The sequence below is a fragment of the Vulpes vulpes genome, chromosome 7 (genome assembly GCF_048418805.1).
Source record: "Vulpes vulpes isolate BD-2025 chromosome 7, VulVul3, whole genome shotgun sequence".
In the NCBI taxonomy this organism is placed as follows: Eukaryota; Metazoa; Chordata; class Mammalia; order Carnivora; family Canidae; genus Vulpes; species Vulpes vulpes.
This window is the reverse complement of record NC_132786.1, coordinates 105,610,264-105,881,573: the sequence shown is the minus strand read 5'-3', so window position 1 is coordinate 105,881,573 and position 271,310 is coordinate 105,610,264. Positions and strand designations below refer to the sequence as shown.

General features: G+C 39.3%; 1 protein-coding gene, 1 non-coding gene and 1 pseudogene across 2 annotated transcripts; 2 read left to right on the top strand and 1 right to left on the bottom strand.

Moving 5' to 3' along the window:
• The first annotated feature begins 44,248 nt into the window (after positions 1 to 44,248).
• Positions 44,249 to 152,900, top strand: HIBADH (3-hydroxyisobutyrate dehydrogenase). Its single transcript, XM_025993098.2, has 8 exons — positions 44,249 to 44,550; positions 56,297 to 56,457; positions 65,047 to 65,156; positions 67,681 to 67,802; positions 137,062 to 137,195; positions 139,231 to 139,307; positions 146,980 to 147,136; positions 151,952 to 152,900. The coding sequence occupies exons 1-8, from the start codon at positions 44,460 to 44,462 to the stop codon at positions 152,108 to 152,110; spliced, it is 1,011 nt and encodes a 336-aa protein (XP_025848883.1). The 5' UTR covers positions 44,249 to 44,459; the 3' UTR covers positions 152,111 to 152,900.
• Positions 98,263 to 98,369, top strand: LOC112915893 (U6 spliceosomal RNA). The gene has a single exon (XR_003234182.1). It is a non-coding gene; the product is annotated as a U6 spliceosomal RNA (small nuclear RNA).
• A 27,310-nt stretch (positions 152,901 to 180,210) lies between the features above and the next one.
• Positions 180,211 to 183,494, bottom strand: LOC112915801 (large ribosomal subunit protein eL8 pseudogene; annotated as a pseudogene).
• Between the last annotated feature and the right edge of the window lie 87,816 nt (positions 183,495 to 271,310).

The following is a 271,310-nucleotide window of genomic DNA, read 5'->3' as shown; positions in this document are numbered from 1 at the left end:
TTAAAAAAAAAACCAAAATTGAATTATTTTCCATGGATGCTTCCCTTTGTCTACCAACTAATTCCTATAAAGAATTCATAGCATGGAGGGCATTCAATGATCAAGAAACATTGAAGGACATGGGAAGGAAATCCACAGAAGGATGGCTGAATAGTGAATAGTTCATCACTACCAAGATATTTGACACAGGAGTCTATTTTATGCTTTTCTTGTCCTAGCCTGGATGAATCAATGCAAATCATACATATATATTTAATTTATCATGAAATATTTCAGACATCCAAAAAAGTATAAAGAATTATAAATACCCATATACCCTTAATCCAATTTAAAGAATAAAATAATAAAATTTTATCCATGCAGTTGTAGGCCTCTATGTACTTCTCAGAGATTGCATTCCCTTCCCTACAGAGATAATTAGTATTCTGAATTGAGTGTTTGTCATCCCATACATTTCTTGAAAATTATATTTCATGCCAATCCTGTGGAAGTTATGAATACACTCTTTCAATCCTAAAGCGCTAGGGCACTTTTTAAATTGTGCTAAAAATATCTCTCTTATTGCTCTAATAAGTTAATACTAAAAATATTTTTAGCATAACATGAAGCTTTCTACAGCATATTATTTTTAAACGAGTCAATTAATTGGTAGTAAATATCTCAAGTTAACAATAAATTTAAGTAATCTGGGGACTCTGTGGATTAATAGCTTTTATTCTACCTTTTTTAGAACTTAAAAAAAAAGCAGGCATTCAAAAGTAGAAGGAATCCTTGGTTGCCAGGAGCTTGGCCATGGTCCATGACACTTATTATCAACGGACAGTAGCCAGAATGTAAATCTTTAAAGGAACTAGTAACTAGGAGGTATGCTCTGTACTCTTTAAGGTGGGTAAAATTCCCAACAAACCCAGCCTTTTCCTAACACTTCCTAATAATAATAATCAGGTATGTCTCAGAGTTGTATGAACGCTAGTTAACGAGCAGTCCCCATGGCTCAGCGGTTTAGTACTGTCTTCAGCCCAGGGCGTGATCCTGGAGACCCAGGATCGAGTCCCATGTTGGGCTCCCTGCATCGAGCCTGCTTCTCCCTCTGCCTGTGTCTCTCATGAATAAATAAGTAAAATCTTAAAAAAAAAAAAAAAAAAAAAAAAAAAGAATGCTGGTTAACCAGCAGCGTTTACCATTTAGTAAATCTCTGCACCACTATAGTCAAGAGGCCTGTTAGACACCAAGTACTTTTGCCAGAGTGGTGGAACAGCTGATGCACTTGAAAGGGCATTGTTTCAGGCTAGCTCAGTAAACATGAATGGGTCAAATGAAGCACAGTTTATTTAGTAAAGGGCCAGATTAATGGAGCATTGTTGGGAATCAGCAGTGATGATAAGCTATAGTCCAATGGTTTGGTTTGTTGGTTTTTGGTTCCTAGGACAATGACCTAGTATTAATTCAAGCTCACAGTCATATCTAAAACTGAAATTTAAAAAAAAAAAAAAAACCTGAAATCTAAGGAACTATGGAAGCTGACAATTTGTTCAAAACTCAGCTGATGCCAAAACCATATGCTGGTCTGAAACCATTTAGCGACAAATCACCACTTGAACTGACACTAGACTACTTAAAGTCTTCATTTAAACCAGTTACTGGGGCAACCCCGGTGGCAGAGCGGTTTAGCGTCGCCTGCAGCCCAGGGTGTGATCCAGGAGACCTGGAACCGAGTCCCACGTCGGGCTCCCTGCATGGAGCCTACTTCTTCCTCTGCCTGTGTCTCTGCCTCTCTCTCTGTGTGTGTCTCTCATGAACAAATAAATAAAATCTTTTTAAAAAATAAAATAATTAATTAATAGACCAGCTACTGTGACCATTTATATGTTTTACTGCAGAAATATTAAGGAGCACCTGAGTGGCTCGCTGGTTGAGCACCTGACTCTTGGTTTTGGCTCAGGTCATGATCTTAGGGTCTTGGGAGAAGCTCTGCATCAGGCTCTGCACTGGGTGTGGAATCTGCTTGAGGATTCTCTCCTCCTCTCTCCTTTCCCTGCTCTTGTATGCTCTCTCTCAAATAAATAAATATATCTTTTTTTAAGATTTTAAAAATTTGTTTATTTGAGAGAGAGAGAGAGCAGAACAAGTGAGATTTGCTACTCCACCTATCACCCCAACACCAGCAGCTTATATACAAAAACCAAAATTATAGAAGAAATACCAGAACTATGAGTTCCCTCCCTCCTACTATTGCTTTTTTTTTTTTTTTTACCCCTGCTTTTTCCTTTCCCATCTCCCACTGAGACCAAGTGAGAAGGACACTAAGAGAACCACGGGTAGATTCATAAATTTGGGACGTACCTGCAAGAAGAGAGCATTTTACAGCTGAAGTTATAATCATGCCCTGGAATTGCTTCTCTACTTTCTGTGCCTATCTGAACAGAGGGAAAAGGAACTGGGGAATGATGACAAGGAGATAGGGGACATTTAAAGAGCAGCCTGTCCTTTGCTAAAGAATGGTTGATGCACTCAGAGACGGCACTGTTTTAACATTGGCTGGTAAAACATGAATGTGCCCATTGAAGTGCAGTTGTTTTTTAACTAGTCAGATTCTAAGTAGACATGGCAAAAATGTGGGAATTTCTCTGGTCAAGTCTACAATGGCAAAGTGAGCCAGGCTGGAGCTGTCTTGTGGGCACCCCACCCAAGGATAGCGTCAAGGGGGTTTAGTAGGGTTATATGGGGGAGAGAAGGAGTTGATGCACTTGAAAATGCACCAGGCTGGTTTATCCCAAATCAGAGGAAATAAACAATGGAGACCCCTACTATAGGGCCCCCAAATAACCTCTACATATACTCTACTGGATACCTGTTTCACAGAGAGCATCTATAGTCAAGAGACAACACAGCACAAGTTAAGTAACAAGTCATTTGCTCCTTTTCACTGCCTTTGCCATTGCCACAATCCACAGAGAAGAAAAAGACCAAAGAGTGTGTGTGCATGTGGTCTCCCTTTTAGGCTTCTTTCACTTTGATATCCACAGTTAATCCCCTACCACCCTCCATCCCATTCCATCCTTTCCTCCAACCCTGACAGAGAAATTGTTGTTTTTGGGTCTCTGGCTCAAGCATGAACAAAAGAGCATTGTTTCTCTCAGTACAGCAAAGCAGACTGGAATTTTCCAAAAGAAACTGAAGACAAAGAAATGAAAGCAAAGAAAACACAAAGTTCATAAGTATAGTCAAGCTATCAATAGCTACAATAACTAAACAGTGCCAAGTTCTCAACTGTTCTGTCCCACACCCTCTCTGACAGTCCTGTCCAGAGAAACCCTATATCACATCTTCTACAAACCTTCTCTCCACACCTTTCTTTGTTTCCAAAGCCTCCTTAGAGGAGAGTTTGAAAGACTCTTGGCTGAACAGTAGGTGATACATATACAGATTAAGAAATACCACACTTTCTAAGCTTTTGAATCAGACAGACCTGACTGCCTTTATGAGAGTACTTCACTTCTCTGAATCTTATTTTTTCTCATCTAGGTAGCATCTACCTGGTACTCACATAAATGCTGCATATGGTAAGTACTCAAAAAATGTTTGCCAGCATAGGAAATACAATGAACAAAATTGTACTAGTGTTGTAGGGTGATGGATGGTAGCCATACTTATGGTGAGCATAGCATAATGTGTAGACTTGTTGACATCATTATGCTGTACACCTGAAACTGTTACATTGTATGTCAACTGTACTTCAATTTAAAAAAATGTTTGCTATTATTATCATTATTCAGTGTAAGAAGACAAAGCTGGATGGTTTCAAAACCACCCTGCATTGTCTTCCTTCTTCTTCCTATATATTATGTCTCCATCTCCCCACTCTTTCTCATATTCCTCCTACACTCATGGGTAGGTAAAGTTTATTTCTTCATGCCTGGATATATCAACAGGTTGCCCTATTGATTTGAACAAACCATATTATAGGTTTATGAGAATAAACCATCTAAAACTCATCAATCCACACATAGGAGAAGCTTGGCATCTGGACCAAAGAAATTTTATACCATGACAGATTACTACATCCAAAGACTAGCTGGACATGTCTGTCTGTTTCACCTCCGTAGGTCATCTTCATTTATAAAATCTAGAGGGTGAACGTCAAGGTCAACCACTCATCATCACATTTTTCCCAACTCATATGGTTCATGTTTAAGCAAGTGAACCACACCCTTCTCATTCCCATACAAGGATCAAACAGACCCAGGCTGAAACCTTGGCTCAGTGTTAAATTACTGACATTAAGTGCCTAATCTTTCTAAGCTTCAGTTCACTCTTTGTGGAATTGTGATTAGGGTATTTCCCTGAGAGAGCCTTTGAAGATTAAATGAAAAAATGAATGGCAGGCACTGAAGCCATAGTAAATGGTGGCTGACGTCATCGCTACATGTTTATCAAGTTACAATGACATTATCTGAACAATCAAGTGGATGATTTATATCCAAAGATTAAAAAAGGACTTTCTTTTACATAATCTCTCATTCACATAGAACCTAGTCAGTAGGGATCCCTGGGTGGCTCAGTGGTTTAGTGCCTGCCTTCCGCTCAGGGCATGATCCTGGGGACCCGGGAGTGAGTCCCACGTCGGGCTCCCTGCATGGAGCCTGCTTCTCCCTCTGCCTGTGTCTCTGCCTCTCTCTCTGTCTCTCTCTCTCTCATGAATAAATAAATAAAATCTTAAAAAAAAAAAAAGTTAAAAAAAAAAAAGAACCTAGTCAGTAAACCAGTGATTGTCAACACTGAGGTTCGTAAGAGTCACTTGTTTACCTCTGAATCCTGATAGATGTCCTACTCACCTTTGACAGAAGTACAAATGACACATTTATGAACCTGGGTACTATTGATTTTCTAATTAGGTACCAGCTTTATTGCCAAGTCCAATCACATGATTAAACAAAATTTCCCTACATTTATTGTTTTTGGAAGCCTGTCAATAAGATAAGGAATTTGACTGAGTACTAGTATGTCAACATTTCACACTGACATTTACCATCTGGGGCCCCCGTGCTCCCAGTCTTTGTTTCTATTCAAAGTCCCTTCTGCAAAATGCAGCCTTTTCTGTTCCATAGTAAGAAATAAAAATGTTTTGTTTTTTGTATTTTGTTTTTTGTTTTGTTTTGTTTTTTGTATTTTGGGTTTTTAAAAAATGTTTGTTAAATAAGTGAGTCCACAAACAGAGGATGGCTGCATAGCCTTCGTATTGCCATCTTGTCTGAAAAATGAAAGGGTCATGGAGAGCAGATGTGGCATACTGTCCTTGAAATATGCCAGTGGGAGGCAGAGCTGTGATTCTGAGTTAGGTACACCTGAACTGGAGGTTTGGCTCTGTGTGACCCTAGGAAGGAAGATAAGTTAATCTCTCTGAGCCTCTTAAAGCACCTGCTTCCTAGATTGTTGAGAGGATTAAATGAATTAATGAGAAGTGGATAGTTTTTAAGAGAGAGTCTCCTGGGTGTGGACCTCACATCTGTCCTTGAGGTTGCTCAGCCTCTTTTAGTTTTATTCACCATCCAATTTCTGACCAGAGATCTGCCCCAGCCAATCATATATGGAGAATCATGTTTATTTCTGAGCATTTGAAGAGGACTTTCACCAGGATTAGAAAATTGACATTTGAAAAATAGACTTCTAGGGACACCTGGGTGGCTCAGTGGTTGAGCATCTGCCTTTGGCTCAGAGCATGATCTTGGAGTCCGGATGGAGTCCCACATCGGGTTCCCTGTGGGGAGCCTGCTTCTCCCTCTGCCTATGTCTCTGCCTCTGTCTGTGTGTCTCTCATGAATAAATAAATAAATCTTAAAAAAAAAGAAAAGAAAAATGGACTTCTAGACATTCGATAAAAACTTTAAAAATGAGTAAACTGTGGACTTTAGTTAATAATATTGGCTCACTAGCTCTGACAAATGTACATTAGTCATGTTAACAACAGGAGAAACGAGGTAAGAGGTAATATTGTAACTTTCTTACCAATCTAAAACTATTCTAAAGTAAAAAGTTTATTAGCTATTAAAATTAACTATTAATATCAAAGCTATAAGAAGTCAAAATTATATGTATGTTTATAATTTGTTCCTATATGTATGTAATACATCCATATGTACAAAATACCAGAATAAAAATGGAAAGGAATTTTTTAAATAGACTTTAGCCAGCACTGAGGAACATGTTGGTGATATGACAATATTATTACTTTCTTCAAAAACATGGGGTTCCCGTGTGGTTCAGTCGGTTGAGTGACTTTTAATTTTGGCTCAGGTTATGTTCTTGGGGTCATGAGATAGATGCCTTAAGTTGGGCTCTATGCTGAGCAGGAAGTCTGCTGGAGATTCTCTCTCTCCCTCCACCTTTGCTCCTCCCCCTGCTTGCATTCTATCTCTCTCTCTCTCTAAATAAATAAATTTAAAAAAATCTTTAAAAAACAAAACAACATGTAGTCCTTTTGTGTGAAACATAGATATATGCTGTATAGTCCCCAAAGCAGAAAAAATGAGCAGAAATTACAGATGATACAGTTTCACCTCAGATAATGATTAGAATTGTCCATACAGGGCAGCCTGGGTGGCTCAGTGGTTTAGCCCTGCCTTCAGCCCAGGACCTGATCCTGGAGACCTGGGATCAAGTCCCACTTCAGGTTCCCTGCATGGAGCCTGCTTCTCCCTCTGCCTGTGTCTCTGCCTCTGTGTGTGTGTGTGTGTGTGTGTGTGTGTGTGTGTGTGTGTCTCATGAATAAATAAATAAAATCTTAAAAAAAAAAAAAGATGGACATTCAAAAAAAAAAAAAAAAGAATTGTCCACACACACATATAAGTGGACACATCCTGAAGGCGTATGTAACCTCTTTCAAAGTTGTTGATAGAGGGGCATCTGTTTAAGCATCTGACTCTTGATCTCAGCTCAGGTCTTTTTTTTTTTTTTAATTCTTTTTTTTTTTTAATTTTTATTTATGATAGTCACAGAGAGAGAGAGAGAGAGGCAGAGACACAGGCAGAGGGAGAAGCAGGCTCCATGCACCAGGAGCCCGACATGGGATTCGATCCCGGGTCTCCAGGATCGCGCCCTGGGCCAAAGGCAGGCACCAAATCGCTGCGCCACCCAGGGATCCCTCAGCTCAGGTCTTGATCTCAGGGTTGTCAGTTTAAGCCCTGCATTGGGCTCCACATTGGACAAGGAGCCTACTTAAAAATAAAAAAAAGTTGTTCATAAAGGGAGTAGGTGACCACCCATTAGGGGATGTTGCAATGAGTGTGTATCAAGAGGCGTTTGATAAAATTATATATATATATATATATAATATATATGTATATATATGTAATACATATGTATGTATATGTAAAATATATGTGTGTATATATGTAATATACATATATATACACATATATATTTTAAAGATTTTATTTTTTTATTTGAGAGAGAGAGAGAGAGAGAAAGAGCCAGAGAGCACAAGTAGGGGGAATGGGAGAGGAAGAAGGAGAAACAGGCTCCCCAGTGAGCAGGGAGCCTGATGTGGGGCTTAATCCCAGGATCCCGAGATCATGACCTGAGCTGAAGGCAGATACTTAACCAACTGAGCCACCTAGGCCCTCCAAAATTTTATATATTTTATGACCATCTCTTTATCCTTATGTCCATCTGTTCTATCTTGCCCTTTTCTAACTTTATGCTTTTTTTCCCTACCTTTATGCTTTTGGTACATTAAGTTCCCCATGCATTGGGTTCAGACTTTCATTAGCTTTTCTCTCACTATATGTATTTATATTCTTTTATGTATGTCTATCCAATCTTTCCACTTGTCCTTGGGGGCAAGATCACTTTTTTTTTTAAGAGACAGAGAGAAGAGAGAGTGTGCAAGCAGGATGGAAAAGGGGCAGAGTTTGAAAGAATATCTTAAGCAGGCTCCACACTAGGGCAAGCCTGATGTGGGAATGGATCTCATGACCCTGAGATCATGACCTAAACCAAAATCAAGAGTTGGACACTCAACAGACTGAGCCACCCAGGTGCCCTGGGGCAAGATCATTTTTATGTATCTTTGTATATACAGTATCTGCTATGGTCCTGGCACAGAATATACATTGACCAAATAATTGTTACTTAAATACAGATTATTCTCAACAAAACTGCAAACAGAGCCTTAAGAGATATGTGTGTTACTTATTCTTTCTCAGCCAACATCTATGTATGGGGGACCCTTATTTAGAACAAATCTCTATAATGCCCATTCCTTTGTAATGAAAGGAGTCTACATAATCATGCACTAGATGACCAGATCATAAATACAGATGTAGGATTACAAGGAGGGGCCCAGATGATGGGCATGACAAGCTGTTAGCAATTCTGTTTTGCAAAGAGGAAAATCAATCACATTGAAATTTTTCATTTTGGGGGCACCTGGGTGGCTCAGTGGCTGAGCATCTGCCTTGGGCTCAGGTTGTGATCCCAGGGTCCTGGGATCAAGTCCCACATTGGGCTCCCAGTGGGGAGCCTGCTTCTCCCCTTGCCTATGTCTCTGCCTCTCTCTGTGTCTCTCATGAATAAATAAAATATTTAAAAACAAAAAATTTAAATTGTATGTGGTATCCCATAATTCATGCATCATAACTTACGCAAGTGTTTGTACCTTATTCTTACCAGGACAGTAACAACATTGCACAAAATGAAATCAACTGTTTTTATTTCATTTCTTGATATACACACCTTCTACAACACTCTCTACCTTCAGCTTACTGATGATAAGAAGTACTAAAGGGAAAAGGAACCGTGGGTTGCCCATGTTTCATTTTCCTTCTATGTCATCATTTCCAGGGTACATTGTTGACCACTACAGGGAAATAATATGTGCCAGAAATGATACAGCAGGGTTCCTTGATTGTCATGTTTCTAGAAATGCAATTGCCTTCTTTCTGCATAGCAAGTTCTAGTTGAAATAGAAAGTGTAGCCTCTCAGGGCTGTTAGAGACCCAACTCAATCATTTGTAAATGTAACATGCTTTCCTTGAACTCACCGAGTATTGCTGAACTCCAGCTTATGGTGGGACCACAGGAATTTTGAGCTTTGAGGCTGTGTGCAAATGCAACAACAAGGAACAGCAAATAAGCATATTGCACACACTTTCTTCTCACTCACATGCTCTGTTGCTCTATCAGACTTCGCTTACAAAACACAGCTTCAAAGACAAAATGATCAAGAATTTCAAGATAGTGATAATAGAGCATTAGACCAGGCTGAAGGCCTTCTAAGCAGGGGTCCTGCTATGAACTGCACAGCTTGCATGCCCATGAAGCTGGCATGTTCCACCAAGTCTTCAAGGACACGGATTCCTTTTATCTTTTCGCTCCTTTACACTCCGTGTGGGGCTTCCACCCTCAAGGTTAGTTCATGATCTAAGTAGGCTGCTGGAGTTCAAGATCAGCAGAAAGAAGAAGGGGAGAAGTGCAAAAAGCCAACTCTCCAAGCTGAATCACTGCCCGTAAGGGGCCTTCTCAGAAGCGCAGCTCTGCTTGCATCTTATTAGCCTAGAGCTTAGTCTAGGACTTTGCTAACTCTAAGGGCTGCTGGAAAATGGAGTCTTTTTGTTGGATACACTGCCACCCTGAACGAAATCAGGGTGTTACTAAGAAGTAAAGGTTAATTGATATGGATAGGCAACTAATTGTCCCACCACGCCAACATGAAGATGTAATTTATTTCATCAAGCCTTCATTTTTATTTATGGGGGTTGTTTTTGATTTTTCACCATTACCAACATCATCTATAAACATTTAAATTGTATATTACTCTAAATTTTTAAAAACTTATTCCTAGACAACTAGCACGTCTTTGGAAGAATCTTTCCATTTATTAAATCAAACTAAACAACATGTACTTAGTTAAATTTACAACAGTAATAGTTAAAAATAAATTTGTTTTTTTAAACAAAAAAAACAAAAAACAATTAAATGCTTGTATTGATGTTTAGTCCTGACATAAACACTGCATGAGGCAAGGTATAGCTAGCTAAAGATAAAGACATGTTAAATTGGGATGCCCGGGTGGCTCAGTCGGTCAAGTGTGTCTGCCTTTGGCTCAGGTCATGATCCCAAGGTCCTGGGATTGAGCCCCAGTGGGGCTCCCTGCTGAGTGGAGAGCCTGCTTTTTCCTCTGCCCATCCCCTTGCTCCTGCTTTCTCTCTCTCTCTCTCAAATAAAATATTTTTTAAAAGACATGTTAAAATATGTGGCTTTTATGACCCTCTAATCCTGTACGGTACTGGTAATTTATCCATGACTAGATGACAAAAAGCAAAGATGATACAAGCAAGTCCTGAAAGTTGCTGATTTTTTTTGAAGACAACTTACTTCTACCTGAATCAATCTCCTGTCAATATCAGGATCCTTTGGATTATCTTATGCTGATTCTATCTATTTCTAATATTGAGTATCAGGATGCTTTCTTTTTTTTTTTTTAATAATTTTTATTGGTGTTCAATTTACCAACATACAGAAAAACACCCAGTGCTCATCCCGTCAAGTGTCCACCTCAGTGCCCGTCACCCATTCCCCTCCAACACCCGCCCTCCTCCCCTTCCACCACCCCTAGTTCGTTTCCCCGAGTTAGGAGTCTTTATGTTCTGTCTCCCTTCCTGATATTTCCCAACATTTCTTTTCCCTTCCTTTATATTCCCTTTCACTATTATTCATATTCCCCAAATGAATGAGAACATACACTGTTTGTCCTTCTCCGATTGACTTATTTCACTCAGCATAATACCCTCCAGTTCCATCCACGTTGAAGCAAATGGTGGGTATTTGTCGTTTCTAATTGCTGAGTAATATTCCTTTGTATACATAAACCACATCTTCTTTATCCATTCATCTTTCGATGGACACCGAGGCTCCTTCCACAGTTTGGCTATTGTGGCCATTGCTGCTAGAAACATCGGGGTGCAGGTGCCCCGACGTTTCATTGCATCTGAATCTTTGGGGTAGATCCCCAACAGTGCAATTGCTGGGTCGTAGGGCAGGTCTATTTTTAACTCTTTGAGGAACCTCCACACAGTTTTCCAGAGTGGCTGCACCAGTTCACATTCCCACCAACAGTGTAAGAGGGTTCCCTTTTCTCCGCATCCTCTCCAACATTTGTTGTTTCCTGCCTTGTTAATTTTCCCCATTCTCACTGGTGTGAGGTGGTATCTCATTGTGGTTTTGATTTGTATTTCCCTGATGGCAAGTGATGCAGAGCATTTTCTCATGTGCATGTTGGCCATGTCCATGTCTTCCTCTGCGAGATTTCTCTTCATGTCTTTTGCCCATTTCATGATTGGATTGTTTGTTTCTTTGCTGTTGAGTTTAATAAGTTCTTTATAGATTTTGGAAACTAGCCCTTTATCTGATATGTCATTTGCAAATATCTTCTCCCATTCTGTAGGTTGTCTTTTAGTTTTGTTGACTGTACAGGATGCTTTCTATAATCTTATGCTAATGTTATCTAATTTCCAATATTGAGTACCTGGATGCGTCATCTTAAATTAATGTTATCTAGTTGAAGCACAGCAGAATACCAAACCTAAGTGAGAAGAAGTCATTGCTCATTTCTACATTAGCATTTGCATAGCATTTAATCAGGCTGTTCTTTCATTGGTGAACTCATTCTCTGTTCCGTACTAGTAACTCAAGACTAAAATAGCTGAAATGTTCTTAGCTCATTTATTTTGTCACATCTTTGCCAAGCTTATCAAATTATTTCCATATGAAATGAAAAAAGATTTTATTAGCCTCCAAAACACTTTTATTTGAAGTAAATAACTGAAAGAATGTACTTATCCTATTTTTAACCAATTCTTAAATGACAAGAATTTGTAATTTATTAAACAGAATGGTATCTACATATTCAGATTCTAATGTGTGAAGTTTTTCTGAATGAATTTGGATGCAATTCGATTTCAGAAAGGGAGCCATTAAAATCTGAGGATTATGAGCAAACTATTATTTATAGAGTATAGTTCTACATACTCTAACATTTTGTCCTTCACATATAAATATCTGGGTACATGCACCATCTGAGTGTATAAAATTAAACTACCCGAACACCTTTAAAAAATTAAAGTAAAACGTAAAAATGTCTATAAAAAGAAATTCATTAGAGATTTCAAAATATCCGTAAGTGCTAAATAAGGTTTCCAGAAATCAGTGATTACGCTGAAACGTGTCACAAGGGGAACTGTTAACAAGTGTTACTTTGCCAATGGTAGGAAGATTGCCAACCTTTAATTGGCTTTAAAGTTGGTGTTCTATCAATGGTGTATTGTAAAAGGCAATAATGCCCACATTTATGATCTAAGTCTGAAATTTGAACTCTAGATTTGACCATAACTGTGGCACTATGCACTAGTCCTTCTAATTAAAAATATTCAAATGCCTGCCTTTTAAATTTGATCAGGATGTTTATTATCATGTTTTTATTAACAACAGCAACAAACAAAAGATGTTTGTCCACACTTTACAATATACAATGACCAGTCAACACCCCCGCCCCTTGTTTTGCTATGCATTAACTATTTTGCTCTAATGAAAATAGCTCTAATGAGAATAGCTCTTTCTTGGTGGCTGGGACGATGGGGATTCTACTGAATGAAACAAAAATCTGACATGGCATCATTCTTTGCATTTTGTAAGGGAGGGTGTCCTCATTAATAAATGCAAATGAGAGATCATATTATCTTTAATAAGTAGAGTCAACAATGCTCTGCCCATTGGCTTCTGGATTTCTTTTCTTTCTTTCTTTCTTTTTTTCTTTTTTTTTTTTTTTTTGGCTTTTGGATTTCTAACTGTGAATTCCTAACTGCCTACTGATGCTGATGCTAGGGCAATGTGACAGGACTCCTGAATAACAACACAAACAAACAAATACAAAGTCAACTTCCAGTCAAATCATGAAGAGGGGAAACCCCACCAGAAAGATCACTTTCCATATGTGTGAGGCTTCATAGTGGGAAAAAGATCCAGAGAGGATTTCTGAGGAGCTCTGAGTGTTTGGTATTCAGTATTCAGCTGACTAACCTGGCAGCTTTGTCCAGCCAACTTGAATAGCTTTGCAGATTAGGCATAGTTTACAGCTTTTCTGACTCTTGCAGGTTCCTGATTCATCAGACTGCTTTTCTATACCAGCTACTTGTTTTCCACTCTCTAATCTTATTCCTACTCCATGTGACAGCACACACTTCATATTTTAGCCCATTGGCCATAAGAAATCAGAAAATCACATGCAACAACCGTAGCTACAAGCCCCTGTGGCAGACACTGTTGGCTGCCTTCCCAAGGCAAAACCTCCTCTTCTATCTTCCTCTTTGGCAGGGCTGCCTCACACAGTAGAGGCAGACAATGCCAAGTACACGCATCCTCAGCCTCTCTTCTGGCCTTAGTCCTGGCCTGTGATATAAGGCCAATTCTGCTGGGAATTTCTGGGAAAGAAAAGAAAGAAAAGTTTCCCTATACATCCCACCCTAGCCTTTTGGTTTTGATATGACTGGACAGAGGGATGATGCTTAGAGTCCAGGAGGCCATCTTGTGACAATGATCAAGAAATTGCAGAAAAGCCAGCTTAGAGCTCTCTGGACTTCCATTGTGTGATAAAAATAAGCTATTCTTTTTTTTTTTTTTTTTTAAATAAGCTATTCTTATGGTCACTTTGATTTTTATTTTTTGTTTTACTTCCACCCAAAAGCATTACTAATATTTGCTCTTTTTAAAAAAATTTATTTTATTTTAAAGGAAACTTTACACCCAACATGGGGCTTAAAATCACAACCTCTAGATCAAGAGGCGCAGGCTCCACTGACTGAGCTAGCCAGGTACTCCCAATATTTATTCTTTTTTTTTTTTTTAAGATTTATTTATTTATTCATGAGAGACACACACACAGAGAGGGATAGACACAGGCAGAGGGAGAAGCAGGCTACCCACCTCTCGTTCTTTCTCTCTAAAATGGATAAATAGAGGCGCCTGGGTGGCTCAGTTGTTTAAGCACCTGCTTTTGGCTCAGGACATGATCTCAGGATCCTGAGCCCCACATCAGGCTCTCTGCTCAGCAGGGAGTCTGCTGCTCCTTCTCCCTCTGCCCTTACCCGTGCTCATGCATGCACTCTAATTAATAATAATAATAATAAATCTTTAAAAAAATAAAATAAAATGGATAAATAAATCTTTTTTTTAAGTTGAGACTCCCCAAAAGTGACCCCCTCGAGGTGTGTATTTTTTAAAAAGGTTTCTGAGAGGAACCCGATGTGGGACTCAATCCAGGATACTGGGATTAGGTCCTGAGCCAAAGGCAGGTGCTCAACCACTGAGCCACCCAGGGGTCCCCTAATATTTATTCTTAATATCAATATAGTTTGCCAACATGAACAGACATTCTATGGTGGTTTGAGCTGCCTTTCAGACAGTTCATAGTATTAATCAGGTTACTTTGATGTTATAGAAAAGGCATACATGCCATTTATTGAGTTTTTTTTTTTTTAAGATTTTATTTATTTGACAAAGAGAGAGGGAGGGAGCACAAGCAGGAGGAGTAGCAGAGGGAGAAGGAGAAGCAGGCACCTTACTGAGCAATGTGCCTGCTTTGGGGCTGGATCCCAGGACCCTGGAATCATGACCTGAGCCAAAGGCAGGTGTTTAACCAACTGAGCCACTCTGGTGCCCTGCCATTTATTGAGAGTTAAGTAAAATCTGAGCAGAACAACAGTTTGTGGAACAATTGCTTATCCTTCATGCCAAAATTCACCCATCCCAACACTATTTCAATTTTTGTCTTTAATACTTCTGTAAACATAAGGCAGAATGCCTGTGGACATAAAAATATTTCTCAGAAAAGATATACATATATATATAATTTATCATGGATAAAATGGTTTGTGGAATGTAAAATGTAAAAGATGAGGATCATAGCTATTAAGAGCTAAAAGCAGTGATAAAAATTCAAAAAGAAAAACAATTGATTCCATATTTTGTTCATGCAACTCATTCTCGACCACAAACTATAGGCAAAAAATGCAAGTATTTAAACCTGGAGTTTGTGTTCATCTTAGGAACATTAGCAAAATAAATCTTTCACAACTATTCTCAGCTAGAAAACTTGGCAAAAACTTACTGTCCCCTATAAGCATCACAATTATTTGTTTAGTCAGAAGAATAAAATATGGAAAAGATTTTAAATGTGTTTGCAAATTTGCTTCAGAGTCAGAGCTATCTATCCTGAGGTTATCACTGAAGTAATTTGGAGTTCAAATATAAAATCTTTTTTTTTTGTTTTGTTTTAAAATTTTTTATTTATTTATTCATGAGAGACACACACACAGAGAGAGGCAGAGACACAGGCAGAGAGAGACACAAACTCCATGCAGGAGCCCAATGTGGGACTCAATCCCAGGTCTCCAGGATCAGGCCCTGGGCTGAAGGCAGACGCTCAACCACTGAGCCACCCAGGGACCCTCAAATATAAAATCTTGATTAAATCCCTTGTGTGTGTTTTTTAAAGACTTTATTTATTTATTCATGAGAGACACAGAGAAAGTCAGAGACATAGGCAGAAGGAGAAGTAGGTTTCCTGCAGGGAACCTGATACAGGACTCCATGTCAGGACTCTGGAATCATGACCTGAGCTGAAGGCAAACGTTTAATCACTATGCCACCCAGGCAACCCTAAATCACTCATTTTGTAGTCTCTCCTATCAAAGCCTGTTCTTTAATACAGAGTCAATATTATTATTATTTTTTAAGTAAACGCTACCCCCAACATGTGGCTGGAACTCACAATCCCAAGATCAAGAGTCACATGCTCTCCTGAATGAGCTACCCAGACACTCTGGAGTAAATATTTTTCACAGCACTTGAATCTCCTGTGAGCTTGGAAAATTTGAGTTAACCTCAAGCAGTCTATGAGCTTATATCACTAAGAATTAGGCTCAGCTGTTGGCAGCAGAGACTCTAGCGGCTTGTCTATTATCTCTTATATTAATGGTCTATTATCTCTTATAAAATACATCCCAAGAGTAAAAAATCCCCATGACAATAAAAATAGAGTTGAAGCAAGGAAACTTTCTCCTCTAGGAAGCAAGAGCATCACATTTGTAGTTTATCTGAAACCTGTATTTGGTATTACCTCTGCTACTTATTAGCTACATGGCCTCAGGCAAACTGTTGTCTGAGTCCTAATTTTCTCTTGAATAAATGAGAAGACTAAAATGTGCTTGGCAAGATTACTGTAAAGATTAAATGAGATAATAAGTGGGGCTTTTTTAATATAGCTGCTGGAAAATTATTTTAAAAGACAAGTCCAGGGCTGGAACTCTACTTAGATGAGCTTCTCAGGACCGGTAGACTTCATGTCGAGAGCAAAAGCTAATTGGCTCCATGGATCTCAAAATTATGTCCAATGCGCTGTTGACTAGTAAGCACCAGGTGCTCTTGCTTCTTTCTGGGAGGCTCCAGAGCCTTTTCTGCCATAGTGGTCACATTCTCTATGATAGTTCATTTTATGTCAACTTGTCTAGGCCATAGTGCTCAGACATGTAATCAAACATTGTTCTGGATGTTTCTGTGAGGGTGTTTCTGGATGAGATTAACATTTAAATTGGTGGATTTTGCATAAAGAGACTGCTTTCCATTATGTGGGTGGGCCTCATTCAATGGTTGAATGCCTTCATAGAACAAAAGACCGACCTCTACGCAAGAGGGAATTCTGGCAAGAGATGGCCTTTGGATTTGAACTGCAACATTGGCTCTTTTCTGGACAATCAGCCTGGTGATCTTTGGACTTGAACTGCAGATTTTGAATTTTTCAGTCTCCATAAGTGCTTGAGCTAATTCCTTAAAATAAATTTCTTTCTCTCTCTGTCATATATATGTCATACATAAATATTGTGTATATATATATATAGTACATATATATGCCATATATGTGTGTGTGTGTGTATATATATGTGTGTGTGTATACACACCCTATTGTTTCTGTTTTTCTGGAGAAGCCTAATTAACACATTCTTTTTTTTTTTTTAATATTTTATTTATTTATTCATGAGAGACTGAGAGAGAGAGAGGCAGAGACACAGGCAGAGAGAAGCAGGCTCCATGCAGGGAGCCTGACGTGGGACTCGATCCTGGGACTACAGGATCACGCCCTGTGGGCTGAAGGCAGGTGTTTAACCACTGAGCCACCCAGGTGTCTCAACACATTCTTTTACAAAAAAACTATGAACTTCTCTGTAGTGTCTTCCAGTCTAATTTCACTATTAGTAAAAATCACCCCTCTTGAGATATATCATTAAAACATTACTGTATTTGATATCACAGGATAATGACTCAATAGCAAGAATATTGATTACAATAAACCTCTGATAGGATGGTTAAGTGGGGAAAGAATGAACTTTTAGATTTATTTATTTATTTATTTGTTCATTCATTCATTCATTCATTTATAAATGAAGAGATGTAAGTTTCTTTTTCTTTTTTAAAATTTTCTTTATTTGAGAGAGAACAAGTGAGGGGAGGGGCAGAAGGAGTGGGAGAGAGAAGCAGACTCCCTACTGAGCAGGGAGCCTGATGTGGGGCTCTATCCCAGGACCCTGGGATCATGACCTGAGCTGAAGACAGATGCTTACCTAACTAAGCCACCCAGACACCCAAGAATGAAATTTTATCTGGGTATAAATGCAACTTGCCTATTCCAGCCTTGTGTAGGACAGACAATGCCTTCACACATAAGGTAGGGGCTATATAAGTAAAGTATTATATTGACTATATGTTTTATTCATATACTTTTCAGTATTGAGCTGGTGATTTCCTGGAATGCTCATTAATGTGCATATTAATTGCATTTCTAAAAGTTTTTTTTGCAGATTTTAAAACAATTTATTAGCAAATACAGTCTACAACCACAAATGCTCACTACTTTCCAACTGTGAATGCGTCAATTCATCATTCCTTGATACTTTTTCATCACACATTTTAGAACTGTATTCTCAGTGTTTGGTTGGAAAAACTTTAAGTTGGCTCTAAATTAAAATTATTGAGCATGAATGTGATTTTCCTATTAAAAATATAAAATTATACATGTAATGATGACCCATTTACACAGGCACACTAGAGTTTTCTATGGAAAACAGAGAAAGAAGTGATATTTTCATTTATTATTTCTCTACTGTTGAATAAGTATTTTATGACCACATGCAGGCCTTTAGATTATAAAATAATTAATTCTCCATTACAAATAGCAGGTGGCTTTTATGCATTTAGGTGTTTTTGATCACTAAAAGCTTACTGCTTAATTTTTAGCTTTAGTATTCTAAACAGCTGAAATAGTTTTATGAATTATCTCATTAATCTTCACAACACTGTCCTGAGCAATACTGGGAATCAGTTACAATCTTTGGGGAACATAAGGTTAATGTAACGTATGTTTATATTTATTAATACAAGTATTTATATAGTATTTGTAAAATACATATCCCTCTACTTTTGCATTTAAATCACTGTTATTTTGTTATAGTCAAATCTAATGCTAAGTGACACTTGTAGAATACTATGTGGCCACTAAATCACTGCTAAAGAAGGATATTTGATTATTGGAAAACTTGCTTTTGTTAAGTTTTTAAAAAGTGGGTTGTGCAGGGTGTGTGTGTGGGTGGCTCAGTAGGTTAAGCATCTGTATTTGGCTCAGGTCATGATTCTGGGGTCCTGAGATCAAGAGCCCCAGGCTAGGGCTTCTTGCTCAGTGGAGAGTCTGTTTCTCCCTCTCCTGTTCCCCTGCTTGTGCTCTCTTTCTTTCTCTCTGTCAAATAAATAAATAAAATCTTTAAAAAGATAAAAGGTGAGTTATGCACAGTATGTAACTTAAAACACACAAATACATAGACACACAAATAGAAAGAAAAAAAAAAAAGACCAGAAATAACTATACGAAAAGTGTTTGTAGAGTTTATGTTTAGGATTTGGGATTATTAATTATATTTATTCTGTGTGTGTGTGTGTGCATATGCATGATTTTCTATATTTTCCAGTCTTCCTAAAATGAATATTGATTACTTTTTTAATTAGATAAAATTTAGAAAATTTACAAATGACTCCTGAACTAGAAACTATATAAAACTGAGCCTCATGTAATTTTCTATAGTTTCCTTAATTTGAGGTTTTTCGAATTATAAAAATGGTACAGTCTGGTTGTAACAATTGAGATAATACAAAGTTATATAAAGAAAAAATCAATTTCATCTCTCTATTCTATACCTGCTATCTAAGGTAAACAGATTAGAAAATTAATACATATCTTTTCACAAATTATGTAGTATAATCAAACCTATATAATTCCTTCATCACAACACACACACACACACACACACACACGGAAAAAGGGAGAAATTGAATGATTTTTAGGCTTACCTGTCTTCTGTGAAATATAATCCTATTATACACACTGCTCCGCAACTTACTATTTTTACTTAATATATTATGAACTTCTCTACAAGCCAAAAGATATAAATTTAACTTTATCATTTTTTCTTATTTCTCTACATGTGCATAGAGACACATCATTTTATATTTTGTATTCCACTATACCCATCTCATTTTGGAGCTTGGAGGTATCCTTTAAATAGAATTTACTAAATGTTCTGTTATGTTGTGGAGGGCAGGACATGGTATGTACCAGTGGGATGTTCTACTGGTGAACTCACTCTGCCAATCTTGATTTTGAAGTTCATCAAAGGGGCTGCTTGAAATTTGTATTTCCAAACAGATCTATTCCCCCAGCCATCTGTTTTCTCTTGCCCTCTACTTTCTTATTCCATATTTCATCTTGTATCATACTAAAACGTTCAGTCAGTGCTCTGGGTTGCAATTTGCTTTTTGATGCATTATCCTCTCCTTTTTTAAAGGGAAACTAGATTTTGTTCCTTGAAGAAGTAAGCAAGAATATAACTTAATATTTATTAGTTTAACCTCAAAAGGCTGGGGAAAACACAGCTTTCAATAATATACCTGCAGTACCAATAGTCGTACCTGAGGAGGGATTGAGGGAATCTTCTTAGGGCTGCAGAAGCATTACAAAATAGACCATGTTGATATTAAAAAATTAAGGTTATGCCTACATGATACCACAAACAGATTTCTAAGTCATTGTCTCAAAACTGACCAATTTGAGGCTTTGTGTAGGCAGTCTCAGTCAGTTCTCAGTGACCTCAATGTTCTTATTAGTATGAGATGGTTAAAAAAGTGTCTATTCTCAAGTGCATGTGCATGCACTTAACTGCACTTAAATCTTCATTTAATCTGAGCCGGCAAAGAGTTGCTCTACAAACCGATGGTTCTCTTATCATTTTAAAATATATTACATGAATAATTAAGTTGTTTCTTCTCCGTAACAAGTTCACCATTTCATCATCGACTGATAATGAATCCACACCTTCTTAATGTTGCTTATTTATGGCTTTGTCATCATTACCAATTATTCACTGTGCACGACTGTGCTCAGCAGTCTCTGCTGATGAAACTAGAAACTGTTCCTATCACCCCAGGAAACATATAAGTACCCTTTGGGGATTATTTTCTTGAAAAACAATTTTTTTGAAGATTTCATTTCTTTATTCATGAGAGACACAGGGAGAGAGAGAGAGAGGCGGAGACATAGGCAGAGAGGATAGCAGCCTCCCTGATGCCAGACTCTGTCCAGGGACCCCAAGATCACTACCTAAGCCAAAGGCAGACCCTCAACCACTGAGCCATCCAGGTACCCCTTGAAAAAAAATTGATAGAGTTTTTCTTCCCCAAATAAGTGGACGGGATAATATTTACAGGTTACAAATGCAAAATGTAGGTGGAACAGCCATAACATTGAATGTATTGTGAAAACAAGAGGAAGTAAGAGAAAGTCCTCAAATCCTATAGCCAGAGTATCTTCCTGAAAGCTAGATTTTAGTACCCAAAGATCAGGTTGGGCCTATTTGTTACTTTAAGGGCTTTCCCCATAATGCAGATAGAAGATAAAAATTAAGCAAATAAAATTAGAGTGAACCCTCTGTTCCAAATGCATATCAAGAAATGACTACTTCTCCCCAAACCAAGGTTATGCCAGGCTAAATGTGGTAACTAAAGAAGGCCTTGCCCTCTAGGACCAGCCTGGCCAGAGGCAAGCTTGTGCAATAGGAAGTGTGTCCCTGGAACACTCACCCTCTCTCCAAACAGTTCCCTTGGCCCTGTAGCCACCTCCTCTCCTCCCTCTCTCTAGCTTTCAGGGTCTTTCTGTCCCTGGCTAAATTTTGCTCTCAGTTGGCAGCTAATTAATGGATAAGCGGGTACATACATTTGTGGAGAAAACTGGCCTGCCAAGGATTTACAATGTCTTTATAAGTTTCAGAGTTTTTCAGTTATTAGAAACAGAAAGGAAAATTCGAGTTAGTAGAAAAACCAGTTTGGCTCTAGGTCAGTAAACCCATCTGGCAATTTAATAGAATCAAACCTCGGTAATTAATTTGCATCGTATTGTGTTAAATGACCCTAAGGATATCTAAGCAGCAGAGATAGAAGAGGGAAGGTGAAAGTTAGTAATGCTTTGCCATTTTCTTTTCCACAGGGTCAAAAAAGTCGTGGGATCTACCAGAGTCTGGAAAAATTGCTATTTTCTTCTTTGATAGTTAGCGTGTGGGGAGGACCACCATCAGGAGAACTGTAATCGGAAAGTTTTGGTCTTGTGGGGGTTCAAATATAGGCTTCGTAGGCTTAAATATCAGGAAAATAGAGTTTAAGCACCAGTCACTTCCCACCTAGCATAAACAAACAGGCTGAAAGATGGTGGGACGGAAAGCTTTAGTATGTCCTCTGGCCAAATTCTATATTTAACAGGGTGAAACCCACATTTGATTAGACTCAAGGGTAAAAAAAATTAAGTCAACATAAGAAAAATGTTAGCTTCGTTAAGTATGAATTTTTACTAAGATGTTATATTCTTTTACATCCTTCTTTTAAACGGGACATTTTTCATAGTTAATTATAGCTGTAAGTTATATGGTTCTATTTTCCTAATGAAGAGTTTAAATTGCTGAGGTAGTTTCCGTTCTTTAGACCAGGGATCTTCAAAATTCTTTGCATATGTAATCCTGAAAGAATTTTGAAAAATACAGAGTCCTTTTAATATTTTACGTTGATATCTAAAAATGTTTCACCTTAAGTTTAAATTATTGTAAAGAATGTATTTTAATTTGAATATATATTTTCACTTTTTATCAAGTCCTTGGAGCTGTAGGTTTAGTTCATTTGGTTTACAGAATAAGTCATATATATATAAACATATACATATGTATCGATCTCACTTTTGAACCCAGTCTTCATTGGCAAAGCAATCAGCTAAATCAGACTTAACTATCTATCATTTTAAAACTTAATTGATTAGGACCACATCATTTCGAATCTTAATTCCACATAACAGAGACAGAGGAGACCTAGAGAAGGCATGGAAACTTGCCAAGAGCTTGTTGCCTAGATAAAAGAAGACCTCAGTGCTTTTTCCTGAGGCTTTCTTTGCTTATTTTGGGGTGGGGAAGGGGAGGATGGCCCCTCAGAGGCAGTACATGTTTCATTATCCACTTAGGAGGTTCCTCCTAGATTTTTACAGCCTGGAGCAATGCACCAAAAGAAGACTCAGGTTGAGAAAGAAATATGTCTTCTATGAGGCGGGAAAAGGGTGAACATGGAAAAGTCTGGCAGTCCTCTGGAGGACAGCGGTTGAAGAAAGAGATGTGAACAGATAGAGATAGAGATATAGATAGATAGAGAGAGAGAGAGAGAGAGAGAGAGAGAGAGAGAGATTGAGAGAGGCAGAGACATAGGCAGCAGAAGCAGGCTCCACGCAGGAAGCCCAATGCAGGACCTGATCCAGGACCCCAGGATCACGCCCTGAGCCAAAGGCAGACGTTCAATTGCTGAGTCACCCAGGCGTCCCACTGTGTGTTTTTAAAGGAGAATCTTCGTGTAGGCCAGGAGTATGAGTACCCAGTTTGCAGTCTGTTGCCTTAAACCCTTCCTGGAAGAGAAGTGTGTATGCTACAAAGATAAAAGCTACAAGATAGCCTTCCAGCAATGAGACACTCAAACAGCAGCCGGCATTCCAGAAACTCAGTAGGACAAAGGGAACTACTTTAATGCTTCCCATTATCAGAATAGTTCACATTCCATGGCCCATGTCTCATATTTTGATACAGAATTTCTAGAGATGAAGAAGCCTATAAGACACTACATTATAAAACCGGAATAGTGGGAGTGAGGGAACAGCAATGAGATTATTTAATTATTTAAATTTTTTGCCTTCTCAGCTTAAGTAGCATAAGGCATCTTCTGATTTGATGTTTCCACTGAAGGTACTAAATTATTCTATCATATTAAGTGAAAACAACCCCCCCTCCCATGCTTTACATGCTTTCTTACATTTAATCTTCATAATTACAACAAATATATGAAGTATATGTTATCATATTAATTCTACACATAAGCTTGTTAGGGAGGTCAGAGACCTTAAGTGATTGGCCCCTGGTTCCACAATTAGCAAGCAATAGAGGCAGGTTTTAGATCATAAATGATTCACAGGCCTTAATTCTTTAACATAACTCTACATCACAGTTGTTGATTTCTTTTTTTTTAAATTTCATTTTCTTTGAATTCAATTAATTAACGTATGGACATTAAGTAAAAACTTAAGGTAACAAAAAAAAAAAAACTTAAGGTAACACTACATGTCAGAGAGGTTGAATGCGCACAAAAATTGTGCCCCACTTTGAGAATACCAGTTACATAAAAATCTAAGCTTCATAATAAACAAGCAATTATGTTAAAGGAATACTCCAAAGGACATCCTTCGTCATTACTTTATGTTAAATATGTGTTCACTTACAATTCTTTTTCACAAAGCATTACTTTCCCTATTATTCTCCAGGTACGATAAAAAGCTCCAAAAAGAAAGAGCTTGTCCTGAGGAAGGGCAGGAAGGGCCAGATCTCGACTGGTAGCAGATGATTGTTGCTTTTTTTTTTTTTTTTTAACACTCTTTCATCATCAGGTACTATTTGCCCATTTCCTCTGGCGTATTCCACTTGATGTAGGGAAGATGTTAGGATTCCAAGCCACTGGTGAAGAGAGAATTCTTGAGACATTTCTGGTGCAAAATGGTGGTTTTATTAAAACACGAGGACAGGACCTATGGGCATAAAGAGCTGCACCAGGGTCATGAGGAGTGGCCTAATATAGACTTTCAAGTTGGGAGGGGGTCAGGGATAGTGTAAGACTCTAAGGAATTTGGAAGCAAGGTTTCTAGGACCTTGAGGGGCTAGCTATTATTGGGAGAGATCATTTACTACTGTCTAATAAACCCTGAGTCACGAGACCCTTCAGGTGTATATTAATGGGTCATACGCTTGGGGAGTAGAGATAAAGAAAGTTTCCAACGGAATTTTTATATGTTAAAGTAGACTTACAGGATCCTGGAGGGTTGGTCCTAAGATTGCCTTTTGCCCTTAGCAAAGTATTAACATTGTGGCAGCTGAGTCTCTAGAGGAATGTCACTCTGCCTGTTTCAAGGATTTGTCAATAGGCTGTAGGTAGTAAGGAAATTTAATAATTTCTCTTCTGCCTTTGTTTCCCACATCATACTTCCCTCACTCCACAGAGTTCTGGGCTGCCACTTATGCTCCTCCCCCGTCATAGAAGTTTGCATGTCTAGTCAGTTATCCTATCCCATCCACCTGACCATACATGACTCATGGTTGGCACGTGCCCAAGCTGGGCCAATCAGAGTCCTTCCCTGGGACATTTATATGAAATTGGGACCACTTTGGTGATGTTGCCCAAACACAAAAGTGCTGAGTTTGTTGAATTTCTTATGGAAGGTGATAAAAAATGGCATTTTTTTTCACTGAAATCTAATATAGACCAAAATCTAGCAGGCCACATGGATACAGTAGACAGGAAAGATAGAAAGGCACATAAATTATTTAAAGGGCTTGAGCTTCCCCAGGCCTTGGACTGGTATTCAAGTATTTACTTTTATCACAGGTAAATCTGAGACAGAGAGGCTCCCAGTGACATATAAATGATGAAGTCTAAAAACCAGTGGTCAAGAAGTCAATTAGCTGGGACAAATGAAACAGGAAAGTCCTGTTATATCACTTTTAGGCAAGTAGCATGCCCATGGGCTTGTTTGCATTGATGGAATTTCCTGTGCTGAAAGAAACTGTGTATGCAAGGGGAGAAGGTTACCAGGTTTTTAGAAGAGATGTAGATTGGTTCACTGTTAGGGTTTGTAAGGCTCCGAGCAAGCTGGGGGATGGGATCAGTATGAGGAGGGGTACTGAGGCAGCCATGATACCTGTGTTTCAATAGTGCCACCATGTGGCTGTGATACCAGCAACAGCCTAGCCCTAGCCCAATCTACCTTGATCCACCAGCTGAATTTCTAGTTTTCTTTTCTGAAAAGTAGCCCTAAGTAGGGCTAACCACCCAGTCCCTGAGGTATGGATTGCTCATGATAAGAGATGGGGAATGGTTACAGAGCAGAAAGATATTTTCAGTAATCTTGAAAGTTAGTTATTAAGCAAAGCTGTCATGAAAAATTGACTGCATAGGTCAGATATAATGACAATGGATTTATTAGGAAAAGAGACTGAGGGCAGCCCAGGTGGGGCAGCGGTTTGGCCTTCAGTCCAGGGCGTGATCCTGGAGACTCGGGATCGAGTTCCACGTCGGGCTCCCTGCATGGATCCTGCTTCTCCCTCTGCCTGTGTCTCTGCCTCTCACTATCTCTCTTTTTGTTTCTCACGAATAAACAAATAAAATGTTTTCTTAAAAAAGGAAAGGAGACTGAGATGCAACTCCATTGTCAAATCATAGTCCAATTGCAACCATATGTTGGCTACAGACACAAAAATTCAGCAAAAGTCAACATAAGCATTCTTTAAGAATCCATTGGCGATATGCAAGTTACAATTTTTTGTTTATTATTTTATCATTATTTGTAAATTGTATGCTACACATCCTTCATATTATACAAATTTATAATAAACATATATTTATACACATTTTTTCCCTGAAGAGTTAGCTGTTAAATATTTACTAGCACACCACTGCTTATAGTTATATGTTTATAATGGATTGTTTATAATAACAAAATAGAAATAATTTAAATAACTTCACGCTACTCATCCACTTAGTTCCAGACTAATATGACTTCATCCCAAGTCATACTCTATCAATGCTACAAAAAGTTCAGGCTGTTATCAACGCTTAGTAGCAATACCCATTCAGGAGTACCTGGGTGGCTCAGTGGTTGAGGGTCTGCCTCTGGCTTAGGGCATAGTCAATCCCAGGACTGAGTCCCACACTGGGCTCCCCTTGAGGAGCCTGCTTCTCCCTCTGCCTATGTCTCTGCCTTTCTCTGTATCTCTCATGAATAAATAAAGTCTTTTAAAAAAAAAGGGAATAACCATTCAGTTATTTCCTTAAATGTTTTGATAGTAAACATGTAAGTGAATTCATATGACATCTATGGTAATTCTTTAAAACCATTCTGAAATGCTAAGGGCCTAATATTTCTGGAAGAAGACATTTTATTCTCATCCATATAGTTCTACTTTATATAACTACATAAGTGGTTAGATCTCACCATGAGATACTTTTCCATGGAAAAATTAGACAGGTGAGGGGCACCTGGGTGGCACAGTCAGTTAACCATCTAACTCTTGGTTTTGGCTCAGGTGGTGATCTCAGGATCATGAGACTGAGCCCCACATCTGGCTCCATGCTCAGCACAGAGTCTGCCTGAGATTCTCTTTTCCTCTCCTTCAGCCCCTCCCATTTGTGTTCTCTCTCTTTCTAAAATAAATAAATAAATCTTAAAAAAAAAAAGGAAAAAAAAGCAAGTAGGTGAATCCTTATCCATGATGACAACCAACGCAATTATTTTGAGACTAGAAAATCAGAAGAATTAGAGAAAGGCTTTCCATTTGAATGTCAAATTGCGCTGTTTGATCTGAACACAATATGGTAGTAAAGAGGGTCACTGGGTGCCTCAGTTGGTTAACCTGCTGTCTTCGGCTCAGGACTTGACCTCAGGGCCCTAGGATAGAGAGCTCCATATCATCTCTGCTCAGCGGGGAGCCTGCTTTTCCTCCCCTTCTGCCTACCACTCTGCCTACTTATGCTCTCTCTCTCTGTCAAATAAATTAATTTAATTAAATAAATATGATAGTAAGGGAACAAAATCAAAAAAGGAAGTAAAATCATAAGACTGGATAGGATAAGAATTACCAACAGATGAAAGGTTTTTTGGTTTTGGTTTTTGTTTTTTAATTTATGGAAGTCAGAAAAGAGAAGAAATTGTGATGGATTAAACAGAGGGAAAGAAGCCACAACCCAGATACAATCAGTGGCAGTAGGAGTCTGTCCAAGTAGAAACCTCAGAGATGTTCTGGAATTGGAAACTTGAAGTCAAACTGTCAGGTAAGCAAAGGAACAAGATAAAGATATTCAAGGACTCAGAGCTCCCTTTTGTGGGAAGTTATTTGTTGTACTTGAGAAAAAACAAGGAGAGAAAGCAGAGAGAAAATGACCTGGAATACAGAAAACATGAAACTAACACATGTCTTCAATCAACAGAAATCCCAAATGATTGCTAATGCCACACGACTAGAAATAGCCATTTCAAATTAGAGCAAATATTTAGTGGAAACTAAAAATAAGCAAATAAGTAAATAAATTCTGTGCTACACATAGAATAAATAAGTTGTTGGAAGGTATTTGGATGTGGTAAAGAAGGCATGTTCCATTTCTCAAAGGAAAAAAACAGAAACAGAAAGAAAAGAAAGACAATTAGAAACTCCAGGAAAACAAATAAAACTCAAAGCTGCAGTCCAAATATTAATCAGTCTAAAATACAGTATAATTTTGAGCAATTGGAATAGTATAAGGAAAAACAATCTATTTGACTACGATGTAAAAAGGTGTCTGCATCTGGCTCAGTGGGCGGATTTGTGCTGTTTGTCATGTGGTGTCCTTTCTCACATGGGGAGCTGAGTCCTAGAAGCAGTTATCCACCACTAAGCAACTAGCTGACATTGGCTCAAGCTCTTCTCTGCCTCCATGATGCTCCTCACTGTGTATGGGGGTTATCTCTGCAGTGCCCGAGCCTGCTACTATTTTCATCTGTGCAGCTCCCAGCACCAGGATGCAGAAGAACAGGGTCCTGAGACCCTGTACCTCAGGGTCCTGTAGAACAGGAGGCTATTTCCCTAGAGCAGAGAGGCCTGAGGCATGCTGTGGGATGATCTCACCTGCAATCATTTCCAAGCCGAGAGAACTAGGGCCTTAATCGTTTTCAAATCCTGTTAAGAGGGCAACCTGGGTGGCTTAGCAGTTTAGCGCTGCCTTCACCCCAGGGGTGTGATCCTGGGGACCTGGGATTGAGTCCCATTGGGCTCCTCTGCCTTTCTCTGTGTGTCTCTCATGAATAAATAAACAAAATCTTTTAAAAAAGAAAAAAACCCAAATCCTGCTGAGAAAAAGTGCCCATGTTTTCTCTGATGCTGCCAGTTTGGGGAGACTGTTAAATCAAAACAGGAATGGGAAGATGAGGTACATCTGACATTAAATATTTTGCCATGTCCAAAAAAAGTGTATGCATCTTTTATTTTATTTTTTTAAAGATTTATTTGTTTATTTTAGAGAGGGGGGGCACACAGGTGAGGGGAGGAGAAAAGGGAGAGGGAGAGAGGGAATCTCCAGCAGGAAGCTGAGGGCAGAGCCGGACATGGGGCTCAATCTCAATCCCTTTACCCCGAGATCAGGACCTGAGCTGAAATCAAGAGCCAGACACTCAGCCAGCTGAGCCACCCAGCACCCCATGCGTCCTTTATTTTTTATTTTTATTTTTTAAAAATTGTATTTATTTATTTGAGAAAGCATGAAGGAGAGGGAGAAGCAGACTCCCTCCTTTCTAAATAAATAAATAAAATCTTAAAGCAATAAATAAATCTATATGTATGATTCAAAATGATTTCCAAAATTCACAAAGTACAAAAGAAAGATGTTAGAACAATGAGTATATTGTGCTTCTATTTGAATAGAAACAAGGACATATATACCAAGTTATTCTGTGGTTGACTCTAGAGAGGTAGATAATATCCGAAACGAGATGGACACTTACTTTGTTTTTCCTTTTACACTGAATTTCACCATATGCTTGTAAAAAATTTTATGAGGTTTTAAAATATTTTAAAAGTGAGGGGTGCCTGGATGGCTCAGTTGGAAGAAAAACATGACTCTCCATCTTGGAGTCATGAGTTTGAGTTCCACATTGAGTGTAGAGACTATTTTAAAAAAGAAAAAGAGGGCAGCCCCGGTGGTGCAGCGGTTTAGTGCCGCCTGCAGCCTGGGGCGTGATCCTCGAGACCCTGAATCGAGTCCCACGTCGGGCTCTCTGTATGGTGCCTGCTTCTCCCTCTGCCTGTGTCTCTCTCTCTCTCTCTCTGTCTCTATGAATAAATGAATAAAACCTAAAAAGAAAAAGAAAAAATGTTTTAAAAGTGAAATAAAATTAAAACAAACTCACCTTTTAAATTAGGATACTTTTGCCTGAGAATAACAAAACCAGACTTCACCTAGTTTCTATTGGCTCATGTAACTGGGAATTCATTGGTCCACATAATGGAAATCTAAACGAGGGCAGGTTTCAGGAGCCTGCCAGGACTGTTATTCACTTGTTGTCTGGATTCACCTTCCCACTGACTTTTCTCATGGTAAAATGCTGCCTTCCAATCTGCTCTCCCTATTGTCCAGAGGAAGAGAGAGTATTTCTTTCTGTGATTCTCTTGTAGGAACAGGGACAACTCTTTCTCATGCATGTCTCTTCCCATTTCTTATTGGCCCAAACTGGTTTATATGCTGTTTCTAAACCAGTCCATGGGACCAGAGGAATGCCATAGGCAGATCAGCTTAGGTCTGGTTTCTAGCACCAGTCAATGTACTGAGGGAGATGGCATTACCCTTAGTTCAAAATAGTCTTGCTCTGGAGCTGGGTGTGATAATTTCCCCTGACACACACCTGAAGAGTCATACTAAGCTGCCAAAAGTGGAGATGGATGTGGGTATCAAGCAACAATGACCATTTTTCCCACCCTAGTCTTCTTCAAGAAGACTGCTGTTATGAAAGTCTTTTCACTGTTGCCTGCACAAAGTCATCTTAGTTCATCAAACTATTGTTAAAGAAAATCAATTAATTTCTCTTCTGCAGCAACAGAGTAAATAAAGCCTGACAATGATAATCAGGGTATGTCTCAAAGAGATATGACTTATAGGAAGCCCTCTCATTTGATATAGAATAGGTCATTTGTTAGATCATCCTATCACCTAGAATACAACAATTGGAGGAATAGAACTATATCCTTCAAGAGTATCAGGCTTGGAGAGACTGTAGAATAATGATCATTATGATTAATGACAATACTTTACAAACTTCAAGGTGGAATTAGTTTATTACACCTAACTTCTTCTCATTAGTGACTGGCTACAAAGACACAATGTGAAAATTATAGAAAGAAGCCCACAAAAAGCCTGGCAAATAAACAACAGAATATTTTCTTGCTAATAACAGGATCAAGTTAAAATTACTATGGACATTCTGTCTCTTCTAAATCTAGTCCAATTTAGAGTAAGTATTGGTACTCTCAAGGGAAGGAAGAGCAATTCTGAACTCTTTGACTTATATGTTTTTCACAGTATGCCCAGCAAGAGATGATATTCCTATTTTTTAAAAAAGATTTTATCCATTTATTCATGAGAGACACAGAGAGACACAGAGACATAGGTAGAGGGAGAAGCTGGCTCCCTGCGGGTGCCTGATGTGGGACTGGATCCCAGGACCTGAGGATCACAATCTGAGCCAAAGGCAGACACTCAACCACTGAGTCACCCAGGTGCCCCAAGAGATGATATTCCTGAAGGACCACATAATACAAGCAAAGCTGAAAGTTCCATGTGTGATGCCTACAAGACAATTATTGTTTGACTATATTTCAGACTTCAGAGTCTAATCATTTAGGTCTCAAAAAGCCTCAAGTTTCTCCTGGACTACATGGAATTCTTCTATGTAGGTTGCTGGGGTGGTGACTGAAGTGAGTAATGGAGAATTATGTGGAGTGAAACCGGTAATTGTAATGGATATTTTAAATGCTGGCTGAATGGACTCAGAAAAATTCCATAGTGTGAAGGTTGCTCTACTAAGGGCAACTGTCCTATTAAGAAGATGGCCTGAATCTGAAATATTCTAGCACTAAATTCATAGATTCTTGGCCATGAATTTACAGGTGAGGGGAAGTAGACTTGGACTTGGATTTAAAATGCCTTACCGGTATGGGCTACAAGTATGGGGCCTTGTAAAGGTTCTGTAGGAAAAGAAACCATTTGGTGGTTTGTAGTCTTCCAACACATTTGCAGGTACATGGTTGCAGGTGATTTTGCAGGTGCCTGGTTGAGTGTTCGGCGCCAAGTGTGAGCAGGAACAGATGACACATAACCTATCTTTATCAGTAGCCCCATCACGCCTTAGATAGACCCAGAGGAAAAAAAAAGATGGTTTATGATTAAACTGTATGACACTATCCGCTAGCAGGCTTAGGGGACAGGAAAAGGAATAAGAGCTCCTTGGGAATCACTGACTTATCTTTTGGCCAAGAGTATCCTTTATTTGTCTGACTAATGAAAAAAGTTATGTTGCATATGGGACTATTAGATTCCCTAATGAGTCAAATTAGTTCTCTTGAAAGGGTCCCAGTGGCCCTCTCAGTTTGCATCCTGGCACAGCAGAAAGGCCTGGATCCAACTTTGTCTGCTGGGACATATAACTGGCTATAGTTGCATGGGAGGGCTTCCTTTCTCCCAGATCACACTACTGTCAGAGTTTTCCAGAGCTCTGCCAAGCATGGACAGATGTAGGAACAGTTGGCTATATGTTGTGGGAATACTTTCCACAGAAGTCAGCCTCTGTGACACTCTGAAAGGTTGCTTAGATATATGTCAGACACCATAGAGACATTAGATTCTTGCTGGTACCAAAGGCAAGGCCCAGAAAGCTGGCATGGCCCTGGCTTTCTAAGACCAAAACTCCCCTCAATGAGCAGTCTCAGGCTTGCTTCCCTCAGGTGTCTTTGCCATGTGTGGGGGTATCCAGAGAGCATTTGCCAGGCCTAACTCTATAGTTTCAAGCAGTTGATTCAGCTGCGCACCAGGAGCAGTACCCTAGGCACCCAGCAGTATTTGGAATCAGTCATCTCTGGATAAAACCCTCAGTGGGCTTTAATTCAGGTTCCTGCTTTGCTTTCCCATTTTCGCTTTTCTTTCTCATTCACTGTCTGGCTGCAAATTTTGGGGCTTGACAATATGTCTGAGAGCTCCAGATTCAGACTCTTGGCTCTCCCTCAAGAACTTTGCCTTAGACTTGTTCTGCTAGAACTCCTTTACTTGTAGTTCCTCAGGTATTCAAAAACGAGTTACCTGGGTAGACCAAATGCTATCCTTTGAAAGGTCTCCTGACAAGGTTAGCCCTTGGCTAGGGTCTGGGAACTTGGATTTGGGAAGGGTTCTCACCACCCTAAACTAGTAAGAATGGCTCACTGTTCCTAAACTGCTTGTACCAATGATGCAATTAATGCCAAACACCTGCTTTCCTTCTGGAGTCTGGAATTCCGTGCTAGGCAGAGGGTGCCTGTGTGATCAGCTCCCAGTAAAAACTTTGGGCACTGAGGGGTGCCTGAGTGGATCAGTCTGTTAAGCATCTGCCTTTGGCTCAGGTTCTGGGATCAAGCCCCACACCGCCTCCCTCACTCTCTCGCCCTGGCTCCCCTTCCCCTCCCTCGTCCACTCTCTCGCAAATAAATAAAATCTTTAAAAACAACAACAACAACAACAACAACAACAACAACAACAACAGCTTTGGGCACTGAGTCTCTAATGAGTTTCCCTGATAGACATTCTAAATATCAGAACTGGGGAATTAAGTATGTTCTGGGTGATTCCATTGAGAGAGGATTCTTAGCTTACATGTGGCTTCCTCTGGATTTTGCCCCCTGTACCTTTTACCTTTGCTACTTTTGCTTTGTATCTTCTTGCTGTAATGAGTCATAGTCATGAGTATGACTATATGCTGAGTCTTGAGTCCTTCTAATGAACCCTTAAACCTAGGGGTGGTCTTGGGGACTCTTGACACATTAGGTAACATACAGAATCCTTTAAAGGAAGACTTGAATGTGAATGATTTTTAGTTTGATTTTCTTTCTTAAAGAGTTAGGAGTTGGAAACCCTGGCTAGACCTGACATTACACAATATGGTTAGGAGACCTAAAGCACTAAAGCTGAAACTAACATATATGGAAAATTGGTAGATGATGTGGCTTTCTCAAAAGACACCTGTTAGGAAAGGTTACAGAGTACGCTCAAGAGAGGTCAGTGTGGGGAAGGCCAAGGAAGGTTTGGAGGATTCAGTGTGGGAGAAAAACACACAGATAAGAAGCAAGATCCTCCTTAAACAGAATTCAAGACCATGTTCCCAGAAAAGGAAATAGAGAGACAAAGTCTTATCTCCGTTGTAAGGACAGAGTAGGTTAAAACTTGAAAAGTCTGGGATGCCTGGGTGGCTCAGCCGTTGGGTGCCTGCCTTCGGCTCAGGTCGTGATTGTGGGATTCAGGATCTAGTCCCGCATCAGGCTCCCTGTGAGGAGCCTGCTTCTCCCACTGCCTGTGTCTCTGCCTTTCTCTCTCAGTCTGTGTCTCTCATGAATAAATAAATAAATCTTAAAAAGAAAACTAGTATTAATGCAAGGGAAAATTCTTAAAAAATACCATTCTTTTTTTTTTTCTTTAAGATTGTATTTATTTTACAGTGAGAGAGAGTACAAGCAGGGAGAGCAGGAGAGGGAGAAGCAGGCTCCCTGCTACTCAGCAAGGAACCCAATGTGGGGCTCCATCCCAGGACCCTGGGATCATGACCTGAGCCAAACACAGATACTTAACCAACTAAGCCACCCAGACATCCCAAGAAATACCATTCTTGATAAAGCTGCAGTCATGAATTATTTTAGGAACAAAATGTTCACAAAGAGAAAGTAAAAAAAGATGGAGGGAGTTATTGAGGAGTATTTTCATTTTTCTATCCTAGAAAATCCAAGTTGTTCATGTATTTCTATGGATAGGATGATCAGATTTAGCGTCGAATATTTTTTAAGTATCAAGTATTCAAAAAAAAAATATTTTGAATACTACACAAAGCCCTACTAGGCCTCGTCAAATTGCTGTCTCATGGAAAAGTAGGGTTTTATTTGTCAACGAGAAGGCGATCTGATTTTTTTTTTTTGAGACATAAAATAAGCATGGACTTTGGAATCAGATTGCCTAGTTTTGAGTTTCAGGTCCAGTTATCAGCTATGTGATCTTAGACAAATTAATAATCTCTTTACGCTCCAATCATCTCATCTTAAAATGCAAATAATAATAACAATTACTTCCTAGGGTTGTTGAAAGGACAGCCTGAATTAATCCATGTAAAGAATTTATAGTGCCTGGCATATGGCACACGCTCAAGAGATTGTAGATGTTATTATTACTTTTATAAGACATGATTACTGTGCTCTTAGATAGTGGATTCATTGGATGTTCTAAATACTTTGGGGCTATCATGATATGCCCTGATAACTTGTAAAGGAGATAAAATAAAACATCTAGGAGTTTAGCTATAAAACAAACCAAAATGGATCACTTGAAGGATAGCCTGAAATCTCAGAAAACTTCAGAGTAACCAGTTTGAAATATCGTATCTTAGGAATGTCAATCGAAAAAGTGGTTGTTCCTCTACAGGAGGGTAAAACAGTAGGCTTTTAGGATTATGACTCTTTAAAAAAAATTGGGGGACCTGATGAAGTGCTGCCAACTTTTCAATTTACCAGAGTGACACGAAAAAAATCTATCAACTACTGTCATCATCATGTCATAAGAGAAAAGATGTTTTACCACCACAAAAAATAAGAAAGAGCATATTCTCAGAACAAAGGCAGTCATTCCCAGAAAGTCTACTATCTAGGGAGATATTTTTTTCTTTTCTCCCAAAACAGGCGAAAATCTCATTAAAGCAACACTCTCTTGGATCAGCCCTCGGGATAAAAAAGAAGAGTCACAGGCAAACACTGGAAATGTCTGTTGTTCATGGAAAAGGAAAGGTTAGGGTTGGGGTTGGGGTCAGGAAAAGTAAGGCTTACCTTCTGCCATTGACCTATTTTTGCTCTCAGCTGTAATGACATTTCAGATGTGAAGATAAAGATAGGAAAGTTTAGCTTTTGATTTTGATTCTATCACTATGGTTACAAAAGTAAGAGGATAATCACTATACATTTAACTCACGTTTTCCCTTATTTTATGATCATGAAGCAACCTTCTAAGTTCCATGCAGGTCTCCCTATTGGGGGAGAGTGAGTTTACCACATGAACTTTAAAATTTTCTGGCAAGTCACTGAAACAGCCTCTGATGAATTAGCTTCCTATGTAGCTTTATTATCAAGGGAATAGAATATGTTAATTATGTCTGCAAGGGTGTTGCTGTTTTTTCATTTTTAAAAAGATTTTTTTACTTATTCATAAGAGACACAGAGAGAGGCAGAGGCATAGGCAGAGGAGGAAGCAGGCTCCTTATGGAAAGCCCGATGCGGGACTCGATTTCAGGATCCTGAGATCACAACCTGAATCAAAGGCAGACACTCAACCACTGAGCCACCCAGGAGCCCCACTGTTTTAAATCTCCTGGTAAATGAATCAGTTCGAATTCTGGTGTCAACTTTGGTCTCTCGTAATTTTTAGCCATCTTGTCCCAGTGTGTCAAGGCTTGAAAGTCCTAGGAAGTAGAAAATGAAATTTCTAAGGTGTGGAAGCAGCTGATCTTTTCCCAGACAATATCATAGAAACACTGTACTGTTGTCAGAATCATGCCTTATCTACTCTGCTGATGTTTACAAGGAACACATAAAGAGGGACAATGGCTTGATTAGTCAAGGGACACATTGCTGCTGGAAAAAAAGATTCCAGGATACAGGGACTTAAAATGGTCTCAGTAAGAGTCAGAGGTGTCTTTTATCCTGGTCCATACTAGCAGACACCCAGGTTCCATTAGAGACCTAGGTTCTTTCCATCACTCCCTGAGTATTGCCTGAACCTGTAAATGATCCCCACGAAGTGTGTTCTAACCTTAACAAATTTACATTCTCAGGCACCCTACTGGTATGTGCTTAGTTTTAAAAATTAGTTCCAAATTGGTCCTTTTTAAAAACTCTTTTAAATTGGGGCACCTGGGTAGCTCAGTGGTTGAGCATCTGCCTTTGGCTCAGGTCATGATCCCAGGGTCCTGGGATCAAGTCCCACATCAGGCTCCCTATAGGGAGCCTGCTTCTCTCTCTGCCTATGTCTCTGCCTCTCTCTGTGTGTCTCTCATGAATAAATAAGTAAAATCTATCTATCTATATACATGTAGTGGATACTGATCCTTTGATGCTTTTGTGTGTGCAAACATCTTTTCCCAGTGGCTTGTTTCTTTACTTTCTATTTGTTATATTTTGATGAACACATGTTCTTAATTACAATGCTGTTGAATGTATTATTAATACTTTATTGTTTGTATTCTGTGACTTGTTAAAAAAATTCTTTCTTATTTCAAAGATACTCTTCCACATTTTCTTCTAAGAGCTTTAAAATTTTGTCTTCCATACATAAGTCTTTTGTTCATCCGGAATTAATTTTTGTAGATGGTGAAGTAGGAAAGATGAAGAAAAGCAGGGATAAGAAAAAACATCTTTAGGGGTGCCTGGATGACTCAGTTGGTTGAGCATCTGACTCTTGATTTCAGCTCAGGTGATGTTCTCGGGTGGCGGGATTCAGTCCTGCATCGGGGCTCATGTTCAGCAGGGAGTCTGCTTGTCTCTCTCTCTCTTTGCCCTTCCTTCCCTCTCTCTCTCTCAAATAAATAAATAAATAAATATTTTTTTTTAAAAAAAAGAAAAAATCTTTAATCCTACTTTTTGTTTTCCTATGTATGTATATGCTTAATAAAATACAAATTGCAAAATATTGCAAGAATAGTTTTGTATCTTGATTTTTTTTTCACTTAACATTATGGGAATTTTCCTATACTACTAAAAATTATTAGGAAACAATATTTTGAATGTTTCCATAAATGTCCATGTATATATAAATTAGAATTAGGCTTGTCTGTGAGTGACCCAAACTGCAAAATAACAGTGAGTTAAACAAGACCAACGTTAAATTCTCTCTCCCACGTAAGTATGGACAACCAAGGCTGGTGTGACAGCTCTGCTCCATGCTATACTAAGGTAGATTTGGACACTACTTTAATCTCTGTCCTGTCACTTCTCAGACATAGCCCTTGTGCTCATGGTCTAAAATAGCTTGCCAACTGTCACATCTACATCCCAATCAATAGGATGAAGGATGAAGGGACAATTTTATATATCAACTGCTTCCTCAGATGGTTTCTACTATGCTTATGTCCCAATGGCCAGAGCTTAGTTATATTGCCATACCTACTTGCAACAGAAGTTGGGAAATTTAGTTTTGATGCTACTAGCCATGTCTTCAGCTAGAAATTCTATTATCAGGAAGAAGGGAAGAACAGATCTTGGGGGACAGTGTTCTACAGTATATATGGAACAGAATATGTTTAGTCTAGACTTCTCTTTTTGTATGGTTTTATTGTCCCCTCCTTTTAGAAAAGCACTCCTATTAACATATCCCTCTATGATTTTTCTTTTGGATAGATTTCTAGGCTTACAACCTATGGATCAATGATGATGTTTTTTAAGTGCTTCTCAAAAAAAAATTGGAGCAGTGGATAAATGTATTCTCAATATATGCTTGATCAAAAGTTATACAGAGGACTGGATGAACAACATGCATGAGAGCAACCAGAATGTTACTGTATTTCAAGATCCATTTCCCTAAGGGATGAGTACTTAGAGGAGAAAGTCATTGATTAGACTGGGGCTTTAGCTCAAACTGCTGGTCATTTTCATGTTGTCTGGCAATAGAAAATGGGAACCATAAGCTAAGAAGAATTGGCAACTAATTTGTCCCTTTCATTAGAATTGTAAGTGAACCTTATACCCATATATGGAGAGAGTCTGACTTAACAAGAGAAGTGGCAGGAACTTTTCTTTCTCTAAAATTCTTACTGCCAAGAAATCACCTTAAATGCATGCATGTTCTTGACTTGATTTGTATTTTTTTAGATTTATTTTCTTTATTTATTTTAGAGAGAGAGAGTACACAGCAGAGAGAGGGGCAAAGGGAGAGGATCTTAAGCATACCCCTTGTGCTGAGCTCGGAGCCTGGCATGTGGCTCGATTTCACAACCTTGGGATCATGACCTGAACTGATGTCATGAGTCAGACGCTTAACTGACTGAGCTGCCTGGGCATCCCAATCTACATTTAAAAAAATTATTATGCCTCACTATGCTTGTGTTTGTAGGATTGTTCTAAGTTTGTGTTGTTGCTGGAAAGAAAATCCATAGCTTTACTAACTGAGGCTCTCTATATGCTTTCTTATCTTTTCTTTTTTAAGATTTTGTTTATTCATGAGAGACACAGAAAGAAAGGCAGAGACACAGGCAGAGGGAGAAGCAGGCTTCCTGCAGGGAGCCTGATGTGGGACTCGATCCCAGAACTCCAAGATCATGCCCTGAGCCAAAGGCAGATGCTCAACCACTGAGCCACCCAGGTGCGCCTCTCTCTCTCTATATATATATATGCTTTCTTTCTTACTGTAGGTCTTATGTAGAAACTAAATAGGGAATTTATTTTAATCAAGGAGGAGGAATCCCAGGGATTGTTTGGTAATAACCCCTAAACTATCACCTCCTTCAACTCTTTACCTTTGCCCCTTAGCCTACTCAAACGTCTTTCCTCTTTAAAATGAAAACAAATAAAGGCTTCCCTTGGCAATTACTTCTCTCTAAATTCTCATTTCATTCACAGGCCAGGTTTCTTGAGAAAGCAGACAGTATTCACTGACTCAATGTCTCCATTTTGCCATTGGTCATTCTCTCCTCCATCTAACATGATCTGGCCCCAGTGTTTCACTACATCTGCTCTCTCTGACTAAAGCCAACACTAACTCTTACTTGCAAAAGCCCACAAAGACTTACCTTTTTGCGCTAATCTTACCACTTAGTTGATAATAACTGGTACTGTGAAATATTCTCTCCTTGAACTTTTATCCTGCTTTTACTTCTCAGATATTTCTCCTTGTTTCTCTCCTCCTCTGGACCCTCCCTTTCAGTCTTCATAAACTCTAAATCTTCCAGCCACTCCTAGGATGTTCTCTGGAGTTTTATTATCAACCAGGTTCCTTTATTTTTATTTTTTTTTTAAATATTAAAAAATCCCAATGTGGGGCTTGAACTCATGACCCTAAAATCAAGAGTTGCATGCTCTACTGACTGAACCAGCCAGGTGCCCCAACCATGTTGTTTTATAATGTTCATAATGATCCCATCTACACCCATGACTTACATTACCATCTATTGGCCCACGACTTCCAAATATGTATCTCTAACTTGGATTCTCCATCTCGTCAACTGCCCCTGGACGCATCCACTTCAAACACAACATAATCCAATTCCTCATATTGGGAAATAGCACTTTGATCTGTTCAGTCACTCATGCCAAAAAACCTGGGGCTCTACCTAGATTACTTCTCTTTCTTTCTTTCTTTTTTTTTTTAAAGATTTTATTTATTTATTCATAGACAGAGAGAGAGAGAGAGAGAGGCAAAGACACAGGCAGAGGGAGAAGCAGGCTCCATGCAGGGAGCCCGATGCGGGACTCGATCCCGGGTCTCCGGGATCACACCCCAGGCCGCCGGCGGCGCCAAACCGCTGCGCCACCAGGGCTGCTCCATTACTTCTCTTTCAAGTCTCCTCCAACTTCAGAAATAACTGGTAATGTCAATTTTGCCTCCCAGATATCTTTTATACTTGTCTCTTTTTCTGTATGCCCGTGGTCACTGCCAGCCATGATTAGTTCCTGAGCATCTCTTATGCCTTAGATAGTTTTACCTTCTAAGGCTGTGGCTCTCAATTCACTGCGCAGCAGAATCATTTGAAGAAATTAAAAACAAATTCAAGTGCTCTAGGACTTACCCCAGAAACTACTTGTGGATGAGGACTGAGCTTTGGTATTTTGAAAATGGCTTAACATGCATTTGGAATTGCAAACCACTGCTTTATACTCTTTACAGATGAATTGGGCCAGATGTAGAAATAATAGTAATCTGACCAGGAAATATCAGACTGGTTGAAGGCTACCAAGATCATATCATGGGCCTCTGGTAATTATATCTTTAAGCAAAAACAAAGCCAAAAATCTCTATTATTTTTATCATAATTGATATATGCGATATTGACACTTTTTTTTCCCCCATTCAGTTTAAGATATTCCTGGTTCTTGGTATGGTTAAGTTGAAAATGTTTGGGTATTGTTATACTCTGGATCTTATTATTTTTCCCCCCGTATCTTATTTATTTATTTATTTTTGTAAGTTTTTTTTTTTTTTAAGATTTTATTTATTTATTCATGAGAGACACAGAGAGAAAGAGAGAGGCAGAGAGACACAGACAGGGAGAAGCAGGCTCCATGCAGGGAGCCCAATGTGGGAGTCGATCCTGGGTCTTCAGGATCACGTGCTGGGCTGAAGGCGGCGCTAAACCGCTGAGCCACCCGGGCTGCCCCCTCTGTATCTTATGTAAAGCACTTTTTCTTGACAGTGCCCTGGCAAAAGAACAGAGGAGGGGCATTGTCTATGTTAATGGCAGGTAAGGGTAGAAGTTGAGTTTCTCCATTCTGCCCATATTGACAGTGATATGGTAGGGGTGGGGCTCCTCATTACTGGTGGGCTTGGGTAGGAGTTCAACTTCCCACTAGGCTTCCACTGATACTTCCCTAGCTGGGAGGCATAGGAGAACCTCATTACTGCTCCCCATGCAGCCTCTACTGGCACCATTCTGGGGTTGCTTGGCCTCCTTACACCAGACAGTGGTGAAGGCCCTTCCTCTGATCCTAGGGGTGGAGTTCAGGCTTCTCATGTAGTCTCCAATGGCACTGTGAGGAGAGGGATGGGGCATATGCATAAAGGGGTATTTGTTACATCTCAGCAATGGGATATAAGTCCTCTCTACTTGGATTTCTTTGACACATCAGCAGGATTGAAGTGTAGAGGGATTGGGGTATTAGGATGTTTGGGTGTTTCATGACAACCTATAGACTGTGCAAGTCTAGGCTCCTCACTTGGCTTTTGCTGGCAGGGGCAGGGCCATAGGTTTTTATGGTGTGGTGTTTGTCTATAGCAGACTAGTTATTTCCTAAAAGTTATGTCTTGGTAGGCTGCCCCTTTCTCATCCTTGGGCTAAAGACAGTAGCCTTTTATTGGGGCAGTTGTGTCTCTGCCTTTTGGCATTTTCAGGTGTCTAGTTTGGGGATTCTCTAGTACCCAGTAGGAGAACATAAGGCTAAACAAAAACCCAAGAGTTTGCCTCTGTGTTTGTCTTTGGCCCTGAGGTCCCTAGCTAGTATGACATTTTTTCCTCCACCTTTCAGAGTTTCTTAAATTTGTTTTATATACAACATCCAGAGTTTTTAGTTGTAGTTATTGGAAGAGACAGAGAAAAATATACTCACTCCATCTTCCCAGAAGCAGAAGTGAAGAGGCTTTAATATGTTGAAACACAATTTCAAACAGAACTACATGGCAGAGATCTGGGGGAAAGTTACAATGTCCTTCAAAGATATGGGGAAGGCAATCAAGCAAAGCCAGCCATAGGCAGTAACATAGGCAGCCTTTGTAAACACAGTGATATCTACAAGCACCTCCAAATAGTAATTATTTAAAAATTATAATGCTTATTATAAACTTCTATAAAAATCTCAGGGTCTTAATTTATGAAGCAGCAAAGGACTTCTGGGAGGAGGTATTAAACTATATGATGTAGGGACATAGAGAAATTGTGATTTATCCCTCGGCCCTGGTTGGGGAAAAAAAGAGTCAAATTTTCAGTATACTCGATCCCTTTTCAAAGCCATTACATTAGTTTTTTTTTTTTTTTTTAAGAAAAGAGGCACATATTAAAAAAGATCTCAAGGCCAGCTTTAGTTCTGCTTGCCCTTCTTTCTGAGCCCCTTCTCCCCTCTCCAGTCCTAGGAAAACACCGCTCATAGAGGCAATCGTTTGTAAAGAAATACTCATTTTCAAGAAAAGATCTCTATAAACAACCTGGAGAAACAAAAAACAGTAGCTCACAATAAAAATGACAAAAACAATCTGATTGGATATAAAACCTCAAGAGGACTGGGATATAAAGTTTAGGAGCTGGGAGATCAATTGATATGTTGTCCTGTGTTGTAAATAGCTCTGCTATGTAGGTTGACATAGTTGAAAGGCAGAGCACATTTCAGCAGTTAATTATAGAAATCCGTAGGGCTACATTTATTGGTTGCAGGAGGTCTATTCCAGCTGAAACCTAAATAAACTGGGGAGAGAAGATTGGGTGGGACATTCTCAAGAAACCAATAAATATATTTGGGTGGGAACCCAAATCTAGGAGACTGTCTCAATAGCTGAAATAATTTCCCCCCTTTCTTTCTTCACTTCCCTCTCTCCTCTTTTCTTCCCTCCCTTCTTCCCGCCCTTTCTTCCTTCTTTTTGGTTGGTGTGGAATAGAGGGTTGCAGTGTACAGACAGCCAGAGAAGGGAATTGCTTTTGTACACAATGTGAACCTTGCACTCTGTACTAGTTCCTGGAAACACTGCCAGCGTAATCAGAAACATGAAAGAACCCGCTTGCAAGCTATCCAATTCCTCTCCTTTTCCTTTAGGCACTTCCAACTCATGAGTGACTGACTGGGCAGAAGTAGAAAATAAGGTCAAAGTCAAATCTGTTGATTCGGCTACTCAGATTAAAAGGTTGGGTGAGCACAATCTAGGCAAATGAAAAAGTAGAATTAATTTAGTGGGGGTGGTGGACATCTTGAGCTTTCTATTGCCCTAGCCACTCCTCACTGTTTTTTCCTCCTATGCTACCTTTCTCCAAAGGTTGCAAGTCTTGCTTTGGAGTGGGCAGGGCTCACAACCCTTTGATGGGGTCAGTGGAGACGGGAAGCCCTGCCATATGGCCAAAAGGTTCAGAGATTCAAATATGTACCCTAAGCACAGACAAGAATGAATCAATCTCTCTGTGACACACACATAGTTTCTGGATTTTCATTTATCCTTAGCTTTTGCTTACAAAATGCAGTTTTCAAAGATCAGAAAAATGTACATGGGAACAGAGTTCCTAATAATTCTACCCTTCAAAGAGAACAAGGTCAGCAACGTTATTTTCCTACTATCTTTCGAATTTCCGGAGAAACTGTTGGGTTAGCTAAAATGAAGTCATTACATTTATGGTAGGTTTCTGTTGTTTCTCAATGAAAGGACGCTAAAAATATAAATGCTAACATTAGGAGATCCACGTGCTATTTATTTATTTATTTATTTATTTATTTATTTATTTATAAGATTTTATTTATTTATTCATGATAGACATAGAGAGAGAGAGAGGCAGAGACACAGGCAGAGGGAGAAGCAGGCTCCATGCAGGGAGCCCGACGTGGGGCTTGATCCCGAGACTCCAGGACCGCGCTCTGGGCCAAAGGCAGGTGCTAAACCGCTGAGCCACCCAGGGATCCCCTATTTTTTATTTTTTAGAATTACGTATTGAAGTTAAAAATGGGTTCCTATACTTAGACGAAGAATTTCTGCTTTTGCCTGAAAATCGCAGCAGCTGCAGGCAAATCCAAGTTTTGTCCTTGTCCGCGTAGAGGCAACACGAGCAGTTGCAGCCACCCAGGGGGCGGTCCTTAGGGGCGGGGTGACGGTCAAGGGCTCTCTGGAGTCGGACGCGAGCGGCGGCCACCGCCTCCCGCACACCCACTGCGTTTCGATAAACAAGCGGACTCCCGCCAGCAGTCGGTAGACGGGGGCGGAGCTCGGGGGCGGGGCCGGAGCGCTGCATGGGGGTGGGGCTCGGAAAGGCTTCCCATTGGCGGTTAGCGGACAGGAGCATCCTGATTGGTCGCGTCGCCCATCCGTCAGGGCACTGACGACCGGGGTCTCGCCGGGCCGCGCCTCGTCGGTGGGAGCTCGCCCTGAGCTGCAGAGCGCGTGCGCGCGCGGCCCCACGCCGCGGCGCATCCCGCCCGCTCCGCGGCGCACACTCGCAGTCAGTGGGTGAGCCGGGAGCCGCGGAGGTCACCGCGGGGAGGCGGGGCGGGGGCAGCATGGCAGCCTCCTTACGGCTCCGTGCAGCCGCCTCCGGCCTCCGGTATTGGAGCCGCGGGCAGCGCCCGGCCGCGGCCAGCCTTGCAGCGGGTAAGGACCTCGCGCCTTCTCCCCCCGTCCCTCCTCCGGCTGCCCGCTCCTGGCGCCCTGACGGCCGGAGAAGGGCTTTCACGGGAGGCGCTGCGGTTGGGTCGGGGCTTAAAATTCCTCAATTTTGGCTGGTCCCACGGCCTGGCCCTCCTGCCCTGCCTCTCGCACAGCTAGCTGGTTCTTTCCCCGCCCCCTCCCGCCCGGGATCCCGATGAATGGCTTTCCGCGGCTTCTTCGGCTCTTAGGAAGGGGTGGGAAGAGCGTGGGGGTCAGGGAGGAGTATTTGCCTCCGGGGCGTGCTTCTTTGGAGTTCGGGCTCCGAGGACAGCCGGAGGGCCCCACCGCGGGGGCGACCCGGCACCCATCCCCCTGCGGACTCCGGGCTTGCGGCGCTGGCCGACCTTCCAGCGCCCCCAGGGATGCGCCCCGGTGGGAGTGCCATCGGGCAGCGGGGCTTGAATTTTGTTAACCACCTTAATCGCGAAGGATGATCTCACACAAACCGTTATCTGTACAAAGCAGGTGACAAGTCATTCCAGCCAAGTTTTAAGTCACCCTTGAGCACCAAGGGGTGCCTCCTCCGAAACCCCCCCCCCTTTCTTTGTAACCGCTACCCGAAGATGCTGGCACTTCTGGCAAATTATGAACCAAGACACTTTGAGTGTCCTCAAAATTGTGGTCTGAACCTATCCTCCTCCTCCCTGCATATCATTATAAGTTATGGAAGCCAACCATCGACTTAGGAAGAGGCAGTTTTTAGATCCACAAGGATCTAATCTAATCATTTTTCCAATGAAGAACTTGAAGCCCCTTGCATAAGTGAATTGGGGCATCCCAGCAGGATCTAGAAAGTAGTTCTTGATGCTTCCTCATTCCTGCAGTTTCTACTTTAATTGGAAAAGTTGGTTGATTTGTGGGGACATTGCCATGGTCTTTCTGTAAAACTTTGAGAGCTGTGACAATGCACTGTTGAACAGTTTCATGCTTAGGATTTTTAAAATAGCTTTGGCATTAATATTTTCTGATCACGTAACAAAATACCAGGCTGGGAATTTAGTGCTTAATAGCTTCCCTTCCTCCCGTTCAGTAATACTAAAGCAGAACAGTGAATTTCCTCTCTGGCTTGAAACAGGCAGGCTTCATGTGATGCAAGAGAACAGATGTCTGATACAGAATCACAGTAACAAGATACGAACTCAAGGAATCTGCTAAACTTGAGTGTAACCACTTTTTGAGCTACATGTATGTATTGAGCTATATATATAAAAAAACAACAACATCTCCCACTTTGGAGATACTTAAATCTATTAGTCACTTTTCCATTACTAAATGTTGTACTAGTTTTCACATGAATGTGCTGTTGTTTCAGTTTTGATTAGCCAGGGGAAGACGAATGTGTTATTTGGTGGCTTTACAAACTTTTCTAATGATATTTTAACGATGCACATTTTAGAGTTATGAAAGTTCTTTAAATTCATGATGGAAGGACCTGAGGCCTAAGACTATCCTCGTTGCCTCTCAACTGGATGAACTTACCTCCCAATGCTAGTTAGACTACTTTGGCAATACAACTTGTTCTTTGGGCTATTTGACCCAAAGATGTATGGATATAGATTTATGATAAATTTTAAATATTTAGTTTTGTGTGATTGCTTTAAACTACAATTGTCTTTAGTTGGTGGAATTGTTTTAAATGTTTCTGTTAATTTTGGGTGCCTGGGTGGCTCAGTTGGTTAAGCATCTGCCTTCAGCTCAGGTCATGATCTCAGAGTCCTGGAGTCCCTCTCTGCTCTCCATGGGGAGCCTGCTTTCCCCTTTCCCTACCCTCCTTCTGTGCTTGTACTCGCACGCTCTCTCTCTCTCTCTCTCTCAAATAAATAAATAAATAAACTTTAGAATTAAAAAAATGTTTTTGTTAATTTTAGTTTACTAAATATACTTTTTCGTTAACTTTTTTGGCATTGAAGTCTTAAAAACTTAAAAAATACATGCAAATCTAGAGTTTAGGGACAGAAAGAACAATGTTCAAATAGTAACATTATTTAATGTTCTGAATTCTGTGGGATATTTGTTGCTGTTGTATGTTTGGGGTGTTCTTATCATATGGATGATACTACTATACAGATCCATACAACGTATTTACTAAAAAAGAGAGACCTAAAGTTTGCTGGCTAAAAGCATATCTTAATTTTAAAATATTAAAAGCCTCAAAAAGGAAAAATAAATAGTAAAGTACTCATATATTACTATTTCATCATTTATTAAAAAGTTCTGTATTTTAAAAGGTAACTAGATTTAGTTTAGACTTCTTTAATTGGACAAGAAAAAAATCTACAATTATAAGAGCTCTGTATTTTTTGTGACTCATCAACATGTACATGGAAAAATAATTTGTATCAGATTACCTTAAAATGACCACTGATCAAAGGTGGAATTGGAAAATTAACCAACATCATGTACAGAAATGGGAATTTTTTTTACTATGGCCCTTTTTGTGTATATGAAATCTACTTTCAAAGCAGTGCATAGTATAAATAAAATGTATAGCATATTTTTCCTTAGCATTAGCCTCTAAGGTTGCACATGAAACTTTGAAAAGCTGATTAAGATCCTCCGACCAAAAGTTGACCTTAGACTTGTGAGATTACATAAGGAAAATAATTATTTCTAAAGTAATGACTCAAATAAAGGCCTTTGTAGAGTAAGTCACTACCCTTAGTTTGGTAACTCTTAGTATTAAAGTAGATAGAATACTTTTGACATAATATTATGTGATAAAGTAGGATGAAAGTTGTGTGTACTATATAATCTCAATATAATGAAAAAATGCACTTAAAAAACTGGACGGGCCCTGCAAAATGCTAATAGTGATTATTTTTGTGTAATGAGATTATCTTTTTCCCTTATGATACTTTTTCATATTTTCCAGTTTTCTACAATTTTTGTATTTTCATATTTAGAATAGCCTGGTTTTTTGGTACCACTGCATGTTACCAAGATACGGATACCTTTGCCCCTGTCTCATTGGAGAAGAAGGACATAACCTATAAATTTACATTTGTGGATTTAGAAACTAGTTTTGCCAAAATTTCTAGCTAGTTTCTTTACCAGTCAACCAATGTCACCTTTGTATTGTGTTGACTGATTTTCTGCCAGCTTGATTTTAGCTATCCAGCTGTATTTCTATGTATTAATGTGTGTAACTTACTTAAGGGAAAATGTATTATTTAACTTTGAAAGCTTTTAGGGTGAGAATTCTCTTTTACTTATTTGAATTTCTGCATCTTTGGGAGGGTGTTCTGTATTGTCCAAGCACTCCTGATGCTTCACCTTAAATAAGAGCTCTATTTCCTTGGACAGGGAGCATCCTCTAAAATATTCTCTATCCCTTTTTCTAACACTCTGGCTCTTCTTACCTACTAGGCAAAATGGGCATTCGGCATAGTACTTGTACCCCAGTGCTGTCTCTTGACTACTGGAAGTAGCAAATATTTAATGACCTATGGTACCAGGTGCTGTGTGACACTTTACATGTATTATCTCAAGGCGTCCTTAAGTATTTTTAACCTGAAGTAGTGACTCTTGTTGATAAAACTTAATGTCTAGGGAAACCAAGTAACTTGTTCAAGGGCATACATCTAAAAAGTGACCTTGCCTGGACAGGAATGTAGGTCTTCTAAATTCAGAGTTCTTAAATATAATCACCATCAGTAAGAACTCTCTTCTCTTTTGACGTTGTCATCTAATTATACTACCCTTTCTCTATCTTTGCCATAAGCAAAAATGAGATGAACTACTGAGCCCATCATTAAAGACTTTATCTTCATCGATTTTCATATTGGCCCATCCAAAGCTGGGTCTCAGCTTTAACAACTAACATCAGCATTCTACTTCAGCTCTTCCAAATTTTCGTTGCTAGGTATTGCTATACTGCTAATATTCAAAAACTGAACTGGCCTTCTGGTTAGTATTACACCACCTCCCAACCCCTTTCTGTTAATCAGTGCGCTATATATATATCATTGTCATTACACTTAGTCCTTTGACCCCCAATTTCCATCCCACATATATACACATAGATGTACTTTTCTGCTCCCTCATTTCATAGATGTACTTTTCTGCTCCCTCATACATAGATGTCCTTTTCCGCTCCCTCATTTCATTAAGTCCCTTTCTAAGTTTGTCTGTATCCAGCTTACACTTCAGATTTACTTCTAATTAGGAATTTCAGTGATGCCTTTGATAGCATTTTAGTATTATTTTTTCTCTACCTCCTGCTCTTTTTCTGGGTAACTTCTCTTGTCTGTGATCTGTGTTCCTCCTGGATGTCACTTAAGTAATGTTACTACTGATAGTCACAGAAATTTGCTGATTAGATACAATCCTTTCGTTAATCTCTAGTTCTTTCCTTGTTACAAATTCAGATTACCCACAGCATTTCCAAATGGTTTACCTAGGGCTGCCAATCTCTGGAACCTAACCAGTTGTAGAGAGATGGCATTACCGTAATTGGTTTAGTTATTTAGAACTTGCCTCTGGATCTGGGAGGAAGGGATAATGGAGAGTCAACCTGCAATGTTTATTTATTTATTTTATTTTTTTATTTTTTAATTTTTTTAATTTATTTATGATAGTCACAGAGAGAGAGAGAGAGAGGCAGAGACACAGGCAGAGGGAGAAGCAGGCTCCATGCGCCGGGAGCCGGATGTGGGATTCGATCCCGGGTCTCCAGGATCGCGCCCTGGGCCAAAGGCAGGCGCTAAACCGCTGCGCCACCCAGGGATCCCAACCTGCAATGTTTAATGGTTGTGGATCCACTTTGCTGAATCCGTTTTATCACCATCTTTATTCTGTCATTGCTTCAGAACTGACTTTGTCCCCGTATGTCCACTTGATGAAAGCTCTGTCTAGTTGTCATTCACTCATATAACATTAGTAAACTCTCACTGTGTGCCAGTTCATTAATTTTATTTTATTATGAAAGTAGTTTAAAAAGTTGTATGCACATGGTAAAAACTCAAAAGATTATAAAAAATAGTCTTTTCTCTAACTCTGACCCATCAGTCCAACAACTCTCTAGATGTAACTACTGTTTCTTTCATATTCTTACAGAAATTCAGTAAAAGTTAATGCATATGTCCTTACCCATGGTACTTTATTATATATAATGCTCTTTATCTTGCTTTTTTTTTCACTTAATAACCTCCTAGTAGGAGTCAACAAACTGTGGCCTATAGCTGGGCCCCTGTTTTTTTGTAAATAAAATTGTATTGAAACACGAGCATGGTCATTTGTCTATAGATTGTTTATGGCTGCTTTAAAATTAGAGGAGTTGAATAGCTGTGACAGAGGCCTCATGGCCTGGAAAGCTGAAAATGTTTCCTACCTGACCTTTTAAGAAAAACTGTGCTGACACCCCAGTATAGCATAAATTCCTAGGTATGGAATTACTGTGTCAAAGAGTATATACATTTTAAATTTGAATTTCATAATAAAATTCAAATGTAGATAATTTTTTTTCAAATAGCCATCCAAGGGGATCCCTGGGTGGCGCAGCGGTTTGGCGCCTGCCTTTGGCCCAGGGCGCGATCCTGGAGACCCGGGATCGAATCCCACGTCGGGCTCCCGGTGCATGGAGCCTGCTTCTGCCTCTGCCTGTGTCTCTGCCTCTCTCTCTCTCTCTCTCTGTGACTATCATAAAAAAAAAAAAAAAAAAAAAAAATTAAAAAAAAAAAAAGGGACTTTAGCAATAATTTAATTTGACTTTGTTATTTTATAGATGAGAAATTGAGGTCCAAAGAAGTTAAATGACTTGCCTGGGGTTCTCCAGCTTGAGAGCCAATCTAGAACTAGAATCTTACTCTCCCACCTTTTATTTTATTGTGAAAAATTTCAAGCAAAAATATTGAAAGAATAATGCATTGAATATCTGTGAAATCTTTGTTTAGAGTCAACAGCTGTTAACATTTTGACATATTTGCTTTATTTCTTTCCAAATATATTCATATCCTACCTGTATAATTTGAAAGTAAATGCAGCTATCATGACCTTTCAACCTTAAGTAATGCAGAGTGAATCTCCTAAGAATAAGAATGGTCTCCTATATAACCAAACTATCATTACCTAAGACAATTAGCAATTCTATAACATCACTTAATAACCTGTTCATATCTTCAGTTCCACAATTTTCTTAAAATATCTTTTTATAGGGCACTTGGGTGGTTCAGTTGGTTAAGCGTCTGCCTTTGGCTCAGGTCATGATCCCAGGATTCTGGGATCAAGTCCTGCATTAGACTCCCTACCCCACAGGGATTCTGCTTCTCCCTCTGCCCTTCCCTTCTACTTGTTCTCTCTCTCAGTCTCTCTCTCTTTCAAATAAATAAATAAATAAATCTAAAAAAAAAATCTTTTATAGTTTTTAAATTTTTTCCAAGTCAGTTTCCATTCAAACTTCATACATTGCATTTGATTAATATATCATTTTAGTATCTTTTATTTGAGAACTGTCTTCTCTTGTTTGTTTTGTAAACGTTTTTAAAAAAATAGCTTTATTGCATTATAGCTGACTTATAATAAATGTACATATTTAAGGCATACAATCTGATGAGTTTTGACATATGTATATACCTGTGCAACTATCACCATAATCAAGATTGTGACCATACCCGACATGCCTCCAAATTTCTTCCTGTCCCTTCGCATACACAAATATTTGTAATAATATATTTTTACTGGATATAGATTCCTACCTAGACAGTTGTTGTTTCAGTACTTTTAAGATGATGGTCGGCTGCATTCTCACTTGCTTTGTGTCTGACAAGAAATTTGCCTTATCTTTGCTACTCTGTATACAGTGTCTTTTCCTCTGGCTGCTTTTGAGCATTTTGATTATGATGTATTGTGGTATATTGTGTTTATGTTTCTTGTGTTGAGGTTTACTGAGCTTCTTGGATGTGTATGGTGGGGGTTTATAGTTTTCATCAGATTTGGACATTTTTGGGTGTTATTTCTTTATATATTTTTTCTGCCTCTACTTTTCTCTCATTTGATAACTAGTTGGGTGGTTGAAGTTGTCTCACAGTTCACGAAAGTTCTCTTTTTAGGTTGTTTCTTCTCTCTCTGCATGTTGTTTTGGACAGTTTCTATTGCTGTGTCTTTAAGAGCACTAATCCTTTATTCTGCAGTATCTATTCTGCTTTTAATCTAGTGTGATTTTCATCTTATACGTGGTCGTTTTCATCTTATGAAATTCAGTTTTGGGTCTCTTTTGTATCTTCCATATCTATTTTTGGAAAATACAGACTACAGTTATTATAACTTTTAATATCCTTGTCCCGTAATTTTAACATTTTGTGGGTTCAGAATTGGTTTCTTATTCTTTTTGACTTCTAAATGTTGACATTCCCTTGGGCTTTGTTTTTCAGTCTTTTTTACTCTCATTTGGCAATTGTATCAACTGCCACAATTTCAGTTTGCACCTTAAAGCAGATTGTTACCTTATATATACCTTTTTTTTCATCCTATCTCTGACGTGATGGTAATTGGTTATAATATTTCTAAGCCTGTGGGATATCTTTCAGCTCATTGACATGACAGTTCACAGTTACTTTATTTAAAAGGGAGATATCCCTCTTGATTTCTCCACTTAGGTTATTGAAAGCACTATTTTCTTGCTGTCATCTTTGATCTTTCCCTTATTTTAGCCCATAATCCAGTGTTTTGCTATGTCTTTTACTTCTGCCTTTGAAATTTTTTTCATATTTGTCTTTTCTAAGGCCACCACCTTTTATTAACTCTGACCTAATTTATAAACTGAGTGTTTGCCCACCCATCCCCCTTTTATATGTCAAAATCCTAATCCCCACTGTGATGGTATTAGAAGGTGGGGCCTCTGGGAAGTAATTAGGTTATGAGAGTGGAGCCCTTATTAATGGGATTAGTATCCTTATAAAAAGAGACAGGAGAGCTTGTTCTCTTGTTCTCTGCTCTCTGCCGTGTAAAGGATATAAGAAGATGGCCATATACAAAGTCAGGAAGTGGGCTCTTACCAGACACTGGATCTGTTGCCACCTTAATCTTGGATTTCCCAGCTTCCAGAATTGTGAGAAATAAATGTTTGTTGTTCAAGCCACTGAGACTATGGTATATTTGTTATAGCAGCTTAAATGGATGAATATAGACCTACAGTAGTGTTACTGTTACATTAGTCTTTATATTAGTCTCAATGATTTATTTTTATTGTTAGTCTTGCCTGAGAAGACATATCTAGAAAATATTGCTCAGGCTGATGATGTCACAGAGATTGCTGCCTGTCCCAATACCTCTTCCTTATAAAATATAGTCAAATTGTTTAACATGCTTCCCAATCTTCCACATTATGGTTACATTGCTTCTTCTTTCCTTTTTCTTTTCTTTTCTTTTCTTTTCTTTTCTTTTCTTTTCTTTCTTTCTTTCTTTCTTTCTTTCTTTCCATCCATCCATGTTAAAGAGAGTGCATGTAGCAGAGAGGGGCAGAGGGAGATGGAGAGAGAGAATTTCAAATAGACTTCCTGCTGAGTGAAGAGCCAGTGGCAGGCTCAATCCCAAACCCATGGCCCTGACATGACCTGAGTTGAAATAAAGAGTTGGATGCTTAATCAACTGAGCCACCTAGGCGCCCTGCACTGTTTCTTTCAATCTTAATTCTTATTTATTTTTTTGTGCATCCTCTAGGAAAAATAAAGGGCAATATCATACAGTGGTTAAAAGTGAAGCATCTAGAGTCAGATGGGCTGGATTTGAATCTTGGCCTTGCAGTTTAGTATAGTTGGGCATTTTATTTAAATTCATTAAGTGTCAGAGCTCTCAGCTGAAAGGAAGCTTAATGATAGAATATGATGACAGTGCTATTTATAAAATGCTTAGTAAGTATCTGGCATGTAGTAAAATTGTCAAGAATATTAACTTTTACTCTTATTTTTCTTTCTTGGTTTCCTATTTCCTTGCATATATTCATATTCCTTTTTTTTTTTTTTTTAAGATTTTTATTTGTTGGGATGCCTGAGTGGCTCAGCAGTTGATCCTCTGCCTTTGGCTCAGGGTGTGATCCTGGAGTCCCAGGACTGAGTCCCACATTGGGCTCCTTGCATGGAGCCTGCTTCTCCCTCTGCCTGTGTCTCGTCTCTCTGTGTGTTTCTCACGAATAAATAAGCAAAATCTTAAAAAAAAAAAAAGATTTTATTTGTTTATTTGTGAGAGACACAGAGAGAGAGAGAGGCAGAGACGTTGGCAGAGGGAGAAGCAGGCTTCCTCTTGGGAGCCTGATGCGGGACTGATCCTAGGACCTCAAGACCACAACTTGAGCCAAAGGCAGACGCTTAACCACTGAGCTACCCAGGTGTCCCATCATGTTCCTTTTTTATATAGAGTTTCCTTCCTTCTTACTCTCCTTTCCATTTGAAATCATAGAATACTCAGGTCACATGCTACCTTCTTTAAGTGCTTAAACCAGATGAATTCTTTATGTCAGCATTGTTTTTTATATTTCATCTTCAGCTTTCTTGTATTTGTGTACATGGTGTATTTCCTTTTAGATTTTAGGCTTTTGACAGCAAGGACTATATATGTCATTGTGTCTTCTGTGGTGCGGTACATAATAGTTGCTTCATATTTGTTGAATATGTGAATGAATTGTGGTTCTACCTTGCCATACTTACTGTTTAGACTTCAGTAATTGCCTGTTAAATTAACTATTTTTAAATCACAGTCTTTCTAATTTTTAATGTCTTTTGTTAAATTATACTTTTCCAAGCTTAATATACTCTGGTAGTAATAGCTATTAGCACTATTAGTTATTAATGCTGAGTTCTTTTACAAAGTATGCTTCTCATTCTGTTTAATATCATAACATTTCTATTAGGTGTCATTTCTCTGTCATTGAACCCCTTGTGGGCCAGGAAGTCAGACACAGGACTTCTATTATACCCACTGTGTTAAACTTAAACTGGTAAGATGATGTTGCACAAGAATGACACCCAAAGTTAATGGAAATGTTAGAGTCAATCAAGTTGAAAGGAAATAAATATGCCCCTAACCCAGGATGACCTCTTTTTTTTCTTTTCTTTTCTTTTCTTTTTCTTTTCTTTTCTTTTCTTTTCTTTTCTTTTCTTTTCTTTTCTTTTCTTTTCTTTTTTTCTTTTTTTTCTTTTCTTTCTTTTCTTTCTTTTTTTTCTTTTCTTTTCTTTTCTTTTCTTTTCTTTCTTTTTTCTTTTCTTTTCTTTCTTTTCTCTTTCTTTCTTTCTTTCTTTCTTTCAAGATTTTAAGTAATTTCTGCACCCAACATGGGGCTCAAACTCATAACCTCCAGATCAAGAACTGCATGCTCCACCAGCCAGGTGCTCCAGAAGACCTCTATTTCTTAAGCTTTAGGGCTTCAAATAATTTGCTTTTAGGAAAGCTCATTACATTTAAATTAAATTCAAGGAAGAGCAGGGAACCATCAGTTGATGGACCTGAAACTTAAAAGGGTATCTGTGATTAGTTGGTATACTACACAGTTTTATAACTGGAGTCCTTGAAAGACAAAGGAAAAAAAAAAAGCTTTGAATTGGCAGGGAAAAGGGCAAGTGGAGTTATTCTTTCAGAAGAGTGGGAGCTCTTCAAGGGTAAGGACTGTATATCTTGCTTATGTCTATCTCTGGCTCTGTCATAGTACTTCGTGTAGTAAATACGTGTTGATGGAGTTCTAAATCTAGAAATGGAAAAATGGTATTTAAGGTTATTTTCATGGCAATGCAAAGTCCTTTTTCTCTCTTGCAAAAAGCATTACTTTTTATTCTGTGCCCCAGTATGATTTCAAAAGGCCTCTTGTGAAAAAGAAGAAAATCAAATAGAACCAGCATACAGCTTTTTAAGAACAATTCTTTTCCTGCAAATGGAAATGCTGCTTCTTTGAAAGTGCATGGAGTTGTTAGCCCAAGGCACCTTAACGATTACCCTTGCCTTTTAAAGCCCATCCCTGTCTTCTTCCCTAGAGCCCACCTTATAAACTGGTGACTTAGTTGGTTTAACATTTTATTAAGATGTTGTTTATACCATTGGAGGGGATGATTTCTAAAACGTGGGGGTGAGAAGGTAAAAAACTTTTCCATTCTTGGACCTTGTCCAAGATACATGCTTTATTGAATATTTTTAGTTTGTCATACATATTATTAAAGGATATAATATAGATATGAGGAATCTAGAGTACTTCACATTATAAAGTACATATTTTAGAAGTGATAACATTTTAAATTTTATTGTTAAAAATGGTAAAGGGATGTTATATAGAGGTAGAAACCAGATTGCTTAAAATTATATAGCTGTTTCGTATAGAACTAAATAATTAGATGTTAATCTACTTGTACATAGTTGATGTCTTTAAATATGATTAGATGATTTAAATCTAGCATTATAAAGTTTTTTTTTTTTTTAAAGATTTTATTTATTTATTCATGAGAGACACAGAGAGAGAGGCAGAGACATAGGCAGAGGGAGAAGCAGGCTCCATGCAGGGAGCCCAACGTGGGACTCGATCCCTGGTCTCCAGGATCACACCCCAGACTGCAGGCGGCGCCAAAGGCAGTCACCAAACCACTGAGCCACCCAGACATCCCTTAAAGCTTTTTTAAAAATAGAGAACATCTCAGTAACAACTGACCTAATACTGAATGAATGTTTACAATAAGAAATGTCACTGCTCCTACTAAAAGTAATTTATTGAAATCAGTATGTTCTAGGTCAATGGCTTCTAAGACTCCAGTTGGATTCATTGGACTGGGCAACATGGGGAATCCAATGGCAAAAAACCTCATGAAACATGGCTATCCACTCATTATTTATGATGTGTTCCCTGATGCATGTAAAGAGTTTCAAGATGCAGGTGAACAGGTAAGGCCTTTTCTTTAGATGTGTTCTAGATTTTGATGTTTAAAAATCAATATGACAATTTAGGAGTATACCCATTGGAATTATAAACCTATTTCATTGTTAATTTTATACATGTTATGTATTTGTTGTTTTTCATATATATAAATACAAGTGTGTGTGTATATATATATGTATATATATATATATAGTTGTTATTGTTAACTTTTATTTATTTTTTTAAAAGATTTTATTTATTTATTCATGAGCGACAGAGAGAGAGAGGCAAACACACAGACAGAGGGAGAAGCAGGCTCCATGAAGGAGCCCGATGCGGGATGTGACCCTGGTCTCCAGGATCAGGCCCTGGGCTGATGGTGGTGTTAAACCGGTGAGCCACCTGGGCTGCCCTGTTAACTTTCATCAAACATAATCTGTGAAACAGAGAATTGAGGCAATTTATTCTTTGGCAGGTGATTGGGAACATTTCCTAGGTTGAGTCAAAGGGGATTGCTTTGGCTATATATCAGTTTTCTGAGGCCATAACTTTACTGATTGTCCTGTAAAAGCAGGTAGTTTGGTGGAAGTAGCTTTCCATGTTATTGAGAGGCACAATTGTCCTAGGACAAGAATAGGCTTAGAGATAGCTTAGTTTGAATCCCAGCTTAAATACTTACCTGCTTTCTTACTGGGGGCAAATTATTTCACCTCCGCTGATTTCTGCAACTGTGAAATGGGAATCATGACAGCCTACGTCTTTAGATTATGAGGCTTAAACAAGAGAATGTATGTGAATGTACTTCATAAATATTGTATGGCAGCACTTTGTGAATAAATATGTTATTGGCCATAATCCAGAAGACAACTTAGAAACACTGTGTATCATAATGAAGTACAGAGCTAAGTTATGACAGATCTCTAGTGTTTGGTTTTTAGTCTATCATTCTTGTTTCAGGAATTTTTGGACTAGAGTATATCCTGTTAGATGATAGTAACTACTGGTCAGTTCCTCTTTGGATTTGTTAAACTTTATCAATAACTCACATGACAGGAGATCATGTAAAATCATGTAACCGATTTTAGAGTTTTGTTTTTTTGAGGTATGAAGGAAATTCTTGTGCAAATTGTAGATTGGTAAGTAAGAGCTGAATGTAATCCTAGAATTGGGAGAATACTAAAAATTTCCTGAGGAATATAGAAAAAAGTGAAAGAAAAAATTAAACAGCCCACTTCTGGATGATAGACCTGAAGTAAATACTAAGAAATGTAATGCCTATGTAAAGATCAGGTTTAAGTTTCTAGAGATTTCTACTCTAGGGTAGAATTCTACTTTGGGTAGAATCAATCTATCTTTCTTTTCTTTCTTTTCTCTTTCTTTCTTTCTTTCTTTCTTTCTTTCTTTCTTTCTTTCTTTCTTTCTTTTTTTTTCTTTCTTCTTTCATCTTATTTATTTATTCATGAGAGACACAGAGAGGCAGAGACACAGACAGAGGGAGAAGCAGGCTCCATGCAGGGAGCCCGATGCCGGACTCAATCCCTGGACCAGGATCACGCTCTGAGCTGAAGGCAGACGCTCAACCACTGAGCCACCCAGGCATCTCTAGGGTAGAATTTCTAAATACCTGCTGTATGTCTAGCAGTCCACGTAGTGCTGTGGAGAATAAAACAAGTTGAATTGGATATGACAGGGCGTTAGGTGTGTCTTGGGTGACAAGACTAAATAATATTATGAGAAAGTTTCTTTTCTTTTTTTTTTTTTTTGAAAGTTTCTATTAAAATTGCATTTGGGACTCCTGGATGGCTCAGTTGGTTGAGCATCTGCCTTCGGCTCAGGACGTGATCCTGGGGTCCTAAAATTGAGTCCTGCATCAGGCTCCCCAAGGGGAGCCTGCTTCTCCTGCCTCTCTGTCTCTAATGAATGAATAAATAAAATCTTTTAAAAATTTTTGCATTTTGTCTATAATAAAGTACTGAAGTGGTTTTTAAGGAGGAAGAAAAATAAATGTTAAGAGTCATTTCTCAGAGGAACTATAAAAATATTGTGTAAAATCTTTGCTCATCTCCAACAGAAATGGTGTAGTCTGAAATGAAAGTCATAGAGACGGTATCTCTCAGATTCCTAAATAGAAATAGAAGATTCTATAGAATATAGAATATAGAAATAGAAGATTCCTAAATAGAAATAGAAGATTCTAGAACAGAGAGTCAGTTATTGGATTTTCCCTTTTTTCCCTTTTCCTTGAGATATATAAGTAGATATGAGGAAGGAAAGAAGATGGATTCTGGGTAGCTACTCCTCCCAGATTGGTGAAGAGTGAAGATATGTCTGAGCTTCTTGTCTATAGTTCCCACCTGTGTCCCCAGCACATAGTGGGAAAAGTTTTGTGGATGGTTCACACTGAGGCAACAGCCTAGAAGAGAGAATCCTCTTTTCCCACATCTTTTCTCTCTCACATCCTTGGTTCCCTTATGACCTTGACTGTGAGGTCTTCTGAGTATTGATTATAACAGCAGTATAGGGTAGGAGAAAGTGAAACTTGGATGAATGAAAGAAGGATAAAGGTAGGAAAGCTTTGGGCCTAAGGGTAAGTATCATACCATATAAAATGAAAACATTTGTTAAATGATTTATGATGGCAGCCTAAAAAATGTTTTGAATAGTGGCAATGTCATTTGAACAAGTGCAATTTCCTGAGTGCTACTTTAAAAGGTAACAATTCGGATGAATAAGTTCTGATATATTAAAGTGTCACCATTATTATTTCATAGCTATATTTAGTTTTCAAAAATGTTGGATAAGAGAAAAAATGAGTTTCATTCTACTACTAAAAGACAAAGACCAGACTTGGAATGGGATGGAAAAATATAGGTGAAAACCTTAAAACCTCTTGCCGTTGTGCACAATAGTGCAGTGAAAAGTTTAGGGGTTCGACAGTTAAAAGTCTATTTGTGTTGACACTTCCATTTTAAGGACAGGAGTTGTCCGTGTGTCCCCCCACCTCACCCCCCATCTCCCAATATTACTATGTCAGGTGAAGCTGATAAAATGGCAGCTGAAGAAAATGGATTTTTTCCCCCAACGATTGCATAGACTGGCTAGTTTTTTTTTTTTTTTAATTTTGTTTATTTATTTGATAGATAGAGAGAGAGAGATTGAGAGAGAGAAAGCATGATCAGGGGGAGAGGGAGAGGAAGGCTCACCACTGAGCCAGGAGTTCGATGCTGGGCTCGATCCCAGGACTCTGGAATCACAACCTGAGCCGATGGCAGATGGTTAACCGAGACACCCAGGATCCCTTGGCTACTTGGTTTCTAATGTTGACTGTGCTTTCAGTGAGAAATTTACAGGGAGAGAAAGTACCAAAATAGAGATACCTGGTTCTAAAGATCTTTGGGCATTTTCTTGAAGTGCCCCCCCCCCCCTTTTTTTTAAAGCAGAAGTGGGGATTTATTGTTGGGGAATGGTCTGACCCAAGGCACAGCTGAATTTTGGGCACAGATGTAATCAGATTCCTTTCTGTCTGCCTGTTGTCTATGCTTTGCTCAGAGGCTTCTCTGCCATCAAGGTGCATGATAGCCACCTGCAGTTTCAGGTGAAGAAATGCTTTAGAATGTTCTAACCCTGCACGTTTTCTTCAAGCCTAATCTAGTAGTAGAACATATTACATGTGTTATGAAGGAAATAAAAACTTTGACAAGCTTGATGGTATTTAATCAATTAATTTATGTCTTCAGATGTTAACCTTAGATTGTAGGTGTACCTGGCTGGCTCAGTTGGTAGAGCATTTGACTCTTGATCTCAGGGTCATGAGTTCAAGCTCCATGTTGGACATAGAGTTTACTTTAAAAAAAATGTTACCTTGGGGCACCAGGTGGTTGAACATCCAACTCTTGATCTGAGCTCAGGTCTTGATCTCAGGGTTAGGAGTTCAAGCCCTGCATTGGGCTCCATGAAACGGCATGGAGCCAATTAAAAAAAAAAAAAGTTAAACTATGCTAATAGGGTATTTATACTTGGTTAAATATGTTAATTTTGGTCATTTCCACAAAAAATGTGGGCATTCTTCTTTCAGTTCCCTTTCTTATAGCCTTATTTCTGTTGGAAACTCAGGTTTAACCTACAATGATGTATCATTTCAACTTTTAGAATCTTTTCTAAGAATGTAACCTACATTACAAAGGTAATTATCAAGATTTTGTATATTAGAAATCATGAATTGATAAATTGTGAATGCAGTACAAAAACATAAACCCTGAAAAAAAAAAAAGAAAAAAAAAACCATAAACCCTGGAACCAGACTGCCTGGGTTTAAATCTCAGCTCTACCATTTGCTGGCTGTGTGACTTTGGACAGATTATTTAACCTCTCCCTACTTGAATTTTCTCATTTTATAAAATTGGGATTTTTAATAGTACCTTTTTAGTCCTGGAGAACCTGGCATATAGAGAGTGCTATTACTGCTATTACTATTCTTACTACTGTTGTTACAGGGTTGTTATTGTGTCTCTGTCATCTCTCCCAAATCTTCATTCCCCAACACCACCCATGGGAACATACCATTCCACTATCTTGGCTGAGTCATGGAGTCCAGAGTGCTTTGAAGACAACTGTCGACATATTTTTAAATGAAAGAATGATGATAAAAATTAAAACCCAACTAGAAGATAAAGTGATTTGATAGCATCCCCATTTAAGAATATATTCTGCACTGTCCCTTCCATCCCACTTTTGTTTTGCGGAAGATACCAATTTCTCTTTTTAAGCATTAGCGTCAAGGGCATATGACTTTTGCTTCATTTTTATTTTCATTGTCTCGGAATTTCCTTGGAGATGCTGCTGATCTGTGCCAAAAGTCTTGGGACTTTTACACCATTTCTGTGTGAGTTTTCTGGTTGAACGAGGCCTAATTAGATTGTCTTTTCTTTTGTTTTTTTTCTTTGAAAACTTGGAAATTATCTGGTTCTTGGGTTGTAAGGCTGAGCATGTTTGGTTAAGTAATTCCCTCGGGATCTAAGCTGGCATCCACACAGGTCTCATTAAATGAGAACTTTAAAAGCCTCTTGCTCAGTGGGCTCTGTCATTGTTGACCAAATGTTTCAAGATGTAGGCACAAATTGTTTTTGTCCGTTTTTCAAGTGTAGTCTAATTTTGAAGTAACAGTATGCTTTTCTACTTGGAAAGATTAAAAAACAGAGTGGCAGGTTTAACCAAGGTCATGTTCATTTTGCTTCTTAGCAAGTTTCTCTTACCCATTTGGCTTTCTTAGAAGCAATGCTGATCTTAACTTTTGTGACTGTTTTGTTTGGAAGTCAGTGAGGTTTTTCTTTGTGTAAAGTTACTAGTTAATAGTTGTCTCCTTCCGATGGATATGTAAAAAGGCAGTGGAATTCCTTCAGATTACTCTGGCCTTGATGCCCCCATCCTTGCCCCCCAACCCAGCAAAGCAGATTTTGTCTTTGATTAGTCCAGTCTTTTATGCCTTGTATTGCATACCTGCCATTGATAGGTATTAGCATACAGATGACTCTAAATCCAGAGAAATTGGCTACAAAAATTCTTAAAGACTGAAGATATTGTGATACACAACGGAACCAATCTCCTGTAGTTAAAATTGAGATAATGGAAAAGTAGAGTCATCTTAATTCATAATAATTTAAGAATGAAGCAGATGGCATTAGCAAGATCTTTCTGGATGATCATGATAGAGCAGAGCCGTGGCCCAGAGTCAGCCAGGTCAGTGACTGTCCACAGATAGGGAGGTACAGAAGAGTCTTGTTAATGCTGTACCTTTGTATTGATCATATCCCATGAATCCTTTTTCACAAAGGCTAAACTTTCCTAGAACTTAAGTTTACTAAATGTGAAAAATTTCTTTACCTAGGTATCCTTTCCACTTTGGAGATAGAAACCCTTAAAGATAACCCAAGTGACTATTCTTATTTTGTAGATTCAGAAACTGAAGCCAGAGAGGTTAAGTGATTTTCACAAAATCACACATGACCTTAGTGGCTGGGCTGCAACTAAACCTGGGTCTCTGGCTTCCCAAATTAGTGTTCCTTTCACTGATTCATGCTGTCTTTGCTTATCCATTCAATTAGTAAATGTAATTGAAGGGACTCTAATTAGTTTGGCTCCTAAAGGCTTTTGTGGTTAATGTCAGACTGGCAACAAGGTTTGTTTTTTTCCCCCAGCTTTTGAGTCGTGGCCAAATTTTGTCAGTCAATTATTTCAGAGTCTTGAAGTCATCCCATGGAAGTCAAGATGATTTGAATAGCTGGACACACATGTCTGTGTATCTGTCTAATAAACATGCCTTCTGTAGTGCAAATTAGAGAATGTTATTATAATGTACCAAATGTATATAGTCATTAGATATGGAGCAGTTGTGGCCAGTACAGTGGTGACATTCCAGCTATCACTATCATTGTGTGTTTTTTCCGGACCTGTGAGCTTTGACACTACTTTCCTATATAATTGAGGGGTTAGCAGTACTCTGGCAACCCAGGCATCCCAAGAAGCAGATGCTAGGGATGCAGGGGGTTGATTGGGCACTCCATGCACTTGGCAGTTGCGTGAATTGGCACTGCCAGTTTATGGGTATGAGGAGCTTAGGTGTGAAGTCTACTTAGATCTGTGAACTAATTGTTAGTGCCTCTGAGGGCACCTCTTCAAGGAGTTATCTAGGTGTAATTGAATTTCCTTCAAGGAAGAGACTCATTGAATTCCTAAGAGAAAGTCTGAAATTGACTCTTAGACCTCAGGGCTTACCGCAGTCCCTGAAAGAGCAAGAGAGATGGAGCTGAGATGAAAGGAAAAGCCATTGAAAGGTATGCCATTGTTTTGCATTGTATGTATTACTTCATCCAAAGAGGGATGAATAGATGAGGCTCTCTGTGTAACCCACATTTTTTATATAGTCCAGAAGTAGAGAAATACAACTTCTATAACTTTTCCTTTACTTGTACTCATCATACTCAGCTCTGTTTTCTTGAGTAATTGTAAACTGTTTGCCAGCAAATAGTTGTCTCTTTTTGAATCCCAGCATTTATTTGGGCATAGGAGAGTTTTTACTAAACTGAAGTATTTCTTTGTAATTTCACAGAAAAGTTTTTTTTTTTTTTTTCAGAATTTTTGGGGCAAATCTTGATGATGTATCAAAATGTACTGTTGATTGTGTTTTCTTTAGACTCTAAAATGTCATATTGCCTTTAGAATGAAACATTGAAAGAGAATCTCTTGTTTTAGGGCCTGAGATATTTCACTTTAGCATTTAATGTTAATACACAAAGTGTTAGGATACTTGATTGTCTAAAATTTTAAAGTATGACTTAAGAAATTACTTTATGTTAAAACTGTTTTTGTGTCAAATTTGATTTAGAAGCTAATAGTCTGCTAAGGAAAATTGAATATGATTACCTCTAGCTCATTATATTTAGAATATACGCTGTTTGCCTTTCCATTCTTCCACTTTCATCAACTGCGTATCAAAGACAAAAAGAAAATGTTAGGTGTAATTCCACCACACAGAAAGCAGAGTCTTTCCCATTTCTAGGTTGCTTACATGTCAGTTCACATTTCCTAGCAGAAAATATGTCCATTTCTGATAAATATGTACATCATTCTACAGAGAAGTCTTCATTTATCCTCCTGAAAGTCCTTTGTCTTTTTTTTAAGGGGAGATAACGCTTTCGAGGAGCTTTTGTGACAATGGGGTGATAGATTCTTTTTGTTAAAGAAAGAACAGTTTGAACCAAAAGTGAGCTCCCAGTCTCTTCTGGCCTCTTTGGTTTCCAGCTTTCTGAATAGGTGTATCAAGGTGCATGTGTAAGAGAGAGAAGGGGTTTTGGGAATGCGAGTGAGGGTGTGTACATTTATGTATGCATGCACACATATAGAGGATGGACAGTAACTTTCCTTTACCGTATGTTGTGGTCATCATAAGGCAGAAATGAGGGTGGACATGAGAGCATACCTTGATGCCTATTTGTATGTCTTTCTTGTATCTATAGTTTCCACTTGAATCCTGGGAGTTCACATGTTCAGCCTTGATGGTAGTGCTATAGCTAATGCAGGAAATGCTCATATCCTTGTCCTGACCTTTTCCTTTCCATACAGGCTTAATTTTTTTTCCCCCTTGAAAATGGAGACTGGAGGATGGTAGTAATTGGGGCTTGAGAATTTACTAGGAGATTTTGCTGCCTATACAATCACTGGAGAATCCTGTAGTTCAGCTACCATCCCTGTTGCACTAGTGTTTTTCTTAGTCAAAGCATCTACCAAGAAGTATGCTGTTTAAGAATCCAAGTTGGAGGAATCCATGAGAAGTACGTCTGTTCCCAGGACTGTTGGGTTTTGCCCTTTCCCCCCTTAACTCACTTCACACTTTTTAAAATAAACAGTAGATTTGATTCCATAGAAACTTCATCTCTATGTGCATAAGGAATGGACTCTCTATTTTAGGCAGTAATTTTTTTTTTTTTTTTTTGTCATTTGGAAACAAGAATTAGTTGTATTCATTGTCACCATGCATAAAAAGTGGATCCTGCTTGTGCTCTAGAAACTGCTTTCATTTTAATTTAAATAATATGCCTTTGTAATTTTTTTTTTTAAAGGTAGTGTCTTCCCCAGCAGATGTAGCTGAAAAAGCTGACAGAATTATTACAATGTTGCCCACCAGTATCAATGCAATAGAAGCTTATTCTGGAGCAAATGGAATTCTAAAGTATGTATTTCTCAGCTGTGGAAATTTTCCTTGTTATGATAATTCATGAATTTCACATTTATTAACACTTTAGGAAGTACAATTATGTTTGTTAAACCTTTCTATACAATTTTCTTATTTTTAAAAAAAAATGAATACTGTGGTTTCTCCCTCATTGTAAAGGGTTTATTTTTTCACTGAAAGCAAGTATGTGACTTTTGGGAATAATTTTTTTTTTTTTTTTGCTTCTGTTTCTTTCCTTAGCTCTTACATTAAACTTATGCTTTCATGGCTAACATGTTTAAGAGACTTTTAAAGCTTGCATTTTAAACTGTACAAATGTTACAAGCATAATTTTCTTATGGTTTATAGAAATTCAGGAAAGGGTTCTATGAAAAATAAAACCAAACATTGGAAAGAACACCATTATTTAACATTTTATTATATTATAAAAAGTTATTGTATGTCCTCTGGGTTAGTACATCTGTACTAAGAACTTTGAGAAGTTGGAATTAAAGGTTAGCAGTAGCTCTTTAAATAAAATATAATTTAGGTCAGAGTTTTCTAGCCAGTGCTTAACTTTCCTGGTTTTGAGAACTTTTTGGTTAGTTTCTACCTCTTGCCAAATCTTTGTGGTTGTGTTAGAATGACAGTGGTTGAATTTCCAATTTGATTTTCTTGTCTTACCAGTTACTGTTTCTAACTTGTTTTCTTGTTGAATTTCAGCAGAGCTAGAACAACTGGAGACCCTATAGACGTATATATATATAGGGCTAAAAGAAAGGGTTTAATTTCATGAAGCTGTAATACATGAAATATGAGGTTTTAGGGAATTGAATTGCTTTAGAAAACTAACAAACTTGGAAGCAAAAGACATTTGGATATTAGGCAGAAAACTGATAAGATAAATGTTTAGATTTCAGGGAAGGTTGAAAGACACTAATTTTGGATGGAGCCCTCAAGCCCACGGTGTGTGTGGTCTTGAGGTAACTTCTGTGTCATTATCTAGTCTGTTGCAGTTATGGCCCTGGGTTGCCTCTCAAGGAAAAGTAACTAAAAATTTGTTGGCGACAAAATCCTGTGTTATTAATATTCTTTACTAAGGAATATAGTGGCCAACTAGCAGAAAAGTTTTGCCTAGGGAGTGCTTTCAGAGAATGTGGATGAACACTGGTAAATGTAATTCTTGTTTTTCAGGTTACATAAAGTGAAACTTCCACATATTGAGGTGATCTATAATAGAGCATGATATTTCCTTTCTGTGGAATATACTCCATCATTGCCTTTGGACCAGATCAATTAATATGTTCAAAATTGTTGTTTCAAGCATTTTGTATGCTATTTTTCTATAGAAAGATTTTTCTTTTTTTTAAAATAGTTTTTAGCAGTGATTTTCCATTTCCTTCTTCAATATTTATCTTTATTCATTTCTAATTTTCCAATCACAATTATGATTAAATGTCATGTGGGTTAATTAATCTATAGTAAGGATTTTGGGAAGTTTGAATTAAAGGTAAGCCATAGTCCTTAAATAAATTATAACATAGGTTCATTTCCTAGCCAGTGAAGATAGGCATAGATTAGGAGCCCTGTAGACAGATATAATCTGCACTTACAGTATAAACAAAAGTGTCTTATTATAAGAATGCCAGTGCCTGGGTGGCTCAGTTGGTTAAGCATCTGCCTTTGGCTCAGGTTGAGATCCCACGGTCCAGGTATCAAGTCCCACATCTGGCTCCCTCCTCTGTGGGGAGCCTGCTTCTGCCTCCCTCTCTCAAGCCTCTCTGTCTCTCATGAATAAGTAAATAAAATCTTAAAAAAGAAAAAAAAAAGAATGCCATTTACTATTGATATAAAATATGGTAGAAGAAAAAGCTGTTTTCCCACTTTGCCAATGTATGTATGTACATTTACTATAAAGAACAAAAAAATTTTGCCTGTGAGATTTCCAGGTTCTTTCCTTTATTTTCCTTTCTGTCTCTTTGATGTTTTACTTTATCTTTAAAAAGTGTAGTTATTAAGAATATGCCACCCTGAAGCATATGGCTAAATTTCGATGGTTTATGTTTATTCTACCTTGTGGAAATGACATGGATATGTGAAATTTGCAATATGGCTTGTTAAAGGCAAATAAAATACTTTTTAAAGAGCCCCAGCTACTTTACAAACAAAAATTTAAATCCTACCAAATAGACCTTTTAAAGTTAATGGGTGTTTTAAATTGCCTACCTATATTATTATGGTATTGTGTATTTCACCTGAAACCAGAATTTATATCATGTAGTTTATTAGATTATTTAGGTTTGTTTGAAAGAGTGTGGGTTTACTTTGAACTTTAATTGATCTGAAAATGGATTTGAGATTTTGAACCAGTTCTAATAATGTTTTTAATACTAAAGCGAAGACCTCTTTGATATCTAGCAGCTTTTAGCAAATTCTAATTCTGTAGGTAGTTGCATGAAATATTTATTCAGAGTTGTAAACTATATTTTTAAAACTATAAGCCTATAGTTTAAAAAAACATTATTTTTATTTATTTACTTAGAAAAGTGAAGAAAGGCTCACTATTAATAGACTCCAGTACTATTGATCCTGCAGTTTCAAAAGAATTGGCCAAAGAAGTCGAGAAAATGGGAGCAGTTTTCATGGATGCCCCTGTTTCTGGTGGTAAGTGGCAGCTAAAATCTATGCACACCTATTTCTGTTTGTCAGAAATAGCAATTACAGTTTTGTGGCACCCAAGATATATCCAGTTATTTTTAGACTCCTTATAGGAGTCTCAATTTTTTCATTGGAAACAAAAAAAACAAAACTCGCTTTTATTATTTAGTACTCTCGAAATACATTCCTTGTTCTAAGTTCAGACAAAAGGATGTCACAACTTTGAAGAATTGTGAATTTTTGGTCCAAATTGCTGTGGGTAAGGCAAGAGCAATTTGTTGAAAATTTAACTTTTCAGAACAGATTCAAGAAGTAATTAATTAGGTTGAATCATCTTTTAACTGTTAAAAAGTTGAGGAAGTATTTAAAAAGAAAAAAATAATTTCACAAGGGGAACTTAAGGCTCAGATAATTTTTTACAGGTGGGATATTACCAGAATTTCAAGGAGCAGATCATTTCAATTTTGTATGAACTTTTCCAGACAATAGAAAAAGAGGAAACACTTCCCAACTCATTCTATAAGACCTATGTAACTGATACTTTAACCAGAAAGGGAGAGTGAGAGAGGAAAAATTTAAGTCTCAGTCATGAAAACAGAAGTAAAAAGTTTTAAAAAGTACATTAGCAAACTAAATCCAACCATGTATAACAGAGATCAAACACTACAATCAGGTTTATCTCCTATGTACTCAAATGGCTTAATATTAGAAAATCTATAAATCTATTTCACCACATTAACATACTTAAAAATCATATGATCATCTCAATTAGAGGACAAGGATTCTCACTTATAACTTTTTTTTTTTTTTTTTTTAAGATTTTGTTTATTCATGAGAGACTCAGAGAGAGAGGCAGAGACACAGGCAGAGGGAGAAGCAGGCTCCATGCAGGGAGCCTGATGTGGGACTTGATCCTGGTACTCCAGAATCTGGCCCTGAGCTGAGGCAGATGTGCTTAACTGCTGAGCCACCCAGGCATCCCTCACTAAGAAAATTCTTAAAGCGTATTATTATATCAGATATTAATAGTAGGTGGTCTGGGTATTTTGGAATGGTAGTATTATAGGTATTATGATTTTCCATAATTTTGCAAGTTTCCAAAATTATTGTGTAATCAAATATAGTACACACACATGTGCGCATACACACGTATACACATACATATGTAATTTGTAGTTGAAGACTAGTTTCTAGTTGGAGACTTTTTATAAAGGCTGGACTGAAGAAAACTAATCATTTGCTCAAGACCAAAACTAGATTTGTTTCATATTCTACCGTATTAGGAAATACTATTTTCTGTAAAGTTCTGATTTATTCTAAGAGGAAAATAAAGACTGCTAAAGGGAGGTTGTCCTTTAATTTATAAAATCATCATTTCAGTACAGTGCTAAAAATAGCCCATTGCTAGTGTGATACATTGTTACAGTAATGACCTTTAATGACTCACATCTCTGAATCTGCTCTGTGTGTTCATGTGCTACCTTGACTCTGAGTTGAGCCATCTGACTTGCTTTCGCTAGTGGTATATTAGTAAATGTTACACAAGGATAAACTTGAAAAGCACTTTGTACATGGAGTCTTGTCCTATCTTGCTTATGGGGACTCTGCTGCTGTCGCATATAGAAACCTGGATTAGCCACCTGGGGACACAGACTAACTACCAAGCATGTGAGTGAGGCCATTGACCATCCAGCTAGAGTCAGGTTTCCAGATAAGTGTAGCTGCATTAGTGACCTCAGGCCTAACCAGCAAATGAACTGCCCAGCTAGGATAGTCTAAATTACTCACCCTGAGAATTGTCAATAAATAAACCCACTAACTTTGAGGGAGTAATATAGCAGTAGGTAACTGATGGAGCCAAATACAGTTGATATTTCCATAATTATGTAGCAGTGTTTGTTACTTGATGTATCAATTAGTGTGCTACCTGTGTCTATTTAATCTAAGTGTTATAAACTTTTTCTGAAGGAGAATGATGGTATTGTGGTTCGTATAAAAGCTAACTTTATTGCCAAAGCTAATTTGCTAAAATGAAGTTTATTAAGCCAGTCCTGAAAAGAGTTTCATTTCATTTGCTGTAATCAGGTCCCAGACCTGTATGTCTGTATTCCTGATCCAGAGAATGTATCAAAGGAGAATGTTTGCCTAAATTGTTACCTAAGTAGTACCCTGGTGAACTGATACAAGATACCCATATTTAGTAGGGTATGGAAAAATAAGTTGGTAAAAATTCTGGTAAATCTCATTTTGGTGTTCTTATGTACTGCTGGGGGTTAAATAGTACATCTAGCTTTTGAGTGTCTTTTGCGCTCTTAGAATTAAGTTTTATTATTAGAAGGGACTTTAGCAGGGATCCCTGGGTGGCGCAGCGGTTTGGCGCCTGCCTTTGGCCCAGGGCGCGATCCTGGAGACCCTGGATCGAATCCCACGTCGGGCTCCCGGTGCATGGAGCCTGCTTCTGCCTCTGCCTGTGTCTCTGCCTCTCTCTCTCTCTCTGTGACTATCATAAAAAAAAAAAAAAAAAAAAAAAAAAAGAAGGGACTTTAGCAATAATTTAATTTGACTTTGTTATTTTATAGATGAGAAATTGAGGTCCAAAGAAGTTAAATGACTTGCCTGGGGTTCTCCAGCTTGAGAGCCAATCTAGAACTAGAATCTTACTCTCCCACCTTAGTCTAAGGCTCTTCCCACACTCCACCAGACCTTCTCCCTTTTAGTCTCACCCTGAGGTAGCTTTTCTGTTTTTGAAAACAGTGGCCTACTGTTAACTTCATTTCTTAACAATTTTATCTAGTTGCAGGTCCTCTGTCTTCTTCCTTGGTAGCTAAATGGCACTACCATGTAGTGAAACCTTTGGTTGGGGAGTGAGTGGAGAATTGCATCCTTTTCTAACTCTTGAGAGGTTGGCTTCTAATCTGGAAGGGGCCTAACATTTCTGTTCAGAGTCACTTGAGAAGAAATGAGTGAGAGGACATTATTCTCAAATAGAATTCTGGAGAGATCAGATCAATCTTATTATGTTGACCCCATCCTGAAATGTTTATGAACTGGCTATCAGGACTCTTGTTCTGCTGATGAGTTGGGATAGAACCAGAGGCTTTTTGGGTCTTTTCTGTTTTGGATCCACTGGCTGGTGCTGTTTAATCAAATAAATGTCAGAAAAAAAGATAGAGTAGAGTAATATTTTGACATAGCCCTCACATGTTTCAATTTGATTAGGATACGATCTGTTCTGAGGTATAAGGACTTGAAATGTTATAATATTAGATACCATTGGGAAATGTGATTATGATCACAGGGGTGGGGTTAGGATAAAAGAAGAAGAAAAACCTCATAGATGATTCCCAGTTATATCCAAGGAGAACCAGTGCAATTTGGAATTAGATTTGACAGTTCTTTAGTAAATATTCTTTAAGCAAGGAAGAAAGGAAATTGGTTAGCTCATATGATTCTCTTAACACCTTTAGTTTCATTTTTTGTTGTACTTCTGTTAAAAACTTCAAAGAAGTTCACTTGATATTAGGGAGAGCCTAGAACTTTTAGGGAAAGAAAGTACTCTACAAATGAAGGTCTTCATTTTTTCTTCAATGAAATGTACTTAAAATGACTATATTTATGTAATTCTTACAAGATTATATACTTTTTTTAAAGATTTTATTTATTTATTCACGAGATACACACACAGAGAGAGGCAGAGACACAGGCAGAGGGAGAAGCAGGCTCCACGCAGGGAGCCTGATGCAGAACTCAATCCCGGGACTCCAGGATTACGCCCTGGGCCAAAGGCAGGCGCTAAACCGCTGAGCCACCCAGGGATCCCCCTATATATTGTTTTTGGTCATACACTCTTTTCTAATTTTTCTATTATGCTACAGTACCTTCATTCTTCATTTCATGCAACAAACATTTATTGAGTCCTTTTATGGGGTAGGTATGGTCTAGGCACCAAAGATAGCACTTTGAAGATATTCAAAGTCTTTTACCTCATGGATTATGATTTAGTAGGAATAAAGAGAATAACAAAAATAATTGAAATGATAAGTGCTATGAAGACAAAAAGGGAGAGTAAGCAGTTAATGAAACCATCTTTAGGGGAAGGTCGTTTTACCTAGAGTGGACAGGATGCCTTCTCTGGGGAGGTGACTGTTAAGCAGAGGTCTGAGTGCACAACTCCAGACGAAGAGTGTTTCAGTGAAACAGACAGCCCTGTGTGGGCTCTGAGGTATGAATAAGCTTGGTATGTGTGTGGAACATTTATCTTTGTATCACCAGGACTTAGCAGGTAATTGTGCTCAATTATTAAATTGACTCCCCATATGTCTGACACCATGCCATTGTTGATCAGTTTGTGGTTATCAAAGTAAAGCTAACTGGGCTTTCTATAAATTAGCCCCTGGCCCTGGCCTCAAATATGATGTCCTAATCTGTTTACCTGTCTTGTGTAAATCACATCTTTATGAAAGTTGTAATCCTTCTTTAAAGTCACATGTTGCTTAGTCACACCATTTTGGATATGTGGCTTTTTTTTTTTTTTTAGTGTGGAGAGGGTCTGCTATCACAGGGTTAGTTCCAATTTGATCAGTTCTCTTATATAATGAATGCTGGACATAAAGTAAATTAAAAACTATTGTTTGTGACTAATGACCAAATACTGTTGAGTCTGCTCCAAGGGCATAATTAGAGTACTTAACTGTGCTTGGATAATTAAAGAATAAACTCACCAGTTGCCTAATATGTCTGTAGAGTGGCACAGTAGACCTTGAGTTGAAGTGACTCTGAAGTGGCACTTGGAGTTAGCCCAAGGCTCCCCGGGCTGGCAAGCCTCATTGATTTGCTAAACTGTATTGCTCCAGTTAGAGATTAATGTCAAAATTAAATAATTGAACTGGTGTATATGTGTTTGTATAATAGTTCCCTACCAGAAACCAAATTTTATACTCTATTTGGCGGAGGTAAGTTTTAGTAATTTGTTTGAGGTATTCTTAGAATACGGAGTAGTAAGCACAAAATCTAGTAAGGAGTTTCTCTTAGAGCGTTAGACTTGCTTGCTAAATTCCTCAGTGAAAGTCTCACATAGACTCCATTATTGTTTTTAAAATCAAGTGTGTAGCCTTGGCCTTAACTATTCACTGAACTGGGTATCTACTGTTTTTTCACTAGATCTGTATCTAATTTATGGTAAAGGGACCACAAAAACAAAAATTATTTCTATTTTGGCACCTAACACCATTATAGTTAAGGGTCTGTTGGCATTTCCACTAAAATGTTTTCTTAGAGAAGTTTATAACTTGGCAATTTTACTTGGCTTTGGGCTGAAACATTGCTATTTCTGTCCAAAAGTAAATTCTTTTACCATATTTCATATAACTGAATTTGCTTTGGTTGATAATGTGTGGAGAGGGAAGGGCTATCACACACAATACATCTTTTTTCATGTTCTCACAAGCTGTTTGATTACAAAGTAGTATTATGTGTGGCATTTGTTCTTATATTTTAGTCTTACTGTAGTAAGATTTTATTTTTTTTAATGTTTTGAAATAAGTTGGTTTAACAGGGTTAAGATAATTCATTTTCATGGATTCTTCCCTTTAAAGAATTATACTATGATGATAATTTTTAGTTCTTTTTACATTATTAACTTTTATAAAATTTAAAAGCCTTTTGTGGCAGGGGTGCCTGGCTAGTTTAGTCCACAGAGCATGGAACCTTTGATCTTGGGGTAGTGAGTTCGAGCCCCACGTTGGGTCTAGAGATTACTTTTTTTTAAAAAAAAGAGTAAAATCAAAGAAAGACATTTTGTGGCATTGACTTTTGTATGAGAGACTTGAATTATTCTGTCTTGAAAAATATTAGCTAAAGTAAGTCTTTCTTTGGTCTGTTCTGGTGTTATTTAAAGCTTTAGTACCTCAAATAATTAAAATTTTCTTTAATTTTGTTTGATGGACAAATCCCTTTCCTTAAAAATGACATAAGATTCATCAATACTAAGACACCAGAAATGGGGTAATTATGTTAGCAATTTAGATATACCCATAATTTTACTTATCACCTTGTATCTAGTAAGTATCCTTTTTGTTTAGGATTTTCTCCAGTTTGCCAGTTCAGAAATGTTTGGTAAATAAATTCCAAGGATTTCTTTGAAATTTGTCCCTAAGAAGAGGTGCCCCAAAACCCTCTTTACATTCTTTGGCATGCCAAAATCTCCCCTACGACTTGTCATAGACAACTTATAGGAGTCCCTATATAAGGCGTTAATGAGTTCTTAGCATGTTTAGAGAAGACTGCTGACTCACCACCCAATGTAACATAATTGAGGCAGCTTTAATAATTTGTCTCCTAAGAAAATAGTAGAAGAATGGGTTAGAGATCCCCTTAGATCACCTCACTCAGTGTTTGTTGTTACTGTTTATTGTTAGTAATAATTATTATCACTAATGACAACATAGTTTATTTCTAAGAATTCAGTTCCTTGGAGTTTGCAATCCCCCCCACCTCCAAATCTGCAGGCCAGGTTTTAATTGCATTGCAATTTCCAGTCAAGTAACCATTACCAGGGTTGTTCTTGCCAGGCTCTGTCCTGTGGTGGAGGGATACTGTGTTCTCTTTACCTGGTTATGTTGGAAAGTGCACGGATAAGGCAGGGGTCCTGTCTGAAGTAATCCTAGGGTATTTTTAATGTCCTTTAATTGCCATTCAGGATGTAAGTCAGACCAGACACAATTGGGTCTGGTCACAGTTCAGAACTGCCTAGTGGTGTTTATATAAAAGTAAAGTATATTTAGCAAATAAATCCCCTGAAGCTATTACTTATATGTAATTTATTTTTTATTAACATCTGTTGATTCCTAAGCAGTGTGAAATTAGTTCCAGTATACCGGCATATTATGTCTTTATTTTGTTTTACTTGTGATCCCTGGATAGCACTGGGGGTAAAGTGGGAGGAGGAAATGGAATTAAGAATTTCACAAGTGCCTTGTCCTCATCATCAAACCATTATCAAATTTATTTGTGGTTTTCTAGATGTCTGATTTTCTTAAAGTTTGGTAATGTTAGCAGATGAAAGTATATTGAGTATAAATTCTCTCTATATATTTGCTGTATAATTCTATTTTGTTTTGCGTTGCTTTGGGTGTTTTAGTTGTGAAAATTTTAAATTTACAGGCACATTTCATAGTTAGGACCCTTCCATCAGAGCCAGTTAAGGTATGGCAGCAGACTTAGCTTCCCTCTTCTTCCTTGAAGTGATTTTAACTTGTGTGGAAGTAGAGGGTTTTTGTTGGTGGTGTTTTGTATTTAGCCAGATTACCTCTATCAATATGAGAGATGTGGACTTTTTTAGAAGGGTATTAAGGATTTTAAGATTTGTCCCTGACATCTTTTTTGAGTTTTTGACTGTTAGTTATGGTCATCCAAATGTTTATCCATTGCAGTCTCTGAGATAGCATTGTTCTTAGGGAGGTTTTTTTTTAAATGAAACATAATATGAGGCAGGGCATACAAATAGTTTTATCATTAATTACATTTCATTTCCCCTAATTCTTATGTGTTAGGGTAATACTTGTTCTCAAGTGGCCAACATTTTTAATGTACTATGTACATATATTGAAAGAGTAGAAAAATAGTCTTGGCAGACACTGAAATGGTTAATTGGCTTTTTCAGCCAAGGTAGGTTTATAAAACTTTCTGAAAATTAAGAAGTGGGAGGGAAAGAATTTTTCTTTTTCATTAATGCCATATTTTATTAACCCTTTACCCATAAAGCCTATTTTTAGGCTGTAAACATTTTCTTGCAGCATTTTTTCATTAAACAAGCAGCTAGAGGAAGAATAGTTGATTTATTGTAATTATCAAGTATCTGCAAACATTCCAGTAGTTAAAAGAATTATTTCAACATAAAATCCTAAGTAGAGATGAGATTTTTTTTTTCTAAAGGTAAATGATAATCTTGAGAAAGGAATAAGAGCAGCAGCATAAATGATAACTTTGAGATCGTAATCTTTAAGAGCAAACTTTTAAAAATAGCCTTAAGAAATATTTGATGGTTTCTCATGATCTTTAATTGAGGTCTATTTTTAAATTCTTATTAGTACTTGTATAAAATCAGTAGCTTTTCATGATAAAGCATTTACATCTTAAATCTTGCACACTTCTCTTAGGAAATAGATGGAACAACATTGGTATTTTAAAATTTATAGGAATAGTCTATATTTGATTTAGAAAAGTTACTTTATATAATATTCAAGGGCTAGTTGACAAGGGCAAGAGAGAGGAGGGAGAGGGAGGCAGGTCTGGAGCATGTGGGAGAATAAGAGAGAGATTACATTGTCCTTTTCCATTTTAGCTGGTAGTTTGGAGTAAAACTGTAAAGTTAAACTTTTTGGAATTGTTACTACCCCGAGTGGGAATATAAAGTATATTGAACAAAATTTATTTAGCCTGTTAAAAAGTCAACCTAAAACTGTAGTTAATTAGTTTACATTATTACATCACTTCTGGTAGAGCCTCAAACTGGTACAGAGTAAGAGGAGCTCTATCAGGTGAGCTGACTGCTACCCATATGGGACTTTAAGATAATGATGAGTTTAAATTTCCTCTTAGAGCTAAGTGAGAATAAAACTGGAGGCAATAAATACTCTTGGCCAAAGCCATTAAATGAAAAAGCTGGGAATTCTCCAGCTCTTGACTTAAATTGTTTGTTTATCAGCTGGCGCCTAGTCTGGAGTCAAGAGCTGGAGATTTCTATCTGTGACAGAACTTTGAAACTCTTGCAGGACACTTTCATTTCAACTTAAGGTAACTTGAGTTTATAGCTTTGGCTTTAAAGATTACTAATGATTTACTCATTTCCTTACCATTTAACCAGAGTGGACTTTTTCCCAGGAAGGGATCTGTGTTTATTTAGGGCCTTTGTCTGCGGAGGGATTAAAAGGCAGCCCACCAGCATTGTGAACTTGATGGTAATAAAAGGTCACCAAAACACACCATAAAAACATTCTTACCATGGAATTAATTATACAGTGTAATTTTACAAAGCAGCTCGGTTACTCCATCGCTCCCCCCCATTCTTAAGCATTTCATCTTTTAAAAATTAATGCTGTGGTTTTAATTTACGTTTTTGAAAAAATATTTTGTTTCTTTTATGATATTTAAACATTGAAGAAATTGTCACATGCAGTTAATTACTTAAAAATTTTAAAGTTTTTAAATAAAAATTATCATTTATTGTTAAACTATGGGATGAATAACTTGTTCGGGAGAGGGTAGTCAAAGGGATGATGGTTGTAGTTTCAACAGCTCAGTTTCTAAGAACTGAAGCCTAGTTAAGAGTTTTTTTGTGCCACCAGGTGGCATTGCATCCAAACCTGCCTGTGATAAAGGACGGTTTTTAAATTAAATTCTTTTTTGTTCAAGAGAGGTCATAGTACTTTTTTCTAGATTTTGCTTTTGAAGCTGGCTTAAAAATATATCTAATACCAACATTGATTAAATGTCTTCAAAGACCTGGAAAAATTTCTGAACACTGCAAATGTTTGCTTAATGGGTGGTTGATATTGAAATGAAAGTAAAATGTTGAAACATTTGCAGAAGATTGCTATTTTTTTTTAAGTAGAATGAACACTTAATAGTTGGTTATTTTTGTTTTGCTTTCTAAATACTCGAGAGAGGATCTTGCCTATAAAAACCCTCACAAATGTTGCAGAAACTCCCCAATACGGCAAATAACCCCTTCCCCCAACACACACACACTCACACCCGCCTCAGCCCTTATAAAAAAGAGTGTCAGCAGGTTTCACTGTATGAGAATTTTTAAGAAGAGAGAAAGACCTCTGAAAGGTGCAAGTCGGTCCTTTTCACAAGCCTAACTATGAGATTCATTAGGCAGTTCATGCTCATGTCTTAAAAGCTGCTTTTGGGAAAGTAAATTCTTGGAGTTTCCTGTACTGGTTTTGAGGGAGTCTTTATTTATAGTCTTTTGATTCAGCTCATTTTAAGAAAGTGATGATAATGTAAAAGCAAGAAAAAAAATCCTCATTATAAATTTTATAGAAGTATGATTTTTAAACTAAAATAATTATTCTATTTTTATGAACCCACATATGTTAATAAACTGTACAGAAACAAATTATTTAATACAACATATCCAGGTGCTATGATATGTTGTCAGAATAAATAAGGTTCAGTATATGCTCTATTGATTTTTATCCTTTTAAAAATGTATTCACCATGCAGAGATGTTTAATGCTTAGCCTTTGATCATTTATCAAAAAGCTTTATGAAATTTTACTCACTTTATATTCTTGCCTCTTCTTGTGAGGCTTCTTAGAAATGTGCACAACCTGTTTAAGAAATGTATATGTTTTCAAAGTAAATGTTTGACCTCCCACCTTGATGCTTTTGCTTTTAAACACAAACACACACACACACACTCATAACCCCCCCACCCCTTTCCTCTATATTTATGAATAACTTGATTGGAATGTGTGTTGTACTAAAACTATATACAAACTAAAGTATTTCAGAGAAAGAATTTTATTTTAAAAATTATAAAAATCTGAAAATAGTAGTTTTGAAAATAGTCTAGACAAAGGTACTCAAGATATTTGACCCTCAATATTTTACTTTTAAACTTGATACAACAGTCTGTTTCTTAGCTTTGTTGTATGCTGATATTTCTACTTATTTAACATCAAAAAGCTGTAGTGGTTTCTCTTTATAGATTGTGCCTGTGTTCTGGAATTGCCTCCTGCTGTCCATGAATTGCTTCTTGGCTTGTTTTGTTAGAATTTCTCACCAGGGTTTTTGTGAGCCATGTAGCTAACATTAAAAAAAAAAAAAAAAAAAAGCAAGCATTTGATACAGTAGACTGGATTAGTAAAAATTATACTTACTATTCATAATGATAATTAAGTAAATGTCTTGGTTCAGCATATCAGTTTTATGTAATAAAAGCTCATGCAAATCTCGTGTAATAACATGCATATATAAAATTGTCTACAATGACTGCTTTTTTAGTTACTTATGTAATATTAAATAACTGTTTTTTGCAGAAATTCCAGAAACTTACTTTTTCATTAAAAAATAATAGAAAAAAATCCTTACTCGTTTCAGAGTATGTGTAATTTGGTAATGGAGCATTTAGATTTTGGCTTCTTTCATTTCAGTTGGAAATAGTATTGGTGTAAGTGAGTGTTGCCATGGGAACCTCCACATTAGATGTAAAAGGCAAGACTGTCTAAGTGGAGGAGGAGGGGCGATGTACTAAAATACCACTGGCCTAAATGATCTATTTTATGTGTGTGTTGAGGGTGTAGAGGCAGCTAGTTTGAGAGGAGAAGAGAAAGTAGTGCAGAGAGTAAATGTTAAAACCATATACTCATACTTTTGGAATCTCATAGGTGGAAGTGTTTTAAATTTGAAATGTGATTCTTAATTATTTGTGTCATTTGCATATGCTGGAAGTCTTTGCATACCTTATTTTTAAACTGTTGATGAAACATGTTTAACTTATTTGACTTTAGATAAAATAGTTAATTCAGTGAAATGTGATTGGAAGGTTAGCATTTTGGTCTCTGGGATGGCTTTAATTGTAAATTTTATTAAAGATAGTTATACTTAATTCTTTTTCAGATATCAGGAAAAAATTTAAAAACTATTTTTTGGAGCCATTTGGCTTTCAGAGCAAAGCTGGCTTTACAGTATTTTTAATATTAGGTTTCAAAAGTTAAATAATTTTAATACTTAATAAATGTTACTCCAGGAAATAATGACTTACTGTATTTGCATGTATAGTGTATGGTTTTCTAAAAAAAAAATAAAAACAGCAAAAGCAAGCATCAAATCCTCTTGTATCCTTCAGGAGCACATGCGTTACTATTAATAAAGATGGTTAGAGAACAGCCAGCTAACTGCATGTAAAATAACATTTTTGTTTTTGGTATATTTAGATTACAAAGGACAGTGAAATTGTGACCAAAGTGAGTTAGCGTGGTAGAAAAGCAACATCACCATTGTACTTTTAACACTATGGATTCTGGTTGTCAGATACACGTGTAAAAAAAGGAAAGACATTAACCTGGCAAAAACTGTTTAAACTTACCTTTTTAGGCCGTCCAGAGAAAGAGTAAAGCTGCCAAGGTAATAAAACATCCGGAAGTTTTTAAAATAAAAAGAGTAATTTAAATTAAAAAAAAAACGGCAGGCAGGAGCGCGAGAAGAAAGAGTGAAAAAGACAGTACTCCGCTCCCCAGGCCAGGCAGCATCTGATGTAAATTAACCGCAGTGGAAGTGTATTGTTTCCAACTCAGCACAAACAATGCGGGGCATCTCTTTGCGAGGGGTGGGTGTTGGCGTGGAACAGGGGGTGTTGAGAAGTGAGCTGGGTTGCGATGAGTTTAGCATTCTGCGGCATAGAAAACAGCAGGATTGAAAGTAAAGAATGAGAAAGTGTCTTTGCATATAAAATTGACCAAGTGAAACCTTCAAGAGATGTGAAATAATTCATAACTGTGAGAGAATGCTTCGTTGTCAGTAATCTTCAGAGGGTTTTTTTTTTTTAAAGAGACCTTGGCCTTATGCTGTAAAACGTTCAGCAACCAAAATAACCCGCTTTGAGGTGTACTTCAGCATAGGATGTCTGTTTAGTTTTAGACTTCCTAAAACAAAACAAAACAAAACAAAATTAAGCAAAAATGTATTTCTTGGAAAAATAGATAATAAGGTGGTAAAAAGTCAAGCTTATTAAAAAAATACTTTAAGAAAACGAAAGTAAGGGCAACACCATCTGTGTTGTTTTTCTCTTTCAGTTTTTGCCTGCTGTGTCCCCTCTCCCCGCCCCACCCCGCCCCATCCCCAGGCTTCCTTGGGGAAAAAAAGTCTGACAATCTTAATAGAGTGAAAAGCATAAAATTCACATGGGCTTATCAATAAATGGATTCAAAATAGCTTTGCTTTAATCAACTTTAAAAAGTTTCATAATGTAGAATTTTCTAGAAGGCAACTAATATTTATTATTAAGTACCTTTGGTGTATCAGGCTATCATGCTGGGTACTTATGTATTTTAAACCATTTAATCCTTACAGCAACCTCATGAAATGCATATTATCATCATTTTTTGTGAGGAAGTTGAGGCTTATTTAGGAAGGGACCACATGACAACATGTAATTATTAAAGAATTAGCCTAATGTAGCAAAAAAAGAAGGCATTTTAGATAGAAGACTTAAAAATTATATAGGACTAATACCTTCAAGTCTGGCATTTGTTTAGATTGTTACAATAATGAAAAAGCTTTGATTTGTTTATTTAAAAACAAAACCAGTGGAAATCCTTTTTCATGCTCCGTTGATATCACCATTTAGTGACACACTCCACCCCAAATCAAAATATAGAAAGAATTAATAGTCGACTAAAAAAGTCCACCATAGGTCATTTAAAGCAATTTTGTTTTTGGTCTTATATGTTTGAATCTAACCAACTACAGGAATAAAGGAGACAAAAAAATGTGGAACTGGAAGTGAAAACCATAAGTTTTAAACCTAAAATAACTTCCATGGAAGGTCTTATAGAAGTTGGGTATTAAAAAGAGGCAAAGTGTATCTTACTTAGAGTATGTGTGTACAGGACATTTTCACGTACGTTTTCTCTTTTAACTTGTGATTTAAATTTTTTATTTTCCAAAATAAGTTATTTAGTCACAACTTTTTAAATACCAAAAATTGGCCTTTACAAAAGATCAATGAGTTTCAGTGTGCATGTATACTTTTTGGTATGTGTATAGTATTCAACATTACGACTGAAGACTAACAGTGTGTAAAGCTTATTGCTCAATAATAATGAAGCGTACTCTTTAGTCCTATTTGACATTACAACTATTGTTTGGTGTTTTATTGAGTGATAATGTGTTGGGAATTGATGATTTTTATCTTGTCAATATTTTTAACCCCTCTCAATTCTTCAGTCATATTACTAAAGAAATCTGTCTCAACAGCTTTTAACAAAAGGCCTTTAAAGTAGTATGGGTGTGTGTGTATGTGTATATATGTGTATGGGATGGTGTGTGTGTTTTAATAGTTTTATCCTAAAGATAATTCATTGAAAGATACTTTCTGTACCTAATTCGGGTTATGTTTTTTAAAAAAAATGAACAAACCCACACTCACCATCATCTAACTATATAAAACATAGATTTCATTGAAGGCTATAAGAAAATCTCATGTTTAAGACATTTTTCTTTGCCAGTTTTTCTCTGAATTTTATAAAATTCAAGTATGCTGAAGTTTGAAATGCTAATGCATGTTTGGAAAACAACCCTGAGACTTTCATCTGTTTAAGTAGTCTGATAATCTGGTTTCATCCTTCTAGATTTCTAGTTCCAAACATGATTGGCAGTAGTTTGGAAAGAAGAATGAAGAGGAAACCTTTTTCCTTATGTTGTTGTGTTCAACAGGGAAAAGTCAACATTCTTGTTGCTATAGCTTAGAACACTAAAAAAGGGCCTCATACCAGTTCCCAGGGTTTTTGGTAGTCATATGTGAAATTTATTTCAATTTGTTGTCTTCATTCTTAATATTCCCAGCCTGTTATATCCATGTTGTTTCTAGAAATGCTTACTATATAGATTGCTGTGAAGGGAAATGATAGAGCAGAGAATATTGGCAAGAAATTTCTGGCAATAAAAAAAAAAGATATTCTGACACTGGCCCTTACTAGGGTAAAGTTCCAAGGGAATAAAGATTATTACTGGTCAAAAAACCGTCTAACTAGATAGTGATGAAAACTGGAGTTCAGCCAAATTTATTTTTTTGTGTTTTTGCTCTTTTCCTGTTTTTGGTTGTATTGGAAGGGACCTTTGTTGGGTCATCTGATTATGACAGGATGAAGGTCAAGTTTAGTTGTACTTGACTTCAGTGATGGTATCTTTCTAACCAAAGTGGCCTATGATAATGAAATTGTTCATCAAAAAAAAAAAAAAAAGAGCAATCTGTGATCTTTATCTCTATATCAGATTTAAATCGTGATGTGTTTTTTGAAGATTGAGGTTGTGATTTTAAAAGGATGAGCTGTGATATTTCAGGAAGTGTGCTAATGTGAACATACAGCAGTGTTTTCATGAAGGGAAGGTGATATGGGAAAACTGTAGTAGTGAGGGTGAAGGAAAATAAGGACTCCAAAAGAAAAATACCCATTTTGTTTTTGTTGTTTAAGGGAGAATTTATAACTGGGGAATTTATAAGTATTATCAACTATATGTGGACGTAGAGTTAAAAATAATAGGGAAAGTAGCACTTCCAAATAATAATTTTGATGTCCATGCTGAACACCTTTTATTAAATATGTTTGCAATATAGTTAAATACCAAAATAAACTGTAAATAAATTCTAAAATAAGGAGTTGCTGATTTTTATTTTAATTTGTAGTACATGTCATGTAGATAGGATCATAACTGCAGCATGAGTTTTGGGAAAAGGTACTGTGGAAATGGGCTGTTTGTGGTTTCACGCTCTAACCATTTACTATTTCGCACTTATTTTCTATCGAGAATCATAGATGTGCATCTGTGCGGATGTGACTCTTCACCTGGCACTTCTCCCCTGCTCTGCCAAGACAAAATTTTACCATCTAAGAAATGTTATTTTCTCCACATCCCATGGTAACTTTTTTTTTTTTTAAGATTTTATTTATTTATTCATGAGAGACAGAGAGAGAGAGAGAGAGAGAGAGAGAGAGAAAGGCAGAGACACAGGCAGAGGGAGAAGCAGGCTCCATGCAGGGAGCCTGACACAGGACTTGATCCTGGGTCCCCAGGATCACACCCTGGGCTGAAGGCAGTGCTAAACTGCTGAGCCACCTGGGCTACCCCCTCATGGTAACTTAAACTGAAATTTTTTTCCCATTGGCAACAAAAATGAAGGTTTTTGTTTATTTATTCATGAGAGGCACTGAGAAAGAGATGCAGAGACTTAGGCAGAGGGAGAAGCAGGCTCCCAGTGAGGAGCCTAATGGTGGGACTCCATCCCAGGACCCTGGGACCACATCCTGAGGCAAAGGCAGATGTTCAACCACTGAGCCACCCAAATGCCCCTGAATTTTAAACGTGCTTGAATTTTTTTTATATGATATCGCAATGTACATAATTACAAAGAGGACCAAGAAACATCTATTTATAATTTTTCATGCAAACCTTTTTGAAGGGAGAAAAAAATACCTTTCCTAACTCCCTCATCTTTTGAGTCATCAATATTTAATTTTCTTTGCATTATTTTACTTTTTCCTGCTGACTTTTAATTGTAATCTTAAAAACTAAAAAAATCAATGTAAAAGGATTCGAAATTTTTATCCAACTGCTTCTGTTTGTTTTTTCCCCTGCATTTCCCACTGAAATTCCTTAAGTAAGTTCCTTCCTTTCCATTCTTTTTTAAATTGGACCCAAGGAAGGCATTTAGTAAATATTTTCCCCGGACCCCAAGCCACAGCTTTGGTAGACTCTTTAAGTCCATATGTTCCTATGTGAACCCATGTCTTTGATATGGTGTTTGCTTTTTGATGGGCCCTTTAATTATTCTTTCCTAGTAATGATTTAAAACAAATGGGTGGGATCATTCTCATATTCTCTTAAGGTGTTCCACATCTAACCTTGATTTGATAGGGGTGATTGTGTTATCATATGTCTAGTTTGAGTTGTACTTTGTCTTGGTTGTGCTTCTGAGTGGGCATACTTTTTGCTTTTCTTTTCAGTGTTCACTCAGTACATAATTAATTGAAATGAAATGGCGATAAAGCTTGTGTGGGAAAGAAGTCCTTGTTTCCTGTCTTTGTTGGCACTTGTGGGTTCCTAATCTCCTAAGACTCTTGGGATGTAGATCTGTACATCACAACTAGGGGTGGGTAGTTTTTATGGTGAGGAAGAGGGAAAAAAGATAGTATTGAAGCAATTCCTGTCTAGGTCTGCAAAGTGCAGATTGCATTTCTCTTTCAGTGGTGTTAGGTTTATGGCCCTTTTTTTGGAAAGTGCTATTAAGTGTTTGGAGACCTTTATCTTTCTCTGTTTTGTTGTAGCAGATGGAGTTGTCCTCTGGTGGTTTTGCTAGGTATGATAAATGTTGTACTAAAACTGCTTGGTGGAAGTTTGATCTGGAAAGATTACTGTTTGTTTCAGTTTCCTAAAGAAAATGGAATCATAGTATTCAAACTGTTGGGGAAACAAGCCCATCAGGAGATCAGTAATAATAATGTGTACTTTTCACTGACACTTGTGATTTTTTTTTTTTTTGTCTCTTCTACAAAGGTTTAGGAACAAAACCCAGAAATGATGATCACTTTTGTCTGAAATAATATAAATAGTAGAAGTAATCAAAACCTTTTCTCTCTGAGCATACAGGGAGAGATGTCTACATAATGAAGAATTGCTCCTATTTTGCAAAATAATAATGGAAGCAAAGAAGTTATGTAGTTCTCTTGTGTTCACAGAGAGATTACTCAAGGGACACAGTGTTAAAGTCTCTTTCACATAGCATAGTTATTCTTGGTTGTATTGCTAAAAAGATTTCTTTGTACATATATTTCTAATATTCTAAGAGGCGTGTCCCTCTTTGTCCACTCTTTTTTTTTAAGTTTAACTCTAATTTGACTAGTATAACTTTTACTTCTAGTAGCTTTTATGCAAATCTGTGGTTTACCTACGCTGGGGTTGAAAGGTACTAGCAAGCACTTAGCTATTGCATTGAAACAAATGTTTGATCAAATCCTTTTGACAAATAAACATTACTAAAAATGGGTAGGAGAGTCTAACCTAACTACATGTCATCATCTGAAGACACTGTTTTTTTTTTTTTCTTTCTTGAGGGATTCCCATTCTAGCTCAACTGGATGCAATCTGGGAATAAAGTAGTAGCCTATACTGAATTTGTAGGGTGATTTGTAAATAATTATTCTCCTCAATTTCAGTTATTTGCATTAATACTTCCTTAATGTAGGGAATTAAAAGTTGACTGGTTTTTGAATCTGAAATTCCCTTTTCCAGCTCATTTATCTTTGATGTTCTAGCTTTTATATATTCCTAGCTTTAATAGTTAGAAGCAACTTAGTGAAGAATAGTAGGAGGCTCACAGTCTTGCGCCCCTTCTTTTCACCAATGTTGGAGAAAAGTGGTAAACCATCATCGGAGTACTAGGTGGTCTCAGTGGTGTTTGAAGTGCACCCAGGTCTTTGACCAGGGTTACAGCACCTGTGGTAGAGTATGTAAATACTTCTGGCACCACCTCCCACAGTGGGGGGGTAGCCTGTGTACTTGTTGGAAGATTATTGGCTTGTGATACCAAGTTTTTCTTTTTACTGAGGCTGCTAGGAAATCAGAGCTAGATTTTGGCACCTAGCAATAATCATCATCCTTTTCAAGCCTTCCCTGTTTCTGTATGGTTTCCATTCTCACTTGTAGTTTTAGTTTGTCACATACTTACTTAGTCATTACTGTCTAGTAGGCACTGGGAATACATGGTGAACATGAAGGACCCACTCTCTTTCTTCTTAGCACTTACAGTCCATGTGTTTGTATCATAAACTATCACAGAATCCTTTTTGGAAATAAGGATACGAATCATAACTCTGGATTCCTAGGGCCATCAGGTTTTCTTACCACTTCTCTGTTTAAAAAAATCTTCTATGTAACTTTTATTCCTCGTTCCTTTATTTTCATTGTCTTTGCTTTTTTTCCCTTCAAAATTTTTTAATGAAATGAGTACACTTGTCCGCCTTTTCTTCTTAACTTTTGTATTTCCTAGTAAGACCATGTCTAAATGTTTTAAGATTTTAATGTGTATTTGCATATGCACACTTTTAAAAACAAAAATGGGATTGGTTTTTGCAACTTATTTTTTCACTTAATGTAATTTAATGTGTCTTGATATAGAAAAGATTTATTTTATACTTTTTAATTATTATAAAGCATTCCATTAACTGGACAGACTTCTGCTATTATAGAAAGGCTACCCTGAATATTCTGGGACATAGATCTTTTCATGTATGTACAGTATACATGAATTTATCAGTAAGAGAATTCTTTTTTTTTTTTTTTTAAGATTTATTTTTATTCATGAGAGACACAGAGAGAAAGGCAGAGACACAGGCAGAGGGAGAAGCAGGCTCCCTGGAGAGAGCCTGATGTGGGACTAGATCCTGGAACTCCAGGATTCCCGCCGCACCCCACCCCCCGCCAAAGGCAGATGCTCACTGCTGAGTCACCCCCAGGCATCCCAGTAAGAGAAATTCTAAGAAATGGAATTACTGGGTCAAAGAGTTTGTGTATTTTAAATTTTGATTGATATTGCTAGGTTTTTCACCAAAGTTAAATCTTCCATTAACAGTATAGGAACCTATTTATTAATACTCTTGTCAACACTGTCTTTATATTTTTTTTTCCTAGTCTGATAGTTAAAAAATGGCATAAGGGTTTTAATTTTCTTTCTTTCATTTTTTAAAAATTCCAAGTTATGAGTTTGAGCATTTTATTATTATTATTATTAAAGATTTTATTTATTTATTCATGAGACAGAGAGAGAGAGGCAGAGACATAGGCAGAGGGAGAAGCAGGCTGCATGAGAAGAGTGTGATGCGGAACTTGATCCCAGAATCCTGGGGTTGCCATTTGAGCCAAAGGTGAATCCTCAACCATTGAGCCATCCAGGTTCTCCTTAGTTTGAGCATTTTAATAATGTTTCCTGGCCATTTATTTTTGTTTTTGTTTTTTTGTTCCAGTAATTGTTTCTTCCTATCCTTTGGACATGTTTTTATTGGATTCATTCCTTCGGTGGATATTTGTTGAGTACTTAGGATTTGCTGGGCACTGTGCTAGGCATTGATCTTTTCTAATTGATATGTATTAGTGTCAAATGCTTATTCATTTATTCAACAAATATTTATTGACTATCTACTATGTACTAAGTACTAGTCTAGGCCTGGGAATAAATCAGAGAGAAAACATACTCCCTCATATACCCATACCCACATTTATACTCCTGCTCTTATATTTTACAGAGTGTGAGTATATATGGGGAAATAGATATCTTGCAAATATTTGTGGCCAGTTTGTCATTTCTTCTTTATTAATTTTGTTTATAGTACTTTTTGAAATATAGAAATTTTGAATTCTGGGATCCCTGGGTGGCGCAGCGGTTTGGCGCCTGCCTTTGGCTCAGGGCGCGATCCTGGAGACCCGGGATCGAATCCCACGTCAGGCTCCCGGTGCATGGAGCCTGCTTCTCCCTCTGCCTATGTCTCTGCCTCTCTCTCTCTCTCTCTCTCTCTGTATGACTACATAAATTAAAAAAAAAAAAAAAAAAGAAATTTTGAATTCTTCTATCACTGAATTTGTCAGTCTTACTTTTTATGATTTCCGACTTTTATGTCCTGTTTGTCTCTCCAAGATTATAAAATTTTAAAAAAGATTTACACATTTTTCTTTTGCTTAATGATTTCATTTTTTAAAATTAAATTTTTGATTCATTTAGGATTTATTATGGTGGAGGGAAGCAGGGTAAAGATATAGATTACTTTTTCTTTAAATCAATCTAGTGGGCAGCCCTGGTGGCTCAGCAGTTTAGAGCCTTCTTTGGCCCAGGGGATGATCCTGGGGACCCGGGACTCTTTTAATTTCATACACTCAATTCCCATGTGTATTTGGGTCTATTCTGAGCTCTCCATACTCTTCTATTGATATCTCCTTGTTGATTTTTCCTTAAGTAGGACATTTTTACTTTCTGTTGCTTTATTTTCCTGTCTATCCTACCTGGGAAAGGTAGGTAGTCTTTCATTGGTCTTTTTTCCCCTCTCAGAATTTTCCAGTTTACTTTTGCTTGTTTATTGTTCTAAATAGACATGAGAGTCATTTTATCATGTTTCTCGCAAAACATTCTATTAATATCTTGATTGAGATTACACTGGGTTCATGGATTAATTTATAGAAAATTGGTATATTTACGAGACCAAGTCTAAGAGTAAGATTTACTCATTTTTGATATCTTTTATATCTCTTACTAGGATTTTCAAGTTTTCTTCTTGTATATCCTAAGCATTCCTTGTACAGTTTATTCCAAAGTCCTTTTATCTTTACTGTTGTTGGTATACATGGAGGCCTTTCTTTTTCTTTTTTAGCATTCCAACTATTCTTGTTCATAAATATGAAAAGTATTGATTTCTACATATTAATTTGAACTCAACTTCCTTTTTGAATTTTCTTATGTTTTTGGTAGTTTTTCAGTTGGCTGTCTTGGGTTTTCCAGTTCTAAAAATGATCATTTTGCCTCAGGTTTTCTAAATTTAGATCTCTTATTTCTTGCTTTACTACTTACATTGGGTGATACTACCAGAATAATTTTGAATAATAGTAGTAATAAGTGTGCCTGTCATGTTCCTGTTATTAATGAGAATGCTTTAATGAATTTGATCATAAACACAATGGTAGCTTTTGGTTTAAGGGAGATTAAGGATATATCCCATGATTCTTAATTTTAATGTGTGTTTTCATTCGTTTCCTCAACAAATATTTAAGATTTTTTGGTATGGATCTGATACTCCATTGACACTAGAAAGTGAGTAATCAGAATAGAAACCATCCCTGCCCTAATGAAATTCATAATCTAGTTGAGGGGAGACAGATACTAATTTTACCACAAAAAGCTATACAGTATTTTTGTTACTGTGATGCAGTGGGATAAGATGGGCTAAAGGATTCTGTAGATGGGGAGATTTTTCCTAGAGGTCAGGAAGGTCTTATTGGACAAAGTAACCATTGATTTGTGACCTTCAAGAGGGAATGAACTAACTAGGCACAGGAGAAGAATGTTCCAAACAGAGGGTGGTACATTTGAAGGGAAGTGTGGTGTTGGATGAGGCTAAAGAGTTGGGCTGGCCTATCAAGCTCCTTTTAGTCATGCTACTCATTTTGTTCTTTATACTAAGAACAGTGGGAAGCCTTGATTGAATATTTTAAGCAGGGAGGCAGGATAATCACATCTGGATTTTCTGTAAGAGGGTAAAAGGGTAAAAGCTGGGAGACTAACTGGGAGTCTGTTGGAATAGGCCAACCATGTGAGGATGGTACCTTGAGCTAGAGTCATGGCTTTAGGAAATGTGGTAACATGATAGTGTGTTCAGTTGTTTTCCTCAAAGTACTTTAGATTTAGGAACTAAAAATCAACCTGTGAAATTCACTAAGAATAATTCCTGCCTTGGATGGAACCAAGTAGAGGCACAGCTTTTGGGATAAGAAATATCCAAGTTGGTCCCAATAGGTTTTTAAATTGTTTTTATCCTTGTCCTCCATTTCTTCTCTTTTCTCTTTTTGTTTCCTGACTAAACATCCAGTCCCTTTTCATCATATTCTGTTCTTTATTCTTCAACATCCTTTCATCCAGCAAACATTCATTGAGCAACTCCTGTGTTTCCTGTACTCTGCTGAGTGCTGGGAAAGAGATGAATGGGCCCTCAAGGTCATCATCATGTATTAGATGAGGCAGATGCATATTCATAAAGCAACACATGGTACTAAATGTAACATACACAATGTTCAAAATGAAGTTATTGATCTATTTAGGGCATCTCATGATTGACTTTTTTGGTATGGATCTGATACTATTCAGATCTATCTGATACTATTCAGATACTATCAGACCTATTCAGGTGAGGTCTAAATTACATTTTTTTTTTTAATTTTTATTTATTTATGATAGGCACACAGTGAGAGAGAGAGAGAGGCAGAGACACAGGCAGAGGGAGAAGCAGGCTCCATGCACCGGGAGCCCGATGTGGGATTCGATCCCGGGTCTCCAGGATCGCGCCCTGGGCCAAAGGCAGGCGCCAAACCCCTGCGCCACCCAGGGATCCCTAAATTACATTTTAAAAGGTAAATAGAGATTTGCCAAGGGGAGAAGAGGAGGCCTATTTTCAGGCCACAGGAATACAGCATATGCAGGGATGCAGAAACCTGAAGCAGCACAATGTTTTTACTGAACTCTGGCAGTTGGATATTTCTGGATTTTGAAGTTTCTGGTTGTAAAGGAAGGGAGAAGTGGCAAGAAATGAGATGAGCCAGATTGGCAAGACACAGGAAGTCTCTTTCAGAATTACTGTATTCAGAAAAGCATTTATGTAGATTGGAGCAGGGGTAGGTAGGAAAGGATAGCATGAGAAATTATGGTAGCAGTATATTTCATTTTGGGAAGCCCATGACTCCATTTAGAAAATGTCCCTTTTTCAGGACTCCTGGGTGGCTCAGTGGTTGAGCATCTGCCTTCGGCCTGGGGCGTGATCCCAAGGTCCTGGGTTCGAGTCCTGCATCGGGCTCATTGTGGGTCTCCTGCTTCTCCCTCTGCCTATGCCTCTGTGTCTCTCTGTGTGTCTCTCATGAATAAATAAAATATTAAAAAAAAAAAGAAAGAAAATGCCCCTTTTTCTAGGCTAACAAGCCAGTTGTTAGCCTAAATTTCAGAAGGCAAATTTAGTTGTACTTTTTAGAAAAATACTATCTTTGTAAATGCTTTACATTGTGTCCTAGGCAAATGCTTGCAGATAATAAAAACTAAATGATGAAATCACCTGTGTTGTTCACTGGAGACAGAACTTGCAGTGGACTCAGCTATGAGGGCTCACGTCCTCACTAACTTAAAATTTACTTCCAAGGAGAGACTTGAGATTTGTTGAAAAGTTTTTAAATGAAAATTGCGACTTGTACTCAGTTAATAGAATTTATATTGTGTGTCTGTTTAAAAAAGCTGAAAGCTAAGCTTAACATTAAATATTAAAGTCTTAAAAAAATAAATATTGAAGTCTTAGATGAGACCATCTGATACCAAAATATGATGGTGTTATCATTTAAGCCCCTTAAAAAAAAAAAAAACTAATGTGGTTCTCTTGCAGTATTAGAATCTTTCCTGAGATGTTTTCTGCCCCACTAACCATTTCTCTGTTCCTTGAGGGAGGTATTTAGGGATTGAAACCACCAGGCTACCTCACTGAAAGCTGGAAATATAATTTTACTTAGCCATTCCTGGTAGTATGCTCTCAATGTGATAAGAAAGTGCTTTTCTAATTCCAGGTGCTAATATTATGACCAGACTTTGAAGAAAGTGATATTTCTAGTTTATAGAATTAAGTGAGATCCTTATCTAGGACTCTGAAGGAATTAACAGATACCTTCAGAACACTATACAGCTGAGGTGTAGATAGAGGTAGGGCTCTAAAGGATCAGATGGGTAGTGGCTAAGTAATAGCAGATGTTCCTTTTAAAATCTATCAGTCAGATGTCTGTGAAGTACTGTGTGTGTTTTTGGCTGACTTCGTTCTGTGGGAAACCTTTATATTTGCACTTTATGCTTCTGAAAGAATCAAGAAGAAACTATTCAGATGATTTAGAAATTTGGAGACCAGTATTTTTTGCTTTGAAGGGTGGACAGGATTACATAGGAAGGAAATTCTGATTAACTATTGGGGCAGCAAAGTATGTAATTACAGTATGAAAGCAAATTGGGTATAGTAAAAAGAGCACTTATATTAGGAGTCTGAAGACAGATTTGAGTTCATTGTTCCCACTATCTGTTATGTGGCTTTGGGTAACTTATTTGATTTCTCTGACTTTTTTAGGCATAACTACAAGTGGTTAGAATCTTAGTACTGATACTATGTGTCGATTATTTTGAGGCTTAAATAATATGTAAGACAAAAACTGCCATTGATCTGTAAAAAGATGGCCATTGAATCTCCTGTGTGAGCATAGTCCTTACTGTAATGCCATTTTTAAGGCTTTTGCTTTTTGTGAAAATCACATAGTAGAATTTCTATCTTTCCTTTTTTTTTTCTCACCAAAAAACCTTCAGGGTTGACTTTGCCAGAATGTTCTAACATAATCAGAGGGGAAAAATATACATTACTATTTGGGAATGTTGAAACCATATCAGAACTCTGATTCGCAAAACAGGACTTTTAGAGCTTTGAGAAGAGTCTGTGTGATGTGATGAAGGATCATGGGATTTGGATTCAAAACTCAAGTTTAAGTTGCTTACTAGTTGTATAGACTTGGGCAAGTTCATTCATTTCCAGAAATGAACCATAGAGAAAACTGCTGTCATAACTGTCTTCAGTTTAATTTATATTCAGGAGCATATTTCCCAAGACTATTACAATACGGTGATTGTCTTACACATTACATGGTTGAGTTCCAGTTTTCTCTTAGTTTCTGTAATAAATTGGAGGCAGTGGAGTTCAGAGCTAGTTTCCCTGATGCAAACTGGCCATATGATCTTGAGAAGTTATTTAACATCTCTGTTCCTCAGTTTCTTCATTTGTAAAATGGACATTATTAGTAATATCTACTTCATAGGTTTGCCTTTAGAGAAAGGTATTTGATCCATTGTATGTACTCAGTGGTGTTAATTAGTCCTATTATTAAGATCACTGTTGGAATTATTAAGGTAAAAAAATGAAGTTCTCAGTTGATAAAAATTTGAGACTCTAGCAGAGTAGTTCAAGGATGAGTCTTGGTTACTGATTTTCTACTTTGTATATAAAGATTTGGAAAAAATGTTTATTCACCGAAGGGGAGGAAAAAATATTTTTTTCCTTCTATTCCCCTGATTCTTTTGTCAGTAAATGAGACTGACAAAGGACAGATTAACAAGAGAAAAGCATACAAGTTTACTTAATATAAGTTTTATGTAATAGGGAGTCTTCATATGGAGGAAGACATCCACCTTTGCCAGTGGTTAAAGCTGTTTTTGGACCAAGGTTGATGAAGAGTAGTAGAAAGTGGGAAAATAGATAGGACAAAGGGTATCAGGTGAGGATAGTAAACTGGGGGAAGCTTTGCAGGGCCTGTTCATTGGGATCCCCCTGAGTCCCTCTGTCTTTGGAGATAAGGTTGTTCCTTTCCTCTAGGTATAGGGAGGGTACCTCTCACTTGAGGGTCTTATGATCTACTTCAAGGGAGAAAGGGAAGGTCAGAGAGTTGTTTCTGCATCTGCAGTTTCTCAAATTTCATAATATGGCAAGGCGCCATATTTTAGGAGAGTGTGTTTTGAATCCTGTCACCACCATAAAAATTAAACAATTAAAATAAATCTTAGGTTTCTCCTAATTAAAGTATAAGCTTTTTAGTGATGTCTAAATGTAATAGACATATGCTTGACTTACACTTTTTTGTTAATTTGCATTTATAAGTAGAAATATAATTGCAGATAAAAACATTTCATTAGATAAAAACACATTTTCAGTATTGCCTTATTTCCTAATATTGCCATTCCTACATTAAAAAAAGTCTTACTGTGAGATAGGTATTATTTCTTAAAAATATGAATGGTTCCTAATTTGTTTTTGTTTTTTTTAAGATTTTACTTATTTATTTGACAGAGAGCATAAGCAGGGGGGAGTGGCAGACCGAGGGAGAGGGAGAAGCAGCCTTCTTGAAAAGTGGGGAGCCCAATGCAGGACTTGATCCCAGGACCCTGGGATCATGCATGACCTGAGCTGCAGACAGACATTTAACCAACTGAGTCACCCAGGTGCCCTGATAAGCAATTTTTAAAAACTATTGATTTTAGGAGTGTACGGAAGGGCAAGCGTAAAGATACCACACTTTTTCCTGTTTGATCAAGAACAGGATAAAAAAGTAAAAATAAGTAGAGAATATAACAAAATATACTTTTAGAGTGTTGATTCCTTGGATATAATTGAAGAACTGTTAGTGATTTCTATAAGCAAAATTAAGGAAATATAAATTAGTAAATTATCAGATCATAAGATGATTTTGTGGTATATTTGACTATACTATATATTTATATGTATTTAAAATACCATGGGGGCGCATGGGTGGCTCAGTTGGTTAAGTGTCCAGTTCTTAATTTTGGTTGGGGTCATGATCTAGGGGTCCTTGTTCTTGAACCCCATGTTGGGCTCTGCCCTCAGCAGGGAGTCTGCTTAAGGATTCCTTTTCTCCCGTTCCCTTTGCCTTGCCTCCTACTTGTGTGCTCTCTCTCAAAATAAATGACTTTAAAAAATACTATGTATGTATGCTAATGCAAAAATACTGCATATATATATACACACACACAGTACTATATATATATAATTATTATTATTATTATTATTATTATTATTATTATTATTTTAAACAACATTTCTTGCCTTGGACCTCCTTCCCTTATTTATTTCCAGATTTGTTTAGGAAATTAAGCAAACCAAAAAATAAAAATTAAAAAAAAAAAAAACCCAGCTAAAACCAGTAATCTTCCCTTCCTTGTATTATGGACTTTAAACCTGAAATAGGTTTCAAATTTAGCTTTTGCCTGGCCAGCTGTCTTCATTCTTTCACTTTTGCAATCTGCAGTGAATTACTATTTTCAGAATAAAGATTCTAAACATTCCTGTGCTAGAAACATTCCTTGGGGAATGGAATCCAAATATCATTCTTTACCCTGTAGTACCTGTTTTTGCTAAATTTGTGTTGGTGTTTGTATCATTGCATGATTCATAAGCAAACATTTAGTTGGATTCTTTTCCTCCTAAGCTGAATTTAGAAATGGTTAATTGCCTTGAGTACTCATATCCCATATAATCTCCAAATTATTTGTTGGCTCAGATGAGTTATTAAAAGAGAAAGAAATTTAATTGAAGGAGGCGGTGAAGAGGACACGTGGGGAGGAGGGAGGAACAGGCAGGGAGTGCATGGCTTGGGAGGGGCACATGGGAGTGGGAATTGTAGACAAGGCAGGGAGCCATCAGCATGAACTTTACCTGAAATTTCTTGTCACTTCTCTTTTTATTTAAAAGTGAGTATTAGTAAAAGTACTACTATGGCATTTTTCTCCTAATAATTCATTTTTTTTGGTCCAGTATAACTTGTTATACCAGGTATTCCTTTCCATCATTAAGATTTAAATTTCCTATTTCTGGTAGTAAAATCATCTCTGTCAAGTGCAGGGAGGCTGCAGCTTTAATACCACTTCATGTCTGATAAGAAGCTTTTCTTTTGTAATTAATTTTCCCCTGTGCTCTTTGTGGAGAACAGTAGCCCACTGCAGAGAGGTTAGAATACCGTGGACTTTGGCTGTTCAGCTTAATGATACAAGGGAATAGCAAAGCAAGAATAAATGAGGTACTTTTTGGTGAGCAAAAATGTGAACTGACTGTCAGTGTGAGATTGGTTCTAGGAGCAGTTAGCCAGCAGTAATAGGGCACACTTGAGTAATTGAATTTGCATAACAAGGCCTGCTGAAGAGATCTGACAGGCATAGAGATTTGTCTAGCTAGAGAGCTCCAGATGGACGTGACCATGCAGCAGCTGGGTGGCACGTTGCTCAGCATGGACAGCACCGCCCAGACTGGCAGCTGGACCCTGGCGACTGCAGGGCTGTGGCAGGCCAGCTGGTGGCTTCTGACAGCCAGTGGCCCTGTTAGAGAGCCTTTTCATAATGGCCTGTCAGGGTACTGGACCTGCAGGGACTGGCAGGAGAATGTCACAAGTCACCAGCGAGGGTTGTTAAGCTAAAGAAATCTGTCCCAGGAAAGTAGAGGTGGTCACTGTTACATCCACAAAGCTAACACTTCCCAGAGTGATGCCCTTCCTTTTCAAAGACTGTAGGCTTTTTTTTTTTTTTTTTAACACATTTGCTCTAGACTGTAGTCATTCTGGATTACGTTGCATTCTTAAAACCTTGAAACCGAGTTGGCCACCTTCCTGAGAGTTCATGTTGACCATTAGTTAAAATGAAAAACAATATTACTTTGCATGTTTTCCCTTTTTCATATTTGTCATAAGGGCATATTTGTTTTCTAGGAAATCAGTGATAATTTAATAATTTATCTTGGATTTATTGCTCATAAGCAAAAATGACCTGTTTAAAGAATTAACTACAAAGAAAGTAAGTGAACTGGTATGAAGTCAGTGTGTCTAGGTGGACTGCATTTATGTGGAGGAATTATATAACCACTCATCTTCTCAGATGAGAATAAACGGGAAGAAGGCCAGCTTTATGCTTCTATTAAAAAGTTTACATCTGTGTTCTTAAATTGAGAATTTTGCTGTCTTATAACATTCCTACTCTAAAAAATCATGTAACTAGACAATACAGCTTTTTAAGGATAGGAAAACTACTTAGAAGCATTTTCTAGTAAATTGAGAAACTTGGTGTTACAAGCCCTAAGCTTACGTTTAGTGCAACCAAATTCTGGTGAAACAAAGTAGTTCATACTAGAGCAACTTGGACTTTATGACATTAAGAACAGTCTAGAAGAGTTACCATTTTTAATCTTCAAATTGGCGATGATACAAAAGTCTGTTTTTAATAAAGGTAGGGGAAATATGTAGCTGCATAGACAGCTATTGGGGATGTAAATTATTTCAGCCAGTTCAGAGAACAGTCTGGCTATATGCATCAAAAGCTTTGAAACATGTATATAAATAATTAACTCCTCTAGTAATTCCACTTTCTAGACTTTATCCCCACAAATTAAGAGTGTGTATAAAGATTTAGCTATCTGAATGTTCTTTTAGCATTGTTGAGAACACTGGTTGTCAGTATGCTCTCACGAACCTCATGTGTTCTCTGGCTCTCATGTGTTCCCATGGACCTCCAGGGAGGCCATGAGGTCAACATTATTTTCATAATAATGCTAATATTACTCACAGTGCAAATGGAATGGTGAGTAAAACTATAAGCCCTTAGCATGAATCAAGACATTGTGTGTTCTTCATTGTGTCACACATGTAGTTTCGCTTAAGAAGGTCTTTGATGAAGCAATAAAATGTACTAATTTTATTAAATCTTGACTTTTGCATACATGTGTTTTTTTAATTTTTGTGTGATGAAATGGAAAGTATGCATATAACACTTCTGCCACAGTAGGTACTGTGGTTGTCTTGAGGAAAAGTGCTTTTGTGATCGACTTCCCTGCTGAAGTATCTACTTTTTTGTGGAACACCATTTTTATTTATGACAAGACATTTTATAGAAAAAGAACAAAGAGCCTGTTACTTCAAGGAAAGCAACTGATAAAAGTATTTGTTGCCAATGATAAAATTGAATCTTTTAGCAAAAATTAGAATTTTTAAAAATTTGTATCTGATGCTATGAGCCTGACAGCTTCCTAATGGCAAAGACTTATGATGACATTTGTTGTACTATTAAGGAATGTGCTATATAAAGAATTCCTAATATGTGATATTAGGAATTTGGAAGATCTGCATAACTCACTGAACCACTGTTTTCCAAAAGACCATTGTATGATGTTGCAGAATTACACCTGAGTAAAAGATGCATTCAAAGTGCAAAATAGATCTTAATGTAACAGACTGAAAAAAGTTCGTTGAAAACAATTTTAGATTACACATGTGCAATTGGTCTTTAATAAACCACCACGTGACAAGTTTGGGTTTAATATCAAAGGTAATCACAATTGTCTGAAAACATTATTAAAATAATCTTCCATTGCTTGCTTCGGCAGCACATATACTAAAATTGGAACGATACAGAGAAGATTAGCATGGCCCCTGTGCAAGGATGATATAAAATAATCTTCCATTTGCCAACTATATACCCATATGAAATCAGCTTTTCCTTTATATATTTTAACCAAAAACAACGTAAATCTGCCTTTGTATTCAAGCTGGTATGAAAATCTAGCGGTTTTCTATTAAGCCAGCATTAAAGAGATTTGCAAAATTGTCAGACAAGGATACTCTTCTCAGTAAATATTCTTTTTTGGGGGGGAAAAGCTTATTTTTCATGAAAGCATGTAACATATAGTGAGTTTATTATTTTTGAGTAAATTAAGGAATATTTTAAAATTTTCTTAGTTTTAATTTCTAATATTATAAATACTGACAGATGTAATCCACATAAGCAAAAGCTTTGGGGTCCTCAGTATGTAAGACCAAAAAGTTTAAGAACCATTGATGTAAAATAATGATGACTTGGAAAAACCTGATGCCCAGGAGGAGGGAATTAATAATCAGGATTTAAATTACATAATATGAATCAAAATGATAAATATTTGACATGAAAATGTTTTATGGTGTTTTGTTAGGAAAAGGAGGTTGTGAGACAATAACACAATATGATTCAATTTTTGTAAAAAAAATATAAACTGTGTTTATTACAAATGTATTCTCTGACACTAAGGTATTAAGTAGTTTTCTCTGGGGAGAGAAGATAGAAAAAGTTTTAAAAATGTTATTCTAAGAGTGTTAGGGCTGCATCATGGATACTGTTTCCTCCTGGCTCTTGATAAAGGCATCTTTTTTTTCTAAGATTTTATTTTTGAGTGATCTCTATACCTATCATGGGGCTTGAACTTACAGCCCTGAGATCGAGTTGCATGTTCTACTGACAGAGCCAGCCAAGTGCCCCAAAGACATCTTGTTCTTTACTAGTTTTGTGATGTTGTCTAAGTTATCTAAATTGAAAATTTTCTCCCTTATTTTAAAAATTGGGACAATAATAGCCACCTGTTAGGCTTGTTGAAAGAATTGAGTTGTCATATTCCTGGGATATAATAGTTGATCAGTATTTATGCTTCTTCTAACATCTGTCTTAGCTCTAAGATTCTGTATGCCAGCCATGTATCTGTGACATTCAATGGCTAATAAAGCTGCTCTTGAAATCAAAATAAAGGTCCTTTGAAAACAAGAGCATTTATCATGTGAATATCATTTTATTTTGGTGAAAAAGAGTTTTATGGAATAATGTCTGTAATTTAGAAAGTGAACAGCATCATACACCTGCCTTTGGTAGAGATAGGTAAAGGAGAGTTATTTTTTCATGAACTATAATTACATAATAAGTCCCCAGCCAGGTACTGTTACAAAGTAGCTGAATGCTTTACAGACATTATCTCATTTGATTCTCACTTATAATCCTGTGATGTAAGTAGTATTTTCCCTAACCCCCCTTATTTTGTTTATGTAGAAGAGATTGAACAAAGACGCTAAGGAACATGTCTTAGCTATTTGTGGAGGTAGAGCAAATTCAAACCGAAGCCTGGCTGACTCTTAAAGTTTGTGCGTTTTACACATGTAATATACTATGTCCGATTAAAGAGAAATGAAAACTACCAGATGAGCACAGGGAATGGCTAGCTTAGCTCCTCACTCTGGCAGAGCAGCTGGATGGATTCTGAGGTAGGGAAAAGACTGGATTAAAGTTCATAAATTCTGACATCCCTGGGATTTAAAGATTCATTCCTCAGTGTTCAGTTAAATTAAAATAACGTATATAGGGGTACCTGTGTGGTTCAATCGGTTAAGCAGCTGCCTTCAGCTCAGGTTATGATCTTGGGGTCCTGGGATCGAGCCCTGCATTGGGCTCCCTGCTCAGTAGGGATTCTGCTTTTTTTCCCCTCTCCCTCTGCCTCTATTCCTGCTTGTGCTCTTTCTCTCTCTCTGGCAAATAAGTAAATAAAATCTTTTTTTAAGAAAAAGATTTTATTTATTTATTTATGAAACATACACAGAGAGAGGCAGAGACATAGGCAGAGGGAGAAGCAGGCCCCCTGCAGGGAGCCCAATGTGGAACTCCATCCCAGGCCCCCAGGATCATGCCCTGAGCTGAGGCAGATGCTCAACCACTGAGACACCCAGGTGTCCCAAATAAATAAATAAAATCTTTTAAAAAAATAACGTTTATAAAACAGTGCCTGGTACATCATAATCATTCAGGAAGTGGAAGTGAATTACTATTAACTCTATGACCAAGCCAGAAACTCCTGGAGCCATGTGAGTTTTGTTTTTGATTTTTAGAAAGATACCAACCTTATATTTACCATATATATTATGTAACATCCCTAGTAGAATCCAGGACAGCCCCTTGTAATCAGACACATTTATTATTTCTGCAGTGAAATAATTGAATATTCAAACTAAGTGAATAAATGGAGACTGTAAATAACCTCACCTCAGTTCAGGTGAGATTTTGCTGTAAAATGAGTGAAGAATATGTCTTTTACTTTTAGAGGTTTTTATATATCAATTGTAAGAAACAGATTATGGACTCATAAGGCATACAGTGATGTTTCAAAGAGAATAAAGAAGCATGGATTACCTACCATTTGAGGAACAGATAGTCAAATGATAGTTCTGTTCAAAAGAGACTCTGAGGGCACCTGGGTGGCTCAGTCAGTTAGGTGTCTGCCTTCAGCTCAGGTCAGGATCCCAGGGTCCTGGGAGATGAGCCCTCCATTGGGCTCCCTGCTGTGTGGAAGCCTGCTTCTCCCTCTCTCTGCCTGCTGCTCCCCCTGCTTATGTGCATTCCCTCTCTCTGTCAAATTTTTTAAAAATCCTAAACATTCTTTCTAAAAAAAGAGAGAAAGAGATTGCCTCTAAATCCTAAATCCTAGCAGTAAGTATTTTTGACCCCTAATCTCAAACACTAATTGTATCCAAAGAGAGGAAACAAGTACCTTTCATCTCTCAAATGCACTTCACTAAAAATAAAGTTGGAGACAAAGTCAAGTACTGTATTTCTTCTAGAGGATTTGCCTTTATCAAGGAAACCATGAAAGGCCAAATCTGTTTGAATTGGTCTGTCTCCAGATTTCTATTTATAATAGAATCTCCTTTCTTTTTTATGAAAGTAGAAAAATGATATTCAGGTATTCGTCTTTAAATGCTGAAAGACCCGCAAATACTAAATTGTCCTGAAATATAAAAGAAACTATGATTTTAGGCTATGTTTGGTCATTCCTGAACAAAAGTAATCAAGCTACCTTTTGTAAAAGGAAAAGAATTGAGTATTTTAAAAGAAGGGAATTTCGGGTGTTAAAAGGATAAGCAGTATAGTTAATGACAGTGCCCAAGGAGTGAGAACTGAAGCAGAATAATAAAACAGTGTCTTCATTTATCCCTGTCCTCATGTCTCCACTTCCTTTCCTATCAGTTTATGTTCCGTGGTCTATGATTATACATAAACAGCTCTCTTTTGTTCCTCTTTCCTCCTATTGAATTAGACCCATCCCTGAGCAAATCCAGCTATTCATTTGCCCTATACCTGCCCTTGAGTAGCTGAACATGGTGGAGTTAAATGGATGACCATGTTGGCCTGGTTTCTCTTGTAAATTAATGATCACTGATCTCAAGTGGATCATTAAGACTGCTTGACAGTCCATTCACTCCTTCCATTACCTAAACAATATTTCATACCTTCTCTTCTCTCTTTCAGCCGCTAGTAACCCTCCCCAATGTCAGCTGACGATCTTCCTTCTTACTTTCGGAGAGAAGATAGACAGTTATGAAAGAACTTCCATAGGATCCTATGACCACATCTACTAACCTACATATACTCTGCCTTTCTGTTCCTGGATGAACCAACAGGGGTTTATCTGAAGCTAACCTCTTTACTTCCATTCTGATTTCTACCTCTCTTGCTTTCTCCCCACCTAAATGAGAGTCTCAAAGAATTGTTTCTAATATGCAATTTGAGTTGATAACGACTCTACTAGAATATAAGCGCCACAAGAGTAGAGATTTGTTCTGTTTTGTTCACTGCCATATCAGTGCCTACATCAGAACCTAACATAGTAGACACCCAAACTTGGGTTGAATTGAGAGATGAGTGAGTGGATGCATGAATCTTTCTAAAAAGAAAAGATCCAAATTACAGTATAAACTCTGAAGAGCACAAAACACACCTAATCAATCATTTTTACCAAACATTTTGGTAAATACATTTTACCGATTTAGTGGCTAAAAGCTCACCAGAAATTTGTTTTAAAGGGTTTTCTATGGAATCCCTACAAATATGCTTATCTGAAAGTTTTTCCTAGAATTTTTAGGCAGATCATTCTAGTTATCTAGATAGTTTTTAGTTCCTAGGAGCTGAGATTCTTTCTGATTCTAAGTGCTCAAGCTTTTCTTTTCAGATGGCTTTCATTGGTGGCAGTTTCACAAATGAGTGGATCTGTACAAATCCCAAGGTTCTTTTTACCCAACAGTGCTGCTCAGAAGACCTGGGTGTGAATACCTGCTCTCTCACTTTTTCTTATCTATTAAGGAGGCAAGGGATGATGATTCTTAGAGTGAGTTATATCTGTTGTGGTCTTACTATAATCGATTGCATTCCGTTCATTAAAATCAGGGGAAGAATTTATTTTCTTGACACCTCTGTTTCATGTAAAGTCATTGGAAAAACAACCACATATATTCTAATTTGGTTTTATCACTTCTTACCAAACCCTAGATATATGACCATTCAAATAGACTTCTGTGTATTTTGAAAGTTTACATGTGCAATATATTCGTGGTGTCGTTTTAGAATGGAAGTAAACATTATAGATTTACATAAGCTGTAACTCAGTAGCTTGGAAAGTGTCATAGAAACAGTCTGTGAGCCTTACTTCCAGGTTTCTTTACTAATGTGAGTCAGATAATAGTAGGATAAAAATACCTAGCCTCTTTTTTTGGTGGTTGAGTTTTTATTTGTAAAACAACCCTCAGATGGAACTCAGCTAGGTAATTTCCATACATAATGCCCTGGTAGATACCCTAGAACAAATACCATTAGTGTGGTTACTCATTTACTTGGGAAGCTATTGCCAGGGAAAACTTAGAGCTACTAGGGACAGAAAGCATATATATATTATACCTGATTGTTAAAATGGAGATACAGGGTAACTCAGCAATATAATAATGTAAACTAATGAAGAATTATTCAGTTTATAAAAATTTAACTCAGAAGTTTTTAATAAAGTGTCTTTTATTCATCAGAGTACAAGGATTTATCTACATTGGTCTTAAGGTCAGAATTTTTCCTTCTTCACCCCCTGCCTAAAGACAGTAAAAACAGAATTCATGGAACATTTCTAAATAATCAGCATATAGGGTAAAAGCTCACCAGAAATTTGGTTTAAAGAGTTTTATAGGTGGAGCAGTGCTTTGCTATCTAATTAATTATTCTGTTTCTAATTTCAATTTATAGGCTCTCCCCCCAGCCTCCTAAACTTTCTTTTGGCTAATGCATTCATCCACACCCAAGTACTTTTAATAAATCTCCTGAGAACAGGGACATCTTCCTATGTAACTCCAAGACTATTATCACATCCAAGAAATTTGACATTGATTCAGTGTCATCTAATAAAGAGCCAATATTCATATTTTCTCAATTATCCTCCAAATACGTGGGCTTTTTTTCTTTTCTTTGATCTAGTGTCTAATAGCATTATGTTTCGTTGTCATATGTCTACAGCCTTCTTTAATCTAGAGCAGTTCCAATACTCGCCATTAAAAAAAAAAAAAGTCTTCCATGATGTTGACAGTTTGGAGTCCAGATCAATTATCTTAAAATTTTCCTCATTCTGGATTTATTGGGTTGTTTCCTTAATATTGGTCTCAGGGTAAACTCTTGGTTACCATAGAAAGCCTGATATAAATGAAATTTTTACAAGCTTGGCATTCATTTATAGAGAATCTTGACTTGTTCTGTTGTCAGATGCTTTTCTTAGAGGCCCAGCCTTTAAACCTGGCACAAAGAAGCAGAAGTTGGTTTACTTTTTGTAGATGCTGAAAACCTAGCTTATTGTAATGAGGAATATTTGGTTCCATTTTTAGTGAAGATCAGCTGTCCATTGTGTAATATTACTAATGTGTTTTCCTGAAACCCAATCATAGGATATGCTTTTCTCTTACCTTTTGGAATCTGAAAATAACAGCATTAAATAACCTCTTCTGAAATTTCACATTTTCAGGTTTACCTACAGGTAAAAATGGCTCATTGTGCACTGGGTGTTTTTCTGTATGTTGGTAAATTGAACACCAATAAAAATTAATTTAAAAAAATAAATTAAAAAAAATGGCTCATTGTGTAAAGCAGAAACAGACTGAACTACAATTACACTGAGAAAAAGGAATCTTTCATACCAACATTCTTATACCTGTGCTCATGGAAGGAAATAATGACATTTCAAAATCTCTGTTTTTAGATCCTTCTGATCTGGTTGTTTTTGAAACTTGTATATCAGAAGTAAATTTAACAGTGAGCTTTGTAACCAAAATTATATCTTATTCTAACCCCAGTTAATGCTGTCTGTTTAAAAAGATAAAGCAACTATTTTAAATGACACAATGAACTTACAAAATCGTGTATTTCCAAAAAGATGTTTCCTTAGTTGTAACCAATGTATATATCTTCAGTTCTACCTTTTCAGAGTCTTACCAACTCTCATTTAGCAAAATTTGCATAGGGAAAATATTTTAACTTAAAGATTTGGCTTTTATATTGTCATACTAAAGAACAGTAGATGTTAGTAACAGTAAGGAGTAAGTTTTTTTTCTTTCTTTCTTTCTTTTTTTTTTTTTGAGGTCAGCAGTGTTTATATTAATCAGGTGGACATTTCTTGCTGGTGGGTCATGAACTGTTGATAATAGCATTAAATGGTGATTCGGTTCTTACAGAAGGTATAACTCATTATCCAGCTACTATCTTAAATCATCACAGGAAACAACTGGCTCCCCACACCCACGTGTTCTGTAGAAATAGTACATGAAGTTTGTTTCTTTTGTTTACATCTTAAATTTATTGGAGGCTTAATTACATCATCTAAGGAAGCTACAGCATTGCCACTACTTCAGAGACCCAGGATCAATACCATGACTGATTTGGGGGGATGAAGATATATACATGTAATTCTTTCAATACTATACCCAAAGTCATCTTTTCATAATGTGAGGCTTTCTGAAACTTTGTTTTAATAATGAATATACCTGGGTAGCAAGTAATAAAGTCAGATATATTTATAGAATTGTAAGTTGGGTTTAACTTAAAGCATTACTATAGGCATTTAAATACTTTAAAAATATAATCATCCTAAGGGAGAGATGATGTTTGGAAAGTTTGCTTTGTGCTATAGAAGTAGATCTCTTGAGAAGTGTCATCATTAATTTAAAAAAAAAAAAAAGGCCTCCGAGAAAAATTTAAGAAATAAGCTAGATTTTTTTTTAATTTTTACTTTTTTACAGTACTAGTCAATTGCCTTTTAACATAAACCTCAATAGTCTGGTATTCAGTGACCTGAAATTACCAGTATGTTTGAATTTTAAATTAAAACATGTTTTCAGCATGTCCCATGTGTGTATAGGCAGTGAATAGATAGTAGTATGAGTGTCATGTTAAGTTTGACCTAGCTTCTAATTAGAATGAATGAAGTTCATTCTATTATTATCTAATACAGTTTCTAAGTATTAATAAAATACTCCAAACACCCAGGTCAGAGTCCTACACATAGGGGTTCAGTCACCATTTGTTAATGAATGTGTGGAAACAAGAAAGGTGTTTTTCTTTTTTTTTACCACTTTGTCACACGGAATGCATTTTAAAAAGAGAATGAGTGAAAGCAGTATTTTCCTTTATAGGGAAAAAGAATATTAACATTTCAGAGTAACAGCCTTATTTAGGTAAATAGGTTTTTGGAATGTATCCTGGCTGACTCTTTAAAAGAAACAATATAGCAGTAGAAAATTATGGGCCACTAGAGGTCACTGTTTAGTAATCAACTTTTAATGAACCAGAACAGTCAGGAAAGCCAATAAATTACAGTGTGGATTTTTCTAATTATGAATTCATATTTAATCATTCAATGACAAGTTAACTGTGACAGTGGTTCTATGTATTTTGCATATGTGGTTATGCTAATAAACTATTATATTTCTCAGATGCTGGTCCTCCATCATTAGAGTGGTACACTGCTGAAAGCTTTGTTATCTAGTCCTAATGACTAATTATGAGACATAATTAACTTTGTTACCACCTCCACCCCTTTCATGGGCCAAAAGTTGTTTTAAAAATAAAGTTTCACTGTAAAGGAAAATTACATTTACATGATCGTAGATGTAATGGTTCTGGTCCATTCCTCCCTTGCTCCCTGGTCTGAAGTCTTCATATTTGTTTTTGGTTTCTCTTGCTCCCATCCCTGCTCTTCACTCTGTTTCACCTGGTTTCTTTCCTTCCTCCTTTGGGTCCCTTTTCCACTTCGGTGTGAGTCAGCTACTTTGTTTCCTCAGTGACCTAATGTTTCTTTGCAAGCTTCCCAGCCTTGATTCAGAGAGCAGTAGAATGTGCCTCTTACTGGGTATCTTAAAGGAGTCCCAGAGCAGACGACTTGGGCCGAGCCAGGCAGTAAAAGGGAAGATCAGATGCATGCAAGCAAGTGTGCTACCCTTATTCGGGCTGCCGCCACCGCTGCTGTGAGCAGATGGCTCTCCTCAGCCTGTCCAGTGTGGAATCCATTCAGGAAAAGGCACATTTCCCTACTCATGTGATAACAATTTGTTTTCTTCCTTAAAGGCTAGGCTGGTTGCCCAAGAGGAGGCCTCCGAAACAAAAAATTGGAAAATTTGGACACGTGCACATGTGTTTCCTCTCCTTGCAGGCAATACCACATTCTGCTCAGAGAGCAGGTACATCAGCATGTTGCTGTTCAGGCTTCCTCTGCTTCTTATTGCCTTCACGACCCCTGTGGCCAGTGTGCTTATATCCACCATTCTGGGATTTGCTTCTCTCTGCATCAGGCATGTAGCTGAGCTCAGTCTTTTCAGCCTGCCCTTTCACACCCTCCAGTCTGAATCTGACTGAATTTTCTATTCTTTTTTTTTTTTTTTTTTTTTTTTTTTACTACTTTTCTCCACAGGCCTTTTCTTCTAGGATTTTACTTATTCATTTAATTTTTTTTTTTTAAGATTTTACTTATTTATTTGAGAGAGAGTGAGAGTAGGGGTGGGCCACTCAGGTAGAGGGAGAAAGAGTCCCAAGCAGGCTCCGTGCTGAGTGCAGGGCCCGGTGCAGGGCTCCATCCTACCCCCCTGAGATCATGACCTGAGCCGAAATCAAGAGTCAGATGCTTAACCAACTAAGCTACCCAGCTGCCCCTCTACTAGGATTTTTTTAAAGATATTATTTATTTACCAATGAAAGACAGAGAGAAGCAGAGACATAGGTAGAGGGAGAAGCAGGCTCCATGCAGGGAGCCTGATGTGGGACTCGATCCCAGGTCTCCAAGATCACGCCCTGGGCTGAAGGCAGATGCTCAACTGTGGAGCTACCCAGGCATCCCTCTACTAGGATTTTAATCTAATATTTTTATCTTGCAAACTCGGCCCAAATGGATGCTACCTCCTATAATTTCCTCTTTGGGGAGAAGTGATCCTTCCTGTGAACTGCTATTAAATGTAAAGCACTTAACCATCCTGCCTTGTGTTATAATGACGTATATATGTGTGATCTCTCCTCATCATACTGTATATCTATTAAGTCCAGGGATTCTTGGCAAATAAATTAAAAATACTAAAATTCCCAACCAAAAGACCCTTTTGGTAGGGCGTCAAGATTTATAATTTTATGCTGGGAAAATTTATTTATTTATTCATTTATTTATTTATTTAAGATTTTATTTATTCATGAGACAGAGAGAGAGGGGCAGAGACACAGGCAGAGGGAGAAGCAGGCTCCATGCAGGGACCCTGATGTGGAACTCAATCCCAGGACTCCAGGATCATGCCCTGGGCCAGTGGCAGGCACTAAACCGCTGAGGCACCCAGGGATCCCTATGCTGGGAAAATTTAAAATAATTTTATAATGCTAAGGTTTGTGAGTTGTGGGTTATCCTTTGTTGGAAATTTTTTTCACAAAATATAGACCTTTGTCCATTAAAATGAGTTCTGTCTGAACACCTACAAACTAAGAGTCAACTTGCTTTTCCTGATTACCTGCATTGTAATACCACTGGGACTACGAGAGTTCTTTTTTTTGCTTATAAATGCTACAAATTCCTTGCGTTTCTATAAAAATAAGAAATGTGGAAGATATGTGGATTCTAAACTTGAACTGTTTTTTTCAATGATTATTTCCAGTGAATGTAGTATATAAATTCCATATTTTTAGAGCATATCCTGGAGGCTTAATAAGTAAAAAGTTTCACATGCCTAAACCTATGTATGCACTTTATTTTAATAGAAAGTGATTTGCAGGGGTTTTGTTTGTTTATAAATCAAACGTGGAGAGTCATCAGTTCGAATTTGAATGTGCCTTTCCTTTGCAACAACATCTAATATATTTAGGTCCCTATTTTCAACCCCAAATATATTCAGTCCAGAGTATTCTGGAATTATGATGCTATTAATATCACATCGCTGCAGGTAATGATTTAGATAGAGATCCATCTTGGGATCCTAGTCCTTCTTGCCCCTTCAGAAAACCTCACTACTTCCCCCTCTTCTTCCTTCTAAGCTGAGGGATGTAGAATTTCCTGTGGGAACTCACATCTTCCAAAATTTCAACTGTGTCATCCCAGTAGAGTTTTCCTAATTCTGTATTTCTATCATAGACTTTTCTACTTTGTAGAGATGCATTTTTATCTCTTGAATCCCTTAAGTCAAACTCATTCTCTAAGTCAAACTCCTCTTTTCTATAAAACTAGTTCTTCTCTTGATTCTCTTATTATAACATACCAAAGTTTCAAATTTTCTGATCTTTTAGGTTCAGACTCTGAGAACAGCACTGTTCTCTTTTGTTCAGGAGAAATATAACACAAGCCACATGGGTCATTTTAAATTACTAGTAGCAGCATTGAAATGTAATAAGAAACACAGTTGAACGCCATTTTGTTATTCTTTTTCTGTTATTATGTAATTAAAGACTTTATTTTTAAGTATTCGCTCCACCTAGTTTGGGGCTCAAACTCAATCACGAGATCAAGATTTGCATGCTTCACCAACTGTGCCAGCCAGTCACCACAACATCATTATAATAATATATTTTGTGTAACCTAATATAAATACAATTGTATAATTTCCTTGTGTAATCAATATAAAAATTATTGAGATATTTTACATCCATTTTTTCATAATAAGTCTTTGAAATCTGGTGTGTATTTTATACCTAAAGCACATCTCATTTTGAACTAAGTGTATTTCAAATTCTCAACAGTCACATGTGGCTAATAGCTACTATCCTGGATACTACACAGCCTTTAGATCGTTGTTATGTATATTTCTCATCAGCCAGTGGCATGTTGTGGATCTTCATTGTCAAAGTTCTTCAGTGCTTGCATGGAAATTTACAGGTTTGTCCTCCTTTCCTTTCTTCCATCCTTTTATTCCTATTGTGAGGATTGTTTATATAAACAATATATAAACAAATAATATATATGTTACACATAAATTGCTCTGTTACAGTAGGTCATAGTCCTTACTTTTAGGAATTGACACTCTAGTAAGTGAGGTAGATATGGAAAAAGATACTGTATTACAGTGCAGATTGATAATTGCTGTAAGAGAGGTATAAATGAGTGCCATGATAAATTGATGTTATAGTTTGAGTTATTTATATTTATTGGATTGACTTCTAGGCCAGTTGCTTTCCTGAAGAGCCTGGTAGGTATTTACCATGCATTATGGAGTTGAGTAAGGACGTTCCAAGAAAAAGAGATCATTTTTGAGGATTGGAATTGGAAAAGGGCATGGCATATTTGAAGATCAAGTTAGAGTCAGTATATCTGGAGTTTTAATTGTTCCAAATTCAGCTACTTTTTTCTTTTCTTTTCTTTTCTTTTCTTTTCTTTTCTTTTCTTTTCTTTTCTTTTCTTTTTTTCTTTTCTTTTCTTTTCTTCTCTTTTCTTTCCCTTTCTTTCTGAATGGAAGGTAGGTACAGAGGAAAAGAGAGGATCTCAAGCAGGCTCCACATCCAGTGCGGAGCTTGTTTCGGGGCTTGATCCCACAACCCTGGATCATGACCTGAGCAAAAATCAAGAGTCTGACACCTAAGCCAATGGGCCACCTAGGCACCCCTGTTTACTGTTTTCTAAATAAATCCCATACTTTTATGCTTTTATGTATTTGCTTTCACAGTTCACTTCACCTGGAATTTCTTTCTGTGCCCCAAGTCATTCCCTACCCCAGTATATCATGATCTTAATCATCTTTAATGGCCCATATTGATCTGATCTTTTTAGTAAAGTTTTGCCTACTCATTTTTCCTAGTTTCAGTCCACAAATGCTTGTAAGGTTTTCCTCCTTTGAATTTTGAATACTTTTTATGGCAGTTAATTTTCTTAGTATTAAAGTTAATTTTTCTAGTGAAATAACTCTTGTTTGGATCACAAAACAATTTGAACAGGAATCCTGTCTTAATTATTTTTTATATCCAAAAGAGCTAAGAATGGGTTGAAGATATATATAGAAGATATAGAAGATATTCAGTAAATACTTGATTTGTGTATAGTAAATATTTTTTATGAGAGGTTTCAAACAAGCAAAACTAAGTAAAGCATAAAATTAAAGAGATCTAGAGATTCCCAGTACTTAATGTTTCCTTTTAGATTACTTTCACGGAAAGTAGTCATAAACTTGATTAACTACTATATCTAGTTAGACGGAATTTCTTGATTTCACTTGTAAAAGTAGATGCCATAAAAGCAACATTGTGTTGTAAATTTTTAGTGTAATACAGGTACTAATGGTAAAGATGAAACCTGTTTTATTATCAGAATAGAGTTAAAGATATCCTGGCATAAAAAATAAGATGGAAATCAATCTTTCCTTTGACATTTAAGGACCCATTTTGTTTCTTTACATAACCATCTACCTCTTCAGGCAGTATAGTGGATTAGGTATGTTAAAATGTCCTCCTGTCATAAAGCACCCAGGTGCTGGATAAATTACAACAAGCATACTTTAAATGCATTTCAGATTCCTTGAAAAATAAGGGAAATCCTCAATGACTAAACAATTGAATAGTAACTTGAAATCAGAGTGAGGAACTGAGAAGCTCCGGGGACAATGTTGATTCCAAGAACCAGGGGTTGAGGTTGTTAATATTCATGGGCCAAGAATCATATGAGTTTAATGGGAAACTAGGCCTTGTGCTCACACAAAATAAGAAAGCTGATCCCTGCATCCCTCTCCTCACCTCCACAAAGCCAAAATACCCAGAGGCTATTCCCTCAGGGAAAGGGGTGGTCTGCTGATAAAGGGGATTAACTGGTAAATCTGTCTATGCTGATTATAGGTCATAGAAAATAAAATCTATCAGTCTCCCCTGATTTTTTGTAATTTTGTAATTTTGATTCTTATGGGTGTAGAGTTTAGATTTAAACAGTGCACCCAATTGGGAAAACACTCAACCAATATATTTAAGGGCTTTTTTTTTTTAAAGTAGCCTCGAACCCACAACTCTGAGGTCAAGACCTGAGCTGAGATCAAGAGTCAGATACTCAACCTACTGACCCACCTAGGCACCCCAGATTTAAGGGCTTTTGAATTGGTAAGGCTGGCAGGGCCTGTCATCTATAAAAAGAATAAAAATTCTTTCTGGAGAAAATCATCTTAATCCAGGATTCTCAAATATTAAGCACAGTAGATATGAGCTGACCAAAGAAAGAAAAAGAAAACCCAGACTCATAGGAGGATAAGTCACCAGAGTCAACAGGAACAAACAATTTAATATCTATTAACTACAGATACTGAAGTTCCCCAAATAGAATATAAAGTGACTATATATAAAATGTTTAAAGAAATAAAATATGGAATTAAAAATAGATGGGCAGGGAAGAAGAGAATATCAGAAAAGAGTAATCAAGTTTGGGAAAAAAATTGAAATTTAAAAATCAATCGATAAATGACACATAGGGGCTGAAGAGAAAATTAGTGAATAGGAAGATTTTTTAAAAATATTTTATTTATTTATTCATGAGAGAGACAGAGAAAGAGGCTGAGACAGGCAGAGGGAGAAGCAGGCTTCCTGTGGGGAGCCTGATGTAGAACTTGATCTCAAGACCCTGGGATCACAGCCTGAGCTGAAGGCAGATGCTCAACCACTGAGCCACCCAGGTGCCCCTAGGAAGAGAGATCTAAAGAAATAATCCAAATGTAATACCGAAAGTTTTGGAGATGGAAAACATGAAAGAAATGTTTAGAGACATGGATAGCTAGGAAGAAAAAGTCAAACATGCATTTGAATAGAGTTCCAGATGGAATGGGGGCAAATGGTCAACATGATAATGTCTGAGAATATTCCAGAATTGATATAAATCCTCAGAAACAGGAAGCACAAGATACACCAAATAGGAATTTAAAAAAAGAAATTTTACTAAGTACATGGTTGTAAAACTGCAAAATACCAACAATAAAAGACAAAAAAGATTTAAAATAGAAAGATAAATCACCTACAAAAGAACAAGAGTTTGATACCCGACTTTGTACCAGCATTATTGAGGTATAATCTGGTATAATGAAATTCACCCATTTTAAGTTTTAGAGATTGATGAGTTTGGACAATTAAATATAATTATGTAATCGTCACAATTAAATATAGAATATTTCCATCACCCTGGAAAATTCCCTCATGCACCCTGCTTTTGAAAGATTTTGTTTATATATATTCTTAAATATTTTATCTATTTCTACATGAGGGACACACAGAGGCAGAGACATAGGCAGAAGGAGAAGCAGGCTCCCTGAAGGAGCTTGATGTGGAACTCAAGCCCAGGACCCCAGGATCATGACTTGAGCCAAAGGCAGATTCTGCTCAACCACTGAGCCACCCAGGTGTCCCTGAAAGATTTTATTTTTAAGTAATCTCTACACCTAACAGGGAGCTCAAATTTACAACCCAAGATCAAGAGTCACATGCTCTACCAACTGAGCCAGCTAGGTACCCCTCCCTCATGCCCCTTTGTAGTCACTCCCTCCCGCCCAGTTCTAGGTAATCACTGATGGCTTTTTGTTACTATAGTTTTGTCTATCCTAGAATATGTAACAATATCATGCAACTATGCCTGCGGGATTCATACAATATGTAATCTTTTGTGTGAGTAGTAGACTTCTTAAGAACAACAATGGAAGCCAGAAGTTATCAAAGTTGACAGATAACTTGTCAACTTAGAATTTACATCCAGCAAAACTATTCCTAAAGAATGATGGAGATATTCCAGTTCTGGGTAAGATGGAGTGAAAAAACACTGCCTTTTTTCTCCTACTAAATAGAACTGAAAACCTTGGCAGACTGCATAGAGCAGCTATTTGAGAACTCAGGAAAGTAAATAGTAGGTAGCAGGTAGATTGGAGAAGGAAAACAGAATCTGAAGTACAAAAGCTCTGCCAGCAAACTCTCTGAAGCCCTTCCCCTACCTTCGTGTCTCTCAGCCTGGATTCAAAGAGAGTGTGAATTCTGGAACTGTGCATGGGTATAAACAACAAAGGAACTTTCTAGTCTTAAGAAGCAGGAACAGGGGCCCTATGAGACAAAAAGAGATGGGAAAAAATAACTTTTTTTTCCCTCCTAGCACTGCCACACTGACAGTCCTTACTCCGGAAACTGGAATTCTGTGGTAGCAGTGGCTGCCATGCAGACACTTAAAAATTTGAGCAGGGAAATCCTCTCTTACCAGAGGAACTATGGTCCAAAGAGTAGGGAGGAATCCCTATTGCTTTTTACTTTCTTTATTCTTCTTCTCCTTGGTCCCAGATACATACTCTTTTTCATGAATTGTAGGACATTATAGGCAGAGGACCACAAAGGGACGATTGGAAGTGAGAGTACTGGAACGTCAGTTGGGAAGTAGTTCATAGGAAGGAATTCAAGAAAATGATCCCATATGTTGTATAAATTGTTGTGATCTCCCAGAGTCATACAGCATGGATCTCATCCTAAATAGCATACCAAAGCATGTAAGAACTTTATGGCCAAGTGTCAGACTGGCTCCTGGCTAATGCACATGTAGAACAGATTAAAATAGTACTGCAAAGACTTTGAAAACTGAACTGACATTGGGACCAAAGCCCACAAAAGGCACATTGCAGTTTGGTTTGACCCTAACCTGGTTGGTTGCCTGGTAAACAAAGAGGCAAAACCTCAAACATAATATTCTTCATAAAATTTGAATAAGACCTAGAGTCTCATATAATATTCCAGATGTCTATGATATGAAAAATTACTTGACATAGGAAGAACCAGGAAGTCTGATAAATTCTCAAGTGAAAAGATAGTCAAGGGATCCCTGGGTGGTGCAGCGGTTTGGCGCCTGCCTTTGGCCCAGGGCGCGATCCTGGAGACCCGGGATCGAATCCCACATCGGGCTCCCGGTGCGTGGAGCCTGCTTCTCCCTCTGCCTATGTCTCTGCCTCTCTCTCTCTCTCTCTCTCTCTCTCTCTCTGTGACTATCATAAATAAATAAAAATTAAAAAAAAAAGATAGTCAAGATGCCAATCCTGAAATTACAAGGCAGTGACTTTAAAACAGCTATTATAACTGTGTTCTAAGATATAAAGAAATAGAAGCAATTAAAACCAAATTAACATTTTATAACTGAAAAATACAGTAACTAAAAATATGAAAGAAAAAAAAAACACTGGATGTATTTAAAAGCAGAGTGGATATGACAAAGGAAGGAGTCCGTGAATTTGGAGACAGAAATGACTTAAATAGAAATTATTCATTCTGAGCAACAGAGAAAAAAGGCTTAGGAAAATAACAGAGCTTCATGATCCTTGAGGTAATATCAAAAGGTCTAACATTCATGACATTGGAATTCTAAAAAGAGATGAGAGAGCGTGGTACAGAAAAAATACTTGAAAAAAAAATGACTGAAAGCCCACCATATTTGACAAAAGACAAACTTATAAATCCAACCAACTCAGCCTGAAAAAGTATAAACTCAAAGAAACTCATGCCCAGCTCGAGTGAAATCAAACTGCTGAAAACCAGAGCAAAAGAAAAAAAATCTAGAAAGCAGTCAGAGAAAACTGGTGCATTATAGGGCAACAATGATTGGGAAGACTTCAGAGAAACCATGAGTCCCAAAGGCAGTGGAATAACACTTTGCAGTGCTGAAATCAGAATTCTATATTTGGCAAAATGTCCTTCAAGAATGAAGGTCAAATAGGGATACTCTCAGCTAAAGGAAAAACTAAGAATTGATCTCCTAAAGATGTATTCTAAAAACATTAAGTACTACACCTAATAGAATAGCCTTAAAATGTAAAATGCAAAAAAAGTATACACTCACAAGGAGAAATTGACAAATAGGGGACACCATCATATCATGGTGGAGCAGGTCAGTATCCCTCTCTTAAGCAATTGATCATCAAACAACAATAAAAATTGATCAGGAGATAGATTTGAATAGCACACACAATGAAGTTGGTCAGGAGAACGTATATAGAACCTGTTACTTAGAAATTGAATAAGAAATATATTCCTCAAGACTTGGAAAAATTAGGGGCACCTGGCTGGCTCATTTGGAAGAGCATGTGACTTTTGATCTTGGGAGTTTGAGCCCCTAGAGATTACAAAAAAAAAAAAAAAACCTTGGAAAAATTATTAAAAATTAACCACACAGTAGACCACAAAGCAAGTCTTCAATACTGAAGCATCTATATCTTATAGATTGCATTCTCTAGCCACAGTGCAATTTAATTAGATATCAATAGCAAAATAAATAAAACATTTCTATACATTTGAAATTTAAATCACTTTTCTAAAGAATTCATATTCTTTAGTCAAAGAAGTTATATAATATTTAAAACTATAAAGTGGGGATGCAGCTAACACAGGACTTTTAGGAAAAAGTAAATCCAACTTTTGAATGGAATTTGAAAGTATAAGGAAGCAAGCTGAGTATAAGTAAAAGCTTCTAGAAATTAAAAAAATTTCCTAAATAAAAATAAAATATATATTGAAGGATAAAATGAACTCAACAGCATCAAAAACCAAACAACCCAATTTAAAAATGGGCAAAGGACTTGAGTAGACACTTCTCCAAGAAAGGTATACAAATAGCCAATAGAATATTGAAGAAATGGAGCACCTGGGTGGCTCAGTTGGTTTAAGCGTCTGATTTCAGCTCAAGTCATAATCTCAGGGTTCTGGGATTAAGCCCCATGTTGGGCTCCAGGCTCAGTGGAATCTGTTTCTCCCTCTCCATCTGCACCACCCCTGCTGTGTGTTTGCACTCTCTTTCTTTCTCAAATAAATAAAATCTTAAAACAAAACAAAACATGCTCAACATTATTATTTTTTAAAGATTTTATTTATTCATGACACACACACACACACACACACATACACACACACACACACACACAGGCAGAGACACAGGCATAGGGAGAAACAATCTCCATGCAGGAAGCCTGACGTGGGACTCAATCCTGGGTCTCCAGGATCATGCCCTGGGCTGAAGGCGGCGCTAAACCACTGAGCCTCCCAGGCTGCCCACATGCTCAACATTATTAGTCATTATAGAAGTGCAAATCAAAACCACAGTGAGATACCACTTCACACTCATTAAAATCCAGGCTTTTATGAAACAACGAGTATTAGTGGAGTTGTGGAGAAATTGGAACTCTGGTGCATTGTTTGTGGGAAGTAAAATGGTACACCTTCTATGGAAAATGGTATGGTGGTTCATCAAAAAATTAAACAGAGTATGACTATATGATCTAGTAATTTTACTTCTGGGTATATACCTGAAATAATTGAAAACAGGAACTTGGAAAGTGTTTAACCAGTGTTAACAGTGGCAATTTTTACAGTGGCCAGAAACTAGAAACAATTCAAGTGTCCATTGATAGATGAATGGATGGATAAACAAATGTGGTATGTGCATGCAATAAAATGTTATTCAGCCTTAAAATAGAATGAAATTCTAATACATGCTATAATATGGATGAACCTTGAAGCTGTTAGGCTAAGTGAAATAAGACATAAAAGGACAAATACTGAATGATTTCTTCTCCCCACTCCCTTTCCTCTGTCAGTCATCAGTCTATTCTCTGTATTTATAGGTATCATTCTGTTTTTTGTTTATTTGTTCTGTTTTTTAGTTTACACATATGAGTGAAACCATAAGGTATTTGTCTTTCTCTGATACATTTCACTTAGCATAATACCCCCCTTTTTAAAAAAGATTTTATCCATTTGAGAGAGAGCATGCAAGAGAGATTGCACCAGTGGGGGGCTGGGAAGGGCAGAGGAAGGGGAAGAAGCAGGCTCCCCACTGAGCAGGACCCTGGGATCAGGACCTGAGGTGAAGGCCAATGCTTAATGGACTGAGCCACTCAGGCACCCTTAGCATAATACTCTTTAGGTTCAACCACGTTGTTGCAAAAGGCAAGATCTGAACCTTTTTATAGTGCCATAATATTCTATATATATATATATATATATATATACACACACACACACACACACACACACACACACACACACATACACATACTACATACTAACCACATCTTTCTTACCTGTTTATCTGTCAGTGGACACTTAGATTGCTTCTCTGTCTTGGCTGTTGTAAATAATGCTGCAGTAAATGTAGGGGTGTCTATATCTTTTCGAATGAGTGTGTTCATTTTCTTCAGGTAAATACCCAGTAGTAGAATTATTGGATCATATGATATTTCTTTCTTAAATTTTTTGAGGAATCTTCGTATGTTTTCCACAGTGGCTGTACCAATTTATATTCCCACCAACAGTTTGTGAGAGTTCTTTTTTCTCTACATCCTCACCAACACTTCTTATCTTTTTTATTTTAGCCATTTTAACAAGTGTAAGGTGATCTCTCATTGTAGTTCTGATTTGCTTTTCCCTGGTGGTTAGTGATGTTGAGCATCTTTTTATATTTCTGTTGGCTGTCTGTATGTTATCTTTGGAAAAATGTTATTCAGGTCCTATGTTTTTAAATTGGAGTATTCAGTTTTTTGGTGTTGAGTTGTATAAGTTCTTTACATGTTCCGGATATATATTTTCTAACTCGTACAGGGTTCTATGATTTTCCTCACCTTCTGTTTCCATTAACAAATAAAGAAAAAAACTTCTAGTAAAATTTTAGAAAATTTAAGTAAAATGCTATTTGTTATTTTCTACATTATAAGACTTCCTCCACTTCTCTTGTTGCTGAAAATTTCCTACTATCAATTTATTAGATGGCTATTATGCAAAGAGCTTAGGGCCTAGGGGAAACAAATAGGTGAACAACTAGAATAGTGATGTGATCAAATAAAATGTGTGTGGAGGATGCACGGACAGGCTTACAGAGTACATCTAGGATGGGAGTTAGAAATAACACTTAAGGGACGCCTGGGTGGCTCAGTGGTTGAGCGTCTGCCTTGGGCTCAGGGTATGATCCTGGGGTCCTGGGATTGAATCCCACATCGGGCTCCCTGCAGGGAACCTGCATCTCCCTCTGCCTATGTCTCTGTTGCTCTCTCTGTGTCTCTCATGAATAAATAAATCTTTAAAAAAAAAAAAAACACTTGAGCTCAACTTTTGAAGAATAAGTGGATTTTTGCTAGCTAAGCAGAGCCTGAGATGAGTGCTAGAGTTGAGAGTGAGTGTGGGTACAGTATACCAGGAAAAGACAGCATGAGTGTAGGGAGGCAAGAAAGATGAAGTTCAGGCAGCCCTGGTGGCGCAGCGGTTTGGCGCCACCGGTAGCCTGGGGTGTGATCCTGGAGACCCGGGATCGAGTCCCACATCGGGCTCCCTGCATGGAGCCTGCTTCTCCCTCTGCCTGTGTCTCTGCCTTTCTCTCTGTGTCTATGAATAAATAAATAAAATCTTAAAAAAAAAAAAAGATGAATTTCATCTTTTGTTTTTTGTTGTTATCGTAGTTTGTTTTTTAAAAGATTTTATTTATTCATGAGAGACGGAGAGAGAGAGAGAGAGAGAGAGGCAGAGAGAGAAGCAGGCTCCATGCAGGAGGCCCAATGTGGGACTCGGTCCTGGGACTCCAGGATCACACCCTGGGCTGAAGGCAGACGCTTAACCACTGAGCCACCCAGGCGGTCCTGAAGTTCATCTTTTGTACATGGAGAAAAGAAGGAATCATCTTGTTTGACTGGAATGCCATTTGTTGGGTGTTAGGGGCTGAGAAATTAATCTAGAAAGGTGAGCTGAAATCAAGTTTGGAAAAACCTTGCATGCCATGCTGAAAAACTTGTAATCTTGAGGTAAGTTAGAGATGTTGAAAGATTGCAAGGAGATGAATAAGATGCATAGGTCTCATGGCATTGTTGACAGTGGGTTCAGGGGAGAGTATGCAGGCAGTGGAAGACCCACTAAGGTGTTGCAATATTTTAGGTGAAAAATGAACGAGCCACAACTAGAGCCAGTAACAGGAAATGGAAAGAAAAAAATAGAAAAATAAAATATGGTTTGTTAAGATGGTATGGTAAATTCGTGTTTCAATGTATGTGTTCTGTTCAAAGTGCATGAAAATCATAGAATATAGTAGTTAGAATATACAAGAAAAGAAGTAGGATGTGGTTGTGCTTCAAGGTAAGATACATGTCTCCATGAACCAGAAACAGTGGAAATACAGTGTATTAAGCCAATGCTAAAGCCATTGGCTAGCTAAGCTCTGAGTCTAAAACTGGGCAGTAGTTGCTGGGAGTTCTGTTCCTGGGTAGAAAGTGCTCCATGTGAAGAATGAAGACTGGTCCCAGGCACTCAGCTGGCCCTGAAGCTCAAATCCCCTGCTGACCATTGCCTCGGGCTATAGTTCTTAACAGGCTTTGAACCTAGGACATGGAAAGACATTACAGTGGTAAGACCAGGCACTGAACCAAGCCATCTGTTGGCTCTGTGGATCTGATCTGTGATTTCCCTAATATCCCTAAAGAGCAGGAACCCCAACCCCCAGCCAGTTTAAGAACCCATCCTAAATTGGGGCCCGGGAAGCCAAAATAGACAACTATAAAATCATATACAGGGAGAAGTGAGTACAGATGGCCAGGGCAAGGGTAGGGTAGAGAGTAAGCAAAACGTTTTCCATTTCATTCCACAAGCCTGCAAACTGAAATCCTACATACGTAAAAAAGAAGTTAGCCAACAAAATAACCATATCTCAGGAATTATTAAATGATACACTTTAGCAAGAAGAAAAATTCAATCTAAGTAGAGAGGCAGAGAATATAAGGAACAATCATGAGCATAAAATGATACTTGAAGTCAAATTATTAACTAAGTATTGGCTATTTTAAAAACCTATTTTTGTGTGTTTAAAAAAAAAGATAAAAAACTCTGGACAATACGACTTACTGTGTTTGGGGGAGTAGAGTGGGTGTCCCCTGTTTTAATGTGTACTAAGGTTCACATTGTGCAAGAGAAAATAGAAATCCTGAAAAACTTCAGGATGTTAATAGAAAAATTTATAGTTATATGTTTAAAGTTTTTAGGGATTATAATTTAGAAGAATAGAAAAGTGATTGATAGCTTGCAAGGCCCACAGGAAAGTAAAAGGAACTTATAAGACTTTTATCAATACAATAAATTTAGGAGGGAAACAAAGGAAAAATGAAGGTAAATATAAAATATGTGTTAGAAATATGTCTAATCAAATAAATGTAAGCAAATTAAATTCACTTTTCATGAAATTAAGCTTAAAAATCCACCTATGTACTCTCCATGAGACACGCTCAAACATCTTTAAAAAGGAAAAATTATACCAAAAGGGAAAGAAAATCCAGTGAGAAAGTATTAACTGAAAGAGAAATTTCAGAACAGAATCAACAGAAATTAGTAGCTGGATGTAGAAAGATAGGAAGAAGTCAAAGAATTCTAAGGTAGCATTTTCTGAAACACAGCCCCAGAGAAAACTAATTCTGAGGATGTTCCTTGAAAAAAAAAAAAAAAGGAATTTTGTGATCAAATAAATTTGAGAAATGGTGCATTTTCCTATCCCCCTCTTGGACATATTCATGGTGCATATTTGTATATTTAAATAAGCCCTTACATTCGTAGACATTTGTTTAACTTTAACTTTGTTTAGCCAGGTGTGTGTTTTACCACAAAATCTGTAATCAATTTGAGGGACTTCAGTGGAGGTTTGGAAATGACTAGGAAAGCTCTCAGATGAACAGAAGAGCTTCAGGAACCAAGAATTGAGCGCTTGGTGGTGCTAAAAACACTATCCCCCCCTATTTTCTGTCTTTATTATTTGCTTCTTTCTGTTATGCTTTGCATGTCAACCTCATTATCTTACTGCATACACTCTTCACGTGAGCCCTCAGCAGCCATAGCTTAGCAACCCAGGGCAGAACTCTCAGCTTTGTTGGATTTGCTTGGCCCCCTGGGCTAGCTACTGGTTGTCCAAAGGATGGGATGCCGTTATGGTCCATGAGTACAGCCCTTTGGCCAGAGGGGCAGGATTTGTTAACAGGAGGATGGGAAAGCTTATTGGCTAGAAACAAACAAAACATGGCTACCACATCACTGTAAATATCCATTAATATCTTGTGGCAGTATGTTCTAGGAAACTGACCTTGAGAAATGCTGCCATGGGAGTTCTAGTGTTTGCGAATCACAGTAATGTCTTGACTGAGAAAGGACACGCAGGAGGAACCTGTTTGGGGTCTGCGTGAGGAGAGAATGGGACGACAAAAGTTGCTTGAACAAGTGGAGCTAATTAGAGTGGAAATATTTTGTTTTGTTTTAGATTAGAAGTTTGTTTTTTTTTTTTTTTAGATTAGAAGATTTTTGAGTCTAGAGGCTATTAAAATACCGTCCTGCCTTGAAGCTACCTGGCACAGTACTCTGTACTGTAGTAGGAGTTCAGTAAAGTTGAATGGGTATATGAATTAGTTGCAATAAATTGATCAATCTCACAAATTAGGAGAATTGGAGAGGAGATATGTTTTGTAGGTGAGGGTGCTGAGGCTCCAAGTGGTTTATTTGCACAAAATAATACTGTTAGTGTCAGAGCTGGGGTTTGAGCCAGGTCTGCTGTGCCTCCACTATGCTGCTGTGTTCTCCTGTGCAGGCTGTGCCTCACTGAAGAAACCTGAATTAAGGATGAAATTCTGCTTACTCTCCACATGCAGACTTGGTCTTCTTACCTTCTAATTGCTTAGGGTAAAGACGTTTTCTGATTTGCTTCTGCACAGGGGCTGCCTTCTTAGGATTGGTCCATCTTGAATTGTAACATTCTACAATTCATACAAAGGCACAATGATTTCTCATGCCTGTGGGGAGAAGGGAAATTAAATAACCGTAGCCTCTTGGCCTGAATCTGGCTTTGTAATTAGGCAGAGCAGCAGCCCTCACTTTGGTCCCAATTATTATCTTGGAATTATTGCCTTCTCTTAAATCTTGGAGCCATCTCACTTCGCTTTACATCCTCTCCTATTTGTTATCACCACCCTTTAGCCCAACCATGCCAAGACTCTAGGTGGCATCTCATTTTTATGAATGTTGGCATGTCTATATCTGTGGCACATACAACACGTTGGAATATTTTCCCCCTACTACCATGTTTGGCTTAACTTTAAATACCAGTTCCTATGGATTTATAATCATTTGCTTCCTGCATTAGCCCAAGCTTTTGATTTAACCAATTCTTAATTGTGAATCTTGTGCTTTGGTCAGTCTTTTGCTTTTTTCAACTTATTAACTCCTAGATGACCTCTCAGCAGAACTTGTGCATATGGTCTTTGGGGAAGCCACCTGGCCTAGTAAAGTTAGGATACTACTGGGAATTAGAGGATCTTAGTCTTACTTGTTTGCCTCAACTGTGTACATTTGCTTATTTTCTATTAATTGTTATTTTTTAAATGAAGGTTATAAGACTACTATGGCTGTCCTCTATTTTCTCTAGATAACTACATTAAGCGTTCATAAAAGTCATTGTATTAAACATCAATATAACAGCATCTCAGTGAAATACTCTGGTTTTTTTAGTGTGTGAGAATCAGAATACCACCATTAAAAAGAAAAAATGTTTTGGTTTTCTTTTAAAATTTATTTTTAATTATGGTAAAATACACATAGCGTAAAAGTTATCATCTTAACCAGTATATGGTTCAGTTCAGTAGTACTATCTACATTCACAGTTTTGTTCAACCATCACCACCATTTGTCTCCAGGACTCTCTTTATCTTGCAAAACCGAAATGATATGCTCCTTAAACAGTAACCCTTTATTCCCCTCTTCCCCCAGCCCCTGGGGTGAGTCACCATTTTGCTTTCTGTCTTTATGTGAATTTGACTATCTGGGTACCTCATGTAAGTGTAATCACGATCATGTATTTGTCATTTTATGACTGGCCTGTGTGACTTAGCATGATGTCCTCCAGGTTCATCCATGTTTAGCATGTGTCAGAATTTCTTTCAAGACTGAATAATGTTCTATTGTGTGTATGTATCACATATTGTTTAATCATTCATCCATTGATGAACATTTGAGTTGTTTCCACCTTTTGGCTATTATGAATAATGCCAGTATGAAAATTGGTGTACAAATATCTCTTCAAGACCCTGCTTTCAGTTCTTTAGGACATATATCCAGAAATGGAATTGCTAGATCATGTGATTCTACTTTTATTTTTTGAGGAACTACCATACTGTTTTCCATAGTAGCTGCATCATTTTATATTCCTACCAACAGTGCATAAACATTCTAATTCTCACATTCTTGCCACTCCTTGTATCTGTTTTGCCTTATAGTAGCCATCCTAATAGGTATGAGGTTTTGTTTGGTATTTACAGAATAAATTCTGACTCAGATATATTGAGCTGGGATCTAGACTTGGAACAAGTTGACTGTTGTCTTTGTACTTGACATACTGTACAAGTTACAACTATTAGCTATGCATGTAGTCAGGAAGTACAGTGTATTAAAGGGTAAGAAGGAAAGGCTATCTATGAGATGGTGATGTATGTGTTTTATTCTTTATTTTCAAAAAAGGGGCAAGAAATACTCCTTTTTGCTATGATTCATTCTCATGAAACCAGATAAAGAATTCTCTCCACTTCTATTGTCAACATTCAGGTGTTGCCTTTATCACATATTTGGTCTCACAACACTTTGTAAAAGTTTTATTACACGGGTTTTAGTACTTGAAGTCGACCACAAATATAATGATTTTTTATTACTTCCTATAGGAGTGTTTTCTACTCAATAAGGAAATAGTAAGTGAGATCAAAACCCTGTGTAAACAGCCTATCCTTGATCCTCATGCAAATCTGGTTATTTATTCTTTCTTAATGTTATGTTGTGCAACATCAAAAATGGCTGCAGAACAATATGTAATACCTGAGGGCCTAGAAAGAACAAGAGTGGACTGAGTTCAGCTTACATTTAGAAGCACCACTTCTGGGGATCTCTGGGTGGCTCAACAGCTTAGTGCCTGCCTTCGGCCCAGGGCGTGATCCTGGAGTCCAGGGATAAAGTCCTGCATCGGGCTCCCTGCATAGAGTTTGCTTCTCCTTCTGCCTGTGTCTTTGCCTCTCTCTGTGTCTCTCATGAATGAGTAAATAAAATATTTAAAAAAAAAAAAAAGCACCACTTCTTCAATTGTACCCACTCAAAATTTCAAGAGTCCAGATTCTCAAAGGGATGTCTGAATGGTTTCCAGGGATGATAATTCCTCCTTAGCTGAGTATAGCTTTTTAACACAGCCTTCTCTTTAGTTTCTTGCTGTCCTTAGTTTACCCCAGTTAGCTATGAGGTTATCATCTTGACTTTTCTTCTTCTTACTCTATCTTTTCTCTGTCAGCCATCACTTCTTTTTTACTTACACCCAAAGTTGTAACAGACTATACATGAGCAATCAATTCTCTGTAAAATAGATGGCAGGTGATCATCACACTGGATTTTCTTCTCAAGCAGACTGGAGGCGGGGAAAACCCTAGAGCAGTGTGGAATATGGCAGTGATTGGATTACTCAAAGTTTGGTTTTTGGCCTTGTTTTACTTTGTGATTGTTTAATATATATTTTTTAAGATTTTATTTATTTATTCATGAGAGAGAGAGAGACGTGCAGAGACACAGGCAGAGGGAGAAGTAGGCTTCCATGCAAGGAGCCTGATATAGGACTCAATCCCGGATCCCAGGATCATGCACTGAGTGGAAGGCAGACGCTCAACTACTGAGCCACCCAGGCGTCCCTACTTTGTGATTGTTAATGCTGAATGCAAGGAATGTATAGAAGATATCAGATTCCTATCACAGAAAAATGTTGCAAATTATAAAGCTCCTAAAGAAAGTAAAATAGGACATCAAAGTTGCATACTATTTAATGAAAGATTTTTTTTACTTGGCTTTTGGGAATTATTTTTAAAGCTAAAAGATACGTTGTCTACAAGATGGAGTTTTTAAAATCACAATCTCCAAAGACATTAAGTTAACTTTTTCCTTAGACTCCAGAGATTAAGCTTTCAGAGGCCTAGACTTTCATTGCAGTCCAACACTATGCACCATCTTCATCTGGCATGAATGTGAGGGAATTGGTTTTCAAAGTGATTTTCAAAATGAAAGCAAGCTATTTTGTTTTCTGGTTTACCCCATCCTTTAAAAAAAAAAAAAACCCTACTCTGTTTCTGTATGATGGCTTCTGTACTGCACTCACTGGTCCTTCTCGAGCCAGCCCAGCTCCATGTGAAACGTTCTGTTGCTCTTTCAGCATAAGCAGGTCTATTGTGATATTTATCTGAATTCAAACAAGGCTAATTAAAAGAGCTGCTGACAGTTGTTGTGATCTGACTTTGACTGCAGCTTGATGGTCATTATGGGTAAATAATGAACCAGGTCTGCAAATGTAGCAGCTGCCAACTTGGGATAGAAGAACGGCTATTGCTTCCAATTTAAGGATCTATCGACCGCTTCCCTTCTCCCTGCAGATCTTCTACAGAAAACTAATGTTTTCTGCTGCTGTGTATTGTGGTTTCAGCTGTTTCAGATATAGCCTATAATTTCCTTCTTTAATATTTAACTTAGGACATTATTAGCTTTCAGAGTTAACAACTTTTCTATTTTGAAGAAGTTCAGCTTTGTCCTTATGCATGCTATAACTAGCTAACCAGCTGTAGTTTATTTATATATGTTTCATTTGTATTATGCAGGAAGCAGCTAGTCTTAGAACAAGGTATAGCTTTATGAAGATGTTTCAAAATCCTGTGTAGATGTTTTGTTTTTGTTTTTTAAGAGATAGATGCATGTCCCTTGCTTTTGTTTTCTTAAAGATAGACACCTGCTGCCAAACATTAGTTTCAGGTTTTGTTCACCTTATCAGTAACTTTTGAAATATTTTGATGCAAAATCTCTATCAATGCAGAGAAACTTCAGTGACTTTCATTAAAATGCAATACTGAATACACTGTCACTCCATCATGAGCTTTTCCTCGTCCTATTAGCAAGTAGGGACAGGTGCATTAAAGGTAAGAGAAAAGGCATATTGCATTCATAGATTAATATACTTTCCTGCAGATTTTCCACACTTAGAAAATATAGCTTCTGGATTTAAAAGTCACATTCTAGAATTTAACACCAGCCAGTACTTAACAACACATCCCTAGCATTTGTTCACCTGCCACAGAAAAGGCTATCTGCATTATGTAAAGCATGAGGGTACAGTGCTGCTTTGTGCATAATGCAGCAGAGCTTCGAGATCTTGCTGGGAGGAAATGATCCCAAACATGCCCCTGAAAGACAAGTCTTACTTTGAAAAATAATGATGAAAAATTGCTTATTTCTCCCATGTATTTGTGTCTGTGTTTATTTCAGGAAAAACTAACTAAACTTTGTTTATCTGACTCTAGAATAGTGTTGAGAGTGTTTTTGCTTTTCTGTTTCCAGCATGGATAATGCCAGAAATAGTGTTAACAAGGGGTTATGTTATGCTGGCTTATGTTAAACCAGATCACCCTCTAACATGTGCAGAGCCATTCATCTGTGTCACCAAAACCCAAGAGAACATCTGACATGGACTCTGAAACAGAAACAGTGATCACTTACAAATCAAACATGGCACGCTCTAAACTGATTGTGCACGGCAATCTTTTCTAGAAAGGACAACTAATTGAACATGATAAAGTGTAAAGTTAATTAACACCCTTAAATTTGTTGATTACTTTCACGGGATTATATTGTTCGTTGAGTAGCAGCTTTCTGTCCCAGCTGTCGCCTTTTTCAGCGAATGTCGCTAGTAAACAATAGAGACACCATAACAAGTCGTAAATGGTCCCTGTGACAGCAGCCCCTTGTGAGGCTGCATCTGTAGAAAATGATTAGAACAATTGCATTTTAAAGACGGCTCACATTGCAGCCCAAGTCCCATTGGTCCTCTTCTTGATCTCTTTTGATGGCAGACTGGTTAAAACATTTAAGTTCTTTTGAGTAAATTAAGTGATTTACTATGTTTTTGCTATATATCAATGAGAGTGCTTTGGTGGCAAGATTTTTTACAGTATCAAAAACAAATATAATTTTATCGTACTCTTTAGATTTCAGTCTCTTCCCTCTCTGGATTTGAAGGCCTCTTTCTGATAATCCTAGAATTGAAAATCATCTCCTTATTTGTGACTTGTAAATGGTTGTTCTAAGTTATCAGTACTTGTATAATGGATTTTCTGTCATAACCCTTGTTTCAGCTTCTCAGTAGGACTAAATTCCAAAGTTCAGTTCTTTGCTGCTCTTAGTCCATAGACCATATTTAAGCTGAGTAGGTTTACATGTTACATTTATTTTTTTTTATAACACGGTGTTTTATAAACATGGTGTTTGATAACCATGGAAAATACCTTTACAAAGAATTCTTTCATTTGAGCTTCAGAGTAAGTATGGCAAGTGATTTTTTTTATCACCATCTTCAGAGGAACCAAAATTAAGAGGTGTTATAACTTGTCCAAGTGGGTTGAACTGTAATTGTGACCTTGCTCCAGGTCTCTTAACTCAGATTATGTGTTCTTCAGATTTTGCTTCTTCATAATAACATCTCCATACATGTGAACTTACACTTATGCAGTGTGTTTGTGCAGCAGTGAGTATGCCATTACCACATATGGAGAAGACTCCTCCAAAGTTGAGCTTTTTTGATAAGCTAAAAAACATTGCCTTACTTAGTCTTAATTAATTTTTGGTTATTTTAGTAACCATTGATTTCTTTTCTGCCCACCTCATAAAAAGACTATGAACATTTATCACACACATATGCTAGGTGCTAAGATTCAAATAGCTCTTGCCCATAAGGATCCTTTACAAGATACACCAGAAAAATCATTGATTAGAGTAGTATAAGTGCTTTATTGCAGATACTACTAGAAATGTTATAAAAACAGAGAAAGGGGATTATGCCCATGATTTGATTCTTAGAGTTGACGTGAGTTGAGCATTGATAGATAAGCAGGAGTTAGCAGGCAAAGAAAGGCAAGGGGATTTCATATAAGAGAATCGCCCGGGAAAGGCATAGATACATAAAAAAAATCATTGCACATTCCAGCTACTGTAAATAGTTCGGTATGCCTAGCATGGTGGTTTCTGTTGCAGGGAGTAGGTGAGAAAACCAGAGAAGTGGTAGAGCCCATTGACAAGAAAAGTAAAGCTTAAAAATCAGAAACCATTTTAGGAGAAAAAAGAGAAAGTTCATTGTTTCCTATGACTCAAGACAAATGGGAAGATACAGTGAGTTACGTAGTTCTTTTTGGTGAACATAAACATACAAGTACTTCAGAAAGAATAACTTTTTTGCTTAATAGAAAATAGTGTGGGGTACCTAAGTGGCTCAGTAGGTTAAGCATCTGACTCTTGATCTTGGCTCAGGTCATGATCTCAGGGTCATGGGATTGAGCTCTGCGTCGAGCTCCCTGTGGACGTGGAGCCTGTTTGGGATTCTCTCCCTTCCTCTGCCCCTACCCCCTGCTCATGTGCATGCACACTCTCTCCCTCTCAAAAAAATAAAAAAGTAAATATGAAAAAGCAAACAGTAATGAGATGCTATATAGAAATGCTGAGTTATAGTGAATAACGTCTTCAACTGCTGGTTACGTTCATGTTGATGCCTAATTTGAGACTTAAGCGTGTTCTGATTCTTTTAACAAAACTGTCAAAGATTGGTACACAGATAAACAAACATAAAGTATTAGACTGAGACGATTATTGTCAATATTGACTCTATCGTGGTGGGCCAAGATTAGAGATATAGAACAAGAATTGAATTACTTTGAAAAATTATTGCTTTTGATATAAAAATATGATGAACATTGTTTATTATTTACTGTCTTCTGCACAAAGTTCCAAATGAGAATTTTTTAAACCATGTAACTCAATGCAAGAAGGAACTCCATTTTCCATGAGGCTGCTTTATTTTTCTAAATAGTGTTTGCCAGGACATCTAAGATACTCAGACTTGTATTTGAAGTTCATTGCGAAATCTTGTGGTTTCATTTTTTATTTGTTCTTCATTCTGATTCTCAGTTTTCTAATTGTTTTCTTAATAAGCAAATTCAAATCTGTTGTGAAGAGAAACAGGGTTTTATGTGTATTTACATAACAGGCAGAACTCAGTGTCCATATTTAAAACATACGAAATTATTTGCTCAGTTGATGTTTTTAAACTATTCTGAACATGATATGCAAATAGATTCAGAATACCTATATTCTTAACAAAGTTTTCAAAGCCTACCCACAGCTGATGGCAAGACTATTTCTCTTTGAGAACAATTTGTTTCCTTTTTCACCCTTTCTCTTTTTGAGAACTCATTATTCTTTCAATGACGGAGGTCAAAAAATGGAAGAAAAGAGGGAATCAGGATTTGGTGGTGATTGGCCTCCTCCATGACACTTGGTATATGATCCTACCTTTTGGCATTTACTTCTGAGTATATGTCTCTTTTCCCTAATTATATTTTATACCTTTGAGGGCAAAGACTGTGTTTTATACCTACGGTGACCTTACATTTTGGACTTTCTGGAATAGTTGTATTTCAAATATTCTCCTAAGCACAAGGATGGAGCAAATTGTTGAAGTTCTGAATAGATAATTGCTGATGATATTTTTCTTCTTGGAACTTCCACATGACTATATGCAGCCCTCTCCTATAGTATGAATCTTTTACTATTTGTAATTGTCTGTTTGCCTTCTGTCTTCTGCCATCTCCATATACATGTACACACTCCACCACTACAAACACTAGGTTTCAAACTCCTTGAGGACAAGGACTGTTTCTTCTTCCTTCCCAGGGTTAAGAAACCCTGACAAATGGATCTCCAGTGGTCAAATTTTTTACGTCTACCATAAGTAGGAGTGGAAGGAAAAAACAAAGTAATGGAGGCTTCCTGCGATACCATTGAGAGAGAGAAAAAGGCTGATTTTGAGACTTGGATTAGATTTAAAGTGTTTCTCCCCTCTAAGTTTGATTGAAATTGAAGCAGACTCCAAGAGAAGTGGTAGGTGACCATCCCTTTATTTTATTTTATTTTTTTTTTTATTTATGATAGTCACAGAGAGAGAGAGAGAGGCAGAGACACAGGCAGAGGGAGAAGCAGGCTCCATGCACTGGGAGCCCGACGTGGGATTCGATCCTGGGTCTCCAGGATCGCGCCCTGGGCCAAAGGCAGGCACCAAACCGCTGCGCCACCCAGGGATCCCTGACCATCCCTTTAAAACAGGATAGTCCAACTGCCTATTTTGAATGGTGTGGGCATTTGCCTTTTCATTTGTACAAATGAGTTTAGTTTGTCTGGTTCTGCGGTCATGGGAGAGAAGCACTAGAGGCATCATCATAGGAAAGTGTTAGATAAAGCATTAAAGGCAACCACAAGTATTTAGGCTTGTTAGATTTAATTAATGTAGTTACTTGAGAAAATTCATTTTCTAACTCTTTTCTCTAATTTGGAGCTATTCATATGTCTTATGAAATGAAACATAAAATAAAACATGCCTTGGTTTTATGCATTAATATGATAAATGTGGTGGGAAGTAGATGTATGTGAACTTGAAAAGTTCAAATTATGGAATTTTAAAATCAGTTTGGTGATAATTTTATCTTATCTCACTTTGTAGATGAAAAGACTTAGGGCAAGGAGCATTTACAGCATTTACCTGCCTAGAATGGCAAATGCTTTATCTGTAACCCTTAGCATCTCTGTGTGTCTCTATGAAAACAGTTACCACCCAGGACTGCAGTCACCTATGTCCTTGCTCTTCCCTCCATGATTGCCTCCTTCTGTATCACTCTTTTTAGAAGAAAATTCTGTTTTACTGAGCTTATGTACCAGACACTATGCACATGGTGTGAGTGAGCTAGTAGAGCTACTGCCCTCATGGAGCCAATGTTCATGTGGGGAAAAGGACCAAAACCAGATAGAGGTGTCAAAATAAACAGATGGTAATAAATATTGTGAAGAAAATTAAAGCAGAAAAGGGGCTAGAGAGTGGTGGGGTGTTTTTCTGGTGGTCAGACTAAATGGTCAGGGAAGAGGTAAATTTGAGAAGAAACCTGAATAAAGTAGAGGAAATAAGTCATGAATATCTAGGGAAAGAACATTTTAGGCAAAAGGACAGCAAGTGCAAGGCCTTGAGATGGGAACATATTTGTTTTTTTTTTTTTAAGATTTTTTTTATTTATTCATTCATGAGAGAGACAGAGGGAGAGAGAGAGAGAGAGAGAGAGAGAGAGGCAGAGACACAGCCAGAGGGAGAAGCAGGCTCCATGCAGGGAGCCCAACGTGGGACTCGATCCCAGGTCTCCAGGATCACGCCCTGGGCCAAAGGCAGGGGCCAAACCGCTGAGCCACCCGGGCTGCCCGAGATGGGAACATATTTGACCTGTTTCAGGAGCAGTAGGAGTCCAGGATGGTGGGAAAGCACTGAACAAAGAGGAGAATGGGATGCGATGTGATGGGAGAGGTAACCAGGGACTGCCATCGTTGAAGTCTTTGTGGGGCTTTGTAGGACTTTGGATTTTATACTGAGAGTAATGGGAAGCTTTTGGAGGCTTCAGAGTAAGGAGAAAACATGAACTAGATCTGTTTTATTTATTTATTTCAATATTTTATTTTTTACTAGAGAAAGAGCAGGAGCAGGAGAGGCAGAGGGAGAGAGAAGGAGAAGCAGACTCCACACTGAGCAGGGAGCCTAATGCGAGACTGGATCCTAGGATCCTGAGATCATGACCTGAGCCAAAAGCAGATGCTTAACTGACTGAGCCACCCAGGTGCCCTAGATTTCTGTTTTAAAAGGGTCCCTCTGGCTGCCATATGGGGGACAGTCTGTGGAAGGAAGAGCCAGAGGGAGAGCAAATCGGAAGGTGTTGCTGTAGTGCAGATGAGAGACAGTGATGGCTCAGTCTAGGGTGGTGGCATCTATGGGTATGGAGAGAAGTGGCTGGATCACAAGTGTGTAACAGCTTAGGAGTGGGGTCATATGTTATTCATCCTTAATTCCAGGACTTATCACAGGGCCTGAATCAGTAGGTTCCCAGTTAATTTTGTTGAATGACTAAAATAAATGCAGCATTCTTGTCACTTTCCCATATACTTTGCTGCCACTGAAAGGTTTTACAAGAGGTTTTCACTGTAATTTAACACCACTGTCCATGTACCACTTTAGTAGTTCCTCACTTGAGCCTGCTTCTTTCTACTGTTTATAGGTTCAGCTCAAACCACCTAATGTTCAGCCAGAGAGGGTAAAAAGCCTAGAGAAGACAATGGCTTAGATAACCAGATAAGAAAGGACATGAGGGGGATCCCTGGGTGGCTTGGCGGTTTAGCTCCTGCCTTCATCCAGGGCATGATCCTGGAGACCCGGGATTGAGTGCCACATCGGGCTCTCCCTGCATGGAGCCTGCTTTGCCCTCTGCTTGTGTCTCTGCCTCTCTCTCTGTGTCTATCATGAATAAATAAATAAAATCTTTAGAAAAAGAAAGGACATAAGGCATTATGTAGGTAAAAATAAGATTCCTACTCTACAAACTCAAGGTGTAAAGTAGTAGACCTGACATTTAAAGAGCATGTCATATTTTACAGCATATATAAGTTCATATATTCACAGCCATTCTATGAAGAAGTTTTTAATGCTTTTCCTGTTTTATACAGAGAACCACACAGCCAGCAAATGGCACATCCCCCAAACCAGATATTCCATCTCCAGATTTTTTACTTTCTACCGTGTTTATGAATTTATTTATCAAACGACCATCTACTGAATATATCATACACTGCATTAGATAATGGGAATGCTGACATAAACAAGACCTCAGTGCTAATGTTGTAGGAGCTTATAGTATAATGGAGCAACCAGGATAAGAAAATCAAATATTTTAATAAGGTGTTGTAAATGCTGTAATAGAATGAAGTACAGGATATATTTTGATTTTGTATATGTACAGTTGCTAAGATGGAAGGTTAAAATAAATACTTCTCCCAATATTCTAGCAACTGCACGAGTGTGCAGTCTGTTTTCCTGTTTTGGGAAGTGGACTTGAATTAAAAAGACATGGCAGGGCATCCCCGGTGGCGCAGCGGTTTAGCGCCGCCTGCAGCCCGGGTGTGATCCTGGGGTCCCAGGATCAAGTCCCACGTCAGGCTCCCTGCATGGAGCCTGCTTCTCTCTCTGCCTGTGTCTCTGCCCCTCTCTCTCTCTCTCTCTCTCTCTCTCTCTCTCTCTCTCTCAATAAATAAATAAATAAATAAATAAATCTTTAAAAAAAACCTTTAAAAAAAAAGACGTGGCAATATAATAAATTTATTGTTTATTATTGATAGACATCAAAGTCTCTATAGTGTCTGCTGAAATCCATGGGATGTCTTATACAACTTTAGAGTTCCTCCTTCTTGGATATTATTTCCTAAGCTCAAAATGGTTACATTTATTTTAGGATTACTCAGGTCTTAATTTTGCTTTTGGAATGAGACTAAGCTTCATAGTGTCACATACTTAGAGGAATATATATGGAAAGACAGGATTTGGTCCCAAGGAATGCCAAATCTTTAGAATTACCCAATGTAGCCAGACCTTTACACTGGAGTGTGAGTTATGAAAAAAGCCACCACATTGAGAGGAGAGTGGAAATACCACAGACCTCTGAATTAAAAGATGACTTATTCTTTCTTTTGTGATCTTCTCTTGCTTAAGTAACTTATTTCTTCTTTTTGAAATAATGTGTTTGAACAAGTGAGAAAGTACACCTGTCAAAAGATTAACCAGCTGAGAACCATTGTCAGCATTAATTTTCCTTTAATAAATGACTCTCTGAAGCTATTTAGCAATCTGTAATCTAGATACAAAGCTATTGACCTATGATGGATAGTGCTGGATTTGTTTGTAAGCTTTGACTTAAATCGTCTACTTAATTTTCCTAGGTCAGATCAACAGGATTAGGAATAAGGATGGTTATGTGGTTTGAATAAAAATGGTTATAGAAATTGAGCAAAATAATTGTAAAACAATAATGGTCTACCATCTTGGTGAAGTAAATTAGAAACTAACAAAGTGACAGTCACTTAAATTTCAGCATTATCAGACTGTTCAAAGGACACAGACCAGTTAATTTTCTTTTTGTTTTTTGTTTTCAGACCAGCTAATTAAAAGCATTTATTATAATTGGGTTTTTGTATATGATCATTTCCAAAGTGTATCTGAAAACATTGTGAAATAATGTAATTTAACCTTATGTGTGAGCATCTGAGGCTTTCATAACACATGGGCACTCCCTCTTCCACAATTATTTGGCTAACATAATGCTGATCTCTTTTGCTTTTAATAATTAGTTTAAAATAGCATGAACTGTAAAATGGAAAAGGCTACTTGATTTGGCAATAGCAAAATATTCACTATTTCAGTGAAATAGAGATCTCTTTACTTGTGCTTTTTATATGTATAAACTACGTGTATTTCATTGAATAAATTAAATTAAAAAGTAGGCCATTACTTGCAGTTGTCTGTTCTAATGGCCAGGTTTGATACGTAGTATAGACAATTACGATGTCTTTATTCCTAGCTGTACTATAAAGTGTAAGGGCAAAATCGTCCTAATATAGCTCTTCCACATACTTTCCTAGTTTTGATCAACAAAACCTAACTTGAAAATTATGAATTAAAATTTCTCTAATATTAAGAGCAGCAATAAATGCTCTTGGTCTTATTTTTATTTATTTTATTTTATTTTAAAATTTTTTTTTATTTATTTATGATAGTCACAGAGAGAGAGAGAGAGAGGCAGAGACACAGGCAGAGGGAGAAGCAGGCTCCATGCACCGAGAGCCCGACGTGGGACTCGATCCTGGGTCTCCAGGATCGCGCCCTGGGCCAAAGGCAGGCGCCAAACCGCTGCGCCACCCAGGGATCCCTGCTCTTGGTTTTAGATGAATGAAGCTTCCCTTCCTTTTTTAGGACAAGTCTAGGACATATTTTGTGTGCTAACCATTTCAGTCAATGAATATGCATCAGACCTTTGTTAAGAGCTATGAAGGAGTAGCCAAACCAAAGCTCATTTCTTCTTCCTGCTCATACATCACTAAGAATGAATTGCCCAAAAAGTATATAGCAGGAGGGAAAATAAAAATAAAATAATATTGGGGGATCCCTGGGTGGCGCAGCAGTTTGGCGCCTGCCTTTGGCCCAGGGCGCGATCCTGGAGACCCAGGATCGAATCCCACGTCGGGCTCCCGGTGCTTGGAGCCTGCTTCTCCCTCTGCCTGTGTCTCTGCCTCTCTCTCTCTCTCTGTATGACTATCATAAATAAATTAAAAAAAAATTTAAAAAAAAAAAAAAAAATAAAATAAAATAATATTGGAAAGTGTACATCAGAATAATCAGTCTACATAAGCGACTATTTTCTTTACCTTAGAAAAGACTCTTACCATCTGAAATACCATTTGCATGTACTTGTCTGTGGGAAAGAGAGCCAGGTCTTCCTCTTTGTAGATCTCATCTGCAGATAGTATGTGGAGAGCAAGCAAATGGGCCACAGACCCCCAAATCCAAACTCAGGCAGCAGCTCCCTCTCCCTGGCTGTTCTCATACTGGTCAGGGCCACAAGTTACCTTTGCATATACTTTCTATTACTGAATAGGTTTCTTAGAATAATGGATGCACATGAATCATAAAATACACATTTCAGATTCTTGTACCTCTTGTGTCATGATTGTGTCAGATATTTGAAAAGAATTGAGAATAAGAATTTGAATCTGTATGTTTTTTGGTTTATGATTAAGTTCCACAATACTTGATTTTTAAAATATTCTAGGAGAGGGGCACCTGGGTGGCTCAGTCTGTAAGCATGTGACTCTTGATCTTGGGGTCATGAGATCAATCCCCATGTTGAGCATAAAACTTACTTAAAGAAATACACACAAGCACACACACACACACACATTCCAGAAGAGATGTAGAGTATCTTACACATTCCTAACATAGATATAGTTTGGAGGCAAGATGTTTTTCATTTGTTTGGGGGATTTTCTCTAATTTTACTATCTACTTAAACACTTGAAGAAATGTATCCTTTTGTTCTATCCCTTTACCCCAAAACCATTCAGGTGTGGGAGCTGCTCGGTCTGGGAACCTCACATTTATGGTGGGAGGAGTCGAAGATGAATTTGCTGCTGCCCAGGAGTTGCTGGGGTGCATGGGCTCCAATGTGGTGTATTGTGGAGCTGTTGGGACCGGGCAGGTAACATTTTCACATTAATGACCTGACTTGATGATATAAAATTGGCTAATGTTCATTTCTCTTTCCTGACCACATTCTTATTTCTTATTCCTCCCTACTCTGTTCTATCTATGGATTCTTTGTTTGCTCGGAGTTTGTTTTGTTTTGTTTTCTTGAGAGAGAAAGAGAGAACCCAGGGGCAGCAGATAGAGGCAGAGGGAGATGGAGAAAAAGAAGCCCAAGCAGGCTCCATGCCCAGTGCAGAGCCCAACACAGGGCCCAACACAGGGCCCAGTCCCACATCCTTGAGACCATGACTTGAACTAAAATCAAGAGTCAGATGCTTAACCGACTGAGCCACCCAGGTGCCCCTTTGTTTGCTCAGATTTTCTTAAATTAATTTGGAATAAATTAGTCTTCTGTTATTCCTATTGTAATTAAGCAGACATCAGCCAATTAACTTACTTTAAAAGATATTAAAAGTTCCATCATTCAGATTCTAATATATCATCCTAATCACCATTGAAACCATTCTTAAAACTGCTTCCATGTGAAGTGCTCATGGTGTCTGGGTTGCTGTTACCCTCTATCTAATTACTAGCTATAACTGTTTATAATACAGTCAGGAAGAAGTGACCTATATACTGTAATCTTTTTCTTGAAAAGCAAATAATTTTCATTTAGAAATATATCAATTCTCTAATCAGATAGAGGTGAATGACAGCAGTGAACTCTGAAATCAAACTAGTTGTCCCGTTCCCACCAACACACATACTCTCACTAGATCTCCCCTCTCAATCCTCAGTCCTGGTTGCTGCCACCCTCTTTATCTTATTCAAGACTTTGGTATTATCTCAGATACACCTATTGTCTGCATTCTCTTGTCCAGTCTCCAGGTTCTATTGATTTTTGTTTCAGTGTCTCTCATTGTTGACAGTTTTCTCCATTCCTCACATAACCTGGTCCAATCTCTCATTATCTCATATTTTGTGCACTGCTCAGAAGCCCTGGATGCCAACTTTACCACTCTGCCAAAAACTGTAACCAAAGCCAACTCCATTAAGATGTTTATATCATCATAGACATCCCCATTCTGAAACTGAGTAGATGCCTATTTTCATGTCAAATTTTAACTCTCCACTCTAGCTAGATTTCATAGCTCTCAGTCTTAACTATCAAATTTCTCACCATTCCTTAAAACATATGTACATGAGTCAGTTTTCTTACTGTTCTTGGGAACATCCCATGTTCTGATATATTTAATCCCTCTTATATATTTACCTTTTTCTTTCTTCTCTTCCTTTCTCTCTCTTGCTTATTTAAATTCCTGCCAGGCCTTCTAAGAAATGGGTTTCAGGTTCTATTTCCTCTCTGCTCCTGCCCTCAGTGATCTTATAGCCATACAATTTTCCAAATTTTGTTTGTTTGTTGCCTTTATCTTCAGTGTATTACTCCATTGCCCAAATTAGGATGTAAGCCTCATTCCATAAAGAGCAGTTGTGCTAGGGATTTAGTGTACAACATGATGACTAGAGCTAACACTGCCGCATGATATATATGGAACGTATCAAGAGAGTAAATCCTAAGAGGTTTCATCACAAGGAAAAAAATATATATGTACATGTAGTTTTTATATCTGTATGAGATGGTGGATGTTAACTAAACTTATGGTAACCATTGCATGCTATGTGTAAGTCAAATCATTATGCTGTACAACCTAAATGTATACAGTGCTGTATGTCAACTCTATTTCAATGAAACTGGAAAAAAAAAGCAGTCATACCACATAGACCAGTATTTCTTCTAGACTGAGCCCACAGGAAGAGCTTAGTCACCACTATGAGATTCTTACCCAGTGGAGGAGTCTGCTCCCAGATAGCCTGGTAGGCTCGGAAGGAGGCATGTGGCACCATGTTCCTTTCCCCATTTGAGAGAATCAACAGCTAAATGCTCTTACTTTTAGGAAAAAAAACTTGTGGGGTTGAGTAAAAAACAACTTCCTGTGAGCTACAACTTGAAAATAAAGATATTTAATATGTACTCCATTTATTTTCAGGCAGCAAAGATCTGCAACAACATGCTGTTAGCCATTAGTATGATTGGAACTGCTGAAGCTATGAATCTTGGAATCAGGTTTGTTGAATATATATTTTTCATGTACTAACAATTTTTATGAGCTTTCCTATTTGATTTTCCGATGTCGAAAAAAAATGTTCATGAGAGATAAATGAGTTATCCAGGAACATTTTGAAAGTACTTCATTATTGAACTTTAATAGATTTTGCTTATTTGATGACCAATAGGACCCCAGAGAGCATGGTAGTCTTTGCCATAGCCATAAAATCTATTTTTGCTATATATTCGAAGTTACATTATCCTTTTTTTATGGGAGCACCATTTCTTCTCTTGTATTAAAATGCAAGAAACACTTTTACTATAAAAATTTAAACGTACTTCAGCAGTGTAGGACAAATTTGTATAAAACACTGTTTTAATGTATGGTGAATTCAGGTATTATGCTACCACATGACCGGTTTTCTGTATCTACTTTAAATATAGTCTCCAAAATCTAGACTAAAAGGGCTCTTGGTTGTTTAGTCTTGGGATAAACTGAATGGCATTCATAAAGCTGCAACTCACGCGTGTAATTCTTTTATTTTAACTTGCTTACGGTTTTGTTACTTTACATTAAGGTTATATCTTTCCATTAAAATAAAATGGCATTCATACTTTGCTTAAAATGATGCAGGAATTTTGTTTCTCCTATGATGATGATCATCCTTTAGAATGCTTAAGGTTAATGTCTTAATTTTAGCCTTTAATCTTTTGGGTTAGGAATGTTACATATGATTAATCACCTAATTAATTTTTTGAATGTTTTGTATATCATAATAATAAATATACATTTCTTACTTTAGAAAATGCTTAATTAGCAAGATGCTTTACTCAGGTGTTTTCTTCACACTTCCCCAAACTGCTTACCAGATATTTCACAAGTCAGAGTAGTGTTTCATATCACAGCTTTTGATAAAAGCAATAAAAAAGAGCCAAAGTGCTTGAGATATTTTTTAAAACACAGTAATGGATTCACATTTCCTCTTAATTACCATATCAAGATGCTGTTGTTTATTGAATTGCCCTTGTCTCAGATGTTAAACTATCTTGACCTATTAAGTTGTCATGTTGTAATTGAGATAAAAGAGGAATTTGCTTTGCATCAGTGCTAATTGGTTTATCAATATCCTGTACCATTTACATTTTAAAATTGAATGTCTGTAAGATGGTAAGGCATATCTGTACAAAGCCTTAATAAAACTGGTAGGATACAGGAAGTTGTTCAGAGTGGTATGTCTGTATTGTAGCCAGTTTTAGGCTATGGGTCACTTACTCAAATGAAAAACTTGTTACTAGTAACTTGTTTTCATGTCCATCCTCCAGACTAATTTCATGGAAGAGGAAGATGTAAATTTCTGGAACCAAAATTAATTGGTGTTGACAATAGGATTGGAGTATTACTATGCATATGCATCCTTAGAATTTTAGTTTCATTCTTCTAGATATAAATGAATTATCTAATAAAAAAGCCAAAGTGTAGGTAACCTGGGCTATGCTCTACTGAAATTTCCTTCTTTATCTTTGCCAGTTTGTTTTTTATTCTTGCTTCTTACTCGAGCATCACTGGGTCAGGGTCTTCCTTAGGAATAGTGATGCATTCTCTGGCCTTGCTCAGATAATTTCCTTATCAAAACTCTTATTAGATAATCACTTGCTATCCTAAAATGAACTTTTTGTATGGTTAGTGCTTATAGAAGTCTAACTCCAAACACCAGCTAATCAAGAATAGCATGAAAGTCATTTGAATCAAATGAATTGTATATAAAATGAAATATATACATTGGCAACTACAGTGAGTTTGTTATCAAAGAGAAGATGAAAAGTGATAAAATTTCTTTTCTTTTTTTTTTTTTTTTGCAAACACACGAGGGTTTATTTACAAGCTCGAGCTTGGGTCCAAGTATACCCGACACTGCGGAGCAGGGACTTGGACCCCGAGACTAAGATAAAATTTCAAATAGAGATGTTAAAAGCAAAAGCAACAGATAGGTTTCCTTTATTATTGGTTTTGATCCAATATGATAAAAACAGGGCTTAGAAAGATGAAACTTTAAATGTTTAATTTTTCTGAAACTGTACATACATTGGTTACCGATACATATATATGTATATTACTATATCTATCTAATATTCACATGTATTATATATAAAGAATGGACACAAATTAGGAACTCCCTAGTTTTACTTAACTGTTATATTAATTTATAAGTTTCTGGTGCCTTAGATTATACTAATGAATTGCTTATTTTCATAACATTAGGATTTTATCAGTTTATCTTACAAAGATTCTTAGTGGTTTGAAAGTCCTAAAAATGATTGCTTTTGCTATTGTCTTTTCTCCATGGTTTACAGACATGGTTTAAAATGACAGGATTGTTCTCTAATAGAGTATAGAGAGTGGCCACGATTTATTGAGCTTTGCAAGGTGAAAGAGAAAATTGGCATCAGCAAGCATAAATTCCCAAGTAGTAAATTCCCACAAAGTAGTACGGCATCAAAGTGGCTCAGCCACATTTATATTCTGTTCACTCTGAAGTGAAATTTTTTTAGAGCATTAGTGTCAACATTTACAAATTGAGTCACCTATTTCTATGAAGTGATCATTTCCGATTAATTTCATCCTCATAAGTCAGTATTTTTTCTAGAAAACTGTTTCCCATATTAAAAAAAAAAATAGAATAAAACCTTACAGTTTAAAACCCTTAGTGACCCTACGATCTTTTACAGTAAATTTTTATGGGTGTTAGTGAAATTTTAAAATGCTGTAAGAAAAGTAAAGCATAAAAAATATGGGTATACAACATATTTTGAGATTCTTTTTTATTATATCTTTTACCTTCTAATTGGGTTCTAATTAGGACTTAGAACATAGTTTTATGGCACCGAAGGTACCCTGCTTAGGTTAGAGAAGTTTTATTCCTGTACATCACAAAGGAACAATGTTGATAATGGAAGTTTTGTTGTGTTGTTTTTATTTTTGCTCTGCCAGGAATTGACTTTTTTCCCTTTTTTTTTTTTTTTTTTCAATATTGGTGGTATAACCTGTCACTTGCATTACCAGCCTGGTCCCAGGCTTGTAGCAACAACCATGTCTTCTTCCACCTTAAAAGAAACTTATAAACTGTTGAAGTTCTGGAAGGCTGTTCAAGATGAGAACTTTCCCATAAGCATAATTTTAGTTTTTTGGCTACGGCTCTTAGGACAGTGTTATATTTTCATTTTGTGATGACCTGAAGCCTCTTAGCTGTATACCTTAAGCCTCTTAGCTGTATACCTTAATACATATACAATAATTAACAAGTGGCAAACGGTTTATAATAAAAGTTTGATCAAATTTTTTTTTTAATTTTTTTTTTTTTTTTTTTTTAATTTATGATAGTCACAGAGAGAGAGAGAGAGAGAGGCAGAGACATAAGCAGAGGGAGAAGCAGGCTCCATGCGCCGGGAGCCCGATGTGGGATTCGATCCCGGGTCTCCAGGATCGCGCCCTGGGCCAAAGGCAGGCGCCGAACCACTGCGCCACCCAGGGATCCCCAAATTTTTTTTAGTAAACTGATAAGACACCATCATATTGGATTATTGACTGTTAAGTTCACTATGCACATGACCCAATGAGATTCAGGAGGTGGGATTTTGGGTGTCTGTCAATGCCTATATCCTAGCTCTGCCACAGACTTAAGCTTTTCTCATCTATAAAATGACAAAAAGAGTAATATCTATTTACAGGACTGTTGCTAAAATTAAATGAGCTAATACATGTGAATCTTTTAAACCAGTTCTGGCACATTGTAGGTGCTCAGCATGGTAGTTATTGATGTGATTGATGGTGCCTGTGGTTAGTATTTGAATTGAGTTGTCCTTTTTTTTTCTTAAGATTGTATTTATTTATTTAACAGAGCACAAACAGGCGGAGCATCAGGCAGAGGGAGAGGGAGAAGCAGGCTCCCCACTGAGCAGGGAGCCTGATGTGGGGCCCAATCCTAGGACCCTATCCCAGGATCCTGGGATCATTACCTGAGCCAAAGGCAGACACTTAACTGACTGAGCCACCCAGGTGCTCCTGAGCTGTACTTTTAAATAGTTTCTTCATAACACTTCTCACCAGCTGGCATGTCTATTTATGTGTTTGTTTATTGCCTGTCTCCCCTGCCTAGAATGCAAGCTCCATGAAAGCGGTTGGCTTTATCTCCTCATTGATGTATCTTAAGAACATACCTAGCATGTAGTAGGTACTCAGTGAAGATTTGTAAGGGGAAGGGGGGAGGGAGGCACTTCTCCTGACTCAGGTAAAAGTTACCTGTGTGTATGTGTCTTAACTGGCCTATTCCTGGAGGACAGACACAGCCTCTTCTTAGCTTCCTTACATATGTCTCCTTGGCTCCAAGCACAGCACCTGCACATGGCAGATCTGTGTAAACATTGATGAATAAGTGAATGATTGATTAAAACTGACATAGTCTTAAGTGTTTCATTTCCAGATCTGTTTCTGTGATACAAACATTTCAGTTTAGTGACATAATTTGCTTTGTTCTTACATAAAACTAGACAGTATAGAATCTTCTAGAAAATATAAGGTGAACAGACTTTTTTGGTCCTTAAAAGCCTTGGTTACAGTGAAGGCAAACATTTGGATTCCCTTTTAATTTTTTTTTACAGTATATGCATCATTTTTACTTCTCTCAAAAGTTCATTTAAAATTATTGTGATTTAAAGGTGAGTAGATTTGACACAGTGATGTTTATTTGAGTTGCATTATATATGCGGTCAGAGCAATGAATTCATTCTCTGTTTATATCAGAGAACATTCCAGCAATTGTAAAGCCACATGCATGCACGCGCACACTCTCGAACCACATCCAGTGGCAAGTTATTATGGGGACTGACAGACTGTCATCCTTTTGATGGCTTGAGCTGTATATCTCCTGAACAGCAATGGGGCTCTTATGCAGAAAGTATCATATGTTCCCAGCCAATTTACAGGGAAACAGCAATAACATTTTATCATGGTTGAGAGCCCAGTAGCTGCTTCCTATTAAACTTGCCCTTTCAGATACCTGTCTTGGATTAATTTGTTGATTTCAAATGGAAACTCAGTCTTCTCCAGTGAAGCATGACGTTCTAGGATAGACTCTCTGAATGACAATTACTGTGTATTCTAGCTGGTTTCAGACCATTACAAGCCTTAGGCACAGTGGAAGACAGAAGACTTCAGTAACTGATTTTAATATTATGTCTAATTTTAACTGTCAGTTATATATGTGCCAGTGAAAGAATCCTCAGAAAGATGAAATGCAAAACACTTCTAACTTGCTCTTTTTAATGATACACTTTGCTGTAGGGTGGGGAGTTGGGGGAGAAAAAGCGGAGAGGGAGTAGCCATCTCCTAAAGGGGAGTCAGCACAGTGGGGAAGCATCAGATTTGAAAGTGAGCATGTAACAACTGCCACCTGGCTTTTTTGCGTGCCCCTCGGGATGCTTCTAAATAGTAATATGTTCACCAAACAGGGTTCCATAAATCAGTGCCAGTATTTTTCCTTGAACACTCAAGAGAAATGAAATGTAGGGTTTTACAAAGGATAATGAGCTTTGCTCACCATTTTGGTGAGTACTAGAGACAGAGTATGAATTGCTTTAGCAGTAAAGACTATAGTGAGTACTGTTGAGTATAACCAGGTAGATTATGAAGAGAGGAGTATCTCTGCTGTTTTAAATGTGATGGGCCATTTTAAAAGAAAACCTAAATTCAGAAACACCTAAATTATATTTCAAATGAAAGGGAAGAGCCGGGATCCCTGGGTGGCTTGGGATCCCTGGTAGCTTGCAGTTTAGCACCTGCCTCTGGCCTAGGGTGCTATCCTGGAGTCCCAGGATCGAGTCCCACGTCAGGCTCCCGGCATGGAGCCTGCTTCTCCCTCTGCCGGTGTCTCTGCCTCTCTCTCTCTACGTCTATCATGAATAAATAAATATAATCTTTAAAAAAAAAAAAAGGGAAGAGCCATGTTTTGGGGTCTTAAAAATATTCCCTACTCGTGGAACACATTAGACATAGACATTCTTGAACAGTTGTGCTTAGAGAATATATATGCAGTTACAGCAGACTACTTGTTAATTTATTTGTGATTTTACTTTTCATATTATTCCCTATGCACGTTGGCTTTATCTTTTCCCAAGTCATCTACTATAACAGCATACTGATAGCTTCATTTTACTTAAAAAGGGAAAGCATCAATAGCAAACTATACCTGTAATAAACTTGGATTTTTATAAAGGAATGAATGAACTGTTGGGTTCTTTCTGGCAGTCTACCATTGAATGGAATGTGTGGCAGCTGATTTAGAGTGAATCTTCTGTTATAATCCTTAAGAAAACCCCGTTATAACATGGTCTCTACCATACGAATTCACATATATGGCACGCCATATATATCCTTTGAACCACAGCTACTTCTCGAAGCCTGATTATAAAACAGTTGTATTATGTGCTTAAGTCCAAACATATCCTGGCTGTCGGCCCTAGCTGCCCCTTGTTCTAGCATTGGAAAAATGTTGTACTGGTCATGATACTCACATTGGGAAATAAACAGACCTAGGTTTCAAACACAGGAGGTAAACAAGAACTTAGGCATGCCAAAATGCACAATTTGTTACACATTTACATGTGTCTCTTTTCCATCTTTTTTTTTTTTTTTTTTTTTAATTCTGAAAGAGATTGGTTCTAAGAGAAAGCAGAAAGCTTTTATGACAATTGTTTGATAATGGCTCTTTGTATGAAAGAAACCAATAAATTGCTGGGTAGAAAGTTTTATTTGAAACTTGATACAGTGATACTTAGCAAAACGGTGCTTCCCAAACTGCATTAAGATACTCAGAATCAAAGTATCACAGCATTTTGATTCTCCTTTTTTTCGGAGTCCATATTGAACAGCCGTTGATGCCATCAGCTCAGTGATAGAACAAATGATGTTTCCGCTTGGGCAAGCTTTGTTTTATCAGGATCAGTAACCTTATCAGCAGTTGACCCAGAACTATAATGCATGTCTCTGAATAGATAGCATATGTCACAGCTCTGTGCAGACTTGCTTCATAAGCAAGATCATCTAATGAAGATTTAATAAATAAGGAAAAGTTTGCAGCAAGAAATGTCTTCTTTTATAATGATAACTTCTCTTAAGCTCATTTTACTGCTCATGGCTCATCTCTTGCATTCATTCTCATAAAAGCTAAACAAATAAACATACATATAAATGCATGCACATGGACGGCCATGATGCATAGTTCGTGTGTCAGTGTTTCTTTCTGAAATATATCATTTGTGAACAAAGAATGTAGAATTTAGATTATCATATTGGTTTAAGGTTCTTATGTGACACATAAATGCAATGATATCCGAAAGACTAGAAAACCCATGTGTGAGATAAATCAACACTTTGGCAATTGTGTGGTATTTGTTAAAAGTAGGATAGTACAGAAGGTTTTCTCTCAGCATGGAACTTGCTGGTTCCAAAATGTTTAATCATTAGCTTTTAATGCCATGTAATTTAAGATTGGGTTCTTTGCTCTCATCAATCTGCTTTGATTTTTGAAGACACATAATAAATGGAGAAAGAAGATGGAGCATCCTCATATGTAAGTAAGTCACGTATGACTTGTACATTTTGACATTTGACACTTCCTTCTTTGACCTTTGACAGGTTAGGGCTTGACCCAAAACTGTTGGCGAAAATCCTAAATATGAGCTCAGGACGGTGTTGGTCCAGTGACACTTACAATCCCGTACCTGGGGTGATGGATGGAGTTCCATCAGCTAATAACTATCAGGGTGGATTTGGAGCAACGCTCATGGCTAAGGTATAGTAAATGCTGACACTACCCGAGAGAGGGAAAAAATTGTTTAATGGTCCAACCACCCCCACGTTCTAACAAAGCATAGGTCTATCCTAGAAGGCAAGATTACTAAAATACTGATTCACTTACGCACTGGAAATGAGTTAATACTTAGCTTGGATAAAAATCCTTATCTTGTTCATTTAGATTCCTGCCCTTTTAGATGAGAAGAATAGGCTGGGAGTTTTATTTTGTGCTCAGGTTTGTTTGTAATATGAGATGGCAAAATTCTGTTATTCATCAGAAATTTTCATTGATTCACCAAATCCTTAGAATGGACACAGTAAGAATTTTCTGACAATACATTGACATTAGATACACCCATCACAATAGAAGAGAGGATCTTTTTCAGGATACTAGATTTCTAAATACATCTTCCTGCTTTAGGAATGTGTGTATTAGGAATGTGTAAAGTCATCTGAAAAGCAAATTGTTGGCCTCCTATTTGTGATCTCCACTTTAGAAAATACTTTTAAAGGAATAGACTTTCAGATTTCTGCATAAAGCTATTTCCCACCCCACCCTGCTCCCATAATTGACCCCCCTGCCCCATTACAAAAGTAATAAAGCACATGCCTGGACACCATATTTAGTTTACTTTTCTTCATTCTCCATCACATTCTGTCCATTCTATTTCTAAATATGCCTTGAATTCATGCAGTCGCCTCCTCTGCCATTGCGAGTACCTTGGCTAAGCCTCCTTTAGGTATGCCACATCAGCCCCTTACTGGTCTCCTTGCCTTTCATATTCTTCCCCAGTTCATTTTCTACATCTTGGGAAAGAGCAGGCTCCCTGAGATGTAAAAACCCGAGTGGGCCTTTTCTCCTTCTAAGTCTCTTTCATGGTTTCCAATCACTTGTCGATTAAAGTCCATCTCTGCAAGTTGTCCTACAAAGCCCTCCATTTAGCCTTTGCTTGTCCTACGATCTTGTTTCTGCCCTCCCAGCTCCTGTCTTGGCTTCAGCCATACTGAACTCATTTTTGCCTGTTGTCTCTCACTTGCAAACCTCCAGGCTGACTGTTCCTCTGCTTGCACCATGTTTCCTTGCCCACTCCGTTCCAGCTTCTGTTGCATTTCCTGGAGTGTCATCAGCACACTTTATTTATTGTCTAGGGCAGTGTTTGAAACTATGTTTGTTATTTTGCAGTTTGATTTCTCCTCATGTTTCATTTAAGAAAATACTTTTATGCCAATCTGTATCCTGTATTTCTGTTTGTATATCCTCCATACAGGCTTTTGTAATTGTGTTGTGTAGCCTGTTGTTAGAAACAGGAAGTAGTTCCTTAAGTGTATTGTTTTCATCGAAACTGCAGGTGATTTATTAGGGCACATGGAAAAATGGAAAAAATCACATTTATGCTCAGTTTCTTTTTTTTTTTTAATATATATTTTTTTAAATTTTTCTTTATTTATGATAGTCACACAGAGAGAGAGGGAGAGAGGCAGAGACACAGGCAGAGGGAGAAGCAGGCTCCATGCACCGGGAACCCGACGTGGGATTTGATCCCGGGTCTCCAGGATCGCACCCTGGGCCAAAGGCAGGCGCCAAACCGCTGCGCCACCCAGGGATCCCTATGCTCAGTTTCTATTCTGTATCCATATGAAGTGGGTTGTGAGCCATTGGGTTATTCGGTTTCTGTAATACTGCTAATGGTTCCAACAGAGCAAACAGCCAACAAGTAGAGTGAAATAAAAATAGGAGGCTTCTAATCAAAAGGGTCAGATGAATTTGTCTGGCCTCCTGGTCTTCTGCAGTACTGTCTTTGTCTAGGGACTCCGCCCTAGCTGTCCTCCACTCTGTGGCACACCCGCACTTTTGCCATTTGCTTCAGTGTCCCTGCCCACCCAAGAATCCACCACCGTTAAAGTGCTTCCTTTAAAGTAACTTTCTTGATAATAAATGGTAGCGTTTTCTACTAACAGCACGAGGCAAGGCAGGAGTAAAACATATGGATATTTCTATTCTCCTTTACCCCCATTTCCTCTATGAAATGCAGTTGTGATTTCCCTTATAAAGAGGAAGACTGGGATCCCTGGGTGGCGCAGCGGTTTGGCGCCTGCCTTTGGCCCAGGGCGCGATCCTGGAGACCCAGGATCGAATCCCACGTCGGGCTCCCGGTGCATGGAGCCTGCTTCTCCCTCTGCCTATATCTCTGCCTCTCTCTCTCTCTCTCTGTGACTATCATAATTTAAAAAAAAAAAAAAAGAGGAAGACTTATTAATTTTGTTTGGAATGAGAGTACTTAGGAACTTAAAAAAAAATCTTTTGTTACTTTAGATTGCTGTTAACAGAAACCATAGCTAATTAGATTGGCATAGAGAAATTGATAGAGATTAAAGAAATCCCCATTGATGCTACATTGATTAAAGCAGCCATATCTGGCCGGGAAGATCAAGGCTTTACTTTTTAAGAGACATTTTGCTCAACTGCCATTGAGTTTTATTGTGCTAGGGGATATGATGTTAGTGTGTCATTGAAGTAGAGGCTTGTACATTTATTTCTAGGTCTTAACATTGTAAAATTCTAGCATGTTATGTACATATAATCAGAACAGTCAGTATGAAAACTAGATCATTCTTCTGAACTCTCCAAGCTAGATGTCTGTCTGTGACAGACCACTACAGGACAACATATGGAAAAATCACAATGACTCTTGGTATTCCCCCAATATACCCATTTCCTTGTAAAACATAACAACTTGGTCTTCCATTAACTTGTTGAAAACTTACTGCAATTGTTATATTTTTTCCTGAACTACCCACTTAGCTCATGAATTCATAAATATCTGATTAGTGAAGTGGAAAATCTGTTTATTTTAAATTATATATTATAAGCTTCAAAGGATGCCTTCTTTTTCTAACATTTCAAGATAGACATGCCTCCCAGACTTTTAGAGACTGACTAATCACTTTTCTCTTTTTCGAATGGCCATCCTTTAAGGTAGCAGGCACCAAAGCTATTTTACTGTTCCTGTATTTGGTTTTGTTAGATTTTATCTGGGATATATACTTGAGCATTTGAAAAACCTCTAGACTTTTCTTCCCGATAGGATTGTGTTCTCTTCAGTATGTTATGTTTAACTGTGAGTTCTTCTGTTCTAGTTAACTAAGTTAAAAGTTGAATGCAGTCTATGTACGTGTTTCTTCCGTATCATTTGAAAATAAGTGCATCTTGCAGATACGCTGCAGAATGATGTCAACAAGAAAGGTCTGTCTGGGTATAAGCAGTAGTGCAGCTGTATATTTGTTAACCGTGTGGGTAACAACTAAGCTCCCTTTTTTTATTTCTAGTAATCTGTAAAAGAATTTAAGGTTAAGCAGTTTTTTCAACTCTGTTGTCTACGTGAAAATTATACAAATAAGCACAAAATAATGTTTGCACCTATACCATCATACATATTCAAGAGACTTATTTTTTCTTTGAGTAATTTTTCCCTTTAGTGGATGGTATCAATAACTGCTCCATTATCAAGAATATTCCTCAGAGAGTAGAAATATTTCTCATCTTGCATGTTGCTTTCCCTTTTTGTTGTTGGCTGACTTTTCCATTGGTTGGGGAGTGATGATGTTAAGGGTAAGAGGAAGATCTAGTTGGTTTTGCCACTAGTTTGCAGCTCTTATAAAATCACAAATAAAAGGAAATGTGAGGAATATTTCAATTATCCAAGCTTTCATTGTCTTCCATCAACCCCAGATATTTCAGGTTTGGACAAGATTCCATTTTTATGGTAGTGGATATTCATTAGCTACAGCTTAACTATAAAAGATTTATAATGTTAACTTTTATCTATTTTTAAATAGCCATAAGTTTTCTGAAACTCTCAGAATGAAGCATTAGCTTGGTAAGATATTAAAAAGTTGTCATGAAGGTAGATGTCACGTTGCATTTAAAATCCCAAACTCCTTACCTAATGTATCTGCTGTGTTTTACTTATATCCATCTTAAACTCATTTCCCTCTCCAGCCCCCTTGGCTCACTCTCATTCAGCTGCATTGGCCTGCTTGCTATTTCTTGAATATTCAAGCCATGTCCCCCCACACGGCCTTTATCTTGCTGTCCCATCTACCTGAAACTCTCCTCCCTCTACTCTCCAAAGAACTCACTACTCCCTAACATTCAGATTGTAGGTCAAGTGTCTTCACCTCAGAGTGGTCTTCCCTAAACATTTTGTCTAGCAGAACTCTCTTCCTTCTACCCGACCCTTGTCCATCACTTACCAACCCCTGCTTTATCTTTCTTCATAGTGCTGGTCATTGTCTGAAGTTTGAGTATTTGTTCTGTTGTCCATCTTCCCCAAGCTTCGTGAGAACAGTGACTTAGTCTCATCATGCCGGTATCAGCAGCACTTGGAACAGTGCCCAGCATACAGCAGTTGTTAAATATTTGTTGAATAAAAGATTGAATGGATAATCAGTAATTCCATAATGGGGTTTGTCTTAGGCTTACAGGCTTCTGCAGATTGGAAAAAGCATTTCCCTGTATGATCTCATCTGTATAGTAACCCCTGTCCAAAGTCAAAACAAAACAAAACAGGTCTGGGTTGAAGAGTGGAGAGGGCACTCGGAAATTAAGGTTTCTGTCTGGAGCAGTTTTGCAGCTATATGAAAGTACTTATAAAAATATATATAACTTACCACAGTGTTCCTAAGTATCTTGTTTTTTCAGACTCCATTTCTCCTTCTTTGAAACCAAAGCATTAGGAGTAGGAGCCACAGTTCCAAAGTGAGCCTTAACTATTGATCTCATTATGTTCCCTCCTGCCCTTGACCAATTTAGGATCTGGGGTTAGCACAAGACTCTGCCACCAGCACGAAGAGCCCAATCCTTCTGGGTAGTCAAGCCCATCAGATCTACAGGATGATGTGTGCAAAGGGTTACTCAAAGAAAGACTTCTCGTCAGTCTTCCAGTTTCTACGAGAGGAAGAGACCTTCTGAGCTTGCCCTTTGGCCGTGGACACTGTTGGAAACTAAACTTTCTGGAGCCTCTGTATAGCTCACTCCACAAGTAAATGGGTTTAATCAAAGGTCACCTGTCTGCTTTTGATTGTCTAGGTCCCAGTAAACCCTAGGATTTTTCACCCATTTTTAACTGCTTATTCTTTTCATCTATTTAGCAAACATGTATTATCTGAAATTTTTTTTTCCTGTAAGCCACTGATGGTCTCTGCTAACTAGCTGATTAACCTTTTTCAGAAGTTTGATCCCTGAGCACCTTCAACTAAATCGTAGCATACTTCAATCAGGATACTATTTACTCCACTTTACAGATAAAGCCAAGTATTTTTTCAGCAGGATGAAACCTATCTGAAAGAAAAGAAATTGGTGTCGGGGAAAGAGGTAGAAAAAGGGGAAGTATAATGAATTACTACCTGTGTCCCTCAGGAAGTTAGTCCGGTTAACCAAGTGGTGGTATTCTTGCAGTACTGAGGTTACTGATTTTCCAGGAAGTTGATAAAGCCAGAGAACTCTTTGCTGCATGTATTATAATTTGGACTCTGTTACATTATCTTAGTGTGTCCTTGTTACAACTCCCAATACTCAGCAAACTTGTTTTTTATATTTTTGCTTCCTTATACATTCTTACTACATATTTTTTGACTTCAAAAGAATGACATCTTTAGAACTGTTTCAGAGCCAATGATGATATTTGCTTTAGATAATTATTATGTTATTCTAAATATAACCGTATTATTTTGAATTCAAATAAATTTCTATGCTGATAATACTTTCTTGGAGTTTTTGTGTTTTCCCAGTCATTTGGTGAACAACTAAGTGGTCTGACAAGCTGGTGTTACAGACTGATGGGGAAAGGTGGGAAGAAAAGGAAGGAAGGGAGGGGAGGTCAAAAGAACAGAGTCTGGAGTCTCCTTTGGGCAGTGGCAAGCCAGCATCCTGCTGGGCTCTGTTTGAATCCTTTTCTTTGTTTGAATCCTTAATGGGTATTCATTTGAATGTTTTCTAAATTGTGGGTACATGGGAATTCAGCCTGCATTAAATGGAATATCTCCCATTGTTGAGTGCATTTGCCACTTTCCCTACCACAGCATTTAGGAATATTCCTGATGATAGACCTAGACACCAAATTTGGCAGAAGTACTACTATTTCCATCATATTCCTGGTGATAAAAAAAAAAAAAATCCCAGGGCAGCCCTGGTGGCTCAGCAGTTTAGCACCGCCTTCAGCCTGGGGCCTGATACTGGAGACCAGGGATTGAGACCCACGTGGACTCCCTGCACGGAGCCTGCTTCTCCTTCTGCCTGTGTCTCTGCCTGCCTCTCTCTCTCCCTCTGTGTCTCTCATGAATAAATAGGTAAAGTCTTGAAAAAAAAAAAAGATTAAAAAAAATCCCAGGCACTATTATAAGTGCTGGCGCTATGGTGATGAACAGAACAAAATGAGCCCCTAGTGGGGGCTGGGACCAGAATGTTAATGATGGACAAGGCAAGAAATTTCAGATTTGAACGTAAGAGATCCACTAACTGATAGATAGGGTGAGAGAGAAAGGAGGAGTCAAGATAGAATCCAAGGTTGGTGGGGAAAATGGAAGAAAGGAGTTACCATTTACTCTGGGGAGGATGTGGGAGGTTTAGGAGAAAAACCTCTAGCTTAGGTGCCTAGTAGTCACCTAATTGAGGAAAAGCAAAGAAAGGTCCAAGACCATACCTTGTGTTACTCTGATTTCCAGTGGTTGGGAAAATGAGGCAGAGCCAGCAAATCAGACTGAGAAAGAGTGACAATAAGGTGGGAAAACAATGGGAGTTGTGACCTGGCAGCCAAATGAGGATGAGGATGGTGTTTTAAGGAGCGGCGATTATTTGTATCAAAAGCTACTGATAAGTTGAATAATGAATGTCAAGAGCTGAGAACTAATGATGTGGATTTGGCATAGTCATTGGTGGCTCTGACAAGTGTTCTAGGGTGTGTTGGAAATGACATTGAGCATGAGGGAATGGGAAGAGAAACTGGAAACAGAGTAGAGACAATTCTCACAGTTTTGCTCTTAAGAGGAAACACAAATGGGACAGATTCTGGCAGGGATATGGGGTCAAGGGAAATTTTATTGATATTTTTAAGACTGGAGATATTATGGGCTATGCTGATGGAAGTGAAATGATCCAGGGAAGGGGAAGAAGTAGTGCACAAAAGAGAGGACACTTGTTAAGTGATATCTTTTATTATTTTTTTAAGATTTTATTCATGAGAGAGACAGAGAGATGCAGAGACTTAGGCAAAAGGAGAAGCAAGCTCCCTGCGAGAAGCCCGATGTGGGACTGGATTCCAGGACCCCGGGATGACGCCCTGAGCCAAAGGCAGATGCTCAACCACTGAGCCACCCATGTGCCCCACCAAGCGATATCTTTTAGTGAAGAGGTAAGGGGACAGGCAGGGATGGATCTCTGAGAACAAAAAGCTAGCACAAACAGATCATGTGTCAGACTTGTAAACCTCTTTCATGAAAGACAGAGTCATGTGAAAATTAGTTATGCAGCTTTCAATATAAAAGAATATTAGTGCTGGGAAGGACTTTACCAGCTTCTCAGGAAGTTGAAGTTCCTACTCCGCTGACTTAGTTTTCTCATCTATAGAGCTGTCATAAGCAATGTACTGAATATTAAATGCTTGCTTAGGGACGCCTGGGTGGCTCAGTGGTTGAGCTCCTGCCTTCGGCCCAGGGCATGGTCCTGGAGTCCTGGGATCGAATCCCATATTGGGCTCCCTGCATGGAGCCTGCTTCTCCCTCTGCCTGTGTCTCTGCCTCTCTTTTCTCTGTGTCTCTCATGAATAAATAAATAAAATCTTTTTTAAAAAATTAAATGCTTGCATGGAAACTTGAAACAAAAAAAATATGTATGAATACAGGACAATCACAAGTGTTGGCAAGCATGTGGGGAAGTAAAACCCTCTTGACTGCCGGGAATATAAAAAAAGGTGCAGCCACGTTGGAAAAGAGTGTGGCAGTTCCTTGAAGGATTAACATAGAGTTACCACAAGATCCAGCAATTGTTATCTATTGCTGGATCCTTGAGTACATACCACTCCTAGATACGTACTCAAGAAAAATGAAAATACACATCGGTACAGAAACTTCTACATGAACATTCATAGCAAAAAGTGGAAGTAATCCAAACGTCCCCCCAGCTGATGACTGCATCAACAAACTGGCAAATCCATACAATGGAATAATGGAGTGAAGTACTAGCACATGGTACAACATGGATGGACCTTGAAAACATTATGCCAAGTGAAAGAAGGCAGACGCACAAGGCCACATATTAAACGATTCTGTATGGAATGTCAGGAATAGGCAAATTCACAGGCACCAAGTAGGGGAATGGTTTCCAGGGACTAATGGTGAGGAGAAATACGGAGTGACTGCTCTTCAGTATGGAGTTACTGTTTAGGGTGATGAAAATGTTCTGGAATTAGATAGTGATGGTTGCATGACTTTGTGAATGTATTAAAAACTACTGAATCATATACTTTTAAATGGTGAGTTTTATGGTGTGTGAATTATATCCCCATGAAAAAGAAAAACTAAGGGAAAAAAAATCATGAGTTACAATCTTTCCCTCTTCATGAGTGGTTGTCAACTGGGGCAGTTCTGCGCTGAGGGGACATATGGCAATGTCTGGGCGTATTTGTGGTTGTCATACAGGAGGGGATGGGGGTGCTCCTGGCATTCAGTGGGTATATGTCAGGGATGCTGCTAAAATCCTACAGTGCACAGGACAGCCCCCGTAATAATGATCCTGCCCCAAATGTCCATAATGCAGAGATTGAGAAACCCTGGTCAGGTCTAGGTTCCACAGGTACCTCAAACTTGGCATATCAAAACTTGAGCTCCCAGGACACCTGGGTGCCTTCAGTGGTTGAGTCTGCCTTCGGCTCAGGCCATGATCCTGGTGTCCTGGGATCAAGCCCCACATCAGGCTCCCCAGAGGGGAGTAACAAACTTCCTTTAAAAACAACGACAAATCTGAGCTCCCCATCCTCCCATTCAGCAGACCTGCTTCTCTTACTGGTCCCTGTCTCATCCAGGTTCCCAGGAACCATCCCTGACTCCTCTCTCCCTCCATCCACTCCATTGTGAGGTCTAAACCTCTAAGTGCCTGCTTCAGGCCCTTATCGCTTCTTGTCTGGGATGCTTGAACATCTTTGCAATTGCTCTTTTTTTTTTCTAACAGCTTTACTGAGATACAATATATATACAATAAAACTTGCTCATTTTAAATGTATATAATTCAGTGACTTTTAGTAAATTTTCAGTTGTACAATCATTACTACAATCCAATTTTATTATTTTTAAAATTTTTTAAAAAATCTTTTGAGAGAGAGAGAGAGAGAGAGCACATGCACAAGCAGAGAGAGCTGCAGAGGGAGATGAAGCAGCAGGCATTCCTCAGCCAGCACAGGTGGAGTCACTTCCCCTCCATTTCCACAGACAGATAACTCTGATGATACCTCCTGTATCATAGGACATATCCTAGTACATTACTGCTGGCTTGCCTGTCTGTCTTCCACACCAGGCTGTGAGCTCTTTGAGGGCACATGAAAGTGTCATGTTTAGCTTTGAGGCTTGTGTTGAGTTAGCACCTTGCCCTTGAGTAAGAGCTCAGCAAACGTGTGAATGTGTGAATGACTGGGTCAGTGGAATCTGACATTGCATTTGTGTCAGGTGAACTAACCACATGAACTTTGTTCTTTAAGAATCTTTAAGATTCTTCTTAAGAATCTTTAAGAATCTTTAAGATTCTTCCCTAGCAGATCAGGTTTATTTTTACTTTGTGTTATAAATGATGCAGTTTGTTACGATTGCCCAAGAAGCCTTACAGAATGTGAAACTTTGATAAATTTTTCTTCATTGAAAGAGTAGCTTACACTATTTGAAGAAGCTTCTGGGGAAAATATGCATTTTTGGTAGAAAGATTTTGTCTGTTTATGCACTTTATTATTATTATTTTTTTAAGATTTATTTAGTTGAGAGAGAGAGAGAATTAGTGAGCTCGGGGTGGGGAATAGGGCAGAAGGAGAGGTAGAGAGAGAGAATCCCAAGCAGACTCCACACTGCGCATGGAGCTCAACATGAAGCCGATCCCATGACCCTGAGATCGTGACCTGAGCTGAAATCAAGAGTCAGATGCTCAACTGACTGAGCCACCCAGGCGCCCCTGTTTATATACTTTAAACATCAACTTGCATGCACATAAAGCATGCACACATTCCCCTTTATGGAGCACAGCAGTTCCAAATGTAACCTTCTGTAATATACTACATGGACCTTGAGGCAGAAGGTGAATTTCATAATAACATGAGTTTGACTTATTCAAAGGATTCTGTGAATAGTTAGATGTTTGGGAGAATCTTTTGCTATTCTGTTGATCTGACATCACGATAAGTAAGAATATGCTCAGCCACAGCTAAGTGCAATGTTAAGTGAACTCCAGATGGACTGGGCCTACTCCTTGGCTATTTTTCTCATGGCATGAATTTTGATCTTGACTTATCTTCCCGGCAATCAGAAATATGTGTGATCTGTCCACTTCCTGTGGGAAGTGGAAAGAAAGCAAGGGAGACAAGCAGATCTGAGCGGAGAATGGGACAGCGTTATCCGTGTGCATAAATTCCACTCAGGCTACTGTCAGCAGCCTGCTGCTGCTCAGGAAAACAGCACAAGTTACTACCAGCCTCAGCTGCAGTAACTGCACCCTCGAGCATTCACAAATGGCCAGCCAATGGGGAGTCATCTGCCCGGGTGGGGTTTTTAGCCGTCTTTCAGTTCAATTGAAGAGGAAGCTTAAAGACATCATAGGGATTTGTAATGTTCCATGCAAGGTGTCAGACCCATAAACTAGCATGTCCATCGCACCAGTGCACACATAGAATCGCCTCTCGTTGATGGCAGAGAGATTGAAGATGACCTTTTACTATTTAATTGTATTCATCATTTAATAATTCAAGAATACCTAAAAGGGATGAAGACTTCTTCATTCAGACTAGAATTGACTCTTTCGGGACATTAATAAGAAAGTACAGTAAAGCAGAAGCACTTTGCAACCAGCCAGCAGGGAGTGCTTTCGGGCATCTTGGTTACCAGAACTGTCCTTGGTTACGAGACAGGAGACCCGTGCCCCAGGTCAACACTATCCTGTGCAATAGTGTGGATAGTTTCCTTCTTTTTAAAACAAGAGCAGTGCACTGATTTCCAAGGTTTGTTTTAGCTCTAAGATTCTGATTCCTCTTAGTTAATGTTTTCAGAGAATTTGAGGCATGTGCTTCTGACAGTTTTTGGACTCTCTCTGGTTAGGTATTATTTATTGCTCATAGAGCCATCTCATTTATTAGGGTTTTTTTTTATAGCCAGGAATAGATTCAGAGATCAATACATTTTTATTAATGATGGTCCGTCATGCCTGCTAAAGAGATGGCAAGAGAGCTCATCTAGAATGAGCCACTTGAATAAACCTGACACACAAGCGTAGCTACGAGCTGCATTTTGGCAGGCCTCTCTGTAGAATAATGACATTGGCAGAGGGACAGACGATGGAAACCTTCCTCACAGCCAGACTCATAAAACCAAAGGGCAGGTTTGGGGTGTGTTTCCCAGCCCTGGCTGTATATGCAAATCTCATGACTTTTTGAGTGCAGCATTTTATCTTCAAAAGGACAAAATTTGGCATTTGCTGTAGTCATTAAAAATGATAAATGCCTAAAATGCTTTAGAGTTGGGATTATTGTAGGTTAGAACAAATATTGCTTCAGTACTGAACAGGATCTTAGAGTTGAAAACTTCTCATTGATGTTGTCAAACCAGAAAATTAAAAACAAAACAATAAACCCTTCATTATTTTCCCTTTATATCATATGAAAATGGGCATAAATGTTGCCAGTATTCCTTATAAAAATGAATGGTCTGGAGGTGAATTACTTTTGGAAATGAATTAAGAGATAGCCTTGTGCCCCGGAAAGAGTTAATCCACCTCCAGATGGAGCTTTTCAGCCCCTCTGAGCAGAGTTCAGATGATATCAAGTTCACTATTCTTTTGCATTTGTTTTGGGCCTGTTGAACTTAATTTTCATTCCATTTATGAATAGAATTTGAAGTATCTTATGGTAATTTTAGACTATTTGAGGGCTTTCCCAGAAATTTCACCTTAGAGTTCCAATTGCAGAGACTCTAAGAGCAAATGTAGCTCTCACCCTCTCACCCCCGTCTCTCTCCTCCTCTTAATGACCTTAACCCTGACCCCAGGTCTGCTCTCTATAAGTGCCAAACATGATTCATTCTCCTTGCTTGATTTAGTTTTGTCCCTTTAATGAGCCAAGATGACCAGAGAGAGCTGATAGCTTATTTGTGCTAATGTAAGTATGCTCTACTAGTTAACTCCTAACTCATTTATTTGGCTTTGACTTTTGCCTAGAATTGACCCTTTGTCTCAGAGATGCAAGGTCCATGTTTTAGACAAAGGAGATTCGAACAATGAACAAGCGAGTCGGGAGGCAGACACTACACTGGGAAGAAAAAGCAAACTGTTGGAGAATAAGAGACTTTACATTCTGTACCTCGACTGCCATGTTACGGATACAGTGTACACGTTCCCTGGGAGCATATTTTATTATGCACTTACTGCCTACTGATACCGCTCAGAACCCCTCCGCTTCAGAGTTCTAGGACTCATCACGACTGCAAGTCACATATTCCTGTGCTTGTGTCTTTGCAGTCTGAATGTCTTACTTCTCCAGCCTCTATAACACAATTTCTGATACTGTTGGCGTGTGCAGGAATGAGTTTTTGACGTAGTGTTTAATACATATTCTCTGAGTTTTTCCCCCAATGTTGCAGACCTGGGCCACCGAGGACGCCTACAAGGTGATAAACAGGGAGAGACTTTTTAAAAGAGATTTATGATGGGCTTAGTTTCCCTGTTGTCAAGCTTACCACTTTCAGCCCAACTCATTTTGGATTGGTAGGGATCTGACCATGGGGTTCTGATAAATGTGTGTTTATCATTGTGAATTTATGCTTGCTTCAGTGTCAAAAAGGAAAAAAAAAACTATTAAAAAGTGATACGACTTTGAGCAGTGGCTCGATCCCTGATTATGGCCCTTCCTGGCCATCCCATTTAATTTCTGGCTGGCCCAACTAGGGACATTAAGAGCTGCCCCTTCCGAGGCTGGGTGTTCTGTGCATTGCACTGTACTCAGAGCAGCTCAGCCCGGCTCCTTCCATAGGTCGGTGACACCCTCGAGCTTATATCACCTCGAGCTGTGTCACCACAAATCTTAAAAGATGCAATTTTCTCAGCAGTTTCATCCTTCTCAGATGAATCAGAGGGTGGGAGTGAAGGCCAGGGCTCTAATCTCCGTGTTAGGACCAGGAAGGGTGGACACCCCTGTCCTCCCTCACACAGGCCTTCAGGGAGACCACTGCCTGACGGCTCTGAGAGGAGGGTTGCTTCATTCAGTGGTCCTAGCACATGCTGGAACCTCTGGGTTTTATTTTGTTTTGTTTGTTTGTTTGTTTGTTTTTAAACAATCTGCTTATTCTGTTGTGAAAATATCTCATTGTGCTTCTGGGTTAGTACCGATGGCATCCTTTGTCCATGGTACAGCTTTTCGTACTTACTCTCTTCAGAAGAAACAAACTTCAAAGAAAACTCTCCTCAAGGCAGTCAAAGAGTTATCTAATCTCTGGCTTTTTCGAGTTGGGGAATCTTTTCTTGTGTTAGCCTGTTATGCCAGATGGTTTCCTCTTCTTAAAAAAAAAAAATCATAAATGAATTCTGCTTGGTCAGGTATTGTCATCTTTGTAGAGAATTTTCTTTGCCTGATGTCCTATCTGATGGGCCATTCTATGTATTATATGCTACATAATCTCCACAAATGGATACTGTGCTCCATAAAACTGCCATACTGTTTTCAGAAACTAGTAATTCACAAAGTAAACCTGAGACAGTGCTGTTAATAAACACAAATTGCAAACAAGAAGGTAGTAAGTGGAAATAATGCACTCATTTAGGAGTAATAAAGCCTTTGATCTTACTTTGAAGGAAAGAGTCTATGTTTAAACTACCCATTCAGGGACAGCCAGATGCCCATAAAGAGCAGTGCTTTGCTTTGATAGAAAATCACTGAGGCCTGTCTAGCAGGTCTGGTTTGTAAACAGATTAGTTAAGGGCTCATCAGGACTGATTTGCATAGGATTCAGCAAGCCCCAGTCACTTTTTCAACCTTAATGAGCAATGCCATTTCCAGGTTGGAAATGACACCATTTTTTTTTTTCTAGCTAGAAATCTTAGGTAATTACTTTGTGGGAAAGGGAAAGAATATTCATATAAAGTGAATCCTTGCTGTCCTCAGCTAATGGGAAAATGATGACCTAAGACTTGTTTTGCTTGCTCTAAATGGTGAAGAATATAATGAAGGAAATAGGTTATGAGTTTAAAATTAGGTTACCAAAAGGTTTTCTTCCCTTCCTCTGTTATTTGAGAGATAAAGGAGGATTAATCCAAATTATAACAGAAGAGAGAACATGTGACTGCAGGCTCGACCACAAATATTTATTTATCTACAGATGTTTATGCAGAACTCCTTGGAGCCAGACTGTGCTCTTTGGCCTGTGCCTCCCTCAGTGCTCAAGGCAGAGGAAGGCCCTGCCCTCACACAGCCCACCTTCCAGAGCCACCATGGAGAAATGGAAGCAGGAGAGGAAAGGAAATGGGTGCGGTATGAGCACATGGTCTGAAATTTTTACTAATTAGCAGCCATTTGCTTGAGAGATGGCAAGATCAGTATTCCCAGAGGGGGGAAAAATCTCCTCTGATCGATAGAATCCCAGTTTTATTTGTGATTTTCGGAAGAATCAGTAATTCTTTGATGTCAGTGATCAGAAATATCTCCTCTTTAAATTTTGGAGCGAAGGAGGGGATCCCTGGGTGGCGCAGCGGTTTGGGGCCTGCCTTTGGCCCAGGGCGCGATCCTGGAGACCCGGGATCGAATCCCACATCAGGCTCCCGGTGCATGGAGCCTGCTTCTCCCTCTGCCTGTGTCTCTGCCCCTCTCTCTCTCTCTGTGTGACTATCATAAATAAATAAAAATTTAAAAAGAAATAAATAAATTTTGGAGCGAAGGAAAGATCAAGGCCTTTGCTTACTCTGCTGACTTGATAGATTACAAGACGCTCAGTAGAGATGAAGGATAACTTTGAAAAGAAGCACTTACTGGGACTTACTGGGATGCCTGGGTAGCTCAGCAGTTGAGCGTCTACCTTCAGCTCAGGGTGTGATCCTGGAGTCCTAGGATCGAGTCCCTCATCGGGCTCCCCTGAGGGAGCCTGCATCTCCCTCTGCCTATGTCTCCGCCTCTCTCTCTGTGTCTCTCATGAATAAATAAATAAAATCTTAAAAAAAAAAAAAGCACTTTCCAAATAAAATGAGATGATACAGGAATTTTCCAACTCAGATTCCCCCAGAAGTGCAGTGAGTTGACAGTGGGCAATGGTCCATTTCTTTGGCTTGTGGCCATGTTGTTCTGCTTGTAAGAGCTGTTTTTGAGGATTGTAAACATTGGTGACACCAAGTTGCTCAGTTGGGAACTCGGGTTTAAATAACAACCTTCAGCTTTTGGGTCCTGCCTCGTCAAGGCCAAGGACCTCAGCCTTGCACTGCTTCCCAGAAGCGAGAACCAATCAGCACACCCCTATAAATGTCACCTTGGATACATTCCACTCAGGAAAAAAAAAAAGTCCAGCTCTGTCTGGTGAGTGTTAGAAGAGAGGCCGGGGACGATTGCATGCAGTCTTGGGCAGACCTCCAGGTCCCGTCCAGGTAATTCAGATGGATAGAGGGGCATAAAGGGAGGCCATGCCCTTTGTTTCTCCAGATGGATTTCATTAGGCTGAGGAAGAAGAGGAGGCCATGTTGGGTTGCCTGCTTGTGAAGACCTCTCGGGAGAGGATCCAGTAAAATCTATTTGTGACCAAGTAAGGCACCCAGACTCCTTAGGAAAGCTGAGTCGTGTGAATCCTGTTATCTCCCAAGGGAATGTGGGTGAAGCCTTGGAGGGTCTTGCTGGTCCCCTCTTAGCATGCCGTTCCACTCTTTCCTAATGGGGTGATCTCCCTCGGGCTTGTCCTTTCCTACATGTCTTGTAGCTTCCAAATGGGAATATGCCTTTCATATGCCTCCAATCTGCCTTTCAGGGTCCTCTTGCCACATGGCAGCACCAGCCTCTTTGATGCACAACAGTGGGAATCCGGGCTGTTCTACAGACATCTCTCTTCAGTTCACTTCTTCCAGTGAATGCAGCAGAGAGACTAGGGCCTGCACAGATGTCCAAATGTGAGCTCTGTGCAGGCTAGGACCGTAGTTTTACCATTGATATATTCCAAGCACCTGGTACAGTGCCTGGCACATAGTATGGACTCACTAAATACCTTCATTTGTTGGGAAAATGAATGAATAAATGAATAAATGAATAAGATACCAGTTTTCTCTTCTAAGCATCTCCAATTTTTACTAGTAATGCTTGACACTCCCCCTCCTTTGGCTCACTAGGAGCAGAGTTAAAGCCAAAGTTCCCAGGGGCTCTGCTTCTAAGGGCTCCAGGCAGAAGAGATTGCAGGGAATGGGTCTGGTTATGGCGAGGCAGGCTTGCAGTTCTTAAGCAGCCCGAGGTGGTGCTTTATGGGTGGGGTCCAGCCCCAGTATTTGGACGCTTTCTTTAGTTAGAAACAAAGAACACTTATTTCCAGTTATGGACCCTAAGACTAATTCCAGGGCATTGGGAAGAGTCCCTCTAAATGGTCATCTACACCTAGGAAGTGACTAGCCTGACCCATAGTAGATACTCAGTTAATGTCCCTGTCTCGGTGTGGCTGCGGCCTAAAACTGGCAGGTAAGATCTGACTGCAGTCACAAACTGCTGCGCTGAAATGCTGCTTATACTAACCAAGCTTAGGGATCCCTGGGTGGCTCAGCGGTTTAGCCCCTGTCTTCAGCCCAGGGCGTGATCCTGGAGACCTGGGATCGAGTCCCACGTCGGGCTCCCTGCATGGAGCCTGCTTCTCCCTCTGCCTGTGTCGGTGCCTCTGTGTGTGTGTGTGTCTCTCATGAATAAATAAATAAGATAAAATAAAAAAATACTAACCAAGCTTAGAGAACATAGAAACCCCTTGTAATAGGAAGCCAGAAACTTTACTTGATCTTGGTTTCCTGAGTTTTCATATATGAGTGAGATAGGTTGTAAACCCTCCTTTATTTTAAAGACTTGCAATCAAACTTTTGGAAATAATGATGAAAGCCATCCTTCTCCCCACCCTACGCCTACACTCACCTGCTGCATCTTTTAACACGGCAACATTGAAGCAGTAGAGTTAGGCTGTGATGGAGTCCGTCAGACCTGAGTGGGAATCCCAGACTTGCCATTGCCTAGCATGTGGCCTTGGGCAACTGGCATCCTCTCTCAGCCTGTTTTCTCATCTTAAGATGGGGATGATAAGGGGATGATAAGAGTACTTACCTCACAGGGGATTTAAAAAAAAATTTTTTTTATTTATGATAGTCACAGAGAGAGAGAGAGAGAGAGAGAGGCAGAGACACAGGCAGAGGGAGAAGCAGGCTCCATGCACTGGGAGCCCGACGTGGGATTTGATCCCGGGTCTCCAGGATCGCGCCCTGGGCCAAAGGCAGGCGCCAAACCACTGTGCCACCCAGGGATCCCCCTCACAGGGAATTTGAGAGCCTTCGAAAGACAGTCTGTGTGCTGTGCATGATAGTGTTGGTCACAAAGTAGACTCTCTGACTCAGCATTTCCTTCCTAGGAATGTATTGTAATCATGAAGTATCTATACTATATTTACAAGTGCACACATTCATCTTTGTTTTAGAGTATTAACAAGTAGTTTGGTTCCTTTTCTGGGCCTTGGTCTCCTTATCAGGCTCTTGCCAGCTCTTGGCCAGGCCCAGAATCAGCTGGTGAGAAGGTTTGACTTTCGAGGTGGAAGAAAGGTAGGAGAGCTACCCAAACTCTTGGGACCCCAGAATGTCCCCTGTATCTGTTGTCAATGGAAGCATCGCGGGGCCAGTGAAAATTATCTGTCCATCCTTGCTTCTAGCCACCAGTAGCCCTCCTGGTTGTTAGGGAGGGAATACAAATGGTTGTTTACAGGCAGCCAAACCTGATGCTAGCATAACAGAGCCATAGGAGGTAAATAGAGCAGCTGTGCACGCCAGGAGAAGACAGGGGTCGGGAGTGTGGGAGGAGAGGTGATGGAGGACTGCCATTGCCTGGCTAGTATCTGGGGAGACAAGGGAAAGGGGATGGGCCTTGAAATACAAGAGACTTGTATTTGCATACCAGGCTTGCCAAGAGTTAGCAAATTATTTAGGAAGTTTAGTTTTCTTATCTTTAAAATGGAAAGGCATTGCAAGAATTAGATGAGAGAGTGTATTTGAAGCGTCGAACCCATGGCACATGATAAAAGGGAGTTCTGGGGTGCCTGGCTGGCTCTGTCAGTACAACATGTGACTTTGATCTTGGGGTTGGAAGTTTGAGCCCCACATTGGGTGTAGAGATTACTTAAAAATAAAATCTTAAAAAAAATTAGTGAGTTCCACTTTCAAGTGTTTTGTCCTGTTGTCTCCTTAAGAAACCTGCATGCTATACAATGTGGGTTGATTTTGGATTCAGAGGAAATGATCAATGTGAATCTTTAAAATTATTTTATGTCCCAGATTTGAATGGTCTGATTTATATAGTTGGCACCATTTTCATGACCTTAGTGGGGTTTTAAAGCATTTGCCCTTGTATTGACCTTGTCGATTAAAGATGCTGTTGTTGATTGATCCAGCAAGTTGGTTGAATAATGAAGAAGTAGATCAGTAGGGCCGGGAGAAACATTTTAAAAATGTGATTACATGAAATGAGGTGGTTAGCCCTCCAATAGCACTTGTGTTTATCATCGCAGTGAGTTGTGTTCACATCTATCGCATGACTGACAGAGAGCTTTGAGGTTTGCTCAAAATACACCTAAAGAGGTTGGTCAGGGAAGGGATGGGGGATGGTATAAAGCCCGCTTTTACCTAAGTGTCCCATGCAGATAAGCACCAGGGGAGACAAAGAATAAAGTACACGGTCCTCTTAGCCTTGGGTCTGTTCTTTCATTCACTTCCTTCTGTTCAGAGGAGTTGCTAAAGTAATTTACAGTTTGGAAAGCTGTGATCACCCTACCTGAAGCACTAAAAGCTCATGGTCATGCTTCCAGTTTATCACAGGCAGTAAATGCTCACAAGTTGTAATGGGCTAAACGAGCCATTGCCCAAGATTTTAACCCACATGATAACACCACTGAGGCAAAGTCTTTTTTTTTTTTTTTTAAGATGAGTGTGAGCCTACTAGATAGTTTTAGAGCTCATCTTTCTACTTTATGCCTTTTCATCTCATTAAACCAGATCCAAGATTGGCAGAAAGGTGCCTTCCCTTTACTTCCCATCTCACTACCCCCTCTATTCCAGTGGGGCTTTTCTGGTGTTTGAAGAGGGTGTGTGGTTTGACTGATCTTGCGTTAGAACAGAAAAGAAAATGATGTTAGCACTCAAATTTAATCAAGAGTTAGGCTTCTACTTTCAACACAGGTCAGCAGCAACACAAAGCAGCATTGTCGGAAATAGTGCAGAAGGAAACGTAACCTGCTGAGTTTAGAACAGTAACCAAAGTCCAGCATATTGCCTTCCAGTGAAATCTAAGTTTTGTGTTAGGGTCATAGAAGTTATTCAAAACCAATCCACTAAAAAAAAAAACAAAACCAAAAAACAAAAAACAAAAAAAACAAAACCAATCCACTTAACAAGATGAATGGATTTATCAATGCCAGAGAACACATTTATTTAAAAACTCAAGAGTTCTGCTCTAAAAAAATAAATAAATAAAATGAAAGAAGATTGCCTCAAGACATTAGAGTATCCTGAAACTTTAGAGACCCTTGGTCATGTCAGGATTTGTTTTTCTGTTGGGGTTTTTGGGTTTTTTTCTTTTTTTCTTTTTTTTTTTTCCTTATATTTTTGTTTTGTTTTTATTTGTATTTGTATTTATTTATTTATAGTTTTTCAGTTTTAACCGCCTACATCTACTCTCTAAATGCCATAGAAAGGAAAAGACCTAGAAAGTATCAACAATTTTGCCCCTTTACTGTCTGTCTTTTCGACAGGTTGGAAACCTAGTTTTTGCTGGCTTTTTTTGGTTTAAGTTTTCCTTTCTTTCCACATAAGTAATAGGAGTCACCTAACCTCTTGCTCTTGTGGGCTGAGGACCAACAGCAGTGGCATCACCTGGGAGCAGGACAGAGATGCAGAATCTCAGCCCCAGCCCAGACCTGCAGAAGCAGATCCCATAGTATTACAGGTTCCCCAGAGGATTCCTTTTCACGTTCAAATCTGACAAGAGCTGATACCTCAGTATGGCTCATGTTGTGTTAAGGTCTCATTGGCAGGTTTTTAGTTTGAAGGGGTGTTCTTTGGGAGCAAAAGAGGGAGACTCAGAGCACTTCAAGAAGCAGAGGGCTTACTGAAGGGTCTACATGGGCCTGAGCTGGAATCTGAAAGTAAGATCTGAGGCAGTGCTAGGGGCAAGCTACCCCCTGCTTCTGCTGCCTCAGAACCTTGGCTTTTTCTTGCCCCAATCCCCTAGCTCCCCCAGTCCTTTGCCCCATCATCATATCTAAGAGCTAGAATCTTAGCTCTTAGATCTTAGCCCAGCATGGTGTTTTTCTCCCAGGCACCCATAAGTCACTGGCCAGCCTATGATCTGGACTCTTGGATCAGCTGGGGGCAGGGACAGGCAAGTAGTTTGCATAAAGGCTGCCCCTCAACTGGCAGGCAGGGAGAGAGCCCTGAGATGGGCTCCTGGCCACCCATAAATCGCATCACAGTTTATAAGAACCACAGCATGAAATTCTGAGTGCACTTGGGGAAAGACACTTCCCCAAGCCAATGTCAGTTTGAGCCAAGGAAATAGAAAATGTTTCTAAATTCATTTATTACCAGACCTATTCCAGGGTAGGAAAGAGGGAAAGACGAATGTGGAGAACTGAACATTCATTTTAAGACGTTCTATGGGCCCGTTATTTTAGAGACTTAACCATGTTAAGACACAGAACTATGTACTTGGGAGCCTGGGGAGAAAAGGTCCCACCGGCTGACGTTTGCTGGGTGGTCATTCAGAAGATAGGGCACCCCCTTACTTCTCTTCAAAGAGCCTAAGAGCATAGCTGAGTTTATGAAGCCTGAAAGAAATTGTTAGAGAAAAGCTTAGTGTTTAAACATTACTATGGAAAGATTTAAAATCTCTAGGAATTCTAAGAATCTGAATATTTCTAGAAAAATTATAAATCCCAGAACAGATAGCCCTCTGGGGACCAAAAAACTAACCCTTTGATGCTGCAACAAGGTAACCTGACATTATGGAAGCCCCAAGGCCTCATTTTACAGCACTGCCCAGAATCTGTTACAGCTCCAGAGCTGGGGATGATTCGGTTTGTGTGATTTCTCTCTGCTGGTCAGGCCCCACTTTTCCTGCCACTTTCTCCATCCTGGCTCAGCCTGGGTAATGGCAGCAGGGGGGCCGATCCCCACTTCCTCCACGCTCTCCCCTGAGGCCTACCCCACACAGGCTGCCCCTTTGGCCTTCCGGGAGCACAGCTCCAAGCCAGGGCCCACCTGTTCACACCTTCAAGGGAGGCGGGCATTTACAATGCACCCCACTTTCAGGGCACTGACCAGCCAGGTTCCTAACTGACTGAACCCCAGTCAATCTCAGGGGCTGCCTGCCCTAGGCCCTGCCTCTCCCGCCCCTGCTCCAGATCTCCTCTGATGGTCACCCCTGCTCTGCCCCTGCAGGAACCCCATCATTCTCTCATCTGCTGGGGGCTCATCCTCTCAGCAACTGCGACGCTCACATGCCAACTTCCTCTGTTGTTCTTGTGGTTTTCTTTTCTGTTCAACCCAAGGATGCCATTCCTTTCACATTGGGTCAGAAGTCCCCTGACAGTGGGGACTTGAAAACTGCACCCTGGGAGCTGGCAGGGTAGAAAATTGAGGCCACTTAGACTTTGCACTCGGACTTTTATCAGAATTCGCATTCTTGGGGACTTACTGCCCGTGGTTTGTGTGGTCTTGCACCAGCCACCCGTCTGTCCCAGCCACACTTCTACATTTGTGAAATAAGACAAATGGCAAGACAGGCTTCTCAAGCCTTCAGCTGCTGCTCTGGTGGTTATAGTAGGTGCTCAGTAAATGCCAAGCCTCAGGGCAGCCGAGGCTCCAGTGTTAGCCAACCACATGGACCTGCTTCTCTAAAAGCTGCTAACAGGCCGGTGAATTGCTGGGTTGGAGTTTCAGCTCCTGCCCCTCACCAGGTCACCTTCTGGAGGAGGTGCTAATGAGCAGCAAAATGACCAAAAGGTGGGCTGTTAGGGAGATGGAGGAGGAAGCAGCCCGGGAGCTGTGCTGGAGAATCAGCTCTTAACTAAGTGAGGCCCAGTACTCAGCCCGGAGCCCAGAGCTCAGCCCCACTCGGCGCCAGGAGAAGGATAACTGTGCGGGGCCCAGCGAGCCACCGCGCTGGTTCCAGAGGGGCTCTGGGAAGAAGCCCAAAGAGGCCTCCCTCTGGCCATAAGCTTCCAGCCCCCAGCCCCGACCATGGGCATCCCTGTGTTTTAATAGCTGCTCTTCTTCTTCTCGGGCAGGTTCTATTTTTTTACCGATCACCTTCTTGGCAGAGGTGTGGAGCCACACAATGTTCCTGGCAAGTGCCAGCCTGACAGTGCCATCAGCAGCGGAGAACTCGAGCCTCGCCTTCCAGGGCAGGTGGCCAGGGCGAGCACACCCAGGACTGGCAGTCTCCCAGACACCTAGGAAGCCAGTGAGCTGGCTGTGAGCGTGGGGAAGAGCGGAAGCAGGCGCCGTCTCCTGCGAGCATCCCCCCACCTCCATTGGCCGAGGGCTGCGGGCCGAGACAGGGGCCTAGAGGGACCAGGCTGGCGGCCCAGTGTGCACGGCGTCTGCCAACAGCCCTCATCCCAGGGGCGAGTGGGATGCAAGTGGGAGCAGTTCTCCACTCTGCTGCACGTGAGAACCACACAGGGAGTTTGTAAAGAAATGCGTATGCCCGGGCGCCACGACCAAGGGTTCTTCTCCAGCTGGTGTGGGCTGGGGCCTGGGCGGCCGTAGCCGGGGAGAGCTTCCCCGGTCGAGGCCAGTGCGGCCTGACCTGAGACCCACTAACAAATGAACGGCCTGGGCACTGCACATGGAAAGCCATACACAGGCCTCAGGGCCCAGGAGACGGGGTGGGAACCCTCCCCCTCCACGCACTGAGTAGCTGCTGGTCTCTCAGGCAGTGGGCCAACTTTCCAGATCCTCCATTTCTTGGAAGGAAAGGTGATGCTGCCGTCGGCCTCCCAAAGTTGTGTGTTAATTGAGGTAACGTGTATGTAGCACTTGGCACTCAGTAAGGTATCCCTTTTCTGTGTGTTTGTGGCCCCACATTTTACAAATAGCTTTTTAAAACATTTTTTTTGATTTGACATCAAGATATTTATAATACAAACATTTTAAGACAAAATTTGAGATTTTTATATTTATCAAAGGGGCTGCGGGTATCTCTCAGGATAATACATCGAAAAGTTTGGCAGTGAGCTTTCAAATGGGGAAACCTGGAGGTTTCACACATGTTCAGGCTTGAATTTGTTGTCTACTCACAGGAGACCTTGACCTCAAGGTATGTACAGTTCTTTAGTTTTGTGCTTAGAATATGTCACTGGATGGGTGTCAGAGTTACCCAGAAGGGGTGAAATTCAACTGAAAGGCATAGTAGCTCATTGGAAACCCCAGGACCTTTGGGGTTCTGGTTGGTGAGAGTGGGCTCTGGCTGTAAGGCAGAACTGATTTTTGATCAAGTCAGATGCTCTAAGGCAGTGGTGCTCAAGTGTTAGCTACATCGCTCTCACCTAGAGATGTGTTTTAACACATCGCTAGGTTCCACCCCTAAATTTCCAATGGAAAAGATCTGGGTTGAGGCCAAGAATTTGCTTTTCTAGCTCATTCTCTGGTGATACTCAAGCTTCAGGTCCGATGACCACACTCTGAGGCCCACTATGGTCCCGAATTAGAGAGGAAATGCAGGAACCAGGCAGGCACGCCGAGGAGCAGTTGCAGAGTCTGTGCCCCAAGGCAAGGGGCAGTCCCAACATGCAGTCAGCTGTTGGAGTTTGTGGGTAGTCCCCTATACCTGAGCTTCCCGGGAATTAGGTCACCTAATCCTTGATAATAATAATAAGAGAGCTCATTTCTATCAAGCTCTTATAATGCATCATGGATGGGCTCCTTTACCTAATGGGATCCTCACAGGAGCCCTATGAGACAGATGCTGTTAGTGACATCACCACATCTGTTCTACAGATGAGAAAACTGAGGCTCAGAGAAGTCATATAACTTGCCCAGTGTTATACAATCTGTAAGTGCTGAAGCCAGAATCTGAACCAAGATATCAAGAACTGTGAAGGAGCTGGGGTTTTGTCTACTTGCAGTCTAACAAATGAGCCTACTACAATTTCATGGATGCTGGCCACAGACACAATACTCCTGGGTCAGAGACAAAGGATGGTTTGTTGCTTTATAGAAGAGCAGTAGCCAGAGCATCAACATTTTCTTGTACTAGTCTCCTGAACCTTAGTTCCCGAGCAGGGCAACATGAAAAGGGCCAGTTGATACTTTTACATGTAGTGGGTTGAGTTACAGGAAAGGAACCCTAAGATTAGGGGATATCAATCTTCTACTGGTCAGAGAGCATGCCCAAACTCTTATGGAAGAAGATACTCTATCTTCTGAGGCTATCTGCTATACAAAATCCTTTAAGAGATAGTACGGAACAGTGTCATTCAGCTCCTCCCTTTGTTAGATGTGCAGAAACACAAAGGACCCATGGAGAATTGTCTCCTAACAGGTTTGTGCTTACAATATTCTACACCAGGGTCAGTAAACTACAGCCCACTGGCTTACTGCCAGTGAGCTAAGAATGATGTTTACATTTTATTTATCTATTTATTTACTTACTTACTTATTAAGATTTTATTTATTCATGACACACACACACACACACACAGACAGAGACCCAGGCAGAGGGAGAAGCAGGCTCCATGCAGGGAGCCTGATGTGGGACTCGATCTCAAGACTCCAGGATCACACCCTGGGCCAAAGGCAGGCGCTAAACCGCTGAACCGCCCAGGGATCCCCTGATGTTTACATTTTAAAGGGCTGTGAGTACACACACACAGAAGAAGCAACAGAAACTTCATGTGGCCTGCAAAGCCCTACTATCTGGCCCTTCACTGTGCCTTTACCTAGGCCAACCCCTCTCCTATCACTACTGCTTCTACAACCCTGGCTAGACTAATGCCGAGAAGTAGATGAACCTACTTTATTCTAACATTTTTGTAAGCATTAGGCTTTCTTCAGCTAGTGTGTTGCAGGTTGGATTCCCAAGGAAGCAGACTCTGAGATGAGTTTAGCATGTAGAATATTCATTAAGGGATGCCTTTGGTATTGATACCTGTGGAAGATGGAGAGAGGATTCTAGTGGACAGAGGGAAAAACCAATCTGTGATCCAGGCCCAGCAAGACCAGTCAATTCTAGTGGGAGCTCTGGACCTAGAATATGCCCTCAGAATGTTCCCAAGTTGGGTTAAGATTTCCAGACCTTTCCAGACCTGCATCAATTGGTTATTGGATGTTGGCCACGTGGGAAGGAGCCAGACCTTGGATGAGGTGGCTCTAAGGAGTTGAGACCATCCCTAAAGGGGCTGCCAACTGAAAGCTGTCTTCCCGACACTCCTGACAGCAGGGACAATAGACCTTTTGTTGAAGGGGCATCTGGAAGGTGCATTACTATATCCATGACAGTACAAACATTTTAGGGCCATGACAGTGGAATCTACTAGGTTATAAACTTCTTAGGTAGGAGTGATTTATAAAAACTTTCTATCCTGTTCGGGCACCTGGGTGGCTCAGTTAATTAAGCATCTGCCTTCAGCTCAGGTCATGATCCCAGGGTCCTGGGATCAAGCTCCACATTAGGCTCTTTGCTCAGCAGGGGGCCTGGTTCTCGCTCTCCTTCTGCTGCTCCCCCTGCAGTGCTCTCTTTCTGTCAAATGAATAAATAAAATCTTAAAAAAAAAAAAAGACTGCTGGTATTTCACAAAATGCCCTAGATATATCCTATAACCTCAGCCCCAAGAATTCATTAAAAGTGTTTTAAATTGAATTCAATTTCAAAAATTCATTCTCCCAGATCCTTTACTTTAGATCCCCTGGGTTTGGAAGGTGCATTAGGGTGGCAAAAGAGCTAAGAACCTGCCTGAAGGGGCAAGGGTAGTAGTGTTGTTTAAATCCTGCCTGAGCCAGAATGGGGCGACGGTACAATCATGAACACTTGGAGTCTGGCAGGTGTTCCTCTCATAGACAGATCAGAGAGGAGGGTGATGGGATAGAATGGAGCTCTCTCTGCCAGACTTACAAACCCCTACTTCTCTAAAAGTTCTGTGGCCAACCAGGTGTCCAAATGTCACTAGCTCATGCGGGCTTTATTGCATCTGATATTTCTCCAAGAAGCCAGAGCCCAAGAAGCTCTGTGCCCTGAGGAGCAGGACCCTGTGGTCCTTGACGCTGCTGCAGTCACCTCCTCCCAGCATCCACTTCTGTTCATCAGGAGCCCCGGAGAGGGAAGCAGCACTGCTCTAGAATGCCATCTCGTCCTCACTGCTTCCAAAGGTTGTTCTTCAAATCAGCTCAAACTGGAAAATAATAACTGTGATAGACTTGACCTTTGAAAAGAAACGTTAGGTCTTCTTTCTGGTAGCTGGGAAATTCAGCACCAGCAACAGGACCATGTAAGTCACTGATGGAAAAGGGGCTGGTAGCTACAACTCCCACCAATACAAATGAGAGGCAGGCAGCAGCAAATTCAAGTACTATCTCGTGGATGCTTCAGCTTTATTTCCCAGAGATTTACTGAGTTTTCCTTCTTCTCCACAGCCCCACTGCATTAGACTCGGAACAGTGGAGCTGGCTCACTGCAGGCTTTCACCCCTTCAGCCGAATTAGACCTCAGGGAGGAAGAGACAGTGTGGTCTGTGCTCAAAGAGATACCAGGACTGACTCAGTCTCATCTGGGGCCTTGGTTTGCCAGCCAATCTCACAGATGCCTTTCCGATGGGTAAAGAGGGGGAAAGCAGATGTATCACAAAAGAAAGAATCCTTGAACACTTATCTACCACTAAATCCATCCCAGGCAGAAGTAATTTTCTGCAGTTTTTGTCAGTAGTTGTTTTGAGAGTCAAAGAAACAAAGAACAACCAATTCAATAATATCGATAAGAAACAGTGACCAATAACAGGGGTAAAAAAATAGAGGATCCCTTTAAAAGCTGAGTTTCATAATAGGCAATGGAATTCCGTTTTCAGAAATGTGGCAGATTAAGAAATGAGGATCAACACACTTGTTGAGGACAATCAGAAAAGCTGGACAATATCATTTTTAAACATCGGCCTGAAGGCATTAGAGAGCTAAAATGCAGGAAAGAATTATCAGGTTAAGATTTGGGAGAAGATAGTCCTCAGAACAATTGAAACCAGTGGCATTAGGGTCACTTTTGCCAACTTCAGAAGAGGTGGTAGAGAGGTTGAGAAGCGAAGCAGGGCTCTGATAGCCCTGCAGGACATGGGGTGGCAAAAATTGGAATCAAAGGCTTCCCCAGGTGAGGGATCCCAGGAAGCCTTCCATAATTTGGGTCGTACCCCTAAATATCTGTATCCTGGAAGTAAAGATGACCAGAAGTAAACTAAGTCTCAAAGGGTCTGAAACCCAGCTTCAAATCCCTCATCCCTGGATTTGAATTAAGAGGATCCCAGGTGGCTAATTTCCCCAGGTATCATTCAGAAGCAAAGATAAATCATTTCTGAAGGAATAATGTCATCTTACACTGTAAGTTTTTCTACAATTTTTCTTATCCAGTTTTAGGTACTCAATCAAAAATAACCAGGCACTTGAGGGAAGAAAATACACAAATACAAATAAAAAGAAACAGCACACCTACGTGGAATCCAGATCATGGAGATATTAACAAAGACTTTAAAATAATAATATTTGACATGTTCAAAGACATAAAAGTGAGATCTGAGGCAGATAAAAATCAAAAGAAAACTAGAAATGAAAATTTCAGTAACAGAAATGAAGAACTCATAGGGTGGGCTTAATAGAAGATTAGACACTGCTGGATAGAAATTAGTGAACTCAGGGTGTCTGGGTGGCTCAGTCAGTTAAGTGTGTGCCTTTAGCTCAGGTCATGATCTCAGGGTCCTGGGATCAAACCCCAAGTCGGGGGGTCCCCAATCAGTGGGGAGTCTGCTTCTTCCACTCTCTCTACTTCTCACCCCTGTTCATTCTCTCCCTCTCTCTCAAATAAATAGATAAAATCTTTTTAAAAAATTAGTGAACTCAATTGCACTACTAGGTACTTATCCAAAGGATACAAAAGTAGTGATTTGAAGTGGCACATGCACCCTAATGTTTATAGCAGCAGTGTCCACAATAGCCAAAATATAGAAAGAGCCCAGATGCCTATTAACAGATGAATGGGTAAAGAAGATGTGGTATATATATATAAAATAGAATATACTATATGTATATACACACAATATTCCTCAGCCATCAAAAAGAATGAAACCTCACCATTTGCAATGACATGAGTGGAACTAGAGGATATTATTCTAAGCAAAATAAGTCAGAGAAAGACCGATACCATATGACTTCACTCATATATGGAATTTAAGAAACAAAACAAATGAACATATGGGAAGGGAGGGGAAATATAATAAGATAAAAACAGAGGGAGGCAAACCATAAGATACTCTTTCTTAAAAAAGATTTTATTTATTATTAGAGAGAGAGAGAGCATGAGTGTGAGAGAGAGTATGAACAAGGGGGAGAAGCAGACTCCCCACTGAGCAGGGAGCCTGATACAGGGCTTGATCTCAGGACCCTGGGATACTGACCTGAGCTGAAGGCAGATGTGTAATGGAGTAAGCCACCCAGGTGCCCCAAAGACTATTAACTACAGGGAACAAATTGAAGGTTCCTGTAGAGGAGGTGGGTGGGGGGACGGGGAAACTGAGTGATGGGCATTAAGGACACTTGATGTAATGAGCACTGGGTGTTACATGCAACTGATGAATCATTAAATTCTACCCCTGAAACAAATAATACACTAAAACTAATAATAATGTTAACTAACTCGAATTTAAATAATTTTTTTTAAATTAGTGAACTGATAGGTCACAAAAAATATTTGGAATGATATTTTGAATGATGAAATAAAAACAAACAAACTGGAATAAAGAATAAGAGACATGGACATTCTGTGAGAAGGTTTAACAAAATGCATAATTGGAATCCCAAAAGTCGGGGAGAGAAACTGGGCAGAAGCAGTATTAAGGGATAGTAGCTGGGAACTTGAAAAAAGTGATGAAAGATATGAAGCCACAGATTCAAGAATCACTACTCCAAGCAAGACTAATAAAAACAGGAGAAAACAAAACTCAGAACTAAGCACATTAGAGTAAAACTATTCAAAACATTTTCAAAGAATTGACAAAAAAAATTACTGCCAACTTAAAATCCTATTCTCAGTGAATATATCCTGTGGTAAAATGAAGGTGAAATAAAAACTTATCAGCCAAGAATTAATAGATGTGTCACCCTCAGGCACGTACTAAAGTAAATACTAAAGAGTGTTCTTTACAGAGAAGGAACATGATCACAGATGGAAGTAAGAGACGAAGAAAGGAATAAAGACCAGTGGTAATAAGAAATAAGGGCAATAGAAGTGTAAATATGTAGGGAACATAAATACTGATTATGATACTTTGTGGAATTTATAATATGTATAGAATTAAAGTGCATAACAACAATGTCCTGTAAGTTCAGGAAAACTGGGGGAGGAGGGATAAATTAATGTACTAACTTTTTGTATTTTCCAAAGAAGGTAAAGATACAAAGCAACATTAGCTCTGATAAATCAAAGATAATGTATTGCAGCCTCTAGGGAAATGCCTATAGAAATAGTAAGTGTTCACCCCCATGTGTATACACACACACACACACATAGAAAAAATATAGGAAGGGTTCACCAAAATGTTAATTGTGATTGCATGTAGGTAAAAGCAACCTGGTTAATTTTTACTTTCCTTTGGTTATCTGTATTTAAATTTTTTTTTCATCTAACATTTAAAGAAGGGATCATCGGGAACCCCGGGTGGTGCAGCGGTTTAGCGCCTGCCTTTGGCCCAGGGCGCGATCCTGGAATCCCGGGATCGAATCCCACGTCGGGCTCCCGGTGCATGGAGCCTGCTTCTCCCTCTGCCTGTGTCTGTGCCCCCCTCTCTCTCTCTCTCTGTGACTATCGTAAATAAATAAAAATTAAAAAAAAAAATAAAGAAGGGATCATCAAGGAATCTCTGCCTTTTAATTTTATGACTTGTCTATTTCCTTTTCCAGCTCTTCTGAACTACAGCTACATGATTAAAACTAAATTTGCCATTAATTTGAAGCCCGTTTTTAAAAAACTTAACAATATAACCTGAATGGCTTTCTCTGTCATTAAATATTATAATATAATATTTGTAATGGCTGTAGAATAGTGCATGGTATAACTGCTCCATAATTTATTTTCCTATTGTTGGACATTTGGATGGTTTCCAATTTTTAGAAGTAATAAATACCTCTAATAAGCATTTCTTCATATATGATTTTTTCCTGATGATATATTCTTAGAGGTATAATTGGTGGGTCAAAGAGCTGACAAAATATTAAGTTTTTTGATTCATATCACCCAATTGCCTTCCATTAAGGCTGTATCTAGCTGCTTTTTAACCGAGCAGTATAAAAGTATTGGGGATATATAAAAATAGGCTTAAGAGTGTGTGCACTATGACAGCTTGAAGCTTGCTGTCCATGCTGCTGTGGTCACACTCGGAGAATTATACCCAACAGTGGAGGATTGTGTGGAATTCACAGAAAGGAAGTAATCTTAGGAATCTGTGTTAGTCAGGGAGAGCTTCATGGAGGAGGTGAGGCTTGCTCAAGGGAGGCCTCAAAAGCAGGTAACTGACTGGTCTAGAGGTCAAGGGAACAGCTGATGTGAAGCAGAGACCGACTGGCCCCAGCAGGTGTCTGAGGGTGGCTGGAGGGGAGAAGGCCAATGGAGCAGGAGCAAGCTGGTGACAGACTGGCTGCACGCCGGGCAGCCCACCTCTGCGGGACTGGGTAAGGCAGGTAGCAGCATCCAGGCTCTGGAACAAAGCAATGGTTTGATGAAGGAGACACATCTGTGTCCTCATTTGACCCCCCACACTTGGTGGTTCCTCAGAAACAGACAGAAATTGGGGTTTTTCTCCTTTTCGTTTTATTAAGAAAAGAACTCCAACCCTGCCAATTTGCTAGATGTTCTTGGAAGGATAATAAAGATGAAACTTTCTTTCCTCTCTCAGCAGAATGGAATTAGACTCACCTTGTTACAGATTGTGCTGCTACCAATTAAAGAGAGAGAGGAAAGAAACTCCGCGGAAACATTCTCCACTTTCCAGCTGCTTTTATTTAATCCGCATAAATTCCCCGAGGACCGTCAACTAAATCGACCACCAAATATTGAAAAATAAAAACAAACTGTTAATTAAAGGGATTGCAAAGCCTGCCTTTCCTTTGGCTTAGGAAAGGGGGAGGAAGTGGAGACGGTGGATGGGAGCCCCTTCCAAGGTGAAGAAGAAAGAAAGAAGTCTAGGGCGCCTTTCTCTCCCTCCAGGGACTTCAAAGCAAAGATGTGTCAAGACTCCAGGAATACTCTTGCAGAAGCAGGCAGGGGCCTCCTTAGAGACTCGTGGAAGGCTGGTGGAGGAAGCAGAGGCAGGCGGCCTCCCTGCAGATTGTGTCCCTGATCTGCACCCCTCTGTGGGGTTTGGATTGGGGAGTGGGGGACGACTTGTCTCTGAATTCAGAAACAAGGCTTTGGGGATCAAGAAATGGAATCTTGGATTTCTAACCTGTCGGTTTCTGTTTTTCTTTAATAAGAGGACATGAGGTTTGTGAGCCACAGAGTCACACTGCCCAGGTGATTTGCTTTTTCTCTTCAAACCTGTCTCCTCTGTCAAATGGGGCTAAGGCTAGAGTACACCTCCGAGGATGTTGCATTAGGTGACACGGGGCCCTTCGCCTACCTAGCAGGGGCCTGGCACACAGAAAGTGCTGGAAAATTAGGTCTCATTCACACTCCTGAGGCTAGGGGAACTGTTGCCTGGGTGGACCTCCATGGTAATTAGGGGTCAAGTAAAAATTACAAGCTTCCTTTATATATATATAATATATAATATATAATATATAATATATAAATATTAACAAGCTTCTTATTAAAAGGAAAAAAAATCTTCCTTTTAAAAACATCTTTTAAAAGAATCTTTGAGGCAGATGTGTTCCCTCTGGGCACATATGCCATATCTGATTCCAAGCATGAAGTGGGGTTCACAGGGAAGACAGGCACACAGGCATCGGTAGGCCTCCCAGACCATGTGAGCATCAAACCAGATGAAACCAGGCGCCAAAGAAATCTGAGGAGGTGGATTTTATCAACTATTTAGTGCCCTGCTGTTCAGGTCTTTTTCCCCTGATTTTCTCTGGCTCAAACACGTGTACTGTTGTGGTTATCTTGACCTATGTGGGAAGCCTGAAAATAATTATGTGGCACCGAGTTGGAATACATTTATTGATCCACAGGATTTCAGATTAGGGAACTCCTCCCTCCACCGAGCTCCACACACTAGGATTTAGAGGCTGGTGCTTGTAACTTTGCCTGAGTCAGGGTCTAATCCCTGTCCTTTAGGCAACCAGCCTTCAGTGGGGATACTGCCCCTGTGCTGTGGGGCTGCTGACTCAGCCTGTCAGAGTGCGTGGAAGTGGAAGGGGGTCCAGGGCTGGGGCGTCATCACAGGGCGCACCCATGGGCCATCAGTCAGGATGCAGTGTGGTCGTGGAGGCCGTGGAGGCCCACGGGAAGGCTGGCCATCTCCACTTGGCTCTGGGGGCCAGGCTCCCCTTAAACTAGGCAGCATCCAGAGGATGGTGCTCACAGAGCCTTCTGCAGTACAGGAGTGGCCTCTTCCCCTTCAGGGGCAACAGGGAGGGTTGGGGTGGTGGTGGAGCATGGTCTGTGCTTCTGAGGGACACTCGGAAACTTCTGCTCTCCAGTCAAGGCCATCGCTTTGCAAACATTTGCCAATCATCCCCCGACCCCTTTCTGTCTCCTTTCTCTCTCTGCATCCTTAACCTAGTCCTATTTTGCTAAAAATATCGTAGTAACTGACATCCTGGAAAAGAAGGAGTGGGACAAGTCATAGTTTGATGCTCTGCCTCTTAAAATTCCCATCCAGTTTGCCAGGTGGCAGGAGCAAGGATGTTCTTTGATGTGGATGGTTGGCGAAGGCACCCAAAGAGAGGCCCTGGCTAAGCAAAGCCAACGTAATGTCCACCCTGTAAGTCCACCTTCCCTCCCAATTTCCTCCACGTGCCCAGGAATCTTAACTACGTAATCATTAGAGATATGATCTCTGGGCATCCCTGGTGGCGCAGTGGTTTAGTGCCACCTGTGGTCCGGGTGTGATCCTGGAGACCTGGGATCGAGTCCCACGTCAGGCTTCCTGTATGGAGCCTGCTTCTCCCTCTGCCTGTGTCTCTGCCTCTCCTCTCTCTCTCTCTCTCTCTGAATAAATAAATAAACCTTAAAAAAAAAAAGAGAGATGTGATCTCTGTACAGTAAATTTTTAAGAAGGTGCTCACATGATCCCTTCAGCCCCCAAATGTATCACTGGATTGTATGTAGCATGTTTCCTCTGCTGTGTATTTACTGTATTGGGTTTTTAGTTAACTATTTTTTTTCTGAGTAATGCATGCTTGTAGCTAGAAACTAAAATGTCCAGGTGATGGGATGCCTGGGTGGCTCAGCGGTTGAGCATCTGCCTTCGGCTCAGGGTGTGATTCCGGAGTCTTGGGATGGAGTCCCACATCGGGCTACCTGCATGGAGCCTGCTTCTCCCTCTGCCTGTGTCTCTGCCTCTCTCTCTCTCTCTCTCTCTCTCTGTGTCTCTCATGAATAAGTAAATAAAATCTTTAAAAAAAAAAAAAAGGCAAATAAACCCGTGGCAAAATAAGTAAATAAAGTTATAATAATAAAGTTACAAATAAAATGCAATAAATAAATAAATAAATAAATAAATAAATAAATAAATGTATGTCCAGGTGAGTGTGCATGAAGAGCAGGCTCCGTTCCCCTGGCCCCCACCGCCTGCCCCTGTGGCCTTTGCTTCCCCTGTACAAGGAGCAACCACAGTCACCACAGTGACCAGGTTTTCTGCAGCCTATCAGAGTTAGTCTACGTACATACCAGCATGTATGTCTGCGTGTGGGCACGTGTGTGTGTCTGTGGGTATCCTTTTCAGACCTGAAGAGGTGCTACCGATAAACACTGTGCATATTGATATTTTTTTCACTCAACTACTTGGAGCTTGTCCCACATCAGAATCACCTACCTCATTTGCTGTATAGTAATTTAACCAATCCTCCCCTGACGGGCAGCTGTGTTGTTCCTAATCTTCTGCAATTATGAACAAACTGCAGAGAATATCCTTGTGCATATTTCTTTGGGTAAATTACATGTATCTGCAATTGTCCCTCTGAGTTAACATTAGATTCCTGGGTCAAAAGGCATATGCTCTTTAAAAAAAAAAAAAGTCATGTTCTTTTTTTCTTTCTCCCTCCCTCCCTTCCTTCCTTTATTTGTATTAAAGTATAGAGACAGACAATGTTATATTAGTTTCAGGCGTACATCACAGTGAGTCAGCAGTTCCATGCATTTTGCAGCGCTCGCCGTGATATGTGTTACCATCTGTCATCATACAGTTATTATAATATTATTGACTATATTCCCAATGCTGTACTTTTCATCCCCATGGCTTGTTTATCATACAACTGGAAGTTTGTATCTTTTAATCCCCTTCACCTATTTCACCCATCCTCCCGCCCTTCCCTCTGGTAACCATCTGTTTTTCTCTGTATTTATAAGTCTGATTCGGCCTTCTGTTGATTCATTAATTTCGTTTCTTAGATTCTGCACAGGAGTGAAATTATATGGTATTTTTCTTTCTCAGTCTGACTTATTTCACTTAGCATAGTACTCTCTAGGTCCATCCACGTTGTTGCACAGGGCAAGATCTCATTCTTCTTTATGGCTGAGTTATATTCCATTGTGTATGTACACACACACACCCCCCACATCTTCCTTATCCATTCATCTTCTGATGGACACTTGGTTGCTTCCATACCTTGGCTATTATAAATAATGCAGTGATAAACATAGGGGTACATGTATCTTTTTTAATTAGTTTTTTTCTTTGGGTAAATACCCAGCAGTAGAATTACTGAATAGTATGCTATTTCTACTTTTAGTTTTTTGAGGAACCTCCATACTGTTTTCCACAGTGACTACCCCAATTTATATTCTCACCAACAGTGCACGAGGGGTCCCCCCCAAATCCTTGCCAACACATGTTGCCTGGCCTTCCCCTTGACAATGCAATAGGGACACTCCACCTTATGACATGGGGTAGGCAGGAAGACAGCCAGCTCAATGGGATCCATATCATATGTGATCACTACCGGTTGAGCTTTCTTGTTTTCCAGCAGGGTAGTGACCAGGTTAACCCCAGCTTGAAGGACAGGTGGCCTTTTAGTGGGGACATCCCCTTTGCCCTCAGCTTTCTTCTCAGTCTGGACCAACAATCTCTGCTTCTTCTCTTGTTTTGTCTCTGGTCTGTACTTGTGGGCCAGCTTAAGCAGCTGAGTAGCTTTTTGGTGGTCCAAGGCCTGGGTGAACTGGTTAATCAAGGGAGGCACATTTAGACGTTTATAGAGATTAGCCTTTTGCCGTTGCAGCCGGATGCAATGGGGCCATCTGACAAAGCGGGTGAGGTCCCTTTTGGGCTGGATGTCCTGTGTGATGCCAAAATCCTTAGGGCTTTTCTTAAATGGGATTGACCACCCTTTTGGCCTTCTGCTTCTTCACAAGAGCAGGGGCTGGGGCCCCCGTTTTCCCCTTCACTTTCCTTCCTTTAGGCGTCTTAGATGGCTGAAGGAGAGAGGCTATATTGTCTTTTGAAAAATGTCTATTCATGTCCTCTATTTTATTTATTTATTTAGAAAATATTTTATTTATTTATTCATGAGAGACAGAGAGAGGCAGAGACACAAGCAGAGGGAGAAGCAGGCTCCATGTAGGGAGCCCGATGTGGAACTCAATCCCAGGACTCCAGGATCATGCCCTGGACCAAAGGCAGGCGACAAACCACTGAGCCACCCAGGGATCCCCACCTCTGTCCATTTTTAATTGGATTTTTTTTCTTTTTTTTGGTATTGAGTTGTAGGAGTTCTTTATGTATTTTGGATAGTAACTCCTCATTGGATGTATCACTTGCCAATATCTTCTTCCATTCAGCAGGTTGCCATGTTCTTTGTTGATGATTTCCTTCTCTGTGCAAAACTTTTTAGTTTGATGCAGTCCCAGTAGTTTATTTCTGCTTTTGTTTCTAAGGTGTCTTAAATCTTGACATCTGCTTCTTGCTTCAGGTGACTAAAACTCAGATACTGCTTTTACAAATGGCTCTAGGAATAGTCTTTCCAAACTTATATTTCTTTGGCCTTGTATTTCTTTGGAAACCTCGCTTTCCCTGTACTGTGATCTGTAAAATTCTGGCTTTGCCAACAGAAGGCCTCTGTCTCTGCAAACTGAGTGTGCATGTCTCCTCCATCCTGTTGGGAAGACCCCACATTTCTCTGCACACTATGGCAAGAGAAGGGTTGTTTTTGGAAAACTATGGGTGAAGTACCTTCAGTTTTGTAACCAGGGTACGCTTGCCCTCCCCTTCACTTTGCACAGACACAAAAATGCTGAGCAAATCTATTACTTAGCTCCTTCATGAAATCTCTCTAGGTGTTAGTGTCTGATCTCTTTGTGGCAGATTATATTTTTCAAAAATGAATGCAGTCATGTCTCCTACCCCCCATGCTCTCTTGCAATATGACCTTGACGCCCTCCCCATTAAGAAGGATTTTTGTCCCCCTCCTCCTTGGATGTTGGTGAGCTCACGATTGGGTCTTTCAATAGAGTATGGCAGCAGGGATACAATGTGGCTTCTGAAATAGGGTCAGGCCACATAGCTTCAGCCTAATCTTCTCAGAATGTTCACTCTCCAAAGGCCCCCTCTTCGGACACTTCCTCTCAGAATCTATCCATCAGGCTGTGAGAAGCACAATCCATGAGGGGGATCCAGCTCGAAGTTCCAGCTGAGCCATCCTTCCATTTATCCCAGACAAGCACCAGACAAGCCAGGGAAGAACCCATTTGGGAAGTGGAACCTCCAATTCCAGCTATTCCAGCCCCTAGCAATTCAGATCTCCCCAGCTGTGGCTCCAGACATGATAGAACAGAGAAGAACACCCCCATACCACCACCCCACGCACACACACTGTGCTCTTTCTAATGAGTGATTTCTGGAATCCACAAGCATAATAAATGGTTGTTGTTTTACACCATTAAGTTTGAGGTGGTTTGTTATGCAGTCAAATTAACTAGATAAGACATGTGCACACTTTATATCCAGTGCTGTGTGAGCACATGGTGATGGGACTGGCTGCTTCATTCAGAAACGCAAAGCCCCCAAGAACCAAACTTTAAACAACAGCCCCTCTCCCCTCTATTTTAGAAGAAAGAGACAATGGAAGTTCAGGTTTTTCTCTAAACATCGATTCAATGATTTGAGAAGCATGAGTTTTTGTTTTTGTTTTTGTTTTTAAAGATTTTATTTATTCACAAGAGACACACAGAGAGAGAGAGGCAGAGACATAGGCAGAGGGAGGAGAAGCAGGCTCCATGCAGGGAGCCTGATGCAGGACTCGATCCCAGGACTCCAGGATCAAGCCCTGAGCCAAAGGCAGACAGACACTCAACCACTGAGCTACCCAGGCATCCCTAGAAGCATGAGTATTTAAAAGAAAAAAGATACTATAAACATTAAATATACTACTCAGATTCCAGTGCTACTTTTGTAATATAGAGTTGCAAGTTTTATTCTCTTTGCTGCAGATGCCTCGGATCTTGCAGCCATCCATTCCCGCTCTGATAGAAATAGAACATCCCATGCCTTCTCTCCCTGGCCCCTGCTCACACTCAGCTGTCAGGTTGAATGATATGGAATCACCATTTTTTAGGTTACAAATGGTTAAATCTCAGCAATTTCATGTGGTTCAACCTAATGCTAACTTCCAACTCCTCAAATAAATACCACTGGATTGTATTCTATATATATATATATATATATATATATATATATATATATATATAATTTAAATGAAAGAGAGGGCAGAGGGAGAGGGAGAGGGACAAGCAGACTCCCCACGGAGTGCAGAGCCTCCATCCCAGGACCCTGAGATCATGACCTGAGCTGAAGTCAGATGCTTAACCAATTGAGCCACCCAGGCACCCCCTGAATTGTATTCTTAAGTCTTGACCTAAATGGGATTTAACTCTGAGCTTTCCTTTCCTGTCCTACTCCACCTAAATTGGATTATTCTGTATCATAGCATCTTGTCCTTTCCCCCATAGCACTTATCACAATTTGTAATTACATTTGTGTTTATTATTTAATGTCTGATACTCTAATTAGACTTCTATAAACTCTGTGACAGTGAGCACTGTACATCACCATATCCCAGCCCCTGGCAGGACGCCTGGCACATCGTAGGCACTCAATAAATGTCCACTGAATTAATGTATATACAATGTGGCTCTTTTCATATGCAGACAATGTTTTTATTCTGTTGCCAGAGTGTCCTGTACACAGTGGTTCTTGTCATTGTATCTGGATCCAGTGTAAGCTTCTAGAGCAATGAATGATTCCTAATCCTGACCACTTATTAGAAACATCAGGGAAGACTTTAGAAAATACTGAGGGCTCCTTCCTCACATCAATCAAAGTAATATCTTCAAAGAATGGAGGCCAGGCAGGGTTGAGAAACACTGCTCCAGAGGGCAAACACCCCATCTCCAGAGATCTCCAGACCTAGTGTTGTGAAATCTTAATGCTTTCTTGCCATTGCCTTAAGGGTAGAGTTTCAAACCACAATCAGGTAATTTTCTGCACAGCCCCAGGAAACTTTGTTGGATGCTTGAGTTATTGTCACCAATAGTAAGTTTTCAAGAATCAATCAAACTTATTTTGCAAGTAACTTTTGTTGTGGCCTTACCAAGGGGTGGCCTGGCCAATTCATAGACTCAAACACTGCCTCCAGATCCACCCCAAATAAACATGAAATGTAAATTAAAAGAATATGTGCTTCAAAGCAGACTCTCCAACCTCTCCTCCTGACTATCCTCCCATGCTCAGGCCCTTCTGGTAGAGAAATTCTCAAGCCAGTATTTAATCTTTCCTTTCTTATCTTTCCAGCTCTTGGTATTTCCCATAGGTCACAATTTAAGGGGACTCCACACACCCATGCATTTAACCTTCTTTCTATCTAGCCACCTATTTGTCCATTTGATCAGAATACCCACTACGTAGCCTTTCTATACGCTCAGGACCACGCCTTACCTATTACAGGCACACCAAACTGAGTAAGACATAGTTCTGCCCCCAGTCAGTGCATGGAACCAGAAACTGAAACTAGGGATGTGCTATTTTGACAATTTACAAGAAGCGCCACTGGGATGCAGTGAGGAAAGTGATTCATTATTGGTAGGAGAAATAAAGGAAGGCTTCACAGTGGTGGCACAAACTGGACACTGATCAGTAGGGGTCCCCTGGGTTGAGAAAATGGACAAGTGACAAATGCCTGGGCGCAAGCAGAACCTATGAAGTAGAATAAATACAACAGTGTTGGATGTAATCAAAAGAAATCAAGGAGTAGATAGGTATTTGTTAACCCTTTACTTTGAGGGATCAGACCACAGACAGCTCTCCCTTCGTCTCCTAGGTACAGAACATGTTGTGCATTTGTTACCCACATTCACACACAACTAATTCCATTTTCATAAACTTTATTGATTCCACCGCGTTCTTTACAGCTACTGATTTTATACACTCTTCTCATCAAACTGCAGGTTGATTATTTCGCTTTGTACATATTGTAGTAATTGGATTGCTTACTTTAATGGCACGATGGTTTTTGCACACTTGGCCAGTGACACTGCTGACATAGCACACTTCATCTCACTTTACTGCATTGTTCTTATTAATTCTTCCACAGCCAGCTAAGCTGTTTCTCTTGGGAATTGCCTGGGAGGCAGAAAGTCTTATTTCTGTCCACTTTGGTATTCCTGAGGATGAGCAGAATTTTGAATTGGTTTCACTTTCCAGTAAATACAGGCCGCCTTGTTCCAAATCAGGGAGTGTTTTGCTGATCCAATGCTGTATAACAAAGCACACTGAGAAATTCAGTGGCTTCAAATAACAATGACTGTTCATTGTATTTCATGATTTTATGGGTCGACTGGGCTCACCTGGAAGGTTCTTCTGCTCCACATGGTGTTTGATGGGGCTGCAGTCCGGCAGGGGCTTCGCTAAGATGGCACTGCTAAGTGGGCTCACCAACGTGGCTGGCAGCCAGCGTTGGCTCTGGACTGGAGGTTCCACAGGGCTGTCAGCCAGAATACCTTAGTTCTCCTCCATTTGGTCTTTCCCCACGGCTTGAGGTTCTCATAGCATAGTCTAGATCATAGCATTTCTAGTACCCAAGAGCAGAAACTACAGATGTCTTAAGGCTCAGCCTTGGATGTCACGGTGTTGCTTTTTTTATCCTGTGGGAGGAAGAAAGTCACAGGGCCAGACTCAAGGTGAAAAGCTGTAGACTGCACCTGTTGAGGAGAGCTGTGGCAAAGCATTTGCAGCCCTGTGCAACTCACTTCAGTGGTGTCCCTGTGGACATCAATTTGCCTGCTGAGGACACAATGTACCACAAAATGTAGCTCTGACATTGCACACTTGTCTCACAAATGCATAAGTCTACTGCATTTCTTGGAAATCAGCTCAGAGGCCAGCACCATCCCCTCCTTTGCTACGGGGAATAATTAGATTCAGGACCTATGCTTCTGTTTGCACTTCTAGCTCACCACTAGTGATGACCATTGGTAAATAAGAGCACGTTTGCATTTCACTTTTTCATTTATAGTTTGTCCCAATTGCATTTTTGGTTGACTAAAACTTCTATATCTTTTACAACCTCTAATCAAAAAAGAGCTCTAATCAAAGCAGGCTTAAATAGGTCTCCTTGAGAATAACGTTGTAAGCATCAGCATAATTTGCCAATTGTTCTGGTCTGACGTTGGGATGAACTCTTAGCTATAACATTTGTCCAAGGCAATATTTTTCTAAATATTGCCAAATTGGTCTGGCATTTTGTATAAATTTATTTATTCATTAGTCCATCCATTCATACATCACCTTTTGGGCATTTCCACTTGGATAACCCACTCCGGTGCTATTGATACAAAGATAAATGAGACAGAGCCCCTGCCTGCCCTTCCCAGTCAGAGGAACTGAAATGTACACACCTGTGTATTTAACACGCTAAGCAGTGATGAGGGCAATGCTGGTGTAAAGTAAGGGATGAGGAAGCACAGGCCAAAGGGCAATCATTTTGCCTAAGAGAGTCAGGGAAGGCTTTGTAGAGTATTTACAGGAGAAGGGCAGATGCCACGGGAAGGAGCAGCAGAGGAGCTGGGAGAGGTGGGTTGGAGCAGATTGGAAAAGGCATTGAATGCTGCATTTGGCTGCCCTCCTCTGAGCAGTGGTGAGAGGGCATAGGTTTCTAAATTTTTTTTTAATTTTTTTTTTTTTTATTTATGATAGTCACAGAGAGAGAGAGAGAGGCAGAGACACAGGCAGAGGGAGAAGCAGGCTCCATGCACCGGCAGCCCGATGTGGGACTCGATCCCGGGTCTCCAGGATCGCGCCCTGGGCCAAAGGCAGGCGCCAAACCACTGCGCCACCCAGGGATCCCAGGGCATAGGTTTCTAATAAGCAAGGGGCACTGTCCTGAAGGATGACACTTTTGGCATTGTGGTATGGGAATTGGAGGAGAGTGTTTCAGAAAACATCTTATAGAAAAAGCACACAGATGTAAGAAGGGGCGGCACATATGAAAAACTCACAAATGGGTCAGTATTGCTTAGAGGAGTGGAGGTGGCTCAGTAAAACCAGTGGCATCCCACGATGTCATTCTAGGTGGTGCCAGGCACCCAACTGTTTGGTCCCCAGTCTTCTGTGGTCTGGGTGGGCAACTAACACCTCCAATGTGTGTCTCTGTACCCAACTGTTTCTCCTGCCCATGGCATTGGGACACCTTGGCAGTGGACTACCAGTCCTTCTTGGCTCTTCACACTCCCTATACTGTGCAGCTCCCCAGCTGTGCCCTGCCAGAGAGGTTCCCTCTGCCACTCTGCTCCATGGCACGGCCACTTTGATCCTTGTCTTGTTGGAGTAGAGGGGTCACAGAGCCCCTGGCTGTTGTAACTCTTGGCTCCTGGGGGGGAAAAAACAGAATTAAGATATCAAAGTCCTTTATGATCTGTAAAGTTGTGTGCAAACAGTATTATTGCCATCACAGTGAGGTCTAGAATTCTGTAAATCCTTGGTGGTAAGGAGCCTGTGTGTTTTTAATTTCCTCTAAGGCACTTGGCCCAGTCTTTGGTGTTATATATGTCCTCCATAAGTAATAATGCGTAACTAGTAGTAATAACATATAGTTTATTTAATATCTCTGTTTATTCCTTCCAAGTATTGGGGTAATTTTTCCTCCAAGTCTTGGGTTCTGTGGACTATTTTAAATATATACCAACGGGCACCTGGGTGGTTCAGTTGGTTGAGTGTTGGCTCTTGATTTCAGGTCAGGTCATGACCTCAGGGTTGTGGGATCAAGCCCCATGTCAGGCTCTGCGCTTAATTTGGAGTCTACTTATCTTTCTACTCTTGGCCTCCACTCCCCTTATGCAAGTTCTCTTTCTCAAATAAATAAATAAATAAATACATAAATACATAAATAAATATATAAATAAATAAAATATTTTTTAAAATGTGCACCGAAGTTCAAGAGTTCTTTATCAATCCTTTCCTTCCTATTTTGGAATTTTAATACAACAGCCAACTGGCCATTAAAGCCTATATATCATGAGAGTGTAGGGACAAAATTAAAGATGAGAAATTAATGAGACAATGAGACACCACTTCACACCCATTAGGGTGGCTATAATAAAAAAGGTAATAACAAGTGTTGGGGGGGATGTGGAAAAATTGGAAACATCATACATTACTGATGGAAATGTAAAGTGATGATTTGAAAACAGTTTGGCAGGTCCTCAAAAATGTTTAATTAACATAGGCTTATCACGGGACCTAGAGATTGCTCTCTGAGATGTGTATCCAAGAGAATTGAAAAGTTATGTTCACATTAAAACTCGTACATAAATGTTCACTACAGTGTTAATGACCGCAAAGTGGAAACAATCCACATGTCCATCCACTGATGAATGGATAAGCCAAATGTGGTATATGCACGTAATGGAATATTATTCTGCCCCTAAAAGGAATGAAGTACTGATACATGCCAAAATCTAAACAAACGTCAAAAGCATTACTCTGAATGAAAGAAGACAAAAGACAGAAGACCATGTACTGTATGATTTTGTTTCTATGAAACATTCAGAAAAGACAAATCCATAGAGACAGAAGGTAGGCTGCTGTTTGCCTAGGGCTGTGTGTCAAGTGGGGAGGGAAAAGGGGGGTGGCCACGAAGGGTATGGATTTTACTGAGGGGTGATTAAATGTTCTAAAATTGATTGATGATTGTGGAACTCTGTAAATATACTGAAAACCACTGAGCTTTAAGTTTTTTAAAAAAATTTTTATTTATTTATTCATGAGAGACACACAGAGAGAGAGAGAGAGAGAGAGGCAGAGACACAGGCAGAGGGAGAAGCAGGCTCCATGCAGGGAGCCCGATGTGGGGACTTGATCCCAGATCCCGGGATCAGGACCTGAGATGCTCAACCACTGAGTCACCCAGGTGCCCCGAACTTTATGTTTTAAGTGGGTAAATTGTATGGCATGTGAATTATATCTCAATGAAGTTCTTTTAAAAAAGAAAGGACTGCAGAGAGATTTATAGGCATTCCAACTTTTTTTTTTTTTGGTGTCCATCTATCTTCTAGTTCTGATCAGCCCTTCATGATGAGCTCCATAGCTCCAAGACCCCCGCTACAATTCTCCCCCATCCCTGCAAGGTGCTGCACACGTAGTCCGCATCCGCCTCTCAGCCACCCTTCCTTTCCCAGAATCCTTAGTGAACCATTCCCTACTTCTGCAGCATGAGCCTTGTCCCTGGCTCTATAAATCACCCTCTCCATTCTGCTCTCTCACTTGAAAGTGATCTGAGATACTTTGTATAAAGGATGAAGCAGCACATAAAAATAACTAGTATTGTACCGATTTGTCTCATCCGGTGGTTTGGAGGATACATATTTGTAAAGTTCTAGCCACAGAAAATTGCCTCTCATCCAAATGGAAGAGCTAGATTTTTTATTTTGTTTTATTGATCAGTGAGGTAGGTGCAATGATATTTTACTTCATAGTTTTTCTGCAGGAGTGACATCCCCCCAGTCTGCCGAAACTGCCAGGCCAGCTAAATGAGCCAGCCAATGTGCAGCACACCGGAGGCAGCCATAAGGAAGGCCGCCCCTCTGGATTCATGGGCCCGCCAGCTGCATCCCCCCAGACTGCAAAGGCAACTTGAAATATATGACTTACTCAGGGAGCACTTTGTTACAGACAAGTTGAAAGAGTCTGTTTGACAGTTGAAGTCAGACCATTTTGATTTTTACATAAAGATAGTTAAACATTGTCTTGACAGGTTTATTCTAATTTGGTAAAGGCCATAATTTTATGGGATGGTAACTGTTTCCTTGCAGTCATGATTCCTGCTGTTACTCTTACATTTTCTTCTAATTGGCAGATTGATGGGCTCCCAAGAATTTGCTCAAAAACCATTTGCAGAAGAAGAAAGACATTTGATTTCAGAGGGGCTTACTTTCTCCTCTGAAATACTACTTCTAATAACATTGGTATGGGGGCTGTTTTTACACACAATTTACAAATGATTTCTGGCATATTAATGGATTTTTGCCTATTTAAATTTTATTTGTATGAAACGTGCTTAGTTTAAAAGTCAACTACTACTACAAGAGCTCTAAAGAAAAACAGCAATTCTTTCCCAACCAACCCCCTCCCCCAATTCCTGCTTCCATGAGATTCCAGGAAATTCCTTTCATCTCTTTAGCTGTTTCTCCCATTATTTCCTTCATATTTCTAAATAAAAATATTATACTGCTATTTATTTTTCAGGTCTAGATATTGCTCATTAACTTCCTGCTATGGGAGATCAGAATTCAGCTCTCATATTTCTTCACCTTAATCATCACCGGAATTTTTTTCTTCTCTACCCTGTGGGATCCTCTAATTTATTTTGTTTAAGATTTATCTATTTGAGATAGAGCAAGAGAGAGTGCACAGGCAGGGGGAAGGGCAGAGAGAGAGAGTCTTCAAGCAGACTCCCCACTGAGCACGGAGGCCAACTCGGGGCTCTATCCCATGACCCATGAGATCATGACCTGAGCGGAAACCAAGAGTTGAATGCTCAACCGATTACACCACCCAGGCACCCTGGATCCTCTAATTTTTGTGTGTTTGTTGTTATGGTTGTTGTTAACCTCGTGTCTTGCTCTTTCTTCACTACCTTGTTTTGGTGGAGCATATTCTCGAGTAACTTTCTGAAAAGTAATACCTGGAAGACACATTCTGAGATCTTATCTTTCTTTTCCCTTCATTTTTGGTTGAAAGCTTAGCTAGGTATGAGACTCTCGTTTGGAAATTATTTTCCTTTAGGACCTCAAGACATTATTCCATGGTCTTCTAACTTCTTGTATTGCTACTGAGTCTGATACCATTCTGGTTCTGCATGTGACTGTTCTCTCCACTCGCACCCTCGCACCCCCCACCCCCACTCCGGCTTTCTCTCTCTGAGTTTTTATTCTTTATCCTTAAAACTAAAATATTATGACCTGCTTTGCTGTGGGTAATTTTCATTCATTGTGCTGGGCCTTTGTTGGATCCATTCACACTGAAAACTCACACCCTTCAGGAACATTTTCTTGTATAATTTTTTAGATAATTCCCTGGTCTGTATTATCTGTCCTATCTTTCAGAAATTAGACTTACTGAATTCATTCTCCACGTTCTCTTCTCTACATTTTTGCCTATTCTGTTTTTTGGAAGAGTTCACCAATTACCTGTCAATTCTATTACATTTAAAATCTCCATTACCATGTATTTAAGTTCCAAGGGCTTTTTAGTGCCCATTGGCTATTCCTCTTTTCCAGCATTCTTACTAGTTTTCTTCCTCTCTGAGGATGTATGTTCCCTGAAGTCTTGTCCTGCTCCCTGCACTGCCTGTGTGCCTTATACTGTACTTGCATCATGGAACAGATAACTCAATGCACAGCTCTAGTATGACTGAGCCAAATTAACTGAAGGAAATCACTATTGAAATTTTTATCTTTTTGTTTCTGGAGACACTACACCATACAGAGTCTCTTCCTTATATGTTTGACTTCCCCCTCTTCTCCCTGTCTTTAATCGAGAGGCAATAAGTTGATGGATCTGTTTATAAACTTCAAAAGAAAAAAAATACCTCTGAAACTCTCCTTATTCTCACAGTTTCAATTCTTCCCTCAGTGTGAATCCATGGTGCTTCAGTCTATATTTCCATACTGTCTCATGCATAAGACCTGGTTTTATATCAACTACTGTCTATCAGACATTTCCTCTTGAAGATTCTGACATACTTTGAAGGCAACTTGTTTGCCCTAAACTACTTTCAAACCAATTTCCCACAAAATTAACTGCCCCCCAGCAGCATTTCCCTCAGTCTCTCAGACTTGAAACTCAGAAACCACCTATTGGCCATTCTCGCCTTTAATCCCCTTAATCCATCAGCACTCAGCTGATGCTTACTCAGAATTTCTCATTTTCACACATACCTCTCCATTCATTATCATCCTTCCATGGGAGGGAAGGCGTATCTGAGAATGTTCTATGTACTAGGGACTGTCGGGAGGCCCAGTGCCATGACACATATAAGATGTGGTCTCTGTTCAAGAGGCTTATGACCTATGATCTGGAAAGGCATAAGACCCAAGTTAGAGCTATGTCTACTCATCTTCTAGGTCCTTACTGTTGCAGGTTGGATTCTCCAGGAAGCAGACTCTGAGGAATTGTAGGAAGTTTATTGGGGATGGTGAGGGGTGCTGCTGGAGTCAACACCCAAGGAAGGAAAAGGAAGTAGGTCTGGGCAAAGGGAGAAGATGACTTGTGATGTGGTCTTTGTGGCAGCCTCAGCAGACACTAAGCGGCATTCTGAAGCTGGGACAACTCTAAAGAGTTGGGGCCTGGGAGCCAGAGCGTTATACTTCCATGGACCAGTCATTGGATACAGGGCACCAAGGGGGTGGCCCTTGGACAAAGCAGCTCCTTTTCAGAGGCAATCCCCAAGGGCTTCCTGCCAGCAGCACTCCCAGCACTCAGAAGGGTCAGGCTTATGTGGCTAGTGGAGACTTCTGGCATCCACCAGAACTATAGACTCAAGCATAGTCTTAGACAACTCAGCATAGATAACAAATAGTCAGGGGTTGGTTGACTGAGTAAAGAATTCAGGAAGAGTGAGGTAATCTTTCATTCATTCATTTTATTACATGCTAACCAAACAGTCAGACTGTGTTAGGTACTAGATAAAAAATGATAGAATTCATAGGATCTGGCTTTAAAAAGCTTGTAATCTGGTAGGGAATACCAAAAAGTAAGCAAACACTCTAATATTGTGAGAATCATGAAACAGAGGATTATAGACTAACAATGCATTTTCAAAGAAGTTTTAGGATGTTATAAAATGCCAAATGAAAAGAAAAAGAGAGAGAGAATACAAACTGTTTAAACAGATTTGTTTAAGCATTCAATTTCTATCATGTATTTTTGTTAAGCTGATGCTAAAAAAAAACCCTTGCAATCTGATTTTTAAACTTTCTGAATGATTTATTAAAGTTACCAGTCACCTAGAAACACTGCGTTCACTAAACTATTGTCAGCCAATATTCTCTGTTGTTTTTTGCAGCATTTGATTTTTTCCTTTCCTGAGTATGCAAAAGTATATGAATATATGTATAGAAAAAATGCTGGAAATAAATGCATTTAAATATTAACAGGGCTTATAACCCCAAGTTGTTGGCTTATATGTGATTTTTTTCTCCTTAAAGTCTTTTTGTCTAAAATCTTTTAATTGTCCCAATTGCCTATATAAATAAATCTGAGTGCCTTTTATAATGAGGGGGGAAGTACTTTAAAATCCAGTGTGAACGTGTTGTGACAATGCTATGGGAACACAGAAGGAAAGGAAACTCAGCAGCGAGGGAGGGACAGCTCCTTGGAAGAGGTCTCGTCTCTGCTGAACAGTAAGGGTGAGTTGATGTGGGATGAGGAAGGATGGGGTGTGCATGATGCTGGCATTGAATGCCATCGCAAGCAGAAGGAACAAAGCAGACCCCTGCCCCTGGGTGTGAAGAAGCATGTCGGGGGAACTGCAAGTTCAGAAAGGCTGAGAAGAAAGGGAACCATTGAGTGGTAAAAGATGAATCTGGAAGGGCAGGAAGGGAGCAGATCATGAAGAGCTGGAGGCATCAGGAATGTGGACTTCATCTGGAAGCCCGAGTCAGACACCCCCACACCAAGGTACCGAAGCCTGGAAGGACCTCTGGCTGAATGAGATGTTGATTAATGGACACGGTTGTGTGGAACTAAGTTAGAAGCAAAGGCTGATTTAGAATGAAAAGCTTCATGCCTGACGTGGCGTTTTCTGGCTGTAACAAGGCAACCTGATCCGGGCAGGGAAGGTGGTCTGCTGCACACAGAGGGAAAGTGATTCAGAGGTGATCCTGGGCAACACACGTGCACGCATGTGCACACACACACACACACACACTCTAAGGACTCCAGCATCTGATTTTAAAAAGAACAGACAAGGGCGAGCCCGGGCTCACTCTGCATACTTTACAAGTGATAGCCAAGATTTGTAGGTAGCCCCATCCACAGACCTGAACTCCCCACAGGTCACTAACAGCGCCGTTAGCAGCCTGGGAATCCATTACAAACACATGTCCGCCCTGCACTGTCCAATGCGGCAGGAATGCGTTTTGCTGAACATTTACCTTACCTTTGCAGAGCTCAGCATGTCTGTCTTGTGTGCCAGTTGGGCTGGGCTCACGAGGGAAGCCTGTAGATCTGCTTTTTTCCAGGGCACCTTGGAGAGCACCCATGCTACTTTTCTGTCTGTCTTGATTCCATCTGTGTGTCCCCGCTGGTCACTAGTTTTTTTCCTGCACCTGTCCCTCCCCCTCCTCCCTCCCCACCAGTACTGGCTCCTGGACTCTTAACCCCTGTCCCTCAGACGGCTGCATTATGCTTCTAACTGCAGCCCCGCTCACCTCCACCTCTTCTCCACCTTACCACCTGGACAATCTCGGGAGCAGAGATAGGAGGGAATCACTTCCCTGCTCAAAACTCGGACGACTCTGACGATCTCTGGCAGAGTCCAAACTTCTCACCATTTTTCCATGCATGTCACACAATCTGGCCTCTGAGACCAGATCCCATCAACCTCCCAAGTGTTTCTCTGCCTGCAGCTTTGTGGGAGCACTTGCCATCACAGAGGCACAAACTTTGCAGGCTCACCCCTCACAGCCTGGTTTATGTTATGATTTTTTTCCCCCTTCTCTGCCAGGCTGTCATGGGAAGAACGGGTTTGGGGATTAGACCAGCGTGGGTTTTAATCCTGTAATGGCATTGCTGAGTATGTGATCTAGGGCAAGATATTCAATCTCCCTGCAGTTCCTTGTTTGTGAGGCAGGAATCTGTCTCCCTAAGAGGGCTGTTGAGAGGATTAAGTCAGAGAGTGTCTGTGCAACAGAATGTGGGAGAGGACTTATCCTGTCAAGTCAGCTCTCAATTGACTCTCCAAGGTGGAGACCGTAGGTGATAAGGAACCCCACAGTTGAAGGGTGGAATGAGACACATCCCCAAGGACTTACAAAGAGGGGCCTGTGAGATCCAGCAATCATGGCCCCAACAGGCTGTGCAAGAGAAGGCCAGAGATTAACCGAGCTTCATGGGGCTGACATAAATTTGCCCAGTAACCCTGTCTCACTGGAGGTAAGAGGGCAAAAGCACATGATTGAGGGTGAGGTTTTCCCCCAAATATCCTCCTCAAAGAACCCTCTCTCTTGGTGCCTAGTTGAAGCTTCAGCCCCAACATCGCTTTCCACAAAGATGTAAAAAAAAATCACGACCCCACCACACGTGAGCTCTCCAAGGGAGAAAGGTAGCAAAAGGCAGCCAATTACTGCCAGAGCACTTGGGTGGAGGCCAGTGTGGTTGCAGCAGCCAAAGTGTCTTGTTACTCAAAAGCTCTGCTGAGAATTTATTGCCCATCTTCTTCTAGTCAGGGAAGGTTGGCTGTAAGTTTGCCAGCTTGCTCAAATAAAGAGAGGAGGATATTGAACAATTACAGGGGCAGCTCATGAAGTCAGGCACAGCTGGTCTTCATGGGGATTGCAGATGGGAACTGGGAAGCCATTAGGGATCCAGGCAGGTTTAACCTTATCTGAGTTGGAAGTGTTGCTTTAGTCTAGACTGGACCTGAATTGGGCCTGTTTTCTTAATTAAAAGTGACAAGGGGAGATAGAGATCTGACATTGTCCAATGTCTGACAGACTGTCTTTGAAGGAGGCTAAGATGTTCCTAGATTAAAACCTACTTTACTGGGGCCATTCAGTAAAAAAGTATATCCTATATGTATAAACATTTAGCACATGTGTTTGGCATCTAATAAGTGCTCAATAACTATCAGCTATACCAATAATGGTTTTTATTGTTTTAGTATTATCACCTGGTGCTGGGCAACAGTATTATTATTAAAGTTGTTATGTGCGGGCGCCTGGGTGCTCAGTTGGTTAAGTGTCTGCCTTCAGCTCAGGTCATGATCCTGGGGTCCTGGGATCAAGCTCCACATTGGGCTCCCTGCTCCACAGGGAGTCTGCTTCTCCCGCTCCCCCTGCTTGTGCTCTCTTACATGGTCTTTCTCTCTCTCCCACCCTCTTTCAAATAAGTAAATAAAATCTTTAAAAAAAAAAGTTATCATGGGCATATCTCTCCTTCAACTGGGCCAACACTCCATTTATTGAATTAATTGTAGTGGGTGGGGGAAGAGCAAACTGCATGAACATGGATTCCTTGCAGCCAACAATGAAGAGCCATGATGCACACAGGAACTAGCGGGGCCTGGGAGAGCCTGATGCCCAACACTAGAGTGTTCCATTCATTGGTTCCAACCAACTCTAGCCCAGATATGTGGAATTCTGGATTCTCTTCAGATCTGATATGACTTCTGACAAGGAGCAGGGACAATAAGATTGAAGCAAAAGAAGGAGAAGGTAAGAAAAAAAGACACTTCTAGGTGTCTTATTGTGTGCCATCGATAGTGCTGGGCCCTTTACATTTGTTATCCCATTTCATGAGATGAAATAAGGAGCAAATGCAAACCATGGCTTGAATTACCCCAATAGGACATGGATAGAGTTTTTAAATGTGAAATGCTTATACAGAAAACTATAAGCCTTTTTTCTTCCATTATAATTTTTGTGTAAACATGAGATGACAAGAGTTTAAAGATGGAGCCTCCCTGGGCACAAGCATAAGAGCTCCTAATATAATCAAAATCCTCTTATTTATTTTCTTGCCTAAGTGGCTTCTCCCAGGAGGACAGCAGTTGCATTTCCTTCTTTCTGTGCAGCCGTGGTTGCAAATTAATGTTCTCTGCCATCAAAACAGCTATATGCACCTCTGCCAAATGTAGTTATCTCATCCAATAATAGGAACAGCCTAGAGACAGTGGAGTTTTAAACCCCAGATCCTAGAAATTCTGGGCAATTAGCCACTCACTTGCAGAAAAGAGCAAAGAAGGGCAAGGCTGCAGTAAAACAAAACCTTGTTGTGACAGCTGTTGTTCTAAATAATATCTCTTTTATACTTCTAGACACTTCTCCCAGTCTACAGGCTAGCATGAGTGAATTGAGGTGATAAATGGGAGGAAAGAGAAGGTAAAGAATAATTAGCAAGTTCTCTGGTTAGAAGTGGTTCAAGGTGGCAGGAATTAATGGAGAATACTTTTACTTTCAAACTGGGATCAGAAGACATAAGGCTAAGAAAAAGCATAGAAATGTAGCTTTAGAGAGAATTTTAGAATCAAGATATATCTGAAGCACATTAAGTGATGTCCTACCAGATTAAAGTCATATCTATATACAAGCCTGTAGAATTAAGTGGTAGCAATATAAAAATCTGTTGAATTAAATAAATAGGTTTTTTTTCTATATGTGTTCATTAGCAGGGTATAGTTTTCAATTTAGAAATAGCTAAGGTGAAAAACTACTGGTTCTAGACATCTATCTTAGGTTAGCTGTAGCTGGAAAGAATTTGCTTCCAAAGACCTGGCTTTAAAAAGCCTGCTGGAGGGCAGCCCGGGTGGCTCAGCAGGCTGGCGCCTCCTTCAGCCCAGGACATGATCCTGGAGACCCCAGGGTTGAGTTCCACATCGGGCTCCCTTCAAGGAGCCTGCCTCTTCCTCTGCCTGTGTCTCTGCCCTCCCCACCCCTCTCATGAATAAATAAATAAATAAAATTTAAAAAAGCCTGTTGGAGATAGTCATAAATGCACCCATGATTTGACTCAGTAAAAACTCGATGTGCCCCATTAAAAGACTGTTGCTTTATCTTTCATTATTTATGTTGAGCAATTCTAACACATAACTGTCTTGTTGATCTGGCATTAGGTTTATATGGAAAAGTGGGCATAATTAGCTCACAGCTCATGGGAGGTAGGGCTAGACGCCTCAGGTACTGTCCTAGACTGGTCCCAACTAGATCTGGGGGTAATATCTTCCTGGCAGACACGGTTAGCTGCCTACCAGATATTCCCCCTCTTCTTGCCCCTCACTTCAGAAACATCATTTTGCTCAGAGCAACAATCTATCCAACTCAAAATATTGACTTCCCAAGATTCCATTGCAACCAGGGCTGATACTTCATCTTCTAATTTGTCGAATATATTCTCTTATTATTACTACTGAGTAATCCCCTCAATTGTATGCATGGTTCTAGATTTTATTCGTTGATTATATATTAAAAAGCAAATATTGGTTTTACCAAGACCCCAGGGAAATGAACCAGGCTAAAACCACCTCTTGCCTGGATCTTCTTGTCCACATATCTGGAAAGGAGTCATTTTAGAACTAACCTTTGATGTGTGGCATCAAGGAATCTTGATGCTAGAGCGAGATTTCTTTTTTTTTTTTTTTTAGGATTTTGCTTATTTATTTAGATTTATTTACTTAGAAGGAGAGAAAGAAAGAGAGTGTGTGAGCACAGGATTGGGGGAGAGAAAGAATCTTGAGCAGCTTTGTGCTGACTGTGGACCCCAACACCGGGCTCAATCTCACAACCCTGAGATCATGACCTGAGCCAAAATCAAGAGTCAGTTGCTTAACCGACTGAGCCACCCAGGTGCCCCAGGACAAAATTTCTGTTGGGAGAATGAATCAGGGTTTAAATTGGAAAACATTCAATTTAGAAAAAGTTTTATAAGATTTATTTATTTATTTATTCATGATAGACAGAGAGAGAGAGAGAGAGAGAGGCAGAGACACAGGCAGAGGGAGAAGCAGGCTCCATGCCAGGATCCCAATGTGGGACTCAATCCTGGGACTCCAGGATCATGCCCTGGGCCAAAGGCAGGTGCCAAACCGCTGAGCCACCTAAGGATCCCCTAGAAAAAGTTTTAAAGCTTTACAAAATTTCAAATGATGTTCATTGTTGACTGTCTTAAAAAATGAAGACCTCAGGATTGAAGAATCATAGGTACTTAAAAAAAATTAATACTTTTCTGTTTTTAAAATATTCTACAATGAAGATCTACTACTCTGTAACCAGAAAAAAAAAAAAGATTTTTAGAGCACAACAAAAGGATTTAGAGGAAGAAAGAAAGGCCTAATAACTATAATTTCCCTAGAGAATAACATTACATAAAATAACATTAATAAAAATAAATATTAGTATTAACATTTTCATCAAATATGCTCTTGAATGTCATCTGCAGTTTGCTTCTACCGTGAGCATTCCAAGTAACTGAAATTTTTAACGTCCAAGGATTTAATAATGTGCTCTGTAAAATTCCCACTGATCTAATCATCTTTCTCCTTATGGACAGGCAAGAAAAGCCCATTATCTGCCGTGCAAGATTCTGCTTCCAGAAATGGCCTAAATCATGGGTCTGGAAACAAGAATTGAGCAAATCCAAATAACTCCTGGCTAACACTAGTATGACATTTGGTTGGGGAAGATGTCCCGAGAGAAATGTAAACTATTTGAAAACATCCTGTTACTAAAACTTGGACATAAAAAAGAATGACAAACGGACCCAATAACTTCATTCTAAGCACGCATGAGTTTGGCTCCCGTGGATACATTCTAACCACATACTATTTGTCATGTCCTCTTATATGGATATCATCCCTACCACATGAGGAAAGATCCATTGACATTTATTACTCACCAAAGAACAGGTTGGAAGCAATCAGCACCCTCACTCCTGGCCTGGAGTTGAGCCGAGTGAGTCATAGAATCCCCAATCCTTGCTGAGTGTCTTGTTCAGCTTCCCTCCAAGGCTCACCCGTGGGGACTGATTAGAACCATCTGCTTAAGGGCTATTATGCTGATTAAAAAAATTAAAAACTACAAATTGTCCAACAGGAGGAATACAAGAACCAACAGGGCAAAATGACCAGATCTTAAACCATGCTTGGACTGCATAATCCCTGCAAGGCTTCAGAGGCATCCAGCTGAGACCTCAGAAGGTGTGGGTCAAGTGTTCTGAGGCTTCCTTTCCACTGGGGTTGGATCCATCGATGCAGGGATCCAGGAGCTCTGAGGCAGCGTGTGAATGTGACTGCTACATTTTCTCTGCTCTCAGTCCAGCTTCGTTTGGGAAAATTTGTGGAAAGGCTTTTTGGTCTGGGTAGTTTCTTTACTGGCAGATAGATTTACTCTTTCAAGGTATTTTTAAGGCAAAGGAAGTGTAATAGGAAACTGAGGTATATTAAGAGTTAGCTACTCTCTTGGAAAAAGTGGAATGATTAAGCGCACACTTTGAAGCATGCAATGTGTGATCAGTATGTGGGGAGGGAGGATCGAGACAAGGAAATCTTAACTAGAAAGAGACAAGAGAAGAGGGTTTCAGTGCTAACACCACTTAAAAGGCGTTCCTCTGATAATGAACTGTAGCTACAAAACCACAAGGAGTGACTGCCGATTGCTTTATTAAAAAGTAAAAAGATGAGGATGTCTAGACAAGAAAAATATTAGGGATCACGTCTTAAATGTTCTTGTACTGAAAAAATATAAAACCATATACAGTTCTTTTTCATTTTCCTGCTTTTTCACAATCCAAACCCAAGAGATGAGGAAATTGTGGAAGAAATTACCTGGAACCCAGTGCCATTCCCAAATAAAACATAAACAGATGCCTCAACGTGACTGAAACTTTTTTCTCATCTCCTTTGTAAGACAGTAGTTGCTTTGAGGATAAAGGTCTGTATCTGATTTTTTTTAACATTGTTCCTCCCCCCCACCCCCCATATTAGTCACAGAAAAGGCTCTCAATAAATGCTAGGTGAAAAAAAAATGCTAGGTGAGTTGAATTGAATTCAACTGAATTGTAATAGCTTGGAATTTTGTTGACCTTGTTCAACAAAAAAAGAAAAGCCATATTTTCTGTTAGTTGCTGTTTAGATCTGCTGCTATTATCTCTACCATATGAAGAAAGATTAATTGCTATTATTACTCACCAAAGAACAGGTTGGAAGCAATCAACACCCTCACTCCTCGCCTGGGTTCAAGCCAAGTGAGTTCCAGAATCCTCAATCCTTGCTGAGTCTCCCGTCCAACTTCCCTCCAAGGCTTACCCGAGGGGACTGATTACAACCATCTGCTTAAGAGCTATTATTCTGACCAAAAAAAAAAAGCAAACTACAAATTGTCAAACAGAGGGAATACAAAAACAGGGCAAAATGACCAGATCTTAAACCATGCTTGGAATGCGTAATCCCCACATGGCTTCAAATACATCCAGCTGAGACTTCAGAAAGTGTGTGTACAGATTAAAGATGGAGAATGAAGACCAGGGAGTTTGGGATAAAGAGAGTGAAATGTGGTCTCGATTGCCCCCATCTGTTAAATGAGGAAGATGGACGAGGATGACTTCGAGTTTCTTCAACCTGAGCACGTTATGAGTTTTGTTGCGTCCTTCCATCTCGTTGATATTTTTGCTTCTCACATCTCCCAATTCAATCCCCCCCGAAATATTACATTTTCTATTCATTCCATCACTATTAATCTAAAATATCAGAATGCCCAGCAAAGAGGGCCTTTAAATACAGTATTTATTAGATAAAATATGAGCCATTCCTATAACATAGCACTACTGGCAATGTGGTTAGTAACACGTTGATAATGTCACTAGATGGTAATTTATTAATATGGAGAGTTACTCACAAGGAAAACCATGATATCATGATAAAAGAAACACTGGGATATCTGGAAGGAGATTCACCAATATTTGATTATCTCCGATGATAGGATTCTGACTGACTAGTCTTCTAGCATTTTTACACTGACCATAGACGACTTATGTTATAAAAATAGGAAAGAAATAAAAGACTGAACCTATTATCATCCTAAAAAAAACTGCTAATGCTATTCTTAAACTTTTCCTTGGGAAATGATTCCTTGCCCTCCATTTATCTGCTCAAGACTTCTTGACTTTAGAGGTGAACTGCAGCTTCCCACATGACCTGGAATTCACCCTCCAGTTTGCATTAGCTCCACGGCTGCTCAGGCTCTTCCCAAACATGGGCTCACCCGCAGTTCTCCTGGTCACGATCCAGTCAGCTCCTTCCAGGTGCCTTTTTGTGTCACAGAGTTGAGAGGATAAACACTATTCCTGGACGACTTTGAGGTTGCAGTCCTAGGTGCCATTTAGGCTCTGCAGTGAGATGCTCTTGCGTGAAGGAGGCAGAGGCTCTCTTCTGCAGTGGTGCTGCTTGACAAGCAGCCGCTGACTCACGTGGTTGCACCAGCTCCACCAGGTCATGCATGTGGTTGTGGCCATGCAGCAGCCAGAGTGGTGGCAGTTTGGTTCTTCCAGTTTCTGCACCTCCACATCACAGCTGCCGTGGTGCGGCCTTGAAGCCAAATGTCCGGCCTGAAGATCCCCTGACTTATTCCTCTGGCCCCACATATGATTTTGTAGGCACCTAATTCCTTGTGTTTCCTCCCTTTCTGCTTGATGTGCCTGGAGTGGCTTGTCTTCCCTGCACTGACCCCGGCAGACACATTGCTCAGGCAAAGTACCAGATGTGCAAAGCTTGATTCAGATCCTAGCTTCTTCACAAAGGCTTCACTGAAGATTTGTGGATCTAACTAGCAATGACCTCACATCCTGGATTCCACTAGATTAGACCAGTGCTAACAGACTGCTGAGGGGCCCTCTTTGGAGGGTTTTGATTTGTTTTCTATTTGGGGTTGCATGTAACAAAAACAACTTTGGGACCCACTAGATTACCCTTAAGACAAGAATCCTCTTGCATAGGTTACGCTGTTTCTTGTAGGATATCTGTGATGTTGCAACCGAAAGGAGTAGAGACAAAGAATGGGGTTTGTGCTATGCTTTCCTTGAGGAATGGACTTGTATGTTTTTCACTGCGGCTCCTTTCGGGGACATGGAATCCCACCCTTCCCATATCAGTTAAGCCTGGCTCATCTTCAGTGAGACAGGAACAGCTGCTCACCATCCTCTGGTTAGCATTCTCTCCACTCTGTCTGGGCTGTGTCTCCTCCTCCTGATTTTCAAATTTGTGCCCATCCACAGTGAAATTTGAAACTTTCTGCAAAAGGATTGGTGGCTTATATTATTTTGTACAGAGGGCTGAAGCAAGAAAATTGGCTTCTAGTGAGAAACTTACTGAGCTTTATTGTATGATGGCAAGGTTCAAAAATGAGAGGTCAAAATAGAAATGCCACTTTTCACCCATAAAGTTGAGTAGTCCATCTGACCATCTGACTTACACACAAAAATAATAGTTGTAGATTTAATACATTTCCTCACAAATACATTTTTCTGTAAATCTGCATTGAAATTACCAAAAAAAATATTTTTGGACTGCAGCTCCTATAGAATTGAAAATCACTCTCAGTGCCCAAAGATGTTATAAAAGAAAGAACAATAATTATGATAATGATTCATGTTAACACATCTTTCATCAAAAGCATTCTAATAACGTTTTAGGCTCTATGTAGGGATAACACAGGGTGTTTCTGGTCGTCACTGTCTTGGGGTGACTACTACAACTGTTTAATGATTTAATGCCTGGTGATTATAGCATAGGGAAGCACTAAAGGATCTAGTCTCCAAAAGCAATGCTGAGGAGCATAAAGTAATTCTGGGCAGTATTACATATATTCTAGGACATAGGAATACTGTTTTCAGTATCATTGGACTCTTTAAAAAACATCAAGTCAATGTCGTGCATGAGAGGGGTTTCCTTTGCCCCTCTTGCCCCCTAACGTGCTAGAGTTTTTGTTTGTTTTGAACTCAAAGGATGACAGTTTCCTTCCAAAGAGGCATCTCATGTGAGTTTGCATTTAGGCTTGGGACTTAAGTGGCAGACACACACCAAATATCCAACTCAATGGGTGCTGAGAGGATTAGAAGAATGTAGAAGAATGCAGCATTATTATTATTATTTTAATTAAGTGTAATTGCCTTATTAATCCTCATTTGCATAATACTTGGTAAAGCACTTAGCTAATACATAGCTATATTTGCAATTTATTCATCCAGAATATTCCTATTCAGCATTTAAATAGCACCTATTGGTTTATGATGCTAATATACTAGATTCATGTTTCTGTTAAGGCTTAAATGAAAGAAGTTGAAAGCCAAGTCCATTATATTACCTTCTTTATATAGAACCTTTCATCATGAAGGATTCCAAATTGCTTTACAAAGTACAGTGAAACCTTTTACAATGAATTCCTAAGGGGACAGCTATAGCAGTGTTAGCTGCAGCATTTCATTGTATGAGCATTGTATTCAGCATTATGGGATTGATGGGGAAGGGGTAGATTTTAAAATCTTACAGCCCTTGGGAACTCAGATTTTGTTATCTGCCAAGGTGTCTACAGTCCAGAGCAAAGGGAAAATTAAACTCTACTATTGATCTATTATTAAATGAGATGTTAGTCTTAGAATATAAAGAAAGTATGCACAAGGAATATATTTAATGCAAAAAAACCCTTCCTTAATACAATAAGTGAGGAATATGTCATATGCAAAGAACATGCTCATAAATACCAAGTATCTGATAATTAATACATTTCTCAAGAACACAATTTTCTTTCTTTTGAATAGTTTGTTGAAGTATAATATTCAGGAAAGTGCACAAGCTACAAAATGACAACTCAGTGAATTTTCAAAAAGTGAGCTCATCTGTGACCGTTGTCCTCTTGGAGAAATTGAATGTTGTCAGGACCCTACAGGTCCCCATATCCTCCCAGTTATTACCCAATATCCTAAAGGGAACTGCTCCCCTGACTTATAACACAGTAGATTAGTTTTGTCAATTTTTAAACTGCATGCAGATGAAGTTACATAGTATATATTCTTTTTTTAATAGTATATACTCATTTATGATGGCTTCTTTTGCTCATTATTATGTCTATGGATTTATCCACATAGTTGTATGTAGCAATAGTGCATTCACTTTGATTGCTGTGTGGTAGTCCATTTATGAATATTGTAGAGGAGGGAAAATTATGTTTTTCCTCCACCCCTTTAAGTTCTCTACTGGGACCTCTACAAAAGACAGATTAACCAGAAAAAAGTATACAAATTTGTTTAACATAAGTCTTACGTGACACAGAAGCCTTCATTAAAAAATGAAGATCCAAAGTAAATCTGAGTATTTTTATGGTAGGTTTGATATAGAGTGGAAAGTTGTGGAAAAATGTGATAGGACAAAGATAATGAAGTAAGTGTGGTAGGCTGTGGGAAACTTAGCAAGGCCTGTTCATTCAGATTTCTCTTTGTGTCTCTCTATTTTTGAAGATAAGGATGTTCCTTTCCTTGGAAAGTGAAGGGCACTTCTCCCATGAGGATTTTATGACCTGCTTCAGGGAAAGGACAGAAAGTCCTTCCTGCACATGCCATTTCTCAAATTTCTTAGCTTGAAATATTTAGTAGACCAAGGTGCTATATTTTGCAGTACTGTGTTCTGAACTCCATCAATACTATAATTTATTTGACAAAGGAGATATACCTAGAATATATAAAGAGCTGAGGTCAATAAGGAAAAAGCAGACAACCAACAGAAAGGGTGACAAAAATTTGCATAGTCACTTGGACAGAAGTGAAAAGGTGAAAAGTCCCATTAATTATTATAGAAATGCAAACTAAAACCAGAAAACACCACCATTCTCCTTAGCAAAAGGGCTAAATGGAAAAAGGCTGACAATATCAAATGTGTGTGGGTGGGGGATGGTTCATAAATTTCTGATTGGAGTGTAAAATGGTACAACTTCTTTGCAAAACTGTTCTAGTTTTTTTTTTTAATTTTTTTTTATTTATTTATGATAGTCACAGAGAGAGAGAGAGAGAGGCAAAGACACAGGCAGAGGGAGAAGCAAGCTCCATGCACTGGGAGCCCGACGTGGGATTCCATCCTGGGTCTCCAGGATCGCGCCCTGGGCCAAAGGCAGGCGCCAAACCGCTGCGCCACCCAGGGATCCCCTGTTCTAGTTTTTATATTAAAAAGCGAGACATCAGGCCCTAATCAGTCACTCATGCTAAGCTTCATATGAACAAACTGAGACATAATATAGTTTTGGCTCGCCAAGTAAAGGAATCTTAACCAGTCAATCAGGAATTGCCTGATCAGCACTGGTGAGATAAGCTGCCTGATAGACCCCTGCCATCCTCTGAAGGAAAGTAGCTTTGCAATAACCAACCCACATTTTGCCTAGTGTAACTTCCTTTTTCCTGCTCCCTTCACCTCTAAAAGTCATTCATTTTGTACAGTTCTTTGGAGCTCCTACCCATCTGCTAGACCAGATGCTGCCTGATTTGAATTAATTTTTGTTCAAATATATTCTTAACATATTTAATATGCCTCTATTTATCTTATAACTGATAAAGTCAAACATACATCTATCTCATTTCCATTCCATTCTTAGCTATTTACCCAAGAGAAATGAAAATATATGTTCATATAAGTACATGTGAGAGATGTTCATACAACCTTATACATAATAGTTCAATCTGGAAACAATCCAAATGACCACCAAAAGTATGTTGGATAAATAATTTTTTATTCTTTTCAATAGGTCAAAAATAGCTTTGTTAGCAAACAGAAAGAAGGCAATAACAAGCATTAGAGCAAAAATCAATGAAATAGAGATAGAAAAACAATAGAGAAAAATCAATGAAGCCAAAGTTGATTCTTCAAAAGATCAACAAATTAGATAGCTTGCTGATATGGACAAATTTTTGGGAAGAAAAAACTTCCAAATTTATTCAAGAAGAAGTAGAAAGAGATTGAATTAGTATCAAAAAACCTCCCACAGGAGCAACTGAATGGCTCAGTCAGTGAACCATTTACCTTTGGCTTAGGGAAAGATACCAGTATTCTTAAATGGAGACTCTCTTTGGGCTCCCTGCTCAGTGGGTAGCCTGCATCTTCCTCCCTTCAGCCTGCTGCTCCCCCTTCTTGTGTACTTGCTCTCTCTTTCTATCAAATAAATAAATAAAATCTTGAAAACAAACAAATAAAACCTCCCACAAAGAAAAGCCCAAGACCAGATGGCTTCACTGCCAAATTCTATTCAACATTTAAGGAAAAATTAATACTAATTCTTCACAGACTTTTCCATATAGGAGAGAAGGCAAGACTTTTCAAGCCAGTCTGTGAGGCCAGAATTACTCTGATATTAAAATCAGATAAAGACATCATAAGAAAACCAGAGAATAATATCTCTATGAATATAGATCCAAAAATCCTTCACAAAATACTAACAATATAAAAAAGATCATAGCTATGCTCAAGTGGGATTTACCCAGAAATGCAAGGTTGGTTTAACAACTGAAAATCAATTCATGTAATACAACACATCAATAGGAAAAGGATGAGAAGGTACATCAATAGAATAAGGACGAAACCCATTGAAATCCTTTCAATAAATTTTTTAAAAAAGCATTCTGGGATCCCTGGGTGGCGCAGCGTTTTGGCGCCTGCGTTTGGCCCAGGGCGCAATCCTGGAGACCCGGGATCAAATCCCACATTGGGCTCCTGGTGCATGGAGCCTGCTTCTCCCTCTGCCTGTGTCTCTGCCTCTCTCTCTCTCTCTCTCTGTGACTATCATAAATAAATAAATTAATTAATTAAAAATAAAATAAAATTAAAAAAAAGCATTTTGGATGTCTGGGTAGCTCAGTGGTTGAATATCTTCCTTTGGCTTAGGTTGTGATCCTGGGGTCCTGGGATGGAGTCCCACATCAGGCTCCCCACAGGGAGCCTGCTTCTCCCTCTGCCTGTGTCTCTGGCTCTCTCTCTGGGTGTCTCTCATGAATAAATAAATAAATTCTTTATAAAAAAAAAAGCATTTGACAAAATTCAACACTCTTTCCTGATAAAAATACATAACAACCTAGGAACAGAAAGGAATTCCCTCAATCAGATAAAAGACATCTATGAAGGAACGCCCAGGTGGTTTAGTGGTTAGCGCCTGCCTTTGGCCTGGGGCATGATCCTGGAATGCTGACTGTCCCTGCATCTCTCTCTCTCTGTCTCTCATGAATAAATAAAATCTTTAAAAAAGAAACATCTATGAAAAACTCAGAGTCAACATCATACTTAATGCTGTAAGAATGAATGTTTTCCCCCTAAGATCAAGAACAAGTCAAGGATGTCCACCCTCACCACTTCTATTCAGCATTGTATTGAAGGATGCAGACAGGGCAATTAGGCAAGACAATGATATAAAAGGTATCCAAATTGGATACAAAGAAGTATAATTATCTCTATTTGCAGATGACATAATCTTGTATATAGAAAATCCTAAAAACTCCTCTAAAGAAACTATTAGAACTAATAAATAACCTCAGCAAAGTTGCAGAATGTGAGATCAATACACAAAACTCAATTGTATTGCTGCATGGAAGCAATAAACCAACCAAAATGATATTGAGAAACAATTATATTTACAATAGCATCAAAAAGAATAAAATACTTAGGAATAAATTTTAAAAAATTTATTGTTTAGCAAATTTAATGAAAATATGAGTGAAAAATCCATATTCTGGAAACTACAAGATATTGCTGAAAGAAATTAAAGAAGACCTAAATAAATGAAATCATATGTCCATGGATCAAGAAACATAATATTTGGATGGCCGTATCCCCAAAATTGATTCACAGATTCAACACATTTCCTTTTCAAAATCCCAGCTGACTTCTGACAAACTGATCCATATGAAACTGACTCATATGAACATTCAAGGGGCCCACAACAGTCAAAACAATCTTGAAAATGAAGGACAAATTGTAGTACTCACAGGTCCCAATTTCAAAACTTCCTACAAAGCTGTAGTAATCAAGATAGTGTGGTATTGGTATAAGGAAAGAGATACAAATTAATGAATAAAACTGATAAACCAGAGATAAAGCTTTATGGAAACAAAATAACATAAATAAGAATTTATTTCAATTGATTTTTGATAGGGTTTGCCAAAACAATTAAATGAGAAAAAGAATAGTTTCTTCAGCAAATGGTACTCCACATGCAAAAAAATGAAGTGGGACCCCTACTTCACATCATATACAAAAATTAACTCAAAATGGATCAGGACTAAGAGTAACAGCTATGACTATAAAACTCTTAGAATAAAACATAGGGGTAAATCTTTATGACCTTGTATTAGGCAGTGTTTCTTATATATTACACTGAAGTGCAAGCAATAAAAGAAAAAAATAGATCAACTGGGCATTATTAAAATTAAAAACTTTTGTGTCAAAAGACACCATCAAGGAAGTGAAAAGATAACCTACAGAATGGGAGAAAAATATGACCCTTCATATATCTGATAAGGGACTTGTATCTAGAAAATGTAAAAATCTATTACAATTCCATTAAAAAAAAAGACAATCCAATTGAAAAGGCAAGGAATTTGAATAGACATTCCTCCTAAGAAGATGTGCAAATGTCCACAAGCATGGTGGACATCATTAGCTACTCAGGAAATACAAATCAAATGCTTAACATCATTAGCTACTCAGGAAATACAAATCAAAACCACAATGAGATACCCCTTTACATCAAGTAGGATGACTGGAGTAAAAAAGAGACAATAATTTCTGTTGGTGAGGATGTCGAAAACTTAGAGCCCTTCTACATTGCTGGTAAGAATGTTAAACAGTTCACCCAACTTTGGAAAGGAGTCATCATGTGGTTAGAGTTATCACATGATCTGGCAACTACACTCATAGATATATTACCAAGAGAAATGAAAATATACGTTCATTCATAGATTTGTAAATGAAGGTTCATAGTAGCATTATTCATAGTAGCCAAAAAAACAGAAACAATGCAAATGTGCCTCAATTGATGAATGAATAAATAAAATGTGATATATCCACACAATGGAATATTATTCAGCAATAAATAGAAGTACTAATGCATGCTATAACTTATATAAACCTTGAAAAACATTATGCTACATAAAAGAAACCAGTCATAATAAGCTCACATACTATATGATTCCATTTACATGAAAGTCCAGGATAAGCAAAGTTATAGTGACAGAAAATAGAGGATGAATGAGGGGAGTGCTTTTGGAGAATGACAGGTAAGGAGTATGGAGTTTTTGGAGGGTAATAAAAATATTCTCAAGTTGATTGTGGTGATGGATGCACAATTCTGTGAATATACTAAAGCCATTGAATTGTATACCTTAAATAGGTGAGTTGTATAGTATGTGAATTATATCTCAATAAAGCTGTTAAAAAATAGCTTTGTTTCCAAATTACAAAATCAATACACATTCTTTGTAGAAAACTTATAAAAGATTGAAAATACAAAAGGATAAAATAAAAGTCAACCATAATTCCACAGATAACAAGAGTTAACTTTCTCTGTGTATCAAGGACATTCTTGTGCTCTTCTAAAGAAAGGAACAAAGTCCTGAACGTACAAACTAACAAGAACTTTACAGGCTTTACCAGTTCCCCCAAATCATTGGCACGTGATCTTGTTCTCACAAAGCCCTGATATTGTAGAAATATGTTCATTCTCTGATGCAGCTTAAAAGTGAAGCCATTTTCACTTTAGCAAGTGAGTTTGAAAGTGAAATCTCTTGGGATTTTGGTGGAGTGAAACACCCAAGGATAAGTTTTCATGGGAGGTAGAGGACTAGAAAAGCCCATAATGCCTTCTGGGCACCTAGAAGGCATTATGGGCTTAGGAAAGAAGAAAACAAAAATAGAAAAGTGAAGTAGAAGGCTAGGGGACAAGGACACATCTCTGAACACAAGCCTTACCCATCTTGATGATTTTGCATTGGACTAGTCTGACAAGAGGCATGCCAATAACCATGTCTAGCGGAACTTAGCATTTACGTGATTGCTAACAATAACCTCTACCCTTCAGATGATATGACAGATTATGTTTTCCAGAGATGGCCACATATACACATTTATCCTATCCCACATGCTCTTTTTACAGTGTAGCTAACACGTCTCCACCAAGAAATGGAGATCTATAGTCTCTCACCTAGACTCTTAGAGTAATTGCCCTAACCTATGGTGAAAGTGATGCTATGCTATATGACCTCTGAGGCCAAGTCAGAGAATGGATACAACTTCCACCTGGCTTCTTCTCTCAAGACACTTGATTCTGGAACCTACCTGCCATGTTTTAAGGAAGCCCAGTCCACAATAAAAAGCCACATGTGGGTCTTCTAACCCTGAGTCCCAGCTATACCAATAGATATGAGTGAAGAGCCTTTAGATGATTCTATCTTTTAGGTTTCCAGTCTTCCAGCTGAAGCCACCAACACTGAGGAAGAGAAAAAGACATCCCTGCAATATCTGTCTTGATTCTTCAAAAGGGCCCATAAAGTTAAAAGGTGAGGCAAGTGTCAAGGACATTAGACAGATTATTCTTTCTCCTTCCTAAATTTAGTGCCATTTTTATTCCAGTTTCCAACACTTGCTAACTGTAATGGTGAATCAGAACCATATAACCATCCAAACTACAAAACCGCCCAAAGAATCCCACCATCCTTCTTCTAGAATGTTTTGCTTGCTGTCATATTATGCTACCCATGTTAGGTGTCCTATGTTGAGTAAGGGTCTTGGTTATGAAATGATAAGGTGACCAAATGCTAAGGTGCATGCTTTGATTTGAGATCCAGCTGAGAACCATGACTTTTATACTAGTCAGTAGCTTGTATATATGTTCTGTAATGTACTTGTTAAATCAGCTTCCAGATCCTTGACAAACGGTCTTTGATCAGTAATATAGCTCAATAGAACCTTCTAGAAAGACATGCAAGAAGCATATTTTCCTTTGGGGAGTTAGTTAGTCTGGAGGGAAAAGAAACATTTTCACTTTTTTACCCATTTTTATCGTTTGCATTTTTTATAAGCATGTATTGCTTTTGTTAACAACGATGAAAACAAAACAAACCAAAAAAGAAGTTAATTTTTTAAAAAAGATTTTATTTATTTATTCATGAGAGACAGAGAGAGAGGCAGAGACATAGGCAGAGGGAGAAGCAAGCTCCCTGCTCCAGAAGTTAATTTTTAAAAAGGACATTGCTTCAGTAAGATGTTCACCTTCATCTGGATAGAATTTTCTTTTTTTCCCCCTTTTTAGAGAAAGAGAGTAGGTATGTACAGGGGCAGAGGGAGAGAATTTTTTTCTTTTTTTTAAAAAAATTTATTTATTTATTTGAGAGAAAGCACATGTGAGCAGGAGGTAGGGTCAGAGGGAGAGAGAGGGAGAGAAAATCCTGAAGCAGACTCCTTGCTGAGCACAGAGCTCATGTGGGGCTCTATCTCACAAGCCTGACTTTGTGACCTGAGCCAAAATCAAGTGTCAGACAGATTTTCAACTGATTGGGGCACCCAGGCACCCCTGGAGAGAATTTCTTAATTTCTTTTGAATTTATATCTGTGCTACAAGTGTAATAAAGGGGGACATCTGGGTGGCTCAATGTTTGAGTATCTGCCTTTGGCTCAGCACCTGATCCTGAAGTCCTGGGATCAAGTCCTGCATCAGACTCCCTACAGGGAGCCTGCTTCTCCCTCTGATTATGTCTCTGCCTCTCTCTGTGTGTCTCTCATGAATAAATAAATAAAATCTTAAAAAAAAAAAACAAGGGTAACAAAGGGAAGTTCACAATCCTTGGCATTTGCCATTGTTAAAGGAAGGAAGTTCTCTTTCTAAATCCCCACCCAGATTCTCCAGGAAATTGTGATGCCATAAGTACTTGGGGAAAACCTATTAGTTTGCAAAGACTATTTGCAAAGACTATTAGTTTGCACACTTTGATCCAAGGCCTTAAAATCCCTTGTGTGGTTCACTCAATTTTAATAATTATTGAGTCAAAGGGCCAGCATATCTCTCTTTCAACTTAAACCTTGGTCTTGTTCTTCTCTTTTAGATGTTTTTGTTTTGTTTTAAAACCCTTTTTGAAAAAATTTTATACTGCTGATCCTTATAAGCTTCCTTAAATCCTTGCTAAAAGCAGTCCAAGTATGTGTAAATGAACAAATTAAATAATGTAACAACTTAAGGTAAACAGCTTTATCTGGAGCTAAATGGAATTTAAGAGTTGATCTAATCCAACTCCCTTATTTTACCAATGAGTACAGGGAGACTCAGCATTATTTAAAAAAAATTTTTTTTTAATTTTTAAATTTTATTTAAATTCAAATTAATTAACATATAGTGTAGTGCTGATTTCAGGAAAAGACTCAGTATTGTTAAGGAAGACAAAAAAACCATCCTTATTTGCCTGGCACTGAGAAATTTCTAGGGACATGGGACTTCCAGGGCTAAAATCAGGACTAGTCAGTCATCCTGCTGGGTTAAGTGATTTTCCTTAAGTTACACGGCAGTAAATGGCAGGAATGGCACCAGAGCCCAAGCATTTGGCCCTGTAATACAACACTCTTCCCTTATTAAATGGCATTTTAAAATACAATTTTAGGAAAGCAAGAGATAAAAGTGTGCATCTAGGAATAATTTGAGATCCATTCCTTAATTTTTATGTTTAAATTTTTTTCTTTCTCTTCTAGGTTTCAAAACTAAACCTTTTGGGTTTTCATGAGTTGTACTTGACCTTTTCTCCTGTGTACAGTTGTATCCATAGCTAGAAAGTTCTAAACTCTCCCTGAAGATAAACCCCTCATCCTCACAGCTTCCTTCAGACAGGTGCAGCTGAGGATGAGCTTCTTCAGAATGAGAAAAGAAATTTCCCTTTGTCTCACTTCTCCAAGCCTCCCTGTTTTCCAGAGCAGAAGCTGACAGAGAACTTACACTCACAATGGAGCTATACAAAGTCATGTGATCTCCTATGTCTTTTTTCCAATATAATACTGCTCATTTTGAAGAAATAAAACTAAAAATATCTCCTTCTTCCACTTGTTTTACTTCCTCAGCCCGATTAAGAAACTGAAAATTACCTTCAGTGATACTCTGAGCTAAACAACAGCTTTTACAACTTACTGTGGAAGCAGATTCTGGAAAAATTTTACATTCTCAGCTTATACCTTATTGGTCCAACATCCAATAATTTAAACCAGTGTTAAGCAAAACTTTGCACATTTAAAAATGGAAATCTAATTCGTTTTCCTGCCAGTTTGGAGAAGGAAATGAAAAGAAAAGTGCAAGATAACTAGGGGAACAGAGACTATTCTAACTCCTCCTCGGTTACAGGGCTCCTCTGGGTACAGAGCACAGTGATCCTGTGTCCAAGCTGATGACCAGAAATACACAGGAATCCTTAGCAATGGCACCTCTGGCCTCTGTAAGGAGGCCGGGCAGTGTCCTGCTCCTACCACGGCTGGCTGGGTGCCTTGGCTACTTTCCAAATTTTATAGCTTTAATAGAAGGTACAAACAATATCGTGTATCCTCAAAAACATTCTTTTGATTTCTAATTTTGACATTATCTTATGAGGACCTGTGCAGAAGGAGAAAATAACTTAGTATGGTATATTCTGATCAGATGGGGGCTAGTGTCATGGGAGGTGAAAGAATTCAAAGGCAGAACAAAGATAGAAGTTTATTGAATATATTGCAAGGGAGCTGTGGGCAGGACAGCAGAGAAGAGACTGTCTACCACGTAGTGGTGGTGAGGGGCTATAGTTATAGGGTAGAGTGAGGAGATATGGGAACTATGGAATTTCCCCCTTTTTGGTAATCTTAGGAACTGTGCCTGGTTGTAAACAGCCCATTGGTCAGTTAGGGCCTATGGCTGTTTCTAAATGGGTTCCTTAACAAGCTTGTTTGCCTCAGCTTGGTGGTTGCTGGAGGCCCTTGTGCCTTTCTCAAGTTTCTATGGCTCAAGCCTATTGCCTCTAGACTTAGTACTCAGCCTTGTTGTTTGGTAGCCGAAGCATTCACCCTGCCCCAAAATTTCTTCCCCTCCCCCTCCTCCCTTTCCTTCTTCTTTCCTTTTTCTTGCTCTCACCCTCTCTTCCTTCTTTTCTGAGAAGGGTATTATCCATGTGGTGACAAGCCGTATTTAGATTTTATTGGTCCTTAATCCCTGATTCTATTATTGCATCCACCTTTTGGAGTGTATCTCTTGATGGCTAGAAATGCTCACTCTTTCCTATGGCATCTTTCAATTTCAAAAACAATTGAGGTGAATCGTTGGTGGTGTGAATAGTTAGTGGTTGCTGTAGAGAGTATCTCTACTAAAGAGATCCTTTACGAGAATCTCGGTGTGGTTGTGTGACTGCTCTCACCGCTTCAGTTCCATTTACCACACACATACACATAGTTACTATCGACACAGTACCAGGCCATGCACCATGCAGGTTCCACGTACAATATGGTAGAGGGAAACAAACAAACAAAAAATGATAGCAAGTTGGAGTGAAATAAGTTCTAAACACAGGTGTAAACAACATGCTTTTTTTTTTTTTAATGGGATGGGGACTGCAATTAGAGAAAGCTCCCATGTGAGAAGGAACATTTAAACTGAAAGTTCATTTTCCTAGTCTTGGGCCAGCATTCTTTCTGGGTGAGAATACATGGCTACCACATGAGACTATAGACTATAGTCGAAGGGACAAAGGCTCCTTTGTCCAAAAATGCCTTCTCTCAGGGGCATGTCCTGATGCCTGAAACCCCATTATTGGGCTCAGTCATTTACTTTTTTTATTTTTTATTTTTTTATTTTTATTTATTTATGATAGTCACACACACAGAGAGAGAGAGAGAGAGAGAGGCAGAGACACAGGCAGAGGGAGAAGCAGGCTCCATGCACCAGGAGCCCGACGTGGGATTCGATCCCGGGTCTTCAGGATCGCGCCCTGGGCCAAAGGCAGGCGCCAAACCGCTGTGCCACCCAGGGATCCTGAGCTCAGTCATTTAATAAAAGATGCTAAGAGTCCAGAGGACACTAGTCAAAAATGTAAGCACGGTCCCTCCGGGAGAAGTAACACATTTCACTGTTGGGCAGACATACATGATACCGAGTAGTTTATCAGGTCAGCTGGTTGTCACCTTGTTAAGTGAGACGCAGAGAAGATACATTTTACTGGGTTTTCCCAAGAAAACATTTGGATCTGTTAGCAGTACCGTACAAATGGTAGGGGCAAGGAAGGAAGCCAAAATATTGGCGGGACCCCTTGTGAGTGTAAAGTTGTTGACATGATCTTGCAAACGCAGAGTGAAAGTCACAGGACATTAAAGGACCCAAGACTGGCCAAGGATGCAGAGCCAGTACAGCACGTTCTTCAACTCTGGTAACAAAAGGCTCTGTAACATGGCTCCCCAGCATCCATTCTTCCATACCTTTTCCTGTAGTACCAGTTTTTTTTAATCTGTTAGCCACTTCTTACCCAGAAGCCCTTGTGCCTTAGAGGAACCTCCTCTCTCACCCAGCTGGAGAGATGGGCTGATGGGCTTTAGCAAATGTCACGTAGCCCTTTCTTCTGACTCATGTGACCTGAGCAGGTCCAATTGGGGTGAATTTCCAGAGCTTTGCCAGGAATCACTCACTGGATGAGAATAAAGAGGCAAGCATAGAGAGCCATTAATGCGCACTAGAAGAAGCATCCTTTGACTTCAGAGCAAGCTGTAGCCAGCAGTGCAGAGAAACAAATAAAAACTGATTCTTAAGGACAAGGCAGAGGCTTTGGATAAGAAATCTTGAAGTTTGGGGCACTTGGGTGGCTGAATTAAGCATATGACTCTTGATTTTGGCTCAGGTCATGATCTCAGGGTTGTGAGATCAAGTCCCATGTCAGGCTTCACTCTGGGTGTGAAGATTCTCCCCCTCTCTCTGTACTCCCTCTAAAAAAGAAAGAGAAAGAAAGAAAGAAAGAGAAAGAAAGAAAGAAAGAAAGAAAGAAAGAAAGAAAGAAAGAAAGAAAGAAAGAAAGAAACTCCTGAAGTTGTCTTATCAGGGACATGGCCTATTAAACACCCTACCAGGTACCGTCTAAGGACCAGCACGCATCAACACTATCTGGCAGCTTGCTAGAACTTCAGAATCTCAGATTCCACCCTAGACTCCCTAGGCTTACTGAGTCAGAGTCTGCATTTTTATAAAGATCCCCAGGTAATTAATATGTACTTTAAAGTTTAAAAGAAATATTGCCTAATATAGTTGAATCCCATTGACTTGAGTTTTCTGGTCCTCTCAATTGAACAAATTCTATCACAGGCTCCCTCACCTGGTGACTCTGAGCTTCTCTGGTTCTGTGGTCTTGATTAGCCCCTATTTGTTTCACCACAACTAACACCCAACCCCTCTTTCTTCCTACCATTGTCCATTTAGACAACCATCTGGAGATGTCTCATTTTCCCTGCTGACCTCTTAATCTATTTCTTAAACATCCAACAGATATGTAAGCTGGACCAATTCCAAATGGTTTTTAGAGCAGCGAGAGGGAGTTTTGTACTGACTAGCAAAAGACAACTTTACTATTTGTTTATTGCAAGGGTCAGAAGGGTAGCTCTTAGCACACCAACCCAACTCTTTGCAAGTGGTTTCTTGCTCAGGCCACCAGAGGTGTAGAGTTTCTGAAATACTTGGGACAGGAAGATTCATTAGTTAGCTCCATTGTTGTGTCTGAGCTTCAGAGGCAACTTTTTAGGCAGAAGGATATGAAAGGATCCCACTCTCCTCATTTATTTGGGGGGAGGGATGGGAATCCCGTCAGAAAACTTATTGATCAAGACAGCACCTGACATATGGCATATGCTTAATGAATGGCATATCATTGGTGTTCTCTTTAATATAGCCGTGGCAATAATGTCCTTTTCAAGAGGGTATGGCCTATTTGACCATCAGTTAATACTGTTTCTCAGAAACAGGCAGCTAAAGCTGTGCAACCCACCATGTGTCCAATTTAAGGAGTAAATTGTGATTTTCACATTGGACTCCACACAGCACTTAAGGGTTTCCTGAAGATGCTCTTGGCCTGGGATGCCCTCTGCCTGAGATTCAGAGATTCAGTTCTCCCCTGGCTCTGCAACTGTAGTGGCCTGGGGACAGTCACTCCGCCTCTTTGCCCTTCAGTCTCTCCCACTATCAAAAAGAGAACTGAACAGCATGACTGCTCAAGTACCCTCCAACATTCTAGGAACCCACCTCTGCTCTGCTTGGTTTTTATAGCATTTTGCTTAACAGTCCTCCTTAGAAGTTATTGCATCTTAGAACACTCCAAGTGAAAAGTGGAGCCCAGGAAAGTGAGGGGACCTACCCTGAGGTCTGAACATAAGAGAGACAAACAGACCTCTGGAAAAGTTCTGGTGTTGGCCATGGGATTGCATTTATCTCTGGTGATTCTCTGGGACCAGAAACAAGCCCATAGACAAGTTCAGATCTCGGCCATATGTTTATCCTATTTAATGAAATCTAATTTTTAAATACAAAGTCTAGATTAGGATGTGGTTTTCTTGGCCTAAAAGGATTTTTTTTACTTTAACTATAGTTTATATCATTCACCTAAATATTTGAAAGAGGACATTCAGCTACCTCCCTAGATCTTAAGATGCTGCCTCAATTGAATGGTGTTTTTTTTTTTTCACTGTATTTGTGTAATAAAACCAGTTAGTAGAACAGCCAGTGAGTTTGCTCTGGGGGGCTATTCATCAAGGTTATAATGGAAGGAAGAGCACCTGGTAACATCGCAAAAGCAGACTTCATTTCCCTTTGTAATTACAACTGTAAAATAACTTCCAAAAACCCAAATTGCTATTGAGAACCAGATAAGGCAATTCTCACGTCTCTACCTCAGTGAGTGACAGCCTCATTTCTGCCTAATTGAGCAGCAGTCAATTGCTTTTTGTAGCGAGGTGGTAGCAAGGGCTTGTTTGTCACTTGGGTGAACTAGTTATGATGGTGGGAGCGGCAGTAGCCTCCCTCAACCTGCTGGGGCTCATCTGGTAATTCCACCCTAGGCTGTACAGACTGACTCGGCAAATAGTGCTCCTAGCGAGCGCTACTGTAACTTGCCATTTAAGGAAAGCAGAAAATAATCACGGAGAGCAACTGCATTACACAGTGTCTGTTCTAACAGCAGTCGATTACCAACAGCAAGAATTCCATAAATGTTCCCTCTTAGGCTGATATGAACAGATTGATTTTTTTTTCATTTGCTGAAAAATCTCAGCATTAAATTTAATCGATATTAGCATATGACATGGGTAAATTAGACAATTGTTGGCCTTCACACAGACTATAAAATGCTGTCAATTACCCTCCTACATTCTCTTTCTCATTAAAAAAAAAAAAGCTATTACTACAGAATAAGTGGTTCTAGGCCAAGGGATGGCAGCTGTTTTAATTTTTGTCGTAATCTTAAAATTCTGGTCAGACTGCCATTCAAAAATCAAACTCAGAGTTAACCATATGTAGAGAACTATTTAAGTTAGAACAAAACATGCATGTATGTGTTTCTTAAATAAAAAACAATGACTAAATGTTTATTATTAATCTCCTTGAATCTCAGCTGTGCTGTGTTCCAGCTCTAGGTCCTTGGCAAGCTCCTTGGCCTGGCCACAACTAAGTCTCTTCGTTTGTAAAGGGGCAGGAATAGCTCCTGTCTCAGACTGAGCCTGGGAATTAGATAATATTTTTATGTCCAGAAAATTCACAGTATACTGCCTGATGTGTAGTTCTCACTCTATCTAGTTTGCTGTTATTGTTACCACGCATTTCCACTCACTAAAAACTCTTAATTGCAATCATTGAGTCAGGTGATGCCTAGGAAGATAAATGTATTCTTTGGTCTCCCTAATTTGGTCTAGCACAGGATGGAGCCTGCAGACTGTAGACCGTTCCTCTGAGGAGCTTGCCTGGAGGAGCAGGAATAAACAGGAGTGAGGTCATTAAGATGGTGCAGGGATCGGCCACCTTCTCCAGTGGGGGCCTTAGTCTAAGGCAGAGACACGTAAGCCCAGAAGCAGGGAGAAGAGGACTGGAGGAAGTGAACACGTGAGTGAGGGGAGGTCTGCTGAAGGAGCTTGAGAGGGGTTCTAAACCTGGGTAGGTGCCAATCAGAATCTCCAAGGGTCCTTTCCAACCTGTTCCACCCAGATTGCTGGGGCTGGGACCCAGGCACCCATATTTTGCAGGCTCCCCAGGCAACTCCAGTGTGCGGCCAGGGTTGAGAACCACTGCACACTGAAGGACGAAGGTGGGGAAGAGGCCATGTGTTGAGTCCAAGTGGAGGAATTTCAAACCACTACTGCTGCTGTGGGGAGTTCCCCAGGGAGTGACTAAGGAGATGAATAAGTAAGTGCCCAGCCCTAATGATGGACCATCTGAGATTAAATAGCGTGACTTTGGAGAAGACTTCATGGTCAATGTTTCTTGGCTGCCTCATTTGAGATTCCTTTGGTTTGTGAAAGGTAGAAACACACCCTGGCCAACGTATGAGAGAGCAGGAGTTTATTGGAAAGACGTGGGGGTGGATGAATCAATGGGGGCAAGAGAAGTGAGGAGGCCCGGGCAATGCTAGTGAGAGTCAGGGGCCCTCTCCCCAAAGTTCTGCCACTCTAGGCTCAACACACAAGAGCTCCCTTTGAAGGTCAACTTCCTGGGAGAGAGAAGAATGGGCCGACGGGGCCAGTAGACTGTTCCTAGACCAATCAGCTGCAGCCAGGGCATAGGGGCCCACAGTGGCTGGCAGCTCACCCCATGTATTAGGGGCAGTTCCAAAGAATGGGGAGCATAGTGAGCCTGATAGACACACCAAGAGGGGTCCTGACTCCATCTTCTCTAACAACCCTTGACGTCCTAGCAGTGGGAGTAGAGAAGACTAACTCCAAGGGTGTCCAGGACTGTACCTCATGAAGGCAGGCAGGCAGAGCAGACTGATTGCCGTTGATCTGGAGCAAGGGAAGCCGTACAGCTGGAGAGGAGCTGTGAAAACAAGGAGCAGTGCTTGCAATGGGAGCAAACACCCACATAGTGATTACGAGCCCCTACTACTCTACACACTTTACACACCTTACTAAGCTCACTTCATCTTCACAACAACCGTCTGAAGTGGTACTATGATTATCCCCATTTTTCAGATGAGGAAACTGAGGCACATTGTAATTAGATGACTTACCCAAGGTCACACAAACCCAGAAAGTCAGGATCCAGTGTTCTTATGTGTTATGAATCACCACACTTGTCTGAAGAGTGAGGAAGTCCTGGTGATGCTTATTGAGCATGTAGCACAGAAAAACAGAGTGGTAATGATATGATGGGGAACTGAAACTGAATTTAGAACCTTGGAGGGAAGACAGTTCTGAGAGATGGAAAACCCATTGTTAAGAAAGTAGACATGAAAATATTTATTTAAAATGACTCCGTCGGGATGCCTGGGTGGCTCAGTGGTTGAGGGTCTGCCTTTGGCTCAGGGCGTGATCCTGGGCTCCTGGGATCAAGTCCCCGCATAAGGCTCCCCGCAGGGGGCCTGCTTCTCCTTCTGCCTATGTCTCTACCTCTCTCTCTGCATCTCTCATGAATAAATAAATAAAATCTTTTTAAAAAATAAATAAAATGACTCCATCAAGTGACCCTTATTATAGCCATCCTGTAATTATCCTATCATCATCTAGCTAGTGATCTTACCATTCCATGACTGAACTCTTTTTTGTTGTTGACATTTTGTCCTTCATAAGATCGGGGGCTCCTTGAGGGCAAGGATCACCTTGGTTGGTGCTCCAGAAATGTTCTTTGGTGGATCTGAATTGAGAGTTTATTTCCCTCTATTTCCTTTCCCTGGTCTGGAATAGTTAGCCCAGTGTGAGAGATACTTACTTACCAAGAAATCCTTCCCTCCATGCTTCATCTTCTATTTGCGCTGTCCAACTGTTCCTGCAATGATTCACTGCCATTGACACTGTGATTTAATTATGCAAAATGTGACAGATCATTTGAAAGTTGTTAGGTGCTGAAGAAGCACATTTGTGATGTGGAAAAAAAAAAAGCCTTTGCATTTTGCTAAGTTTCATATCTTCTACGAACATGTTTTAGTGAGAAAGAACTTAAATTCTAAATGATTACCCTGCAGACTTATGAAATATCTCCAGTAGATGTGAGAATGAGAATGTGCTCAGCGGTCTCCAGCAGTGAGAAAGAAAATGATATCCTTGGAGACCTTGCCTCTATTACCGGTGCAAGGTAAGTAAATACCTTGCCTCCCATCAGCCCCCAGACCGCATCCATCCTTTTGTCTTTTCCACACCTCAGTGGAACTGTAAGGTAATCCTGCCTGCCCTCAGGTTACCTGTGCTGGGAGGTGTGCACTCTGGGACTCAAGCACCTCCGGGGATAACACAGCCAGAGCTAAGCTGATACACGCTAAGGGAATTGGTCCATGTCTCGGTCTGTTGACAGAGCCATCTTCCGATATGCAATGACACAATCGGCTGTGCCAGGATGCTCTGTTCCTCAAAATGCTATGACCAATGGTATCAGCATCACCTGAGACATGCAGGATCTCAGGCCCTGCTCCAGACCTCTGGAAGCAAAATCTGCATTTTAACAAGATCCCAGAGATTCATATGCCCATTAAAGTCTGAGAAGCACTGAGAGAAAGCACTGATCCATCAAAAGTTCTTTAAAGGAAGATTCTGGGCCCAGTGCAGTGAGTGAGAACTCAGTTATCTGTTGTATTGGAGTGAGGGGCTTATACATGCCAAGGCACACACTTATGAAACTACTGGGGCTTCTCAAGAATGAAGAATAGCTGTCATGTAGTGGAAAAACAAGGAAGTCTCTTTTGTTCCCTTCTTCAGTGGCTGTTTACTGAGTACCTGCCATGTGCCAAGTATTGTTCTACACACTTGGGGTATAGTGATGAGCAAGACACACTGGTGCCTGCCCTCACAGAGCTTACCTTCGCAGGGACACAATAAATGAGCAGTTATCAAATCAAAGGTGAATAGGGTCTCTTTGGTTATTGGATACTAGAAACTTAACCCATTCTTAGCTAAAAATTAGATAGCCACATGATTTTTCATTTGTTCTTCCTCATTTTTTTCCCTCTCCCTATCTGAGAATGGAAATAGGCATGATTTTTAGTCATTATCATTCTTGAGAGCAAGGCTATTTTCCAGGTGTGTTAGAAATCTAAATCAGGAATTTATAATAGTTCTTTCCTATCTTTAATGTTTCCCAGCTTTTTTAAAAAAAGATTTTATTTGTTTATTCATGAGAGACACAGAGGCAAAGACATAGGCAGAGGGAGAAGCAGGCTTCCTGTGGGGAGCTGATGTGGGACTTGATCCCAGGACCCCGGGATCACAACCTGAGTTCAGCCACTGAGCCACCCAGGCACCACCTGTTTCTCAGCTTTATGGCTTTATTTAAGGTACATTACTTGCCCTAGTTTAGTATCCTGCAGAATATAAACAGGTGACCACTGTCACTTGTACCATCTCAGGATTTTCTTCTGTAATAGTTGGATGTCTGACAATCACAAGCAAGGAGACATTTACTTTAAAACATCCTTTCCCTTTTTTTTCATTACCTTCCAGATATGAGGACTCTGAAATATGATGCCTGAATTGAATCAACACATTTTTAGTGCTGAAAGTATGTCACCTTTTTCTTGGGTGAGAAGGCATGGAAGCCACCTTTTTACGAAGGTGGTAAAGGAATCATCTAGCTTTGGGGGAGCTCCTAATACCCTTACATGGATTCTTTTTCTGTGTAAACTGGCTGGTGAATGGGGTTTCTCTTGTCTGCAACTGAGAACTCTGACATAGCTATCTCTTCAGTTGGGTTTTTAAAAATCATATATTAATAACTCTCAATCTTTTTGGTTTTGAGATCCCTTTGCTTAAAAATTGAGTCTTCCAAAGGATTTTTCTTTATGTACATTATATTTATCAATATTTACTGTATTAAATCTTAAGATTTTAAAAATATATCTATTAATTCCTTTAAAAATAACAACCCATTTCATATCAACATTAATAACACATTTATATAAAAATTACCACAATTTCTAAAATGAGGTATTAGTGGGAAGAATAACACTAGTCTTTTTATTTCAGTAAGCCTTTTTGATGTCTGGATAAACAGAAGTCAGTTCCATTTCATATCTTCTACATTAATCTGCTGCAATACATGGTTGGTTGAAGTACATTAAAAACCTAGATTTACGTAGATATTAATAGCCTTTCAGATAATTGTGGACATTCTTTTTTGCTACTACACCAAAACTTGACAAGCAGCACTTTCTTAAATATTTGCAATATGGAATCTAAAAACCATATCAAAGAACTTTTCATATGCCATTACATTAAAGTTCATTACTGTCTCTGTTTGATGAGATCTTTCACCCATGCATGATTTTTAAACATCACATATTGGTCATTTGGAAAATATACACTCAACATTTCATTATATAATATTTAAAAACCATATCCATTATTATTTCTTATCAGAAAACTTTTTAAAAATATTGTGAAGTCATCAAACTTCAGGAGAAAACACAGGTTTTTCTAAAATTCTAATTTTCACCTGAGAGACCACATGTTATTCTTGGCAACAAATACTGTCACTTGTTTTCCTTGAAGTAAGTTTCAATTTGTTCACTTTCGAGAAGTCTGTAAAAGTCCCAAGTCGGACTAATCATAGCTTCTTTGTTTGTTGTTCTTTCAAGTTAAAAATGGTATTCCATGAAAAAAGTGGTTACTTCATCTTACAACTAATTGTACAAGTGCTTTTCCTCAAGACAACCATCCTACCCATTATGCAGAAGTGCTCTATGTGAACTTTCCATTTCATCACACAGAATAGTCAAAGGATATGGACTCAAGAGTTGAGATTTACTAAAGTCAATAATTTTCACTGTGTCATCAATGACATCCTTAAGAAAAACCAGCTTTTTTTCTGTAGTGCATGATGGTGGTGGTCAAAAATATAATGACTATTCATGTAATGTGGTGCCACTCCCTGGATACCTATTATTACTTTTGTATCATCAGTGCAAATGTCAACATAGTACAAAAGGCAAATAAGAGCTTAATATTATTAGGGAAATAATTCTGACTTTGCAGATCCCTTGGAAAAAAGGGCTTGGGGATCCCTAGGAGTTACAAACTACATTTTGAAAACTGCTGATCTATATAAAATGCTTAACACAACATAAGTGAGGTAGTAAGGGCTTAATAAATAACTATTATTAGCTTGTAAATGAAGGATGAACACAAAAAAAGCCAAGAACACTTGAGAATATTCTTCTCCTTTCCCCTGCATATAAGTTATTAATGTTATAGATTGAATTGTATCCCCCCCAGATTCATATGTTGAAGCCCTAGTCCTCAATGTGATGGTATTTGGAGAGGGGACCTTTAAAGAAGTAATTAAGGTTAGATGAGGTCATAAGGATGAGGCTCTAATCCAATAGGACTGATGTCCTCATAAGAGGAGTTAGGGACCCCTGGGTGCACATGTACTGAAGAAAGGCCATCTGAGGACATGATGAGAAAGTGGTTGTCTGTAAGCCAGGAAGAAAGTTCCCATGAGACACTGGCCCTGCCAGTGCCTTGATCTTGGATTTCAGGTATCCAGAATTTGAGAAAATTAATTTCTATCGTTTAGCCACTCAGTTTGTGGTATTGCATTATGGCAGCCTGAGCTAAGACAGTTAAGCGCAAGATATTTGGTAGTCATCATGGAACAAGCTTCCAGCCCGAACCAGTCTATCTGTATAGTCCTGCACTCAATTGCTTTAATACATAGTAGAGCTTCTCTTTGCCAACCTGCTAAGTTAACTGACATTATATCACTTAGAATTCTTTTAGTCATAAGTAACAGGAAAGTGTCTCAAGCCAAAGGAAATCCAACCAAAAATATCTGAAACTGAAATAACAAGAAGTCTGAAGGTGGGATGTCTCCTGGATTGATACCTCAGAGGCTTGGACTCAAGGATTTTTCCATCTTTCTACCACACAGCCCCATATGGTGGCAAAGTGGGTGTAGAAGTCTCATGCTTCAGAAACAGACTCTAAATCTCTAGCAAATAAAGATGTTTTGGAATTCTCTTACAATATTAATGGAAATGCAAACTGGTGCAGCCACTCTGGAAAACAGTAAGAAGCTTCCTCAAAAAGTTATAAATAGAACTACCCTACAACCCAGCAATTATACTACTAGGTATTTATCCAAAGGATACAAACATAGTGATTTGAAGAGGCACCTGCAGTCCAATATTTATAGCAGCATTGTCCTCAATAGCCAAAATATGGAAGAAGCCCAGATGTCCATCAACAGATGAATGGATAAAGAAGATGTGGTATATATAATGGAATATTACTCAACTGTCAAAAAGTATGAAATCTTGATATTTCTAATGATGTGGATGGAACTAAGGGTATTATGCTAGTGAAATAAGTCAGTCAGAAAGATAAATACCATATGATTATACTCATATGTGGCATTTAAGCAACAAAACAGATGAACATAGAGGAAAGGAAGGAAAAATAAAATAAGATAAAAACAGAGAGGGAAGCAAACCATAAGAGACTCTTTACTCTAGAGAACAAACTGAGGGTTCCTGGTGGGGAGGAGGGTGGAGGGAGGAGGGATGGGGTAATAGGGTGATAGGCATTAAGGAGGGCACTTGATGTAATGAGCATTGGATGTTGTATGCAACTGATTAATCACTAAATTCTACCCCTACAACGAATATACCATATGTTATCTAAATTGAATTTAAACAAATTTTTTTTTTTTAAAAAGACGTTCTTATCCAGGCATCTCTTTTATAAGCAAGAAAATCCTTTTCCCTTACCCTGCCCATGCACAATCCCAACTTCTACTCAGGTTTCATAGGCCAGGGCTGGGAAACATGGCTGTGTTGATGCCAATTATGGGCAAGAGGACTGAAACCATGACTATCAAACATGACTCCCTTCCCAGGATCTAGTATGGGTCCAATATCCTCTGATAGATGATCCAAAGGGAAAAATAAAGGGCTGTTTTGTTGGCTTCCTCTGGATTCTGGTGTATATTTATGATTAAGCTATAATAAGCTTGTAATTATGTTTTAATGTCTGCACTTTGGACCCTTTCAGATGCTTGAGCAATGACTACAGTGTGACTCAAGGCACATTGCCAACAGTGAGTTCAGATGACCTTGCCTTTTTATAGCTGCTACAGGAAGGAGGCACTCTCCTGGTCAGGGCCCATTCTTCTGTCCCTGAAGCCTCTTCGTCTTCCAACTTGCACCCTTGAGCAAGAAAGTACAGATGTTATGATTCAAACTGTAGCAGCTGTTGTCTCTCTGTCCCATTCACATCCTTCTGACCTCACCATGTTCACGTGCTCCAAGAACAAGGACAATGTCCTACTGCCAGTACCCCTGTCTCCAAGCCCCCCGAGCTCTTTCTGGAATGACAAAGCTCTCTGCCCCTAATTAACAACCCCTCTTCCAATTGCCTCCAACCAATCACTGGCTAGAGTTAGTATCTCAATACCCTGGTTCAGCAGCTGTCTGCCATCTGGTGGGTTAGTTCTGGGATGTGTGTCCTGGATTCAGCTCTAGTCACTCCCTTTGACAGTTGGTTTAATTACTCACCCTTTATTGGCCTCCTTCCCTGTACTGCCTCCCTTCTCCCCTACTAAGTGCTCCCTATCCCTTCCCAAGAAAGTACTTGCATCTGAATCCTTGCCTCTGTGTCTGCTTCTGGGAAGACTCAAACTAAGACACAGACTGTCCTATATTATATAAACCAAGCTGGGCTCAGAGTCTAGTGAATGCCTAACCTAAGTTTCAACTCCATCCTGAACCATGAAAGGTAAGAGGAATTTGAACCAAACTGGGCATATGGGCATAAACATCTCTTGGGTGCTGGAGTCAGAATTAGTTTTGAATGTGTTGTTCTAATTTTATAAGATCTCTTTTAAGAGAGTCGTCTTACCAAAGTGTCTTCATGAAACAAGCCTGCCAGGAAGTCAGGGACCTATATTTTACTTTGGAGTAAGACAAATAAAATCACTTCATGTTTACAAGGACAAATAAATATAGTGCAAGCTTAGTATGTATGAAACTGAACACAGAGAAGAAATCAAAGATGGGAGTGGTTTAACAGCTCTGTCTTTAGGAACATGGACTCTGGCTCGTGTCTGACCTACAGAAAGATTTTTAGAGAGTGTTCCTCTGGCTTTTGACTAATTAAGTGCAAGAAAAAGTCTGAAGTCAATAATAGAATGTTGTAAATGCAGAAGGAAGAAAATCTTTAAAACCTCTTTATATGATTTTTGTCCAATTTTCCATTTCTACCCATTGTTTTCTGTGTCTCACTAAGCTAAGCGTACTCATTGTTAGGCATTTTTTACAGCAGTACTTCACTCTCTGAAGTGTGTTGCCATCTTTTTTTTTTTTTTAATCAGTTTTTCCTCACAGCAGTAGTAGAGTAGGTCTATATAATTTTTCCTGTTTGAGGAACGGAAAAAGCAAGGCAAGCAAGAGGGGAAATGTCATTGGCTCAGGTCGAACAGGAAGCTACCACCAAGAGATATTCACTGACCGGTCAGCCTGTAGCTGAGGAACCTCTGGGCCCTACCTCTGCAAACAAGTTCAAACAAGGCCAGTTACCTGGCAGAAAAACTACTAAATTGGAAAATAGAAAGGTTTTCTAAGAAAAGCCACAAAAAACTATCGCTATATTAGTGACATGGATAGTACTTAGACACATGGGATGCCAAATTAATTTTCTCTTTGATGATCCCTAACTTCATCTCTCTACCTATCCAGTTTGTCCCCAGAACAAACCACACCTCTTTGAGGAGGTTCTCTGAGGCTATGTCAGCTTTCAAGAATTGGTCTCTCCTGTCTGCATCTGACAACACTTTGTAATCATCATATTACAAGTGTTTTTTCTGGGCAGTACTGTTTGCCTAGTCCCTTGCATGACCTCTGGTACACAATAAAAGCTCAATATGTTTTTTTTTTCAATATGTATTATTAAATGAATAAATGTGTGTGTGTGTGTGTGTGTGTCTGTCTGGGACATGGTGGGGAGGGTCCAACCCCAATCCTAGGCTCAACTAACCAGCAAAAGCAGACAAAGTTTCAAGGGCAGCTAAGATATTCCTTGAAGAAAAACTAGAGTGCCATAATCACAAAGGGTCTTCCGGGGACCGCAAAACCATGTCACTTCCTGTACATTCCTGACAAGATTAGTTCTATCTTTGAGATTCTGATTGTTCCTCACTGTTATAGCACTTGAATATATTACAGCTGAAGGCTCTCAAAGAAGCCAGTTCACTCTTTTGACCATCCAACAGAGAGCTCTATTACACTTTGGGGCCGTGGGAGGAAAAAGCAAGCAAAGGCTGCATTGCAGAAGCCAACCGTTCTATGCACGCGAGCATATCCATGTTTTCACAGCTCACTTACATCCAACGGACTCAAACTCCTTTCTTTCCTTGACTCTTGGGTTCACATTTGGCCACTCTTAGTTTGTTCATTCACAAGTATTTCTTGAATAGCCATCATGGGCCAGGCACAAAACCAGGACCTGGATACATACAGCATATTTTCTTCAACAATGTTTCAGGTATTCTTCAAAGTTTCTGGTCTAAAAAAACAAAAACAAAAACACAAAGTTTCTGGTCTACTGAACATGCCTTATATCATTCCAGGGCTGTTATATATTCTTTATGGTTATTATGTAGTTTTATTATAGGTGTTAATGACTAAGTATAAATGGTGCTTCATTTGAACTTGACCTAATCCTCCTGCATTATTAGCGGACACTCCCTGTTGCCCTAGCGGAGGAGAGGCAGCAGCAAAAGCAGGTCCCCATGTTGGTTCTTGATTCCTGTGGCTGTGACAGGACAGTGTACTGAGCGATCAGGAAAGCCACCAGCAGCCTGCTAAGTTCAGTCCAGATTCAACAGTTTCTTAGCTGGTCCTTCCTCCCCTCTCCATCACCTGCATTTCCCTGGGGTGGGGGTGGGGGGGGTTCCCTCTCATTCACTCAGCACACTCACATGGAATAAGATAAAGAAAACACCGAGCTTGGTGCTTCTCCTCACTGAATGCTTCGTTACAACCCAACAGGAAAGAAGTTTCAACTAAACAAATGCTCGTTTTCCTTTTCTTCCCCCCACCCATCAGTCTCTGTCAGCTTGATGGAGAAAATATGGCTGTTAATAGCCTACCGTGGAACAAACATTTGCATAACTGTTACCTCAGAGCCCATAACTCTGAGCTAATTGGCTGATGGTGATTAAAATGATTAAGTGATTGTAATTTATATGATTAACCAATTAAACCATTCTCCAGTGATTGGCTCAGGGTAGGCCTCGAGATGTGCGCGCATCTCTCAGCGTGAAGGCAGAGCTGAGCTGTGTTAAATGTTCTTTCAAATGCTGACTTGTTCCTCTGACCAGCGGGGGGAAAGTGTTTTACACTGGATAGTTGAATTTTATCATGTTAAATGAGTGACTACCAAAAAACTCAGTGCCTGGCATAAAAGAAGTGGGAGGCAAGTGATGATTCTTTGAAGGGACAAAGTGGGTCATGACTATTACTTGAAAGTAGCCCACATTCTACTAAAATGAAAGAAAGGCATGGTTAGAACTTAGAACTTGGGAGCCAGGTGCGCTGGTTCCAGCCCTGGCTCTGCCACTCACCGGCTGTGTTGTGTGATCAAGGTAGCTGACCTTTTTAAGCCTGTCGATTCCTCTCCTGTAAATAATATTCTTACGAGTCTTTTAAGGTTATTATGAGGATCAAATTAGATTATGTATATTATACTTCCAATAAATATTAGCTGCTAGTGTTATTATTTTTGTTATGATTTATTATTCCTCCACTGGAATATAAAATCCAAAGACATTCTCATTTTTCTATCTCTGGTGTTCAGCATGGTGCCTGGCACATCACAGGTACCAAAAATATGTTTGATGATTGAAATGATAATACTGAACACAGAGCACTAAACTCACACTGGGTATTTTTCTAAATGCTTTACATTCATTAACATGGGTAATCCCTGCAACAACTTCATGAAGTAGGTTCTGTTATCATCTTCTGTATTTTGGAGGTGAGGGAACTAGAGGTACATTAACTTGCTCAAGATCCCACTGCTGGTAGAGGTGGGTTTGAAAGTGAGGCTGAGGGACGCCTGGGAGGCTCAGTGGTTGAGCATCTGGCTTCGGCTCAGGGCGTGATCCTGGGGTCCTGGGATTGAGTCCTGCATCGGGCTCCCCGCAGGGAGCCCGCTTCTCCCTCTGCCTATGTCTCTGCCTCTCTTTTTCTCTCATGAATAAATAAATAAAATCTTAAAAAAAAAAAAAGTGAGGATGATGTTAAGGCACCTCTATAACTAACAAGTAGGAGGATATTTAGACATTTCCCCCAAACAAGGTAAAATGTCAATGCCAAATGGGAATAAGAAAATAATATGGTTCCTTCCAAGGGGCACCTGGGTGGCTCAGTCAGTTAAGCATCTGACTTAGTTTCAGCTCAGGTCATGATCTCAGAGTGGTGGGATCGAGCATGGAATTGGGCTTGGGCTGGGTGTGGAGCTTGCTTAAGATTCTCTCTCCCTCCCTCTGCCCCTCCTCTTGCTTGCTGTCTCTCTAAAAAAACTAATAATAATAATAATAAATCTTTAAAACAAAAGTAAAGAAAAGAATATGGTTCCTTCTATCTAGTGAAAAGAAACAAGCTGGGCCCATTTACCTGATGACACATTTTGGGGACCTGACAAATTTGGCAAATGGAATAAGCAAGAAATAACTTGAGTTCTCAGAACCAACCAGACAGATAGGTTACAAAGCACAAATTGAACATACTCTGTTAATCTGTTAGGTAAACTCAAGTTCACTGTGATTCAGCATATGTCCCACCCCAAAACCCCACCCCAGGTGCCTTCTACCAACAACCATTTTACTTTCCCTGTGCCCTGGGCCAAACACATCCTCTTTCTCCCAAGACAGCCCTTTCTGGAATATCAGAAAGACCCTACTGGTGGCTAGACAGTTGGCTATTAGTGTTCAGGCTATGAGTTGCTAGAAAGTGGAAAGAGAGGCAGGGAGTTGGTGTCCCTATTCTGTGAGCTGTGGCCAAAGGTAGCTACTTGTGTTTTTCTTTCAGGCTTCTTCTGGTTATTTACATCAGTGTAATAAAGTCAGTGAGTATTTTACTTCCATTTAAAAAATAACATTTAGGCACCTGGGTGGCTCAATGGTTGAGAGTCTACCTTTGGCTCTGGTAGTGGTCCCGGATCCTGGGATTGAGTCCCATATCAGGCTTCCCACAGGGAGCCTGTTTCTCCCCCTGCCTATGTTTCTGCCTCTCTCTGTGTGTCTCATGAATAAATAAATAAAACCTTAAAAAAAAAAAAAAGAATAACATTCAGTTACGCCCTAGCTCTTACCAAGGATGAGGGGTATGGTACTGCCACTGCTACTTACTGCTATACACGAGGGTGTGCAGAGAGCTGGGATGTCCCCAGAACCCCACTTTATCAATTCCATAGCCATGTGACTCAATTCACTTTCTTCATCTGACTCTTCATCTCCTCTTCTTTTTATCCTTTTTATCCTTCTTTTTATCCTTCCCAATATCATTCTTCCAAGCCCCACCCTTCACCTTTTCCTGTCTCTTCCTCACTCCTTTCTCCCAATTCTGAAATGTGGATACTTCACACACCTATTTTCATGGGACAAACTATAGTTCATTGTGATGAATATGGCCATGCACTAGTGATTGGTGTATGTGTGCCATCTTTAAGAACTCCCATGGTGTGGCAGCTGCAAAGTTCACTGTTGAACTAGTGCCAGAATTAATTCCACTTCCTTTTACCATCGATTCTTGGTGTTATGTTGGTGTGACTTTACCTAAGTTGTTATTTAAAACAATTTTTTTCTTTTTTTTTTCTTTTTTTTAAGGATTTTATTTATCTATTCATGAAAAACAATTTTTTTCTTATAACATCAATGCATTTTCATATTAGAAATTGTATAGAATACTGAAAAGACAAGACAATAAAAATCACTGGCATGTTTCCTCATATTTTTCTTTCCTTGAAATCTTCCCCTACTACAAAAAAGTGGAAAAATATTTTTAAACTTAAAAGACGATGCTCCATGTGTATGCAAGTGCACAAGAGGAGGTTTGGGTTTTGGAGAAAGCCCTTTGTGATTCACTGGGCTTGAAGATATTTGACAAGTTCAAATTATGGCTGGATCCCCATAGCACTAACCTCTGGATCCCTGATCTTTCACAGTGTCTAGGAAAGCCCATCTGTGGCTTTTGCATGAGAGAGAAACTCAAGCTCTGGACTTGGCAGGTCAAAGCTATTCAATTCATCTCTAAATCTTTACAAATCCAAGAATTTCCCTGAAGTCATCATTCACTCTGAACTTTTCCATTGCTTTTTGTAAAGGAGAGGAAAGAAATTCACTTTGGTTAAACATCAGCTCCTATGAAACCAGGCATTGAAAGGGGGCAGAGTCCATAATTGATTTTCTGACAGGTTATAAAATATTAAAAGATGGGAAAGTTTTAAAACTAATTTTTAGGTATCCATCTGAAGCCATGTCCAGTTGGCCTGCAGGATCAATGAAACAACATTACATAGAAATGCTGAACTCATACTCTCCTGGCTAATCTATATTTCAAAGATGAGACTGAGCTTTTAAATGACCTACTCACAGAGTGAGCTGATCCCCAGCTTAAGCCTCCCATTTGGAACATTGGTTGCAAAGATTAACTATTTCAAGGAAGCGAAAGACCACATATCCCTGAAGCCCTGGCAGGATGGGGAGGTGGGAGAGAATTCATCCAAACCATGTAAAACAAGGCAAGCAAACCCACAAGATCTTTTTGTTGATTTAATGTCACCTTGTTATTTTATGTATTCTGGGTTTCCTTTTACTTTGCGGGGAGGCCTGGGAGACAGCTTTTATCATCCTGGATATTTCCTCGAGGTGGCATGAAAATATGTCTGACCTTATGTGCACACGAGGCCTCTCCTAGGAAGAACTAAGATGTTTGTTAGTTTGCCAGCAGGAAGTCCCACCTGAAGAGCACAAGGTACCAGGAGCAAAATGTTAACCAGGGGTGTGGCCTTAGGGGCTTCCAGTCTTGTCTGTAAGCAACCTTGAAGCAAAGGAAAAAATGGTAAATTTGGATGTGGATTCCATCTCACCATTCCGAACAACTGTCTCCTTTCCATTCTTTAAGAGGCTCAGCCTCCCTGAAATGCATTCCACTCTGAAAATGTCTTAACTTAAACCCGTCAAAAGGTTCTCCAAGACTTCTAGGCATCTCACTGACCTCTCTATGACCTTGGGGACCCCTTACACTTGGGCATAGCAAGTGTGTTTATTTCCTCCTTTCTTCCAACCCCCAGCTGTTCCTTCCCTACCTCTTAACTGACAAGTCCCCCATCCTGGTCCCATGACCATGAGCCCCTTGAAAGCAGAGATTGGGCCTAGTTCATTCTTATTCCTAGAACCTACTGTAGAACCTACTGTATGGTACCTGGTATCATGACCATCTGACACATATTTCATTTTTTATTTTATTTTGGGGCTCCCCATCTAGAACACAGGTTCAGTGAATGCAAAGCTTTTTGCCAGATTTGTTTACATCTCAATCCCCAGTATCTAGAAAAATGCCCGGCACATAGTAGGTACTCAACAAACATTTGTTAGATGGATGGATGGATGGACAGACAGACAGATGAGCTGAGACAATGTAGTAGCAGAAGTGTGATCAAGGTGCTATGGGAATGTATGTCTTGAAATAATGTTTTGAAAGGGTTAAGAAGAATGTTGGGAAAAACTTAGTTGAAGAGAAGCAATTGGAGCTAGATCGAAAAGATAAGTAAATCTTTGCTACCCAGAAATGAGGAGATGGAGCAGAGGTAGAGAGTAGAGTGTGGTCAGGGCAAGAAGGCACAATTTTGCTTGGGACACACAGACCAAATGGGGAGGCTGAGGTCTGACGTTGAAGCAGTGCACTGTGGAGATGAGGCTAGCTAGAAAGGTTGAGGCCAGGCTGTGAGGGGTCTGGAATATTGTGATGGGCATTAGCATTTTATTCTGTAAGACTATTGAAGGCTTTTAAAGAGAAGTATAATAGCACTGGGTCTCATTATAGAAACCGTGTGGAAGAGGCATAGGGTGTGGTAGGGAGTGGACTGGTGGCAGGCAGGCCAGAGAGGGACTTGTTATGTATGGGCAGGTGGCAAGAGATGGGTGGGGGGCAACCTAGAGTCCCACCATTTACACCTGGATCACAGGAGGGGCTCGCCAGAGAGTGGCTGAAGGTGTGCCGCTGAACGGTGCTCAGGTTTATCTTAAATACATGCATTTTCAAACTTAATTCAGTTCACATTAGGGCACTGGTTCTTAACTGGGGTGACTTTGCCTTGGGGTGACATCTTTGATTCTTGCAGCTTAGGGGATTGGATACCACTGGTGTCTGCTAAGGAGAGGCCAGGGATGCTGCTAAACATCCTACAATGCACCACTGCCCCCAAAACAAAGACTTATCCTGCCCAAAATGCGACGAGGATAATACAACTGATATTTAAATTAATAGATTAGAGGTAGTGGGTCCAGGATATGTGTGTTTTTGCTCTGCTGCAGGCAAGACCTTAATCCAAGAATGAGTCCTTTGAGTCATTTAGATGCCCAGAGGACTTCAGAGTTGGACTGACAGAGGCATTGGCTCCTGTACATTTGACCTCGAATGCCTTACTTGTTGCAATTCCATGGCTGCCAACAGAGGCTCTATTCAAGAGATAACATAGGAAAGGGGCCCACCAACATGGTGCCTGTCACACAGTGGCATTCCGTAAGTGCCAGTCCTGGAAACGTGTCCTGATATTTCTTCCTGATTCCGATTCTAGTTGTTCCAAGAAGCACTTCCCCCATGTGTCTACTCAAGTGCCGCCTTCTCTGTGTGATCTTTCCTGGCTGTCCTATCTCAAACTGAAGCCCACCCCATACATACTTTCTATCTTCCTTCTCTACAATATGTTTCCCCATCTGACCTGCTCATATTTTGCATATGTGTTTATGGTGTGTTTCTCTCTACTAGAATGTGAGCTCTAACAGGGCAAGGGGCTCTGTCTGTCTGGTTATTGCCATGTCTCGGCACCCAGAACAGAGCCTGGCAGAAAGCAAATGCTCGATCAATATTTGTTGGATAAATGAAACAAATCCCAGTTCCCAATAGCCAGAGAGAGTTGCTCTGACATGCTACGTGAGGGTTTGCATTTTTCGATGACTAATATACAATGAATGTTTTGTGAGCAGAAGGAAAAAAATTCCACGAACTGCTGAGGCTAATTTTTCTCTTGAAATGAGGCAAATTGTTGTGGCCTATAGGGCTCCAAAATCTTCTGTATGTGAAGGAAAGACGTTCAAGGCCAATCTTGCTCACTCTCCCTGCTCTGTCAGCAGACCCCTCTGCAGGAAGGTGGGCCGTCAGGCCTATCAGCGCTGCTGGGCTCATAATCAGATTTTAATGACTGTCTGCTTCCCTTCCTACATGTTTATAGTCCTCGGCACTCTGATTAGGTTTTTGGTCTCACAAGATAGTTAAAAGCCCACAATTTGTGCTGGGTGTTTTATTTTTTCTGAGTTAAGTGAGTAGGTAAATGTCCCTTTGATCTTCCTGCAGTGGATGAGAGCTGTTTGGGTTTTTAAGGCCCTCGCCAATTATATGAAATGGACGCAGAACTGGGTTTGAGGCTAGCCTTCTGGGTGGCTCCAAGGTCCCTCAACGGTTTTTATTCTTTCTCCTCCCATCTCCCCCACATCCCCAGTGCTGAAAGAACTGAGGAAAAGGAAGCAGCAGGCAGTGCTGAAAGAAAAATGAGCTTCCTGAGCCCATGGTCCAGGAGGTCAGCAGTGTATCTCTCACCTTTGAGCAGGTAGGTTGCCAGTGGGGGGGAAAGCGCACAGCTTAACCTGCCAACCCGGTGGAGTTTGGTAAGCAGCTCCTCCAACCAGGAGGAGACAGTCCTAACCATCTGCTGGGCAGGACTTACAGCTGAAATGATCTCTTGTCATTGCACGTATTCCAGCAATTATGCGTGCTGGAGGGATGAGGAACTCTTGGCCTAAGTAAGAAGAGAGGGGATCACGGGAGCCACACACAATTCTTCCAAGCTCCCCGTGTGTCAGGATTGAAATATGAACGCTGTGCCGGCTGGTGACTTCTTTGTGGCACGCACACATTATCTCCCCTGTGCCACAACTAAGTCACATGCAGTAACACTTCATTATTTTCATTAAGCTTATTGCAAGAGTAATCATCATTGCCGTCGGTATCAATCATCAGCAATTTTCCCGATTATGGCCGTAAGCGATGACAGTCCATGTTGACAATAAATGATCACGCCTCTGGCTTCAATTGACACTTCATTGGACTTTGCAAGGTTGCTCCGAACACTCCTGGGCTTGCTATGTAAAGAACTATTTATCTATGACAAAACGTGGGTCTATCCGATATTTGTTTTTGCTTCCCAAATGGGTAAGTTCATAATATTTGCAAAATTCATCCTTTAGTAGATGACAGCCACGGAGTCCAAAACATATTTGGAAAGAAGTTATATGCTCTTAGCTCAGGGCTGTGGCATCACGGCCATTCCCCAACCTATCCTAAATGTGTATGCATTGAGTTATGGCTCTTTCTTCCAAATGGACATGGGAAATGAAGTTGTTTCGATTGCAAAATGGCTCTTGGCTGTTTCCTATTTCTAAGTGGGAGCAGGAGGAAAGGAATTGGAGGGCAAACAGCTCCACTTCCCTTTATCACTGAGTCTTTCTGGCATCCAACATGATTGAAATTCTTCAACATTTAAATAAGACTTCTGAACAACAATAGCCTAGTTGCTTATTATTCTTGTTACTGCACTTCTATGGTTTAAAGCACTCCCTGGTCTCAACCATTTGTGCTACAAATAATTTTAATTGAGCCGAGAAACCCTTGACATTTTAGAAATTACCTTCTATTTATAAGACTTTAAGAGGAACCTTCCTGGCTGTCCTGACCTCTGTGCGATTTGGCCTTTTTTCCTCTACTTTGAGTTTAGTTTTTTATTTTCATTGAACCAAATTACTTTCATTCCTAATTTAATTTTGCAGTAGCAAATAAAAAGCCAACTTGATGTATCTGTAAAATCCCACACAGGCTATGAAATATGCAGGTTCCTTCGACTCGCACATATCAGGGAGCATCTGAAGTCCATTCCATTAAGGCTGACAAAATGAGTTCTGGGAATATTACTAATGACAAGAGTCTAAAAAATGGAGGCTGAATCAGATCTTAAAATATCCTTTGGGGTTCGTGAAAGTTTTCTGAACAGTGAAAATTTTAGTTTTTGTTATGTATTTTCTCCAACTATCAAAAATCCTATTGATGTAGGCCTTGTTGAGATGAATTTCATTTTGATACAAATAATAAAATACTGTATATTTGTAGAGTACTGTCACATTTATCGTCTCACTTCATCTTCAAAGGAACTCATTCATTCATTCATTATTTATATGTTCCAGGCTCTATTCTAGACACTCTGGGTGCAGCAGTGAACAAAATAGCTCATGGAACTTCCTTTTGAGGAGGGAGACAGGTAAAAAACAATAAATGAACAAACATGTGTCTTTTGATGTTCAATATTGAATGGTGCTAATTGTAATTGTAATAAAAACTGAAAACTAAGCAGGGAAGGGGAATAGGGACTACTAGGGTAAGAAGGCCTCACTGTAAGATGACATTTGACAAAGATGTGGAGTTGCTAAGGGCAGGAACAGTCTTGCAGGCAGAGAGAACAGCACGTACAATGGCCCAAGTCAAGAACAGAAGGGAGCATTGAGTGTAGAGCAGAGTGAGCCAGGGGATTGGTGGTCAGAGTAGAAGCAAGAATTCCATCATGGGTCACCTGGGAGGCTCAGCGGTTAAGCATCTGCCTTTGGCTCAGCACGTGATCCTGGAGTTCTAGGATCAAGTCCCGCTTCGGGCTCCCTGCAGAGCCTGCTTCTCCCTCTGCTTATGTCTCTACCTCTCTCTCTCTGTCTCTCATGAATAAATAAATAAAATCTTAAAAAAAAAAAAAAAGGAATCCCGTCATGGAGGACCTTGAAGGCCAATATGAAGACTTGGCTTTTCCCCTGATGACATGAGGGATCCAAAGGATTTTGAGCAGAGCAGTGACTTAGTCTGACTTATGTTTGGAAGGACCAGTCTTATGGTAGCATGACAATAGGTGGCAGAGGGGCAAAGGCAGGAGGGAGACTTGTTGGGAGACAATTCACTGAGAAAATATAAGTGGGTCAAACCAAGGTGGCAGCAAAGGAGGTGTCAAGAAGCAATCAGTTTCTGGATATGAACATGAAGAAAAGAGGATATTATTTATTCTCATTTTAGAGGGAGAAAACTCAGTCTCAGAGTAACTGACTTTCTCAAGAATATGGAGCAAGTGTGTGACAAAGTGGGGTTTGAAACCAGACCTGTTGGTGTGAGTCCCTCCATGGCACCCTGTGCAGACCCACCTGCCACCGAATACAGCGCAAATATCCATCCATCTTGGAGTTTCTGCCTCAGAGTGGTGGTCATGTTCTCATTAACATAATAAATAAGGAATCAGAAAGAGCAAGGGCACTCCAGTTCCCTGGATACCTGAACAACTAATGCTACCTGACATTAGTAGAAGGTAGAGCTTAATAAATGGCTGGGAGGAGGAGGAGGAGAGCATTTGCTTCAAGGGGAGGAGAGGCACTCATTAGCAGCCTAGTTGCTTACATGGTTCACGTTCTTGTTTCAAGCAGGCCCCTGCACTGTCAGGGGCCTTTCCGGAAACGAACACTACTACTATTGCTTTGGGGCCCTATGGCTTTTTTTTTTTTTTTTAACTGAAGTGAGATTCATATAACAAAATTAACCATCTTAACATTAAAGTGAGCCATTCAGTTCACTTTAATATATTCAAAATGCTTTATAGCTATCATGTCTATCTAGCTCCAAAGCATTCCCATCATCTCAGAATGAATCCACATTATGCAGTTACTCTCCCTACTTCTCTTCCCCCAGCCCCTGGCAAACACCAATCTAGTTTCTGTTTCTATAAATTTACCCATTCTAGGTATTTCCTATAAATGGAATCATAGGGCAGCCTAGGTGGCTCAGTGGTTTAGCACCACATTTGGCCCAGGGTGTGATCCTAGAGACCCGGGATCAAGTCCCACATCAGGCTCCCTGCATGGAGCCTGCTTCTCCCTCTGCCTGTGTCTCTGCCTCTCTCTCTCTCTCTCTCTCTCTGTGTGTCTCTCATGAATAAATGAATAAAATCTAAATAAATAAATAAATAAATAAATAAATAAATAAATAAATGGAATCATATAATGTGAGGCCTTTTTGTGTCTGCTTTCATTAAGTGTAATGCTTATGAGGTTCATCCATGTTAGAGCATGTACCAGCATTTCATCCCTTCTTATGGCTAAATAATATTTTGTTGAATGTGTATGCCACCAAGCGTTTATCCACTTGTCCACTCATGGACATTTGCATTGTTTCCACCATTTAGCTATTGTGAATAATACTGCTACAAACATGCGTGTACACATATTAGTTTGAGTACCTGTTTTCAGTTCTGTGAGGAACATGCCTGGGAGCAGGAGCTGGGTGTTCTGTTCAACCTTTTCAGGAACCACCCAACTGTTTGCTACAGTAGCTGAATCCCTTCCATTCCCACCATCAGTGTACAAAGACACCAATTTCTCCACATCCTAGCCAACGCTTGCTATTTTCCCTTTGTAAAAAATTATAGCCATTCTGGTGGGTGTGAAGTGGCATCTCACTGTGATTTTGATTTACACTTCCCTAATGACTAATGACGGTGGACTTGGTGACCATGGATTGGTATATCTTCTTTAGACAAATGTTTATTCAAGTTCTCTATTCACCTGTTAATTGGGTTGTTTATCTTTTTGTTGTTGGGTTGTAAGAATTCCTTATATATACTGGATGCTAGACTCTTACCAGACATATGATTTACAAACATTTTCTCCCTTTCTGTTGGTTGTCTTTTCACTTTCATGATAATGTCCTATGATGTATGAAAGGTCTAAATTTTGATGAGGTACAGCTTATCTATTTGCTGTTGCTATTGTTGCTTGTGCTTCTATCCCCTGGCTTATTTAAAACAATGTTGGGGCAGCCTGAGTGGCTCAGTGGTTTAGCACCGCCTTCAGCCCAGGGCCTGATCCTGGAGACCTGGGATCGAGTCCCACATCAGGCTCCCTGCATGGAGCCTGCTTCTTTCTCTGCCTGTGTCTCTGCCTCTCTCTCTCTCTCTCTCTCTGTCTCTCATGAATAAATAAATAAAATCTTAAAAAAAAAAAGCAATGTTAATGGTGGTAACCATAACAATAGTAGTGATAATAGTGAACACTGACACAGAGGGAGGGAGCCATAAGAGAGCACCTGTGTGTTTTTCCTATTTTAGGCCGAGATGTAGAGCAGACATGGAACTTCCTAAGCTCAACTGTAGACCTCAAAGTATTCCTCTTATAATCTCCGTTATGATATTGTTAAGCTGCCATCACAAGAGACCTGCAAATATAATGGCTTAAAGCAGAGAGAAATGCATTTCCCCATTTCATGCCACAGGTAGGGTGGCTTAGCAGGGTCAGAGCCTTGGGCTGCTTCCAATGTCCTATTTACCATCCTTAACACATGGCTTCATTTTGTGGTCTGAGATGACTGTTCCAACCACCACTGCCACATCAGCATTCCACCCAGCAGGAAGGGGAAAAGAAAAGAGGAGTTTGTGTCCTTTCCCTTTGAGCTTATGTCCCAGAATTTGCACACATCACTTCTGCTTACTCCCATTAGCCAGAAATTAGTCACATGGCCACACCTAAAGGAGGCTGGGAAGTGTGGTTTTTAATTCAGCACCCATGTGCTCAGCTAAAAGCTCTGTAATTACAGAAGAAAAGAAAATACATATTGGGGAACAAATATCCAGTCTCTGACATAGAACCTCAACTAATTATCAGGTTAGTATTGTGAGCAATGTTGCTAAAATTAGAATGGAAAGCAAACTTCATTTTCACCCATAGTTATTTTCCCATCCATTAAACGGGTCTCTGTTAAGGTTTCTTCAGACTACTTGGGAAGGAGGACCAAAGCTTCGTGCTAGGATAAGTCGTCAGGGAAAGGACTCAGTAAGTATAGGGAAAAGGAGAAGTAAGGAATTCACCAGTGAGCTGCCTAAAGAAGCACATAGATGATGAGATAATGGAGAGGAGTCATGTGTTTGTATCAGTGTCTCTGTGCTGTGGAAGATTTTTATGAGCAGAGATTTCTATCTGGAAGACAAACCACCACCACCAACAAAAACTCAAACAGATGTTATTTTGGTCCTTTAGAATTTTTAAAGTGTTTTCACCAACTTTTTTTCGTTGGGTCATTGTAACCTTAAATACCAGGAATGGGACACAGTACTATTTCCATTTCATCTCCATGATAAAAAGGAATCTCAAAGATTAGGATGTTTTTTAGCTGTTTGGTGGCAGAGGCAGGATTCAAACAGCTCTCCATCACCCCATCTTGCACTTATTCAAGGATTTCCCATATGCTTTGCTCCCAGCCATACGCACGAATGTAGCTAACAAGTCGTACCACTTAAAGGCTAACGCCTGACATGCCTTCCAGGACAGCCTAAGGATCTTACCTGTAGCCCTCCCCTCTATCCATACCTGCATTAAATTAGAAAAAGTCTTGGCAAGCTCCTGGAGTGTCACTTCCCTCACCTGCCTTTCTGGCTGGCTGCCAGGGTGGTCTGGACAATGAGACAGTGGACCAGGGGAAGACAGTGGACCAGTGGACCAGTGACACTGGCATGAGTGGTTTTGGCAAACATGCCATGGGAAACCTCTGTGCCTTCTTGAGGCCTTGCACTCATGCAGAACACTGTATCCAGGGCCCCAGTCAGGGCTCGGCATCAGGGCAGTGGAGAGTCAGAGGTAGGCCCATGCTGGTTCTTCTCCCTCAAGCAAGTCCATCCCCATTTCAGAAGACATCTTAGAGGCACTGGACACTTCACATTGACTGCATGGAAAATTACAGTGAAATAATACACCTTGTCTCATTTTTTCCTAACAAGTTCTTGAGGGTTTTAATGACAATGTCAGGAGGTTATGGCCTGGAACTCTTATCTAGACTCAAAGTGCTTCGAGGAAAAGACAAGAGATTTGAAGGTGGAAGTCCAGCTGCTAAGCTGCTAACTGGCCACATAACCTTGGGCAAGTCACACATAAGCTCACTGAGCCTCAGCTTCCTCATCTGAGAAATGAGAGTTAATAGGCACCATGAACAATAGCAAATACCTCTTAGGAAGTGGAAGCATCAAATAAGAAAATAGGTAGGAAATCACTTTGTAAAAGTGATGTGCAAGTGCTAATTATTATTACAGTAGAAGCCTATTCTTTAAATGTCAGGACAAAACAGGGTTAGGAGGAGATATAAGTGACAGAGAAGTTCAAGGACAGCCCTGAGAGCACTGACTATGTACTTGAGTCCTGATTTGCTGACTTTTCTTTTTTCTGGGCTTGTGTCAATGTCAATCATGAGCTAGAAACATTAGGCTGCTTGGTTAGTGATTCATAGTCTCATCTTTCTTAGAGAAAAACACATTTTTTTTCAAAATGCTTTATACAACTTTTCACAAAGATTTCATTCCTATAAATGTCAGGAAATGTTCTTTGTTTTAAATATAGTAGTAGAATCTCCTTTGTTAATTCTCAGGCAAATAGGCTTAGGACTCCAATTTCAAGATATGAAAAACTTTAAAGAGGCAAAAACATAGAGCCTGGGAAAACCAGCTATTGTACAAATCACAGCAATTTAAAAACGATTTTGCCCATCTAGGGATTTCTGTTACATGGCTGTCTCTCATATTATTTTTAGTATATGTTTTTAAATTGTTTTTCTCAGCAGTTTTGTATCATATCAAGGACTAGGGCTACACTCACTTTAAGCAGTTCTGAAAATGAGTCATCTACTCAGATATTTGAAGAGAGGGGATTATAGACCAAACTCTTTTTTTAAAAAATATTTATTTATTCATGAAAGACACACAGAGAGAGGCAGAGACACAAAAGGAGAAGCAGGCTTCCCATGGGGAACCCAATGTGGGATTTGATTCCAGGGCCAGAATCACACCCTGAGCCAAAGGCAAATACCCAACGGCTGAGCCACCCAGGCATCCCATAGACCAAACTCTTAACAGTCGTTACCTCTGAGTAGGGTTGGAGCAGAACTGAGGAAGTGAGGAATCTATTGTAACTCTGTTACATGAGCATGTAATGTAGTAAAATTATACATAATGTGCAATAATAATAATAGAAATTAATTGTTTCAGAAAATATTCTATTTCTCTAGATGAGTCCCCATATTACCTGGCAAAAAAATACTAACTTAGAGCTCCATTTTATTTGCCCACCTCCATCCTCTGCCTTCACCTCTCTTCCTCCACAATGCATTGGTCTGACAAATCATTTGCCAATTACTGGAAATTTTGAGGAGGAAAGCAAATTCAATTTTGGCATGAGTGGCTATATTGACAAATCTGAATCCACAGACTGCAGATTCCTCAAGAGCCAGGGGCATTTATGTTTCATTCTTTAAACATTCATTCATGTAAGTCATTCATTCATCCATTTAATAAATGCTTATCGAGTGCCAAGGACACCGTGTTCTCTGCATAAAAATACAGCAGCTAACAGATGCATATTTCTGCCTACAATGAACTTTCTTTTCCTAGGCTTGATGCATAGCCTTAAAACTTGTTAAATGAGAGAATTTGTTAATAAAAAATTATTATTATTTTTTAAAGGTTTTATTTATTTATTCACGAGAAACACAGAGAAGCAGAGACACAGGCAGAGGGAGGAGCAGGCTCCATGCAGGGAGCCTGGGTCTCTAGGATCAGGCCCTGGGCTGAAGGCGGTGCTAAACCACCAAGCCACCCGGGCTGCCCTGTTAATAAAAAATTATTAAGCACTAACTAGAACCCTGGCATTATTTTAAGGATTGAAGCTATAGCAGTGAGCCTGACAAATTTTATATTCTAGTGAGGGAAAGACAGACATAAACCAGATGAGTCAATACATCACTGTCAGACAATAAGGTGTATACAGCTTGGCCATTGGTGCCAATATACTTCCTGTGCATACAACTACAGCTTCCCAAATGCGAAAATTTACAGACATTGCCTGCTGGGTTAGGTCTTTGAATTTATCATGACAAATGGAACTAAAATTCCATTGACATCATGTGTGGCATTGGGTCAAATCTCCCATTCTTTTGCTCCATCCTCCCACAAAGGTAGCTTGCCTAGGAGGCTCTCGGGCAATATATTAGTTTTCCATTGCTGCCATAACAAATTACTACAAAGGTAGTGGCTTAAACAATACAAATGTATTATCTTACAGTTCTGGATGTCAGAAGTATGAAATGGGTTTCACTGGGCTAAAATCAAGATGTTGGTAGGACTGCATTCTTTCTAGAAGCTCCAGAGAAGAATACATTTCTTTGCCTTTTTTAGATTCTAGATGGGGGTTCATATTCCTTGCCTCATGACCTTTCTTCCATCTGCAATGCCAGCAACATTAGGATGAGACCTCCTCACTCTGCCATCTCTTTATTTCTCCCTTTTCCATGTTTAAGGACTTGGTAACTACACTAGCCCTACCTGGATAACCCAGGGTAATCTCTGCATCACAAGACAGCTGACTAGCAACCACATTTCCATCGGCAATGTTAATTCCCCTTTGCTTTGTAACCTAACATACACACAGGTTCCAAGTATTAGGACACGGACATCTTTGGGAGACCATTATTCTGCCTACCACAGATAGGCTAGAAAGGAAGGAGCTATTTTACATCTTCAGTCCCATCCCAAATTTCTAGCACAACACTGAATGTCTAGAGAACATTGACTGGTTTATGTATGATGCTGGTAAACAGAACAGAAAATACCACATGCTCCAGACAGCAGGAACCTGTATTTATTTACGGAGCCTGGCTAGCAGCTGTATGGGACAGAAAGCTCAGTAACTCCCACAGGCAAACTCAAAAACTTCTTGCAGAAAGGTCTTTAATCATCTGCTCTGTGTTTTCTCAGAACTGCTAAAGTAGAAGGAAAATTCCTTTTAGCGACAATCTCATATCTCTTATCTTCATATTCTTCCCTTTTGCATAGTACTTTACAGTTTATAGAGCACTTTCACATACTCTCACTTGACCCTCATGAAAATTCTGTTGGGGGAAGGGTGGGGAGTCCAATTATTCCCATTTTGGCACTTAGGAAACTGAACTTCAGAGGGAAGGCATGGCCTGTCCAAGATTGTGAAGCCACGACTTGACCAGGTTTTCTGATGCCAAAGCTTACACTCTCTCCATTACAATGTGTTATTCCCCATTGGTCATTTCTTCTGGTTCAAGACTTTAGAGTCCCTGGACCAAGTTCCATCCTTGCTACACAATCATCACTGCCATTGCCACCATCATCCTCATTATCTTTACTGTCATCATTGTCATCCTCCTCATCTCATCATCATCATCATCTTCATCATCATCATCATCATTACTGCTATGAATGTCTTCAAAGTTATTCATCAGAAGAAATTTCCTTCAAGTTTTAGGAATTATCTTTGGCTCTATGATGGGGGAACCATGGCCTCCCTTTCTGATTTGAGCTATCAATACAACATGTCAGGAAACCAGTCATTCTGATTTCTGTCCCTGTGAGTAATCCCTTTATGTCCCCACATGGTTGAAAAAACTTGGAGTGATCCCTAACCAAGATCACCAATACTGGCGGCATCAATGTGCATCCCCGACATGACTATTCCAATTATCTATGGCTGCAAAACAAAGCACCCTGAAACTCCATGGCTTAAAACAATGCCCATATTTGCTCATGATTCTGCAGTTCCAATAGTGCTCAGCGGGGTGATTCTTCCCTCAGTCCTGTTAGTAGTCACTCATTTGAGAATGAGAATTTAAAAAGACAAATAGTACCTTGGTATTATTATGAAAATAGTTTTGACCTTACATACCACCTGGAGGGGTGCCAGGGTCTTTGGAATGCACTTTCAAAACCACTATCCTACCTGTTTGGGGTTCTCCATTTTCAGACTAGATCACAACTTGTCTGGGAGGAAACATACCAGTGAACTCCAGAGAAACTCTCCCAAGTCCTCAGGGTGCTGGGAAATTTTTCTAATTGTTGAACTATGTGCAAGAGTAATCAGTACTCAGCCTGTTTGACATCACTAAATTCACTTTCCAATCTCCAGAGCTTCTTAGCCTCCCACAATGCTCTTACATGTAGACTCCAGCTAACACACTATTCCAAGGCAGTATTTCTATCATTTTGTTACAAAGTATGTGGGATTTCTCTTTGGTCAATTTTTTTCACATCAGAATTAAGAATTTTCACCATCCGGCCTGAGCTTCGCTCATGCTATATCTTCCATGACATTTTCCATATTTTCAAAATATCTCAGCAGCATCACCATTGTTTATTAAATGGAAGAGGGGTCAAACATGCAGCTCTTATTAAAACCCACAGCAGTCACACTGCTTTGAAAATTTAGTGGTTAGCTAATATAAAAGTCATAAAAGGTTTGGGGTTCTGGGGACTTCCATAAACTTAAAATTTTAGGTGCCCTGAGATGCAATTTCTGAGCAATTTCTTTGATCTCTGGCTGCCCTGGTAAATCATTTATTAGGGCAGCCTTTTTAAACAGAATCCTCTCAACCTCTCCCACAAGATATATAAAATAACATACTCTGCAAACAGTCATCAACCCCCTGCACTTACTGTATTCACTGATTACAAACCGATGGAGATGTTAGGAGTTTTTTTTTGCAGTCAAATCTTTTTATTCTCAGAAATTTGCAGAAGAGACAGTGATGAAGTGCTACATGATGACAGATTGTACCTGCCCGAAATTTCCAGAATGGGACATGCCATACCAAGAATACTTCAGTAAGGTTTGTTTTTAAAAGCTCTGATGTTTGCAGCTAATAGAGTTCTAAGCCTTACTGGGTCAACATTCAAGCCAGGTTGCTCATGCCAGTTCCTTGTAGCCTCCTTGTGGTTTCCTCCCTTCTCTCCCTAACCTGCTCAATCATTCTATCTGCCATGATTTTTAGGGACTTCAAGTGGAGTGGGGAGCAGTCATCAGATCTCCATAACTACCCTGCTTTCACTCCTGTCTATTGGTCTCTCTCTCTCTCTCTCTCTCTCTCACACACACACACACACACACACACACACACAAAGGTACACTTGCTTCCCTGCTTTCTCTGAAGACTTGAGAGAAGTCAAAAGTAACTGCCATCAGGAAAAGATCTGGCAACTTCTGTAAGTGTTGGGATACTTTCTAAGTGCCTAACACAACATGAAAAGAAGGGTTTGTGGGTAGAAGTCCTCACGAAGGTTTGCAAATGACAAATTTTCAAGTCTCTACCACCATTATATGCAAGGCCCAAAGTTTCCAGTGGTTGTGAATTAAAAAAAACATTGCTTAAGTCATACCCAAAAGATGACTCTCATGACCTATTTAAGTAAAAATTCATGCTTCAAGATTAGGGAGAAAGATCTATCCCTGAATTTGTAAATCTTGAAGAAGGAAAAACTTTTCTAAGTGAGACAAGAAGCCATAAAGAAAAAGACTGATAAATCTGACTATAAAAAAATTTAGAATTTCTGCACAGTAAGAAGACAAATGACTAATTCTAAAAAATATCTGCAATATAGATGAAAAAGGACTAATTTTTCTAAAATTCAAAAGCTCTTATTAATCAATAGGGTAGGAAAATGAATAAGGAAGCTAATCAAGCAGTTAATGAAAATATATATATATAAATGGCAAATAAACATATTAAAAATTCACAAATAAAAACAAACAAAACCACAATGAGATATTGTTATGGATAGAATGTTTGTATCTTCCCAAAATTCATATATCAAAGGCTTAATCCCTTGTGTGATGGTATTTGGAGACAGGGTTTTGAGAGATGATTAAGTTTAGATGAAATTGTAACAGTGGGGTCTTCCCTTCATGATGGGATGAGTGCCAATACAAGAAGAGACACCAAAAAGCTTTCTTTTTCTCTGTCACATTAGGACATAGGGAGGGGTAGTTGTTTGGCTGTCTCCAAGCCAGAAAGAGATCCCTCACCAGAATCCAACCACAAAGGCATCATGATCCGGGTCTTCCATCCTCCAGAACTATGAGCAATAAATGTCTCTTGTTTAAAGTACCTAGCTTGTAATATTTTGTTACAGCAATTCAGACTAAAAGATACACCATTTTCATCTGTAAAATTATAAGCTGTTTTAAATGTTTAATGAGGGCAGCCTGGGTGGCTCAGCAGTTTGGCACCGCCTGCAGCCCAGAATGTGATCCTGGAGACCCGGGATCGAGTCCCATGTTGGGCTCCCTGTATAGAGCCTGCTTCTCCCTCTGCCTGTGTCTCTGCCTCTCTCTCTCTTTCTCTCTCTCATGAATAAATAAAATCTTAAAAGAAATGTCTAATGATACCTCGTGTTGGCAGATGTGAAGTGAAATAAACATTCTTACCCTCTTTTCTGCAACCAGTTTGATGAGACACATGGCAATATATATCAGCTTCTAGAATCCATATATCTTTTGATTCAGCAGTCCCCAGCTCCAAGAATTTATACTGTAGATCTTCTTGTATATATACACAATGATATATATACAAAGATGATTATTGATGTGCTGTGTAACACCAAAAACTGGAAGAAGCATAAATATAAATCTTTAAGGAATAAATGAAATAGTCTGTCCTAAGATGAGTTACTCCACATTCTTTTAAAAAGAATGTGGTAGTTGTAGAATTGAAAAGGTGGATACACAAATGTTTATCATATGATTCTTCAAAAAAAAATTTTTTAGGGGCGCCTGGGTCGCTCAGTCAGTTATGCATCTGCCTTCTTACGTCATGATCACAGGTCCTGGGATTGAGCCCCAACTCAGGCTCCCTGCTCAGCAGGGAGTCTGCTTGTCCCTCTCCCTCTGCCTCTCCCCTGCTCTCTCTTTCTTTCTCTCAAACAAATAAATAAATCTTTGATATTTTTTTAAAGAGAGAGAAAGAGAGCATGCACGCACAAGCCTGTGGAGAAGGGGGCAGAGGGAGAGAGAGAAAAACTCTAGCAGCCTCTGTCCTTAGCGCAGAATCCCACACAGGGCTGATCTCCCTGGGCTCGATCTCCTGACCCTAAGATCACAACCTGAGTTGAATCCAAGAATCGGACACTCAATTGCCTGAGTTACCCAAGCACCCCTAAAAAATTTTAAGTAAATGTAGGGCTTGAACTCATGACCCTAAAACCTTGACTGACTGAGTCAGCCAGGTGTCCCCATCATATGATTCTTTACACTTTGCTGTTTCTTAGAAAATCTTCATGATAGGGACGCCTGGGTGGCTCAGCAGTTGAGTGCCTGCCTTCGGCCCAGGGTGTGATCCCGGGGTTCCAGGATTGAGTCCCACATCGAGCTCCCTGCATGGAGCCTGCTTCTCCCTCTGCCTGTGTCTCTGCCTCTCTCTCTCTCTCTCTCTGTCTCTCATGAATAAATATGTAAAATCTTTAAAAAAAAAAAAGAAAGTCTTCATGATAAAAAGTTGGGCAGTAAGGTAAAAATATAGTAGACTTGTAGGTGCTGTCATGAAAACCAAGATAGACTAAGTGTAAAAAATAAATTGTAGAACAATGTATATTGTATTATTCAGATTTTCCCAACTTTTGACATATCATTTATGGATGTATCAAAAATTAATTCCCTAATTTCTTGTTTTCATTATTACAAATAATTCCATAATGAACATATTTGTTTTTTTTAAACATATTTGTTTATCATCTTTTTATACATCTCTCTTATTTTAGAGCAAAATCATAAAAGCTTACAACTGGGTGGGGCTTATGGCCATTATTAAGGCTATAGATTTATATTCTTTTAAATATTTCTGGAAATGTTGTTCTAATTTGTTTTTTACCAGGAATTCCACAATTTAATAAACATATATTGCATCTATATTATTGAAAATACTGGAAAGAACACTTTCCCCAAATTCCCAAGGAGTTCCGAACACTTTTCTCAAGTCACCGGTATAATACTACTTACCGAGTGCTACGGTAAGCCAGGCTCTGTGCTGGGTGTTTTACAGGCCATGTCCACTGCCAAATCCTGACTCACTACTAGAGGCTGTGTTGGAGTTATTCTGGAGAACTGATTCTTAAAAGGGAAGCTAATCTCTCTGTCCCTTCCAATTTGCCATTCCAACTATCATTTCAAAAAGAAAAGAAAAAGATGAGTTCATTCCTTCCCATACACCCAGCCCCCCTCTTTGAAATGAGGGCTTCTTTCCCCATGATTAACATTTCAGCACTTCTGAGGCTTTCTGCTGGAGAAGCAGCCATTCTTCCACCTAATTGGAATGAAGGAGGAAAGTCAGCGACGGCCTAACTCCAGATGGATTAGTAAACTGAGAATGAGTGAAATTGCAGAATGTCCCTAATAGGCAGGAAAAAGGATGTGGATCCTCTCAGGATAATGCAAGTGCATGAGGCATGTATTTAGCATTAGCTCTACAATAATTTTTATCTAAGGAACTGGTACGCTTTCTTTCTGAATAAAAGAAATGGGAAACCCAGAGCCAAAGCTGGTGTTAATCTCAGCAGCTCTATTAACGTCCATAATTTGTAACTGTCTTTCTTCTTCTTTTTCTTCCTTTTTATAATCTATTTTAATTTCTAGTTTGCTACATGTTGTATAGATGCCCTTTCATATTGTTTGCTTCAGATCATTTTTAGAAGGGAGCCTAAGATATAATGGAGGTGTTCCTGGCCACTATGTGCTGGCTTTGGTGGCCATGCATTTGCATGCTTCTTCATCCATCCATTCATTCAGCAGAGATTTATAAGCACAAGGGGAGCAGGGTAGAGTAGTAGGAAAGGACAAAGGTCCCAGAATCAAACAGGCTGCACCACTTCTAACCTGTGACCTCCAGCAGGTCACCTATTTTCTCTGTGTCTCAGTTTCCACATCTGGAAAGTGGTGACATTCTTAATTATTAATCTTAATAGTGAAGATTCAGATAATACAGGAAAAGCACTTGCAACAATGTCCAGCACACAATATCTCAATAATATTTGCCTTCATGATCATCACTATTAGTATTTATTAGATGCTGTTATGGACTGAATTGTGTCCCTCCCCAAAACTTTTATGCTGAAGTTCTTACCCCCAATAACTCAGAATTGTCATTGTATTTGGGGACAGGATGTTTAAAGAGGTCATTAATTTAAAATCAAGCCTTCGGGGTGGCCCCAAATCTGATATAGTCGGTGTCCTTATAAGAGAAGGAAGTCTGGGCATAAACATAATGGAGGGAAGACCATGTGAAAACACAAGGAGAAGATGGCCACCTACAAGCCAAGGAAGGAGGCTCAGATGGAAACAAACCTGCCAACTCCTTGATCTCAAGACCCCCAGAACCTTCAGACAATTCGTTTTTGTTGTTTAAGTCACCAGATCTGTGGCACTTTGTTACGGCAATCCTGGGACACTTACACAGATGCCTACTATGTGCCTGGTGGGTTCCTAGACCTGGGACGTATAGCAGTAAAGATGACAAAGGCTCTGCCTCTAGGGAGGCGACATCCTAGTGAAAGTAATAAACATGTAAGCAAATCTATGAACAACATCATTTTAAGAAATGGTGAATGCTATGAAGAAGATAGTAAGGATGATGTGAAGGTATGACCTGGGGTGCTGGTACATTTATTTAGACCAGATGGTTGAACAACCAGGGAGAGCCTGTCATGGACTGACAAGAGGAAACTGGCATGGGAACACCAGCTTCAGAATATTCTGGGAAGGGATCCCTGGGTGGCGCAGCGGTTTAGCGCCTGCCTTTGGCCCAGGGCGCGATCCTGGAGACCCGGGATCGAATCCCACGTCAGGCTCCCATTGCATGGAGCCTGCTTCTCCCTCTGCCTGTGTCTCTGCCTCTCTCTCTCTCTCTCTGTGACTATCATAAATAAATAAAAATTAAAAAAAAAAAAAGAATATTCTGGGAAGAAGGACTGTGCTTGATCTGTTTGAGGATCAAAGAGGTGGACACAGTGCTGTGGCCAGAAGACAATGAAGAAGGGGACGCAAACTGGAGAGGAGGTCAGGGAGAAACTGGGCCAGGTCACGTAAGGCCTGCAGGCCAAGGAAGGACATTTGGATTTATATTTTAAAGTTTGCTCTGCTGAGAGGATAATGGAGAGGAGGCTGGAGTGGAAGCTGGGGAAGCAGTCAGAAAGATGGTACACTTGGACTAAGAGAGAGAGGTGGAGACAGAAAAAAAGAAGATGGGTGGATGGATGCCAGACATATTTTGAAGGAAAAGTTTATAGGACTTGCTCATGGACTGGATACAAGGTAGGGGGCAGGTGAACATTAGAGGAGGGATTAAGAAGACACTAGGTTTTTAACTCAACAACTGCATGGAAAGTGGTACCATTTGCTGATTTGGGGAAGGCAGCGGGGGTTGGGGTGGAATCTAGAGCTATCCCATGGCCAGACCAAGACTGACCTATTAGATGTGGCCTATTATACATTCAAGTGCAAATCAAGGAGGCTGTTAATATCATATCAGACTTAGAGCTCAGGGAGATTGAGGAGCAGAGACACACATTTGCGAGTCAGCCCTGGGAATGGCTGGGATCACCTACGAAGGCTCTAGAGCAGAAAGCCTGGGACTAGAACAGAGCCTTTATGCACTACAACTTTAAAAGCATAAGAAGGAGACTAAGAAAGAGCCATCAGTGAGGTAGGAAGAAGAGCAGAGAAGGGCATAGCACATGGGTGGAGAGGGAAGGACAGGCGACAGCTGCACACATTGACACCACGCTCACATGTAAAAGGTACTAAGCACGTCAGAGAAGGCATGTGTGCTCCCAAAGGACTCACACACACATGTGCACACGTTGTGGGGGCTGTCTGCCAGTGTATATAGTTATAGAATCTGGTGCTTCCAGGGTTTGAGGCTTCTTTTAAAATTACATTTTACACATCAGTAAACTTGTAATGCAGGAACTGCTTTCTTAGAGTTATTTATATCCTTGGGTTGCAGAAGGATTTGTCAGGAAATAATATGAATGTTATTTATCTGACTGTTCAGCTTTATTGACTGCTACATTTCACATCCTTCAGTTCTTTTTGGCAGAGGAGTAAATAACACTGCTATTAACCTCTAACACCAGTATAAAAATAGGCAGTTATTAAGGGGTAAATATTACTTTGACGATTATTGCCCCGGTCTGCTTTCTCTGGGAGATGTAATAAATAAGGCCTCTCGTGGGATCCACAAAGTTCCCAATTTTGTTGAGGAAGCTGGCAGCTCTTGTGGCCACAGGCTGTGATTTGGAGCCATGTGGAGCGGATAGAAAAACCCCATGAAGTATTGCTCATTCCTGAAGGAAATCAAGGCAGCCTTAATGCTCCACTGTGGCTGTGTATCCAGGAGCTGAAGGTGAAGGATCCAAAGGTTTCTACCGGAAGAGATTTAGAGAAGACTGAGCTCCTTGCTAAGAGCACTGGGAGCTGGGCTTGGGAGCAGGTGAGCATATGGAAGCCGGGGATTTGTTATCTCAACCTGTTGAACTCAAGCTATGGCTGTAGGAGCTTAGGCTCCATGGTCACTCTTTATTAATGAACAGGTTAACTACATGGAGTACCCCCATTTGAGAGGTAAAGAAACGAAAAGTTAGTTATGGTAATAGGTAAAGAAAGACCCTTGGACCAGAAGCCAAGAGCACTAAACTATAGTTTCAACCCCAGCCTTCATTTGCGTAATGATCCTGAGCAAGTTATTTGTTTCTTCATCTTATAAGTAATAGGACAGAACTACATGGCTTCCTAAGACCCTTCTGGTCCTGAAATGTTTTGACAATCACCTGGTTAGGCCTGGTTGGATGAGTCCACCAGGTCTGGGAAAATCCTAGTTAGCAGTGAGCCATTGCTTAATGATGCCTGCCCACACGGTGGACATGATTGTGTGCCCCAGCCAGCAAAGCCGCTAGTCATCCTACAGGAAGCCCCAGCATGCTCCAGCAGGCCCCTGTCTGTAGCTTAGATCAAGACTGCTTATCTTTGCCGTTCTGGCAAGGGCTGCTGGAACACTGGCAAACATTGCATGTTTTCCTTTGCTCTCCAAGACTAAATATTCTTAGCTTCGTAGATGAGTTTTGATCTTGTTCTATCCTCTGATTACAAATGTAAAAACATGGAGATCCTTTCCTCCTTGAAAAGCATTGAAATTCAGACTACATGATTAAAATTAGTTGGAATGCTTCATGCAGAATGAGAGGTATATGTGTACCTCTCATACTTCATATCATGCAGGAGGCTAACTTCTGAAAAGCTGGCTTGATGTGAATGTATTCTAGGAACTCATTGCTTAAGGAAAATTTTGTAAAATGAAAGGTTCAGCATTCATTTAATTTGTATTTCAGGTTTGGGTTTTCACACATCAGTGGTGATTTGCAGTAAGGTACATTTCTGCTTTCTTGCATCTAAACTATGCTAAAATAGTTGAACACTGTACCAAGTACTCAAGCTACTTGCCTCCATAAGATAAAACTTTGGAGGATGTAACCATCGTGGCATCTCCAGTCCACTTAGAAAATGGATGATGCTTATTCAAGTGAGCTTTACTTATGAAACAATAGAAATATGCACAAAAAAGAGTGAAGAATATATTGTTATAGACCCATTTGGAATAAATGTCAGCAGAATGGTTTGGATATCCATGCCTCATTTAATTTTCCAAGAATTCACTGTTTCATACTGCAATGTTAATAGACACTGCGCCAATATTTCCTGAAGGCTATACATTGTGGCAAGAGGACATTGAAAATCATTATGAGGGCCACTTCAGGGAGCTAGTAGCCCCTCAAATAACCCTCCAAAAAGCACATTTTGGCAAAAGAAAAGATAATTTTGTGTTTAACAGTAACATAGGGCATAGACACATATCATATCCTATACATATACAATGAGATAGGAGCAATTGGAGAGAAAAAAATAGAACTTGTAAAAAATGGTGAGAAGAGATCACAGAGGTCGGTATAGCCACGGGAGGGAGAGGTCCTTCCCTGAGCATGGAACTCTTCACTGATGAGGAAGCTGCTCACCCATGCCCAGTCACATAAGGTCTACTTTAGGATGAGACAGCCAGTCTGGGGAAAGTCAAAAGTTCCTGCACTAACACACTGCCAAGGAGTCCAGCCCTCCCCTCACAGCAGAGTCCACTGGTCTGGGATCACCCGAAGAGTCCTGTGGCTGTGCAGATTGGGGTTGTAGTGCTCCTTAGCACTAACTCTTTCCAAGAACCATTTCCTCCTGGGCACCCTCCTTTTTCTATTGGACCTGTTCTATCTTTCTTAACAACAAAATGAAGCTTGGTATGGCCATGGTTCTTACTTGGAAATGAGCAGGGATTCAGACAGGGCACCCTGATGGGTGGTCCCCTGGATGCTTTTCGGTAGTAGGTAATGGGAGCCTTGTAAGAGTTGTTCTAAAGGAAGTTAAACCGTGATACCTGGAGCTATACAGAATAGTTTGGGACAAGTGATTCTAAAGACAAGGTGGTGTCTTTTACCTAGAAATGTCAGCTAGCAGGATTCCCCATTGGAATCACTGTGTGTCTTGTGGTTGAGGGCAGGGGGTGGAGTTTCAGTAAAACAGAGCTAATTAAAGGTGGAAATGTTTGTGACCCTGCTGGAGCCCCTCCCTAAGACTCCACCCCCATAAGAACTATCACAGGGCCATTGGACATATTTAAGAGGTGCTGTACTCTTGTGAGAACTCATTCAAACAAGAGCTAGTAGAGCTTGAGTTATTGTTGTTACGTAATTCCACTTGTACTCCAGTATGAGACCTGGGGAAATCAAGTCCCCCAGATGCAAGTCACATGCCCCCCTAGATGCACCAGTGCACATGATTTAAATCCAATGTCATTGCCTCCATGTGGACTTTGGCCTGGCAGCATCAACACCATCTGGGAGGTTGTTAGAAGTGCAGAAGCTCAGGCTCTGCTCTAGACATACTGAATCAGGACCTGAACTTCACAAAACTCCATGTACATTAACATTAGAGAAGCACTTCCCCAGAGTAGTGGTTCTTAGTTTTGGCCAAATACCAGAATTATCAAGGGGACTTTAAAAAACTACTGGTGCCTGGGTTCTATTCCTAGAGATTCTGATGGTGTGGCCTGGCCTCTGGGATTTTTTGAAAAGCACCCTATATGATTTTAATGTGCAGCCAGGAAAGAGAACTAAAGGAAGACCTTTTTCAGAATCTATGCCAATGGCTTTTTGCCAAGTAACCTATAATGGAAGCCCCTTGGCCAATGGATGCGTGCTTGACTACCTACTGTCCTATGTATTTTCAGTTTGTTGGGTGTATTCATATTAACATGTTTGCTTTTACTAAATTTTGGTTGTGATCTGTGATCACAATTACAAGTACAGTTTGGTTTACACAACAGAAATAGTATGAAAAGTCATGTGCAATAACATGTTTGTAGCTTGAACCATATGTTCACACAGATATATTAACATTTCAAAAGTCTTTTATCTAAACCTATGCCCTCCATTAATTAGTATTATAACAAAAGATATACTTGTTATCTAAAGAGTCCATTTTGTAAAGCAAAGCACCTATTTCTACTGTAACCATCTCACCTATTTTTTCCAAGATTACATTCTCATACATCAGGCTTCTTTGATGTTAGGGGTTAACAGACATATCACATACATTATAGTCTCATATTTCATGACCTTGTCTTGTGGCTAAGCATTTAGTTCCCATATCTGAACCTCAAACTCAACCAGAATTAATTATTCCTTTCTCTCTGTATCCCTGCCAATGTCCCTCTGTTAGAATAACTCCTTCATTCACTCTGCTACTGATTACTTCTGTGGTCTCTTTCCCTCCCAGTAGACTTTATGCTCCTGGAGGAATGAAAAGATGTGTGATCAATGACACGTCCACTTGAGGTGCTCAATAAATGTTTGCTGAGCATGCAGGTGAACGGATATGCAAATGAACTAAACCAGAGGGAGATGCATAATGTCCTTAATACTTCCTTTGGCTGGTCAGGGAGGCAACATTGCCTTAGTCAAGCACTAGGTAGGGTTGGGTAAGCACATATCCCCAGGCTTCCCCCTGCCTCCGATCTTCTTTCCCTGATGAATTTCTACTATCATTTGCCTGTGGGCTCACGTGTCACTCTCTATTGCTTGTTGGGTCTCAGGTGCCTAGGTTTTCCCTGAGTTCTGTTGTCTACAGCTGTGTTGTCACCTTCTTTTTACAGGAAAGAATAGCCTCTCCCACTCCAAGTAAACATTCAATCTTTTCTCATATCCCTCCAAAAAAGGCACACAAATAGGGGAGGCTCACGTGAACCAAAATAAACATGCTTGACAAGATTTGCAGTGCAAAATTGACATGGCCAGGTCATCATCTGACTTGACCAAGCAGTATTGGGCCATCAATAAGGAGGGAGCCATTTAAAGACAATGCTGGCATTATTGTCAAGATGTTATTTCACCCAAATTTGACCCTGAAGTGAAGTTAATGCTTTGAAATGTCTTATACAATACTTACTGATGGGAGGAGGGAAAGAGAGAAGAAGAAAGGAAGGAAGGAAAGGATAAAGAGAGGGAGGGATTTACTCTTATATTCAGAAAGTATTTTTTTCCATGAACCAAGTGCTGAATTACAAGGAAAATACTAGGAAATACTCTGATGCTGGGTTAGTATACAAAAAATATAAAGAACTGATACAACTCTTATAGCAGCATTATCAGCAATAGCCAAACTATGGAAAGAGCCCAAATATCCATTGACTGATAAATGGATAAAGAATATATGGGATATATATACAATGGAATATTACTCAGCCATCAGAAAGAATGAAATCTTGCCATTTGCAATGACGTGGATGGAGCTAGAGTGTATTATGCTAAATGAAAAAAGTCAGAGCAAGACAAATGCCACATGATTTCACTCATATGTGGTATTCAAGAAACAATACAGATGAACATATAGGAAGGGGAAAAAACAGAGAGAGGGAAGCAAACCATAAGAGACTCTTAACGATAGAGAATAAACAGAGTTGCTGGGGGGAGATGGGTGGAGGATGGGCTAAATGGGTGATGGGCATTAAGGACAGCACTTGTTATGATGAGCACTGGGTGTTATATGTAAGTGATGAATCACTAAATTCTACTCCTGGAACCAAGATTACACTTGGTTTCCCAGTTACCCAGTCATCCCAAAATAAAATTTTTATAAAAAAAAAAAAAGAACTGATACAACTCAACATCAAAAAACAAATCATTCAATTGAAAATAGACAGAATACAATACATGAACAGAGATTCTTTAAAGATATATAGATGGCCAACAGACACATGGAAAGATGCTTAACAACAAGCATCAGCAAGGAAATGCAAATCAAAACCACAATGAGATATCACTCACATCTGTCAGAATAGCTAAAATCAAAAACTCAAGAAACAACAGGTAAAGGTAAGGATATGGAGGAAAAGGAACCCTTGTGCACTGTTGGTGGGAATGTAAACTGGTGCAGCCACTGTAGGAAACAGTATGGAGGTTCCTCAAAAAGTTAAAAATAGAACTACCATATAATCCATACTACAGGGTATTTACCCAAAAAATACATAAACACTAATTCAAAGAGACACATGCACTCCATGTTTATTGCAGCATTATTTACAATAGTCAAATTATGAAAGCAGCCCAAGTGTCCATCAGTAGATGAATGAATAAAAAAGTGGTGTATATATGGAATGGAATATTATTCAGCCATAAAAAGGAATGAGATCTTGCCATTTGCAACAACATGGATGGAGCTAGTGAGCATAATGCTAAGTGAAATAAGGCAGAGAAAGACAAATACCATATGATTTCACTCATGTATGGAATTTAAGACACAAAACAAATGAGTGAAGGAAAAAAAAGAAAGAGACAAACCAAAAAACAGATTCTTAACTCTAGAGAGAAGACTGATGGTTACCAGAGGGGAGGTCCGTAGGGGCATGGGTGCAATTGATAAAGGGGATAAAGAGTACACTTATCATGATGAGCACCAGGAATCTATAGAATTGTTGAGCCACAATATTGTACACCTGAAACTAATACCACATTGTATGTTAACTATACAAGTATTAAAATTTAAAAAAAAAAGAGAAAAAAGAGTATTTTCCCTTTTTTGCTGAATGGAATCATGGAATGATGAGTAGAATAAGTTATTTTTCTAAATAGTTGAGAGAAAATATAATGTCACCAAACAGTGTTGCTTCCCACAGAGAAAATACTTTTATTAGGTTACAGAGAGGAGGATGGGAGGGTAGGGTCATCCTAACCTGGCTTTACTGACGGGATTACAAAACCAAAGGAAAAAATACAACTTTCTAGTTAGGGAAATGGAAACTTTAGTATCCATGTTTCCTCCAATGTCTCATTCCATCACTGGTCTTTTTCTTGTCAATAATTTTTAAAATTTAGCTAATGACTAGATTTTCCATTCACAATTACACATTTTCTTACCTCAGAGGGAACTTTATTTCATAGTCGATGATATGTTCCTCCCATCAAACAAGGACAAGCTCCTATTTCTTTGCTGCTTTAGGGTTTTCTGTTCCATCCACAAGAAGTATCAGAGGGTCGGGTCAGACTCTTTAGGAAAGCACAGACAAGGTTAAAACAGTCACGACTGGACATTGAGAAATGAGAGAAATGCCCAAAGAAAAATCTAGACCATTTTTCAATGGCCATATTCCTGTTAGGTAAGGACATCTAGTCAAGGCAGCATGCTTCTCTCACATCTGTGCTTCTCGAGGAGGGATTATGTGTGCCGTGTCTCATCCCCTACTCCCCCACACTGTGTGTGTGACAGAGTAGCAGGATCACAGGAAGCCACTGGATAAAACTCATGAGTCTCAGAGCACTAAATTACCTAGGATGTGGAAGAGAATTGAAGTGGACCCCATCCACACTTAGGTCCTTCCAACCCATTCTGTACATGGGTCTTGTCAAAGTGCGTGTATGATCCCATCACACTTTCATTTGAGCCTCCCTTGCTTTTTGTGTACCAACCTACAGGATCACACTCCTTTGTCATCTCCAGCCTCAACCTGTATTCCATCTCATGGTCTTTCTTTCAGTTTATCAAACACCCCCTTGTCTCCCCTGCCTCAGGGCTTTTGCTCCTGAGGCTCTTTCTGCAGAGAATGTTCTCTCCCCCTGGTTGCCTCCTATTCCTCAGGTCTTTATTAAAGTGTCACTTCCACAAGGGAACTCTTCCTAACCCCCCACATCAGGTCAGATACCTCAGTTACCTGAACATATAGCACCCACATATTGATAGCACCCTGTAATTCTTTCTCCCAACACTTATGATGCTTGAAATTCATGGGTTCACCAATTAATTCATTTCATTTATATGTGTACTATTTATTCTGTTCACCAGATTGTAAGCATCTTAAGGACAGAGCCCATTCCATCTTGTTCAACATTATCAACATAGGATAGTACTTGGCAATTTAGTAGGCACTCAGCAAATACTGTTGTTGTTTAATAAATAAGCAAATAAAGTAGCATCTTAACCTTTTTTTAAAAAGATATATTTATTTGAGGGAGAGAATGTGAGTTAGGAGGGGGGCAGAGGGAGACAGAGAGAGAGAAACGCAAGCAGCCTCCCAGCCGAGCATGAGCTCCACCCATGACTCCATCTCACGACTCTGAGATCATGATCTGAGTGGAAACCAGGATCCCACACCGACTGAGCCACCCAGGTGCCCCACGTAGCATCTTATGTTAATGTTAACCTCCAACAGAACACTAACCCACTTGAGACAGCAGTCCCACGCCTCAGGCTATATATATTAGGCCCCAGCTATGTGGCCAAGAAAGAAAAAGCAACCATGATAGTAAGAGAAAATCAGAGCTGTCGGGATGAATCAGAGCTTTTGTACACAGCACAAAAGATTCAAGTAGTAGAAAGAATCATGGAAAAATAATGCCTTTTGGAAAGTAAGTATGAAGAAGGAAGAAGGGGAAGAGAACTATCAAGTGTGGAATTGGTGAGGAGCTTAGCACTCTAAGCTTCTATTGATGCAACTGAGCTTCCCAGCAGCTCTGGCAGGGGCTGCAGGATGAGTGAAGGGAGAAGGTGGCTCTGAGGTAGCAGAGGGACAGTTAGGAGCCTCCGGCATTGGCACAACAAATTCATCCATCTGGGCTAGCTCAGGTGAAGCCGAGAACCACGTTTATATGGCAGAGAAAATGGGGCCTTTTCTAGTCCCAGGAATAAAGAACTGCTTGCAAGAGATGAGAAGAGGAGGAAAGAATAGAAAGGCCTGTAGAGACACCTGACTTTAAAGAAAGAATATCATCAATGAAACTGATTTATTTAACTGAGAGGCCAGCCAGAGCATCAATGTTAAAAGGCCATTTGTTTTTCCATATAGCAAAATGCAAATCACTAACTTTGCAATATGAATGCTTTATTATACTTTAAAAATTCTGAATTCTTTAGGCTATTCTTTTTCTGTTCCAAAAAAGCTATTTTAAAAGCTCACGTTAGAATATTTTATAACTCTTTTATCCTTCCTGAACATCTGTGAACTGGAAAGAATATAGTATATTACAGAAACAATCCATTTAAAGAAAAACAATTAAAATGAAAACTACTTCCATTTCTGTGACATAAAACTCTAATTCTCTCCCCCTTTGCAATTTTATTACCACCCTGACATGATATAGTCACAGCTTTACTTACACACAATGTTAATTTCACTCATACTCCACTTAATCTTCAAAACATTGCAGAATAACATTTTTCTTTAGTAATTTATCATTTGCTGTGATAAGGCAATGTGTTTAGAGGATGTTAGAATTTTTTTAAGTTTGCATTTATCTCAGTGCTGAAATGTGCTCTGAATGCTATTAAAATATATCATTTATACACTTTCACATTTAACTATATTAACTATACCTTAACTAGACATTTATTAAGAGCAGCATATTTATTTCCCATTCAGGACTTTTTAAATCTGTGGAGTCAGCTCTATGGAAATGAGCAATTTTTGCCAGCCTTACACTGTGTTATAGGTTAAACTGAGCAGAAACCCCAGGGCTCCATTGTGGTGGGGTACACAATTACACATCTTTTCTGGGCTTCCTTAAATCGTTTCCCAGTACAGGACCTCTCATCATTCCACCTGCCGCCCGTGATACGTTCTGAACTCTAAATAAGCTCATTACAGTTCTCACTCATTCATTTATCATTTAACAAATATTTTCTGTGTATGGGTATTCCAGGATGAACATGTTTTTTTTGTTTTGTTTTAAGATCTTTCTCTTGAGATTAATAAGAAAGCATAATTTTCTCTTGTTAATTTAATTTTTATTTCTATCAAAATATAACATATGCACATAGCTTAGAAAGCTTTACAGGCTTATAATTTAAAAACTACATTTCTTGTCCTATCTCTTCCATATCCATAATCCTGCTTTTCAGAGGTCATCACTTAAAAAAAAGATTTTATCTATTTATTTAATACAGAGAGCGAGAGAAGGAGGGAGAACACAAGCAGGGGGAGTGGCAGGCAGAGGGAGAAGAGAAGCAGACTCCTCACTTAGCAGGGAGCCCAATGCGGGGCTCAATTCCAGGACCCTGGGATCATGACCTGAGCTGAAGGCAGATGCTTAACCAACTAAGACATCCAGGCACCCCAGAAGTCATCACTTTTAATTTCTAGCCATTTCTTCTTGTATTTTTATCTCCATAACTCTAAATAACATGTTTTCCTACTGCTATTTTCTTCTTTTTCAGCTTTAGCTAATACCTACTGATTCCCAACTATGGAAGATAATGGGTTTTTTTCTTCTAATGCTATAATTTCCCCACATACACCAAACACTTGCCCTCCCCTTCATCCTCTCAATGTCATATTATGATAAATAAGTATTATTCACTATTGAGTCTTAGTAGTAAATTTTAATTCAATTTCCATTTTTGTATAACTTTCTGTTTTCCCTGGAGTTAATGATTGCTTTTCTAATTTATTTACTTTCCATGTTCCCATAACTAATTGAACCCTAAATCCTCTGATAGAACTATAAAATCTCCTCTCTATATGTTCAAATACATCATGTTGTTCTGTCACTTTCTTCTTGGAGTCTTGTCCTTCTACAATCTGGACTGCTTACTCCTTATACCTGCCAACCATCTGTTAGGTTTGCTCTCATCCTGGAAATTTCCTTTACCTCTTTCTTCAATCCTAGGTATTTTTATTTCTCCATTTCTGTTCTGTTTTGCTGGGGGTCCTCTAGCAACTTCCTGAGAAAGGTGCATGGGAAATACAAGATGCCTTTAAATAAATCCTGAGCCTTCCTATGACTCCATGGCACAAAGAGCTTGTTTCTCATTATAATCTTTATTTCATCTGCCAATTATTACAATATAAACCATAGACCGTGAGCCTAGCTCACATACAACTTCAATGGATGTAATATTTTCTTTTTATGTTTAAAGATTTTATTTATTTATTCATGAGAGACACAGAGAGAGACAGAAACATAGGCAGAGAAAGAAGCAGGTTCTCTGTAGGGAGCCTGTTGCAGGACCCTATCCTAGACCCTGGGATCACAACTGGAGCCAAAGGCAGATGCTCAACCACTGAGCCATCCAAGCACCCCTGAATGTAATAATTTCAAAAGAAAAATTCAAATCCATTCTGATTTGAAACCCCACTTCTTTAATAAGCAAAGTCACAATTTTCTTAGCATAATAGTGTCCTGCTGCATTGCCACTTGTTCATTTTTGAAAGCTGAGATTTTGGAGGGGCCGGGGAAGATAGGTGTGGATGGGCTAGACCTCTAAATTCTAATATCACCCATAAAGAGGTAGAGCCAGAGAAGGAATGAGGAAGAAGAGCAGCAAGAGTTACAGGAATTTTGGCCAGATGCCAATGAGCCCTCTACTAAAACAATGATATGCTAATGGCATGTGAGAATTTGATGGATGATGCTAAGGGTCAAATAAAAGTGAATTGACACAGGCAGTACACAATATGGAGGAACCAGCAGGCAGCAAGAGAAGGGAAAAAGATCTACATGAGAGACTTAGCAGCCACAGACTAGAAGAAGGAGCCAGAAAAGGAAAGGACTCCATATGCTCTTGGGACTCTCCCACAATGACTCTTAAATGTTGACCTAAAATTGGCTTCTGGAATGAAGCCATTATTATTAGGTCAGTGTAAATCTTTTTATTTTTATTTTTTTAGAGATTTTATTTATTTATTCATGAGAGACACAGAGAGAGAGACATAGGTAGAGGGAGAAACAGGCTCCATGCAAGGAGCCCAATGTGGGACTCGATCTCGGGACTCCAGGACTGCACCCTGGGCCAAAGGCAGATGCTCAACCACTGAGCCACCCAAGTGCCCTAGTGTAAATTTTTTTAGAGAGGACAGTAAGATGTTGTAAAATTACTTAAAATGTTTGTCTCTTATTATATCCCTCTATCCTTTGGGATTGTTTTTTAAGGAACTGAAGGTAAAGTTTCATAAAAATATGAATCAGAGAAATAAAATGAATCTTGGGAAATCACCTAGCTCAAGCCTCTTTTCTATGTATTAGGAAACTAAGGTTGAGGTTAACCTGGCCCATGTTAACACAGCAATCTTGTCTAGTTATTTGCAGCTCAATGCTGGACAAGTTGGGTCTGACTGACCTATGGTATCCCTCCCACCTAACACTCACAGAGTCTAGCCCATTATAGGTGCTTCATAATACTCCTTGAGTGAGAAATGACAACTCCCCATTTTTCTGTAGCATTATTCCTCAGAGGTCTGTCTTGTGAAAGGCTGCTATTCCCTCTAACTCATTTCTAGCACACAAAGTAATAATGGCTATGGATAGCGAACTGAATGTCTATAGTGGGAAAGTTGGAATTTAAGGAAATATGTCATGTCAATCAGAAACACAGAGCCCTCTGCAGCACCAAGGCCCCAGGGATCCATGGCATACCCTCCACACTCACAGATGAGACTTCATAGAGTACCACAGTGCCCCTGTGAAAGTTGTTCACCCACAGAGCTGACAAGTGACGTGTAGCTTTAGGTTTATGATTACTTCTTGATGACTCCACTCATCCTTCTGTTAAGTGGAAATCTGTTTTTTCTAAGCCCTGGGAGTTATTTGAATGCTTAATACAGTGTTTTTGAGAACTGAAGAGAAACTGACATTATTGCTAATGATATAGCATTAGTTAGTCCTTGGTTTTCCATTTGGTCCAGACCTCCACGCCAATCTTTGACAGCCAGTAAGGCGTGGTCAAGTGAGATACATACCAAAGGGCAGATGTCTGCATATAAACATGCTGAAATATCACACTTACCCTCTTATTAGAGTATTATTAGAGTATTATTTTACTCTATCCACATCTAAAGAAATCAAGGCTTAGCAAAGTTAAAAGCTTTTCTGAAAGCCATGCAAAAGCCCAGGCTCAAACTGAGGACTGTCTGACTACAGCCTCTTTTCCATACTCCATTCATTTCCACTAGTGAGATTTCAGTCGGACTGAAAAAATAATCAAGACCAAGCAGGTGGCTTTGGGGTCAGAAGAAAGATTTACTGACCTGTAGTAAAGGCTGGTCTTTAGAATTGTGATATCTGTACTGAGCTTTTCTTGGATGTCTTTCTGACCATATATATCACTATGTAATCTATACAGTGGTCTTTTAACGGACAGAGCTCTTACCTGTAATAATTTTCTTTGAACTCATATGCTCTAAGAAATGTCAATAAACTCAGTTGAAGTAATTTCTTACCCATGGTACATGCATTTGCGCAGAAGGACCCTAGATCTTGGGAACAAGAGAAGAACACCCTGTAAAGTCTGCACAGAGCAGCCATTACATGCAAAATGGACGTTTGAAAAAGAAAACATTTGACCCTTCCATTGATTGAACTTTCTTTCAAAGTGCCCTTCAGGGAGTACTGAGCTGGTTGCCAGGAAACAGAGATTCTTTTCTGGAATCAATTCTTGCCGTTCTAAGTGTTTCTGAGTATGTCACTTAGAATCTTGGTTCCCAATTTACAATGGGAATATTCTCCTTACCGAGCTTCCTCAATCTAGAAATGTCAAGATTCGGAATATATCTGTAAAGAGTTATGGGGTTATTTTGAATGTTTGAAATGACAATCTCTTTAAATTGTACATTATAATAAAGCTATTTTCAAACATGTCATTTAGGAGTCACTGAGTAATTGAATTAATGAAAAAGAATTTTCTACATTGGTCCTGTATAAAGTATAAACCTTCCCTTGGTGTTAGGACATAAACACTGTGGTGATGCATTTTGAAGAAACCTGGAGTTTTGGAACAAACTTGGGTGAGCAGACCCAAGTTGTAGCCCAGCTCCTTCACCCACTAATGCTATGATGTAGGGCAAGTGTCTCCATACCCTGGGGCTGGGTATCTTCACTTGTAAAGAGACAATTAGATGAAGTAATCTCATAATGCTTGCTTTTATTCTGTAATTGTGCCATCTCTTCCAGATCACCCAAAAGCATACAATGACTTTAGCCTCAATTATTTTATACTCCACTGAGGGAGTTGAAGAACAAACAAGTAAATGAATAAATAAATAGGATAATTACACACTGTGATAAGTGCCAGGAAGAAGTAAACTAATAATAGTGATTGAGTACAATGAAGGAGGGGTGCTAATTCTGAAGGGCAGAAAAGTATGGAGGGCAAGAGGAAGTCTTCTAAGTTCCTCATTTTTTTTACAGCAGGGTGTCAAAATATATTGCTTGAAGTTGACAAATCAAGAAGACTTTCAGCGTATCATTAAAAGTTACTGGGGTATCATTAGAATAACAAACACTAGAATATCAATCTTCAAAATTACTGGAAGTACATCACTCAGCATAGAGCTTAAAGCAAGAGAAGGCAGGCCATATAGCAAAAGACAAAAAAAGAGGGTAAAATAATAAATCATGTAATAAGTTGATAGAACTAAGATCAAAAGGAATTTATCAGTAAATATAAATGAGAAAGCTTTTCTATTTCAAAGAAAAAGGCTTAAACTGGATAAGGAATTACAATGGCCATATAACACATTCAAGAAATGCGTCTGTAAAAAATTACTTAGAAAGGTTGAATGTAAAAGGCTCAGCCAAGTCATGCAAATTAACTACAAGGAAAAAATAGCAAGAATCATAATACCAACCAAAGGTAAATTTAAGATAGCACTATACTGACTGGCTTAGTCAGTAGAGCATGTGGCTCTTAATCTTGGGTTGCACGTTGGGTGTAGAGATTGCTTACATAAATAAACTTTAAAACATTAAAAAAAAGACACTTTGTAATGGTACACATATAATTCAGTGAATTTTCATGCAGCAAGTAGCATTGCTTCAAAATGCATAAAAGAAAACTGCAGTAAATACATAAATAAATAGAAAGGTGATTGTGGGAAAATTTAAATCACTTTTCTCAGCCCATGGCAGATCAAGAAGACAAGTAAGTAAGTAAGGCTATTGCAAATCTACACCTCATAGTTAGTGTCGTGGAGCCCGTGTGTGTGTATGCATGTGTGTGACTATCTCTCATATCTACATTGGTATGTATGTATCTATACTTCTAAATTCTGAATATAGAGAATATGCCTACTATTTAATATTCTTGAAATATTGATTAAAATGACTATATTTACAAAGGTTAAGCTACAAAGAAAAATCTCAA

Excerpts from the sequence above, each read along its gene's own strand:
- HIBADH (XM_025993098.2), top strand. The coding sequence starts at position 44,460 with ATGGCAGCCTCCTTACGGCTCCGTGCAGCCGCCTCCGGCCTCCGGTAT. Across the intron at positions 139,308-146,979 it reads GCTATGAATCTTGGAATCAG|GTTAGGGCTTGACCCAAAAC; the intron begins GTTTGTTGAATA and ends GACCTTTGACAG. Across the intron at positions 147,137-151,951 it reads GAGCAACGCTCATGGCTAAG|GATCTGGGGTTAGCACAAGA; the intron begins GTATAGTAAATG and ends TGACCAATTTAG.